Raw genomic sequence first — 283,889 nt, 5'->3', positions numbered from 1 at the left:
CTTTCTCTCTCACTCTCTCTCTCTCTCGCTCGCTCTCCCTCCCCTGAGTCTCTCTCACCCACCAGGGTTTCTCACCTGATTCTCCTCACGGTCCACCATCCCCAAACCCTGGGCCTCTGCTCTCCCCTTTCTAGGTGGCAAAGACCGGCTCTCAGTGCATGGCGGGAGTGTGATGGGCGGGGTACCCAGGAGAAGGCATAAACAAGGTCGAGTTGAAGGGGCGGGGGGGGGGGGGGGGGAGCACCTGTTGCTGAGCGACTGCACCCCGACTGTGTCATCCCCGAGACGTTACCAGGGAAACGGGTGGATGTGGTCACTGCAGTGACAAGGCATTTCCTGGGGTAACAGCGGGCAGGAAGGGGAAGTGGCTCTCCCGTCTCCCCACCATCATCCTTTCTCCTTTTATCGACAAAACCTTTGCTGCCAAGAGCCCTCTCCTCTTTCTCTCTTCCTGGGATGTCAGCGCTTTCTTCCTCCCAGATATTTTTGGTATTAAGTGCTTGCGATGGGCCAGGAACTGTACTGGGCGCCGAGGCAGACACAAGCTAACCAGGTTGGACGTGGTCCATAGCCCGCATGAGGCTGACAGTCTTAACCCCTATTTTGCAGATGAGATCCCCGAGGCACATAAAAGTCGAGAGACTTGCCCAAGGTCACACCAGCAGACACGTTGCAGAGCTGGGATCGAAGCCCAGGTTCTCTGTCTTCCCCATCCATGCTCTTTCCACTTAAGGCCACTCTGCTTCTTGTTCACTAGAGTGGGAGAGCTAGGGTCCTTAGGATAGGATATCCTAGGAGCTAGGATAATTTATTTCTCCTGAACAGAGAAGGAAAATGGAAGATGTTAAGTCAAGATTTCATGGCCCGGCACCGGTTATTGTACAGGAAGCCCAGCAATGGTTCCCTGAAGGACATATTGGTATCAGTTGTCAGGCCACGCTCCCCTAGGGCCTCACACTGTGAGCCCACTGTTGAGTAGGGACTGTCTCTATATGTTGCCAATTTGTACTTCCCAAGCACTTGGTACAGTGCTCTGCACATAGTAAGTGCTCAATAAATACGATTGATGATGATGATGACTATGAGGAGTGAAACGAACTGGGGAGAAGGGACAGAGAAGCTTTAAGAGTTAGAAAAGTTCCAGAAGTACAAACAGAGCCATGCAGAGAGCCAGGAGCGGGTAACAACAGTTCCCGCTGACCTGCCCGTCTTTTAGCACACATCAGCAAACTTTTCCTCAGCATCAGGTGCCTGGATAAAGTGGATTTTGCCCAGACAATCTTCTGCCACTCAGGGGGTGAACTAAGTCATCCGCTTCCTGTTGTTCCCAAGAGTCGGGCACTTACATCCCACCGCCTCATTAGCTTCTCTGGGAATGGAGTCAGGGCGGAAGATTTATTTTGGATTGGCTAAATAGGGTCAACATGGGCTTCCTTGAAGGCGTATTCAATTCCCAACCTTCCAATTCATTCAATCAGTGGTATTTATTGAGGCATCATTGTTGAGGCTCAGTCAGGTTTATTCCTACTTAGTACTAGTAATTGTGGTATTAAGCCCTTGTTCGGCGCCAAGCACTTTACTAAACACTGGGGGAGAATCCAGATCATCGGGTTGGACACAGACTATGAGTCCCACTTGGGGCTCTTAGTCTAAGTGGAAGGGAGAATAGGTATTGAATCCCCATTTTACAGATGAGGAAACGGTGGCACGGAGCAGTTTAGTGACTTACCCAAGGTCACACAGCAGGATAGGGGTGGAGTCAGAATTAAAACCCAGGCCCTCTGACTCGAGACTGTAAGGACCCATATTTCCGGGAGCTGCAGACCCCAAAGAAAAGCAAATGTTAATTCTCTCTCTTCTTTTTTTATGGTATTTGTTCAGAGTTTACTATGTTCATTCATTCGGTCAGTCGTATTTATTGAGCACTTACTGTGAGCAGAGCCCTGTACTAAGAGCTTGGGAAAATACAATACAACCATAAACAGACCCATGTGCTGGGCACTGTACTAAGCACTGGGGTAGATACAAGCTAATCAGGTTGGACAGAGTCCATGGCCCACAGAGGGCTCCCGGTTTTAATCCCCATTTTACAGATTACAGATGAGGTAGCTGAGGCATGAAAATTGAAGTGACTTGCCCATGGCCATACACCAGAGAAGTAGCGGAGCCAGGATTAGAACTCAGGTCCTTCTGACTCCCAAGTTCGTGTTCCATCCGCCAGGCCACGTTGCTTCTCTTCAACCTCATCAGGAATTGATCCCCATTCTCACTCTAGTCTTGCTCAGGGTCCATCATTCTCAATGGCAGGATCTCCAATAATAATAATAATTTTGGTATTTGTTAAGAGCTTACTATGTGCAAAGCACTGTTCTAAGCGCCAGGGAGGATACAAGGTGATCAGGTTGTCCCACGGGGGGCTCACAGTCTTCATCCCCCTTTTCCAGATGAGGTAACTGAGGCCCAGAGAAGTGAAGTGACTTGCCCAAAGTCACACAGCTGACAAGCGGTGGAGCCGGGATTTGAACCCATGACCTCAGACTCCCAAGTCCGTGCTCTTCTCCTGAGCCACGCCATCAGCGGAACTAGGGCACACCCTCCCCCAGGATAGTCCCACCCTGACTCTTCTTCTCCAGGTACAGGTGCTTCTGCTTTCTCTCGAGGCCCGGCGACTTGAGTGCCTCCTCACAGCAACTTGATCATCATCAATCGTATTTATTGAGCGCTTACTGTGTGCAGAGCACTGTACTAAGCGCTTGGGAAGTACAAATTGGCAACATATACCTCTTGATGAGGTGATTGAGTCACCAGCTTCAATAATAATAATAATTCCGGTATTTGCTAAGCGCTTACTGTGTGCCAGACACTGTACTGAGCACTGATGATCCCCAGCAGCTCCTCGCTCTCGCTTTCTCTTGACTCCTGGAACTAAATCCTGTAGGTTCAACAGAGAAGCAGCGTGGCTCAGTGGAAAGAGTGCGGGCTTGGGAGTCAGAGGTCATGGGTTCGAATCCCACCTCCCCCATATATCTGCTGTGTGACCTTGGGCAAGTCACTTCACTTCTCTGTGCCTCAGTTCCCTCATCTGTAAAATGGGGATTAAGACTGTGAGCCCCACATGGGACAACCTCATATCCTTGTGTTCCCCCCAGCGCTTAGAACAGTGCTTTGCACATAGTAAGCGCTTAACAAATACCAACATTATTATTATTATTTCACGTCGCTGATGTCCACCATTTTCTCTCCATCCAAACTGCTGCCCCGATAATAATAATGATGGTATTTGTTAAGCGCTTACTATGTGCAAAGCACTGTTCTAATCCAAGCACTTCTCCTTCCCTGCCTTGACTACTGCCGTCAGCATCCCTGCTGGCCATTCTACCTCCTGTCTCTTCCCACTTTGGTCCATAATTCACTCCGGAACCCGGATCATTTTTCTACAAAACCATTCAGTCCATATCTCCCCACTCCTCAGGAACCTCCAGTGGTTCCCCATCCACCTCCACATCAAACAGGAAATCCTTACCATAAGGAAGCAGCGTGGCTCAGTGGAAAGAGCCCGGGCTCTGGAGTCAGAGGTCATGGGTTCAAATCCCGGCTCTGCCAACTGTCAGCTGTGTAACTTTGGGCAAGTCACTTCACTTCTCTGGGCCTCAGTACCCTCATCTGTAAAATGCGGATTAAGACTGTGAGCCCCCCTGTGGGACAACCTGATCACTTTGTAACCTCTCCAGCGCTTAGGACAGTGCTTTGCACGTAGTAAGCTCTTAATAAATGCTATTATTATTATTATCATTATCAGCTTTCAAGCATTCAATCAACGTGCTCACTCCTAGAGAAGCAGCGTGGCTCAGTGGAAAGAGCACAGGCTGTGGAGGCAGAGATCATGGGTTCAAATCCCAGCTCCGCCAACTGTCAGCTGTGTAACTTTGGGCAAGTCACTTCACTTCTCTGTGCCTCAGTTACCTCATCTGTAAAACGGGGATTAAGACTGTGAGCCCCCCGGGGGACAACCTGATTACCTTGTAACCTCCCCAGCGCTTAGAACAGTGCTTGGCACAGAGTAAGTGCTTAATAAATGCATTAAATAAATAATAATAATAATATCTGTGACATGTGTTAAGCGCTTACTATGTGCCAAGCACTGTTCTAAGCACTAGAGTAGATACAAGGTATTCAGGTTGGACACAGTTCCTGTGCCACATGGGGCTCACGGGCTTAATCCCCTTTTACCGATGAGGGAACTGAGGCCCAGAGAAGTGAAGTGACACAGCAGATCCGTGGCCGAGCCAGGATCAGAACCCAGGTCAATCTGATTTCCAGGCCCGTGCTGTTATCCATTAGGCCACGCTGCGTGCCTGGCTGATTTCCTAAAACAACCCAGCATGCTCACTTTGCTCCTCTGCTGCTCACCTCCTCACTGGGCCTCGTTCTCGCCCGTCCCGCCGTCGACCCCCGGCCCACGTCCTCCCCCGGGCCTGGAATGCCCTCCCTCCGCACTTCCGCCAAGTTAGCTCTCTTCCTCCCTTCAAGGCCCTACTGAGAGCTCACCTCCTCCAGGAGGCCTTCCCAGACTGAGCCCCCTTTTTCCTCTCCTCCTCCCCATCCCCCCGCCCTACCTCCTTCCCCTCCCCACAGCACCTGTATATATGTTTGTACAGATTTATCACTCTATTTTACTTGAACATATTTACTATTCTATTTATTTTCTTAATGATGTGCATCTAGCTTTATTTCTATTTATTCCGATGACTTGACACCTGTCCACACGTTTTGTTTTGTTGCCTGTCTCCCCCTTCTAGACCGTGAGCCCGCTGTTGGGTAGGGACCTTCTCTATGTGTTGCCCACTTGGACTTCCCAAGCGCTTAGTCCAGTGCTCTGCACACAGTAAGCGCTCAATAAATACGATTGAATGAATGAATGAATAGGGACCGTCTCTCTAGGTTGCCGACTTGTTCTTCCCAAGCGCTTAGTCCAGTGCTCTGCACACAGTAAGTGCTCAGTAAACACGATTGAATGAATGAATGAATGAATGAATGAATGAATGAGCTGCAAATAGTGCCACCTGTTGGAGAGTTTCTGGTACTGCAGAAGCAAGGCCAGAGCACCAGCGCCACCTGCAGGAGCTCCGGGTGATCAATCAATCAATCAATCAATCAATCAATCAATCATATTTATTGAGCGCTGACTGTGCAGAGCACTGTACTAAGCGCTCGGGAAGTACAAGTTGGCAACATATAGAGACAGTCCCTACCCAACAGTGGGCTCACAGTCTAGAGGTGATGAATGGCCTAGAGCCAGTTGGGCCCTGCTCCTTGGATAGAGGCGGGAGAGTAATTGGATTATCTCTTTTGAGATATTTTTTGTTCGTTTGTTTGTTTACAGTACTTGTTAAGCGCTTACTATGCGCAAAGCACTGTTCTAAGCGCTGGGGAGGATACAAGGTAGTCAGGTTGTCCCACAAGGAGCTCACAGTCTTCATCAGAAGCAGCGTGGCTCAGTGGAAAGAGCCCGGGCTTTGAAGTCAATCAATCAATCAATCGTATTTATTGAGTGCTTACTGTCTGCAGAGCACTGTACTAAGCGCTTGGGAATACAAGTTGGCAACATATAGAGACGGTCCCTACCCAACAGTGGGCTCACAGTCTAGAAGGGGGAGACAGAGAACAAAACCAAACATATTAACAAAATAAAATAAATAGAATAGATATGTACAAGTAAAATAAATAAATAAATAGAGTAATAAATATGTACAAACATATATACATATATACAGGTGCTGTGGGGAAGGGAAGGAGGTAAGGCGGGGGGATGGAGAGGGGAGGAGGGGGAGTCAGAGGTTATGGGTTCAAATCCAGGCTCCGCCAATTGCCAGCTGGGTGACTTTGGGCCAGTCACTTCACTTCTCTGGACCTCAGTTCTCTCATCTGCAAAATGGGGGTGAAGACTGTGAGCCCCCCGTGGGACAACCTGATCACCTTGTAACCTCCTCAGTGCTTAGAACAGTGCTTTGCACACAGTAAACACTTAATAATAAACTTATTATTATTATTATCCCCATTTTACAGCTGGGTAACTGAGGGGCAAAGAAGTGAAGTGACTTGCCCAAGGTCACACAGCTGTCAAGTGGCAGAACTGGGGTTAGAAACCTCTGTCCTCTGACTCCCTGGGCCACGCCGCTTCTCCCCGCTGATTATCTGATGTCTAGTCAGATCAATCAATCAATCAATCATATTTATTGAGCGCTTACTGTGTGCAGAGCACTGTACTAAGCGCTTGGGAAGTACAAGGTGGCGACATATAGAGACGGTCCCTACCCAAGGCTAAACATTCATCTTGCAGTGAACTCAAAGTTGGCTCCCCCAGCATGGAACCTCTCAGAGTTAATGTGCTTATATTGAGCAATAATCTGTAGCCGTATTACTCATCTATAATTAATTGAGGATGTAATGCTGGGGTAAATTTGGTTCAGGAACCAATCTTCTATCGAGAACATTTCTCCTAAGAGAAGGTTTGTTCCAATTTACATCATTTTGACTTAAAATAGAATTTACAGTCCTGTCTCTGTCATAAATCTAATTCTCCCTGAATCTGTGGTCTCATACAACACGCCCTGACCGTTGCTTCTTAGGAAAGACACACAAAATGGGGTGCAAAAGGTAATAGAACACAGATGGTTGATTGGGGAGTGAAGACGCCGCTTTATTCATGGAGCGGCTAAAAGCACCGACTAATTCAGCATTGACAGTGAGAGTTGTTTTTGACTAGAATTTATTTATATTGAAGTTTGACTGGGGATTTATTCTAAAGAAAAAAAAGATCCTTAGAAGACTGAGATGTTCCTAATGTAGAAGGGGGGAAAAAGCCGCCGTTATCTAATATCTAAATATCTAAATGCCATTATTATTATTAATACCCTGAATCTGTCTAAACCTGAAAAGCGTAACTCTAATCTGGTAATCCAGAAATCAATCGATGTTATTTATTGAGCACTTGCTATGTGCAGGCCACTGTACTAAGTGAAGGGTTACTGAAATGGTTGGAAATGGCACGGTCTACGCACTTGAAACTGTGGCTTTTGGGCGTTTGTGATTCATCCTGCCTTCAACCCACAGCCCTTAAGGTACATATCTTTAAATTATATATTACACATTATTTATTTATATTTATATCGGTCTCTCCCTCTAAACTCTAAGCACGTTAAGGGCGGGGAACATATTTACCAACTCCGTCGTACTGTACTCTCCCAAGTGCTTAATATAGTGCTCGGCACACAGTAAGCACTCAAATACCAACGATGATTCATTTGCTCAATTCATTTGGTCGTATTTATTGAGCGCTTTCTGAGTGCAGGGCACTATACTAAACTCTTGGGAGAGAATGAAGCAACAATAAACAGACACATTCCCTGGCCACAAAAAGGCTTGTGATGATGATAATGATGATGACTTCAGAGAAGCAGTGTGGTTCATTGGAAAGAGCCCGGGCTTTGGAGTCAGAGGTCATGGGTTCGAGTCCCGACTCCGCCACATGTCCACTGTGTGACATTGGGCAAGTCACTTCACTTCTCAGAGCCTCAGTTCCCTCATCTGTAAAATGGGGATTAAGACTGTGAGCCCCACGTGGGACAACTTGATCACCTTGTATCCCCCCAGCGCTTAGAACAGTGCTCTGCATCATCATCATCATCAATCGTATTTATTGAGCGCTTATTATGTGCAGATCACTGTACTAAGCACTTAGGAAGTACAAATTGGCAACATATAGAGACAGTCCCTACCCAACAGTGGGCTCACAGTCTAAAAGGGGGAGACAGAGAACAAAACCAAACATACTAACAAAATAAAATAAATAGAATAGCTATGTACAAGTAAAATAAATAAATACATAAATAGAGTAATAAATATGTGCAAACATATATACATATATACAGGTGCTGTGGGGAAGGGACCGCTTAACAAATGCCATTATTATTATTATTATTATTATGACTGATGATGAAGAAATTCACATTTCAGGTAAATTGTGAGCAGAAAATCAAAGCCGCAGCTCAAGTTGCCAGCCTTTCAGCCTCCTTAGCTGCTCAGGCAGAGATGTTGAGAGAACAACAAAGTCACGGCAGCCACATCAATCAATCAATAAATGGTATTTATTGAGCGCTTACTATGTGCAGAGCTCTGTACTAAGCACTTGGGAGGGTACAATGCAATAGAATTAGCACACATGCTCCTCGCCCATAATGAGCTTACAGTCTAGAGGCGGAGACAGACATTAATGTGAATGAATAATCCATTTCTAATGTATGATATCAAGATATCATCAATCGTATTTATTGAGCGCTTACTATGTGCAGAGCACTGTACTAAGCGCTTGATCTACATAAGTGCCTTGGGGTTGGGAGTAGGGTGAACATCCTTCCTAACATTCACAAAGCCTACAAGTCTTTACCCTTCCAAGGCAGAGCGAGATCTGAGGGAAATCTCAGATGGCCTTGGGGACCCCGGATAATAATAATAATAATAATGATGATGGTATTTGTTAAGCGCTTACTATGTGCAAAGCACTGTTCTAAGCACTGGGGAGATTACAAGGTGATCAGTTTGTCCCACGGAGGGCTCACAGTCTTCATCCCCATTTTACAGATGAGGTAACTGAGGCACAGAGAAGTGAAGTGACTCGCCCAAAGTCACACAGCTGACAATTGGCGGAGCCGGGGTTTGAACCCGTGACCTCTGACTCCAAAGCCCAGGCTCTTTCCACTGAGCCACGCCGCTTCTCAATAATAATTAGGGCATTTATTAAGCGCTTACTATGTGCCGAGCACTGTTCTAAACACTGGAGAGGTTACAAGGCGAACAATTTGTTCCACAGGAGGCTCACAGTCTTCATCCCCATTTTCCAGATGAGGTAACTGAGGCACAGAGAACTTAAGTGACTTGCCCAAAGTCACCCAGCTGACAAGTGGCAGAGTCGGAATTTGAACCCATGGCCTCTGACTCCCAAGCCCGTGCTCTTTCCACTGAGCCACGCTGCTTCTCAATAATAATTATGGCACTTATTAAGTGCTTACTACGTGCCAAGCACTGTTCTAAGCGCTGGAGAGGTTACAAGGTGAACAGTTTGTCCCACAGGGGGCTCACAGTCTTCATCCCCATTTTACAGATGAGGTAACTGAGGCACAGAGAACTTAAGTTAGTTCTTTTAGACTGTGAGCCCATTGTTGGGTAGGGACTGTCTCTATATGTTGCCAACTTGTACTTCCCAAGTGCTTAGTACAGTGCTCTGCACACAGTAAGCACTCAATAAATATGATTGATTGATTGATTAAGTTCCCAGATGGTTTGGGAACCAAGTGTCTTCTTTCCCAGGGAGGTTCCAAAGAAATCTTCCTGCTTGAGCTCATTGTGGGCCGGGAATGTGTCTGTTGTATTGTTATATTGTACTCTCCCAAGTGCTTAGTACAGCGCTGGGCACACAGTAAGCACTCAATAGATCCGATAGACGGACTGAAGCGTTACGAAAAAAGCTGCTATTCATCCAAGATTGGACGAATTCTCATTTAATAAAGTGGAAAAGCCACTATCACAGTCAACAGAATGAATTTCTATTTCTTCAGCCTCCTGGAAATACTCATAATCGTTTTGACTCATTTAAAATGATAATGTCGCGCTTGGCGTTCCTCTTCAAATGCCAACGATTCGTTTCCGCTCTATAGAGGCTCCATGGACACACCCTCTCCAGGACATCCCATTTTCTGCCATAAAGTCATCATCATCAATCGTATTTATTGAGCGCTTACTGTGTGCAGAGCACTGTACTAAGCGCTTGGGAAGTACAAATTGGCAACATATAGAGACAGTCCCTACCCAACAGTGGGCTCACAGTCTAAAGTCTTTCTGGTGTGTGTAAGCATAGAGTTAGTTACTTGAATAAGAGATCAAACAAGGTTTTATGACGTTTTTCATGACATTTTACAGCTTATGAAGGGATACCAGAGGTCCTCTACAGTACTCTATTGCATTGCAAGTCACTTACCTTCTCTGAGCCTCAGTTACCTCATCTGTAAAATGAGCATTAAGACTGTGAGCCCCACATGGGACAACCTGATCACCTTGTACCCCCCCAGCGCTTAGAACAGTGCTTTGCACATAGTAAGCGCTTAACAAATGCCATCATCATCATCATCACCATTGTATTCATTCATTCATTCAATCAATCGTATTTATTAAGCGCTTACTGTGTGCAGAGCACGGGACTAAGCACTTGGGAAGTCCAAGTTGGCAACATATAAAGACGGTCCCTACCCAACAACGGGCTCACAGTCTAGAAGGGGGAGACAGACAACAAAACAAAACATATTAACAAAATAAAATAAATAGAATAGTACTCTCCCAATAGAATTGTACTCTCCCAAATGCTAAATACAGCATTCCACAAATCATAAGCTCTCAAATACCATTGATGATCATCAATCGTATTTATTGAGCGCTTACTATGTGCAGAGCACCGTACTAAGCACTTGGGAAGTACAAATTGGCAACATATACAGTCCCTACCCAACAGTGGGCTCACAGATGATGATGATGACGACGATGATGATGAAGAAGAAATTCAAATTTCAGGTACATTATGAGCAGAAAACGACTTAACTGTACTAAAGAGTGCAAATCAAAACAGCGGCTCAGCTTGCCAACATTTCAGCCTCCTCGCTGCTCGGGCAGAGCTGTTTAGAGAATAAAGTCACAGCGGCCACATCACTTAATCGGTGGTATTTATTGAGCGCTTACTATGTGCAGAACACTGTACTAAGCACTTGGGAGAATACAATGCAACAGAATTAGCAGACACGTTCCCTGCCCACAACGAACTTACAGTCTAGAGGGGGAGACAGACATTAATAGGAATGAATAAGAAATTTCTAATGTGTGATTTAAAGATATGTGCATAAATGCTGTGGGGTTGGGGCAAACATCCTCGTCAACATTCTCAAACCGGCAAGTTAAAGCAAGACTTTGGTTTTTTCTCTTGCCTAGGCAGAGCAGGGAATCTCAGATGGACTTGGGGACCCCAGATTCATTTATTCAATTGTATTTATTGAGCGCTTATTGTGTGCAGAGCACTGTACTAAGAGCTTGGAAAGTACAATACAGCGATAAAGAGAGACAATCCCTGCCCACAGTGGGTTTACAGAGGCTTGGGAACCCAATGTCTTCTTCTCCAGGGAGGTTCCAAAGAAATTTGCTTGCTTGAGCTCATTGGGGGCAGGGGATATGTCTGTTATTTTGTTATATTGTACTCTCCCAAGCGCTTAGTACAGCACTCTGCGCACAGTAAGCGCTCAATAAATACGACTGACTGACTGATAAGCATTCCGAAGGAACCCGCTGTTCCACCTAGATCGGACGAATTCTCACTAAAGTGGAAAAACCACTACCCCAATCAACAGACTAAATTTCTATTTCTGCCGCCTCCTGTAAATCCTTAAAATCATTTCGACTCATTTAAAATGGAAGATTAACAGATACTGTAATTATTGTCATTATCACGATCAAACAAGGGTTTTATGATGTTCTTCGTTGACTATCTCGAGCATGTGAAGGACTACCAGGAGTCCAATGGCATCCAGCTGCATTGTGGAATATGCAAGTACAATATAAAGATAAGGAAATTATGCACTTTATTGCTGTTCTATGAAACAGAGATGTAATTTTCGATTACGATATGATGGGAGTTCAGCTCATTATGGACAGGGAACGACGTATCTACCAACTGCGCCATATTGTACTCTCCCAAGCGCTTAATTCAGTGTTCTGCGTACGGTAAGCGCTCTATAAATACCATTGTTTGATTGAAAATAAGAGCATTCATGGGTGAGAATGTAGCACAGAGAGGCGATCTCTTCTGCCCTACCCATAAAAATGTAGGAAACATTGGGGTTCTGGTCTCTTTTGTACTTCCCAAGCGCTTAGTACAGTGTTCTGCACACAGTAAGCGCTCAATAAATACGACTGATTGATTGATTTTGTCGTACAAGGTGGTCATTGCTCCGGAGGTAATTCTGATGGTGAATAATTCGCTTCAGATGGTGAATAAAGTGAAGAAACTGCCTCAGGGGGCCTCAGCGGTAGGTGGCTTTGGTTAACACTGTAAAATTACCATAATAATGATAATAATAAAAATAGCGATAATCAGTCAATCAACCATGCCTCAGTTACTTCATCTGTAAAATGGGGATAAAGCCTGTGGGTCTCATGTGGGACAGGGGCGGGATCCAACCCGAGGAAACCCTTATTTCTTACTAGAGTAAACCAAAAAGTCTGATTTGTATCATTTAAAACACTTTGTAATAAAAGTGTTTCAGTTATTAATTCCCCTTTTAGACTGTGAGCCCACTGTTGGGTAGGGACTGTCTCTATATGTTGCCAACTTGTACTTCCCAAGCGCTTAGTACAGTGCTCTGCACACAGTAAGCGCTCAATAAATACGTTTGATGATGATGATGAATTCAATTAATTAATTGTGAATTCAGTTGAATTCAGTTGATTTCAGTATTCTCATTGGGGTGGAGAGGATTATGTTTGGGGTGAAACAGGGTCAATTAAAACCACCGAGTTGTGGAGGAGGAAGGATGAAGAGAGGGGATGGGAGATCAATTTGTACTTCCCAAGCGCTTAGTACAGTGCTCTGCACATAGTAAGCGCTCAATAAATACGATTGATGATGATGGTGATGGGAGGGAATGGTCTACAGTGTTATTTTAGACTGTGACTTCTAGACTGTGAGCCCGCTGTTGGGTAGGGACCGTCTCTATGTGTTGCCAACTTATACTTCCCAAGCGCTTAGTACAGTGCTCTGCACACAGTAAGCGCTCAATAAATACGATTAAATGAATGAATGGTCTTGTATCTACCCTAGTGCTTAGTACAGTGCCTGGCACATAGTAATAATGATGGCATTTGTTAAGCGCTTACTATGTGCAAAGCACTGTTCTAAGAGCTGGGGGGATACAAGGTGATCAGGTGGTCCCACGGGGGGCTCACAGTCTTCATCCCCACTTGACAGATGAGGTCACTGAGGCTCAGAGAAGTGAAGTGACTTGCCCAAGGTCACACAGATGACATGTGTGGCAGAGCTGGGATTAGAACCCATGACCTCTGATTCCGAAGCCCTGCTCTTTCCACTGAGCTATGCTGCTTCACTTAGCAAATACAAAAAAAATGGCACTTATTGTGTGCAGAGCATCATCATCATCATCAATCGTATTTATTGAGCGCTTACTGTGTGCAAAGCACTGTACTAAGCGCTTGGGAAGTACAAGTTGGGTACTGTACTAAACCCATGGGAGAGGACAATATAAGAGAGTTGGTAGATTCGTTCCCTGCCCACAGTGAGCTGCATGGCTCAGTGGAAAGAGCCCGAACTTTGGAGTCAGAGGTCATGGGTTCAAATCCCGGCTCTGCCAATTGTCAGCTGTGTGACTTTGGGCCAGTCACTTCACTTCTCTGGGCCTCAGTTACCTCATCTGTAAAATGGGGATGAAGACTGTGAGCCCCCCATGGGACAACCTGATCACCTTGTAACCTCCCCAGTGCTTAGAACAGTGCTTTGCACATAGTAAGTGCTTAATAAATACCATTATTATTATTGTTCTTATCCCTCTAGAAATACTAATAATAGTATGTGTTAAGTGCTCAAACTTCTCTGTGCCTCAGTTCCCTCATCTGTAAAATGGGGATGAAGACTGTGAGCCCCCCATGGGACAACCTGATCACCTTGTAACCTCCCCAGTGCTTAGAACAGTGCTTTGCACATAGTAAGTGCTTAATAAATACCATTATTATTATTGTTCTTATCCCTCTAGAAATACTAATAATAGTATGTGTTAAGTGCTCAAACTTCTCTGTGCCTCAGTTCCCTCATCTTTAAAATGGGGATTAAAACTGTGAGGCCCCATGGGACAACCTGATCACCTTGTAACCTCCCCAGTGCTTAGAACAGTGCTTTGCACATAGTAAGCACTTAATAAATGCCATTATAATTATTGTTATTATCCCTCTAGAAATACTAATAATAGTATGTGTTAAGTGCTCAAACTTCTCTGTGCCTCAGTTCCCTCATCTGTAAAATGGGGATGAAGACTGTGAGCCCCCCATGGGACAACCTGATCACCTTGTAACCTCCCCAGTGCTTAGAACAGTGCTTTGCACATAGTAAGAGCTTAATAAATGCCATCATAATTATTATTTATTATTTGTGCAAAGCACTGTGCTAAGCCCTGCGGTAGATTCGATACCATCAGATCAGGCACAGTCCCTGATGGAAAGAACACAGATTTCTAATCCTGACTCTGCTTCTTGCCTGCTGGGTGGCCTTGGGGTTTGGGGATTTTGAGGGAGCCTTGGCGACAGCGCAACGCACCGTGAGGAGCAGTGCGGCCTACTGGATAGAGCCTGGGCCTGAGAGTCAGAGGACCTGGGTTCTAATCCTGACCACCACTTTTCTGTTGCAAGTCACTTCCCTACTCTGGGCCTCTCCCCCTTCTAGGCTGTGAGCCCGTTGTTGGGTAGGGACCGTCTCTCTATGTTGCCAACTTGTACTTCCCAAGCGCTTAGTACAGTGCTCTGCACACAGTAAGTGCTCAATAAATACGATTGAATGAATGAATGAATGAACGCCTCAGTTTCCTCATCTGTAAAGATGGAGCTTAAATCTGGACTGTCTCCAAATTTTAGACTGTGAGCCCACTGTTGGGTAGGGACTGTCTCTATATGTCGCCAACTTGTCCTTCCCAAGCGCTTAGTACAGTGCTCTGCACACAGTAAGCGCTCAATAAACACGATTGATTGATTGACTAAATCCTACTCCCTCCAACTTAGACTGTGAGCCCCATGTGAGACATGGACGGTGTCCAACCTGATTATCTCATTCATTCATTCAATCATATTTATTGATCGCTTCCTGTGTGCAGAGCACTGTACTAAGCACTTGGGAAGTACAAGTTGGCAACATACAGAGACGGTCCCTACCCAACAACGGGTTCACAGTCTACCCCACGGCCTGGCCTATATTCACTCGTTCAATCGTATTTATTGAGCGCTTACTGTGTACAGAGCTCCTTACCAAGCACTTGAGAGAGTACAAAGCAATGAACAGACACGTTTCCTGCCCACAAGGAGTTTACAGTCTAGCAGGGGGGAGACTAGTAGGATGACGGGGAGCGAACCCAGTCTTCAGATGAGGAAATGGAGATACGCGACTCGGCCAAGCCGACAAGCGACGGAGCCCGGATTAGATCCCGGGTTTCCTGTCTTCCCAGGCCTTCGCTCTTTCCGTTAGGCCCCGCTGCTTCTCAGCTCTGCCCCCATCCCAACGTCATTGCTCTTCCACGACTCAACTCCCCCAATTCCCAGTGCTCCTCCCGCTTTGAAACCATCCTCATCTTTAGGAAGCTTTGCAAATCCTGTGCCTCCAAGCCCCAGCTCTACCCTCCCTTCCAAGATCTTCTTGCCCTTCCCATCCCCAGGGAACAGATAATCTGTCACCCCTCTCCCCTCCAGCTCCTCAGGGAGTGTCTCTCTCCTCCTCACTCCCTGGGATGGGCTCACAGACCTGCCCTAGTTCCAGATGGCAAATAGAGCGATTTTATCTCTAGATTGGGTGGGGTTGGGGTCCGGTAAATATGTCGTGTGAGCTCAACTACCCTAACTCTGGAATTGTTCCCATATGTACATTTCCTATATTAATATTTCCTGCCCTCTGACTTCTGCCGGAATGAATCCCCAGTATGACCTCCATCGCCTGGAATAAACTTCCCGAGTGAAGCAGCGTGGCTCAGTGGAAAGAGCCCGGGCTTTGGAGGCAGAGGTCATGGGTTCAAATCCCGGCTCCGCCACATGTCTGCTGTGTGACCTTAGGCAAGTCACTTCACTTCTCTAAGCCTCAGTTACCTCATCTGTAAAATGGGGATTAAGACTGTGAGCCCCATGTGGGACAACCTGATCGCCTTGTATCCCCCTCCAGTGCTTAGAACAGTGCTTTGCACATAGTAAGCGCTTAATAAATGCCATTATTATTATTATTATTACCTCAGTTTCTCCAGAGGGAATGTCCTTTGTTCCCCCCGGAATATCCCTTCCTCCTCCAATTAATCAAGCAGTCAATCAATCAATCAATCAGTACAGTGCTCTGCATTGTAGAGAATAGTAAGAATAATAATGATGACATTTGTTAAGTGCTTCCTATGTGCAAAGCACCATTCTAAGAGCTGGAGGGATACAAGGTGATCAGGGTGTCCCATGTGGGGCTCACAGTCTTAATCCTAATTTTACAGTTTAGGTAACTGAGGCACAGAGAAGTGAAGTGACTTATCCAAAGTCACACAGCTGACAAATGGCAGAGCTGGAATTCGAACCCAAGCCCGGACTCTTGCCATTGAGCCATGAGAGAAGCAGCATAGAGGAGTGGATAGAATGTGGGCCTGGGAGTTAAAAGGTTATGGGTTCTAATTCTGTCTAGACCACTTGACTGCTGTTTGACCTTGGGCAAGTCACTTCACTTCTCTGTGCCTCAGTTACCTCATCTGTAAAATGGGGATTGAGGCTGTGAGCCCCATTTGGGACAGGGACAGTGTCCAACTCAATTTGCTTGTATCCACCCCAGCGCTTAGTACTGTGCCTGACACATAGTAAGTGCTTAACAAATATCATTATTATTAGTAATTTTATTTATTGAGTGCTTACTATGAGCACTGTTCTAAGTACTTGGGGGAGCATAACAGAATCAGCGGACACGTTCCTTGCTCATAAGGAGCTTACATTCATTCAATCATATTTATTGAGCACTCACTGTGTGCAGAGCACTGTACTAAGCGCTTGGGAAGTATAAGTTGGCAACATACAGAGAAGGTCCCTGGTCCTGTTCTCTGGTTAGAGCAAAAAGTCCACATGAGGAGAACCATTCATTTATTCATTCATGCAATCGTATTTATCGAGCACTTACTGTGTCCAGAGCACTGTACTAAGCGCTTGGGAAGTACAAGTCGGCAACATATAGAGACGGTCCCTACCCAACAACAGGCTCTCAGCCTAGAAGGGGAAGACAGGCAACAGAACAAAACATGTAGACAGGTGTCAAAATCATCAGAACAAATAGATTTATAGCTATATGCACATCATTAACAAAATAAATAGAATAGTAAATATGTACAAGTATAATAAATAGAGTAATAAATCTGTACAAATATATACAGATTTATATATGTAGGGGAAGGAGGAGGGGAAGGAGGTAGGGCAGGGGGATGGGGAGGAGGAGAGGAAAAAGGGGGCTCAGTGTGGAAAGGCCTACTGGAGGAGGTGAGCTCTCAGTGGGGCTTTGAAGAGAGGAAGAGAGCGAGCTTGGCGGATGTGTGGAGGGAGGGCATTCCAGGCCAGGGGGAGGACGTGGGCAGGGGGTCGACGGCGGGACGGGTGAGAACAAGGCCCAGTGAGGAGGTGAGCAGCGGCAGAGGAGTGGAGGGTGCGGGCTGGGCTGGAGAAGGACAGAAGGGAGGTGAGGGAGGAGGGGGTGAGGGGATGGATGGACAGCCTTGAGGCCCAGAGTGAGGAGTTTTTGCTTGATTCATAGGTTGACAGGCAGCCACTGGAGATTTTTGAGGAGGGGAGTGACGTGTCCAGAGAGTTTCTGTACAAAGATAATCCAGGCAGCAGAGTGAATTATAGAATGAAGCGGGGAGAGACAGGAGGATGGGAGATCAGAGAGGAGGCTGATGCAGTAATCCAGTCAGGACAGGATGAGAGATTGAACCAGCAAGGTAGCGGTTTGGATGGAGAGGAAAGGGCGGTTGTTGGCGATGTTGTGGAGGTGAGACCGGCAGGATTTGATGACAGATTGGATGTGTGGGGTGAACGAGAGAGCAGAGTCGAGGATGACACTGAGGTTGCGGGCTTGTGAGATGGGAAGGATGGTAGTGTCGTCTACAGTGATGGGAAAGTCAGGGAGAGGACAGGGTTTGGGAGGGAAGATGAGGAGTTCAGTCTTGGACATATTGAGTTTTAGATGGCGGGCAGACATCCAGATGGAGATGTCCCGAAGGCAGGAGGAGATACGAGCCTGGAGGTTGGGAGAGAGAGCAGGGGCAGAGATGTAGATTTGGGTGTCATCAGCGTAGAGATGAGAGTTGAAGCCGTGGCAGCGAATGAGGTCACCGAGGGAGTGAGTGTAGATAGAGAACAGAAGGGGACCAAGAACTGACCCTCGAGGAACCCCTACAGTAAGGGGATGGGAGGGGGAGGAGGAGCCCGCAAAGGAGACTGAGAATGAACACCCAGAGAGATAAGAGGAGAACGGGGAGAGGACGGAGTCTGTGAAGCCAAGGTTGGATAGCGTGTTAAGGATAAGGGGGTGATTCAGTGTCGAAGGCAGCTGAGAGGTCGAGGAGGATTAGGATAGAGTATAAGCCGTTGGATTTAGCAAGAAGGAGGTCATTGGTGACCTTTGAGAGGGCAGTTTCGGTGGAGTGTAGGGGATGGAAGCCAGATTGGAGGGGGTCCAGGAGAGAGTTGACATTGAGGAATTCGAGGCAGCGGGTGTAGACGACTCGTTCTAGGAGTTTGGAACCAGAACCAGAGAGTTCTTCCAAGAATTTTGCCTCTCTCCCCTTTCTTGGAGGCCAGCTAGTTCTGGTCAAGTCCCAGGTCCACTGTGGGCCTGGCCTGGCCTGGTCCTGGATTATCCCTGGTTGGTCCATCAATCAACGGTATTTATTGACCTCCTACTGAGGACAAAGTGCTCTACTTAGCCCTGGGGAGAGTATAACAGAAGAAAGTCACCTGTTCCCTACCTTGATGGAGTTTACCGTCTCTGGGGCAGACAGACAGTAATAATTTACAAATAATGGGAGGAAGAGGAAGAGCAAGGTTAAAACAGATAGTAGTATGTTGAAAGTATATGTACCACTGATTGAATATAACAATAAAAATAGTACATTTTGTTTGGAGGTTTTTTTTTCCCTTTCTCAGTGGTACTTGTTAAGTGTTTGCCGTGTGACAGGCACTGTACAAAGCACTGGGGTAGATACAAAGATCATCAGGTTGGACACAGTCCCACATGGGGCTCTCAGTCTACATCAGAGGGATTTAATCCCCCATTTTACAGATGAGGAAACTGAGGCACAGAGAAGTTAAGTGGCTTGCCCAAGGTCACATGTCGGAGAAGTGGCGGAGCTGGGATTAGACTCCCAGACCTTTTTCTTTCCACTAATAATAATAGTGGTATTTATTAAGCACTTACTATGTGCAAAGCACTGTTCTAAGCTCTGAGGAGGTTACAAGGTGATGAGGTTGTCCCACGGGGGGCTCACAGTCTTCATCCCCATTTTACAGATGAGGGAACTGAGGCCCAGAGGTGTTAAGTGACTTGCCCAAAGTCACGCAGCTGACAATTGGCGGAGCCAGGATTCGAACCCATGACCTCTGACTCCAAAGCCCGAGCTCTTTCCACTGAGCCACGCTGCTATAGGCCACACTGCTTCCCTTCTATCGTTCCTAAGTGCCAGGTGCAACTGAGGTAATGAAATTAAGTTGTTGGGGACGGTGTCTGGAAGGAGGTAGAATTTTAGATCCATCCATCAATGGCACTTATTGAGCATTTACTTGTGCAGAGCACTGGATTAAGCACTTGGGAAAGGAGAAGCAGTGTGGCTCAGTGGAAGGAGCCCAGGCTTTGGAGTCAGAGGTCATGGGTTCGAATCCCAGCTCCGCCAATTGTCAGCTGTGTGATTTTGGACAAGTCACTTCACTTCTCTGTGCCTCAGTTCCCTTATCTGTAAAATGGGGATGAAGACTGTGAGTCCCCCGCGGAGCAACCTTATCACCTTGTAACCTCTCCAGCGTTTAGAGCAGTGCTTTGCACATAGTAAGCGCTTAATAAATGCCATTATATACAACACAACGGAGTTGACCGACATGATCCCTGCTTACAAGGAGCTTCCAATCTACAGGCCCTGCCAATCAGTCAGTGGTGTTTATTGTCTACAGATTGTTCAGCACTGCCCTTAAGGAGCTTACTGTCTAGTCAGGGAGATAGAATAATAATAATAATAATAATAATAATAATAATAGTGGTATTTGTTAAGCGCTTACTATGTGCCAAGCACTGTTCTAAGCACTGGTGGGAATACAAGGTGATCAAGGTTGTCCCACGTGGGGCTCACAGTCTTAGTCCCCATTTTACAGATGAGGGAACTGAGGCCCAGAGAAGTTAAGTGGCTTGCCCAAGCTGACAAGTGATGGAGCTGGGATTCGAACCCATGACCTCTGACTCCCAAGCCCGTGCTCTTTCCACTGAGCTACACTGCTTCTCTAAATTATAGAATATAATTATTCTATTATCAAGATATTATTATATAATATAGTATATAGATATTATTAATAATAGAAATTATTAATAAATAGAGGCACGCTCCAGGTTATAGCCACCAGGGTGGTACAAGAAGCACAGGGATTCGGCCAGTATTTTTCAGCACGTAGTCAATCTGATATATCCATCAATAAATCAAAGGTATTTATTGAGTGCTTGTGTACAGAGCACTGTACTAAGCACTTGGGAGAGTACAATATAACACAGTTAGCAGACATGTGCCCACAAAAGTTTTATGTGTATCACTGCGAAAGCCAAAACAATAAAGAAGTAGTAATAATGACAATAATAATGATGGCATTTATTAAGCGCTTACTATATGCAAGGCACTGTTCTAAGCACTGGGGTGGTTACAAGGTGATGTTCAGTTTGTCCCATGGGGGGGCTCACAGTCTTAATCCCCATTTTCCAGATGAGGTAACTGAGGCACAGAGAAGTTAAGCAACTTGCCCAAAGTCACCCAGCTGACAATTGGCGGAGCTGGGATTTGAACCCATGACCTCTGACTCCAAAGCCCGGGCTCTCTCCACTGAGCCACGCTACGTCTCTTTTCCATCTACTCAGATCTTTTCCATCAGATGAGTAATGATCTGAACCCCAGCAGCTGAATTTTCTATGGTGTTTATTAAATGCTTCCTATGCGCCAGACACTGTACTAAACGCTGGTGGAGATACAAGCTAATTAGTTTGATTACAGTCCATGTCCCACATGGGGCTCACGGTCTTAATCCCCGTTTTATAGATGAGGTAACTGAGGAACAGGGAAGTGAAGTGATTTGTCCAAGGTCACATAGCGGACAAGGGGCAGAGCCAGCACTCGAACCCAGGTCCTTCTGACTCCCAAACTCATGCTCTACCCACTAGGCCACAATGCTTCTCAATTTGGGGATTAAGAAGATATGACTCCATTTTAGAGAAAGCAGATGAACTGATAAATATACAGAACGCCCTACAGCGGCTAGGAGTTCAAAGGTGTGAGGAGCAGTGTGGCCTATTGGATAGAATACGGGTCCTGAGTTCAAATCCCAGCTCCAACCCTTATCGGCTGTGTGAGCTCGGGCAAGACACCTCACTTCTCTGGGCCTCAGTTACCTCATCTGTCAAATGGGGATGAAGGCTGTGAGCCCTCCGCAGGAGATGGACTGGATTCATTCATTCATTCATTCAATCGTATTTATTGAGTGCTTACTGTGTGCAGAGCACTGGAGTAAGCGCTTGGGAAGTACAAGTTGGCAACATATAGAGACGGTCCTGACCCAACAGTGGGCTCACAGTCTAGAAGGGGGAGACAGAGAACAAAACAAAACATATTAACAAAATCAAATAAATAGAATAAACATGTACAAATAAAATAAATAAATAAATAGAGCAATAAATCTGTACAAACATATATACATATATACAAGTTCTGTGGACAGGGGAAGGAGGTAAGGCAGGGGGGTGGGGAGGGGTAGATCTAAACTTGTATCTACCCCAGAACTTACTATTTTGCCCAGCAAATAGAAAGCACTTGGAAAGAGCCCGGGCTTGGGAGACAGAAGTCATGGGTTCAAATCCCGGCTCCGCCACTTGTCACTGTTGTGACTTTGGGCCAGTCACTTAACTTCTCTGTGCCTCAGTTCCCTCATCTATAAAATGGGGATGAAGACTGTGAGCCCCCCATGGGACAACCTGATTGCCTTGCATCCTCCCCAGCACTAAGAACAGTGCTTTGCACATAGTAAGTGCTTAACAAATGCCCCTACTGAGAGCTCACCCCCTCCAGGAGGCCTTCCCAGACTGTGCCCCCTCCTTCCTCTCCCCCTCCTCCCCCTCTCTATCCCTTCCGCCTTACCTCCTTCCCCTCCCCACAGCACCTGTATATATGTATATATGTTTGTATGTATTTATTACGCTATTTATTTATTTATTTTATTTGTACATATTTAGTCTATTTTATTTTGTTAATATGTTTTGTTTTGTTGTCTGTCTCCCCCTTCTAGACTGTGAGCCCACTGTTGGGGAGGGACCATCTCTATATGTTGCCAACTTGTACTTCCCAAGCGCTTAGTCCAGTGCTCTGCACACAGTAAGTGCTCAATAAATACGATTGAATGAATGAATGAATCATTATTCCAGCGCTTGGAACAGTGCTTTGCACATAGTAAGTGCTTAATAAATGCCATTAATAATAATAATAACTACCATAAGAAAAAACAAAGAAGAAGCAAGAGGCTGTAGGGAGCTGTTGGACATCTTCTACACTGTGAGCTCACTGTTGGGTAGGGACCGTCTCTATATGTTGCCAACTTGTACTTCCCAAGCGCTTCGTACAGTGCTCTGCACACAGTAAGTGCTCAATAAATACGATTGATTGATTTATTGATTGATTCCCAAGTGCTTAGTACAGTGCTCTGCACACAGTAAGCGCTCAATAAATACGATTGAATGAATGAATGAATGAATTTACCTCACTGCCTCAGCTTCTTGCTGGACGACTGCCCATCCACCCCGCAAGATTTCCTTGTTAATTCCCATTTGCCCGGGAATCCTCTTGTTACCTCTTGCGTCTCCCAACCGAATTCCCTCAGAACCCCACTATCATGTTTCTCCTCAGGTGTTTCATTCATTCATTCAATTGCATTTACTGAGCGCTTAATGTGTGGAGAGCACTGGACTAAGAGCTTAATACGACAATAAACAGACACATTCCCTGCCCACAATGACCTTACAGAGGAGACAGACATCAGTACAAATAATCGAATGACAGTTATGTACTTTGAGTGGTGTGGGGCTGGGAGGGGGGAAGAACAGAGGGAACAAGTCAGGCCGACGCAGAAGGGAGCTGGAGAAGAGGAAAGGGAAGGCCTTTCGGAGGAGATGTGCCTTCAATAAGGCTTTGAAGAGGGGGGAGAGGAATTGTCTGTCGGATTTGAGGAGGGAGAGCGTTCCAGGCCAGAGGCAGAATGTGCCATCGACCCCCAGCCCACGTCCTCCCCTGGGCCTGGAATGGCCTCCCTCTGCCCATCCGCCAAGCTAGCTCTCTTCCTCCCTTCAAGGCCCTACTGAGAGCTCACCTCCTCCAGGAGGCCTACCCAGACTGAGCCCCTTCCTTCCTCTCCCCCTCGTCCCCCTCTCCATCCCCCCCACCTTACCTCCTTCCCTTCCCCACAGCACCTGTATATATGTATATACGTTTGTACATATTTATTACTCTATTTATTTATTTATTTATTTTACTTGTACATATCTATTCCATTTTATTTTGTAGTATGTTTGGTTTCGTCTCCCCCTTTTAGACTGTGAGCCCACTGTTGGGTAGGGACTGTCTCTATATGTTCCCAATTTGTACTTCCCAAGGGCTTAGTCCAGTGCTCTGCACACAGTAAGCGCTCAATAAATATGATTGATGATGATGATAATGTGGGCGAGGGGTTGGTAGTGAGACAGATGAGATCGAGGCACAGTGAGAAGGTTAGAATTAGAGGCGTGAAGAGCGCTGGCTGGTTTGTAGTTGGTGAGGTAGGAGGGGGCAAGGTGTTTCTGTCCTGGCAAAGAGAGGCAGGTCCACCCTGCCATCTGGAAACCAAGGGCAGTGGGGGCAGGGAGAGCCGGGGGCGAAACGGGGTGAAGACACCAGGGCAGAAAGATGGGTGGAGGTTGGTGCTTCCTCGCCCTGCTCTTTACCTGACTCTAGTGGCTTCATTTTGTTTGCTCAGGAGCTGAAATTCCAACCATATAAGGAAGGTGTGGGTCAAGGTTGGGAATAAAAGGGCCTGGGATCCGCTGAAGTCACCTCAGGCTTGAAGGATTCCAGGGGAGCAGAAGGAGGGAAGACCAGAGGAAGGGTGAGGAATCTGGCTCTTATGTCGTAGGAGGCGGGAATCCGTTTCCGACCGAGCTGGAGATAGCTGAGTCTGATTCGATTTGGGGAGAATTCAAGCTAAGTCACCTCCTTTCCTTTCCTTTCCTTTTACGCTGCTATTCTTTCTCCTCCCAGAATGCTGACCGTCGGACTCCTTGCCCTGCTCTGGGCCCTGGCCTCGGCCGATGCTCGTAAGTGAGGTCCTGGGTTCGGGATGTCATTTGCTCGAGTTGGGCCCTTGGGAAAAAGAGCAAAGTTTGAGGGAGAGGGAGCTGGCTTTTTAGGGAGAAGGAGAGGAGAGGCTGGGAGAAAGTAAAACCTAATTCTCTGGGTGGGTCCTAGGGATGAAGCGAAGCGACGGGGAAGGTGGACAGAGGGAAGATCCCTCTCATCTCACTGATTTCTTCCGCTTCAGTTCAGAGCCGGGCTTCCTCGTTCAGTGGGAACTATGGAGGCACAGGTGGGAAGCCCTTCTCCCACTCGGGAAACCAACTGGAAGGACCTATAACTGCCATCCGTCTACGTGTCAACCAAAACTACATCGTGGGGTGAGGCTGTCGGAAATCGGGGAAGGGTCTCCCGCCATTCCAACCCCATCCAGCCGACCGTAACCAATCTCTCTCTTTTTCTTGTCATGATGTGTGATGTTTCCATCTTTCCGGTCCGGAGGTGACGTTCCTTTTTTGAGTTATTTTTGGGTTTGTGGCACCGAGCTGGAGATGGGCAGAGTCCTGCCCCAAAGGAGTATATAGGCTAAAAAGGGAGACAGGACAAACACGAATCAGTATAAATATGTACCAAAAGATATAAAATGTTCAAGAAGTAGGGGAAGGGGGTGAGTAGGGGTTTTCACGTTATGTGGATGGAGTTGATGCAGGCACGAGGATGGCTGGTTGGAAAGTCTCAGCCATCCCCATCTAGAAACTCTGGGCTTGCTGGTTGTTTTTCTTATTCTGATATTTGTTAAGCACTGATTAGGTGCCAGGCACTGTTCTAAGCACTAGAGTAGACACCAGTTAATTCATTCATTCATTCAATCGTATTTATTGAGCGCTTACTGTGTGCAGAGCACTGTACTAAGCGCTTGGGAAGTACAAGTTGGAAACATATAGAGACGGTCCCTATCCAACAAGGATCTCACGGTCTAGAGGGGGAGACAGACATTAATACAAATAGATAAAACAATAAATCAGATTGGACGTGGTCCCCCTCCCACATGGGGCTCACAGACTTAATCCCCATTTAACCGTTGAGGTAACGGTGGCACGGAGGAGCGAAATGACCGGCCCAAGGTCACACGGATGGTTGTCATTTCATTGACTGGCTCTCCTTCCCTGTCCATACAGGCTCCAGGTGCGCTATGGCAAGGAGTGGAGCGATTACATTGGGGGCAGTTCTGGCAACCTGGAGGAAATCTTCCTCCACCCGGGAGAGTCTGTGATCCAGGTGTCAGGAAAATACAGGTTCTACCTGAACCAGCTGCTCTTCGTGACGGACAAGGGGCGCTTCCTGTCTTTTGGCCGCAACTCGGGCACTGCCTTCACCGCTGCCCCTCTGCACCCCAACTCCGTGCTCCAATTCATAAGCGGACGGTCGGGGTCCTTAATCGATGCCATCGGTCTGCACTGGGGCACTGAAAACGCCGGGCGCTGAAGCCGCGGCTGGCTAGTCAGGACCCTCCCCTCTCCTGGCTTCTTCCTCTCCCCTTCTTCTCCTGAGGACCAGGAAGAAATCAGTGCAATAAAGGAAATCTGTGAAGATAAGAAGTGCGTATCTGCAGACTCTCTGTTGCCTTGACTGGGTCTCCGCTGTCTGTATTTTTTTATGGTACTTGATAGGCACTTATTATGCGCCAGGCACTGTCCTAAACACTGGGGTAGGTGCAAATTTAGCAGGTTGGACAACGGTGTGGTCCCACAGGGCGCACAGTCTCAATCCCCATTTTCCAGGTGAGGGAACTGAGGCCCAGGGAAGTGAAGTGACCTGCCGAGGTCACACAGCAGACACGTGGCAGAGCCATTCATTCATTCATTCATTCAATCGTATTTATTGAGCGCTTACTGTGTGCAGAGCACTGTACTAAGCGCTTGGGAAATTCAAGTTGGCAACATATAGAGATGGTCCCTACCCAACAGTGGGCTCACAGTCTAGAAGGGGATAATTAGGGCATTTATTAAGCGCTTGCTATGTGCAAAGCACTGTTCTAAGCATTGAGGAGTTTACAAGGTGATCAGGTTGTCCCACGGGGGGCTCACAGTCTTCATCCCCATTTTACAGATGAGGGAACTGAGGCCCAGAGAAGTGACTTGCCCAAAGTGGCAGAGCCGGGATTTGAACCCATGACCTCTGACTCCAAAGCCCGGGCTCTTTCCACTGAGCCACGCTACAGTGCATAATGATGGCATTTATTACGCGCTTACTATGTGCAAAGCACTGTTCTAAGCGCTGGGGAGGTTACAAGGTGATCAGGTTGTCCCACGGTGGGGCTCACAGTTTTACTCCCAATTTGACAGATGAGGGAACTGAGGCCAGAGAAGTGAAGTGAGTGGCCTAAAGTCACCCAGCTGACATGTGGCAGAGCAGGGATTTGAACCCATGACCTCTGACTCCAAAGCCCGGGCTCTTTCCACTGAGCCACGCTGCTTCTGGAGTAGAACCCAGGTCCTTCTGACTCCCTATGCCTGTGCTCTAGCCACCGTCCCCTCAGTCTCAGCCGATTCCAGCCCTTTCCTTCCACTACACCTCCCCTTCCCCCTCCAACCCTGTCATCCTGCCTTAGTGCCATCCCTAATCCCCCTCCTCCTGCGCCATCCCTCTTCAACTCATCCCCCCCCAACCCCTCATGCCATCCCCCTTCCCAGAACCTCCTCCCACAGCCAAGTCCAATTTGTTTAACCCCTCTCCATCAAGGAGAAGCTTTCCTTCATCCTTGACCTGTTCCTTTACCCAGTCACTGCTCCTCCTCTCCATCATTCATTCATTCAATCGTATTTATTGAGCGCTTACTGTGTGCAGAGCACTGGACTAAGCGCTTGGGAAGTCCAAGTTGGCAACATATAGAGACGGTCCCTACCCAGCAGTGGGCTCACAGTCTAGAAGGGGGAGACAGAGAACAAAACCAAACATATTAACAAAATAAAATAAATAGAAGAAGAGATGTGTCCATGCTGTCGCTATGGGTTGAAGACGACTCGACGGCATAAGACCCCAGAGCTCAGGTGAGCACTTATATACAAGAATAACAAAAGTGGGAATAAAAACTACTGAAATTAAACTGCCTCCTCCAGCTCCCTTTTGGTTTCAAACCCTCCCAGAGAGTCACTTCTCATTTCTCTGTGAAAACTGTACCGTGGATGTTGCCATCGCATAGTGTCATCATTTTCCAAGTACCTGGCTCACCCCGGATGACTTTGTCATCCACAGCACCTGTATATATGTATATATGTTTGTACATATTTATTACTCTATTTATTTATTTATTTATTTATTTTACTTGTACATATCTATTCTATTTATTTTATTTTGTTAGTATGTTTGGTTTTGTTCTCTGTCTCCCCCTTTTAGACTGTGAGCCCCCTGCTGTGTAGGGACTGTCTCTATATGTTACCAACTTGTACCTCCCAAGTGCTTAGTACAGTGCTGTGCACACAGTAAGCGCTCAATAAATACGATTGATGATGATGATGATGATGATGATGACTTTGTCTCCCCTGCTGCTCTCTCTGGAGGGGACCTCATCTTCATCCATTCTCCCAGACTCCCCGGGAAAGGAGGAAGCGTTGGCTTCCTTCTCAAGCCCCAGTGCCGCTTTGACACGATTCCACCTCCCCAGCTCTTTCTTTACCTTCCTTCAAAGCCCAGGTTCATTCATTCATTCATTCAGTCGTATTTATTTATTCATTCATTCATTCAGTTGTATTTATTGAGCGCTGACTGTGTGCAGAGCACTGGACTAGGCGCTTGGGAGGTACAAGTTGGCAGCAGATAGAGACGGTCCCTACCCAACGACGGGCTCACAGTCTAGAAGGGGGAGACAGACAACAAAACGAAACATGGAGACAGATGTCAAAATCATCAGAACAAATAGAATTAAAGCTATGTGCACATCATTAACAAGATAAATAGAATAGTAACTATGTACAAGTAAAATAAATAGAATGATAGATCTGTACAAATATAAACGAGTGCTGTGGGGAGGGGAAGGAGGTGGGGGGGGGGGATGGGGAGGAGGAGAGGAAAAAGGGCGCTCAGTCTGGGAAGGCCTCCTGGAGGAGGGGAGCTCTCAGTAGGGCTTTGAAGGGAGGAAGAGAGCGAGCTTGACAGATGTGTGGAGGGAGGGCATTTTGGGCCGGGGAAGGATATGGGCCGGGGGTTGATGGTGGGACAGGCAAGAACGAGGTACAGTGAGGAGGTTAGTGGTGGCAGAGGAGTGGAGGGTGTGGGCTGGGCTGGGGAAGGAGAGAAGGGAGGTGAGGGAGGAGGGGGCGAGGGGATGGACAGCCTTGAAGCTCAGAGTGAGGAGTTTTTGCTTGATTCGTAGGTTGACAGGCAGCCACTGGAGATTTTTGAGGAGGGGAGTGACGTACCCAGAGTATTTCTGTACAAAGATAATCCGGGCAGCAGAGCGAGGTGTAGACTGAAGTGGGGAGAGACAGGAGGAGATCAGAGAGGAGGCTGATGCAGTAATCCAGTTGGCATATAGGATGAGAGATTGAACCAGGAAGGTGGCGGTTTGGATGAAGAGGAAAGGGCGGATCTTGGCGATGTTGCGGAGGTGAGACCGGCAGGTTTTGGTGACGGATTGGATGTGGGGGTGAACGAGAGAGCGGAGTCGAGGATGATACCAAGGTTGCGGGCTTGTGAGACGGGAAGGATGGTAGTGCCGTCTACAGTGACGGAAAAGTCAGGGAGAGGACAGGGTTTGGGAGGGAAGATAAGGAGTTCAGTCTTGGACATATTGAGTTCATATAACCCACCTCTACCACCCATTCCAGATTCTAGTAACGTTCATCTACAGCTCCCCAGGTCCCGCCTCCAACTTTTTTAACCATTTTGATCCCTTTCTCACATTCCTTCTCTCTTTCTCCATTCCTACATTGATCCTCAGGGACTTCAGTATCCACAAAGATGTTCCAGATGACCCTTCCGCTATGAACTTTCAATCATTTCTCAACTCCACTGATCTCCTGCTCCACCCCACCTCACCCACTCACCAACTTGGACACGCACTCGATCTCATCATCTCTAGCCACTGAACAATCTCCAAAGCACTGTTCTAAGCGCTGGGGCGGGGGGATACAAGGTGATCAGGTTGCCCCATGTGGGGCTCACGGTCTTAATCCCCATTTTACAGATGAGGTCACTGAGGCACAGAGAAGTTAAGTGATTTGCCCAAAGTCACACAGCTAACAAGTGGCAGAGCTGGAATTAGAACCCATAACCTCTGACTCCAAGCCCATGATCTTTCCACTGAGCTATGCTGCTGCTTCTTTGTCCTCTCCTCTGCCAGGCAAAATTACTGCTCCATCCTTATGGACACCCATGCCAATTGCCCTCACCAGTCATTCCAGACATTTAACTCCCTTCTCAGGCCCCCAGTCCCTTCACCTCCCGTATCCTTCGCCCCCAGTGACCTGGCCACCTACTTGATTGAGAAAATCAATAATATCAGGCATGATCTCCCTAAAATCTCCCCTGCTCCTCCCCCTTCCTGCCTCTTCTTCAACTCTCCCATCTTTCCCAGCAGTATCTCTAGAGGAGATCTCCTGCCTTCTCTCAAAATTCAGCCCCTCCACCTGCACATCTGACCCCATTCCTTCACACCTTATTAAAACACTTGCCCCCTCCCTTCTTCTCTCCCTCCCTCCTTCCAACTATTCGCTCTCCAATGGCTTCTTCCCCAATGCTTTCAAACATGTTCATGTCTCCCCAACCTAAAAAAAAAGCCCTCTCTTGACCCCAGGGCTCCTTTCAGTTATCGTCCCATTTTCCTCCTACCATTCCTCTCCAAACTCCTTGTGCATGTTGTCTCAAGTTCCTCTCCTCCAATTTTATCTTGGACTCCCTCCCATCTCGTCCCCCTCTCCATCCCCCCCATCTTACCTCCTTCCCTTCCCCACAGCACCTGTATATATGTTTATATGTTTGTACATATTTATTACTCTATTTATTTATTTATTTATCTTACTTGTACATATCTATTCTATTTATTTTATTTTGTTAGTATGTTTGGTTTTGTTCTCTGTCTCCCCCTTCTAGACTGTGAGCCCGCTGTTGGGTAGGGACGGTCTCTATGTGTTGCCGACTTGTACTTCCCAAGCGCTTAGTACAGTGCTCTGCACACAGTAAGCGCTCAATAAATACGATCGATTGATTGATTGATTGATCTGGCTTCTGTCCCCTTCATGCCCCAGAAACCACCTTTTCAAAGGTCACCAATGATCTCCTTGCAAAATCCAAAGGCCTCTACTCCATCTAAATCCTCCTCAACCTCTCAGCTGCTTTCAACACTGTCAACCACCCCCTTCTCCTGAAAACATTATCCAACCTTGGCTTTATGGACACTGTCCTCTCCTGGTTCTCCTCCTATCTCTCTGACTGCTCATTAATAATAATAATAATAATCATGATGGCATTTATCAGGAGCTTCCTATGTGCAAAGCACTTTTCTAAGCGCTGGGGAGGTTAAAAGGTGATCAGGTGGTCCCATGGGGGGCTCACCGTCTTCATCCCCATTTTACAGATGAGGTCACTGAGACCCAGAGAAGTGAAGTGACTCACCCAAAGTCACACAGCTGACAAGTGGCGGAGCCGGGGTTTGAACCCATGACTTCTGAATCCAAAGCCTGTGCTCTTTCCACTGAGCCATGCTGCTCATTCTCAGTCTCCTTCTCAGCCTCCTCTTCTGCCTCCCACCCCTTACCTTTCATTCATTCATTCAATCGTATTTATTGAGCGCTTACTGTGTGCACAGCACTGTACTAAGCGCTTGGGAAGTACAAATTTGCAACATATAGAGACGGTCCCTACCCAACAGCGTGCTCACAGTCTAGAAGTGGGAGACAGACAAAAAAACCCCATATAAACCAAATAAAATAAATAGAATAAATATGCACAAGTAAAATAAATACAGTAATAAATATGTACAAACAGATGTACATATATACAGGTATATACTCATACTTTCTCCATACCCTTCTCTCCCTTTAATCAAGCTGCACTTTTGGTTCTCTTTCCTTTTTATCTCAGTAAATTACTCAGTGGTATTGTGAGCACTTACTGTGTTCGCTTGTCTCTTACCAAACAATTTGTGATTTATCCTACTAACCAGCCTTCAGGATTTTCCATGGAGATGTATTTAACATTTTCCTGAAGTTCCAAGGAAAGTGTTCCACACAAATGTAGACATACCTGAAAAATCAGCATGGCCTAGAGGAAACAGTACAATACTGGGAGTCAGGAGATGCAGATTCTAATCCTGCCCTACCACTTACCTACTGTGTTTTCTTGGACAAGTGCCATGAACACTTCTCTCTGTCTTAGTTTCCTCCTATGTAAAATGAGATTAAACACCTTTTTCTCCTTTCCCCCAAACTCCGAAACCCATATGGGAAAAGGACTGTGTTTGATTGGCTTATCTTTTATCTACTATAGTAGTTGGCACCTAGTGTGTGCTTAATAACTTCCACAATTATTATTACTATTTGCCAGCTGCTGGAAGAACATGGTGGGAAAAAATGGAGACATAACTCCTTTAATCATTTTGCTCCATCATTTTGTAGGATCAGCAGGGTTTGAATAAGAAGAAAAGTAGCCCTACCCCCCACTTAACTATAACAGGTTATGATAAACACCTGTTTCAAAGTGATTGAACCTGTAGCTTCTCCTCCACACCACTTCTATATAAAAAGAAACTCTAACCTAGATCTAACTGTTCTAGTCTATAAGCTCATTGTGGGCAGAGAAGTTTCTATTAATTCTGTTGTACCATACTCTCTCCAGCGCTCCCAAGTAAGAAAGTGCTCTACACCTAGTAAGTGCTCAGTAAGTACAACTGATTGATTCGCGGATTGAAGGCCTCTTGGAGGAGATGTGATTTGAGAATGGTTTTTGAGAGGGGAGAGTGGTGGTCTGCTAGATATGAAGGAGGATGGAATTTCAGGCCTGAAGAAGGATGTGGGCAATGGGTAGGTCAGTTGTGGACTAGTTGAGATTGAGGTAGAGTGGGTAGGTTTCTGTTTTGGTTTTTGTTGCTTTTTTTAAAATGATATTTGTTCAACACTATGTGCCAGGCACTGTACTAAGCACTCAAAATAATCACAGTCCATGATTATGGGGTCACAGTCTTAACCTACATTTTAACAAGTGAGGTTACTGAGGCTTAACTGTGGGTATCCCTCAAGGTTGCGTTCTGGGTCCCCTTCTATTCTCCATCTCCATCCACTCTCTTGGAGAATTCATGTGCTCACATGGCTTCAACTGCTACCTCTATGCAGATGATACACAAATCTCCATCTACAACCCTGATCGCTCTTAGCAGTCTCGCACTTCCTGTTGCCTTCAAGAAATCTCTACTTTGATGTTGTACCGTCACCTCAAACTTAAACTGTCTAAAACAGAACTCTTCGAGAGAAGCAGCGTGGCTCAGTGGAAAGAGCATGGACTTTGGAGTCCGAGGTCGTGGGTTCAAATCCCCGCTCTGCCAATTGCCAGCTGTGTGACTTTGGGCAAATCACTTCACTTATATGTTTGGTTTTGTTCTCTGTCTCTGTCTCCCCCTTCTAGACTGTGAGCCCACTGTTGGGTAGGGACCGTCTCTAGATGTTGCCAACTTGTACTTCCCAAGCGCTTAGTACAGTGCTCTGCACACAGTAAGCGCTCAATAAATACGATTGATTGATTGATTATCTGGGCCTCAGTTCCCTCATCTGTCAAATGGGGATGAAGACTGTGAGCCCCCCGTGGGACAACCTGATCACCTTGTAACCTCCCCAGCACTTAGAACAGTGCTTTGCACACAGTAAGCGCTTAATAAATGCTATCATTATTACTATTATTCTCAAGCAAACCCTGTCCTCCCCTTGACTTTCCCATCACCATAGATGGCCTTCCTGTCTCCCAAGCCCATAACCTTGGCAATATCCTTGACTCCTCTCTCTCATTCAACCCACCTATTCAATCCATCACTAAATCCTGCCCGTCCCACCTTCACAACATCACTGCAATCCATCTTTTCCTCTCCAACCAAATTGCTAACACGTTAATCCAGTCCCTTATTCTCTCCCGCCTTGATTACTGTCACAACTTCCTTGCTGACCTCCCCGCCTCCTATCTCTCCCCACTCCAATCCATACTTCACCTTGTTGCCTGGATTATTTTTCTACAAAAATGTTCAGGCCAAGCTTCCCCACTTCTCAAGGAACTCTAGTAATTGCCCATCTACTACCGCATCAAACATAAACACTTCACCACTGGCTTTAGAGCATTCAATCACCTCGCCCCCTCATACTTTGCTCCTCTATTGCCAACCTTCTCACTCTGCTTCAATCTCACCTATCTCACCCCCCATCCCTTGCCCGCGTCCTGCCCTCCCTCCTCAAATTCGACAATTACTCTCCCCACCTTCAAAGCAGTTTTGAAGGCAGGTCTCCACCAAGAGGCCTTCCCTGACTGAACTCTCCTTTCCTCTTCTCCCTCTGCCGTCACCCTGATAATAATAACGATGATGGCATTTGTTAAGCGCTTACTATGTGCAAAGCACTGTTCTAAGTGCTGGGGAGGTTACAAGGTGATCAGGTTGTCCCACGGGGGGCTCACAGTTTTAATCCCCATTTTACAGATGAGGGAACTGAGGCCAAGAGAAGTGAAGTGACTTGCCCAAAGTCACAGCTGACAGTTGGCAGAGCCGGGATTTGAACCCATGATCTCTGACTCCAAAGCCCGTGCTCTTTCCACTGAGCCACACTGATTTGCTCCCTTCATTCATTCCCCCTCCCAGCCCCATGATATGTTATATCCATAATTTATTTACTTATATTAATGTCTCTCTCCCCCTCTAGACTGTAAGCTCATTGTGGGCAGGGAATGTGTCTGTTCTATTGTTCAATTGTAGTAATAATAGTGATGGCATTTGTTATGCGCTTACTATTACAGAAGCAGCATGGCTCAGTGGAAAGAGCCTGGGCTTTGGAGTCAGAGGTCAGGGGTTCAAATCCTGGCTCTGCCAATTGTTAGCTGTGTGATTTTGGGCAAGTCACTTCACTTCTCTGTGCCTCAGTTATCTCATCTGTAAAATGGGGATGAAGACTATGAGCCCCCCGTGGGACAACCTGATCGCCTTGTAACCTCCCTAGCACTTAGAACAGTGCTTTGCAGATAGTAAGTGCTTAATAAATGCCATTATTATTATTATTATTATGTGCCAAGCACTGTTCTAATAACTGGAATAGATACAAGGTAATCAGGTAATCCCACGAGGGGCTCACAGTCTTAATACTCATTTTACGGATGAGGTAACTGAGGCACGGAGAAGTCAAGCGACTTGCCCAAAGTCACACAGCTGACAAGTGGCAGAGCCGGGATTAGAACCCATGATCTCTGACTCCCAAGCCCGTGTTCTTTCCACTAAGCCATGCTGTTCCTAATCTCCAAGCACTTAGTACAGTGTTCTGCACACAGTAAGCACTCAATAAATATGATTGATTGATTGACCAGACCATGCTGCTTCTCTATTTAGGCTGTATATGTCTCTCTCTCTCTCTTTCTTTCTCCTTCCACGTCTCCAGGGGAAAGGTGAAGAGAGGGTCAGGTAAAATGTAGTTTATTTCTGTTTCCTGATCAAGAAAGGCACAGCCCCCTGGAGATAGGGACAAGCTGTTCTCCAAAGGCCAGGGTGGGGAAATATTTACCAACTTGGAATGACCCTGGGTTGGGACCAGCTTGCCGTCTTTCCAGAAAGGAAGCGAAGGCGTGGGGCTCCCCTCCGAGAGCACAGATGCCCTAGTCCCCGGCCCTTTCTGTTCCCTGAAGCTAGGACGCGGCCTCTCTGAGGGAACTCGCCGTTCGTCCGCCAGCCCCGGCTCTCCTCGAAAAGCCGCGTCTGTCTATGGCTTCTCCCCAGCCTCCATTTTCCTCCTATTATCCAGGTTTCCCTAATCCCAGCTCCATCCCTGCCAATAACCCACCCCTGCCAGAATCCATGCTTCTCGTCTGCCCGGCCTCTGGATCCCTGCAAGCCCTCTTGACCCGGTCAGATCTCCTCTCTATCCCTGGCTCTTCTGAGAAGCCACTCTCCTCTTAGAACTCAAATCCCACCCCTCAGCGTCAGGCCTCAAGGGAGGAACTTCACGGCTGCCAAAGACATATGGAGCCGGAGCCCCGTAATTAACGAGGATCAAGGATGCAAAATAGAAAACCAGAATATACAAAGCTTTTGTTGTGGGAGAATTCTCAAGGCCCCAGCCCCAACTCCCAAAAGCAAATACCGCAAAATTGGTACACTAATTTCTTTGGCTCTACCTTGGAACGATTAAAAATAACAGAAGGCAATAAACGTCCACTTTGAGCTGGGTCGTACACGGATAGATAAGCTGTCCCAGCTATTCTATTTGATGCAGAGACTTTCGATACATTTATAAGTCAGGATGTCTGTAAATCATCATGCCACAATTGGCTTCCTCCAATGATTGGACTGCAATCTTCCCAAATGGACAAATAAACCCTGCCCAAACCTGACTCAGTTGAATTTAGCACAACCTAATCTAATCAGTCAATCAATCGATGGTATTTATTCAGTGCCTCCTCATCCAGAGCACTATACTAAATCCTGGAGGGAGTACCATATAAAAGAGTTGGTAGACACGATCCCAGCCTGCAAGGAACTCACAGTCGGTCAGTCAATCGTATTTATTGAACGTTTACTGTGTGCAGAGCACTAAGCTCTTGGAAGACTACAACATAACAATAAATGGCACATTTCCTGCCCACAATGAGCTTACAGTCTGGGGAGGGAGGGGGAAATGTAGCCAATCTAAACTGTAGTTTCAACACTCCTGAGCAGGTTGGAAATGTCAGGACTCTTTGTCAGTGCATCCCTAAGCAGCTCCCTGAGGTCCCAAGTGAATCCAATCACTCCACTCACTCAGGGAACACTTTGGTCATTATCGTTGTGATCAACAATAGCTTTTGAGGGTTTTCGGTGGGAGAGTACAATACAACAGACAAGTTCCCTGCCCACAGTGAATTTACAGTCTAGAGGAAGAGCTGTGTGAATCTTAGCCATGTTAGTTGTTGTTGCTGTTGCTTTCTTCCTCTAGTACCCTTGTTTCTGTCATTTTTTTTGCAGGTCTTTGTGTTTGCGCTACCATTTGATGGTAAGCTCCTTCAGGGCAGGGATGGGGTCTGCTTCTTCTTCTGGAGATCCCCGCAGTACCACTCATTCATTCAATTGTATTAATTGAGCGCTTAGTGTGTGCAGAGCACTGGACTAAGCCTTTGGAAAGTACAATTCAGCAGTAATAACAACACAAATGACTGGTGTGATTGAATCCCTCGGGATTATTAATAATAATAATTGTGGTATTTGTTAAGCACTTACTATTTGCCAGGCACTGTGCAAGCAAATCGGGTTGGACACAGTCCCTGTCCCACAGGGTGGCTCACAGTCTCAATCCCCATTTTACAGATGAGGAAACTGAGGTACCGAGAAGTGAAGTGACTCACCCGAGGTCACACAGCAGACAAGTGGCAGAGCCAGGATTAGGACCCATTATTGTTATTAAACAAGGGGGCTTCTTGGAAGAGGTGGTTCTCCAGGGAGGCTCTGAAGGGGTGGGCATGGCCTGGCAGAAAGGAGGGAGGAGAGCTTTCTAAGTGGAGAGAATGACATGGACAATATACTCAGAGGTTGGAGAATGGGTGAGGAGAGCAAGCAGTTCCGCTTAGCTGGGAGGGTGAACAGGAGTAAGTAATGGGAGAGAGGGGCAGTTGGGGGAGCAGGAGAAGGGTGTAGATGGAAAAGGGGTGGCTTGGGGAGCAAGGAGGGGCAGCAGGGGCGAGGGGAGAGCCCCGAAGCCCATGAAGGGGAGTTGTAATTGGACGGTCCTGTGAGTTCCTGAAAAGGTGGAGGGCTGGGACCAGGCGGAGATTTGAGGGAGGGGGCAGCCGCACCATTGAGTGGGATAAGTTGGGGCTGGGAGAGTCAGTCTTGGGGTCAGAGGGGGTCTCCCCCCTCCACCTCCCCAGTCTCTGCCATTCATTCATTCATTCATTCATTCACTCAATTGTATTTATTGAGCGTTTACTGAGCACCTCCTCCAGGAGGCCTTCCCAGACTGAGCCCCCTCTTTCCTCTCCCCCTCCTTCCCCTCTCCATCCCCCCTGCCTTACCTCCTTCCCTTCCCCACGGCACCTGAATATACGTGTATATGTTTGTACAGATTTATCACTCTATTTATTTTACTTGTACATATCTAGTCTATTTATTTTATTTTGTTAATATGTTTTGTTTTGTTCTCTGTCTCCCCCCTTCTAGACTGTGAGCCCACTGTTGGGTAGGGACTATCTCAATATGTTGCCAACTTGTACTTCCCAAATGTTTAGTACCGTGCTCTGCACACAGTAAGCGCTCAGTAAATACGGTTGAATGAATGAATGAATGACTATGTATGTATGTTTGTACGTATTTATTACTCTATTTATTTATTTATTTTACTTGTACATATCTAGTCTATTTATTTTATTTTGTTAATATGTTTTGTTTTGTTCTCTGTCTCCCCCTTCTAGACTGTGAGCCCACTGTTGGGTAGGGACCATCTCTATATGTTGCCAACTTGTACTTCCCAAGCGCTTAGTACAGTGCTCTGCACACAGTAAGCACTCAATAAATACGGTTGAATGAATGAATGAATATGTATGTGTGTTTGTACGTATTTATTACTCTATTTATTTATTTTACTTGTACATATCTAGTCCATTTATTTTATTTTGTTAATATGTTTTGTTTTGTTCTCTGTCTCCCCCTTCTAGACTGTGAGCCCGTTGTCGGGTAGAGACCGTCTCTATATGTTGCCAACTTGGACTTCCCAAGCGCTTAGTACAGTGCTCTGCACACAGTAATCGCTCAATAAATACAATTGATTGATTGATTACTGTGTGCAGAGCACTGGACTAAGCTCTTGGGAAGTACAAGCAACATAGAGAGATGGTCCCTACCCGACAACGGGCTCACAGTCTAGAAGGGGGAGACAGATAACAAAATAAAACATGTAGACAGGTGTCAAAAGCATCAGAGCATATAGAATTATAGCTATAGGCACATCATTAACAAAATAAATAGAATAGTAAATATGTACAAGTAAAATAGAGTAATAAATCTGTACAAACATATATACAGGTGCTGTGGGGAGGGGAAGGAGGTAGGGTGGGGGATGGGGGAGGAGAGGAAAAAGGGGGCTCAGTGTGGGAAGGCCTCCTGGAGGAGGTGAGCTCTCAGTAGGGCTTTGAAGGGAGGAAGAGAGCTAGCTTGGCGGATGTGCGGAGGGAGGGCATTCCAGGCCCGGGGGATGACGTGGGCCGGGGGTCGACGGCGGGACGGGCGAGAACAAGGCCCAGTGAGGAGGTGAGCAGCAGAGGACCAGGGCCCCTTCCGTCCTCCCTCAGGAGCTCCCCCCGCCACCCACAAAGCCTCTCCCAGAGACATTTATAATAATAATAATAATAATAGCATTTATTAAGCGCTTACTATGTGCCGAGCACTGTTCTAAGCACTGAAGAGGTTGCAGGGTGAACAGTTTGTCCCACAGGGGGCTCACAGTCTTCATCCCCATTTTACAGATGAGGTAACTGAGGCACAGAGAAGTTAAGTGACTTGCCCAAAGTCACCCAGCTGACAAGTCGTGGAGCCGGGATTTGAACCCATGGCCTCTGACTCCCAAGGCCGTGATCGGGAACCCATGTCCCCCTCTCCTCCCTCCCTCTGCCTCAGGCCCTACAAGTACTGGACACCCCCCAGGGATTGGCAGAAACCTCAAGTCGCACATGTTCACACATACACACAGACACACACACGCACACAAACTTGATCACTTCAATTGGTAGCCACACATACAGCATGAGACTATAAATGATGGGCAAGAATTGATTCTCCCAGAAGTCCAGGAGCAGCTGAAGCAGTAGGGTGGAAGGTTGCAGGGTGCCCTGCAGCGGAAGGAGAATGGCTACTGAGGCAGGGAGAGGAAAATAGGAAGTTGAAGGGTGGGAGGAATGGGGCAGGGGATTATGCAGGTGTTTTCCCTGGGAGAGGGAGAGGTGGTGTTTTCCCTTGGGGTAGAACTGGGTCCCCCAAGGAAGAGAAGCAGGTGAGTCATTGGTCTCTCAGGGAGGGGGGAATTGCCACTTTCTCCTCCCTTGGATTAATTTGGGGCCCAGGGGGGATGACATTGAGGCTAGAGAGGAGGGACACTGGGTTCTGGCTCAGGAGCACAACCATTCATTCATTCATTCATTCAATCGTATTTATTGAGCACTTACTGTGTGCAGAGCACTGTACTAAGCGCTTGGGAAGTACAAGTTGGCAACATATAGAGACGGTCCCTACCCAACAGCGAGGGTAGCCAGGAAGGGGGACAGAGAGGACCCTTGTGTCTCAGAGAGGGAAGCGTGGAGGGGGTTGAATTTGACCCCCTCCCCATCCCAGCACTTCCCACTCCTCGGGTCTCCAGTTTCTTCCCTTCCCAGCCACGTGGCCCAGGCCAGAGCAGCATGGATAAGACCGAAGTGGGCCCACTCTTCCTGCCCCCACCATCCTCAGCTCTCTCAATCAATCAATCAATCATATTTATTGAGTGCTTACTGTGTGCAGAGCACTGTACTAAGCGCTTGGGAAGTACAAGTTGGCAACATATAGAGACGGTCCCTACACAACAGTGGGCTCATGGTCTAGACCTCACCCATCCTGAATAATAATAATAATGATGATGATGTTATTTGTTAAGCGCTTACTATGTTCAAAGCACTGTCAATGGGGATGGTGGGGGGAGGCCGTTGGCATTTTGGGAGGTAGGGGAAGCAGAGAGGGAAACGTGGAGGGGGCTGAATCCAACCCCCTCCCTATCCCAGCACTTCCCACTCCTCTGGTCTCCGGTTTATTTCCTTCCCAGCATCACGGCCCAGGCCAGAGCAGCATGGATAAGACCGAAGAGGGCCAGCTCTTCCTGCCCCCATCATCCTTGGCTCCCTCTTCTCTGGCCTCCTCCCCCTCCTCACCCATCCTGAATAATAATAATAATAATAATAATAATAATAATAATAATAATAATAATAATAGTAATAATAATAATAGTATTTGCTAAGCGCTTACTATGTGCAAAGCACTGTCAATGGGGATGGTGGAGGGAGGCCGTTGGCATTCTGGGAGGTAGGGGAAGCAGAGAGGGAAATGTGGAGTGGGCTGAATCCAACCCCTTCCCTATCCCAGCACTTCCCACTCCTCTGGTCTCCGGTTTATTTCCTTCCCAACCGCATGGCCCAGGCCAGAGCAGCACGGATAAGACCGAAGAGGGCCTGCTCTTCCTGCCCCCATCATCCTTGGCTCCCTCTTCTCTGGCCTCCTCCCCCTCCTCACCCATCCCGAATAATAATAATAATAATAATAATAACAATAATAATAATGGTATTTGTTAAGCGCTTACTATGTGCAAAGCACTGTCAATGGGGATGGTGGGGGGAGGCCATTGGCATTCTGGGAGGCAGGGGAAGGGGATAATTTGGGATGGGGCGGAGGCTCTGGGATCCGGGGAGAGACGAGGTTGGGGAGGGAAGGAAGAGAGGTCGGAGGGACAGAAGGGGCTTCTGGATTCCGGGTTTCTGCAGGCACCGGGCTGGTGGGGAATGGGGAGAGACAGTGCCCATCTTTGCCCTGACATTTGTTGTCTGGGGACGCGGGGAAGCAAAGTCCAGTCACACGGATCCGAGTGAGTAAGTGGGGAAAGGAGCCTGGGAGAGGACGGGCCCTGATGCCTGATGCCTCCCCCTTTTAGACTGTGAGCCCACTATTGGGTAGGGACTGTCTCTATATGTTGCCAACTTGGACTTCCCAAGCGCTTAGTACAGTGCTCTGCACACAGTAAGTGCTCAATAAATACGATTGATTGATTGTGGGCCTAAAGCCTTGTGGTCAGGGAACATGTCCGCTAATTCATTCACTCATTCAGTCTTATTTGTTGAGCGCTTTTCTGTTGTATTGTGCTCTCCCAAGCTCTCAGTACAGTGGAAAGAGCCCGGGCTTTGGAGTCAGGGGTCATGGGTTCAAATCCTGGCACCACCAACTGTCAGCTGTGTGACTTTGGGCAAGTCACTTCACTTCTCTGTGCCTCAGTTACCTCATCTGTAAAATGGGGATTAAGACTCTGAGCCCCCCGTGGGACAATCTGATCACCTTGTAACCTCCCTAGCACTTAGAACAATGCATTGCACATAGTAAGCGCTTAATAAATGCCATCATTATTATTACTATTATTATTACAGTGCTCTGCACATAGTAAGCACTCAGTAAATACCACTGATTGATTGACACAGATAATCAGGTTGGACACGGTCGCTGTTTCACCTGGGGCTCACAGTTCAAGTAAGAGGAAGATCAGGGTTTGAATCCCCAGAGAAGCAGCATGGCCCAGTGGAAAGAACACGGGCTTTGGTGTCAGAGGTCATGGGTTCAAATCCCGGCTCCTCCAATTGTCAACAGTGTGACTTTGGGCAAGTCACTTAACTTCTCTGTGCCTCAGTTCCCTCATCTGTAAAATGGGGATTAAGACTGTGAGCCCCCCATGGGACAACCTGATCACCTTGTAACCTTCCCAGCGCTTAGAACAGTACTTTGCACATAGTAAGTGCTCAATAAATGCCATCATCATCAGGGACTGAATCCCCAGAGAAACAGCTTGGCTCAGTGGAAAGAGCCCGGGCTTTGGAGTCAGAGGTCATGAGTTCAAATCTCTGCTCCGCCGCTTATCAGTGGCATGACTTTGGGCAAGTCACCTAACTTCTCTGTGCCTCAGTTACCTCATCTGTAAAATGGGGATTAATAATAATGGCATTTGTTAAGCACTTACTATGTGCAAAGCACTGTTCTAAGTGCTGGGGGGATACAAGGTGATCAAGTTGTCCCACATCGGGCTCACAGTCTTAATCCCCATTTTACAGATGAGGAAACTGAAGGTCAGAGAAATTAAGTGACTTGCCCAAGGTCACATAGCAGATACGTGGAGGAGCAGGGATTAGAACCCATGACCTCTGACTCCCAAGCTCGGGCTCTTTCCACTGAGCCACGCTAAGATTGTGAGCCCCACATGGGACAACCTGATCACCTTGTATCCTCCCCAGCACTTAGAACAGTGCTTTGCACTTAGTAAGCGCTTAACAGATGCCATCATTATTATTATTATTTTACAGAGAAGGCAACTGAGGCCCAGAGAAGTGAAGTGACTCACCCAAGGTCACGCAGCAGACAAGTGGCAGAGCTGGGATTAGCACCCTGTCCTCTGACTCCTGGGCCCAGGCTCCTTTGGCTAGGCCTCACTGCACCGGCCTCCATGGCTCATTGGAAAGAGCCCGGGCTTTGGAGTCAGAGGTCAAGGGTTCAAATCCCGGCTCCGCCAATTGTCAGCTGTGTGACTTTGGGCAAGTCACTTCACTTTTCTGTGCCTCAGTTACCTCATCTGTAAAATGGGGATGAAGACTGTGAGCCCCCCGTGGGACCACCTGATCACCGTGTAACCTCCCCAGCGCTTAGAACAGTGCTTTGCACATAGTAAGCGCTTAATAAATGCCATTATTATTATTATTATTATTCTCCCTGCAAGGTGACAGCACCGGAGGGGCAGAGAAGGGCCGGGGACACCCACCAGGGTGGGGATGCCCACCAGCACAATGTACGTCCCCCTCTCCCTCCATCCCCAGCTCCAGGCCTCCACCCTCCCCTTCTGCCCCCCACCCCCAGCTTGCCCCTCCTGGCAGGAGAGGTGGCATCCGGGGAAACTGAGGCTGGGACGGCCTGCTTTTCTCCTGCTTGGGTCCCCCCCTAGGTCTCTGAGGGTGAGAGGACAACGCGGGGCACTGGGGGCCCAGACTCCAGCTTCCAGGATAATAGTAACAATAATAATAATGATGGCATTTGTTAAGCGCTTACTATGTGCAGAGCACTGGTCTAAGCGCTGGGAGGGGATACAAGGTGATCAAGTTGTCCCACGTGAGGCTCACAGTCTTAATCCCCATTTTACAGGTGAGGTAACTGAGGCTCAGAGAAATTAAGCGACTTGCCCAAGGTCACACAGCAGACAGGTGGCGGAGTCAGGATTCGAGTCCGTGACCTCTGCCTCATTCATTCATTCATTCAATCGTATTTATTGAGCGTTGACTGTGTGCAGAGCACTGTACTAAGCGCTTGGGAAGTCCAAGTTGGCAAGGATACTGAGCTCTGGGGGGTGAACTGGGTTTAGGAGGAGAGCAGGGGAGGAGGTGGCCCACCCTCCTGATCTTGGGGCGGGGGCGGGGGACTCAGGGGCTCCACGGGCTCAGGGATCATTCATTCAGTCATATTTATTGAGTGCTTACTGTGTGCGGAGCACTGTACTAAACGCTTGGGGAGTACAAGTTGGCAGCATATAGAGATGGTCCCTACCCAACAGTGGGCTCACCGATCGTCTTTATTGAGCAGTTACTGGTGCAAAACGCAGGGGCTCGGGGATGGGGGCAGGCGGTAATGTGCCCCAGAGGACACCAGGGAGCCTTGCCGCCAACACCAACCTGCCCTTCTCTGCCCTGCCCTGCCCTCCTCTGCTCTGCCCTTCTCTCTGCCCTGCCCTTCTCTGCTCTGCCCTGCTCTGCCCTTCTCTGCTCTGCCCTGCTGTTCTCTACCCTTCTCTGCCCTGCCCTGCCCTGCCCTGCCCTGTCCTTCTCTGCCCTGCCCTGCCCTCCTCTGCTCTGCCCTTCTCTGCCCTGCTCTGCCCTGCCCTGCCCTGCCCTTCTCTGTCCTGCCCTCCCCTTCTCTGCCCTGCCCTGCCCTGCCCTTCTCTGCCCTGTCCTGCCCTTCTCTGCCCTGTCCTGCCCTTCTCTGCCCTGCCCTGCCCTTCTCTGCTCTGCCCTGCCCTGGCCTGCCCTTCTCTGCCCTGCCCTTCTCTGCCCTTCTCTGCCTTGCCCTTCTCTGCCCTGCCCTGCCGTGCCCTGTCCTGCCCTGCTCTGCCCTGCCCTGCCTGCCCTGCCCTTCTCTGCCCTGCCCTCTCTACCCTGCCCTGCCCTGCCCTGCCCTGCCCTTCTCTGCCCTGCCCTGCCCTGCCCTGCCCTTCTCTGCCCTGCCCTGCCCTTCTCTGCCCTTCTCTGCCATGCCTTTCTCTGCCTTGCCCTGCCCAGCCCTTCTGTGCCTTGCTGTGCCCTGCCCACCCTTCCCTGCTCTTCCTTGCCCACCCTGCCCTGCTCGCCCTGCCCTACCCTGCCCTCTATGCTAGCCCTATTCTCCCCCGTTGCCCACCCTGCCCATCCTGTTCCCCCTGCCCACCCCGCCACCCTGGGCCGCTGCACTCCGGCCTAGACTTCGCCCTGCTGCTGCCCCTGCATTCATTCATTCATTCAATCAATCATATTTATTTTATAATGGCATTTATTAAGCACTTACTATGTGCAAAGCACCATTCTAAGCACTGGGGAGGTTACAAGGTGATCAGGTTGTCCCCCGGGGGGCTCACACTCTTCAGCCCCATTTTACAGATGAGGGAACTGAGACACAGAGAAGTGAACTGACTGTCCCAAAGTCACACAGCTGACAGTTGGCTGAGCCGGGATTTGAAACCCTGACCTCTGATGCCAAAGCCCAGGCTCTTTCCACTGAGTGCTTACTTAAGCGCTTGGGAAGTACAAGTTGGCGACATACAGAGACGGTCCCTACCCAACAACCCCGGCGGACGCAGGTCCCGTGGGGTGATAGCCGGGCAGTCATTCCTCTCGGGTGCTCGGTCTCCTGGGGCCTCCCCGAGGGCTCCCCGCTGGAGCCTGTGGTCCGGGTGGCCGAGGTCCGGGGGCCTGCCCACCTGCTGCTCCTCAGGGAGTGGGTGGTCCTCAACGCCTTGGCCCACTGCAGTGGGGTGGCCACCGCGACCTCCAAGGCCGTGGCCACTGCCCGGGTGTCCGGCTGGGCCGGGCAGGTGGCCGGCACCAGGAAGACGACATCAGGTTTCCGTATGGCCGAGAAGTACGGGCTACTGGTGGGCAGGGCCGTGGTCCACCGCTACCACCTCTGGGCCCCGGTCATGCCGAAGGACAACCACGTGCTGGCAGCCAGAGGCGTGGACCAGGTACGGGCCTCCCCATCCCAACCCACTCCGTCTATCCGTGGCATTTACTGAGCGCTTACAGTGTGCAGAGCACTGTTCTAAGCACTTGGGAGAGTATAAATCGACAAAGCCTGTAGCCACGTTGCCTGCCTACAAAGATCTTACAATCAATCAATTAATCAATCGTATTTATTGAGCGCTTACTGTGTTCAGAGCACTGTACTAAGCGCTTGGGAAGTACAAGTTGGCAACATATAGAGATGGTCCTTACCCAACAGTGGGCTCACAGGCTAGAAGGGGGAGACAGAGAACAAAACATATTAACAAAATAAAATAGAATAGATATGTACAAGTAAAATAAATAAATAACAGTCTAGAAGTGCTTCTTTCCCCCCAACAGCCAACCTGGTCCTCGCCTCCTCCCACATCCTATTCATTCATTCATTCAATCGTATTTATTTTGCGCATACTGTGTGCAGAGCACTGTACTAAGTGCTTGGGAAGTACAAGTCGGCAACATATAGAGACGGTCCCTACCCAACAGTGGGTACATGGTCTAGAAGGGGGAGACAGACAACAAAATAGCCGGTCAGCCTGTGCACCCCGGCTGGCCTCCTGCCCCATCTGAACCCCAGTCGGATTCCACCCCGATTCCAGTCCAACCCCAGCCTTCTTTCCATTCCCAACTGGAGGTGGGATCCCGGGCCCCCATCCGACACAGTCTCCGCGGCTGAGCCAGCCCCAACTCCGACTGACCCGTGGTCAGAGCTCAAGGGCCTGTCCTCCCTCCCGGGCCTCTCCTTGGCCCCTTCCTGGCCCCTCCCCGGCCAGTGGCCACCCCTCAGTCAGGCCCGGCCTCCTCCTTGCCCCCGGCCCCTGCCCCGCGTCTGGCAGGAGGTGCCCAGGGCGCAGCAGGCAGCGGGGTTCGAGCTGGAGGTGGAGCGCGGCAGCCTGCAGGACGGTCTGGCCGCCACCGCTGCGGGGGGCCCACCTGGTCACGCTGGACAACTTCGCCCCAAAGGTGAGCTGGGGGCTGCGGCCCGGGCCCGGCCGGCACCAGAGAAAGGGTGCCTGGGGATGGCGATGACCCTAGGCACAACTGAAGCACCCCTTCTCCTCCAAATTCACCCCAGCCGAAGGGAGGCTGAGGCGAGATGGGCACTGCCGACTGACTTGGGGCTCAGTGCCACCTGGTTGCAGCGCCCGGCTCGGGGGTCCTCGTCACACTCTCCCAGGGGCAGTCCCACCCGATGCCCAGGACTCAGGCAGGGGCTAGGCCTGGCCAACCATTTCCCCCGTGCTCCTCCCAGGAGTTACATCTCACGTCTGCGGCCCTGAAGGCCCAGTTCCCGGCAGTGAAGGTGGAGGCGAGCAGGGGCATCTCCCTGGCCAACCTCCCCCAGTTCTGTGGGCTTCACATCGACTTCATTTCGCTGGGGGCCCTGACCTGGGCCACCCCCGCCCTCGATTTCTCCCTCAAGCTACTCACGGCCGATGAGAACCCCAAGACCTGCCTTGCGGGAAACTGAACAGGAGAGAGGATTGGCGGGGGACGGAGAGTAGGGCAGCGGCTCCGGGGCTCAGGACCCCGGGGGCCCACACAACTGCTACTCTGGGGGCGAGAAAACCAGTTCTTTATCCTATATTTTACTGTGGACTTTTCTAAATTGTAGAATTCCCCCTCTTTCTTGCTCTTATGATTATATTCCCAGAGTTCCAGGTGCCTGACCTCCCCTCCTGAAGCTGCGAACCATTTGAATGACCAGGGATCCCATCTTCACTGATTTTTTTCCAGGTCATTTCCCCGGCCCTTAATTCAGTGCTGCGCACACTGTGAATGCTCAATGAAAGGTGGAATTGAAAATAATAATAATAACAGTATCGTGCCTTTCCTCCGACATGGCGTCTTTTCCTCCTTTCCTCAGGGCTCTTCTCACATTTCGTATCCTCGCCTGCTCCGAGCCGGTTTCATACCAAACCAGATGAGAGCAAAGCGCAGATTAGTAGGTTGGCTTGAGAGGAACAAGGAGTGTGTCCCGATGTGTCGCTAGAGAGGAGAGTGGATGTGTTGGAGGGAAAGAGCTGTTTGAGTACCTTAACGCCAATGGTAGGGGGTTCTACTTGATGGGGAGAGGAGTGAGCATCCACTGGAGGCTTTTGAACTCAGGCCCAGCCCTCCCATAATCTAGAACCCTCTAGCCCCTTCTCTCTGCCCCACTGGTGGATTTCCAAATCAACTGGTCTCTGAAAGGCCGAGATGGCTTGAGGAACAATTAGGGGCTTCAGAAATAACTATCAGGGGGAAAGGGCTTCAGAAGTAATTGTCAGGGGAAAGCCCTGGTAATACGACAGTAGCTGAGGGCTCTGGGCTCCTCCCATCCTTTGTTGGTTTAAATAATTTGAGTTTATTTGTTTCTTTGAATATCACCAGTTATAGTTGGCAAATACCTCAGTAATAATAATAAGAAAAACAATAATGGTATTTTTTAAGCACTTACTAGAGGCAAGCACTGTACTAAGCAGTGGGGTAGATACAAGATAATCAGGTCAAACACAGTCCCTGACTCACAGTCCACAACCTGAGCTTGGGCTCGGTTGTCCTTATTGCTAGAACAGGGCTCCACCTGCTTTCCCTGTCCCCCAACAGGACACCCCTGGGGGCCCATAACAGAGGGGAGGCAGCTCCCATGGGGAGGAACCCTGACTTGATTCTTGGCCCAGTCCCTGGGCTGCTGACTGGGGTCTTGCCCCCAGCCTGCTTCAAGTCCAGGGGCCGCGGTTTCTCAGGAATCTTTGCTCCAGCCCCACTTAAGTCGGTCATCCCGATGGGTTGTGAACCTTTTCCCCGGGTCAGGGGGTCTTCCTCCTATCCTCCTGGAGGGGTCTGTTTTGCTCGCCACCACCTTCAACAAGTTTGAGTCCCACTCCTCTGCGAATCCTCTCTCCATCTTTGGGCCGGGTCTGGTAGTTGAGGGTGCCGGGGTTGAGGGTGGCGGTCTGAGGGTCAGGTCCCAGGGGAGGGTGGAGGGAGGGAGTTGGGGCATCTCCCAGCCCCAGGGCTCAGGGTCTTCCCCCATGCCCCTCCCGTCTCCAGAAGGCCGAGATCTGCTCCAGGGTCACCCGGGGCTGCAGGCCCCACTCGGGCTCGGGACTCCTGGGCCTGGGCTGCCCACCCCAGTCTCCTCCAGATCCCGGGGCCGCCGGGTCTCCCCAGATCACCAGGCCACTCTCCTGGGGCCTCTCCTCCCAGGGGGGCTGCACCCAGAAGGTGCTGTCTGGAGGCCTGGGGGGTGGTGGGGAGGATGCCCCCCCAGGACTGGGGCCTGGCTCCACAGACAGGGCACAGCCGCTGAAAGAAGAGGCCGGGGGCGACGGGGTGGACGCCCGGGCCTTGGCAGGCCAAGGTGCCGGTGGTGCGGACGCCTGAGTGAGGGGGGACCCGGAGCCGGAGGGGCCGGGGTCTTGGCTTCTGAGCAGGGGCACAGCAGCCCCGTACCAGTCCTCTGAGCGTTGGCGGGGCGTCCCGGAGGGCTCGATCCACAGCTCGCTCCCCGGGGCCCAGACCCAGCCCGCCGAGCGAGTGATCCCGGGGGCGGCGGAGGAGGCCGAGGCGGTGGAGGAGGCGGAGGCCTTGCGGCCCAGGGAGCGGCGGAAGAGGTGTTCGGCCAGCACGGCCGTGCTCAGCAGGAAGAAGGCGGCCACCGAGCCCAGGGCCAGCATGATGGGGATGCAGGGGCCGCAAGGAAGGGGGGCCAGGGGCGGCAGCGGCGTGGGGCTCCCTGGACCTGGGGACAGTGGAAGTGGGGCCATTGGGACCTGTCGGGAAACAGATACAGATATATATATAGAGAGAGAGATGAGGATAGAAAGACAGAGGGAGAGAACTCTGCAGGAGAGTCCAAGGACTCGCCCCCTCCTCCCGCGCTCTCCCACTCTGACCCCACTGCCCTCCCCAGAACCAAAGGCCTGGGCCTGGAAGCCCATGCCTGGAGTCAGAGGACCTGGCCTCTAATCCCAGACCCATCATTAGTCTGCTGGGTGACCTCGAGCAAGTCCCTTACCTTCTCTGCACCTCAGTTACCTCATCTGTAAAATGGGGATTAAAGCCGTGAGCCCCATGTGGGACATAGATTGTGTCCCAGCTGATTAGAAGCAGTGTGGCTCAGTGGAAAGAGCACGGGCTTTGGAGTCAGAGGTCAGGGGTTCAAATCCCGGCTCTGCCAGTTGTCAGCTGTGTGACTTTGGGCAAGTCACTTAACTTCTCTGTGCCTCAGTTACCTCATCTGTAAAATGGGGATTAAGGCTGTGATCCCCCCGTGGGACAACCTGATCACCTTGTAACCTCCCCAGTGCTTTGCACATAGTAAGCACTTAATAAATGCCATCATTATTATTATTATTATCTACCCCAGGGCTTAGTACAGCACTCAGAACATAGTAAGTGCTTAACAAATACCATTTTAAAAATGGGCCATAGCCCTCAGTTCACAAAGTGTCAGGGCCAGGGCCAGGCCTCTTCCTGGACTATTCCTCTTCTCTGGATCATCCCTCCCTCTCACACAAGGAAAAAATGTTCAGGGGCAGAGAACTAAATTTACTTTCCCAACCACCCACCCCTCCCCATCAATTCCCCTCCCCATCCTTCTGCCCAACACCCACCTCTGAACACATTTCCGCTGCTTCTCTGCCTTCAGCTCTACCTTTCCATCTGTCTTCTTCCTGCTGCAAGTCTTTCTAAAACTAGGTCTCTACATCTGACTCTCTCTTGGTTTCACCAGTAGCATTTAGTGAGCACTTACTCTGTGCTGTATTAAGCCCCCGGGAGAGGGCAAAGAAGTTGAAAGACACGATCCCTGTATTCAAGGCGCTTGGTCTTTGCTTCTGAGTCATCTCCTCCCAGAGTCTCTCTTTTCTCCCTTAATAATAATAATGGCATTTATTAAGCACTTACTATGTGCAAAGCACTGTTCTAAGCGCTGGGGAGGTTACAAGGTGATCAGGTTGTCCCACGGGGGGCTCACAGTCTTAATCCCCATTTTACAGACGAGGGAACTGAGGCACAGAGAAGTTAAGTGACTTGCCCAAAGTCACACAGCAGACAATTGGCGGAGCCGGGATTTGAACTCCTGACCTCTGACTCCAAAGCCCAAAGCTTTGCCAACTTGTTGCCAACTTGTACTTCCCAAGTGCTTACTGTGTGCTTTGCACACAGTAAGCGCTCAATAGATACGATTGAATGAATGAATGAATGAATGAAAGCTCTTTCCACTGAGCCACGCTGCTTCCCCTTGGAGTCTGGGCCTCATCTCCTCGGTCTTCCTCGCCCACCAGGAACTCGCTAGGTTTATAAATGTCCTAAATAGATGAATAAAAAAGGGACACCATTCACTAGTAGCCTCCACTGAGGGTGCAGTTGGCAGTTTCTGTTTCCAGACATCATGGCTGTGTAAATGATTTATTTTTGTGTGCCCGTCTCTTCCATTAGGTTGGTAAGCTCCCTGAGAGCTGAGAACTTGCCCTACGCCTATTGTATTCTCCCATGCATTTAGTACAGTGCTCTTTTCACAGTAGGTATCCACGCTTAGAACAGTGCTTTGCACATAGTAAGTGTTTAACAAATGCCATCATTATTATTATTATTATAAATGTTACCGAATGATTCATGGTGAGGAAACAGGGTGAATGAGAAGAAATGCCACTCGTTTGGCCAACTAGGGCCCGAGGAGAACTCTGAGGTAAATCTAGGACAGAAGGTTTAACAATATTTTGTTAGTATGTTTGGTTTTGTTCTCTGTCTCCCCCTTTAAGACTGTGAGCCCACTGTTGGGCAGGGATTGTCTCTATATGTTGCCAATTTGTACTTCCCAAGTGCTTAGTACAGTGCTCTGCACACAGTAAGCGCTCAATAAATACGACTGATAATGATGATGATCTTTGTCTCTCTGTGTCTCTGTCTCTGACTCTCTCTTTCTCGCTCTCATTCTTCCTCCCCCGAGTCTCTCTAGCCCCCCAAGACTTAATAATAATAATAATAATAATAATAATGATGGCATTTGCTAAGCATTTACTATGTGCAAAGCACTGTTCTAAGCCTGGGGAGGATACAAGGTGATCAGGTTGTCCCCTGTGGGACAACCTCCCCCGAGTCTCTTCCTCCCCCGAGTCTCTCTAGCCCCCCAAGACTTCATAATAATAATAATGATGATGGCATTTGCTAAGCACTTACTATGTGCAAAGCACTGTTCTAAGCCTGGGGAGGATACAAGGTGATCAGGTTGTCCCCTGTGGGGCTCATATCCCCATTTTACAGATGAGGGAACTGAGACATAGAGAAGTTAAGTGACTTGCCCAAAGTCACACAGCTGACAAGTGGTGGAGCCGGGATTTGAACCCGTGACACCTTAATCTTACCTTAAGCTCTTCACGGCCAACGGATGGTCCCCGTCCCTTTCTACGTGGCAAAGAATCGCTCCAGCGGATGCTGGGAGTGTGTTGGGCGGGGTAACCAGGCGAAGGCATAAACAAGGCCGAAATGAAGGGGTGGGGGGAATACCTGTTTTTGGGTGGCTGAGCCCCAAATGTCTTGTCCCCCACGCCTTGCCAGGGAAACAAGGGTGGATGTGGTCACAGCAGCGACAAGTCATTTCCTGAGGTAAGAGAAGGCAGGAAGTGGAAGCAGCTCTCCCTCGTCCCCTTGTCTGTACCCAAGAGCCATCATCATCGTCATCATCACCAATTGTATTTATTGAGCGCTTACTATGTGCAGAGCACTGTACCAAGTGCTTGGGAAGTACAAACTGGCAACATATAGAGACAGTCCCTACCCAACAGTGGGCTCACAGTCTAAAAGGGGGAGACAGAGAACAAAACCAAACATACTAACAAAATAAAATAAATAGAATAGATATGTACAAATAAAATAAATACATAAATAAATAGAGTAATAAATATATACAAACATATACACATATATACAGGGTTATATATGTATAGCCCTGTATATATGGCATATATATACATATATGCCATCACCCTTTCTCCCTTTAGTCATCCAAACTTCTGCCCCAAACGGTCCCTCTCCCTTTTCTAATTTCCTGAGATGCAGGAGTTTCCTCCCCTGCCGACTGTTCACTAAAGAGGGAGAGTTAGTTTCCTGGTGATATTTCACTTCCCCTCGTTAGAGGAGGAAAACGGAAAATAAAAGTAAGTAGAGAGAACATTACCTGCACGGGGATGAGTCCCAGAGGAAAATAAAAACCTTCTGTCCTAGATTTACCTCAGAGTTCTCCTCGGGCCCTAGTTGGCCAAATGAGTGGCATTTCTTCTCATTCACCCTGTTTTCTCACCATGAATCATTCAGTAACATTTATAATAATAATAACAATGATGGCATTTGTTAAGCGCTTACTATGTGCAAAGCACTGTTCTAAGCGTGGATACCTACTGTGAAAAGAGCACTGTACTAAATGCATGGGAGAATACAATAGGCGTAGGGCAAGTTCTCAGCTCTCAGGGAGCTTACCAACCTAATGGAAGAGACGGGCACACAAAAATAAATCATTTACACAGCCTGAGAAAGGGAGGAGGAGGAGGAGAAGGAGGAGGAGGAAAAACGAAGCGTCTCTTGGTAATAGAGGAGTATGAATGGATGAATAAATAAGTAGAGCACTATATATAGATCTATATATACCTAAATGCTACAGGCAAGCCGGAGGTGGTTGGGTTGTTGGTATGACTTGAATCAGGGTGCTGTGAATTATTCTGTCAGGAAGTGGGGTTTCAGAAAGGATTGGAGTTGAGGTCCGCTGAGGTCTGGCACATTTGAAAAGGGAGGAAGTTAGCGGCCGAGGCAAGTGTGTGGAAGGAAAGGGTCTTGATCCTAGCCCCAACCCATGGGTAGCTTCCGTAGGTCTAGGAGACCTGAGGTGGCCGTGATGCCCGAATACAGAAACTGCCAACTGCACCCTCAGTGGAGGCTACTAGTAAATAATCTCCCTTTTTATTCATTCATTCATTCATTCATTCAATGGTATTTATTGAGCGCTTACTGTGTGCAGAGCACTGGACTAAGCGCTTGGGAAGTACAAGTTGGCATCATAGAGAGACGGTCCCTACCCAACAGCGGGCTCACAGTCTAGAAGGGGGAGTCCTCGGTAGGTGAGAGCCAGCCTCAGATTGCACCCCACCTTACTCATCTATTTATGACATTTAGTAAGTGCTGGCAAAGCACAGAGCACTATTCTAAGGGTTGGGTATGGTACTGTGTGACTTTGGGCAAGTCACTTCACTTCTCTGTGCCTCAGTGACCTCATCTGGAAAATGGGGATGAAGAATGTGAGCCCCCCGTGGGACAACCTGATCACCTTGCAACCACCCCGGCGTTTAGAACAGTGCTTTGCACACAGTAAGCACTTAATAAATGCCATCATTATTATTACTTTTAGACTGTGAGCCCACTGTTGGGTAGGGACTGTCTCTATATGTTGCCAATTTGTACTTCCCAAGTGCTTAGTACTGTGTAAGTAAGTACACTAGTACAGCACATAGTAAGCGCTCAATAAATACGATTGATGATGATGATGATTACTAAGATGTTAATACAGATGAAGTTCCTGACCCTGAAGGGGCTCAAAATCTACAAGTTTCATCAGCCAATCATATTGGTTGAGTGCTTTCTGTGTGCATAGCACTGTACTAAACACTTGGGAGAGTACAGTATAACAATAAACAGACAATATAACAATAAACAGACACATCCCCGACCCACAATGAGCTTACAGACTAGAGGGAGCTTACAAGTTTACGGGAGGACAGACCTAAAGAGAAAGAAATATTATGTAAATTTGGCTAAAATAACAATTCAATAGTTACAAAAGTAACAGTACACTGCTGCAGGGAGAGAGTGTTCCCAAGAAACACTGTCGTCTAGTGGAAAAATTGCGGGTCTGGGCATCAGGAAGATCTAGTTTCAGGTCTGCAGGTCATTTATTTATTTTACTTGTACATATCTATTCTATTTATTTTATTTTGTTAATATGTTTTGTTTTGTTCTCTGTCTCCCCCTTCTAGACTGTGAGCCCACTGTTGGGAAGGGACCATCTCTATATGTTGACAACTTGTACTTCCCAAGCACTTAGTACAGTGCTCTGTACACAGTAAGCGCTCAATAAATACAATTGATTGATTGATTGATTGATTTCCCAGACTGAGCCCCCCTTTTCCTCTCCTCCTCCCCATCCCCCCCACCCTACCTCCTTGCCTTCCCCACAGCACCTGTATATTTGTTTGTACAGATCTATTACTCTATTTATTTTATTTGTACATATTTACTATTCTATTTATTCTGCTAATGATGTGCATTTAGCTTTAATTCTATTTGTTCTGATGACTTGACACCTGTCCACATGTTTAGTTTTGTCATCTGTCTCCCCCTTCTAGACTGTGAGCCCATTGTTGGGTAGGGACCGTCTCTATGTGTTGCCGACTTGTACTTCCCAAGTGCTTAGTCCAGTGCTCTGCACACAGTAAGCGCTCAATAAATATGATTGAATGAATGAATAAATGTAACTTTTCTGTGCCTTAGTTTCCTTACCTGTAAAATGAGGATTCAATACCTATCCTCCTTCCTACTTGGACTGTGAGTCCCAGGTGGGACAGGGACTGTGTCCAACTGGATTTATTTGTATCCACCTCAGCACTCAGTCCAGTGCTTGGCACATAATAAGAGCTTAACAAATACTACAATTATTCATTATTATTATTATTATTATTATTATTATTATTATTATCATTACCCATCTTCTCTAGGACCATCAGGACCAGGGCAGCCTTCTGGTTAACTGGTCAAACCCAAGGGACCAAGCAAGAGGCTGTAGGAAGCTAAGGAACATTTACCTCACTACCTCCAGCTTTTTGCTGGATAACCGCCCATCAACCACCCCAGGTTTCCTAATCGATTCCCTTGTCTGCTGGGGAATACTCCACCTGTTCCTAGGTTTTGGGTTCCCATCTGATCCTAAGGCCTTGACGACGGTATTTATTCAGTTGGTTAGAGTCACACGATAATGCAGGTGGGTGGGCCTTGGGAGGAAATAAAGAGAGTCAGCGATCCCCTGACTTAACCTTACTTTTGGTTACCAGGTGAGCAGAAGAAGGGGATGAAACTTGAGGCTGTGAGTTTGGGGGAGGATGAGGAGGGTGGGAATACCTGGATCTGTTCTGGGTAGAGTCGGAGATACCTGGGTCTGATCTATGGAAAGACCAGGTGGTCTGCTCCAATTTGGAGAGGGTGATGACAAGTTGTCCTTTTACCCTCTTCTTTCCTTTCCTTTTATACTATTCTTTCTCCTCCCAGAATGCTGACCATCGGACTCCTTGCCCTGCTCTGTGCCTCGGCCTCGGCCAATGCTAGTAAGTGAGGGCCCGGAGTCGGGATGTCCGTGTCGCGAGGGTGAGGGGACCAGGGAACTGGAGAGCCAATTCCCAGGTTCCGTGGGTGGGGAAAGAGCTGGAGATGGAAGGGAGGAAAATCTGACTCTCCGGGGAGGGAACGGCGGGGCGAATTTTTCCCATCTCACCGACTCCTTCCTCTGCAGTTCAGGCCAGGACCTCCTCCTACAGCGGGGAGTACGGGGGCGGTGGAGGCCAGCGCTTCTCCCACTCAGGAAACCAGCTGGATGGCCCCATCACGGCCCTCCGCCTCCGTGTCAACAAATACTACATTGTAGGGTGAGGAGGCGGGGAGGGGAGGCATCTGAGGGGTGGGGGGCAGTATCAGGGAAGAAACTCCTCCAACTACCACCTCGTCCTACAGGTAATCTCTTTCGCTCCTTATGAGCAGGGATCAAGTCCACAAGCACTTAGTACAGTGCTCTGTACACAGAAAGTGCTCAGTAAATACCATCGATTGACTTGTTAATGAACTGCGAGGGCTTGACTAACGGGAAGGGATTTCTGCCTGATTTTTGAAGGCTTCATCCCTCTAGTCAGCCGTCCACACGATAATGTGATTTGGGGCATTTGATACCTGCCCCATCCTCAGCCCCACAGCGCTTACGTACGTACCTGTAAATTATATATTTAGTTATTTATACTAATGTATGTCTTCTCTCCTTCTTGACTGTAAGCTTACTGTGGGCAGGGGACGTATCTAGCAACTCTGTTGTACTAAACTCTCCCAAGCGCTTTGTACAGTACTCTACACACAGGAAGTACTCAGTAAATACCAACGATGATGATAGTAATAGACGTTGCCTAGGGGAAAGAACATAGGCCTGGGACTCTGAGGGAGTCCGAGTTCAAATCCCAGCTCCCCATTTGTCTCTGTGTGACCTTGGGCAAGTCATCTAACTGCTCAGCATCTCCGTCACCTCATCTGTAAAAATGGGGATAAAGATTGAGCCCTATATGGGAAAGGGACTGTGTCCAACCTGATTATCTCGTATCCACCCCAGAGGTTAGTACAGTACCTGTCACATAGTAAGCACTTAACGAATATCATAAAAAAGTGATATTTGTATTAAATATTTACTATTCACCAAGGACTGGTGTAAATATATATAACATCGGAACATATACAGCCCCTTTCCCACATGACACTCACAGTCTAAGGGGTTAGGAGAAGGGGGATTTAGTCCCCATTTTACAGAAACTGAGGCACAAATAAATGACCTGCCCAAGTTCATATTGCAGGAAGCTGGCAGAGTGGGGATTAATCCTGTTATTATTATTAAATGTATATATTTACTGGGTTGTCAGGAGTTACAGGTACTATACTAGAAAATAGCACATCAATTTTTTTAATGGTATTTTGTGTTAAGCACTGTTAAGCATTGGAGCAGATTCAAGTTAACCAGATTAGGCACAGTTCCCGTCCCCCAAGGGGCTCACAGTCTGGGATATTGAATCCCCATTTCACAGTTGGGGAAACTGAGGTGCTCAAAAATTAAGTGACTCGCCCAAGGTCACAAACAAGACAAGTGGCAGAGCCGGGACTGGAACCCAGGTCCTCCTACTCCCGTGCTGCTCGTCTTGTAACAGATGAGATGAGACAAAGGTGAGTCGGCATCCGCTCAGTAGGTGCAATATTTTCAAGAAGGGTGAGAAGGGGCCAAGCTATTGGGTAGAGCTTATGCAGGCGTGGGAGTGACTAGCTGGAAAGTCTCAGCTGGTCCCATCCATAAACTCTCAGCCTGCTGGTTGCTGTTTTTGTGGTGTTTGTTAAGCGCTTACTATGTGCCAGGAACTCTATAATAAAGTCCTGGGATCGATCTAAGTTAATCAGATTGGACATAGTCCGTATCCCACATGGACCTCAGACTTGTTCCCCCTTTTCAGATGAAGTAACCGAGGTACGGAGAAGTGAGGTGACTCGCCCAAGGTCACTCTCGTTGAATGGCTCTCCCTCCCTGCCCTCACAGGCTCCAGGTGCGCTATGGCAGGGAATGGAGCGATTATGTGGGGGGCAGTTCTGGCAACCTGGAGGAAATCTTCCTCCACCCGGGCGAGTCCGTGATCCAGGCGTCGGGAAAATACAAGAACTATCTGCGCAAGCTGGACTTGGTGACAGACAAGGGACGCGCTTTTCCTTTCGGCACTGACACGGGCACTAGCTTCAATGCGATCCCGCTCTTCCCCAACACAGTCCTCCGCTTCTTCAGTGGCCGCGCTGCGTTGACCATAAACGCGATTGGTCTGCACTGGGATGTCTACCCCAGTGATTGCAGCACCTGCTAGTCAATCACCAGCTCCATCCCGGTTATTTCCTCCTCTCTCCTTCCCCAGAGGATCAGAGGAAATTGGCTCAATAAAGGAAATCTCTGATGTGTGTAGCTACAGCCAGTCTCCATGAGTGTGTCTCTGCCCTTCTCTCTAAATATACATTTTTGCATCTCTCTTTTTCTCTCTCTCTCACACACACACACACACATTTCGACCTGTGGAGAGACGTGAAAGACAGGCTCGGAAAACAGAGTTAATTTCAGTTTCCTCAGCAAGAAAGACACAGCCTCCTGGGTCTAGAAACAAGATGCTTTTGTGAGGAAGGATTTACCCATCTTGGAATGACCCTGGGTTGGGACCAGGTTGCCGTGTTTCCGGAAAGGAAGCGGTGGCGTGGGGCTCCCCTCTGAGAGCACAGATGTCCTCGTCCCCGGCCCTTTCTGTTCCCTGAAGCTGGGACGTGGCTTCTCTGAGAGAACTCGTTGTTCGTCCGCCAACCCTGGCTCTTCTCCGATAAACATGTCTCTGGCTACTTTCAGCGCTTAGAACAGTGCTTCAGCGCTTAGAACAGTGCTTTGCACATAGTAAGCACTTAACAAATGCCATCATTATTATTATTATTATTATTCCTAGCCTCCGTTGGCCTCCCATTGCCCAGGTGTCCCTAATCCCAGCTCCATTCCTGCCAACGACCTGCCAAAATCTACGCATTTCGTCCACCCAGCCTCTGGTTTTTCCCAAATCCTCTCGCTCCAGTCAGATTCCTTCATTGAATCGTATTTATTGAGCGCTTACTGTGTGCAGAGCACTGTACTAAGCGCTTGGGAAGTACAAGTTGGACTCTTCTTGGAAGTAAGTACCTTACCCCTGGCTCCTCTGCGAAGCCACTTTTCCCTCAAGGCCTCTGAGTCTTGGACTGTGAGGACTGTGAGTTTTTAGACTACGAGCCCACTGTTGGGTAGGGACTGTCTCTATATGTTGCCAATTTGTACTTCCCAAGCGCTTAGTACAGTGCTCTGCACATAGTAAGGGCTCAATAAATACGATTGATGATGAAGTGGAACCTTATGGCTGCCAAAGACAAATGGAACTGCAATCCTGTGATTAATGAGGATCAAATAGGTAAAATGGGATTTGTGAATGTACAAAGCTTTTGTTTTGGTAGACTCAAGGTCCCAGACCAGAATCCCTATAAGAAAAGAAAATTCCTCAAAATTAGGACACCAGTTTCTTTGGCTTTACTAGGCGGCAATTTGAAAATGAAATCAAAGAATGTCCACCAGTGAATCGAGAAGCACATGGATATATAAGCTGTCCTGGCCACCTGTGGATATTTGATGCAGGGACTTTGGCATATTTTTAAGTCACGGTGCCAAGAGAAGCAGTGTGGTCTAATGGTAAGAGCACATAGCAAGGTCACACATCACACAACAGGCAAGTGGAAAGGATTAGAACCCTTGCCATGGCCTGTGTCACTTGATTTTTCCAAACCTCGATTTCCTTATCTGTGAAATGCCGATGGGATACGTGTCCTCCCAGCCTTTAGACTGTGAGCCCATGTGGGACAGGGACCGTGTCCAATTCGCTTTTATCTTTCCCCTAGACTGTAAACTCACTGTGGACAGGGAATGTGGCTGCTAACTGTTGCAGTCTCCTAAGCATTTAGTACAGTGTTCTGCACATAGTAAACACTCAATACATGCCATTGGTTAATCACTCCAGCGCTTAGTACTGTGCTTGGAACATAGTAAACGCTGGCTAAGAGAAGCAGCGTGGCTCAGTGGAAAGAGCCCGGGCTTTGGAGTCAGAGGTCATGGGTTCAAATCCAGGCTCTGCCAGTTGTCAGCTGTGTGACTTTGGGCAAGTCACTTCACTTCTCTGCGCCTCAGTGACCTCATCTGTAAAATGGAGATTAAGACTGTGAGCCCCGTGTGGGACAACCTGATCACCTTGTAACCTTCCCAGCACTTAGAACAGTGTTTTCCACATAGTAAACGCTTACTAAATGCCATTACTATTATTATTATTAAACACTTGAATACTATTACTTATTATTATTATTATTATAGTTATTTATTTATTTATTTTACTTGTACATATCTATTCTATTTATTTCATTTTGTTAGTATGTTTGGTTTTGTTCTCTGTCTCCCCCTTTTAGACTGTGAGCCCACTGTTGGGTAGGGACTGTCTCTATATGTTGCCAACTTGTACTTCCCAAGCGCTTAGTACAGTGCTCTGCACACAGTAAGCGCTCAATAAATACGATTGATGATGATGATGATATTATGCCATGACTGGCTTCCTCAGAGTGCCCTACTCTTCCACTTTGGTCATGCCATCTTCCAAACACTGAGAACAGGTATTTTAGTAATGTGAAACATAGTACTCGTCAATTTTGCTCGGTGGAAGTGGAGGAATCTCTAATCCTGGGAGTGGTGAAAATACTGGGTGCAAACTATCAGCTGGGTGTTTGTATTGGTTTTTTTTTCATTTCTTTCCAAAAAAGGATAAAGAAAAAGGAATCCTCCCCAGTTTGGGATCATTCCTTCCCCTATTGCTCCCCATTGAACTGGACTACAACTCCCGGAGACCTTTGCTTCCCCCATCAAACTGAGAAGCAGCGTGGCTCAGTGGAAAGAGCCTGGGCTTTGGAGTCAGAGGTCGTGGGTTCAAATCCCGGCTCCACCGCCTGTCAGCTGTGTGACTTTGGGCAAGTCACTTCACTTCTCTGGGCCTCAGTTCCCTCATCTGTAAAATGGGGATTGACTGTGAGCCCCTCGTGGGACAACCTGATCACCTTGTAACCTTCCCAGCGCTTAGAACAGTGCTTTGCCCATAGTAAGCACTTAATAAACGCTATTATTATTATTATTATCAAATTGGCAGGGAAGCTGATCCCAAACGGTGATGTCACGGTCCAGATGTCGTGTAGTTCCTGTCCATCTTTGGACAAAAATGCTATCGCTCTTCTAAAAACTCCAGTGGTTGCCCATCCACCTCCGCATCAGACAAAAACTCCTCACCCTTGGCTTTGAAGCACTCCACCATCTTGCCCCCTCCTGCCTCACTTCACTTTTCTCCTTCTCCAACCCAGCTTGCATGCTTCACTCATCATCATCAATCGTATTTATTGAGCGCTTACTATGTGCAGAGCACTGTACTGAGCGCTTGGGAAGTACAAATTGGCAACATATAGAGACAGTCCCTACCCAACAGTGGGCTCACAGTCTAAAAGACTCCTCCAGTGTTAACCTCCTCACTGTGCCTCGGTCTCACCTGTCCCACCGTCAGCTCCTAGTCCACATCCTGCCTCTGGCCTGGAATGTCTTCCCTCCTCAAATCCCGCAATTACTCTCCCTGCCTTCAAAGCCTTGGCCTTTCCAGATTAAGCCCCACTTTTCCTCATCTCCCACTCCCTTCTGTGTCACCTTGACTTGCTCTCTTTGCTCTTCCCTGCTCCCAGCCCCACAGCACTAATGTACATATCTGTAATTTTATTTATTTGTATTGATATCTGTCTCCCCCACTCTAATAATAATAATAATAATAATGGCATTTGTTAAGCGCTTACTATGTGCAAAGCACTGTTCTAAGCACTGGGAGGGATACAATGTGATCAAGTTGTCCCATGTGGGGCTCACAGTCTTAATCCCCATTTTTACAGATGATGTAACTGAGGCTCAGAGAAGTTAAGTGACTTGCCCAAGGTCACACAGCAGACTTGTGGCAGAGCCGGGATTCGAACCCATGACCTCTGACTCCAAAGCCCAGGCTCTTTCCACTGAGCCATGCTGCTTCTCTACACTCTAGACTGTAAACCCGTTGTGGGCAGGGAATGTGATTACTTACTGCTCTATTGTACTCTCCCAAGAGCTTAGTACAGTGCTCTACACAAGTCAAAGGTCAAGGGTTCGAATCCCGGCTCTGCCACTTCTCTGCTTTGTGACCTTGGGCAAGCCACTTAACTTCTCTGGGCCTCAGTTACCTCATCTGTAAAATGGGGATGAAGACCGGGAGCCCCCCGTGGGACAACCTGATCACCCTGTATCCTTCCCAGTGCTTAGAATGGTGCTCTGCACATAGTAAATGCTTAACAAATGCCATCATTATTATTATTATTATTCTCTGTGCCCCAGTTCCCTCATCTGTCAAATGGGGATGAAGCCTGTGAGCCCCCCGTGGGACAACCTGGTCACCCTGTATCCTCCCCAGCGTTTAGAACAGTGCTTTGAACGTAGTAAGCGCTTAACAAACGCCACTATTATTATTATTATTATTCTCTGTGCCTCAGTTCCCTCATCTGTCAAATGGGGAAGAAGCCTGTGTGTCACCCTATATCCTCCCCAGCGCTCAGAACGGTGCTTTGAACTTAGTAAGCCCTTAACAAATGCCATTATTATTATTATTATTCTCTGTGCCTCAGTTCCCTCATCTGTCAAATGGGACAACCTGATCACCCTGTATCCCCCTCAGCGTTTAGAACGGTGCTTTGAACGCAGTAAGCGCTTGACAAACGCCACTATTATTATTATTCCCTGTGCCTCAGTTCCCTCATCTGTCAAATGGGGATGAAAACTGTGAGCTCCCCGTGGGACAACTTGATCACCCTGTATCCTCCCCAGCGTTTAGAACGGTGCTTTGAACGTAGTAAGGGCTTAACAAATGCCATCATTATTATTATTATTTTTAATATTATTATCATTATTATTATTATTATTAAGATGGTGGCGCCCAGAGCCCGACCCCCCTTGACTGGAGGCCTGTCAGGCTCCTCGACGCCATTCCGGGCCACGCCCACTTCCTCTTGCCGCCCTCTTCGTGACGTCATGGGGGCCGCGAGGCCGGGCGCATGCGCGGGGCGCGCGCGCGCGCGAGGGGGGGTGCGCGTGCGCAGATCGCGCGAGCGACGGGGTGCGCATGCGGGGAGCTCGCGCGGGGGGGGGGTGCGCATGCGCGCCAGGTGGGCGGGGCGACTTCGTCCGTTCCCGATGGTGGCGGATTACGTAAGGATGGGGGCGTGGCTAAGCCTTTCTCGATGCTGATTGGTCGAGGGGCCGGGAACGGCGCGGAATTTGAACGCAGCTCCCGAGGGTGAGGTGGGAGGAGAAGGAAGACGGAGCCAACATGGCGGCGGCGACTTCTACGGCCTCGGGTGAGAGATTTTTAAAATTTTTTTTGGTCCGAGAAAGGGCCAGGAGAGGAGAGACACCCCCCCCAGGGGGCGTTTAGTACAGTGCTCTCCACAGAGCGCTCAATAAGTGCGATTGAATGAACGTGACTGTGAGCCCATCGTTGGGTAGGGACCGTCTCTAATTGGACTTCCCAAGCGCTTAGTACAGTGCTCTGCACACTGTAAGCGCTCAATAAGTACGATGGAATGAATGAATGAATGCGGGAGCATCGGGGGTGCAGGGCTCAAGCAATACAGGCAGCCCATGGTACTTGTTGAGCGCTTACTGCAGGCAGAGCACTGTACTAAGCGCTTGGGAGAGCACAGTTTAACAGTATATAGACACATCAGTCGGTCAGTCCTATTTATTGAGCGCTTAATGCGTGCAGAACTCTGTACTAAGCGCTTGGGAGAGCACAGTAGAACCCTGCACAGACACATCAGTCAGGCAGTCGTATTTATTGAGCGCTTACTGCGTGCAGAACTCTGTACTAAGCGCTTGGGAGAGCACAGTAGAACAATATACAGACATCAGTCAGTCAGTCGTATTTATTGAGCGCTTACTGCGTGCAGAACTCTGTACTAAGCGCTTGGGAGAGCATAGTAGAACAATATACAGACACATCAGTCAGTCGTATTTATTGAGCGCGTACTGTGTGCAGAACTCTGTACTAAACGCTTGGGGAGAGTACCGTAGAACAATATACAGACACATCAGTCAGTCAATCATATTTATTGAGCGCTTAATGCGTGCAGAACTCTGTACTAAGCGCTTGGGAGAGCACAGTAGAACCATGCACAGACACATCAGTCAGTCGTATTTATTGAGCGCTTACTGCGTGCAGAACTCTGTACTAAACGCTTGAGGAGAGTACCGTAGAACAAAATACAGACCCATTAGTCAGTCAGTCATATTTACTGAGCGCTTACTGTGTGCAGAACTCTGTACTAAGCGCTTAGGAAAGCACAGTAGAACAATATACAGACACATCAGTCAGTCAATCGTATTTATTGAGCGCTTACTGCGTGCAGAACTCTGTACTAAGCGCTTGGGAGAGCACAGTAGAACAATATACAGACACATCAGTCAGTCAGTCGTATTTATTGAGCGCGTACTGCGTGCAGAACTCTGTACTAAACGCTTGGGAGAGCACAGTAGAACAATGTACAGACACATCAGTCAGTCAATCGTATTTATTGAGCACTTAAGCGCTTTGGAGAGCACAGTGGAACAATATACAGACACATCAGTCGGTCAATCGTATTTATTGAGCGCTTACTGCGTGCAGAACTCTGTACTAAGCGCTTGGGAGAGCACAGTAGAACAATATACAGACATCAGTCAGTCAGTCGTATTTATTGAGCACGTACTGTGTGCAGTACTCTGTACTAAACGCTTGCGAGAGTACCGTAGAACAATATACAGACCCGTCAGTCAGTCGTATTGAGCACTTACTGTGTGCAGAACTCTGTACTAAACGCTTGAGAGAGTACCGTAGAACAATATACAGACACATCAGTCAGTCGTATTTATTGAGCGCTTACTGCTTTCAGAACTCTGTACTAAGCGCTTGGGAGAGTCCCGCAGAACAATATACAGACACATCAGTCAGTCAATCGTATTTATTGAGCACTTACTGCATGCAGAACTCTGTACTAAACGCTTGGGGAGAGTACCGTAGAACAATATACAGACCCATTAGTCAGTCAGTCGTATTTGTTGAGCGCTTTCTGCGTGCAGAACTCTGTACTAAGCGTTTGGGAGAGTATCGTAGAACAATGTACGGACCCATTAGTCAGTCAGTCGTATTTGTTGAGCGCTTTCTGCGTGCAGAACTCTGTACTAAGCGTTTGGGAGAGTATCGTAGAACAATATACAGACCCATTAGTCGGTCAGTCTGTCGTATTGAGTGCTTACTGCGTGCAGAACTCTGTATTAAACGCTTGGGAGAGTACCATAGAACAATATACAGACCCATCAGTCAGTCAGTCATATTGAGCGCTTACTGTATGCAGAACTCTGTACTAAGCACTTGGGAGAGCACAGTAGAACAATGTACAGACACATCAGTCAGTCAATTGTATTTATTGAGCACTTAAGCGCTTGGGAGAGCACAGTAGAACAATATACAGACACATCAGTCAGTCAATCGTATTTATTGAGCACATACTGTGTGCAGAACTCTGTACTAAACACTTGGGAGAGTACCGTAGAACAATATACAGACACATCAGTCAATCGTATTTATTGAACGCTTACTGCGTGCAGAACTCTGTACTAAACGCTTGGGAGAGTACCGTAGAACAATATACAGACACATCAGTCAGTCAGTCGTATTTATTGAGCGCTTACTGTGTGCAGAACTCTGTACTAAGCGCTTGGGAGAGCAGAGTAGAACAATATACAGACCCATCAGTCAGTCGGTCATATTTATTGAGCGCTTAATGCGTGCAGAACTCTGTACTAAGCGCTTGGGAGAGTACCGTAGAAAAATATACAGACCCATTAGTCAGTCAGTCGTATTTATTGAGCGCTTACTGCGTGCAGAACTCTGTACTAAGCGCTTGGGAGAGTACCATAGAACAATGTACAGACCCATTAGTCAGTCAGTCGTATTTATTGAGTGCTTACTTTGTGTAGGACTCTGTCCTAAACGCTTGGGAGAGTACCGTAGAGCAATATACAGACCCATTAGTCAGTCAGTCTGTCGTATAGAGCGCTTACTGTGTGCAGAACTCTGTACTAAACGCTTGGGAGAGTACCATAAAACAATATACAGACCCATCAGTTAGTCAGTCGTATTGAGCGCTTACTGTATGCAGAACTCTGTACTAAGCACTTGGGAGAGCACCGTAGAACAATGTACAGACACATCAGTCTGTCAATCGTATTTATTGAGCACTTAAGCGCTTGGGAGAGCACAGTAGAACAATATACAGACACATCAGTCAGTCAATCGTATTTATTGAGCACTTACTGCGTGCAGAACTGTACTAAGCACTTGGGAGAGCACAGTAGAACAATATGCAGACACATCAGTCAGTCAGTTGTATTTATTGAGCACGTACTGTGTCCAGAACTCTGTACTAAACGCTTGCGAGAGTACCATAGAACAATATACAGACCCATCAGTCAGTCAGTCGTATTGAGCACTTACTGTGTGCAGAACTCTGTACTAAACAGTTGGGAGAGTACCGTAGATCAATATGCAGACAAATCAGTCACTCATATTTATTGAGCGCATACTGTGTGCAGAACTCTGTACTAAACGCTTGCAAGAGTACTGTAGAACAATATACAGACACATCAGTCAGTCAACGGTATTTATTGAGCACTTACTGCGTGCAGAACTCTGTACTAAGCGCTTGGGAGAGTACCGTAGAACGATATACAGACCCATTAGTCAGTCAGTCGTGTTTGAGCGCTTACTGCATGCAGAGCTCTGTACTAAGCGCTTGGGAGAGTACCGTAGAACAATGTACAGACCCATCAGTCAGTCGTGTTTATTGAGCACGTACTGTGTGCAGAACTCTGTACTAAACGCTTGTGAGAGTACCGTAGAACAATATACAGACCCGTCAGTCAGTCGTATTGAGCGCTTACTGTGTGCAGAACTCTGTACTAAACGCTTGCGAGAGTACCGTAGAACAATATGCAGTGAATACGATTGACCCCACGGAGGTATCCGTCTTTGGCCTGGGAAGACAATAATAATGATAATAATGATGATGGCATTTGTTAATCAATCAATCAATCGTATTTATTGAGCGCTTACTGTGTGCAGAGCACTGTACTAAGCGCTTGGGAAGTACAAATTGGCAACATATAGAGACAGTCCCTACCCAACAGTGGGCTCATAGTCTAAAATGGTTTATAATCTCGACTCCGCCGCTTGTCAGCTGTGTGACTCTGGGCAAGTCGCTTCACTTCTCTGGGCCTCGGTTCCCTCATCTGTAAATTGGGGATTAGGATTGTGAGCCCCACGTTGGGACAACCTGATCACCTGGTAACCTCCCCAGCGCTTAGAACAGTGCTTTGCACATAGTAAAGACTGTGAGCCCACTGTTGGGTAGGGACCGTCTCTATATGTTGCCAACTTGGACTTCCCAAGCGCTTAGTACAGTGCTCTGCACACAGTAAGCGCTCAATAAATACGACTGATTGATTGATAGTAAGCACTGAATAAATGCAAAAAAAAAGTCAGAGGATTTGGGTTCTAATTCTGGCTCTGCCAATTGCCTGCTATCTGCGACCTTGGGCAAGTCACTTCACTTGTGCTCCGGTCTTCTCAGCTGTAAAATGGGGATTAAATATCTGTTCACTGCTATTTAGGTTGTGAGCTGAGCCCCACATGGGACAGGGACTGTTTCCAACCTGATTCGTCATCAATCGTATTTATTGAGCGCTTACTGTGTGCAGAGCACTGTACTAAGCGCTTGGGAAGTACAAACTGGCAACCTGATTGACTTGTATCCACCCCAGTGCTTAGATCAGAGCTTGATACACAGTAAAAGCTTAACACATACCATAATAGAACTAAGAGGGCTTAGAATAACAATAATAATGGCATTTATTAAGCGCTTACTATGTGCTAAGCAGTATTCTAAGCACTTGTACTTAGAACCCAACTTGTCCTTGTACCCAACTTGTCCTTCCCAAGCGCTTAGTCCAGTGCTCTGCACACAGTAAGCACTCAATAAATACAATTGATTGATTGATCAGGTTGTCCCACGGGGGGCTCCCAGTCTTAATCCCCATTTTACAGAGGAGGGAACCGAGGCCCAGAGAAATTAAGTGACGTGCCCAGAGTCACCCAGCTGACAAGTGGCGGAGCCGGAATTTGAACCCGCGACCTCTGACTCCAAAGCCCGGGCTCTTTTCCGCTGAGCCGCACCGCTTCTCAAATACTGCATAGGTTTGCTGGAGCCGGGTAGAAAGATAGGTAACCTTCCCTTCAAACCAATTTTTCTTTTGATTTTTCCAGCCTGATGGCCTCAGCCCCCTAGGGTTTTCTTATTCCCAGCAAGGCCCTAAAACAATTGGTTGGTTAGCTTTTTCTGCCCCATGCCTTAGTTTCAGATCCCTGCCGTTAACTAGGCGCTTTCACAAATTTCCGGGAGGGAAGAAAGCTTCAAAACCCCAAACCAATAGGGTGACTCTCAACCTTTGGAGTTACCCAAATCCAGTTGGGAATTTCTCCTTGCAAGGCACAATACACATTTTCACAACACTGGCCAGCTCATTTTAACTCATTCCGCTCTCACACAGACCCTCACAGGGGGATAGCCCTTTTTTGTTAGTACGTTTGGTTTTGTTCTCTGTCTCCCCCTTTTAGACTGTGAGCCCACCGTTGGGTAGGGACTGTCTCTATATGCTGCCAACTGGGACTTCCCAAGCGCTTAGTACAGTGCTCTGCACACAGTAAGTGCTCAATAAATACGATTGATGATGATGATGATGATAGCCAGTCCTTCCCATCAATTGAGGTGGCAATTTCCATCCCCCATAACAAATTCCTCAGTCTTTTTTCAACATTTTCATTCCTTTCCGTGCCATACCGATTCCTTCTCTATATTCACTCCCTCATCTCTTTAGGCCTTTCACTCTTCCCCGTCTTTTCAACCTTTCCTCGTTCCTTCTCCACCCACAAATACATACACGTAATCTTTCTTTATAATAATAATAATGTTGGTATTTGAGCGCTTACTATGTACAAAGCACTGTTCTAAGCGCTGGGGTAGATACAAGGTAATCAGGTTATCCCACATGGGGCTCACAGTCTTCATCCCCATTTTACAAATGAGGGAACTGAGGCCCAGGGAAGTTAAGCGACTTGCCCAAAGTCACACGGCTGACAAGTGGCGGAGCCGGGATTTGAACCCGTGACCTCTGACTCCAAAGCCCGGGCTCTTTCCACTGAGCCACGCTTCTCTACTCCTTGGCGTTCCCAAAACATCCTTCCTTAATCATTCTGCACACGGAAACAGGAGGGGTCCATAATCCCCACACATCCACGCGATCCAGTGCTCTGCACACAGTAAGCGCTCAATAAATACGATTGATTGATTGATTAAAGCAGAACACTACACACTCCCACTCTTACGCAAACACAGAGAAAGGGCAAATTCATTCATTCATTCATTCATTCAATCATATTTACTGAGCGCTTCCCGTGTGCAGAGCACTGTACTAAGCGCTTGGGAAGTACAAGTTGGCAACATATAGAGACGATCCCTACCCAACAGCGGGCTCACAGTCTCCATATTCACCATGGGCTGGAACTTTCTGTATGCAACTCGGTTGGGTGGAGGAAATTAGGGAATTTCTCCCTGCCTCCCCTTACCTTGGGCCTGGGCAATTAATAATAATAATAATAATAATAGTATTAAGCACGTGCTATGTGCCAGGCACTGTTCTAAGCGCTAAGGTAGATACAAGTAAATTGGATTGGATGCAATCCCTGTCCCACATAGGGCTCTCAGTCTCAATCCCTATTTTCCAGATGAGATAACTGAGGCCCAGAGAAGTGAAATGACTTGCCCAGGGTCACACAGCAGACAAGGGGTGGAACCGGGAATAGAAGCCATGCCCCCTGACTTTCAGGACCATTAAGCTCCACTACTCCCGGGCTTTGGAGACAGAGGTCACGGATTCAAATCCCGGCTCCGCCACTTGTCAGCTGTGTGACTTTGGGCAAGTCACTTCACTTCTCTGGGCCTCAGTTCCCTCTATCTGGAAAATGGGGATGAAGACTGTGAGCCCCCGGGGGACAACCTGCTCGCCTTGTAACCTCCCCAGCGCTTAGAACAGTGCTTTGCACATAGTAAGCGCTTAATAAATGCTATCATTAGTATTATTATTATTACACCATGCTGCTTCCCTAAGGGCGCAACTCAGTGTCGGCTTGGAAAAAATGGTTGTGCACTTTTTGTGGTCATACTGAGTGTGCTGTACTAAATGCTTAGCGCTTACAGCGCTTAGAACAGTGCTTTGCACATAGTAAGCACTTAATAAATGCCATTATTATTATTATAAATGCTGAGGAAAAAAATAATGGGGATAGTAGTAAGTATGCAGAGTAGACTAGACTGAAAGCTTGTCGTAGGCTGGATGCATATTCATTCATTCATTCAACCGTATTTATTGAGCGCTTACTGTGTGCAGAGCACTGTACTAAGCGCTTGGGAAGTACAAGTTGGCCACACATAGAGAAGGTCCCTACCCAACAACGGGCTCACAGTCTAGAAGGGGGAGATGGACGACAAAACAAAGCATGTGGACAGGTGTCAAGTCATATCTACCACCTCTACTATACTGTACGCACTTTCTTTCAATCATTCATTCATTCAATTGTATTTCTTGAGCGCTTGTTGTGTGCAGAGCACTGTACTAAGCGCTTGGAAAGTACAATTTGGCAACAGATACAGACGATCCCTACCCAACAACGGGCTCACAGTCTAGAAAGGGGAGACAGACAACGAAACAAGTAGGCAGGCGTCAATGCCATCAAAATAGATAAATAGAATTATAGATATATATACATCATTAATAAAGGAAATAGAGTACTAAATATGTACAAATAGTACAAGTGCTGTGGAGAGGGGAAGGGGGTGGAGCAAAGGGAGGGAGTAGGGGCGTATAATAATAATAATGGCATTTATTAAGCGCTTACTATGTGCAGAGCACTGTTCTAAGCGCTGCGGGGGGGGGATACAAGGTGATCAAGTTGTCCCACGTGGGGCTCACAGTCTTCATCCCCATTTTACAGAAGAGGTAACTGAGGTTCAGAGAAGTTAAGTGACTTGCCCAAGGTCACGCAGCAGACATGTGGTGGTGGGGCGGGATTCGAACCCATGACCTCTGACTCCAAAGCCCGGGCTCTTTCCACTGAGCCACACTGCTTCTCTAAGTAGGAGGGAGAACAGGAGAAACTGAGGCCCAGTGAAGCGATTTGCCTCGGGTCACACAGCAGAGCCGGGATGAGAACCCAGGCCCGTGGTCTGCCCGCTAGCTCCCACCGCCTTCCCAGATTCCCACATTGCGGAGGCGTCCCGCGCCTCCCTTGTGCGTTGGGATTGAGGCCCCGGGATGAGGCGGGGGGCCCCGGCTCCCAGCGGAGCCCCCCGGGGCAAGGGAAGGGGTCCCCCGGCTCCTTCCATACTTCATGCTGCTGCCTGGATTGTCTTTGTCCAGAAACGCTCTGGGCATGTCACTCCCCTCCTCAAAAATCTCCAGTGGCTCCCAATCAATCTGCGCATCAGGCAGAAACTCCTCAGCCTGGGCTTCCAGGCTGTCCATCCATCCATCCCCTGGCCCCCTCCTCCCTCACCTCCCTTCTGTCCTTCTCCAGCCCAGCCCGCACCCTCCGCTCCTCCGCCGCTAATCTCCTCACCGTTAGGCCTCGTTCTCGCCCGTCCCGCCATCGACCCCCGGCCCACGTCCTCCCCCGGGCCCGGAATGCCCTCCCTCTGCCCCTCCGCCAAGCTAGCTCTCTTCCTCCCTTCAAGGCCCTGCTGAGAGCTCACCTCCTCCAGGAGGCCTTCCCAGACTGAGCCCCTTCCTTCCTCTCCCCCTCGTCCCCCTCTCCATCCCCCCATCTTACCTCCTTCCCTTCCCCACAGCACCTGTATAGATGTATATATGGTTGTACATATTTATTACTCTATTTATTTATTTATTTATTTTACTTGTACATATCTATTCTATTTATTTTATTTTGTTAGTACGTTTGGTTTTGTTCTCTGTCTCCCCCTTTTAGACTGTGAGCCCACTGTTGGGGAGGGACTGTCTCTATATGTTGCCAATTTGTACTTCCCAAGCGCTTAGTACAGTGCTCTGCACATAGTAAGCGCTCAATAAATACGATTGATGATGATTTATTTATTTATTTTACTTGTACATATCTATTCTATTTATTTTATTTTGTTAGTACATTTGGTTTTGTTCTCTGTCTCCCCCTTTTAGACTGTGAGCCCACTGTTGGGGAGGGACTGTCTCTATATGTTGCCAATTTGTACTTCCCAAGCGCTTAGTACAGTGCTCTGCACATAGTAAGCGCTCAATAAATACGATTGATGATGATGATGACTTCCTCCCCATCCCCCCCATCTTACCTCCTTCCCTTCCCCACAGCACCTGTATATATGTATATATGTTTGTACAGATTTATTACTCTATTTATTTATTTATTTTACTTGTACATATCTATTCTATTTATTTTATTTTGTTAGTATGTTTGGTTTTGTCTCCCCCTTTCAGACTGTGAGCCCACTGTTGGGTAGGGACTGTCTCTATATGTTGCCAATTTGGACTTCCCAAGCGCTTAGTACGGTGCTCTGCACACAGTAAGCGCTCAATAAATACGATTGATTATGATGATGATGGTGATGTTTCGTTCCTCCGAAACTCACCTACTCACGGGGCTCCGTCTCGGTCTTGTCTCTTGCTCCCACCCTCATCCGGCCCCTCCTGCCAGGAACTCCCTCCCGCTTCAAGTCCGACGGCTCTCCTCATTTTCCGCGATATCTTCGCCAAGAGATTTTGCCCAATTAGTGTCTCATCGCCCCAGGGTTGAACGCCACAACCGCGACATAGCATTGCCCTGCCACCCGTAGCACGTCCGTACATATTGTGCATGCTCTACTATTTAAGAACTAACTCGTGCACATATCCTTCTTCCTCTTTCATCCCTTTTTTCGGTAAAAAAAAATCGTATTTAAGCGTATACTGTGTGGCAGCACTGTATTAAGCACTGAACAGCGTTTGGCACATAGTAAGCGCTTAGCAAATACCACCATCATCATCATCACTGGGGCAGATACAAGATAATCGGGGTGGACACAGTCCCTGGGGATCCCAGTCTTAATCCCCATTTTACAGGTGAGGTCACTGAGGCCCAGAGAAGTGAATTGACTTGCCCAAGGGCACGCAGCAGACAGAAGCAGCGTGGCTCAGTGGAAAGAGCACGGGCTTTGGAGTCAGAGGTCGTGGGTCCGAATCCCGCTGCGCCACGTGTCTGCTGTGTGACCTTGGGCAAGTCACTTCACTTCTCTGAGCCTCAGTTCCCTCATCTGTAAAATGGGGTTTGACTGTGAGCCCCACGTGGGACAACCTGATCACATTGTATCCCCCCCAGCGCTTAGAACAGTGCTTTACACATAGTAAGCGCTTAACAAATGCCATTATTATTATTATTAAGTGGCGGAGTCGGGATTAGAACCCAGGTCCCCCGTCTCCCCAGGCCCGGGCTCTTTCCGTACTGCTTTACTATCCGGAAATTATTTTTGGGTCCGTTTCCCCTGCTAGATCGTGACGACCCCGATGGCCGGGATCCTGGGCATTTACAATATTGTACTGTTCCAGGTACTTAGTACAGCGCTTCACATGCAGGCGTTCAGTAAATACTATTGTTTGGTTTTCCCGTAGACTTAGATTTTGTACACTAGAACCTCCTGAAAAGTAATCTGAAATGCCTTGACATATATCGTAATGACAAATGTCACTAAACTACTGTTTAATCCTTTTAAAGTAATTCAGAGCATAGCAGCACGAAAACCGCTACGGGAAGATTGGTAATTAGGAGCTTCTGCAGAAGCAGAAACTCATTTCGCTTCTAGGCATTTCAGCTCCAGTGAAGGATTTGTCCAATTTATGTTGAACTGCGGCCATCTAATTCCTTCCTAAAACCACCTGCAGCAGGCTAACTTTCTGAACACCTCTTTGAATTCTTCTCCCCATCAATCGTTTCTATGAATTCATCTGCTCTTTTGGATACGGGTTCGAGATGTTTTCACCCTAAAATTTTAGCCAGTGTTCCTCTGTTTCAGCAGCTTGCAGTGACCATGGTGGGCAGGAAATGTCTGTTTATTGTTCATTCATTCCTTCAGTCGTATTTATTGAGCGCTTACTGTGTGCAGAGCACTGGACTAAGCGCTTGGGAAGTACAAGTTGGCAACATAGTTTACGTTTTGGATGGAAAGGGAGGAGTGGATTATGGAAATGTGGAGGAAGAGCCGACAGGACTTTGCAAGAGGCTGAATTTTAGACTGTCAGCCCACTGTTGGGTAGGGACTGCCTCTGTATGTTGCCAACTTGTACTTCCCAAGTGCTTAGCACAGTGCCCTGCACACAGTAAGCGCTCAGTAAATACGATTGATGATGATGATGATGATGATAATTTGAGAGTTGAAAGGGGTGGAGTTGGATAATGCCAAGGTGGTGGGCTTCAGATACAGGGAAGATGGTGGCGGTGGTGTCAACTGGGAGGTAAAAGTTGGGTCGGGTAGAGGTTCACTGTTGTATTGTACTCTCCCAAGCGCTTAGGACAGTGCTCTGCACACAGTAAGCGCTCAGTAAATACGACTCCTCTCCTGTTTCTCCTGGTTCCGTCCTCTCCTGGTTCTCCTCTTATCTCTCCGGTCATTCTTTCTCAGTCTCTTTTGCAGGCTCCTCCTCCCCCTCCCATCCTCTTACTGTGGGGGTTCCCCAAGGTTCAGTGCTTGGTCCCCTTTTGTTCTCAATCTACATGCACTCTCTTGGTGACCTCATTCGCTCTCACGGCTTCAACTATCATCTCTACGCTGATGACACCCAGATCTCCATCTCTGCCCCTGCTCTCTCCCCCTCTCTCCAGGCTAGCATCTCCTCCTACCTTCAGGACATCTCCATCTGGATGTCTGCCCGCCACCTAAAGCTCAACATGTCGAAGACTGAACTCCTTGTCTTCCCTCCCAAACCTTGTCCTCTCCCTGACTTTCCCATCTCTGTTGACGGCACTACCATCCTTCCCGTCTCACAAGCCTGCAAACTTGGTGTCATCCTCGACTCCGCTCTCTCGTTCACCCCTCACATCCAAGCCGTCACCAAAACCTGCCGGTCTCAGCTCTGCAACATTGCCAAGATCCACCCTTTCCTCTCCGTCCCAACTGCTACCCTGCTCATTCAAGCTCTCATCCTATCCCGTCTGGACTACTGCATCAGTCTTCTCTCTGATCTCCCATCCTCGTGTCGCTCCCCACTTCAATCCAGACTTCATGCTGCTGCCCGGATTGTCTTTGTCCAGAAACGCTCTGGGCATGTTACTCCCCTCCTCAAAAATCTCCAGTGGCTACCCATCAATCTGCGCATCAGGCAGAAACTCCTCACCCTGGGCTTCCAGGCTGTCCATCCCCTGGCCCCCTCCTCCCTCACCTCCCTTCTGTCCTTCTCCAGCCCAGCCCGCACCCTCCGCTCCTCCGCCGCTAATCTCCTCACCGTTAGGCCTCGTTCTCGCCCGTCCCGCCATCGACCCCCGGCCCACGTCATCCCCCGGGGCTGGAATGGCCTCCCTCTGCCCATCCCCAAGCTAGCTCTCTTCCTCCCTTCAAGGCCCTACTGAGAGCTCCCCTCCTCCAGGAGGCCTTCCCACACTCAGCCCCTTCCCTCCTCTCCCCCTCGTCCCCCTCTCCATCCCCCCCATCTTACCTCCTTCCCTTCCCCACAGCACCTGTATATATGTATATATGTTTGTACATATTTATTACTCTTTATTTATTTATTTTACTTGTACATATCTATTCTATTTATTTTATTTTGTTAGTATGTTTGGTTTTGTTCTCTGTTCCCCCTTTTAGACTGTGAGCCCACTGTCGGGTAGGGACCGTCTCTATACGTTGCCAACTTGGACTTCCCAAGCGCTTAGTCCAGTGCTCTGCACACAGTAAGCGCTCAATAAATACGATTGATCAATAAATACGATTGGCGGGGTTAGGATTTGAACCCGTGGCCTCTGACTCCAAAGCCCGGGCTCTTTCCACTGAGCCACGCTGCTTCTCTAAGGGTTCTGGAGTGGGTCCCATACGCCCATAAGGGTTCTGGAATCTTACCTCCTTCCCTTCCCCACAGCACCTGTATATATGTATATATGCTTGCACATATTTATTACTCTTTTTATTTATTTATTTATTTTACTTGTACATATCTATTCTATTTATTTTATTTTGTTAGTATGTTTGGTTTGTTCTCTGTCCCCCCTTTTAGATTGTGAGCCCACTGTTGGGTAGGGACTGTCTCTATATGTTGCCAATTTGTACTTCCCAAGCGCTTAGTCCAGTGCTCTGCACATAGTAAGCACTCAATAAATACGATGGATGATTACTCTTTTTATTTATTTATTTATTTTACTTGTCCATATCTATCCTATTTCTTTTATTTTGTTAGTATGTTTGGTTTTGTTCTCTGTCTCCCCCTTTTAGACTGTGAGCCCACTGTCGGGTAGGGACTGTCTCTATATGTTGCCAATTTATACTTCCCAAGCGCTTAGTCCAGTGCTCTGCACATAGTAAGCGCTCAATAAATGATTGATGATTACTCTTTTTATTTATTTATTTATTTTACTTGTCCATATCTATCCTATTTCTTTTATTTTGTTAGTATGTTTGGTTTTGTTCTCTGTGACCCCCTTTTAGACTGTGAGCCCACTGTCGGGTAGGGACTGTCTCCATATGTTGCCAATTTGTACTTCCCAAGCGCTTAGTCCAGTGCTCTGCACATAGTAAGCGCTCAATAAATACGATGGATGATTACTCTTTTTATTTATTTATTTATTTTACTTGTACATATCTATCCTATTTATTTTATTTTGTTAGCATGTTTGGTTTTGTTCTCTGTCCCCCCTTTTAGACTGTGAGCCCACTGTTGGGTAGGGACTGTCTCCATATGTTGCCAATTTGTACTTCCCAAGCTCTTAGTCCAGTGCTCTGCACATAGTAAGCGCTCAATAAATACGATTGATGATGATGATGATGACGGAATCGGCGGGAGAGAGAGCCAGGCAGACGGAGCCATGTTTTTCCCCAGGAGGATTTTGGGGAGGGTGGGTGCCAACCACCCCTCTGACTCGGTTGTTCTCCTTAGGCGGTGCCCACGGCAGGGTGAGCAAGGTGGCGAAGAGCAGGCGCTGCCCACCGGCCCGGGTGCAGGTGAGCGTCCGGCTCCGGCCCCTCCTGGGAGAAGAGGACGGGGTTGAAGGCAAGGAGGAGTCGTGCGTGAGAGGACTGGACAGTCACTCCCTCGAAGTGGCCAACTGGAGAAATCACCAGGAGACGCTCAAGTACCAGTAAGTAGTCTTTTAGACCGTGAGCCCACGACTGTCTCTATATGTTGCCAATTTGGACTTCCCAAGCGCTTAGTACAGTGCTCTGCACATAGTAAGCGCTCAATAAATACAATTGATGATGATCATCATCATCACCATCACTGGGGATGGGAAGTGGAGACTTAATTTCTCAGTTCTTCCTCGGAGGGGATTCTGGAATTTTCCATCATTCCCTAATTGCTTCAGTGGATGCACATCAGGCAGAAACTCCTCACCCTGGGCTTCCAGGCTGTCCATCCATCACCTCGCCCCCTCCTACCTCACCTCCCTTCTCTCCTTCTCCAGCCCAGCCCACACCCTCCACTCCTCCACCGCTGATCTCCTCACCGCACCTCGCTCTCGCCTGTCCCGCCATTGACCCCCAGCCCATGTCATCCCCCGGGCCTGGAATGCCCCCAATCCCTCTGCCCATCCGCCAAGCTAGCTCTCTTCCTCCCTTCAAGGCCCTGCTGAGAGCTCACCTCCTCCAGGAGGCCTTCCCACACTCAGCCCCTTCCTTCCTCTCCCCCTCGTCCCCCTCTCCATCCCCCCATCTTACCTCCTTCCCTTCCCCACAGCACCTGTATATATGTATATATGTTTGTACATATTTTTTACTCTATTTATTTATTTATTTTATTTGTACATATCTATTCTATTTATTTTATTTTGTTAGTATGTTTGGTTTTGTTCTCTGTCTCCCCCTTTTAGACTGTGAGCCCACTGTTGGGTAGGGACTTTCTCTATATGTTGCCAATTTGTACTTCCCAAGCGCTTAATACAGTGCTCTGCACACAGTAAGCGCTCAATAAATACGATTGATGATGATGATGATGATGATAAGTTCCCCTTCCCCAGGCGGCGGGATTGTTCTCGCTTCCCTCCCTTCCTCCTCGAAACCGGCCCCGCCGCCCCTTTGGCTTTGGTCCGGTTGCCTGGGGTGGTCCTCGGGCCTCTCCCTCCGTCACGCCGACTCTATCCTTTTCAATCAATCGTATTTATTGAGCGCTTACTGTGTGCAGATCACCTTGTATCCCCCCCAGCGCTTGAACAGTGCTTTGCAATCAATCAATCGTATTTATTGAGCGCTGACTGTGTGCAGAGCACTGGACTAAGCGCTTGGGAAGTACAAGTCGGCAACAGTGGGCTCACAGTCTAGAAGGGGGAGACAGACAACAAAACCAAACATACTAACAAAATAAAATAAATAGACTAGATACGCACATGTGAGATTAGAGAAGCAGCGCGGCTCAGTGGAAAGAGCCCGGGCTTTGGAGTCAGAGGTCAGGGGTTCGAATCCCGGCTCCGCCACGTGTCTGCTGTGTGACCTTGGCTTCACTTCTCCTGGCCTCAGTTCCCTCATCTGTCAAATGGGGATGAAGACTGGGAGCCCCCCGTGGGCCAACTTGATCCCCTTGTATCATCCTCCTCATCATCAATCGTATTTATCGAGTGCTTACTCATTCATTCATTCATTCAATCGTATTTATTGAGCGCTTACTATGTGCAGAGCACTGTACTAAGCGCTTGGGAAGTACAAGTCAGCACCATATAGAGACGGTCCCTACCCAACAGCGGGCTCACAGTCTAGAAGGGGGAGACAGACAACAAAACATGTGGACAGGTGTCAAAATCCCCACCCACCCGGACAAGAGAACACAAAAGGAGAACAATCCTAAACCCAGAAAGTCTGTTTCAGGCCAACAGCTGCAGTGGGAAAGAAACGCTAGGGCCTTTTCTGCTCCAAGAACTTCACAAAGGATTCAGGCTGCCCGGTATTTATTTCTTTATAATAATAACAATACTAAGGATGGCATTTATTAAGCGCTTACTACGTGCAGAGCACTGTACGAAGCGCTTGGGAAGTACAAACTGACAACATAACCTCCCCAGCGCTCTTAGAACAGTGCTTTGCACCTAGTGAGCGCTTAATAAATGCCATCCTTAGTATTGTTATTATTATAAAGAAAGAAATTTCCTTCTCCCGCAGGTTCGACGCGTTTTATGGAGAAGCCAGCTCGCAGCAGGAGGTCTACGCGGGTGCCGTGCAGCCCATTCTGCGCCACCTCCTCGAGGGGCAGAATGCCAGCGTGCTCGCCTACGGACCCACCGGGGCAGGTGGGAAGAGCGGGAGGGGTGGGGGCGGGAGCCAGCGGGAAGAGGGGGACCCCCGGGGTACCCCGACCCGCGGGGGGGACCGACCGTGAGGCCGGCCAAAGTCGGAGCTCTCCCAGCTTGGCTCTGGCCCCCCGGCAGGGAAGACGCACACGATGCTGGGCAGCACGGAGCAGCCCGGGGTGATCCCCCGGGCCTTGTGGGATCTACTACAGCTCACGCGGGACCAAGGAGCCGAGGGACGGCCCTGGGCCATGGCCGTCTCCATGTCCTACCTGGAAATCTACCAGGAGAAGGTGAGCCTCGTCGTTCGGGGGACGTCAAGGGTGGGCACGGATCTGCGCGGCCCGGCGGAAGGAGCCCGGGCTTGGGACCGTCTCTATACGTTGCCAACTTATAATAATAATAATGACGGCATTGATTAAGCGCTTACTATGTGCAAAGCACCCTTCTAAGCGCCGGGGGGATACAAGGTTGTCCCACGGGGGGCTCACAGTCTTCATCCCCGTTTTCCAGATGAGGGAACTGAGGCCCGGGGAAGTGAAGTGACTCGCCCAAAGTCACACCGCTGACAAGTGGCGGAGCGGGGATTTGAACCCACAACCTCTGACGACTCTTTTCCACTGAGCCACGGACTTGTCCTTCCCAAGCGCTTAGTCCAGTGCTCTGCACACAGTAGGCGCTCAATAATAATAATAATGATGATGGCATTTATTAAGCGCTTACTATGTGCAAAGCACTGTTCTGAGCGCAGGGGAGGTTACAAGGTCATCAGGTTGTCCCTCGGGGGGGCTCACAGTCTTCATCCCCATTTTACGGATGAGGGAACTGAGGCCCAGAGAAGTGAAGTGACTTGCCCAGAGTCACCCAGCTGACAATTGGCAGAGCCGGGATTTGAACCCGTGACCTCTGACTCCAAAGCCCGGGCTGTTTTCCACTGAGCCACGCTGCTTCTCTAAAAATATATACGATTGAGTGAGTGAGTGAGTGAGTCAGAGGACCTGGGTTCTAATCCCGGCTCCGCCGCTTGTCTGCTGGGCGACCCTTCACTTCTCTGGGCCTCAGTGACCTCGTGTGAAATGGAGATTGAGACTGTGAGCCCCACGGGGGACAGGGACTGTGTCCAATCTATCCCGGTGCTTAATAATAATAATAATGGTAATAATAATGTTGGCATTTGTTAAGCGCTTACTATGTGCAAAGCACTGTTCTAAGCGCAGGGGGGGATACAAGGTGATCAGGTTGTCCCACGGGGGGCTCACAGTCTTGATCCCCATTTTACAGATGAGGGAACTGAGGCTCAGAGAAGAAGAAGAATAATAATGGCATTTATTAAGCGCTTACTATGTGGAAAGCACTGTTCTAAGCACTGGGGGGGATACAAGGTGATCAGGTTGTCCCACGTGGGGCTCACAGTCTTGATCCCCATTTTACAGATGAGGGAACTGAGGCTCAGAGAAGAATAATGATGGCATTTATTAAGCGCTTACTATGTGCAAAGCACTGTTCTAAGCGCTGGGGGGGAATACAAGGTGATCAGGTTGTCCCACGTGGGGCTCACAGTCTTCATCCCCATTTTACAATGAGGGAACTGAGGCTCAGAGAAGAAGAAGAAGAAGAATGGCATTTGTTAAGCGCTTACTATGTGCAAAGCACTGTTCTAGGCGCTGGGGGGGGATACAGGGTGATCAGGTTGTCCCACGTGGAGCTCACAGTCTTGATCCCCATTTTACAGATGAGGGAACTGAGGCTCAGAGAAGAAGAAGAAGAATAATGGCATTTATTAAGCACTTACTATGTGCAAAGCACTGTTCTAAGCGCGAGTACAGTGCCTGGCCATAGGATGTGCTTAACGAATACAATTATTATTATTTTTTTCACCACCACTCTCCCCCACCGGACCGTAAGCCCCCCATGGGCGGGGATGCCGTCAACTTACCGTACCGTACTCTCCCAAGCGCTTAGCCTGCAGTCAGCGCTCAATAGAGCACACAGCCAGCACTCAATAAATACGATTGAACGAATGAAGAAATACGACTGTGAGCCCACCGTTGGGTCGGGACCGTCTCTCTATGTTGCCAACCTGTACTTCCCAAGCACTTCGTCCAGTGCTCTGCACTCAGTAAGCGCTCAATAAATACGATTGATAGATTGACACTCCCCACAGCACCTGTACATAGGTCTATATATTTGTACATATTTATTACTCTATTTTGTTTGTACATTTTCTATTTATTTTATTTTGTTAATACGTTTTGTTTTGTTCTCTGTCTCCCCCTTCTAGACTGTGAGCCCACTGTTGGGTAGGGACCGTCTCTCTATGTTGCCAACCTGTACTTCCCAAGCGCTTCGTCCAGTGCTCTGCACTCAGTAAGCGCTCAATAAATACGATTGATTGATTGACACTCCCCACAGCACCTGTACATAGGTATATATATTTGTACGTATTTATTACTCTATTTTGTTTGTACATATTCTATTTATTTTATTTTGTTAATACGTTTTGTTTGTTCTCTGCCTCCCCCTTCTAGACTGTGAGTCCGCTGCTGGGTAGGGACCGTCTCTAGATGTTGCCAAGTTGTCCTTCCCAAGCGCTTAGTCCGGTGCTCTGCACCCAGTAAGCGCTCAATAAATACGATTGAATGAATGAATTGATTGATTGGTGGTGGGGGGGGGTGGTCTGGATGTTGGACCGCGATGCCCTCTTTCCTCCCAGGTGCTGGACCTCCTGTCCCCGGCTTCTGGGGACTTGGTGATCCGCGAGGACCGCGCGGGCAACATTCTGGTGCCCGGCCTCACCCAAAAAACCATCGCCTCCTTCGCTGATTTCGAGCGGCATTTCCTGCCGGCCAGCCGCAACCGGACGGTGGGCGCCACCCGGCTCAATCGGCGTTCCTCCCGCAGCCACGCCGTGCTGCTGGTCAAGGTAACTTATTTTACTTGTACATATCTATCCTATTTATTTTGTTGGTACGTTTGGTTTTGTCTCCCCCTTCTAGCCTGTGAGCCCACTGTTGGGTAGGGACTGCCTCTAGATGTTGCCAATTTGTACTTCCCAAGCGCTTAGTCCAGTGCTCTGCACACAGGAAGCGCTCAATAAATATGATCGATGATGATGATGATGATGAAGGGAAGGGATGCCCAGGGCGGAGCCGGGGCCTCGGAGGGATGATCGGAAGCTGGGGAGGGAAGGCCACACACGGGAGCTGGAGCTCGGCCCATCTCTGAGCCCCGCGCTTCTAATTATGGTATTTCACTCATTCATTCATTCAGTCGTATGTATTGAGCGCTCACTGGGTACAGAGCACTGGACTAATTGGCAACATCTAGCCCACAGTGGGCTCACAGGGTAGAAGGGGGAGACAGAAAACAAAACGTATTAACCAAATAAAAGAGCTCACCTCCTCCAAGGACTGTGAGCCCACTGTTGGGTAGGGACCGTCTCTATATGTTGCCAATTTATACTTCCTAAGCACTTAGTACAGTGCTCTGCACACAGTAAGCGCTCAATAAATACGATCGATGATGATGACGATGAAGGGAAGGGATGCCCGGGGCGGAGCTGGGGCCTCGGAGGGGTGATCAGAAGCCGGGGAGGGAAGGCCACACGCGGGAGCCAGAGCTCGGCCCATCCCTGAGCCCCGCGCTCCTAATTATGGTATTTCATTCATTCATTCATTGTCGTATGTATTGAGCGCTCACTGGGTGCAGAGCACTGGACTAAGCGCCTGGGAAGTCCAAGTTGGCAACATCTAGCCCACAGCGGGCTCACAGGCTAGAAGGCTTAGTACAGTGCTCAAGCGCTTAGTACAGTGCTCTGCACATAGTAAGCGCTCAATAAATACGATTGATGAAGGGGGAGACAGAAAACAAAACGTATTAACCAAATAAAAGAGCTCACCTCCTCCAAGGACTGTGAGCCCACTGTTGGGTAGGGACCGTCTCTAGATGTTGCCAATTTGTACTTCCCAAGCGCTTAGTCCAGGGCTCTGCACACAGTAAGCGCTCAATAAATGCGATTGATGATGATGATGAAGGGAAGGGATGCCCGGGGCGGAGCCGGGGCCTCGGAGGGGTGATCGGAAGCCGGGGAGGGAAGGCCACACGAGCTCGGCCCATCCCTGAGCCCCGCGCTCCTAATTATGGTATTTCATTCATTCATTCATTCAGTCGTATGTATTGAGTGCTTACGGGGTGCAGAGCACTGGGCTAAGCGCCTGGGAAGTCCAAGTTGGCAACATCTAGCCCACAGCGGGCTCACAGGCTAGAAGGGGGAGACAGACAAAACAAAACATATTAACCAAATAAAAGAGCTCACCTCCTCCAAGGACTGTGAGCCCACTGTTGGGTAGGGACCGTCTCTATATGTTGCCAATTTATACTTCCTAAGCACTTAGTACAGTGCTCTGCACACAGTAAGCGCTCAATAAATACGATCGATGATATGATGAAGGGAAGGGATGCCCGGGGCGGAGCCGGGACCTCGGAGGGGTGATGGGAAGCCGGGGAGGGAAGGCCACATGAGCTCGGCCCATCCCTGAGCCCCGCGCTCCTAATTATGGCATTTCACTCATTCATTCATTCAGTCGTATGTATTGAGCGCTTACTGGGTGCAGAGCACTGGACTAAGCGCCCGGGAAGTCCAAGTTGGCAACATCTAGCCCAACAGCGGGCTCACAGGCTAGAAGGGGGAGACAAACAAAACATATTAACCAAATAAAAGAGCTCACCTCCTCCAAGGACTGTGAGCCCACTGTTGGGTAGGGACTGTCTCTATATGTTGCCAACTTGTACTTCCCAAGCACTTAGTACAGTGCTCTGCACGCAGTAAGTGCTCAATAAGTATGAATGAATGAATGAATGTATGCTGCTAACTTGGACTTCCCAAGCGCTTAGTACAGTGCTCTGCACACAGTAAGCTCTCAATAAATACGATTGAATGAATGAATCAATCGTATTTATTGAGCGCTTACTGTGTGCAGAGCACTGTACTAAGCGCTTGAATGAATGAACTTGTACTTCCCAAGCGCTTAGTACAGTGCTCTGCACACAGTAAGCGCTCAATAAATACGATTGATTGATTGATTCCCAGACTGAGCCCCCTTTTTCCTCTCCTCCTCCCCATCCTCCCCGCCTTACCTCCTTCCCCTCCCCACAGCACCTGTATATATGTTTGTACAGATTTATTACTCTATATATTTTACTTGTACATATTTACTATTCTATTTGATGATGATGATGATGACGACGGTATTAAGCACTTACTATGTGCAAACCACTGTTCTAAGCGCTGGGGAGGTAACAAGGTAATCAGGTTGTCCCACGGGGGGCTCACAGTTTTAATCCCCATCTTACAGATGAGGTAACTGAGGCCCAGAGAAGTGAAGTGACTTGCCCAAAGTCACACAGCTGACCGTTGGCGGAGCTGGGATTCGAACCCATGACCTATGACTCCAAAGCCCGGGCTCTTTCATCTGAGCCACGCTGCTATTTATTTTGTTAATGATGTGCATCTAGCTTTACTTCTATTTGTTCTGACGACTTTCATTCATTCATTCAATCGTATTTATTGAGCACTTACTGTGTGCAGAGCACTGTACTAAGCGCTTGGGGAGTACAAGTTGGGAACATATAGAAACGGTCCCTACCCAACAGTGGGCTCACAGATTTGACACCTGTCCACATATTTTGTTTTGTTTGTCTCCCCCTTCTAGACTGTGAGCCCGTCGTTGGGTAGGGGCCGTCTCTATATGTTGCCGACTTGTACTTCCCAAGCGCTTAGTCCAGTGTTCTACACATAGTAAGCGCTCGATAAATACGATTGAATGAATGAATGAATTTGTCAAGCGCTCACTATGTGCCAGGCACTGTAATAAGCACTGAGGTGAATATATACCCCTGTATATATGTATATATGTTTGTACATATTTATTACTCTATTTTACTTGTACATATCTATTCTATTTATTTTATTTTGTTAGTATGTTTGGTTTTGTTCTCTGTCTCCCCCGTCTAGACTGCGAGCCCACTGTTGGGTAGGGACTGTCTCTAGATGTTGCCAACTTGTACTTCCCAAGCGCTTAGTACAGTGCTCTGCACACAGTAAGTGCTCAATAAATATGATTGATTACTCTATTTTACTTGTACATATCTATTCTATTTATTTTATTTTGTTAGTATGTTTGGTTTTGTTCTCCGTCTCCCCCTTCTAGCCTGTGAGCCCACTGTCGGGTAGGGACTGTCTCTAGATGTTGCCAACTTGTCCTTCCCAAGCGCTTAGTCCAGTGCTCTGCACCCAGTAAGCGCTCAATAAATACGACCGATTGATTGATACAGGCCAGTCGGGACACCACGCGCCAGGCACCGAGCCAGTCGGGATGGACGCAGACATGGGGCTCCCGGTCTCGATCCCCACTTTCCAGCTGAGGGGACTGAGGCCCGGAGAAGTGAATCAATCAGTCGTATTTATTGAGCGCCCACTGTGTACAGAGCACTGGACTGAGCGCTTGGGAAGGACAAAGTTGGCAAGTGAAGTGACTTGGGCAAGGTCACGCAGCAGACGAGGGGCGGGGGCGGAAAGCCTGACCTTGCGACGCCTAGGCCACGCGGGTCCTCGATCAATCGTATTTATTGAGTGCCTACTGTGTGCAGAGCACTGGGCTGAGCGCTTGGGAAGGATAAGTTGGCAAGTGAAGTGACTTGGCCAAGGTCACGCAGCAGACGAGGGGCAGAGTCGGGGTCGGAAAGCCTGACCTTGCGACGCCTAGGCCACGCGGGTCCTCGATCAATCGTATTTATTGAGTGCCTACTGTGTGCAGAGCACTGGGCTGAGCGCTTGGGAAGGATAAGTTGGCAAGTGAAGTGACTTGGCCAAGGTCACGCAGCAGACGAGGGGCAGAGTCGGGGTCGGAAAGCCTGACCTTGCGACGCCTAGGCCACGCGGGTCCTCGATCAATCGTATTTATTGAGTGCCTACTGTGTGCAGAGCACTGGGCTAAGCGCTTGGGAAGGACAAAGTTGGCAAGTGAAGTGACTTGGGCAAGGTCACGCAGCAGACGAGGGGCGGGGGCGGAAAGCCTGACCTTGCGACGCCTAGGCCACGCGGGTCCTCGATCAATCGTATTTATTGAGTGCCTACTGTGTGCAGAACACTGGGCTAAGCGCTTGGGAAGGATAAGTTGGCAAGTGAAGTGACTTGGCCAAGGTCACGCAGCAGACGAGGGGCAGAGTCGGGGTCGGAAAGCCTGACCTTGCGACGCCTAGGCCACGCGGGTCCTCGATCAATCGTATTTATTGAGTGCCTACTGTGTGCAGAGCACTGGGCTAAGTGCTTGGGAAGGACAAAGTTGGCAAGTGAAGTGACTTGGGCAAGGTCACGCAGCAGACGAGGGGCGGGGGTGGAAAACCTGACCTTGCGACGCCTAGGCCACGCGGGTCCTCGATCAATCGTATTTATTGAGTGCCTACTGTGTGCAGAGCACTGGGCTAAGTGCTTGGGAAGGACAAAGTTGGCAAGTGAAGTGACTTGGCCAAGGTCACGCAGCAGACGAGGGGCAGAGTCGGGGTCGGAAAGCCTGACCTTGCGACGCCTAGGCCACGCGGGTCCTCGATCAGTCGTATTTATTGAGTGCCTACTGTGTGCAGAACACTGGGCTAAGCGCTTGGGAAGGATAAGTTGGCAAGTGAAGTGACTTGGGCAAGGTCACGCAGCAGACGAGGGGCGGGGTCGGAAACGCTGACCTCGCGACGCCAAGGCCACGCGGCCCCTTCCCCCAGGTCGAGCAGCAGGAGCGCCTGGCGCCGTTCCGGAAGCGCGAGGGCAAGCTCTACCTGATCGACCTGGCCGGCTCGGAAGACAACCGGCGCACGGGGAACCGAGGCCTGCGGCTGAAGGAGAGCGGGGCCATCAACACCTCCCTCTTCGTGCTGGGCAAAGTGGTGGACGCGCTCCACCAGGGCCGGCCCCGCGTCCCCTACCGGGACAGTAAGCTGACCCGGATGCTGCAGGTCAGGCCGCTCGGGGGGGAGGGACCGCTCGCTTGCGATGCTAAAAACCGTAGGCGCTTACTACGGGCCGCCCGCCGGGGTAGCCACGGGGTCTCCGTCGCCCGGACGACGGGCATCCGGGGCCGGTCCGGGAGAGCCCGGCAACTGAGAGAAGCCTGGCGGTTGTCACGACTCCTAACTCGGTCGCCCCGGCGCTCACCAAGTAGCGCCGGCCGTCAGTCGGGCCCGACCGCCCCCGTCTCCCGTAGGACTCCCTGGGGGGCTCGGCCCACAGCGTTTTGATCACCAACATCGCCCCGGAGCGGCGCTTCTACCTGGACACCCTCACCTCGCTCAACTTCGCCGCGCGGTCCAAGGAGGTGATCAACCGACCCTTCACCCACGAGAGCCTGCAGCCGCCCGGTGAGGGGACGGGGAAGAGACGCGGGGGATCCGGGAAAGACCGCGCGCCCGCTTCGGATTCCCACAGCGGCGGGAGGACCTGAGTGGGGAAGGCGGTCCGAGCTGGGCCCCCAGTCGGACCCCCCGATGAGTACCGGTTTGGGGCAGAGCGGGGCATGGAGGCGGGGGACTGGGATGGGTTCCCCCGGGACAACAAGAAGGGAGCGGGATTTTGTCCCTGTGGAAAAAACTGAGGCAGAAAGGGAGATTCATTCATTCATTCATTCATTCAATCGTATTTATTGAGCGCTTACTGTGTGCAGATCGATCAATCAATCGTATTTATTGAGCGCTTACTGTGGGCAGAGCACTGTACTAAGCACTTGGGAAGACGCCCGGGCTTGCAGGGAAAGGGCCAGGGCGGAGAGACAAACCCCGAGATTCATTCATTCAATCGTATTTATTGAGCGCTTACTGTGTGCAGAGCACTGTACTGTTGTGCCGAGAATCAGCGAGTGAGACCCAGGTAGAAATTTAGAAGTGGATTTTATTAGCGCGCGGCTGCAAGGGGCCAGGGACCCAGATCAAGCAGCCCCGATCCCATTCTCACTGTGTCTTTTATTGAGTTACAGCAACATGGGAGGGAGCATTTAGGAATTTCAGGAATCCAATTAGGACCCCCAGGATGCTGTAAATTCTCTGTTTTTACTGCCTTGTAAAGGTTGTTGTTATCTGCCATATGGCCTTGTATAAATAGGTGTGTAAATTCTGTTATCTTCTGTTGTCACTGTCTTGTCAGGATGTCATCTGACCTACGACCTTACATAGACAAGTGTTACTTGTTTAATGGCCTTGAAGGCATCTGTTGCAGACAATACGTAAAGGAGTTGTTCTCTCAGCCTGCACAAAATGGAGTCAGTCATGTCAAGTCCGCTAGTGGACAACAGGGATGGCTTTTGTCAGACAGGTCAGGGTGGGGGAGGCCTTTGTTAGGCAGGTTTTGTGGCGGGAAGTTTTGGCGGGCATTCTTCTTCCATGAAGAAGGGTGTACAAAGGGATGGGAGGAAGGGATGGGAAAACAAAATGGATATCAGACAAACCCGATCACAACAGTACTAAGCGCTTGGGAAGTATGCTCTGCATACAGTAAGCATTCAATAAATACCACTGATTGATTGCACACAGTAAGCGCTCAGTGAATACGATTGACCCCACGGAGTTATCCGTCTTTGGCCTGGGAAGACGCCCAGGCTTGCAGGGAAAGGGTCAGGGCGGAGAGACAAACCCCGAGATTCATTCATTCAATCGTATTTATTGAGCGCTTACTTTGTGCAGAGCACTGTACTAAGCGCTTGGGAAGTATGCTTTGCATACAGTAAGCATTCAATAAATACCACTGATTGATTGCACACAATAAGCTCTCAGTGAATACAATTGACCCCACGGAGGTTGGCCTGGGAAGACCCCCTGGCTTGGAGGGAAAGGGCCAGGGCGGAGAGACAAACCCCGAGATTCATTCATTCAATCGTATTTATTGAGCGCTTACTTTGTGCAGAGCACTGTACTAAGCGCTTGGGAAGTATGCTTTGCATACAGTAAGCATTCAATAAATACCACTGATTGATTGCACACAATAAGCTCTCAGTGAATACAATTGACCCCACGGAGGTTGGCCTGGGAAGACCCCGGCTTGGAGGGAAAGGGCCAGGGCAGAGAGACAAACCTCAAGATTCATTCATTCAATCGTATTTATTGAGCGCTTACTGTGTGCAGAGCACTGTACTAAGCGCTTGGGAAGTATGCTCTGCGTACAGTAAACGTTCAATAAATACCACTGATTGCACACGGTAAGCACTCAGTGAATACGATTGACCCCACAGAGGCATCCGTCTTTGGCCTGGGAAGACGCCCGGGCTTGCAGGAAAAGGGCCAGGGCGGAGAGACAAACCCCGAGATTCATTCATTCAATCGTATTTATTGAGCGCTTACTGTGTGCAGAGCACTGTACTAAGCGCTTGGGAAGTATGTTCTGCATACAGTAAGCTTTAAATAAATACCACTGATTGATTGTACACAGTAAGCGCTCAGGGAATACGATTGACCCCATGGAGGTATCCATCTTCGGCCTGGGAAGACGCCCGGGCTTGCAGGGAAAGGGCCAGGGCGGAGAGACAAACCCCGAGATTCATTCATTCAATCGTATTTATTGAGTGCTTACTGTGCGCAGAGCACTGTACTAAGCACTTGGGAAGTACAAGTTGGCAACATATAGAGACGGTCCCTACCCAGCAGCGGGCTCACAGTTTAGAAGGCGGAGACAGAGAACAAAAAAAAACATATTAACAAAATAAAATAAATAGAATAAATATGTACAAGTAAAATAAATAGAGTAATAAATACATACAAACATATATACAGGTGCTGTGGGGAGGAGAAGGAGGTAGGGCAGGGGGATGGGGAGGAGGGGGAGAGGAAGAAGGGGGTTCAGTGTGGGAAGGCCTCCTGGAGGAGGTGAGCTCTCAGTAGGGCTTTGAAGGGAGGAAGAGAGCTAGTTTGGCGGATGGGTGGAGGGATTGGGGGCATTCCAGGCCCGGGGGAGGACGTGGGCCGGGGGTCGACGGCGGGACGGGCGAGAACGAGGCCCAGTGAGGAGGTTAGCGGCGGTAGAGGAGCGGAGGGTGCGGGCTGGGCTGGAGAAGGACACAAAGGAGGCGAGGGAGGAGGGGGCGAAGGGATGGACAGCCTTGAAGCCAAGGGTGAGGAGTTTTTGCCTGATGCATAGGTTGATTGGTAGCCCCTGGAGATTTTTGAGGAGGGGACTAACATGCCCAGAGCGTTTCTGCACAAAGACGATCCGGGCAGCGGCGTGAAGTATGGATTGAAGTGAGGAGAGACACGAGGATGGGAGATCAGAGAGGAGGATGGGAGATCAGAGAGGAGGCTGATGAGATGTGACACTTCCATCTGCCTCTCATATTTCCTCTCTCCCCCCCCTCCGCCCACCTTTCCCTTCCCAGCTTTAGCCCCCGGAAAAGCATCCTGCAAGGACAGCCCTCCGGAGGCGAAGCGGCCACGGGGACAGCCGGAGCAGGAGGAGGGCAAGGCAAGCCCCGAGTGCACCTCTGATCTCCCTAACTTCAGGTGAGAGTTCGGGAGTCTTTTCACGCACCTCTCCCTCCCCCAGACAAAAACCGGGAAGATCTCTGATCGCTTAGTACAGTGCTCTGCACACAGTAAGCGCTCAATAAATACGATTGATGATGATGATCGGGGACCCAGAACAGCCTGTGGCAGAACACCGTAGATTCGGAACAGGACTGGTTCCAAATTAATAAAAAGCGGTTGGAGGTGGTCGGGTCGGACGCCTTGATGTGCAGCAGGCGGTATTTCGAGAGTTCGATGATGTTATGTCTGAACCTTTAGCTCGTCTCGAACTCGGGAAGCAGCGAGGCCTCGTGGAAAGGGCGCCAGGCCTGGGAATCAGAGGACCCGGGGTCTGATCCCGGCTCCGCCGCTTTTAGACTGTGAGCCCACTGTTGGGTAGGGACCGTCTCTCTATGTTGCCAACTTGTACTTCCCAAGCGCTTAGTACAGTGCTCTGCACACAGTAAGCGCTCAATAAATACGATTGATTGATTGATTTTTCTGCGGTGTGACCTCGGGCCAGTCGCTTCACTTCTCTGTGCCTCGGTGACGTCGTCTGTAAAATGGGGATTAAGACTTGGGTGCCCCATGTGGGACAGCGTAATTATGTTGTTGTATCTACCCCTTGGCGCCTTGAGAGCCAGCGTGGCTCAGTGGAAAGGGCCCGGGCTTTGGAGTCAGAGGTCATGGGTTCAAATCCCGGCTCTGCCAAGTGTCAGCCGGCTTTGGCAAGTCACTTCACTGTGCCTCAGTTCCCTCATCTGTAAAATGGGGATGAAGACTGTGAGCCCCCCCGTGGGACAACCTGATCACCTTGTAACCTCCCCAGCGCTTAAGACAGTGCTTTGCACATAGTAAGTGCTTAATAAATGCTATCAATGAATTAATTACTCCAGCACTTAATGCAGTGCCTGGTACATAAAAAAACCAAACACGAACCTCACGGAGAGGGGAAAATGCCTAAAAACTGGGACAAGGATATAAAAGTGGATAAAAGATCACCAGAATTTCTAAAGCTGGTTCTGAGTCATATCCAGCGTGGCTTTGGGACTAGGAAATCTAATGTTTTCTTTAGGCAGCGGGAGAGCTCTTAACGGAAGCCGGGGGGAATCAATCAATCAATCGTATTTATTGAGCGCTTACTGTGTGCAGAGCACTGTACTAAGCGCTTGGGAAGTACAAGTTGGCAACATATAGAGACAGGCCCTACCCAACAGTGGGCTTACAGTCTAGAAGAGACTGGGGGAAGAGAAGGCTAAAGTAGCATGGAACCCAAGCCCTGAGCTGGCCCTAAACCACCTAGTTTCGCCTCTTTCCCCAAGCCTTCTGCCTCATTATACAAAACAAATCAATCAATCAATCAATCGTATTTATTGAGCGCTTACCCAACAGTGGTCTCACAGACTAGAAGGGGGAGACAGAGAACAAAACCAAACATATTAACAAAATAAAATGAATAGATATGTACAAGTAAAATAAATAAATAGAGTAATCAATCAATTGTATTTATTGAGTGCGTACTGTGTGCAGAGCACTGTACTAAGCGCTTGGGAAGTACAAGTTGGCAACGTCTAGAGACAGTCCCTACCCAACAGTGGGCTCACAGTCTAGAAGGGGGAAACAGAGAACAAAACCAAACATACTAACAAAATAAAATAAATAGAATAGATATGTACAAGTAAAATAGAGTAATCAATCAGTTGTATTTATTGAGCGCTTACTGTGTGCAGAGCACTGTACTAAGCGCTTGGGAAGTACAAGTTGGCAACGTCTAGAGACAGTCCCTACCCAACAGTGGGCTCACAGTCTAGAAGGGGGAAACAGAGAACAAAACCAAACATACTAACAAAATAAAATAAATAGAATAGATATGTACAAGTGAAATAGAGTAATCAATCAGTTGTATTTATTGAGTGCTTACGGTGCAGAGCAGTGTACTAAGCGCTTGGGAAGTACAAGTCAGCAACACATAGAGACGGTCCCTACCCGACAGCGGGCTCACAGTCTAGAAGGGGGAGACAGAGAACAAAACCAAACATACTAACAAAATAAAATAAATAGAATAGATATGTACAAGTAAAATAAATAAATAGAGTAATAAATATGTACAAACATATATACAGGTGCTGTGGGGAAGGGAAGGAGGTAAGATGAGGGGGATGGAGAGGGGGACGAAGGGGAGAGGAAGGAAGGGGCTCAGTCTGGAAAGGCCTCCTGGAGTAGGTGAGCTCTCCTACTCTCCTAAAATACCTTCAGGTATAGAGAGCTCAAGACTTTCCCTCAGTAATTTGCCTCGACTCTTAGGAGCTTCTCCTAAATCATGCTGCTTTTAAAACCTAAAGTCCTCGGGCAGCTTATTGCCCACCTCCGCCTGTGTCCCCCAGAGAAACCGAGAAGAGCCCGCCGGCGCCTTTCACCTTATCTTGGTTCTTCTTTTCCACCTCTAATCACTTTTGTTGCTGCTCTTTGGACCCTCGCCCCGATTCTCCTTGGTCAAATTGAAGGGGCCCGAAAAGGGGCTCGACTGTGTTTTCAGGGGGCAAGTGATCCTCGGTCACTCCCACTCAGGGATGAGGGGTCATCATCATCATCAATCGTATTTATTGAGCGCTTACTATGTGCAGAGTACTGTACTAAGCGCTTGGGAAGTACAAATTGGCAACATATAGAGACAGTCCCTTCCCAACAGTGGGCTCATCTTTGAGTGTAAAGAGACTCTCCCCCGCCTCTTCCCCCCTAAACCTCCCTCCCTACACACATACGCACATCCATATATGCACCTACTACTGAGCAGTGTGGCTTTAGTGGAAAGAGCATTGGCCTGGGACTCAGAGGACCTGGGTTCTAATCGTTGTTCCACCTTAAGAATAATAATAATAATAATGGCATTTATTAAGCGGCTTACTATGTGCAGAGCACTGTTCTAAGCGCTGGGGAATTTACAAAGTGATCAGGTTGTCCCATGTGGGGCTCACAGTCTTAATCCTGTATATATGTTTGTACATATTTATTACTCTATTTTACTTGTACATGTCTATTCTATTTATTTTATTTTGTTAGTATGTTTGGTTTTGTTCTCTGTCTCCCCCTTCTAGACTGTGAGCCCACTGTTGGGTAGGGACCGTCTCTAGATGTTGCCAACTGGGACTTCCCAAGCGCTTAGTACAGTGCTCTGCACACAGTAAGCGCTCAATAAATACGATTGATTGATTGATTAATAATAATAATAATAATGGCATTTATTAAGCGGCTTACTATGTGCAGAGCACTGTTCTAAGCGCTGGGGAATTTGCAAAGTAATTAGGTTGTCCCATGTGGGGCTCACAGTCTTAATCCTGTATATATGTATATATGTTTGTACATATTTATTACTCTATTTATTTTACTTGTACATATCTATTCTATTTATTTTATTTTGTTAGTATGTTTGGTTTTGTTCTCCGTCTCCCCCTTCTAGACTGTGAGCCCACTGTTGGGTAGGGACTGTCTCTAGATGTTGCCAACTTGTACTTCCCAAGCGCTTAGTCCAGTGCTCTGCACACAGTAAGTGCTCAATAAATATGATTGATTGATTAATCCCCATTTTACAGATGAGGGAACTGAGGCCCAGAGAAGTGAAGTGACTTGCCCAAAGTCACATAGCTGACAGTTGGCAGAGCCGGGATTTGAACCCCTGACCTCTGACTCCAAAGCCCGGGCTCTTTCCACTGAGCCACGCTGCCACCTTGTCTTCTTTGAGACCTAAGGCAAGTCACTTCACTTCTGTGTGCCTCCGTAAAAGGAGGTTAAGACTGTGGGACAGGGACTGTGTCCAACCTGATTACCTTGTGATGATGATAATAATAATAATAATAATAATGGCATTTATTAAGCACTTACTATGTGCAGAGCACTGTTCTAAGCGCTGGGGAATTTACAAAGTGATCAGGTTGTCCCATGTGGGGCTCACAGTCTTCATCCCCATTTTACAGATGAGGGAACTGAGGCCCAGAGAAGTGAAGTGACTTGCCCAAGGTCACACAGCAGACTCATGGGGGAGCCGGGGTTCGAACCCATGACCTCTGACTCCAAAGCCCGGGCTCTTTCCGCTGAGCCACGCTGCCACCTTGTCTTCTTTGGGACCACTTCACTTCTGTGTGCCTCCGTAAAAGGAGGTTAAGACTGTGGGACAGGGACGTGTCCAACCTGATTACCTTGTAATAATAATAATAGTAATGATGATGTTGGCATTTATTAAGTGCTTACTATGTGCAAAGCACTGTTCTAAGCACTGGGGAGGATACAAGGTGATCAGGTTGTCCCACGGGGGGCTCACAGTCTTCATCCCCATTTTACAGATGAGGTAACTGAGGCAGAGAGAATAATAACAATAATGATGGCATTTATTAAGTGCTTACTATGTGCAAAGCACTATTCTAAGCACTGGGGAGATTACAAGGTGATCAGGTTGTCCCACTTGGGGGCTCACAGTCTTAATCCCTGTTTTACAGATGAGGTAACTGAGACACAGAGAATAATAATAATAATAATGATGGCATTTAATAAGCGCTTACTATGTGCAAAGCACAGTTCTAAACGCTGGGGAGGTTACAAGGTGATCAGGTTGTCCCACGGGGGGCTCACAGTCTTAATCCCCGTTTTACAGAGGAGGTAACTGAGGCACAGAGAATAATAATAATGATGATGGCATTGATTAGGAAACCAGCATCAAACCCATTCCTCCAAAGACCCGACAGTAGGTAATAATAATAATAATGATGATGATGGCATTTATTAAGCGCTTACTATGTGCAAAGCACTGTTCTAAGCGCTGGGGAGGTTACAAGGTGATCAGGTTGTCCCACGGGGGGCTCACAGTCTTAATCCCCATTTTACAGATGAGGTAACTGAGGCACAGAGAATAATAATAATAATGATGGCATTTATTAGGAAACCAGCATCAAACCCATTCCTCCAAAGACCCGACAGTAGGTAATAATAATAATAATGACGATGATGGCATTTATTAAGCGCTTACTATGTGCAAAGCACTGTTCTAAGCGCTGGGGAGGTTACAAGGTGATCAGGTTGTCCCAAGGGGAACTCACAGTCTTAATCCCCGTTTTACAGAGGAGGTAACTGAGGCACAGAGAATAATAATAATGATGATGGCATTGATTAGGAAACCAGCCTCAAACCCATTCCTCCAAAGACCTGACAGTAGGTAATAATAATAATAATGACGATGATGGCATTTATTAAGTGCTTACTATGTGCAAAGCACTGTTCTAAGCGCTGGGGAGGTTACAAGGTGATCAGGTTGTCCCACGGGGGGCTCACAGTCTTAATCCCCGTTTTACAGATGAGGTAACTGAGGCACAGAGAATAATAATAATGATGATGGCATTTATTAGGAAACCAGCCTCAAACCCATTCCTCCAAAGACCCGACAGTAGGTAATAATAATAATAATGACGATGATGGCATTTATTAAGCGCTTACTATGTGCAAAGCACTGTTCTAAGCGCTGGGGAGGTTACAAGGTGATCAGGTTGTCCCACGGGGGGCTCACAGTCTTAATCCCCATTTTACAGATGAGGTAACTGAGGCACAGAGAATAATAATAACGATGATGGCATTTATTAGGAAACCAGCCTCAAACCCATTCCTCCGAAGACCCGACAGTGGGTAAATGAGAGCCACGGGATTCACACGCCCCGGCGTCTTTCGAATTCAGGAGCAACGAAGGACTCTAAGATGGGGAGTGGTGCGGGAGAGACTGTGGGAAGGGTGACCCTCTCGCGTTTGTCCCCCCGCAGCCTTCTGCAGCAGTTGAAGTCCCTGGATCAGGGTGTGCTGGAGCGGCTCCTAAGCTTCGATCAACTCCTGAGATCCCAGGGCCCCCAAAGCCCTCCCGTCCTCAAGACCCCCGGCAAGGAGCGGCTGGCGCTGCTCCGCAAAGTGGAGGAGCGCGACCGGGAGATCAAGGTACGGGGCGCGAGGGCATGGAACGTTATTTTATTTGTATTGGATTCATTGAGCGAAGGAGGCGGACAGTGGCAGTGATCCAGGGCTGTGGGTTAGTGGTGCGAGAGCGGCGAAGGGAAAGGGGAGCGAGTGAGTCTAGCTGAGTAGAAGGGGTAGAGTTGAGAGCAGTAATCTAATCATCAAGACTGGGTAGAGAGGAGAGGGCGGCGAGGTGGGGTGTGAGGCGCTCAGAAAGATGGATGGGGTCCAGAGAGCGGAGATCTCTGTGAGGGAGTAGTACGGATTTACAGGGGAAAGGAGTGTGAGTGAGGAGGCAGGTGAGAAGATTATGATCAGAGAGAGGGATCACAGAGTTGGTGAGGGTGGACACAGTACAGCGGTAGGAGATGATGAGGTCGAGGGTATGACCAAGTTGGTGAGTGGGTGAGGTGGGGTGGAGGAAGAGGTTGGCAGCGTCAAGGAGAGATAGAAGGCGGGCGGCAGAGGCGTCGTTAGGGATATCCATGTGGATATTGAAGTCTCCGAGGATCAGAGTGGGCATGGAGAAGGAGAGAAGGAAGGTGAGGAAGGGGTCAAAGTCGTTAAAGAAGTTGGAGGTGGGGCCGGTATGTATATTTGGTTTTGGTTAGTATGTTAGTATGTTTGGTTTTGTTCTCGGTCTCCCCCTTTTAATAATAATAATAATGTTGGTATTTGTTAAGCGCTTACTATGTGCCAAGCACTGTTCTAAGCCCTGGGGAAGGTACAAGGTAATCAGGTTGTCCCACGAGGGGCTCACAGTCTTCATCCCCATTTTACTGATGAGGGAACTGAGGCCCAGAGAAGTGAAGTGGCTTGCCCAACGTCACGCAGCTGACAAGTGGCGGAGCCGGGATTTGAACCCACGACCTCTGACTCCAAAGCCCGGGCTCTTTCCACTGAGTCACGCTGCTTCCCACTGTTGGGTAGGGACCGTCTCTAGATGTTGCCAACTTGTTCTTCCCAAGCCCTTAGTCCAGTGCTCTGCACACAGTAAGCGCTCAATAAATACAATTGATTGATTGATACTACTACTAATAATAATGATGGAATGCGCTTAGAACAGTGCTTCGCACACAGTAAGCACTTAATGAATGCCATCATTATTATTATTATCATTATTAAACCCAGCCCGCACAGTTTGTTCTTCTTAATGCTAACCTTCTCACTCTGTCTTATCTCGCCACCGACCTCTCGCTCGCATCCTACCTCTGGCCTAGAATCAATCAATCAATCGTATTTATTGAGCGCCTACTGTGTGCAGAGCACTGTACTAAGCACTTGGGAAGTATAAGTTGGCAACATATAGAGACAGTCCCTACCCAACAGTGAGCTCACAGTCTCCCTCCCTCCCCTCATATCAGACTTCAAAACCTTATTGAAGACTGTGAGCCCGCTGTTGGGTAGGGACCATCTCTATATGTTGCCAACTTGGACTTCCCAAGCGCTTAGTACAGTGCTCTGCACACAGCAAGCGCTCAATAAATACAATTGAATGAATGAATGAATTTTTTAAGCACTTACTATGTGCAAAGCAGTGTTCTAAGCACTGGGGAGGTTACAAGGAAATCAGGTTGTCCCATGGGGGCTCACAGTCTTAATCCCCATTTTACAGATGAGGTACCTCCCCCTCGTCCCCCTCTCCATCCCCCCCATCTTACCTCCTTCCCTTCCCCACAGCACCTGTATATATGTTGTACATATTTATTACTCCATTTATTTATTTATTTATTTTACTTGTACATATCTATTCTATTTATTTCATTTTGTTAGTATGTTTGGTTTTGTTCTCTGTCTCCCCCTTTTAGACTGTGAGCCCACTGCTGGGTAGGGACCGCCTCTAGATGTTGCCAACTTGTACTTCCCAAGCGCTTAGTCCAGTGCTCTGCACACAGTAAGCGCTCAATAAATACGATTGATTTATTGTGTTGTTAACAAGAAGTTAAGCTTACTGTGTGCAGAGCACTGTACTAAGCACTTGGGAAGTCCAAGTCGGCAACCCATAGAGACGGTCCCTCCCCAACAGCGGGCTCACAGTCTAGAAGAGGGAGACTGACCAAAAAAAACAACGTATTAACAAAATAAAATAAATAGAATAGTAAATATGTACAGCATTTTGTTTTTTTAATGCATCAGGTGCTTAATATACGACAAGCACTGTTCTCGTGGGCCTGGGTCGAGGGCCCTTGGTTCGGGGGTTTTCTCCTGGCCAGACCTTTTAGGTCACAGTCTTTTAGACTGTGAGCCCACTGTTGGGTAGGGACTGTCTCTATCTGTTGCCAACTTGTACTTCCCAAGCGCTTAGTACAGTGCTCTGCACACAGTAAGCGCTCAATAAATACGATTGATTGATTAGGGAAGCAGCGTGACCTTAGTAGACAGAGCCCGGGCCTAGGAATCAGAAGGACCCTGGGCACTCGTCTGTTGTAAAATGGATATTAAGACTGCGAGCCCCCCGTGGGACAACCTGATCACCTCGTAACCTCCCAAGCGCTTAGAACAGTGCTCGGCACATAGTAACCGCTTAATACGTGCCATTCTTATTCTTATTATAAACACCATTGATTGATTTTGCTCAACTACTGCTCTGAAAAAAGGAAAGTCCCCATGCTTAGATACCTAGCATGTGCATATCCTAGACTTCTAGCTGTTGGGTAGGGACCGCCTCTATATGTTGCCAACTTGGACTTCCCCAAGCGCTTAGTACAGTGCTCTGCACACAGCAAGCACTCAATAAATACGATTGAATGAATGAATGAATATCCAGAAAACTGGGTTACCCAATTTTTGGTTGTGATAAACATTTAGAGGGGTGTGCTATTTATATTCAAGTCACTATGTATAGATGTTTGTACGTATGTATTACTCTTACTTGTACATATTTATTCTATTTATTTTATTTTGTTAATATGTTTTGTTTTGTTGGCCGTCTCCCCCTTCTAGACTGTGAGCCCGCTGTTGGGGGAGGGACCGTCTCTATATGTTGCCAGCTTGGACTTCCCAAGCGCTTAGGACAGTGCTCTGCACCCCGTAAGCGCTCAATAAATACGATTGAATGAATGAATGAATGAATGAATCTAGCTTTACTTCTGTGTATTCTGATGACTTGACACCTGACCGCATGTTTTGTTTTGTTGTCTTTTAGACTGTGAGCCCACTGTTGGGTAGGGACCGTCTCTATATGTTGCCAACTTGGACTTCCCAAGCGCTTAGTACAGTGCTCTGCACACAGTAAATGCTCAGTAAATACAATTGATTGATTGTCTGTCTCCCCCTTCTAGACTGTGAGCCCGCTGTTGGGTAGGGACCGTCTCTAGATGTTGCCAACTTGGACTCCCCAAGCGCTTAGGACAGTGCTCTGCACACAGTAAGCGCTCAATAAATACGATTGAATGAATGAATGCTGTGTGACCTTGGGCAAGTCGCTTCTCTGGGCCTCAGCGACCTCACCTGTAAAATGGGGATTAAGACGGAGAGCCCCAGGTGGGACAGCGACTGTGTCCAACCTGATTAGTTTGAATCTACCCCAGCGCTTAGGACAGTGCTTGGAAAACAGTAAGCGCTTAAACAAATTCCATTTTTTCTCGCCGACGCCTGCTCTGCTCTCTGGCCCCGACGCGCTCCCCTCCCCAACCCGCGGCTCTCTTTCCTCGTCTCTTCTCGGGTGGCTTGTAATCATCCGCAGCGTGGCTCAGTGGAAAGAGCCCGGGCTTTGGAGTCAGAGGTCATGGGTTCGAATCCCAGCTCCGCCACACCCATCATCCATCATCGATCGTATTTATTGAGCGCTCACTGTGTGCGGAGCACTGGACTAAGCGCTTGAGAAGTACAAGTTGGCAACATAGAGAGACGGTCCCTACCCAACAGTGGGCTCACAGTCTAAAAGGGGGAGACAGAGAACAAAACCAAGCATACTAACAAAATAAAATAAATAGAATAGATATGGACAAGTAAAATAAATAGAGTAATAAATATGTACAAACATACATACAGGTGCTGTGGGGAAGGGAAGGAGGTAAGATGGGGGGATGGAGAGGGCGACGAGGGGGAGAGGAAGGATGTCTCATGCCACATGTCTCCTGTGTGACCTTGGGCGAGTCACTTCACTTCTCTGAGCCTCAGTTCCCTCATCTGTAAAATGGGGATTAAGACTGTGAGCCCCACGTGGGACAACTTGATCACCTTGTATCCCCCCCCCCCACCCAGCGCTTAGAACAGTGCTTTGCACATAGTAAGTGCTAGAGAAGCAGCGTGGCTCAGTGAAAAAGAGCCCGGGCTTTGGAGTCAGAGGTCATGGGTTCGAATCCCAGCTCCGCCACATGTCTCCTGTGTGACCTTGGGCAAATCACTTCACTTCTCTGAGCCTCAGTTCCCTCATCTGTAAAATGGGGATGAAGACTGTGAGCCCCATGTGGGACAACTTGATCATCTCGTATCCCCCCCCCCCCCCCAGTGCTTAGAACAGTGCTTTGCACTTAGTAAGCGCTAGAGAAGCAGCTGGGCTCAGTGGAAAGAGCCCGGGCTTTGGAGTCAGAGGTCATGGGTTCAAACCCCGGCTCCGCCACTTGTCATCTGGGTGACTTTGGGCAACTTCTCTGTGCCCGTTACCTCGTCTGTAAAATGGGGGTTAAGACTGTGAGCCCCCCGAGGGACAACCTGGTCACCTTGTAACCTCCCCAGCGCTTAGACCAGTGCACGTAGTAAGTGCTTAATAAATGCCGTCATCATCATCATCATCCACACACAGCCTGATGCCTTCTCCTTGCCCTGCAACTGTTGGCATTTAATAAACGATGGCATTTATTAATGATTAATAATTAAATGATGCCTCTCATCCTCCCTTCAAGGCCCTACTGAGAGCTCACCTCCTCCAGGAAGCCTTCCCAGACTGAGCCCCTTCCTTCCTCTCCCCCTCGCCCCCCTCTCCATCCCCCCCATCTTACCTCCTTCCCTTCCCCACAGCACCTGTATATATGTATAGATGTTTGTACATATTTATTACTCTATTTATTTATTTTTTTTGCTTGTACATATCTATTCTATTTATTTTATTTTGTTAGTATGTTTGGTTTCGTTCTCTGTCTCCCCCTCTTAGACTGCGAGCCCACTGTTGGGTAGGGACTGTCTCTCTATGTTGCCAATTTGGACTTCCCAAGCGCTTAGTCCAGTGCTCTGCGCATAGTAAGCGCTCAATAAACACGATTGATGATGATTTATTAAGCACGTTGGGCCAGGAGGGGGATCAAGTGCTGAGGAGGGGAAACCCGTCGTTCGATGGCTGCTCCCGTTCCCGGCGTCTTATCGGAACTGGGGTTCCGACGGGACGTCTTTCTCTTGTCACCCCCTTGCCCCCCACCCCGCACCTTGCAGAGGCTGAAAGAGAAGCAGAAGGAGCTGGAAGCCAGGGTGTTGGATCCCAAGAAGGAGCACTTCCCTTCAAGCCAACCTCAGTCCCGGCCCAGCTCCAAAACCGCCGTGGTGCTCCCCTTGCAGCAGCTGGGTAAGGGAGACCCCGGCACGGGGGGCGGAGGACGTGCCGGGAACTCCAGCACCATGGCATGGGTTGGATTGGGATTGTCGGGGGGTGGTAACATGGGGCCGACCTTAGCCGTCGCGCCCCTCATCCCCTTTTCAGCCCAGGTGCAGACCTCGTCCCCAAACGCCACCCTCGCCCTCCTTAAGAAGAAAGGCCAGAAGAGAAAGGTGAGGTGGGCCGGATGTCCTCGAAAAGGCGGAGGGAGAGACGGGAAAGAGATCATCATCATCAATCATATTGAGCGCTTACTATGTGCAGAGCACTGGACTAAGCGCTTGGGAAGTACAAGTTGGCAACAACTAGAGACAGTCCCTACCCAACAGTGGGCTCACAGTCTAGAAGGGGGAGACAGAGAACAAAACCAAACATACTAACAAAATAAAATAAATAGAATAGATATGTACAAATAAAATAAAGAGTAATAAATATGTACATACATATATACAGGTGCTGTGGGGAAGGGAAGGAGGTAAGATGGGGGGGATGGAGAGGGGGACGAGGGGGAGAGGAAGGAAGGGGCTGAGTGTGGGAAGGCCTCCTGGAGGAGGTGAGCTCTCAGCAGGGCCTTGAAGGGAGGAAGAGAGCGAGCTTGGCGGATGGGCAGAGGGAGGGCATTCCGGGCCCGGGGGAGGACGTGGGCCGGGGGTCGATGGCGGGACGGGCGAGAGCGAGGTACGGGGAGGAGATTAGCGGCAGAGGAGCGGAGGGTGCGGGCCGGGCTGGAGAAGGAGAGAAGGGAGGTGAGGTAGGAGGGGGCGAGGGGATGGATGGACAGCCTGGAAGCCCAGGGTGAGGAGAGTGAGACGGACCGTCCGGCTCGCTAACCCTCTCTTCTCCCAGGTGGAGTCCCCGCAGTCGGAACGGGAAAACAAGGCCGAAGCCTGGGAGCTGCAGATCTGCCCCAACCTCCTGGCCCTGGGCCGGGAGAAAATCCTGGACCTGCTGAACCACGGCTCGGTCCGGGACCTGCGGAGGCTGCAGCGCATCGGGGAGAAGAAGGCTCGGCTCATCATGGGGTGGAGGGAGCTGCACGGGCCCTTCACGCAGGTGGGAGTCGCTCACACCGCCCAGGAACCTCACCGCCTCCTAACCTGAGGCACCATGCCTCGCCCCACCGTTCCCCACCACATCTCTCTGGCGTCGGCCCTCTCTCCGTATTCATTGTCGTATTTATTGAGCGCTTACTGTGTGCAGAGCACTGGACTGAGCGCTTGGGAAGTCCAAGTCGACAATCAATCAATCAATCGTATTTATTGAGCGCTTACTGTGTGCAGAGCTCTGGACTAAGCGCTTGGGAAGGCCAAGTCGGCAACATCTAGAGACGGTCCCTACCCAACAGCGGGCTCACAATCTAGAAGGGGGAGACAGGCAACAAAACAAAACATAAACAGAATAAAATAGAATAAATATGTACAAATAGAGTAATGAATACATACAGACCTATATACACATTGGCCTTTGTTCCTTTCCCTGTAGCCAACCCCACAGCGCTTAGAGAAGCAGCGTGGCTCAGTGGAAAGAGCCCGGGCTTTGGAGTCAGAGGTCATGGGTTCAAGTCCTGGCTCTGCCAACTGTCAGCTGTGTGACTTTGGGGAAGTCACTTCCCTTCTCTGTGCCTCAGTGACCTCATCTGGAAAATGGGGCTGAAGACTGTGAGCCCCTCCCGTGGGACAACCTGATCACCTTGTAACCTCCTCAGCGCTTAGAACAGTGCTTTGCACATAGTAAGCGCTTAACAAATACCATCAGTATTATTGTTATTATTATGGGTTCAAATCCTGGCTCCGCCACTTGTCAGCTGTGTGACTTTGGGCAAGTCACTTCACTTCTCTGGGCCTCAGTGACCACATCCGTAAACTGGGGATGAAGACTGTGAGCCCCCCCGTGGGACAACCTGATCACCTTGTAACCTCCTCAGTGCTTAGAACAGTGCTTTGCACATAGTAAGCGCTTATTAAATGCTATCATCATTATTATTATGATTGTTAGGTACACCTCCCTAGGCTCTTCCCTGATCTCTAATTTAAGTGCTGTCTCCCCCCCCCCCCCCCCCCCCCCCCACACACACACACTAGATTGTAAGCTCTCTTCCTCCCTTCAAAGCCCTGAGAGCTCGCCTCCTCCAGGAAGCCTTCCCAGATTGAGCCCCCTCCTTCCTATCCTCCTCCTCCCCCTCCCCCTTGCCTTACCTCCTTCCCCTCCCCACAGCACCTGTATATATGTATATATGTTTGTACAGATTTATTACTCCATTTATTTTACTTGTACATATTTATTCTATTTTATTTTGTTAATATGTTTTGTTTTGTTGTCCGTCTCCCCCTTCTAGACTGTGAGCCCACTGTTGGGTAGGGACCGTCTCTCTATGTTGCCAACTTGGACTTCCCAAGCGCTTAGTACAGTGCCCTGCACACGTTGGGTAGGGACCGTCTCTCTATGTTGCCAACTTGGACTTCCCAAGCGCTTAGTACAGTGCCCTGCACACAGTAAGCACTCAATAAATACGATTGACTGAATGAATGTAAGCTCCTTGCGGGCAGTGATCGGGTCTAGCGGCTATTGTACTCGCCCAAGCGCTTTCAGACGGTGTTCTGGACAGAGACTACCCACGAATACCCTTGTTGGATTGACTTTTATACCCAGATGGCTCGCCTTTTCCTCTTCCCTCCTCCCCACCCCCTTGTAGGTGGAAGACCTGGAGAAAGTGGAGGGGATTTCCCGCAAGCAAGTGGAGTCTTTCCTGAGGGTGAGAATCGTGGCGGAGAGGAAAGAGGCGGCGGGGGGGGAGAAATGGTTGAGGGGGGATGAGGTGGCCAGCGGACTTTTCGGAGAGGAGGGAAGTCCTTCTCCAGCCCGGCCCGCACCCTCTGCTCCTCTGCCGCCGCTCACCTCCTCACCGGGCCTCGTTGTCGCCCGTCCCGCCGTCGACCCCCGGCCCACGTCCTCTCCCTGGCCCCGGAATGGCTTCCCTCCGCACATCCGCCAAGCTCGCTCTCTTCCCCCCTTCAAGGCCCTGCTGAGAGCTCACCTCCTCCAGGAGGCCTTCCCACACTCAGCCCCCTCCTTCCTCTCCCCCTCCCCATCCCCCCCGCCCTTCCTCCTTCCCTTCCCCACAGCACCTGTATATATGTATATATGTTTGTACGTATTTATTACTCTATTTTACTTGTACATATTTATTCTAATAATAATAATAATGGCATTTGTTAAGCGCTTACTATGTGCCAAGCACTGTTCTAAGCACTGGGGGGGGGATACAGGGTGATCAGGTTGTCCTGCGTGGGGCTCACAATGAGCCCCCTCCTTCCTCTCCCCCTTCTCCCCCTCTCCATCCCCCCCACCTTACCTCCTTCCCTTCCCCACAGCACCGGTGTATATATATGTTTGTACGCATTTATTACTCTATTTATTTTACTTGTACATATTTATTCTACTTATTTTATTTTGTTAATATGTTTTGTTTTGTTCTCTGTCTCCCCCTTCTAGACTGTGAGCCCACTGTTGGGTAGGGACTGTCTCTATATGTTGCCAACTTGGACTTCCCAAGCGCTTAGTCCAGTGCTCTGCACACAGGAAGCGCTCAATAAATACGATTGAATGAATGAATGCCAACTTGTACTTCCTAAGCGCTTAGTCCAGTGCTCTGCACACAGTAAGCGTTCAATAAATACAATTGAATGAATGAATGAATCCCCATTTTACAGATGAGGTAACTGAGGCCCAGAGAAGTGAAGTGACTTGCCCAAGGTCACACAGCAGACATGTGGTGGAGCCGGGATTCGAACACATGACCTCGGACTCTAAAAGCCCATGCTCTTTCTACTGAGCCATGCTATTCTATTTCTTTTATCTTGTTAATATGTTTCGTTGTCCGTCTCCCCCTTCTAGCCTGTGAGCCCGCTGTTAGGGGTAGGGACCGTCTCTAGATGTTGCCGACTTGTCAGTCAATCAATCAATCAATCGTATTTATTGAGCACTTACTGTGTGCAGAGCACTGTACTAAGCGCTTGGGAAGTACAAGTTGGCATTCATTCATTCATTCAATCGTATTTATTGAGCGCTTACTGTGTGCAGAGCACTGTACTAAGCGCTTGGGAAGTCCACGTTGGCAACATATAGAGACGGTCCCTACCCAACAGCGGGCTCACAGTCTAGAAGAGGGAGACAGAGAACAAAACCAAACATACTAACAAAATAAAATAAATAGAATAGATATGTACAAGTAAAATAGAGTAATAAATATGTACAAACATATATACAGGTGCTGTGGGGAAGGGAAGGAGGTAATGATGGAGAGGGGAAGGAGGGGGCTCAGTCTGGGAAGGCCTCCTGGAGGAGGTGAGCTCTCAGTAGGGCCTTGAAGGGAGGAAGAGAGCTTGTCTCTTGTCCTTCCCAAGTGCTGAGTCCAGTGCTCTGCACACAGGAAGCGCTCAATAAATGACTGAATGAATGAATAAGTGGCTCAGTGAATAAGTCTGGGAGGCCTTCCCAGACTGAGCCCCTTCCTTCCTCTCCCCCTCGTCCCCCTCTCCATCCCCCCCATCTTACCTCCTTCCCTTCCCCACAGCCCCTGTATATATGTATATACGTTTGTACATATTTATTACTCTATTTATTCTACTTGTACATATCTATTCTATTTATTTTATTTTGTTAGTATGTTTGGTTTTGTTCTCTGTCTCCCCCTTCTAGACTGTGAGCCCACTGTTGGGTAGGGACCGTCTCTAGATGTTGCCAATTTGTACTTCCCAAGCGCTTAGTCCAGTGCTCTGCACATAGTAAGCGCTCAATAAATACGATTGATGATGATGGTGATGGCTCCAATATGACTCAAACCAGCTCTCTTCTTTGCCAGGTCAACATTATGAGTCACGTGGCAGTCGACAGCAGCTCTCCCTGACCGAGCCGGCAGCTCCCCTCCTCCTGATGGTTTTGTACAGTGTACCCCTCCCGCCTCGTCCGCTCAGCCTGCCTCATGTGTTACTTTTCCATCCTTCACACACATTTTAAGAAACGGGTCAGTCCTACCTAAAGACAGACGTGTCGTGTCTCGTTAGGTCGTTGTGGAACTCCGTGTGACCTGTAAATAGATATCTTTCCCACAGCTCGTCTCCGTCTCTTCACTGGCGTCAATCAATCAATCAATCGTATTTCTTGAGCGCTTACTGTGTGCAGAGCACTGGACTAAAATAGAGTAAGCAATCGTATTTATTGAGCACTTACTGTGTGCAGAGCACTGGACTAAGCGCTTGGGAAGTCCAAGTTGGCAACATCTAGAGACGGTCCCTACCCAACAGTGGGCTCACAGTCTAGAAGGGGGAGACAAAGAACAAAACCAAACATATTAACAAAAGAAAATAAATAGATATGTACAAGTAAAATAGAGTAATCAATCGTATTTATTGAGCACTTACTGTGTGCAGAGCACTGGACTAAGCGCTTGGGAAGTCCAAGTTGGCAACATCTAGAGACAGTCCCTACCCAACAGCGGGCTCACAGTCTAGAAGGGGGAGACAGAGAACAAAACCAAACGTATTAACAAAATAAAATAAATAGAATAGATATGTACAAGTAAAATAGAGTAATCAATCAATCAATTGTATTTATTGAGCGCTTACTGTGTGCAGAGCACTGGACTAAGCACTTGGGAAGTCCAAGTTGGCAACATCTAGAGACAGTCCCTACCCAACTGTGGGCTCACAGTCTAAAAGGGGGAGACAGAGAACAAAAGCAAACATATTAACAAAATAAAATAAATAGAATAGATATGTACAAGTAAAATAAATAGAGTAATCAATCAATCGTATTTATTGAGCGCTTACTGTGTACAGAGCACTGTACTAAGCACTTGGGAAGTACAAGTTGGCGACGTATAGAAGTCCCTACCCAGCAGTGGGCTCACAGTCTGGAAGGGGGAGACAGAGAACAAAACCAAACATATTAACAAAATAAAATAAATAGAATAGATATGTACAAGTAAAATAGAGTAATCAATCAATCAATTGTATTTATTGAGTGCTTACTGTGTGCAGAGCACTGTACTAAGTGCTTGGGAAGTCCAAGTTGGCAACATCTAGAGACAGTCCCTACCCAACAGTGGGCTCACAGTCTAGAAGGGGGAAACAGAGAACAAAACCAAACATATTAACAAAATAAAATAGAGTAATAAATATGTACATGCATATATACAGGTGCTGTGGGGAAGGGAAGGAGGTAAGGCGGTGGGAATGGAGAGGGGGGCGAGGGGGAGGGAATTCATTCATTCATTCAATCGTATTTATTGAGCGCTTACCGTGTGCAGAGCACTGGACTAAGCGCTTGGGAAGTCCAAGTCGGCAACATATAGAGACGGTCCCTACCCAACAACGGGCTCCCAGTCTAGAAGGGGGAGACGGACGACAAAACAAAACATGTGGACAGGTGTCAAAGTCATCAGAACAAATAGAAGTAAAGCTAGATGCACATCATGCATTCATTCATTCATTCATTCATTCAATCGTATTTATTGAGCGCTTGCCGTGTGCAGAGCACTGTACTAAGCGCTTGGGAAGTCCAAGTTGGCAACATCTAGAGACAGTCCCTACCCAACAGCAGGCTCACAGTCTAGAAGGGGGAGACAGACAACAAAACATATAAACACGATAAAATAAATAGAATAATGTGCTGGGTTCAAATCCCGACTCTGCCAATTGTCAGCTGTGTGACTTTGGGCAAGTCACTTCACTTCTCTGGGCCTCAGTTCCCTATCTGTAAAACTGTGAGCCCCCCGTGAGACAACCTGATCACCTTGTAACCTCCCCAGCGCTTAGGACAGTGCTTTGCACATAGTAAGCGCTTAATAAATGCCATTATTATTATTATCATTAATGAAATAGAGTAGTAAATATGGACAAGTAAAATAAATAGAGTGATTAATCTGTTCAAACATATATACAGGTGCTGTGGGGAGCCACGCTGCTTCTCATTCCTTCATTCTGTCGTATTTATTGAGCACTTACTGTGTTCAGAGCGCTGTACTAAGCGCTTCGGAAGTCCAAGTCGGCAACATCTAGAGACGGTCCCTACCCAACGGCGGGCAAGCGGCCTCTGTCCAATGGTTCCCAAGCGCTTAGTCCAGTGCTCTGCACACAGTTAGTGCTCAATAAATGCACTTCATTGGGGGAAGCAGTGTGGCTCAGTGGAAAGAGCCCGGGCTTTGGAGTCAGAGTTCATGGGTTCATCATCATCATCATCATCATCAATCGTATTTATTGAGCGCTTACTATCTGCAGAGCACTGTACTAAGCGCTTGGGAAGTACAAATTGGCAACATATAGAGACAGTCCCTACCCAACAGCGGGCTCACAGTCTGAAAGGGGGAAACAGAGAACAAGACCAAACATACTAACAAAATAAAATAAATAGGATAGCTATGTACAAGTAAGTAAGAGTTCAAATCCCGGCTCTGCCAATTGTCAGCTGTGTGACTTTGGGCAAGTCACTTAACTTCTCTGTGCCTCAGTTACCTCATCTGTAAAATGGGGAATAAAATTGTGTGGCCCCCATGGGACAACCTTGTCACCTTGTAACCTCCCCAGCGCTTAGAACAGTGCTTTGCACATAGTCCAGTGCTCTGCACACAGTAAGCGCTCAATAAATGCGATTGAATGAATAAATATGACAACGAATAATAATAATAATGGCATTTATTAAGTGCTTACTATGTGCAAAGCACTGTTCTAAGTACTGGGGAGGTTACAAGGTGATCAGGTTTGTCCCACGTGGGGCTCACCGTCTTCATCCCCGTTTTACAGATGAGGGAACTGAGGCCCAGAGAAGCAAAGTGACTTGCCCAAAATCACCCAGCTGACAAGTGCCGGGGTTGGGATTTGAACCCATGACCTCGTCTTTTCCACTGAGCCGCGCTGCTCTTCATTCATTCATTCCATCGTATTTATTGAGCGCTGATGTGCGCAGAGCGCTGTACTAAGCGCTTGGGAAGTCCAAGTCGACAACACCTAGAGACGGTCCCGACCCAACAACGGTTCCCAAGTGCTTAGTCCAGTGCTCTGCACACAGTAAGCACTCAATAAATACGATGGCATTCTATTTATTTTATTTTGTTAATATGTTTTGTTTTGTTGCCTCTCTCCCCCTTCTAGACTGTGAGCCCGCTGGTGGGTAGGGACCGTCTCTAGATGTCGCCAACTTGGACTTCCCAAGCGCTTAGTACAGTGCTCTGCACACAGTAAGCGCTCAGTAAATACGATGGAGAGAATGAATGCTCTGCACATAGTCGGCGCTCAAATACAATTGAGTGAATGAATGAATTGCTCTATTTTACTTGTACATATTTATTCTATTTATTTTATTTTGCTAATATGTTTTGTCGTCTGTCTCCCCCTTCTAGCCTGTGAGCCCGCTGTTGGGTAGGGACCGTCTCTCTATGTTGCCAACTTGTGCTTTCCAAGCGCTTAGGACAGTGCTCTGCACACAGTCAGCGCTCAATAAATACGATTGAGTGAATGAATGAATTTATTTATTTTACTTGTACATATTCTATTTATTTTATTTTGCTAATATGTTTTGTCGCCTGTCTCCCCCTTCTAGACTGTGGGCCCGCTGGTGGGTAGGGACCCTCTCTCTCTGTTGCCGACTTGGACTTCCCAAGCGCTTAGTACAGTGCTCTGCGCACAGTCAGCGCTCAATTCATTCATTCAATCGTATTTATTGAGCGCTGACTGTGTGCAGAGCACTGTCAATAAATACGATTGAATGAATGATGGAACGAATGAATGCAGGAACGGTTTGGCGAAGGAAAAACGGATGGGGCGTCTACACCGCTCCTGAAAAGGGGGGGGAGGGAAATGGAAGAGCTGAGGGGGGGTCGTCACGTGCTCAAGGGCCACCAACAGCCATCTTCTGGCGAGGGGGAGCCAGCTGTCAGTCATTCATTCAATCGTATTTATTGAGCGCTGACTGTGTGCAGAGCACTGTACTAAGCGCTTGGGAAGTCCAAGTTGAGTCGGGTAGGGACCGTCTCTATATGTTCGCCAAGCTCGCTCTCTTCCTCCCTTCAAGGCCCTGCTGAGAGCTCACCTCCTCCAGGAGGCCTTCCCAGACTGAGCCCCTTCCTTCCTCTCCCCCTCGTCCCCCTCTCCATCCCCCCATCTTACCTCCTTCCCTTCCCCACAGCACCTGTATATATGTTTGGACATATTTTTTTACTCTATTTATTTGTACATATGTATTCTATTTATTTTATTTTGTTAGTATGTTTGGTTTTGTTCTCTGTCTCCCCCTTTTAGACTGTGAGCCCACTGTTGGGGAGGGACTGTCTCTAGATGTTGCCAATTTGTATTTCCCAAGCGCTTAGTACAGTGCTCTGCACATAGTAAGCGCTCAATAAATATGATTGATGATGATGATGATGTTCTAGACTGTGAGCCTACTGTTGGGTAGGGACCGTCTCGAGATGTTGCCAACTTGGACTTCCCAAGCGCTTAGTACAGTGCTCCTCACAAAGTCAGCGCTCAATAGATACGATTGAGTGAATGAATGAATTACTCTATTTGTTTTACTTGTACATATCTATTCTATTTATTTTATTTTGTTAATATGTTTTGTTTTGTCGTCCGTCTCCCCCTTCTAGACTGTGAGCCCGCTGGTGGGTAGGGACCCTCTCTCTCTGTTGCCGACTTGGACTTCCCAAGCGCTTAGTACAGTGCTCTGCACATAGTCAGCGCTCAATAAATCAATCAATCAATCAATCATATTTATTGAGTGCTTACTGTGTGCAGAGCACTGTACTAAGCGCTTGGGAAGTACAAATTGGCAACATATAGAGACAGTCCCTACCCAACATTGGGCTCACAGTCTAAATACGACTGAATGAATAAATATGAATGAATGAATGAATGAGCCCGCTGTTGGGTAGGGACCGTCTCTAGATGTTGCCGACTTGGACTTCCCAAGCGCTCAGTCCAGTGCTCTGCACACAGTCAGCGCCCAATCAATACGACTGAATGAATAAATACGATTGAATGAATGAATGAATGAGCCCGCTGTTGGGTAGGGACCGGCTCCAGATGTTGCCAACTTGGACTTCCCAAGCGCTTAGTACAGTGCTCCGCACACAGTCAGCGCCCAATCAATACGACTGAATGAATAAATACGATTGAATGAATGAATGAATGAGCCCGCTGTTGGGTAGGGACCGGCTCCAGATGTTGCCAACTTGGACTTCCCAAGCGCTTAGTACAGTGCTCCGCGCACAGTCAGCGCCCAATCAATACGACTGAATGAATAAATACGATTGAATGAATGAGCCCGTTGTTGGATAGGGACCGTCTCTAGATGTTGCCAACTTGGACTCCCCAAGTGCTTAGTACAGTGCTCTGCACACAGGCAGCGCCCAATCATCATCATCATCATCATCATCAATCATATTTATTGAGCGCTTACTGTGTGCAGAGCACTGTACTAAGCGCTTGGGAAGTACAAGTTGGCAACGTATAAGAGACAGTCCCTACCCAACAGTGGGCCCAATCAATACGACTGACTCATCATCATCATCATCATCAATCGTATTTATTGAGCACTTACTGTATGCAGAGCACTGGACTAAGCGCTTGGGAAGTACGAGTTGGCAACATACAGAGACGGTCCCTACCCAATAGTGGGCCCAATCAATAGGACTGAATGAATAAATACAAATGAATGAATGAATAAATACGAATGAATGAATGAGCCCGCTGTTGGGTAGGGACCGCCTCTAAATGTTGACAACTTGGACTTCCCAAGCGCTTAGTACAGTGCTCTGCACACAGTAAGCGCTCAATCAATATGACTGAATGAATAAATACGAGTGAATGAATTAATGAATGAATGAATGAGCCCGCTGTTGGGTAGGGACCGTCTCTGGATATTGCCAACTTGCACTTCCCAACCGCTTAGTCCAGTGCTCTGCACACAGTGAGCGCTCAATCAATACGACTGAATGAATAAATACGAATGAATGAATGAGCCCGCTGTTGGGTAGGGACCGTCTCTAAATGTTGCCAACTTGGACTTCCCAAGCGCTTAGTACAGTCAGTGCGCACAGTGAGCGCTCAATCAATACGACTGAATGAATAAATACGATTGAATGAATGAATGAATGAATGAGCCCGCTGTTGGGTAGGGACCGTCACTATGTGTTGCTAACTTGGACTTCCCAAGCGCTTAGTACAGTGCTCTGCACACAGTGAGCACTCAATACGACTGAATGAATAAATACAATTGAATGAATGAGTGAATGAATTATCCTGCTGTTGGGTAGGGACCGTCTCTAGATGTTGCCAACTTGGACTTCCCAAGCGCTTAGTACAGTGCTCCACGCACAGTCAGCACCCAATCAATACGACTGAATGAATAAATACGATTGAATGAATGAATGAATGAGCCCGCTGTTGGGTAGGGACCGGCTCTCTATGTTGCCAACTTGGACTTCCCAAGTGCTCAGTACAGTGCTCTGCACACAGTGAGCACTCAATCAATATGACTGAATGAATAAATACGATTGAATGAATGAATGAATGAATGAATGAGCCCGCTGTTGGGTAGGGCTCCTATCTATTCTATTTATACATATCTGTTCTATTTATTTTATTTTGTTAGTATGTTTTTTGGTTATTTTGTTAGTTATTTTGTTAGTATGTTTGGTTTTGTTCTCCGTCTCCCCCTTTTAGACTGTGAGCCCACCGTTGGGTAGGGACCGTCTCTATGTGTTGCCAACTTGGACTTCCCAAGCGCTCAGTCCAGTGCTCTGCACACAGTAAGCGCTCAATCAATACGACTGAATGAATAAATACGAATGAATGAATGAGCCCGCTGTTGGGTAGGGACCGTCTCTAGATGTTGCCAACTTGTGCTTCCCAAGCGCTTAGTACAGTGCTCTGCGCACGGTGAGCGCTCAATACGACTGAATGAATACAATTGAATGAATGAATGAATGAATGAATGAATGAGCCCGCTGTTGGGTAGGGACCGTCTCTATATGTTGCCAACTTGTGCTTCCCAAGCGCTTAGTCCAGCGCTCTGCACACAGTGAGCGCTCAATAAATACGATTGAATGAATACGATTGAATGAATGAATGAATGAATCAGCCCGCTGTTGGGTAGGGACCGTCTCTAGATGTTGCCCACTTGGACTTCCCAAGCGCTTAGTCCAGTGCTCTGCACACAGTGAGCGCTCAATAAATACGATTGAATGAATGAATGAAGCTAGCTTTACTTCTGTTTATTCTGATGACTTGACACCTGACCGCATGTTTTGTTTTGTTGTCTTTTAGACTGTGAGCCCACCGTTGGGTAGGGACCGTCTCTAGATGTTGCCAACTTGGACTTCCCAAGCGCTTAGTCCAGTGCTCTGCACACAGTCAGCGCTCAATAAATACAACTGAATGAATAAATACGATTGAATAAGTGAATGAATGAGCCCGCTGTTGGGAAGGGACTGTCTCTATATGTTGCCAACTTGGACTTCCCAAGCGCTTAGTACAGTGCTCCGCACACAGTCAGCGCCCAATCAATACAACTGAATGAATACAATGGAGTGAATGAATGAATGAATGAGCCCGCTTGTTAGGTAGGGCCCGTCTCTATATGTTGCCAACTTGTACTTCCCAAGCGCTTAGTACAGTGCTCAGCACACAGTCAGCGCTCAATAAATATGACTGAATGAATAAATACGATTGAATGAATGAATGAATGAATAAATGAATGAGCCCGCTGTTGGGTAGGGACCGTCTCTAGATGTTGCCCACTTGGACTTCCCAAGCGCTTAGTACAGTGCTCGGCACACAGTAAGCGCTCAATAAATACAACTGAATGAATACGATTGAATGAATGAATGAATGAATGAGCCCGCTGTTGGGTAGGGACCGTCTCTCTGTGTTGCCAACTTGGACTCCCCAAGCTCTTAGTCCAGTGCTCTGCACACAGTCAGCGCCCAATCAATACGACTGAATGAATAAATACAATTGAATGAATGAATGAATGAGCCCGCTGTTGGGTAGGGACCGTCTCCAGATGTTGCCAACTTGTGCTTCCCAAGCGCTTAGTCCAGTGCTCTGCACACAGTAAGTGCTCAATAAATACGACTGAATGACTGAATAAATACGATTGAATGAATGAATGTATTACTCTTTATTTTACCTGTACATATTTATTCTATTTATTTTATTTTGTTACTATGTTTGGTTTTGTTCTCTGTCTCCCCCTTTTAGACTGTGAGCCCACTGTTGGGTAGGGACCGTCTCTAGATGTTGCCAACTTGGACTTCCCAAGCGCTCAGTCCAGTGCCCTGCACTCAGTAAGCGCTCAATCAATACGACTGAATGAATAAATACGATTGATTGAATGAATGAATGAATGAATGACCCCGCTGTTGGGTAGGGACCGTCTCTAGATGTTGCCGACTTGGACTTCCCAAGCGCTTAGTCCAGTGCTCGGCACACAGTCAGCGCTCAATAAATACGACTGAATGAATAAATACGATTGAATGAGTGAATGAATGAATGAGCCTGCTGTCGGGTAGGGACCGTCTCTCTATGTTGCCAACTTGGACTTCCTAAGCGCTTAGTCCAGTGCTCTGCTCACAGTAAGCGCTCAATCAATACGACTGAATGAATAAATACGATTGAATGAATGAATGAGCCCGCTGTTGGGTAGGGACCGTCTCTAGATGTTGCCAACTTGGGCTTCCCAAGCGCTTAGTCCAGTGCTCTGCACACAGTCAGCGCTCAATCAATACGATTGAATGAATAAATACAATTGAATGAATGAATGAATGAGCCCGCTGTTGGGTAGGGACCGTCTCTAGATGTTGCCAACTTGGGCTTCCCAAGCGCTTAGTCCAGTGCTCTGCACACAGTAAGTGCTCAATAAATACGACTGAATGACTGAATAAATACGATTGAATGAATGAATGTATTACTCTTTATTTTACCTGTACATATTTATTCTATTTATTTTATTTTGTTAATATGTTTTGTTTTGTCATCTGTCTCCCCCTTCTAGACTGTGAGCCCGCTGTTGGGTAGGGACCGTCTCTCTATGTTGCCAACATGTACTTCCCAAGCGCTTAGTACAGTGCTCTGCACACAGTAAGCTCCCAATCAATACGACTGAATGAATAAATACGATTGAATGAATGAATGAATGAATGAATGAATGAATGAATGAACCCGCTGTTGGGTAGGGACCCTCTCTAGATGTTGCCAACTTGGACTTCCCAAGCGCTTAGTCCAGTGCTCGGCACACAGTCAGTGCTCAATAAATACGACTGAATGAATAAATACGATTGAATGAGTGAATGAATGAATGAGCCCGCTGTTGGGTAGGGACCGTCTCTAGATGTTGCCAACTTGGACTTCCTAAGCGCTTAGTCCAGTGCTCTGCTCACAGTAAGTGCTCAATCAATACGACTGAATGAATAAATACGATTGAATGAATGAATGAATGAGCCCGCTGTTGGGTAGGGACCGTCTCTAGATGTTGCCAACTTGGGCTTCCCAAGCGCTTAGTGCAGTGCTCTGCACACAGTAAGCGCTCAATAAATACGACTGAATGAATAAATACGATTGATTGAATGAATGAATGAATGAGCCCGCTGTTGGGTAGGGACCGGCTCTAGATGTTGCCAACTTGGACTCCCCAAGCGCTTAGTCCAGTGCTCTGCACACAGTGAGCGCCCAATCAATATGACTGAATGAATAAATACAATTGAATGAATGAATGAGCCCGCTGTTGGGTAGGGACCGGCTCTAGATGTTGCCAACTTGGACTCCCCAAGCGCTTAGTCCAGTGCTCTGCACACAGTGAGCGCTCAATCAATACGACTGAATGAATAAATACGATTGAATGAATGAATGAATGAGCCCGCTGTTGGGTAGGGACCGTCTCCAGATGTTGCCAACTTGGGCTTCCCAAGCGCTTAGTGCAGTGCTCTGCACACAGTAAGCGCTCAATAAATACGACTGAATGAATAAATACGATTGATTGAATGAATGAATGAATGAGCCCGCTGTCGGGTAGGGACCGGCTCTAGATGTTGCCAACTTGGGCTTCCCAAGCGCTTAGTCCAGTGCTCTGCACACAGTGAGCGCCCAATCAATATGACTGAATGAATAAATACGATTGAATGAATGAATGAATGAATGAATGAATGAGCCCGCTGGTGGGTAGGGCCCGTCTCTAGATGTTGCCCACTTGGACTTCCCAAGCGCTTAGTACAGTGCTCTGCGCACAGTAAGCGCTCAATCAATACGACTGAATGAATAAATACAATTGAATGAATGAATGAATGAATGAATGAGCCCGCTGGTGGGTAGGGACCGTCTCTAGATGTTGCCCACTTGGACTTCCCAAGCGCTTAGTCCAGTGCTCTGCACACAGTAAGCGCTCAATCAGTACGATTGAATGAATAAATACGATTGAATGAATGAATGAATGAGCCCGCTATTGGGTAGGGACCGTCTCCAGATGTTGCCAACTTGGGCTTCCCAAGCGCTTAGTCCAGTGCTCTGCACACAGTCAGCGCTCAATAAATACGATACACAGTGAGCACTCAATCAATACGACTGAATGAATAAATACAATTGAATGAGCGCTCAGTACGTCTGAATGAATAAATCCAATTGAATGAATGAATGAATGAGCCCGCTGTTGGATAGGGACCGTCTCTAGATGTTGCCAACTTGGGCTTCCCAAGCGCTTAGTCCAGTGCTCTGCACACAGTCAGCGCTCAATCAATACGATTGACTGATCGAATGAACGAATGAATGAGCCCGCTGTTGGATAGGGCCCGTCTTTATAGGTTGCCGACTTGTCCTTCCCAAGCGCTTAGCCCAGTGCTCTTCGCACAGTAAGCGCTCAATAAATACGATTGAATGAATAAATACGATTGACTGAATGAATGAGGGGGGAAACGAGGCGAGGGGGACCCTCCTAAGGAGTCGCCTCAGGCGGCGGGTGGGGGGGGACGGGGACGGCGGCCGCCAGGGGCCAAACAACGCGGCGGCGACCGTTAGGCCGGCGCTCGCGCGCGCGCGCGCCGCCCCCGCCCCTCCCCCCCGGCGCGCGCGCGCGCGCACACACACGCTCGCGCGCGCCCCCCCCCCACCCGCCCGACCACGCCTGGCGCGCGTGCGCGCGGAATAACGGCCGCCGGCGCGCGGGGAGTGGGGGAGGGGGCGGGTGGGGGGGGGGGTTGCCCACCACCTGCGCCCGCGCCGGCCAATCAGCGGCCGCCTCGGGGGTCTCGCGCTAACGGCGCCTTCGACAGCTGGGCGCGCGCGCGCGCGCGCGCCCCCTCCCCCCCGCGCTCCCCCCCCCCCGCCCGAGACGCCGTGTGTGTGTGTGTGTGTGTGTGTGTGTGTCCCCGTGCTCGCGCCCCCCTCCCGCCCCGCGCGCAGTGTGCGCTCCCTCCCTCCCCTCCCCTCCCCCCCTCGGCCCATCCTCCTCCTCCTCCTCCTCCTCCCCTCCCGCCCCGGGGTGAGCGCGCGAGCCGCCTCCCTCCCTCCCCTCCCTCCCTCCCTCCCTCCGCCATGGATCCCGGCAACTGGAGCAGCTTCATCTTCCAGGTAACAATCCCCTCCCCCACCCCTTTTCCTCCCCCCCCTCCCTTCCGTTCCCTATCTCCCCCCCCCCCGCCTTCCCGCGCGCCCGGTGCGCGCGCAGCTTCCCCCCCCTCCCGCGCGCCCGGTGCGCGCGCAGCTTCCCCCCCCCCGCCCGCGCGCCAGGCGCAGGGAAGGCGCGCGCGCGCCCCCCTCCCCCCACCTGAGGGGATCCCCCCTCCCCCCCCCCAGGGGGCGTTGCCTTCCCTTCATCCACTTAACCCCTTTGGAGGGGCCGGGCCTCAGTTTCCCCCAGGGTGCCCCCAGTGAAGGGGAAGCCCTCCCTCGCACAAAGAGGCGGTATGATGACCCCCCCCCTTCCCCAAATCCCACTTCCTTCCTGGACATCTCTGCCTGGCCGGCTTTCCCTTCCTTTGTACACAGGAGCACGTTGCCCCCCCCCCCTCCAGTCAGTTTGGAATTCGTTTTTCCCATCCACCGCCTCACCAAGGGATGTGCTTTTCCACCCTAAGGGGGGACTGAAGCAGTTTCCCCCCCCCCCCTCCAGTCAGTTTGGAATTCGTTTTTCCCATCCACCGCCTCACCAAGGGATGTGCTTTTCCACCCTTTGGGGGGACTGAAGCAGGTCCTCCCCCCCCACCCTCCAGGCAGTTTGGAATTCGTTTTTCCCATCCACCGCCTCACCAAGGGATGTGCTTTTCCACCCTAAGGGGGGACTGAAGCAGTTTCCCCCCCACCCTCCAGTCAGTTTGGAATTCGTTTTTCCCATCCACCGCCTCACCAAGGGATGTGCTTTTCCACCCTTTGGGGGGACTGAAGCAGGTCCTCCCCCCCCACCCTCCAGGCAGTTTGGAATTCGTTTTTTCCCATCCACCGCCTCACCAAGGGATGTGCTTTTCCACCCTAAGGGGGGACTGAAGCAGTTTCCCCCCCACCCTCCAGTCAGTTTGGAATTCGTTTTTCCCATCCACCGCCTCACCAAGGGATGTGCTTTTCCACCCTAAGGGGGGACGGAAGCAGTATCCCCCCCACCCTCCAGTCCGTTTGAAGTTCGTTTTTCCCATCCATCACCTCACCAAGGGATGTGCTTTTCCCCCTGCCCCCCACCTCCAGTCAGGTTGGAATTCGTTTTTCCCATCCACCGCCTCACCAAGGGATGTGCTTTTCCACCCTAAGGGGGGACTGAAGCAGTTTCCCCCCCACCCTCCAGGCAGTTTGGAATTCGTTTTTCCCATCCACCGCCTCACCAAGGGATGTGCTTTTCCCCCCTAAGGGGGGACTGAAGCAGTTTCCCCCCAGTCCGTTTGAAGTTCGTTTTTCCCATCCATCGCCTCACCAAGGGATGTGCTCCCCCCCCCCCCAGTCAGTTTGGAATTCGTTTTTCCCATCCACCACCTCACCAAGGGATGTGCTTTTCCACCCTTTGGGGGGACTGAAGCAGTTCCACCCCCCCCCCCCCCTCCAGTCAGTTTGGAATTCGTTTTTCCCATCCACCGCCTCACCAAGGGATGTGCTTTTCCGCCCTTTGGGGGGACTGAAGCAGTTCCACCCCCCACCCCCCCACCTCCAGTCAGTTTGGAATTCGTTTTTCCCATCCACCGCCTCACCAAGGGATGTGCTTTTCCACCCTAAGGGGGGACTGAAGCAGTTTCCCCCCCACCCTCCAGTCAGTTTGGAATTCGTTTTTCCCATCCACTGCCTCACCAAGGGATGTGCTTTTCCACCCTTTGGGGGGACTGAAGCAGGTCCTCCCCCCCCCCCCCCACCCTCCAGTCAGTTTGGAATTCGTTTTTCCCATCCACCGCCTCACCAAGGGATGTGCTTTTCCACCCTTTGCGGGGACTGAAGCAGTTCCACCCCCCCCCCCCCCACCTCCAGTCAGTTTGGAATTCGTTTTTCCCATCCACCGCCTCACCAAGGGATGTGCTTTTCCGCCCTTTGGGGGGACTGAAGCAGGTCCTCCCCTGCCCCCCCCCCACCCTCCAGTGAGTTTGGAATTCGTTTTTCCCATCCACCGCCTCACCAAGGGATGTGCTTTTCCACCCTTCGGGGGGACTGAAGCAGTTTCCCCCCCAGAGAAAGAAGTCCCACCTGCCCCCCACTGGATCCGCCCTTGGCTCCCCCTCACCCCCAGGGAAAGGAGTCCCCACCGGATCCACTCTTGGTTTACTTGTCCTCCCCTCCTTTCCCCCCCCAACCCAGTCAGTTTGGAATTCATTTTTCCCAACCACCACCTCACCAAGGGATGTGCTTTTCCACCCTTCGGGGGGACTGAAGCCGTTTTCCCCACCCAGAGAAGGGAATCCCCGTCCCCCCACCACCAGAATAAGGAGTCCCCGCCGGATCCGCTCTTGGTTTCCTTGTCACTTTAAAAATTCCTTTTTTTTAAACACCAGCTCTCTCTCCCCCAAGGAGCGATGCTGCGCTTGGTCCCCGCCGTAGGGGTCTTCACCCCGCCGCTCCCCTCCACTCGCGGCCGGGGGCTAGGTCCCCTCTTCCGTCCCGTCTTCTTGGAACGGGTCACCCGCGGCTACGGGCCTAACGGGCTCTTCTCCCCCCCCTCAGGGACACGCCCAGAACCCCCTGCAGGTTGGGGCCGAGCTCCAGTCGCGGTTCTTCGCCTCCCAAGGCTGCAACCAGAGTCCGTTCCAGGTGAGTGGCCGGGCCGGTAGCCCCAGCTCGGGGGACGCCGTAGGGAGAGTCGTCCCCGGACTCGGGCGCGGGCGACGGAGACCCCCGTCCCGCCCCGTCACGCCGCCCCTGTCCCGTCTTTCCTCGCCAGGCCACGCCGGCCCCCCCTCCGGCCCCCCAGCCGCCGTCGGCCGAGGCCCTCCAGGTCGACCTGCTCCCCGTGCTCGCGGCGGCCCAGGAGTCGGCCGCCGCCGCCGCCGCTGCCGCCGCCGCCGCCGCCACCGCGGCCCCCCCCCTCGGCCTCCGCAGCCTCCACGGTAGACACAGCGGCCTTGAAGCAGCCCCCCGCGCCCCCTCCTCCGCCGCCCACAGCTTCGGCCCCGGCTTCCGAGGCGGCCCCTCCGGCCTCCGCGGCCACGGTCTCCGCCGCCACCGCGGCCTCCGCCCCGCCCTCCGCCGCTGCCGTCGCCCCCGTGGCCTCCACCTTAGAAAAGAAGTCGAAGAGCAAGGGGCCGTACATCTGCGCCCTGTGCGCCAAGGAGTTCAAGAACGGCTATAACCTGCGGCGGCACGAGGCCATCCACACGGGGGCCAAGGCGGGGCGGGCCACCCCGGGCACCATGAAAATGCCCACCATGGTGCCCCTGAGCCTACTGAGTGTGTCGGCGGCGCTAGGCGGGGCGGGCGGGGGCGGAGGGGATGGGGGAGCAGGAGGCGGCGGGGCGGGGGTGGGCGGCGGCGGCGGCGGCGTGGTGACCACCACGGCCTCGGGGAAGCGGATCCGGAAGAACCACGCGTGCGAGATGTGCGGCAAGGCCTTCCGCGACGTCTACCACCTGAACCGGCACAAGCTGTCGCACTCGGACGAGAAGCCGTACCAGTGCCCTGTCTGCCAGCAGCGCTTCAAGCGCAAGGACCGCATGAGCTACCACGTGCGCTCGCATGACGGGGCCGTTCACAAGCCTTACAACTGCTCCCATTGTGGCAAGAGCTTCTCTCGGTGTGCACGGGGGCCGTACACACGAGGGAAGGGAGGGAGGGACGGTCGGAAGGAGGGACGGACGGACGGACGGACGGACGGAGGGATTCGCCAAAGGGGCCGGGCTGGCGGGGTTGGCTAGGATCCGGGGAGCGGGACCTCATCCCGAGGATGGCACAGGCCTGGAATAGAGGGGTCGCTTCAAGCGCGGCGGGGAGGGGACGGGCCTTGCATGACGGGAGGGGCTCCAGGGGAGAGCGCGACTGTTTATGAGAAGAAATCCCGGGGTCGCTTAGGGGCTGTAGGAGGCTGGCAGGGGGAGAGGAGGGATGGAATCTCCCTCAGTGAAAGGGTCGAGACCCTCACTAACCTCACTGCCACATTCCCCCAGGCCGGACCACCTCAACAGCCACGTCAGACAGGTGCACTCCACAGAGCGGCCTTTCAAGTGTGAGGTATGAGGCTCCCGCCCTCTACCCAGAATGAACTTTCCTCATTGCTCCTCCTCCGAATCCCAGTTTCCTCCTACTCCCGTCTATCCCGCCCCCACCCCCCGGCCCTTTCCAAACGACCGCTTATTCCCTTGGCTCTGCTTCCCTCTCCTAGGCCGATTTGAAACCAGGCAGACACTTCCCCGTCCCCCGGGGGCCCTGATCCCTGTAAACTCCTGAGGACTCATTGCCTCCCGTGACTCCTTCTGTGCCCCTTTTCCCCTCAGACGTGCGAGGCGGCGTTTGCTACAAAGGACCGGCTGCGGGCGCACACGGTGCGGCATGAGGAAAAAGTGCCCTGCCACGTGTGCGGCAAGATGCTGAGCGCGGCCTACATCTCCGACCACATGAAGGTGCATAGCCAAGGACCCCACCACGTCTGCGAGCTCTGCAACAAAGGTACGGGCTGGGAGGGGGCCCGGGGGGAGCCCGGCTCCAGGAGCCTCAGCACGGGCACAGATTCGGCAGGACAGAGAGACACCGGAGCAAAGCCAGCCGGGAGCCGGGAGGGAGGAGGGCCGGCCCGGGAGGGGGGCCCTGCTGTTGTGGAGCTGCAGGGAGGGGGAAAAAGGATGCGGCCGCTTCTGGAGAAAGACAAACAGAGCGGCCCACCGGAATTCCGGAGGTCACCGGGACCTGGAAAGCCGGGGTCCGGGTGGGAAAGGAGTCGGTGTCTGGGACACGGCCGCTTTGGGAAGAAACTTACAAGCTTCCCATGCAAAGCCGGGTCTGGGGGAAGATCCACTCAGGAGAGCCAACGGTTTGCCTAACTGGTTATTATCAGTAATAATAGTAACAGTAATGATAATGTTTAAGCGCTTACTCTGTGCCACACACCGTTCTAAGCACTGAGGTAGATACGTGCTTAATCAGGTGGGACACGGTCCCTGTCCTACATGGGGCTCACGCTCTTAGCCCCATTTTACCGATGAGGTCACCGAGGCACAGAGAATAATAATAATAATGATGATGGTATTTGTTAAGCGCTTTCTATGTGCAAAGCACTGTTCTAAGCGCTGGGGAGGTTACAAGGTGATCCGGTTGCCCCACGGGGGGCTCACGGTTTTAATCATCATCATCATCAATCGTATTTATTGAGCGCTTACTGTGTGCGGAGCACTGTACTAAGCACTTGGGAAGTACAAGTTGGCAACATTAAAGAGACAGTCCTAATCCCCATTTTACAGCTGAGGGAACTGAGGCCCGGAGAGGTGAAGTGACTTGCCCAAGGTCACGCAGCAGACGTGGCAGAGCCGGGATTAGAACCCAGGTCCTTCTGACTCCTGAGCCCGGGCTCTCTCCATTAAGCCACGCTGCTTCTAGTCCTGGTGTTATGAAGGGAGGTGTCTTTCAGTTTGGGGGGGAGGCAGGTGGAGGGGGACACTGACCTCAGAGAACTAGCTCTCAAGGGGATGGCACCAACCAGACTTGCGGGGTCGGAGAGGTGGGGGGCGGGGGGACACTGACGCCTGTAAAATCAACTCTTGCGCGTTGGCTGGAGGATAGAGCCATTATCTGGTAAAGAACACAGCTAGTGAGTAGATTCAGATCCCCGAGTGTCAACCGATGGATGAATGGGATTTATTGCGCGCTCACCGGGTGCACAGCACTGGGCCGAGCGCTTGGGAGAGGACGATCCGACAGAGTGCGTGGGAACCAGCCCCCCGCGGAGCGTCTGGGGGAGGGTGGGGGACACAGCCGTCTCCGGGGAGGGATCCGTCCGGGTAACGGGGAATCCAGCTGCCCCCCCGGGATAGAGACTTGCCCGTTGAGTAGAAGATGGCCCGCGGGGTCTTGGGGTGAGAGAGGAACAGTTGCCCTTGGGGGGACCCGAAGGCCACGGCCGCCTCTGGGAAGGGAGTCACCGCCAGTAGAGCAGCTGCCCCCGGACCCACACCCCGCCCCTCCCCGGGTGGCTGAGAATCAGGCCCTTAGGGCCCCAGGGCGTGGGAAGGGAGCCCCTAGCCAAGGAGAACGCCCCCGTCTCCGGGGTCTCCGCCTGGCTGACCCCCGTCCCTGTCCCCGTCCCGGTCCGCCCCCCCCGTAGGCTTCACCACGGCGGCGTACCTGCGCGTCCACGCGGTGAAGGACCACGGGTGCCCGGCCCCCCGGCCCGACCGGCTTCTCTGCAAGCTCTGCAGTGTGCACTGCAAGACCCCTACCCAGCTGGCTGGCCACATGCAGACCCACCTCGGGGGGACCGCAGCCCCTGCCCCCGGAGACGCCCCCCAGCCACAGCCGCCTCCGCCACAGCCCACCTGCTGAGGGGACCCCCCCCGCACCCACCAGGCAAGGCACGGTGCACGGCTGGTGGGGCATGGGGCCGGCGGCGGGGAGTGGAAGGGGATCCGAGGAGACCCTGGGGGCAGCGCTTAGGAGGCCCAGGAACGTAGGCCGGTAGGGACGATCCCGGGATCAGGGAGGGCGCCGGGGAAAGGAACGACCAAAGAGGGAGGAAAAAGAACCCCCCCTGAAAAATCCAAGGCCGCCGAGCCTCTGGGAAGGGAGCAGGCAACGGCTGTGTCCCGGGGGAGGGAGTGGCAGAGGAGAAGGTGGCTTTTGCATCCCAGGGGGATGGAGATGGAAGGGAAAGGGAGGTCGCTACCATTGGGCCCTGACCGGTCTCCTCCTCCTCCCCGCAGGTACTGGTGAGGTCTGTCCTATGGCGGCGGCGGCGGCGGCGGCAGCGGCGGCGGCATCGGCTCCGGCCACGGCTGTGGGCTCCCTTTCTGGGGCTGAGGGTGTCCCCGTGAGCTCACAGCCACTGCCCTCCCAACCCTGGTGAGCCCCGGGGGAGGGGCGCTGAGGGAAGACCCCCCCCCCCAGTTCCCCCTCTCCTCTCCCCTGTCCCCTATATTCCTCGCACTCCCTCCCCCACCATGAATTGAGGAGCCGCCTGAAGGAAGGAGTGAAGACGACATGATTTCTTAGGGGAATTCATTAGATTTTAAATAATTGTTTCTCTACTCCCCCCCCCCCCCCCCCCATCCCAGCACCCCCCTCCCCTCCCCCCCAAGTATTCCCCTGATTGTTTCAGGGTCTCCTGGACTTTTGGCGGGGGTGGCAAGGAACATACCCAGCTTCCCCAATTCCCTCCCTTTCCCGCCCTCCCCTCCTTTTTCCTCTTACTGTCTGCTGCTCATCCCTGGGGAGTCGGTGCTGATTCGGGAAGGGCTGGGAGACAGGAGGCGAGGGAAAGGAAGGGATGCCGTGAGGGCTCTGCTTTGGGAGAGGGGGATATTTAAAGGGGGGTGGGGGCTGAGCCGGGGCCGGGCGGGGGGGGGAGAGAAAGGGGGGCCGGCAGAGGAGTGGGGTTTTCGCAAGCAGAGTCGGGCCGGGGGCCGCAGCCTTGAATCTGTCACCCTAGATCTTGCCGGACAGGGATCTGGAGAACAAGGGGCTGAGCCCTAAGTGGGGCAGGAAAGGAAGAGCGGAGGGAGAGGGGCTGGAACGGTCGGGCCGCAGAGCCCTGTGGAAAGGTGGAGTGGAAAAGAGAGAGAGAGAGAAAAAAAGAAAAAGAGAAAGTGCGGGAGAAGCAGAACCCGGGGGGGGAGTCACCAGGGAGCTGAGAGATGCTCCCCAGGGGGGAATAAGGCAGCAGTGTTACCCCTTCCCCTCTCTCCCCTCCAATCTCTAGCGCTGTTCTTTTTCTTTTCACCTCATTTTCCGCCAGAGGAAAACGTGGCTCTGGCCACAACATTGTGTCCCTGTGTCCCCTGCATGTTCCCCCACCCCCCCCACCCCCACCCCCTTTGTGGGCCCCATTACAATAAATTTTAAAGAAAAGCAAGAACTGGTGCTCGGTTTGTATCTTCCGCTCCCGTTACCTTCCCCTTACTGTGCGCGGACTGACTTACACACATGCACACGAATGCACCCACTCACCGTGTCGTCCCCGTCCCCCCCCAACCGTCCACTAACTTCAGGTGAGTCCTCCCCCTCATTGCCTCTCCTTGGGGTTGGGTCCCGATCCCGTTCTCCTGATAGGGAGGTTAGGGGTTAGCGGGGTCAGGGCGATGCAGTGCCCGTAGTCAAGTGAGTCCCACTCAGTGGCACTTGAGGATACTAGACGTCCCTCCGGGATTGGAAGAGGGACAGATCAGCTGAAAACCACCCCGCACAAACGGGCCGCCCCCTGACTCCCAGTCTTCGAAGCAGCTGGGAGATTGCTGCCCTAGAGAAGGCGATACTAGCTGGCCACCTGGAGAGAGAGAGAGAGACCGTCTGCCTCTCTCCCTGGGCAGAGCCAGAGTTCCCCTGCCCAACACCCCAGAGACCACAACCGAGTGCCGGCAAACTCATCAAGCTGGAAGAGAGACAGGGCCGAAGGGAAAGCCCAGTTTGGGTTTGGGTGGGAGGAAGAAAAAGCCGCAGTTTTCCGGGCCCCGTTTGTGCCGCTGCCGCAAACTGCCAAACCCCCTCCACCGACACCGTCCCAGATCCCTCCGAATTTGGCCCTCAGCCTTTTCCGGCGCGCTATATCAAGCCGACCTTTACATGAGGGACCCTCCTGTTTGTTTTTTTGGACTCACCCCGGTCCCCCCAAGTCCCTCATTCCCTTCCCATTTCTGTTTCACTCCTTTCCCCGTATTTCTTTCTCCCTTTTACGGATCTCCTCGCTTCTTGGGGGGACTTCTGGTTCCCGCATCTTCAACACCACCGGTGCCGTCCCTCTCCCGGCCCCTCAATTCCTCGCCTGTGCTGGGGTTATTTCTCTCTGTCTTTACCCCTCCTTCCCTCGCCTCTCTCCCCGGCCTGGTCCTTCCCCTCAGACCCCTGGGCTCGGTGGGCGGCGGCTGGAGGAATATTGATGGGGTTGGTATCCTTCGGTGGAAGGTGGGGGGGGGGCGGTTCGGGCCTGTTGCCACGGTAACAGAGCACCCCGGTGCGTGCGGCTCACCGGGTCCAGGAGGGAGGGCTGGGAGAGGGGCGGGGGCGGCGTGAGCAGGGCGAGGGGAGGGGAGAGGAGTGGAGGGGAGGGGGGGGACCCGCTGCCTCACTAGCTCCCGGCTGCTGCAGTGGTGGTGGCGGTGGCAGGAGTGGTCCCCGAGGGCGCCGGGAAGAGGAGGAAAGGGAGGTGAGGAGGGCTGGGAGGATGGGGGGTGATGGGCAGGGATGGGAGAGGAGAGTGGGATGGGGTGCGCGGCCTAAGGGGTGCAGAGGGGCAGGCCGGCCCTTGGGGGTAGGACAGGAAGGGAACGGAAAATGGGGTGCGAGCGAAAGGCGTGCGGGGAATGAGGATGCGGGGAAGCCATGCACGGGAATGCAGAGGACCTGGGGCGGACCGGGATGGGGAAACAGGAGGCCGAGGCCTGGCGGGGCGGGGGGCACTGACCTGCATGGATGCCCGCTTTATCGGAGCTGGAGAATGAGAAAGCCATGGGAGAATGAGAAAGCCATGGGAAAATGGGCTGAGGGGGCAAAGGAGAAGCCGGGTGAACGGCGCCCAGTGAGGCAACGGGCTGGGTTGGGGAGGAGGGAAGAAAACAGGAGGCTGCAGAAGCGGGGCAGAGATCCCCAGCACAGTCATTTGGAGGGGAAGGGAGCTGGGAATTCCCCGAGTCCCAGGGGGGTGGGGGGAAGGAGGTCCCCCACCCGCTCCACACGCAGCAAGAAATCCACAGATGGAGCCCGGGCCCCGGAGGGAAGGGGCCGGCAGGTGGAGGGTGGTGAGGTGGGGGGAGGCGGGAGGGAGGACATGTTGAGGGAGGGAAAGTGGGGAGAGGAAAGGGGAGAGAAGTGTTTTGGGGTGCCTATTTCCGGGCAGGTCGGTCGGTGGGGGTTTTACTGGGTCTTCAGCAATGTGTACTGGGTGTGAATCCCTGCATGTCATCTCCTCTGTATGTGTGCGTTCGGATTTCGGTAGGCATCCTGTACAGCCCGAGTTCGAATAGGTGCCTCTGGAGCCACTCATCCCCGTTAGGGGCCGGAGGGGCCTAAGGGAAAAGGTGAAAGTTGGAAGTGAACTGGAGGCCAGCCTGCTTTCCCTTCCCTGGTCCCCAAGGAGTTATGCCTCCCTGTCACCCCGGAGCCCAGTCTAGCTCCTTCTTCTTTAGAGATTCCTACACTGGGAAATGCCAGCCGGGCAGCGGAAAGGCAGCTGGGGAGAGAGGGGACCCCCAGCCTGGGAACTCCACCATCATCCTCCCCACTCTCACCTGGCTCCTCTCCCCGGGGGGAACGGGGAGGCGATGGTCCCCGTTGGAGCGGTCCAAGCAGACGGCAGGGCAGCCCAGTCTTTCTCGCCCATCCCCAGGCAGGAAGGTGGAAGTAGGCTTCTTCGAGAGCCTTGTAACCCTGGGATTCAGCTGCTGTTCCGTTGTCCTCCCGTCCCGGGAGCCGTCTGCACCTCACCTCACATCCGAAGGCCGTTTCTCCCCTCCCACGGGCCGGCCGCGTTTCAGGCCGCGATTTCGCCTCTCCCGGCAGGTCGTCGAGTCTCGTCGTTTTACTCGGTCGCTGGCTCTTCCCTCCCCCTCGGACCCAATTTTGTCATCTCTTCCCCAGGACTTCCGGCCGCTGCCCCCAACCCACCGTCTCAAGATGGCAGCCAGTGGCACGGAGGGAAAGGAGATGAAGGGGCACGAGGAGGCCGCCACGCCCCAGAAACCAGCGGCTGAACCGGTCACTCCCGCCCCGGGGACTGAGCCTGCAGAGAGCCCAGCTCAGGACGCAGCCGTCCCAGAGGCCACGGGAGCGGGCCCGGACCCCACCGAGCCTTTGGGAACGGGTCCGGAAACCGGGCCGCCCCCGGGAGGAGACACGCAAACCCCGAAGACCCCGCCGAGGGCCACGGACCCGGCCGAGGCCTCGGGCACCACAAGTACGGACTCCAAACCCAAGCCAGATTTGGGTCCGGAGCCGGAGAAAGCAGCGGGAGAGGGCCCAGATTCTGCCCCGGAAAAAGGCGCAGACCTTAAACCGACGCCAGAAGAAGGCCCGGTCCCTAATCCCAGGCCAGGAGCAGGGTCGGCTCCCAGCCCAACGCCGGGAGCTGAAACGGGCGCGGGAGCAGGCCCGAGTGCCACGGCGGCCCCAGGGGCAGGCTCGAGTGCCACAGCATCACCGGGAGCAGCCGCGGGCGCGACAACGACCCCAGGGGCCGACCCAGGAGCCGAGGCCAAGACGGAGCCGCAGCCCGATCCCACGTCAGCCCCCCAGCTAGAATCCCACGTCCCAGCGGGAAGGCCTGCCTCGCCGGCCCCGGAGTCCCTAACAGAGGACCCGGAGGAGAAACAAGAGAATGGGGCGGTTGTCCCGCTGCGGGCCGGCGGGGGGGATGAGGGGCCGGGCCCCCAGCCCCATTCCCCTCCTCCATCCAAGGGAGGCCCTGCCAATGGGGCTCCGCCTCGGGTGCAACAGCTGGTGGAGGAGGAGCGGGGTGGCAAGGGGCACGGCGGGGCCGGTGGGAGGCCAGGCTCTCCCCGGGGCAGCCTGAGTCGCCAACCAAGCTCCCTCCTTGGGGGGCCGGAGGTGGAAGGGGGTGAAGGCATCCCCAAGCCACGTGACTATATCATCATCGCTTTCCTGTCCTGCTTCTGCCCCACCTGGCCCATCAATATTGTTGCCTTCGTGTATGCAATAATGGTGAGAGAGCTTTGGGTCACCGTGTGCCCCCCGCCCTCCCCCCCCGCCACATCCCAGATGGTCCTTTCTACACCTTCACACCTGCCAGGATTTCCCCGGGCCCTGATTATAGCTTCCTGGGATTTGCGTCCGTAACCTCAGCCAACCGCTATCTTTAAGACAGATCCCGTCCCGCAGCATCCCGACGCTCTGTCGCTATTCCGTCAGACCCCAAGGGGCCAGGGTTCAGATTCCTCATCTCCACTAAGCTCCGGTTTTCACCTGCGTTTCTCTCTCTCTCAATTTTTCCCTTTCATTCATTCATTCAATCATATTTATTGAGTGCTTACTGTGTGCAGAGCACTTTCTTTCTCGCCCTCGATCTCCCATCCTCTCTCCCTTTCTTTCTCTCTTTTCATCATCGTCTCTGCTCCAGCTCTCCCAGTTTCTCCCCCTTCAGAGACCCGAGTTGCCCTATTCCTCTCGGGATGAGATTGGCGGGAGATGAGGGGGAAGGGGAGGAAGTTGTGTGGGCTCCATCAGTCCCTCCCTTCCCTGCTGTCACTAACTGGTCCTCTCACCTTCCGTCCTTCCTTCTCTTTTCTCCCTTCGTTGGCCTCGATGACCCCTTGAACTCAATGGCAACTCCCTCACCTCGGGGATGGCGGCCACCTTGGCCTTGGCAACCACGACCCGGGACGCCGACGGTCCACTGGGCCTCGCTGACCGCAACGGGAACCGTCTCGACCCCGGCGACCTGGGCCTCGGGGTACGGTCGCTGACGGTGGCTCTCCGGCCCCTCAGTCCCGAAACAGCCTGCAGCAGGGCGACGTGGACGGCGCCCGACGACTGGGCCGGGTGGCCAAGCTCCTGAGCATCGTGGCGCTGGTCGGCGGGGTCCTCATCATCATCGCCTCCTGCGCCATCAACTTCGGCCGTGAGTCTGGGGGTCCCCGCAGCGGGAAGGGGGGAGAAACCGCGATGGGGGTGAGGTTGGGGGGGGTCCACTGGGGTTAGGTTGAAGGGGTGGCACTAGAGGTCGATTCTGAGCAGGGGAGGAGAGGTGGGGTGGCTGTTAATCGAGGTTGGATATCACTAACTTCCTCTGCCCTCTCTCTGTCTCTGCTCTCTCTAACAGTGTTTAAGTGAGGGGGCTTTACCCGAGCCCCAATACTTTTTTTCCTGTCGGAGCTGCCAAGGAATCAGCCCTCCCCCAGGGGAAGCCCGGTCGGTGGGGCCTCTCACCCCCTGCTCCCACTGGGACCAAAGGAGCCAGAGCAGGGGCCATGTTTACAGCTTCTCCTGTCTTTCCCATCCTGCCCCTCCCCTCTTGCTCCTTTCCCCACCCCCCTCCACTTTCCTTACCGCCCCCCTCCCCCTTTTTCCTTTTCTTTGCATTTCTCCCTTTCCTTCTCCCACCCTCTCTCCCTGCCTTATCCTTCCCCTCAGGGTCACTTTTTTCTCCACTCCCATCTCTCCCCTCCTCGATCCATCTTCCTTCTTGTCTTCCCTCTCCATTCTTTCTTCCCCTGACCTCACACCCTCCATTTTTCCTCTCCCTTCCCTGCTCCTTCAACCTCTCTCCTTTCTCCCGCCCATCTCCTTCTCTTCCCAAGCCCTGCATCCCCTCTCCACCACCTTGTCCAACTTCCATCCCTCCTTTGTTTTTCCTCTCCCGCTCCCTCCCTCTTCCTCCTCATCTTTTCCCTTTCTCCAACAAAGAATACAGTGGTTAATTCAGCAAATAAAAAAAAAAGCACACCGGACTAGGGTCGCGGAGCAGGAAACACAACTTCAGAAGGATCCCCCCTTCCCTTTCTCCCTGGATGGGAGGGGAGGAGGGACTGATGAGGCCTCCCTCAGCTGGACAGCTCCCTAAGACAAGAACCTTTCTGCCTTTCCTTCTCCTACCCAAGGGGTTTTCCTTATTCCGACTGCTCTGAGGTTTCCAGGCAGAGAGAAGGGTTTGGTGATCTATCCAGCCCGGGAGAGGTTGGGGCCAAGGCAGGGTGGGTGGGTGCACGGGGAATATGCAAAAAAAAAAAAATCCCCAATCAATCTTCGACTGTTCCTTCTCTCGACAATTCCCTGGAAGGGGACCAGGGTCTTGTCTCTCCAATCCTCCTCTTTCCCTTTCGCCCCCAAGGCTTTCTTCACCCCCTAGAAAGCCGGGGCCTAGAGACATTTGCATCTGGGGGCATGTTGGGGAGGGAGGGTGGGCCTTAATGTGCTGATGCCAGGGGAGGGATGGGGTGGGGGTGATGCCGACCCTCGGGATTATGCATGGTGGGTCGGGAGGAAGGTTTGATTTCTACACCGGGGGTGGATGGAGGGACTCGGGGCATTAAGAAGGGTGGAAAGCCCTGGCTGCCTGCCCTGACTCTGCTCCCGACGCCCACCCCTTTAGGGAACTTTTAAAAAGTCACGTATTTCTTTTGACGTTTATAGGGAGCGGGATGGTGGGTTGCGATATCTATTTGATTTGTAAGAAAAAAACAAAAAAAAAAAAACCCAAAAAAACAACCGGACCAAATCCTCGGCGGCGGAGTGGCGGGATCAGGACTGCGGCGTCAGGGGGATGGAGTTGAATCATTTATTTTATAAAGACGAGAGAATGGGGTGTTTTTGCTGCACGAGGCGGGAAATGGGGATTTGGGGAGGGAAATATCTAATAGAGGCAGCAGAGTTGTTGTTTTTTGCTAAAAAAATGTAAATAAACCCCTACAAATCTTAAAAACACTAAACTATATAACCTGTCACCCTTTTTGTATGGCGGATATGCTGCATGGAAGCGAACACCAATAAACACACTCTGCATGAGACTCCCACCTCCATCCTCTGTCTTTCTTCCTGGCGGGTTTTTTCCTAGCTCAGCTTGAGGAGAGGGCTTCGTGGCTCAGTGGAAAGAGCCCGGGCTTTGGAGTCAGAAGTCATGGGTTCAAATCCTGGCTGCGCCACTTGCCAGCTGTGTGACTTTGGGCAAGTCACTGAACTTCTCTGTGCCTCAGTTCCCTCACCTGTAAAATGGGGATTAAGACTGTGAGCCCCATGTGGGACAGCCTCATCACCTTGTATTCTCTCCAGCGCTTAGAACAGTGCTTTGCACATAGTAAGTGCTTAATAAATGCTATCATTATTACTATTATCAATGGTTCAAATCCCGGCTCCGCCAATGGTCAGCTGGGTGACTTTGGGCGAGTCACTTCACTTCTCTAGGTCTCAGTTCCCTCATCTGTAAAATGGAGATGAAGACTGTGAGCCCCCCCATGGGACAACCTGATCACCTTGTAACCACCCCAGCGCTTAGAACAGTGCTTGGCACATAATAAGCGCTTAATAAATGCCGTCATTATTATTATTTCCCTCATCTATAAAATGTAGATGAAGACTGTTAGCCCCACATGGGACAACCTGATCACCTTGTAACCCCCCCAGTGCTTAGAACAGTGCTTGGCACATAGTAAGCGCTTAATAAATGCCATCATTACTATTATTATTCTCTGGGCCTCAGTTCCCTCAGCTGTAAAATGGAGATGAAGACTGCGAGCCCCCCCATGGGACAACTTGATTACCCTGTAGCCCCCGCAGCACTTAGAACAGTGCTTTGCACATAGTAAGCGCTTAATAAATGCCATCATTACTATTATTATTCTCTGGGCCTCAGTTCCCTCATCTGCAAAATGGAGATGAAGATTGTGAGCCCCCCCATGGGACAACCTGATCACCTTGTAACCCCCCCCACCAGCGCTTACAACAGAGCTTGGCACATAGTAAGCGCTTAATAAGTGCCATCATTATTATTATTATTCTCTGGGCCTCAGTTCCCTCATCTGCAAAATGGAGATGAAGACTGTGAGCCCCCCCATGGGACAACCTGATCACCTTGTAACCCCCCCCACCAGCGCTTAGAACAGAGCTTGGCACATAGTAAGCGCTTAATAAATGCCATCATTACTATTATTATTCTCTGGGCCTCAGTTCCCTCATCTGTAAAATGGAGATGAAGACTGCGAGCCTCCCCGTGGGACAACCTGATCACCCTGTAACCCCTGCAGCGCTTAGAACAGTGCTTGGCACATAGTAAGCGCTTAATAAATGCCATCATTATTATTATTATTCCCTGGGCCTCAGTTCCCTCATCTGCAAAATGGAGATGAAGACTGCGAGCCCCCCCATGGGGCAACCTGATCCCCCTGTAACCCCTGCAGCGCTTAGAACAGTGCTTGGCACATAGTAAGCGCTTAATAAATGCCATTATTATTATTATTACTATCTTTCCCTGCGATCCTCCCTCTCCTCACCCCGCCGCCTCAGGAAGGGAAGAGGGAGGGAGAGGCGGGAAACAGGCCGCCTTTATGACGCGCTGCAGCCTGACGGCGCATGCGCGGCATCGGTCGCCATCTTAACTCCTGGCCAAAAAAAAACTACCCCACGCTTTGTTCCTTCGAGGACGTCCATCTTTGTCCCGGATCCGCTTCCCTTCGCCACTCGGTGTGCGCATGCGTCAAGGCTCGGCGCGCTCGCGGAGGCCGCGGCCCCGGGGTGTTGCGCGTGCGCGCGGGGGGCCTAGGGCCCGCCTGAGGGGAGGATGAGGCGCGGGAGGATGGGCAGGCCATGAAGGCGGTGTGAAGGGGCAGGGGGTCCAGCCTCACTTTCCCCGACCTTGTCCTGAGGAGACTGCTGACCCGCCATCCCTTCCTCGGTCACCCTCCAGGCCACCTGACCCCCCCTGACCCGTGGCCTCCAAAATGGGGGTCGCCCCCCTCACCAGCTAGGCCGCCTGCCATGTAGGTCAATCAATCAATGGTATTTATTGAGCTCTTACCGTGTGCAGAGCACTGGACTAAGCGCTTGGGAGGTGCAAGTCGCCCAACCCAACGGCATGGAGACCCCAGCCCCGGGGGCCGAGGATGGGGAGGTGACCTCGGGCCTGAAGGCCTTGGCCGTGGAGGATCCCATAGGCCTTTGCGCCCCGGTCTTGCCAACCCTCAAGGATGGCGGGGGCAAGCAGGACCAAGGGGAAGGGGCTGTGGGGGAGAGTCACGAAGAGGAGGAGGAGATTCAGGGGCAACCAGCAAGTGGAGAAGAGGAGGAGGAAGAGGAGGAAGAGGTGGAGGATTGGTGCGTGGCCTGCAGCGATGAGGAGCTGGAGCCGCCCCAGGCTGGGGAGGCCTGGATGCCACCCCCGGCCGACATCCGCCGGCTCTATGAGCTCCTGGCCAGCCATGGCACCCTGGCACTGCAGGCCGAGATCCTCCCCCGACGCGTCCCCACCCCCGAACCCCCCAGTGAGGAGGACAAGTCCGATGAGGAGCCCGAAGCTGAGGAAGAGGAAGAGGAGAAGTGAGTGCCTCACCGGGCCTCGCCCTCCCCCCGCACATCATCATCATCATCATCAATCGTATTTATTGAGCGCTTACTATGTGCAGAGCACTGTACTAAGCGCTTGGGAAGTACAAATTGGCAACATATAGAGACAGTCCCTACCCAACAGTGGGCTCACAGTCTAAAAGACATCATCATCATAAGAATGGCATTTGTTAATAATAATAATGACGATGGCATCTGTTAAGCGCTTACTATGTGCAAAGCACTGTTCTGAGCGCTGGAGCGTGGCTCGGTGGACAAGAGCACGGGCTTTAGAGTCAGAGGTCGTGGGTTCAAATCCCGGCTCCGCCAATTGTCAGCTGTGTGACTTTGGGCGAGTCACTTCACTTCTCTGGGCCTCAGTTCCCTCATCTGGAAAATGGGGATTAAGACTGTGAGCCCCCCACCATGGGGCAACCTGATCACCTTGTATCCCCCCCAACGCTTAGAACAGTGCTTTGCAAATCAATCAATCAATCAATCAGTCGTATTTATTGAGCGCTTACTATGTGCAGAGCACTGTACTAAGCGCTTGGGAAGTACAAATTGGCAACACATAGAGACAGTCCCTACCCAACAGTGGGCTCACAGTCTAAAAATAGTAGTAAGCGCTTAACAAATGCCATTATTATTATTATTATACAAGGTGATCAGGTTGTCCCACTGGGGGCTCACAGTCTTAATCCCCATTTTACAGATGAGGGAACTGAGGCCCAGAGAATAATAATAATAATAATGATGATAGCATTATTAAGCGCTTATGATGTGCAAAGCACTGTTCTAAGCGCTGGGGAGATACAAGGTGATCAGGTTGCCCCACGGGGCGCTCACAGTCTTAATCCCCATTTTATAGATGAGGGAACTGAGGCCTAGAGAATAATAATAATAATGATAGCATTTATTAAGTGCTTACTATGTGCAAAGCACTGTTCTAAGCACTGGGAAGATACAAGGTGATCAGGTTGTCCCAGGGGGGCTCACAGTCTTAATCCCCATTTTACAGATGAGGGAACTGAGGCCCAGAGAATAATAATAATAATGATAGCATTTATTAAGTGCTTACTATGTGCAAAGCACTGTTCTAAGTGCTGGGGAGATACAAGGTGATCAGGTTGTCCCAGGGGAGCTCACAGTCTTAATCCCCATTTTACAGATGAGGGAACTGAGGCCCAGAGAATAATAATAATAGTGATAGCATTTATTAAGCGCTTACTATGTGCAAAGCACTGTTCTAAGCGCTGGGGGGTTACAAGGTGATCAGGTTGTCCCACGGGGGGCTCACAGTCTGGATCCCCATTTTACAGATGAGGGAACTGAGGCCCAGAGAAGTTAAGTGACTTGCCCAAAGTCACACAGCTGACAGTTGGCAGAGCCGGGATTTGAACCCACGACCTCTGACTCCAAAGCCCGGGCTCTTTCCACTGAGCCACGCTGCTTCTCAGTGACTTGCCCAAAGTCACACAGCTGACAAATGGCGGAGCTGGGATTTGAACCCATGACCTCTGACTCCAAAGCCCGGGCTCTTTCTTTTAGATTGTGAGCCCACTGTTGGGTAGGGACTGTCTCTATATGTTGCCAACTTGTACTTCCCAAGCGCTTAGTACAGTGCTCTGCACACAGTAAGCACTCAATAAAAATGATTGATTGATTTCCACTGAGCCACGCTGCTTCCTATGTGCAAAGCACTGTTCTAAGCACTGGAGAGGTTGCAGAGTGATCAGGTGGGCCCACGGGGGGCTCACTGTTTTAATCAGCCTGGCTCGGTGGAAAGTGCATGGGCTTTGGAGTCAGAGGTCATGGGTTCAAATCAATCATTCAATCGTATTTATTGAGCGCTTACTGTGTGCAGAGCACTGTACTAAGCGCTTGGGAAGTACAAGTTGGCAACATATAGAGACGGTCCCTACCCAAACAGTGGGCTCACAGGCTAGAAAGTGGGCTTACAGTCTAGAATCCCGGCTCTGCCAATTGTCAGCTGTGTGACTTTGGGCATGTCACTTCACTTCTTCGTGCCTCAGTTCCCTCATCTGTAAAATGGGGATTAAGACTGTGAGCCCCACGTGGGACAACCTGATCACCTTCTACCCTCCCCAGCGCTTAGAACGGTGCTTTGCACTTAGTAAGCGCTTAACAAATGCCATTATTATTATTAATCCCCATTTTACAGATGAGGGAACTGAGGCCCAGAGAAGTGAAGTGACTCGCCCAAAGTCACACAGCTCACAATTGGCAGAGCCGGCATTTGAACCCATGACCTCTGACTCTTTCCACCGAGCCATGCGCATCCGCCAAGCTAGCTCTCTTCCTCCCTTTCAAAGCCCTACTGAGAGCTCACCTCCTCCAGGAGGCCTTCCTACACTGAGCCCTCTCCTTCCTCTCCCCCTCTCCATCCCCCCAGCCTTACCTCCTTCCCCTCCCCACAGCACCTGTATATATGTATATATGCTTGTACAGATTTATTACTCTATTTAACTTGTACATATTTATTCTATTTATTTTATTTGGTTTATATGTTTTGTTTTGTTGTCTGTCTCCCCCTTCTAGACTGTGAGCCCGCTGTTGGGTAGGGACCGTCTTTATATGTTCATTCATTTATTCATTCCATCGTATTTATTGAGCGCTTACTGTGTGCAGAGCACTGGACTAAGCACTTGGGAAGTGCAAGTTGGCAACATTGTTGCATATTTACACATGTACATATTTACTATTCTGTTTATTTTGTTAATTGTATTGTTTTGTTGTCTGTCTCCCCCTTCTAGACTGTGAGCCCGCTGTTGGGTAGGGACCGGCTCTATATGTTGCCAACTTGTCCTTCCCAAGCGCTTAGTCCAGTGCTCTGCACACAGTAAGCACTCAATAAATACGATTGAATGAGTGGGGGGGCCGAGAGGGAAGGGAAGGCAGAGGACGTGGTGGGGTTCACCCCCGGCCCAGACTTGAGGCCCCATTCATTCATTCAGTCAGAGTTAATTCATCCATTCATTCATTCAGAGAAGCAGCATGGCTCAGTGGAAAGAGCCCGGGCTTTGGAGTCAGAGGTCATGGGTTCAAATCCCGGCTCTGCCAACTGTCAGCCGTGTGACTGGGCAAGTCACTTAACTTCTCCGGGCCTCTGTTCCCTCATCTGTAAAATGGGGATTAAGACTGTGAGCCCCCCGTGGGACAACCTGATCACCTTGTAACCTCCCCTGCGCTTAGAACAGGGCTTTGCACATAGTAAGCGCTTAATAAATGCCATTATTATTATTTAATTAAGTGACTTGGTCACGCAGCAGATATGTGGCGAAGCTGAGACTAGAACCCAGGTCCTTCCGACTGCTAGGCCCCGTGCCCTCTCCGCTAACCCTCGCTTGGTGTTTGTCTCTCCCCCTTTTAGACTGTGAGCCCACTGTTGGGTAGGGACTGTATCTATATGTTGCCAACTTGTACTTCCCAAGCGCTTAGTACAGTGCTCTGCACAAAGTAAGCGCTCAGTAAATACGATTGATTGATTGATTGATTGATTGTCTTCCATCTCTTCCCCAGGCCCCACATCCCCACGGAGTTTGACTTCGACGATGAGCCGATGACGCCCAAGACGGCCCTGATCGACAGAAGGCGCAACCCAGGTATGGAGAGGAGGGAAGGGGAGAGTGGTTGGGCATCATCATCATCATCAATCGTATTTATTGAGCGCTTACTGTGTGCAGAGCACTGTACTAAGCGCTTGGGAAGTACAAATTGGCAACATATAGAGACAGTCCCTACCCAACAGTGGGCTCACAGTCTAAAAGGGGGAGACAAAACCAAACATACTACAAAATAAAATAGAATAGATATGTACAAGTAATGGTTAGCACCAGTTCCATTCCCCTTCTTTACGGACTCATACTTCTTCTCGTCACTAAGGTAATGGGTGGATGTCGTGGCTCAGTGGAAAGAGCCCGGGCTTTGGAGTCAGAGGTCATGGGTTCAAATCCCGGCCCCGCCAATTGTCAGCTGGGTGACTCTGGGCAAGTCACTTCACTTCTCTGTGCCTCAGTGACATCATCTGTTAAATGGGGATGAAGACTGTGAGCCCCACGTGGGACAACCTGATCACCTGCACCTGTATATATGTATATATGTTTGTACATATTTATTACTCTATTTTACTTGTACATATCCTATTTATTTTATTTTGTTAGTATGTTTGGTTTTGTTCTCTGTCTCCCCTGTTTAGACTGTGAGCCCACTGTTGGGTAGGGACTGTCTCTATATGTTGCCAACTTGGACTTCCCAAGCGCTTAGTACAGTGCTCTGCACACAGTAAGCGCTCAATAAATGCGATTGATGATGATGATGATCACCTTGTATCCCCCCAGTGCTTAGAACAGTGCTCTGCACATAGTAAGCGCTTAACAAATACCATCATCATCATGATGTCTCACTTCCACCTCAAACGGTGCTCATCTCCCCACCCAAACCGTCACCTCCTCCTTCTTGTGGATCTGTTCATTCATTCATTCATTCATTCAATCGTATTTATTGAGCGCTTACTGCGTGCAGAGCACTGTACTAAGCGCTTGGGATAATAATAATAATAATGGCATTTGTTAAGCGCTTACTGTTCTAAGCGCTGGGATGTACAAGTTAGCAACATCTAGAGACGGTCCCTACCCAACAGCGGGCTCACAGTCTAGAAGGGGGAGACAGAGAACAAAAGAAAACATATTAACAAAATAAAATAATTAGAATAAATATGTACAAATAAAATAGAGTAATAAATCCGTACAAACATATATACAGGTGCTGTGGGGAGGGGAAGGAGGTAAGGTTGGGGGGGATGGGGAGGGGGGAGGAGAGGAAAGAGGGGGCTCAGTCTGGGTGTTCCAGTTGGTGCAGTCCATGTTTTGAGGGTTTTCCCAGACAGTTTTATAAAAAGAAACAAATGCCCCGGAATTTTAAGGCGCTTAGGGTCTAATGGGGGAGACAGGCAGAAAACCATCTGCCTGGGTAGAGCGAGCGAGCGTTTTGCGTTTCCCGCCGCAGATGTCATCATCATCATCAATCGTATTTATTGAGCGCTTACTATGTGCAGAGCACTGGACTAAGCGCTTGGGAAGTACAAATTGGCAACATCTAGAGACAGTCCCTACCCAACAGTGGGCTCACAGTCTAAAAGGGGGAGACAGAGAACAAAACCAAAGATACTAACAAAATAAAATAAATAGAATAGACATGTACAAATAAATTAAATAAATAAATAAATAGAGTAAAAAAATACGTACAAACATATATACATATATACAGGTGCTGTGGGGAAGGGAGGGAGGTAAGATGGGGGGATGGAGAGGGGGACGAGGGGGAGACCGTCGGGACCGTCCTGGCTCACTTGGCTGGGTTACCTTGCCCCGACTAAATAAACTGACCGCTAGCCCAAGTGGGCACGAGCTTGCTTAGTTTAGGTGCCTCAGCACCGCGGGGTTGGCAGTGTGGACGTCCCAGCCTGCCGGGGAGCTTGAATCCCACCCGCCCCTGCCCTTCCCTCCCACTGTCACCAAGAAAGAAGGAAAATGTCCCGAGCTTGTGTCCCCGCCGCACTAAGATCTGGTCAGCCGCCCCGTCACCATTCTCTGCCCTCCTGTCCTCCTCTTCAGCTCTTTTCTCATTTGCTGCCAACTTATACTTCCCAAGCGCTTAGTACAGTGCTCTGTACACAGTAAGCGCTCAATAAATACGATTGATTGATTGATTTGCTGACAAACATCCAAACTGTCACCAAGCATTGCCGACTTTTCCTCAATAATAATAATTGTGGTCTAATAATAATAATGACATTTAGTAAGCACTTACTATGTGCAAAGCACTGTTCTAAGCACGGGGGAGGTTATAAGGCGATCGGGTTGTCCCACGGGGGGCTCACAGTCTTAATCCTCATTTTATAGATGAGATCACAGAGGCACAGAGAAGTTAAGTGACTTGCCCAAAGTCACACAGCTGACAACTGGTGGAGCTGGGATTTGAACCCAAAGCCCTAGCTCTTTCCACTGAGCCATGCTGCTTCAGTGCTTACTGTGTGCCAGGCACTGTAATAATAATAATAATAATAATGATGATGGCATTTGTTCAGCGCTTACTATGTGCAAAGCACTGTTCTAAGCTCTGGGGGAGATACAAGGTGATCAGGTTGTCCCATGAGGGGCTCACAGCCTTCATCCCCATTTTACAGATGAGGTAACTGAGGCCCAGAGAAGTGAAGTGACTTGCCCAAAGTCACCCAGCTGACAAGTGGCGGAGGCGGGATTAGAACCCATGACCTCTGGCTCCCAAGCCCGGGCTCTTTCCACTGAGCCACGCTGCTTCTCTGTACTAGGTGCTGGGGTGGATATAAGCAAAAGATGATGATGATGGTATTTGTTAAGCACTTACTATGTGCCGTGCAATCAATCAATCAGTCAATCAATCGTATTTATTGAGCGCTTACTGTGTGCAGAGCACTGGACTAAGCGCTTGGGAAGTACAAGTTGGCAACATCTAGAGACGGTCCCTACCCAACAGTGGGCTCACAGTGGGGAGAGACAAGGTAATCAGTTTGTCCCACGTGGGGTTTACAGTCTTAATCCCCATTTTCCAGATGAGGGAACTGAGGCACAGGGAAGTGAAGTGACTTGCCCAAAATCACACAGCTAACTCGTGGCGGAGCCGGAATTAGAACCCAAGCCCTCTGACTCCCAAGCCCGTGCTCTTTCCACTGAGCCAAGCTACTGTGTCCAAATCGGCTGGACACAGCTCCTCTCCCACACGAGGCTCCCGATATCAATCTCCATTTTACAGATGAGGTAACTGAGGCCCAGAGAAGTGAAGCAACTTCCCCAAAGCCACACAGTAGACAAGTGGCGGAGCCGGGATTAGAACCCGTGATCTTCTGACTCACTCCCAGGCCTGGAGTCACCCACTACACCCAATATAAGAATAATAATAATAATAATGGCGGCATTTGTTAAGTGCTTACTATGTGCGAAGCACTGTTCTAAACACTGGGGTGGATACAAGTCGATCAGGTTGTCCCACTTGGGGCTCACAGTCTTAATCCCCATTTTACCGATGAGGTAACTGAGGCACAGAGAAGTGAAGTGATTTGCCCAAAGTCACACAGCTGACAAGCGGCGGAGCCGGGATTAGAACCCGTGATCTTCTGACTCACTCCCGGGCCTGGAGTCACCCACTACACCCAATATAATAATAATAATAATAATAATAATAATAATGGCATTTGTTAAGTGCTTACTATGTGCGAAGCACCGTTCTAAACACTGGGGTGGATACAAGTCGATCAGGTTGTCCCACTTGGGGCTCACAGTCTTAATCCCCATTTTACCGATGAGGTAACAGGCACAGAGAAGTGAAGTGATTTGCCCAAAGTCACACAGCTGACAAGCGGCGGAGCCGGGATTAGAACCCGTGATCTTCTGACTCACTCCCAGGCCTGGAGTCACCCACTACACCCAATATGATAATAATAATAATAATAATAGTAATAATGATGGCATTTGTTAAGCGCTTACTATGTGCGAAGCACCGTTCTAAACACTGGGGTGGATACAAGTCGATCAGGTTGTCCCACTTGGGGCTCACAGTCTTAATCCCCATTTTACCAATGAGGTAACTGAGGCACGGAGAAGTGAAGCGATTTGCCCAAAGTCACACAGCCGACAGGCGGCGGAGTCGGGATTAGAACCCATGACCCCCGACTCCCAAGCCCGGGCTCTTTCCACTGGACCACACTGCTTCCATCTCATCCTCCTCTCCAAAGCACAGAGCATCATCAATCGTATTTATTGAGCGCTTACTGTGTGCAGAGCACTGTACTAAGCGCTTGGGAAGTACAAATTGGCAACATATAGAGTCCCTACCCAACAGTGGGCTCACAGTCTAAAAGGGGGAGACAAAACCAAACATACTAATAAATAAAATAAATAAGCCCTTGGGAGAGTATAATATACCAGTAAACAGACACACCCACAATGAGTTTACAATTTAGAGGCAATTGCCTTTTTGCTGCCTCCAGTCCAGGCAAGAATCGTCAGCTTTAAATGGGCAGGGACTGTGTCTACCAACCTTATCGTGCTCTCCCAAGCGTGTAGTAGTCCAGTTCTCTGCGCGCAGGAAGCGCTCAGTAAATACCTTTAAGTAGATGTTCACCTGACTATGTCACTTCACAAAGAAGCCTGCTTTAGACGCCCAGAAAATTCAGACTTCCGACTAAGCCAAAAAGGCCTCCAACAACTGATTCCGTCCCTTTATTTCCCACTGCATCCTTTTTTTTTAAAAGGCATTTATTAAGCACGTACTATGTGATGATGATGGCACTTATTAAGCGCTTACTATGTGCCAAGCACCATTCTAAGCGCTGGGGAGGTTACAAGGTGATCAGGCTGTCCCACGCGGGGCTCACAGTCTTAATCCCCATTTTACGGATGAGGGAACTGAGGCCCAGAGACGTTAAGTGACTCGCCCAAAGTCACCCAGCTGACGCGTGGCGGAGCCGGGATTTGAACCCACGACCTCTGACTCGAAAGCCCGGGCTCTTTTCTTACTTGCACATATCTATTCTATTTTGTAGTATGTTTGGTTTTGTCTCCCCCTTCTAGACTGTGAGCCCACTGTTGGGTAGGGACTGTCTCTATATGTTGCCACTTTGTACTTCCCAAGCGCTTAGTACAGTGCTCTGCACATAGTAAGCGCTCTATAAATGCGATTGATGATGATGATGATGATGAGAGTATAATATACCAGTAAACAGACACACCCACAATGAGTTTACAATTTAGAGGCAAGTGCCTTTTTGCTGCCTCCAGTCCAGGCAAGAATCGACAGCTTTAAATGGGCAGGGACTGTGTCTACCAACCTTATCGTGCTCTCCCAAGCGTGTAGTAGTCCAGTTCTCCGCGTGCAGGAAGCGCTCAGTAAATACCTTTAAGTAGATGTTCATCTGACTATGTCACTTCACAAAGAAGCCTGCTTTAGACGCCCAGAAAATTCCGACTTCCGACCGAGCTGAAAAGGCCTCCGACAACTGATTCCGTCCCTTTATTTCCTACTGCATCCTTTTTTTTTTTTAAAGGCATTTATTAAGCGCGTACTATGTGATGATGATGGCACTTATTAAGCGCTTACTATGTGCCAAGCACCGTTCTAAGCGCTGGGGAGGTTACAAGGTGATCAGGCTGTCCCACGCGGGGCTCACAGTCTTAATCCCCATTTTACGGATGAGGGAACTGAGGCCCAGAGACGTTAAGTGACTCGCCCAAAGTCACCCAGCTGACGCGTGGCGGAGCCGGGATTTGAACCCATGACCTCTGACTCCAAAGCCCGGGCTCTTTTCTTACTTGTACATATCTATTCTATTCTATTTTGTAGTATGTTTGGTTTTGTCTCCCCCTTCTAGACTGTGAGCCCACTGTTGGGTAGGGACTGTCTCTATATGTTGCCACTTTGTACTTCCCAAGCGCTTAGTACAGTGCTCTGCACATAGTAAGCGCTCTATAAATACGATTAATGATGACGATGATGAGAGTATAATATACCAGTAAACAGACACACCCACAATGAGTTTACAATCTAGAGGCAAGTGCCTTTTTGCTGCCTCCAGTCCAGGCAAGAATCAACAGCTTTAAATGGGCAGGGACTGTATCTACCAACCTTATCGTGCTCTCCCAAGCGTGTAGTAGTCCAGTTCTCTGCGCGCAGGAAGCGCTCAGTAAATACCTTTAAGTAGATGTTCATCTGACTATGTCACTTCATGAAGAAGCCTGCTTTAGACACCCAGAAAATTCCGACTTCCGACTAAGCCAAAAAGGCCTCCGACAACTGATTCCGTCCCTTTATTTCCCACTGCATCCTTTTTTTTTAAAAGGCATTTATTAAGCACGTACTATGTGATGATGATGGCACTTATTAAGCGCTTACTATATGCCAAGCACCGTTCTAAGCACTGGGGAGGTTACAAGGTGATCAGGCTGTCCCACGCGGGGCTCACAGTCTTAATCCCCATTTTACGGATGAGGGAACTGAGGCCCAGAGACGTTAAGTGACTTGCCCAAAGTCACCCAGCTGACGCGTGGCGGAGCCGGGATTTGAACCCACGACCTCTGACTCCAAAGCCCGGGCTCTTTTCTTACTTGTACATATCTATTCTATTCTATTTTGTAGTATGTTTGGTTTTGTCTCCCCCTTCTAGACTGTGAGCCCACTGTTGGGTAGGGACTGTCTCTATATGTTGCCACTTTGTACTTCCCAAGCGCTTAGTACAGTGCTCTGCACATAGTAAGCGCTCTATAAATACGATTGATGATGATGATGATGAGAGTATAATATACCAGTAAACAGACACACCCACAAAGAGTTTACAATTTAGAGGCAAGTGCCTTTTTGCTGCCTCCAGTCCAGGCAAGAATCGTCAGCTTTAAATGGGCAGGGACTGTGTCTACCAACCTTATCGTGCTCTCCCAAGCGTGTAGTAGTCCAGTTCTCTGCGCGCAGGAAGCGCTCAGTAAATACCTTTAAGTAGATGTTCATCTGACTATGTCACTTCACAAAGAAGCCTGCTTTAGACGCCCAGAAAATTCAGACTTCCGACTAAGCCAAAAAGGCCTCCAACAACTGATTCCGTCCCTTTATTTCCCACTGCATCCTTTTTTTTTAAAAGGCATTTATTAAGCACGTACTATGTGATGATGATGGCACTTATTAAGCGCTTACTATGTGCCAAGCACCATTCTAAGCGCTGGGGAGGTTACAAGGTGATCAGGCTGTCCCTCGCGGGGCTCACAGTCTTAATCCCCATTTTACGGATGAGGGAACTGAGGCCCAGAGACGTTAAGTGACTTGCCCAAAGTCACCCAGCTGACGCGTGGCGGAGCCGGGATTTGAACCCATGACCTCTGACTCCAAAGCCCGGGCTCTTTTCTTACTTGTACATATCTATTCTATTCTATTTTGTAGTATGTTTGGTTTTGTCTCCCCCTTCTAGACTGTGAGCCCACTGTTGGGTAGGGACTGTCTCTATATGTTGCCACTTTGTACTTCCCAAGCGCTTAGTACAGTGCTCTGCACATAGTAAGCGCTCTATAAATACGATTAATGATGACGATGATGAGAGTATAATATACCAGTAAACAGACACACCCACAATGAGTTTACAATCTAGAGGCAAGTGCCTTTTTGCTGCCTCCAGTCCAGGCAAGAATCAACAGCTTTAAATGGGCAGGGACTGTATCTACCAACCTTATCGTGCTCTCCCAAGCGTGTAGTAGTCCAGTTCTCTGCGCGCAGGAAGCGCTCAGTAAATACCTTTAAGTAGATGTTCATCTGACTATGTCACTTCATGAAGAAGCCTGCTTTAGACGCCCAGAAAATTCCGACTTCCGACCGAGCTGAAAAGGCCTCCGACAACTGATTCCGTCCCTTTATTTCCTACTGCATCCTTTTTTTTTTAAAAGGCATTTATTAAGCACGTACTATGTGATGATGATGGCACTTATCAAGCACTTACTATGTGCCAAGCACCGTTCTAAGCGCTGGGGAGGTTACAAGGTGATCAGGCTGTCCCACGCGGGGCTCACAGTCTTAATCCCCATTTTACGGATGAGGGAACTGAGGCCCAGAAACGTTAAGTGACTTGCCCAAAGTCACCCAGCTGATGCGTGGCGGAGCCGGGATTTGAACCCATGACCTCTGACTCCGAAGCCCGGGCTCTTTTCACTGAGCCACGCTGCTTCTCATCCTTGTGCTCGCCTCCCTTGTCATCATCATCATCATCATCATCAATCGTGTTTATTGAGCGCTTACTATGTGCAGAGCACTGTACTAAGCGCTTGGGAAGTACAAATTGGCAACATACAGAGACAGTCCCTACCCAACAGTGGGCTCACAGTCTAAACAGTCGAACGGTCTCTCAAACCCCGGACTCCTTCTTCGGAGCCGTGTACTTCCCAAGCGCTTAGTACAGTGCGCTGCACACCGTAGGCGCTCAATAAATACGATTGATTGATTGGAGATTGCAGATCATCTCACTGATTGAGTCACTCTCGCCCTCCTTAAGCACAGGGATGTTTCTATCAATCACTTAAGTGTAATTAACCCTGCCGTCGGTCCAGAGGGAACAGCAGGGGCCTGGAAATAGTAATAATAATAATTATGATAGTTGTTAAGCGCTTACTGTGTGCCAAGCACTGGGGTGGCTACAAGCTAATAATAATAATAATAATAATGGCATTTATTAAGCGCTTACTATGTGCAAAGCACTGTTCTAATCAGCTTGGACGCCGTCCCTGTCCCACGTGAGGCTCACAGTCTCGATCCCCATTTTACAGATGAGGTAACCGAGGCACAGAGAAGTGACGGGGCTCGCCCGAGGTCACACAGCAGACAAGTGGCAGAGGTGGGATTAGAACCCAAGCCCGTGGTCTATCCTGCTTCCAGTCAGGAGCCCTGGGGCCCTGCCTTCGGTGGGGAAGGCGTCTGACCCCAGACCCACCTGTGGCAGTCGGCGAGATGCCCGGGCCCCGCGGGCATCGTGAAAATAGCCGGCTGACACGGGCAGCGCCGACTGGAGACAAGCCTGGGCCTACCCCGTGCTGCGGCACACTCTGTCCTGCATGGGAAACATCATAATAATAATAATCAAAATAGCATTTATTAAGCGCTTACTATGTGCAAAGCACTGTTCTAAGCGCTGGGGAGGTTACACGGTGAGCAGGTTGTCCCACGGGGGGGCTCGCAGTCTTCATCCCCATTTTACAGACGAGATAACTGAGGCGCAGAGAAGTCAAGTGACTTGCCCAAAGACACACAGCTGACAAGTGGGGGAGCCGGGATTGGAACCCACGACCTCTGACTCCAAAGCCCGGGCTCTTTCCGCCGGGCCACGCTGCTTCTCCAGACATGTCTGCTCACCCCGCCGCTGTCTTCAACCGCGTTTATTTGAGTGTTTACTAGATGTCGACCACTGTACTAAGCACTTGGGAGAGTAGAATACAGCATCATCATCATCAATCGTATTTATTGAGCGCTTACTATGTGCAGAGCACCGGACTAAGCGCTTGGGAAGTACAAATTGGCAACATCTAGAGACGGTCCCTGCCCAACAGTGGGCTCACAGTCTAAAAGGGGGAGACAGAGAACAAAACCAAACATACTAACAAAATAAAATAAATAGAATAGATAATACAGCAGAGTTGATGGACACATTCCCTACCCATAAAGACCTTTCTTGTTCTTTAAATTGTGTTTGCTAAGCACTTACTGTGGGCCACGCACTGCTCTGAGCACTGGGGTAGCTACAAGATGATCAGGCTGGACGTTATCCATGCCCCACATGGGGCTCACAGTCTTACTCGCCGTTCTCCAGGTCCAACGAAGTAACTAGTCCAATTTTCCAGTTTGGTAAATGTAATTATGGAAGTGCTGGAGGTAGCTGATGTGACTTGGGTTGCTGGGAATTCATTAGGGAGGGTTGGGGGGGCTTTCAAGAGAGCTGTGATTCCGGGGAGGGCGGCGGGGACCTGCGGGGTTTGGGGACGGAGGGAGTCGCCAGCAGTCTCCTCCCCGTACCTCATTCTCGCCCGTCCCGCCATCGACCCCCGGCCCACGTCCTCCCCCGGGCCCGGAATGGCCTCCCTCTGCCCATCCGCCAAGCTAAGCTCTCTTCCTCCCTTCAAGGCCCTACTGAGAGCTCACCTCCTCCAGGAGGCCTTCCCAGACTGAGCCCCTTCCTTCCTCTCCCCCTCGTCCCCCTCTCCATCCCCCCCATCTTACCTCCTTCCCTTCCCCACAGCACCTGTATATATGTATATATGTTTGTACATATTTATTACTCTATTTATTTTACCCGTACATATCTGTTCTATTTATTTTATTTTGTCGGTATGTTTGGTTTTGTTCTCTGTCTCCCCTTCCTAGACTGTGAGCCCACTGTTGGGTAGGGACTGTCTCTAGATGTTGCCAATTTGTCCTTCCCAAGCGCTTAGTACAGTGCTCTGCACATAGTAAGCGCTCTATAAATACGATTGATGATGATGATGATGATGTTGGTACATATTTATTACTCTATTTATTTATTTTACTTGTACATGTCTATTCTGTTTTATTTTGTAGTATGTTTGGTTTTGTCTCCCCCTCCTAGACTGTGAGCCCACTGTTGGGTAGGGACTGTCTCTAGATGTTGCCAATTTGTCCTTCCCAAGCGCTTAGTACAGTGCTCTGCACATAGTAAGCGCTCTATAAATACGATTGATGATGATGATGATGTTGGTACATATTTATTACACTATTTATTTATCTTGTACATATCTATTCTATTCTATTTTGTAGTATGTTTGGTTTTGTCTCCCCCTTCTAGACTGTGAGCCCACTGTTGGGTAGGGACTGTCTCTATATGTTGCCACTTTGTACTTCCCAAGTGCTTAGTACAGTGCTCTGCACATAGTAAGTGCTCTATAAATACGATTGATGATGATGATGATGTTGGTACATATTTATTACTCTATTTATTTTACTTGTACATATCTATTCTAGTCTATTTTGTAGTATGTTTGGTTTTGTCTCCCCCTTCTAGGCTGTGAGCCCACTGTTGGGTAGGGACTGTCTCTATATGTTGCCAACTGGTACTTCCCAAGCGCTTGGTACAGTGCTGTGCACACAGTAAGCGCTCAATAAATGCGATCGATGATGATGATGAGTTGAAAGCGATGCACAAAAGTCAGGGCGGGGGCCTTAGTCTTCCCCGCGCTCCCCAGAGGCCTCCTCTTCAGAGCCAGGAGAGGCTCAGTCTTAAATTTAGCTACTGCCTCTTCCTTTCTCAGAGCCAAACCATCTCATTCTGGGTGGCTGGGAGTGCTTTCTCTCTCTCTCTGTCTCTCTCTGTCCCTCTCTGTCTCTGTCTCTCTCTCTCTCTGTCTCTCTCTCTGTCTCTCTGTCTCTGTCTCTCTGTCTGTCTCTCTCTCCATTGATAAGCTCCTTGTGGGAAGGGGACAACTCTGCCCACTCTGTTGTACCGTTCTCTCCCAAGGACTCAAGAAACACCACTGAGTAATTGGGGACCCCAGGGTGAGGTTGAGGACCGCTCCAACCTTCTCCTTTCCCCCGTGCCCAACTTCAAGTGAAACTGGGGCGGGGGGTAAGACCCGAGTGGACGCCCTCCCGTTCACCCGCCCGCTCTCTCCTCTTTCGCCCCTCCGGTTCTTCCAGGCAGCTCGGCCCGGAGTCAGAAGCGAGAGGCCCGGCTCGACAAGGTCCTGTCGGACATGAAGCGCCACAAGAAGCTGGAGGAGCAGATTCTGCGGACGGGCCGCGATCTCTTCAGCCTGGAGGCCGAGGAGGAGCCCGCCCGCTCCACCGCCCCGGGCCGAACCCCGGGCGGCGGCCTCTTCCTGCGGCAGCGCAGATACTGACGCGGACTCGGGGGGCCTGGGGTTCGGGGGGGGGGCGGCGGGCCCACCCGAGGGACCCCGCCAGGCGCCCCGCTCTCCCGGTCCCGGCCTCGGGGAGCCGGGGTGGGGGCGGAGAAGGGATGGGAAAGTCGGTGGCTCTCACCGGGAGGCTGCAATGCCACGCTCCCGTTGTTCCCAATCTGCTGTTTGTGTCTGAAATAAAGCTCGGAAGAATCGTCCCTCCACCGAGAGGAGAGGAGAGCGCAAGTCTGAGGTTGAAAAGAGCAGAGCCCCCGTCCTGGGCTTGTTGTCCCTCTGCCACCAGCCCCCCGGGAGGTGATGGTAATAATAATAATCATAATCATGATGGCATTTATTAAGCGCTTACTAGGTGCAAAGCACCGTTCTAAGCGCTGGGGAGGTGACAAGGTGATCAGGTTGTCCCACCGGGGGGCTCACAGTCTTCATCCCCATTTCACAGGTGAGGTAACTGAGGCACAGAGAAGAATAATAATGATGGTGATGGCATTTATTAAGTGCTTACTATGTGCAAAGCACCGTTCTAAGTGCTGGGGAGGTGACAGGGTGATCAGGTTGTCCCACCGGGGGGCTCACAGTCTTCATCCCCATTTCGCAGGTGAGGTAACTGAGGCACAGAGAATGAATAATAATGATGATGATGGCATGTATTAAGCACTTACTATGTGCAAAGCAGCGTTCTAAGCGCTGGGGAGGTGACAAGGTGATCAGGTTGGCCCACGGGGGGCTCACAGTCTTCATCCCCATTTCGCAGGTGAGGTAACGGGCACAGAGAATAATTATAATGACGATGATGGCATTCGTTAAGCGCTTACTATGTGCAAAGCACCGTTCTAAGCGCTGGGGAGGTGACCGGGTGATCAGGTTGGCCCACGGGGGGCTCACAGTCTTCATCCCCGTTTCGCAGGTGAGGTAACAGGCACAGAGAATAATTATAATGATGATGATGGCATTTGTTAAGCGCTTACTATGTGCAAAGCACCGTTCTAAGCGCTGGGGAGGTGACAGGGTGATCAGGTTGGCCCACGGGGGGCTCACAGTCTTCATCCCCGTTTCGCAGGTGAGGTAACAGGCACAGAGAAGAATAATAATGATGATGATGGCATTTATTAAGCGCTTACTATGTGCAAAGCACCGTTCTAAGCGCTGGGGAGGTGACAAGGTGATCAGGTTGGCCCACGGTGGGGGCTCACAGTCTTCATCCCCGTTTCGCAGGTGAGGTAACTGAGGCACAGAGAAGAATAATAATAATGATGATGGCATTTATTAAGCGCTTACTATGTGCAAAGCACCGTTCTAAGCACTGGGGAGGTTAGAAGGTGATCAGGTTGGCCCACGGGGGGCTCACAGTCTTCATCCCCATTTTCCTGATGAGGGGACTGAAGCACAGAGAAGAAGAAGAATAATGATGATGGCATTTATTAAGCGCTTACTATGTGCAAAGCATCATTCTAAGCGCTGGGGAGGTGACAGGGTGATCAGGTTGGCCCACGGGGGGGCTCACAGTCTTCATCCCCATTTTCCAGATGAGGGGACTGAAGCACAGAGAAGTGAAGTGACTTGCCCAAAGTCACACAGCTGACAGTTGGCGGAGCTGGGATTTGAACCCATGACCTCTGACTCCACTGAGCCACGCTGCTTCTCTACCCTGCTTTACTTAATAATTATGGTACTTGTTAAATGCTTACTGTGGCAAACGCTGTTCTAAGCTCCAGCCCCACAGCGCTTATGTACATATCTGTAATTTAATTTTTTGTATCGATGTCTGTCTCCCTCCCTCTAGACTGTAAGCTCATTGTGGGCGGGGAATGGGTCTGTTATTGTTGCACTCTCCCAAGTGCTTAGTACAGTGCTCTGCACATAGTGTTCAATAAATGCGATCGAATGAATGACTACAACAGAGTTGTCATTTCCCCTGCCCATAAGGAGCTTACAGTCTAGTGGGGAAGACAGCCGTTAGTGTAAATTAGAGGTATTAGAAGTATGTACATAAGCGCTGTGGGACTGAGGGCGGGTTGAATATCAAGTGTTTGTGGAGCATTTGAATGTGGTCTGCTTATACTAAGTACTTGGGAGAAACAACAGGAAAAAAAAGGTACATTCCCTGCCCATGATGATGACATTTTTTTATTAAGCGCTTACTATGTGCACAAAGCACTGTTCTAAGCGCCGGGGAGGTTACAAGGTGATCAGGTTGTCCCACCGGGGGCTCGCGGTCTTCATCCCCACTTTGCAGATGAGGGAACTGAGGCCCAGAGAAGTGACTTGCCCAAAGGCACACAGCTGACTGTTGGCGGAGCTGGGATTTGAACCCATGACCTCTGACTCCAAAGCCCGGGCTCTTTCCACTGAGCCACACTGCTTCTCTAAAGAGCTTAACGTGGCTCAGTGGAAAGAGCCCGGGCTTTGGAGTCAGAGGTCATGGGTTCGAATCCCGACTTGGCCACATGTCTGCTGTGTGATCTTGGGCAAGTCACTTAACTTCTTTGGGCCTCAGTTCCCTCATCTGTAAAATGGGGATTAAGACTGTGAGCCCCCCGTGGGACAACCTGATCACCCTGTATCCTCTCTAGCGCTTAGAACAATGCTTTGCACATAGTAAGCGCTTAACAAATGCCAATTATTATTATTATTATTATTATTATTATTATTAAAGGGGTATCCACAAATATCAACAAATGCCACGATTAACAAATACATTTAAATATCACAATTATAACATTTATAATTATACTGCTATATTACTACATAATAAGTGTGGTATTTGTTAAGTGCTTACTAGGTGCCAAGCCCTGCACTAAGTGCTGGAGCAGATTCATTCATTCGATCGTATTTATTGAGCGCTTATGGTGTGCAGAGCACTGTACTAAGCAGATGCATGCTAATCAGTTTGGACAAAATCCCTGGCCCAGCCAGAGCTCACAAGCAGCATAGCTCAGTGGAAAGAGCCCGGGCTTTGGAGTCAGAAGTCATGGGTTCTAATCCCGTCTCCGCCAGTTATCAGCTGTATGACTTTGGGGAAGTCACTTCACTTCTCTGTGCCTCTGTGACCTCATCTGGAAAATGGGGATGAAGACTGTGAGCCCCCTGTGGGACAACCTGATCACCTTGTAACCTCCCCAGCTCTTAGAATGGTGCTTTGCACATAGTAAGCGCTTAATAAATGCCATAAAAAAAAAATAGGAGGAAGGACAGATATTGAATCCCTACTTTACAGATAATAATAATAATAATAATGGCATTTGTTAAGCGCTTACTATGTGCAAAGCACTGTTCTAAGCGCTGGGGAAGTCACAAGGAGATCAGGTTGTCCCACATGGGGCTCACAGTCTTAATGCCCATTTTACAGATGAGGTAACTGAGGCACAGAGAAGTAAAGTGACTTGCCCAAAGTCACACAGCTGACGGTGGAGCTGGGATTCGAACCTATGAACTCTGACTCCAAAGCCCGGGCTCTTTCCACTGAGCCACGCTGCTTCTAATAATGATGGCATTTATTAAACGCTTACTAAGAGAAAAGCACTGTTCTAAGCGCTGGGGAGGTTACAAGGAGATCAAGTTGTCCCTCGGGGGGCTCACAGTCTTAATCCTCATTTTCCAGATGAGGGAACTGAGGCACAGAGAAGCGAAGTGACTTGCCCAACGTCACCCAGCTGACAAGTGGGGGAGGCGGGATTAGAACCCACGACCTCCAACTCCCAACCCCGGGCTCTTTCCACTGAGCCACGCTGCTTCTCTCCTGAAGAAGTTGTGATAATAATAATAATTGTGGTATTTTTTAAGCACTGGGCCAAGCATTGTACTAAACACTGGGGTAGATACAAGATAATAATCAATCAATCAATCGTATTTATTGAGCGCTTACTGTGTGCAGAGCACTGTACTAAGCGCTTGGGAAGCAAAAGTTGGCAACACATTATTATTATTAATAATAATAATGGTATTTGTTAAGTGCTTACTATGTGCCAAGCACTGTTCTATCAGATCCCACCCGGAGTTCTTTTTCTAAGTAGAAAGGGAGCACAGGTAGATGACGAAGCACAAGTTGGCAACACATAGCACATATTATTATTATTAATAATAATAATGGTATTTGAGTGCTTACTATGTGCCAAGCCTGTTCTATCAGATCCCACCTGGAGTTCTTTTTCTAAGTAGAAAGGGAGCACAGGTAGATGATGAAGCACAAGTTGGCAACACATAACACATATTATTATTATTAATAATAATGGTATTTAAGTGCTTACTATGTGCCAAGCACTGTTCTATCAGATCCCACCTGGAGTTCTTTTTCTCAGTAGAAAGGGAGCACAGGTAGATGACGAAGCACAAGTTGTCAACACACAACACATATTATTATTATTAATAATAATAATAATGGTATTTAAGTGCTTACTATGTTCCAAGCACTGTTCTATCAGATCCCACCTGGAGTTCTTTGTCTCAGTAGAAAGGGAGCACAGGTAGATGACGAAGCACAAGTTGGCAACACACAACACATATTATTATTATTAATAATAATAATAATGGTATTTAAGTGCTTACTATGTGCCAAGCACTGTTCTATCAGATCCCACCTGGAGTTCTTTTCTTAAGTTGAAAGGGAGCACAGGTAGATGACGAAGCACAAGTTGGCAACACATAGCACATATTATTATTATTAATGATAATAATAATGGTATTTGTTAAGTGCTTACTATGTGCCAAGCACTGTTCTATCAGATCCCACCTGGAGTTCTTTTTCTAAGTAGAAAGGGAGCACAGGTAGATGATGAAGCACAAGTTGGCAACACATAACACATGTTATTATTAATAATAATGGTATTTGTTAAGTGCTTACTATGTGCCAAGCACTGTTCTGTCAAATCCCACCTGGAGTTCTTTTTCAGAGTTGAAAGTGAGCACAGGTAGATGACGAAGCACAAGTTGGCAACACATAACACATATTATTATTATTATTATTATTAATAATAATGGTATTTGTTAAGTGCTTACTATGTGCCAAGCACTGTTCTATCAGATCCCACCTGGAGTTCTTTTTCAGAGTTGAAAGTGAGCACAGGTAGATGATGAAGCACAAGTTGGCAACACATAACACATGTTATTATTATTATTAATAATAATAATGGTATTTGTTAAGTGCTTACTATGTGCCAAGCACTGTTCTATCAGATCCCACCTGGAGTTCTTTTTCTAAGTTGAAAGGGAGCACAGGTAGATGACGAAGCACAAGTTGGCAACACATAGCACATGTTATTATTAATAATAATAATGGTATTTGTTAAGTGCTTACTATGTGCCAAGCACTGTTCCATCAGATCCCACCTGGAGTTCTTTTTCTAAGTTGAAAGGGAGCACAGGTAGATGATGATGCACAAGTTGGCAACACATAACACATATTATTATTAATAATAATGGTATTTGTTAAGTGCTTACTATGTGCCAAGCACTGTTCCATCAGATCCCACCTGGAGTTCTTTTTCTAAGTAGAAAGGGAGCACAGGTAGATGACGAAGCACAAGTTGGCAACACATAGCACATGTTATTATTAATAATAATAATGGTATTTGTTAAGTGCTTACTATGTGCCAAGCACTGTTCTATCAGATCCCACCTGGAGTTCTTTTTCAGAGTTGAAAGTGAGCACAGGTAGATGACGAAGCACAAGTTGGCAACACATAACACATATTATTATTATTATTAATAATAATAATGGTATTTGTTAAGTGCTTACTATGTGCCAAGCACTGTTCTATCAGATCCCACCTGGAGTTCTTTTTCAGAGTTGAAAGTGAGCACAGGTAGATGATGAAGCACAAGTTGGCAACACATAACAAATGTTATTATTATTATTAATAATAATAATGGTATTTGTTAAGTGCTTACTATGTGCCAAGCACTGTTCTATCAGATCCCACCTGGAGTTCTTTTTCTAAGTTGAAAGGGAGCACAGGTAGATGACGAAGCACAAGTTGGCAACACATAGCACATGTTATTATTAATAATAATAATGGTATTTGTTAAGTGCTTACTATGTGCCAAGCACTGTTCCATCAGATCCCACCTGGAGTTCTTTTTCTAAGTTGAAAGGGAGCACAGGTAGATGATGATGCACAAGTTGGCAACACATAACACGTATTATTATTAATAATAATGGTATTTGTTAAGTGCTTACTATGTGCCAAGCACTGTTCCATCAGATCCCACCTGGAGTTCTTTTTCTAAGTAGAAAGGGAGCACAGGTAGATGACGAAGCACAAGTTGGCAACACATAGCACATGTTATTATTAATAATAATAATGGTATTTGTTAAGTGCTTACTATGTGCCAAGCACTGTTCTATCAGATCCCACCTGGAGTTCTTTTTCAGAGTTGAAAGTGAGCACAGGTAGATGACGAAGCACAAGTTGGCAACACATAACACATATTATTAATAATAATAATAATGGTATTTGTTAAGTGCTTACTATGTGCCAAGCACTGTTCTATCAGATCCCACCTGGAGTTCTTTTCCTAAGTAGAAAGGGAGCACAGGTAGATGATGAAGCACAAGTTGGCAACACATAACACACATTATTATTATTACTACTAATAATAATGGTATTTAAGTGTTTACTATGTGCCAAGCACTGTTCTATCAGATCCCACCTGGAGTTCTTTTTCTAAGTAGAAAGGGAGCACAGGTAGATGATGAAGCACAAGTTGGCAACACACATTATTATTAATAATAATAGTAATAATGGTATTTGTTAAGTGCTTACTATGTGCCAAGCACTGTTCTATCAGATCCCACCTGGAGTTCTTTTTCTAAGTTGAAAGGGAGCACAGGTAGATGATGAAGCACAAGTTGGCAACACATAACACATATTATTATTAATAATAATGGTATTTGTTAAGTGCTTACTATGTGCCAAGCACTGTTCCATCAGATCCCACCTGGAGTTCTTTTTCTAAGTAGAAAGGGAGCACAGGTAGATGACGAAGCACAAGCTGGCAACACATATTATTAATAATAATAATAATAATAATAATAATAATGATGGTATTTGTTAAGTGCCTACTATGTGCCAAGCACTGTTCTATCAGATCCCACCTGGAGTTCTTTTCCTAAGTAGAAAGGGAGCACAGGTAGATGATGAAGCACAAGTTGGCAACACATAACACATATTATTAATATTATAATTACAATCATAATTAAGTATAATAATTAATTATTTAATTATCATTTGTTGATCATTTAATTATTAATTATTTAATTATTAGTAATTAATTATTTAATTATTGATAGTGGTATTAAGTTCTTACTATGTGCCAAGCACTGTTCTATCAGATCCCACCCGGAGTTCTTTTCCTAAGTAGAAAGAGAGCACAGGTAGATGACGGAACGGAGACGCCAAGAAGCCAAGTGACTTGCCCAAGGTAACACAGCAGGCAAGTGATGGAGGGGGGATTAGAACTCAGGTCCTCTGACTTTCAGGGCCGGGCGCTTTCCAGTAGGCCATAATGCTGCCTTGCCCAGGGTCACAGAGTAGTCAAGGGGTGGGGGCAGGTTTAGAACCAAAGTCCTCTGTCTCTTTGGGCCCTTCCCACCAGGATTTTTCCAAGCACCGATTAATTTGAAGAAGGGGGGGCAGGGATAATAATAATAATAATAATAATAATAATAATAATAATGATGATGGCATTTATTAAGCACTTACTATGTGCAGAGCACTGTTCTAAGCGCTGGAGAGGTTACAAGGTGATCGGGTTGTCCCCCGGGGGGCTCGCAGTCTTCACCCCCATTTTACAGAGGAGGGAACTGAGGCCCAGAGAAGTGAAGTGACTCGCCCAAAGTCACACAGCTGACAAGTGGCGGAGCTGGGATTTGGGACCGTCTCCATATGTTGCCAACTTGGACTTCCCAAGCGCTTAGTCCAGTGCTCTGCATGCAGTGAGTGCTCAATAAATTCATTCATTCAATCAGTCGTATTTATTGAGCGCTGACTGTGTGCAGAGCACTGGACTAAGCGTTTGGGAAGGACAAGTTGGCGACATCTAGAGACGGTCCCTACCCAACAGTGGGCTCACAGTCTAGAAGGGAGAGACAGACAACAAAACCAAACATATTAACAAAATAAAATAAATGGAATAGATATGTACAAGTAAAATAAATAAATAAAGTAATAAATACGAACAAACATATATACATATATACAGGTGCTGTGGGGAAGGGAAGGAGGTAAGGCTGGGGGGATGGAGACGGGGAGGAGGGGGAGAGGAAGGAGGGAGGTTAGTCTGGGAAAGCCTCTGAGGTAACTGAGGCCCAGAGAATCAATCAATCAATCGTATTTATTGAGCGCTTACTGTGCAGAGCACTGTACTAAGCGCTTGGCAAGGTCAGAGGTCAGCCAGAGAAGTGAAGTGACTTGCCCAAAGTCACACAGCTGACAAGTGGCGGAGCTGGGATTTGGGACCGTCTCTATATGTTGCCAACTTGGACCTCCCAAGCGCTTAGTCCAGGGCTCTGCACGCAGTGAGTACTCAATAAATTCATTCATTCAATCAATCGTATTTATTGAGCGCTGACTGTGTGCAGAGCACTGGACTAAGCGATTGGGAAGTCCAAGTTGGCGACATCTAGAGACGGTCCCTACCCAACAGCGGGCTCACAGTCTAGAAGGGGGAGACGGACAACAAAACAAAACATGTTAACAAAATAAAATAAATAGAATAGATATGTACAAGTAAAATCAATCAATAAATAGAGTAATAAATCTGTACAAACATATATACATATATACAGGTGCTGTGGGGAGGGGAAGGAGGTAAGGTGGGGGATGGAGAGGGGGAGAGGAAGGAGGGGGCTTAGTCTGGGAAGGCCTCCTGGAGGAGGTGAGAGCGCGAACGCAGTCCCCCACTACCACAAATTATGCAGTCGAGATTCCCGCATTTGGGGAAATCGCAGGGGTCAGCACAGCCTCAGTGCAGTGGCTGAGCCTCACCCTGGGAAAACCACCTACGTGATCATGGTGTCTCCCCTGACTTGCCCAAAGTCACCCAGCTGACAAGTGGCGGAGCCGGGATTCGAACCCCTGACCTCTGACTCCAAAGCCCGGGCTCTTTCCACTGAGCCACGCTGCTTCTCTAATCAGAGGCAGGTTGATTGATGGATTCATTCGTTCATTCAATCGTATTTATTGAGCGCTTACTGTGTGCAGAGCACTGGACTAAGCGCTTGGGAAGTATCTATAGAGACAGTCCCTACCCCACAACGGGCTCGCAGTCTATAAGGGGGAGACAGGCGACAAAACAAAACGTGGACAGGTGTCAAAATCATCAGAACAAATAGAATTAAAGCTACATCATTAACATCATTAACAAAATTAATAGTAAATATGTACAAGTAAAATAAATAGAGTCACAAATCTGTACAAATACATATACAGGTGCTGTGGGGAGGGGAAGGAGGTAGGGCTGGAGGGGACAATAATAATAATAATAATGATGGCATTTATTAAGCGCTTACTATGTGCAAAGCACTGTTCTAAGCGCTGGGGAGGGTACAAGGTGATCAGGTTGTCCCACGGGAGGGGCTCACAATCTTAGTCCCCATTTTACAGTTGAGGGAACTGAGGCACAGAGAAGTGAAGTGACTTCCCCAAAGTCACACAGCTGATAATTGGCGGAGTGCGGATTCAAACCCATGACCTCTGACTCCAAAGCCCGGGAGAGGAAAAAGGGGGCTCGGTCTGGGAAGGCCTCCTGGAGGAGGGGAGCTCAGACTGATGAGAGATGAGAGGGAGAAACAGGGAGCAGGGTAGTTTAAGAGGAAACAAGAGCCCGAGCTGGGCCGTAGTGGGAAAAGAGGGAATAATTAGTCCCCTCTAGATTAATTTAATTTAATAATAGCATTTATTAAGAGCTTACTATGTGCAAAGCACTGTTCTAAGCGCTGGGGAGGATACAAGGTGATTAAGTTGTCCCACATGGGGCTCACGGTCTTCATCCCATTTCCCAGATGAGGGAACTGAGGCCCAGAGAATCAGTCAATCGTATTTATTGAGTGCTTACTGTGTGCAGAGCACTGTACTAAGCGCTTTAGAAGTGCAGAGAAGTGAAGTGACCTGCCCAAAGTCACACAGCTGACAAGTGGCAGAGCTGGGGTTCAAACCCATGACCTCTGACTCCCAAGCTCGTTATGCGTAGGGAATGTGTCCGCTAATTCTGCTGTATTGTACTCTCCCAAGTGCTTAGTACGGTGCTCCCTTCCTCCCTTCAATCAATCAATCGTATTTATTGAGCGCTTACTGTGGGCAGAGCACTGGACTAAGCGCTTGGGAAGTCCAAGTTGGCAACATAGAGAGACGGTCCCTACCCAACAGCGGGCTCACAGTCGAGAAGGGGGAGACAGAGAACAAAACCAAACATATTAACAAAAGAAAATAAATAGAATAGATATGTATAAGTAAAATAAATAGAGTAATAAATCTGTACAAACATATATACAGGTGCTGTGGGGAAGGGAAGGAGGTAAGGAGACTGTAAGCTTGTTATGGGTAGGGAATGTGTCCGCTAATTCTGCTGTATTGTACTCTCCCAAGTGCTTAGTACGGTGCTCCCTTCCTCCCTTCAATCAATCAATCAATCAATCGTATTTATTGAGCGCTTACTGTGTGCAGAGCACTGGACTAAGCGCTTGGGAAGTACAAGTTGGCAACATCTAGAGACGGTCCCTACCCACCAGCGGGCTCACAGTCTAGAAGGGGGAGACAGACAACAAAACAAAACATATTAACAAAAGAAAATAAATAGAATAGATATGTATAAGTAAAATAAATAGAGTAATAAATCTGTACAAACATATAGACATATATACAGGTGCTGTGGGGAAGGGAAGGAGGTAAGGAGACTGTAAGCTTGTTATGGGTAGGGAATGTGTCCGCTAATTCTGCTGTATTGTACTCTCCCAAGTCCTTAGTACGGTGCTCCCTTCCTCCCTTCAATCAATCAATCAATTAATCAATCGTATTTATTGAGCGCTTACTGTGTGCAGAGCACTGGACTAAGCGCTTGGAAAGTCCAAGTTGGCAACATAGAGAGACGGTCCCTACCCAACAGCGGGCTCACAGTCTAGAAGGGGGAGACAGAGAACAAAACCAAACATATTAACAGAATAAAATAAATAGGCTAGATATGTACAAGTCAAATAAATAGAGTAATAAATCTGTACAAACATATATACAGGTGCTGTGGGGAAGGGAAGGAGGTAAAGAGACTGTAAGCTCGTTATGCGTAGGGAATGTGTCCGCTAATTCTGCTGTATTGTACTCTCCCAAGTGCTTAGTACAGTGCTCCCTTCCTCCCTTCAAAGCCCTACTGAGAGCTCACCTCCTCCAGGAGGCCTTCCCACACTCAGCCCCCTTTTTCCTCTCCTCCTCCCCATCCCCCACCCTACCTCCTTCCCCTCCCCACAGCACCTGTATATATGTTTGTCCAGATTTATTACTCTATTTCACTTGTACATATTTACAATTCTATTTTGTTAATGACGCGCATCTAGCTATAATTCTATTTCTGACGATTTGGACACCCATCTCCGTGTTTTGTTTTGTTGTCTGCCTCCCCCTTCTAGCCCTCGAGCCCGTTGTTGGGTAGGGACCGTCTCCAGATGTTGCCGACTTGGACTTCCTAAGTGCTTAGTACAGTGCTCGGCACACAGTAAGCGCTCAATAAATACGATTGAATGAATGAATGAATGCCTTAAAGCTAATGACAAGCGGTTTCTGCTTGTTGTGGACGGGAATGGGCAGCTATTGAAGAAGGTTTGGGATGGTGAGCCCACTGTTGGGTAGGGACTGTCTCTATATGTTGCCAACTTGTACTTCCCAAGCACTTAGTACAGTGCTCTGCACCCAGTAAGCGCTCAATAAATACGATTGATTGATTGATTGATTGATTGACAAGGGAGAAGTGATGTTTTAGGAAGATGATCCAGGTGGCAGAGTGAAGTAAGGACTGGAAAAGGGAGAGATGGAAGGGTAGAGAGAAGCAGCATGGCCTAGGGGGTAGAGCTTGGCCCTGGGAGTCAGAAGGACCTGGGATCTAATCCCAGCTCTGCCACTTAATAATGGCATTTATTAAGCACTTACTATGTGCCAAGCACTGTTCTAAGCGCTGGAGAGGTTCCAAGGTGATCAGGTTGTCCCACGGGGGGCTCACAGTCTTCATCCCCATTTTCCAGATGAAGGAACTGAGGCCCAGAGAAGTGAAGTGACTTGCCCAAAGTCACCCAGCTGACAATTGGCGGAGCAGGGATTTGAACCCATGACCTCTGACTCCAAAGCCCGGGCTCTATCCACTGAGCTGCTTCTCTCTACCCTTCCATCTCTCCCTTTTCCAGTCCTTACTTCACTCTTGTCTGCCCCTTGTCTGCTGTGTGACTTTGGGCAAATGGTTGAACTTCTCTGTGCCTCATCTGTAAAATGGGGACTAAGACCGTGAGCCCCGTGGGGGACCCGGACTGTGTCCAACCTGATTAGCTCGTATCCACCCTAGCGTTTCAGACAGTGTCTGTGAGCCCGCTGTTGGGTAGGGACCGCCTCTATATGTTGCCAACTTGTCCTTCCCAAGCGCTTAGTACAGTGCTCTGCACGCAGTAAGCGCTCCATAAATACGATTGAATGAATGAATGAATGGCACATAGTAAGTGCTTAACAAATACCATCCCTCCAAAAAAATGGAGGCATGGAGACCGGTGAAGAGGCTAGAGAAGCAGCGTGGCTCAGTGGAAAGAGCCCGGGCTTTGGAGTCGGAGGTCATGGGTTCAAATCCCGGCCCTGCCAGTCATCAGCTGTGTGACTTTGAGCAAGTCACTTAACTTCTCTGTGCCTCAGTGACCTCATCTGTAAAATGAGGATAAAGACTGTGAGCCCCGACAACCTGATCACCTTGTAACCTCCCCAGCGCTTAGAACAGTGCTTGGCAAATAATCAGCGCTTAATAAATGCCATTATTTATTATTATTATTATTAATGCAGAAATCGTCAGGATATGGCAAAGGAGTGGACAAGCACCGTGGTCATTTGGTTGGAGAGGAAGGGGTGGATCATGGGAAGGAGAAAAAGCCAAAATAAATAACTCGCGACTACTTTTCTCCAATTCGTCTAACCTCCCCAGTGCTTAGAACAGTGCTTTGCACATGGTAAGCGCTTAATAAATGCCATCATCATTATTATTATTATTATCACGCCTCGATTCTTAAAGAAATCTGCATTTCTATCAAATAATTGCACTTTAATTCCCTTAGGGCTTCCCACACCTGTGCGAAGAGATTGTAAGCTTGTTGTGGGCAGGAAATGTGTCTGTTTATGGTCGTATTGTCCTCTCCCAAGCGTTTAGGACAGTACTCTAAGTACTCTGAGAAGCAGCGTGGCTCAGTGGAAAGAGCCCGGGCTTTGGAGTCGGAGGTCCTGGGTTCAAATCCTGACTCCGCCACTTGTCAGCTGTGTGACTTTGGGCAAGTCACTTCACTTCTCTGGCCCTCAGTTCCCTCATCTGTAGAATGGGGATGAAGACTGTGAGCCCCCCGTGGGACAACCTGATCACCTTGTAAGCTCCCCAGCGCTTAGAACAGTGCTTTGCACATAGTAAGCACTTAATAAATGCCATCATTATTATTATCTCAGCTCTATTCCCTGCAGCCCCCACCCCATCCCAGCTCTGCTTCCAACTCTCAGTGTGGCTCAGTGGAAAGAGCCCGGGCTTTGGAGTCAGAGGTCCTGGGTTCAAATCCTGGCTCCGCCACTTGTCAACTGTGTGACTTTGGGCGAGTCACTTCACTTCTCTGGGCCTCAGTTCCCTCATCTGTAAAATGGGGATGAAGACCGTGAGCCTCACGTGGGACAACTTGATTACCTTGCATCCACCCCAGTGCTTAGAACAGTGCTTGGCACATAGTAAGCGCTTAACAAATACCAACATTATTATCATTATTATTACTCTGCACACAGTAAGCACTCAATAAATACGACTGAATGACTGGTAAAGAGGGTAGAGGATTTTTAATTGTTTTTCTACAATATTTGTTTTGCGTTTACTATGTGTCAAATACTGTTCTAAGTACAGGTTAATTAAGTTGGCCGCTCACTCATGCAACTAACGGTACTTATTTGAGGGTTTGCTGTATTAAGCGCTCAGAGGAGTGCCATACAATAGAGTTAATTAGGTTGGACACTCAATCCTGCAATTAACGGTACTTAGTAAAAATAATAATAGCATTTATTAAGTGCTTACTATGTGCAAAGCACTGTTCTAAGCGCTGGGGAGGTTACAAGGTGATCCAGTTGTCCCACGTGGGGCTCACAGTCTTCATCCCTATTTTACAGATGAGGTAACTGAGGCACAGAGAATAATAATAATAATAATAATAATGGCATTTATTAAGTGCTTACTATGTGCAAAGCACTGTTCTAAGCGCTGGGGAGATTACAGGGTGATCAGGTTGTCCCACGTGGGGCTCACAGTCTAAATCCCCATTTTACAGATGAGGCAACTGAGGCACAGAGAATAATAATAATAATGATGGCACTTACCAAGTGCTTACTATGTGCAAAGCACTGCTCCAAGCGCTGGGGAGATCACAGGGTGATCAGGCTGTCCCATGTGGGGCTCACAGTCTAAATCCCCACTTAGAGAAGCAGCGTGGCTCAGTGGAAAGAGCCCGGGCTTTGGAGTCAGAGGTCATGGGTTCAAATCCCGGCTCCGCCACTTGTCAGCTGTGTGACTTTGGGCAAGTCACTTCACTTCTCTGGGCCTCAGTTCCCCCATCTGTAAAATGAGGGTGAAGACTGCGAGCCCCAAGTGGGACAGCCTGATCACCTTGTAACCTCCCCAGTGCTTAGAACAGGGCCCTGCACGTAGTAAGCGCTTAATAAATGCCATCATCATCATTATTATTATTACATAGTAAGTGCTTAATAAATGTCATCATTATTATTATTATCATCAATCATATTTATTGAGCGCTTACTGTGTGCAGAGCACTGTACTAAGCGCTTGTACTATTATTGGGGAAGCAGCGTGGCTCAGTGGAAAGAGCCCGGGCTTTGGAGTCAGAGATCAGGGGTTCAAATCCCGGCTCTGCCAATTGTCAGCTGGGTGACTTTGGGCAAGTCACTTCACTTCTCTGAGCCTCAGTTCCCTCCTCTGTAAAATGGGGATTAAGACTGCGAGCCCCCCGTGGGACAACCCGATCCCCTTGTAACCTCCCCGGCGCTTAGAACGGTGCTCTGCACATAGCAAGCGCTTAATAAATGCCATCTTTATTATTATTATTATCATTATTTGAGGGTTTGCCGTATTAAGCGCTCAGAGGAGTGCCGGGCAACAGAGCTGTTGGGAATTCCTGCCCCGTAGGAGTTTTCCAAGTCGGAGCTTGCAGGGCCCTTTAAATCGTAATCCCAGAGGCTGCACAACTCTCAGTTGTTGTAATCAGGAAGTGAGCAAGAGGGTGTGTCGTGTGTCCTAAAGGTTGGAGCGGTTTCGGGAAGCAGTGGCCCTTCGTCTCCCCCACGGTAAGTGTGTCCGGCTCACTTTTCCATCCCCTTCCCTTCTTTTCCTTATCCCCCTCTGCCCCCGCTAAGGCCCTGTCTTACTTTGGGTACCAAACCCGAGCTTTCTCCATCTTCCTGGGGGGTTCTGGGAAAATCTGGGCTTGAGCCAGACCTCCCGGCCTGCTGGCTGCGGTCCATCTCATCCCCCATCCCGGTTTGGCGGTGGGGCTTCGCGGCCCCGAGTGGGAGAGGAGGAAGCGGCCCAGGCCTCGGCTGGCAGCCAGATTGAGTTGGGGTTGGCGGAGGCCTGCAGGAAGGGACACGTCTGCGACGCTCAAACCTTGCCCGCGACTGGGGAGACGCCCCGGGCCTTAAGGGTGGCCTCGATTTGGGGCCCGGGGGATGAGGAAGGGTGGTGATGATGCCAATTTGTACTTCCCAAGCGCTTAGTACAGTGCTCTGCACATAGTAAGCGCTCAATAAATACGATTGATGATGATGATGGCATTTGTGAAGCGCTTACTATGTGCAAAGCACTGTTCTAAGTGCTGTGAGTTGTCCCATGTGGGGCTCACGGTCAATCCCCATTTTGCAGATGAGGGAACTGAGGCTCAGAGAAGTTAAGTGACTTGCCCAAGGTCACACGGCAGACACGTGGCGGAGCCGGGATTCGAACCCAGGACCTCAGACTCCCGAGCCCGCTCTCTTACCACTACACTGTGCTGCTTCCTCAAGGGTCCGCCGGCTGGAAGGCCCCATCCCAACTCAGATCCCGGAGGGCAGCGTTTATTCATTCGGTCGTGTTTAGTGAGCGCTTACTGTGTGCAGAGCACTGGACTAAGTGCTTGGGAAGTACTTAGTACAGTGCTCTGGACACAGTAAGCGCTCAATAAATACGATTGAATGAATGAAGTACAAGTCAGTAACACCTTCCTCTCCCCCTCCCCCCCGCCTTACCTCCTTCCCCTCCCCACAGCACCTGTATATAATGACAATCATAATAATGATGACATTTGTTAAGCGCTTACTATGTGCAAAGCACTGTTCTAAGCGCTGGGGAGGTTACAAGGTGATCAGGTGGTCCCACGGGGGGCTCACGGTCTTCATCCCCATTTTACAGGTGAGGGAACTGAGGCACAGAGAAGTGAAGTGACTTGCCCAAAGTCACAACTCTTCTAGACTGTGAGCCTACTGTTGGGTAGGGACCGTCCCTATATGTTGCCAACTTGGACTTCCCAAGCGCTTAGTCCAGTGCTCTGCACACAGTAAGCGCTCAATATATACGATTGAATGAATGAATGAATGAATATGTATAGATGTCTGTATGTATTTATTACTCTATTTTATTTGTACATATTTATTCTATTCATTTTATTTTGTTAATATGTTTTGTTTTGTTCTCTGTGTCCCCCTTCTAGACTGTGAGCCCACTTTTGGGTAGGGACCGTGTCTAGATGTTGCCAACTTGGACTTCCCAAGCGCTTAGTCCAGTGCTTTGCACCCAGTAAGCGCTCAATAAATACGATTGAATGAATGAATGCATATGTATAGATGGTTGTGTGTATCTATTACTCTATTTGTACTTATTTATTCTATTCATTTTATTTTGTTAATATGTTTTGTTCTCTGTGTCCCCCTTCTAGACTGTGAGCCCACTTTTGGGTAGGGACCATGTCTAGATGTAGCCAACTTGGACTTCCCAAGCGCTTAGTCCAGTGCTCTGCACCCAGTAAGCGCTCAGTAAATACGATCGAATGAATGACAATAATAATAATGATGGCATTTATTAAGCGCTTACTATGTGCAAAGCGCTGTTCTAAGCGCTGGGGAGGTTCCAAGGGGATCAGGTGGTCCCACGGGGGGGCTCACGGTCTTCATCCCCATTTTACAGATGAGGGAACTGAGGCCCAGAGAAGAGGAAGGGCAGGGTTTAGGGCTGGGCTTCCCTTTCCCCATCCCTGCAGGCCGGTTCTCCGCGGGGGCAGAGAGCATAGTCCGTGGGGTGGGGTGGAAAGCAAATAATTTCAGCTGGCAGTAAATGGGGCTAAGAAACAACAACCAACGGGACTTCATCATCATCATCAATCGTATTTATTGAGCGCTTACTATGTGCAGAGCACTGGACTAAGCGCTTGGGAAGTACAAATTGGCAACACATAGAGACGGTCCCTACCCAACAGTGGGCTCACAGTCTAAAAGGGGGAGACAGAGAACAAAACCAAACATACTAACAAAATAAAATAAATAGAATAGATATGTACAAATAAATTAAATAAATAAATAATATTGGACTTGGTTTCTCTTCTCTTTCCTCTCCCTTCTCCACCACCTGGGCGGTGGCAACCCACCCTTAAAATGCACCTGGGATGCTGTGGTCTTAAGCACTTAGTCCAGTGCTCTGCACACAGTAAGCGCTCAATAAATACGATTGAATGAACGGTCAGGTTTTTTTAAATAGTATTGCGTTTGCGCCAGTGCTTAGTGTAGTGCTTGGCACATAGTATTAACAAATATCACAATTATCATTATTTATTATTATTATTATTATTATTATTATTATTATTATGTGTCCCCGCCTTACCTCCTTCCCTTCCCCACAGCACCTGTATATATGTATATATGGTTGTACATATTTATTACTCTATTTATTTATTTATTTATTTTACTTGTACATATCTATCCTGTTTATTTTATTTTGTTGGTATGTTTGGTTTTGTTCTCTGTCTCCCCCTTTTAGACTGTGAGCCCACTGTTGGGTAGGGACTGTCTCTATGTGTTGCCAATTTGTACTTCCCAAGCGCTTAGTACAGTGCTCTGCACATAGTAAGCGCTCAATAAATACGATTGATGATGATGATGATGATTTATTTATTTTACTATTTATTTTACTTGTACATATCTATTCTATTTATTTTATTTTGTTAGCATGTTTGGTTTTGTTCTCTGTCTCCCCCTTCTAGACTGTGAGCCCACTGTTGGGTAGGGACCGTCTCTATATGTTACCAACTTGGACTTCCCAAGCGCTTAGTACAGTGCTCTGCACACAGTAAGCGCTCAATAAATACGATTGATTGATTAAGCACTTACTATGTGCTAGGAACGGTACTAAGTGCTGGGGAAGATATGAACTGATCAAGTTGGACCCAATCCCAGTCCCCCATGGGGCTCGCACTCTTAATAATAATAATAATAATGATAATAATAATAATAATAATAATGGCATTTGTTAAGTGCTTACTATGTGCAAAGCACTGTTCTAAGTGCTGGGGGGAATACAATGGGATCAAGTTGTCCCATGGGGGGCTCACAGTCTTAATCCTCATTTTACAGATGAGGGAACTGAGGCTCAGAGAAGTTAAGGGACTTGCCCAAGGTCACACAGCAGACATGTGGCAGAGCCGGAATTCGAACCCATGACCTCTGACTTCAAAGCCCGGGCTCTTTCCACTGAGCCACGCTGCTTCTCAAGGTCTTAATGCCTTTTTACAGATGAGGTGACTGAGGCACAGTGAAGTGAGTTGCCCAAGGCCCTACAGAAGACAAGTGGCAGAGCCAGGATTAGAACCCAGATCCTTCCGACTCCGAGACCCCAGTCCCTGTCCACTGGGTGAAGCCGCTTCTCGCTTAAAGCGGCCCGAATCTGGGGTTTGCTGGGTCCAGAGGCTCACCAAGGGTTTGGTTTGGGGCTGGTGACAGTTTAAGGGTTCAGAAAGGGCCCCTTAATAATAACAATAATAATAATGATGGCATTTGTTAAGCGCTTACTATGTGCCAAGCACTGTTCTAAGCGCTGGGGGGGATACGAGGTGATCAGGTTGTCCCACACAACAGTCGTCATCCCCATTTGACAGATGAGGGAACTGAGGCACAGAGCAGTGGAGTGACTTGCCCAAGGTCACCCAGCAGACAGGTGGTGGAGCCGGGATTAGAACTCGTGACCTCTGACTCCCGATCCCGGGCTCTTTCCACTGAGCCACGCTGCTTCGATAGGCTTGGTTCTAGTTAATAATAATAATAATAATGGCATTATCATCTAGACCTTCTAGACTGTGAGCCCACTGTTGGGGAGGGACTGTCTCTAAATGTTGCCAACTCGGACTTCCCAAGCGCTTAGTACAGTGCTCTGCACACAGTAAGTGCTCAATAAATACGATTGAATGAATGGCATTTGTTAAGCACTTACTATGTGCAAAGCACTGTTCTAAACACTGAGATTAAGCGCTAAATTCTGGGATTAGCCACCAGTGGCAGGCCTGGGAGTTTTACATCGGCCCTGAGTAACCCTTGGTGACCCTTCCTAGACTGTGAGTCCACTGTTGGGTAGGGACTGTCTCTATATGTTGCCAACTTGGACTTCCCAAGCGCTTAGTACAGTGCTGTGCACACAGTAAGCGCTCAATAAATACGATTGAATGAATGAGTGAATGAATGGAAGGAGACTCTCTCCCTGGGCTGAGTTTGCCCGTCCACCATTTTGCAGGCAGGCCAATATGTATATATGTTTGTACAGATTTATTACTCTATTTTACTTGTACATATCTATTCTATTTATTTTATTTTGTTAATATGCTTTGTTTTGTTCTCTGTCTCCCCCTTCTAGACTGTGAGCCCACTGTTGGGTAGGGACCGTCTCTATATGTTGCCAACTTGGACTTCCCAAGCGCTTAGTCCAGTGCTCTGCACACAGTAAGCGCTCAATAAATACAATTGAATGAATGAATGAATGAATGGAAGGAGACTCTCGCCCTGGGCTGAGTTTGCCCATCCACCATTTTGCAGGCAGGCCAATATGTATATATGTTTGTACAGATTTATTACTCTATTTTACTTGTACATATCTATTCTATTTTATTTTGTTAATTTGTTTTGTTGTCGGTCTCCCCCTTCTAGACTGTGAGCCCGCTGTTGGGTAGGGACCGTCTCTAGATGTTGCCAACTTGGACTTCCCAAGCGCTTAGTCCAGTGCTCTGCACACAGTAAGCGCTCAATCAATTCGATTGATTGATTGATTCACCAACGTTATGAAATGCAGTTTGGGATCAGCGTTGCTGCAGTGACCATTGCAGGTCTCCGTTCCCATCCCTCACCTTGCCCCCCTCACTCCCACCCTGGATGCCACAGTTTTTCTCCTGTTTTCCCGTTTGCCCCAACCCTTTTCCAGTTCAGGGCTTGCGGTGACCTAGCCTCATTTGTCCGTGATAATAATTGCGACATTTGTTCAGCCCTGGAGAAGCAGCGTGGCTCAGTGGAAAGAGCCCGGGCTTGGGAGTCAGAAGTAGTCGGTTCTAATCCCGCCTCTGCCACTTGATAATAAAAATAATAATGGCATTTATTAAGCGCTTAATATGTGCAAAGCACCATTCGAAGCGCTGGGGAGGCTCCACCACTTGTCAGCTGTGTGACTTCGGGCAAGTCACTTAACTTCTCTGGGCCTCAGTTCCCTCATCTGCAAAATGGGGATTAGGACTGTGAGCCTCATGTGGGACAACCTGATCACCTTGTATCCCCCCAGCGCTTAGAACAGTGCTTGGCATATAGTAAGTGCTTAACAAAAGGCATCATTATTATTATTACAAGGTGATCAGGTTGCCCCACGGGGAGTTCACAGTCTTAATCCCCATTTTACAGTCGAGGTAACTGAGGCCCAGAGAAATGAAGTGATTTGCCCAGAGTCACACAGCTGACAATTGGCAGAGCTGGGATTTGAACCCATGACCTCTGACTCCAAAGCCCGGGCTCTTTCCACTGAGCCACGCTGCAGCTGTGTGACTTTGGGCAAGTCACTTCACTTCTCTTGGCCTCAGTTCCTTCATCTGTAAAATGGGGATTAAGACTGTGAGCCCCACGTGGGACAACCTGATCACCTTGTAACCTCCCCAGTGCTTAGAACGGTGCTTGACACACAGTAAGCACTTAACAAAAACCATCATGATTTATAGAGAAGCAGCGTGGCTTAGTGGAAGGAGCACGGGCTTGGAAGTCAGAGGCCGTGGGTTCTAATCCTGACTCTGCCACTTAATAATAATAATAATAATGGTGGCATTTATTAAGCGCTTACTATGTGCAAAGCACTGTTCTAAGCACTAGGGAGGTTACAAGGTGATCAGGTTGTTCCATGGGCGGGCTCCCAGTCTTCATCCCCATTTTACAGATGAGGTAACTGAGGCCCAGTGAAGTGAAGTGACTTGCCCAAAGTCACACAGCTGACAAGTGGAGGAGCGGGCATTTGAACCCGTGACCTCTGACTCCAAAGCCCGGGCTCTTTCCACTGAGCCACGTTGCTTCTCGGCTGTGTGACTTTGGACAGGTTACGTTGCCAACTTGTACTTCCCAAGCGCTTAGTACAGTGCTCTGCACACAGTAAGCGCTCAATTAATACGATTGAATGAAGAAGTCGCTTAATTTCTCTGTGCCTCAGTTATCTCATCTATAAAATGGGGATTAAGACTGCGAGCCCCGGGTGGGACAACCTGATCATCTTGTATCTCCCCCAGTGCTTAGAACAGTGGTCGGCACATAGTAAGCGCGTAACAAATACCATCATTATTATTATTATTACTCCATACCAAGCGCCACGGTAGGGAAACAACGTGACCTAATGATAGACCACAGGCAGAAGGACCCGGGTTCTGATTCTGGCTCCTCAACCTGACTGCTTTGTGACTTGGGGCAAGTCACTTCACTTTTCTGGGCCTGAGTCGCCTCATCTGTAAAATGGGGATGAAGACTGTGAGCCCCCCGTGGGACAGGGACTGTGTAATCCAAGGCCCTAGACCTCCTCCCTTCCTTCTCTTCTCTAGCCTTACCCATCTCAGCTCCTTTCGCCCTTCAGCCATCAAATATGTATTGCGGATCACAAATTAGAGCTCTTTGGAGACCCAAGTCAGCCAGGCCGGAGAAAAACGTGGCTGGATTTGGGATCGGAGACTCAGTCTCCCTTCTTTCACACCCTCGCCTCGCCTCCTAGGGTTTTGGCAAAGCCGCTGGAGCCCTGCAACCTGGGGTGGGCTTTCTATCTCCATCTCTGTGTCCTCTAAGATTTTTCCAGAAGCCCACGGGAATAACGGTGGCTGTTGACGGCAGCCTCAGGAAGTGAGGCCTGGGCATGGAGCCCAGGGGAGTTTTAAGCCCACAGAGGGCTGTACATTTGGGAGCTAAAACCTTTTCAGCAAGAGGGTCCGTGCTAGTCGGAGAAGGAACGAGCCCGGCTCTGAGGCCGTGGGATTCCTCCCTGTCTTCTCCAGGGCTGGTCCAACCTTAATTTTTCACTGGATCAATCCGAAGGCCAGTGATCTCTTGCCCTGTTAATAATAATAATGGCATTTGTTAAGCGCTTACTATGTGCAAAGCACTGTTTGAAGCACTGGGCTCCTGAAGTTGGTAGACATGGTCCTTGCTAGTCGGAGAAGGAACAAGCCTGGCTCTGAGGCTGTGGGATTCCTCCCCGTCTTCTCCAGGGCTGGTCCAACCTTGCTTTTTCACTGGATCAATCCGAAGGCCAGTGATCTCTTGCCCTGTTAATAATAATAATGGCATTTGTTAAGCGCTTACTATGTGCAAAGCACTGTTCGAAGCGCTGGGCTCCTGGAGTTGGTAGACACGGTCCTTGCCTACAAGAAGCTTGCAGTCTAGAGGGTGAGGTAGACATTAATATCAATAAATCGTTACAGACACGGACGTAAATGCCGTGGGGCTGAGGGTGGGGTGAATAAAGGGTACAAATCCAAGTACAAGGGTGATGCGGAACGGAGAGGGAGTAGGAGAAATGAGGGGTTAGTCAGGGAAGGCCCCTTGGAGGAGATGGGATTTTAATAAATCTTTGAAGGTGGGGAAAGTGATTGTCAGATATGCAGAGGGAGTTCATTCATTCAATCATATTTATTGAGCACTTACTGTGTGCAGAGCACCGTACTAAGCGCTTGGGAAGTACAAGTCGGCAATATATAGAGACGGTCCCTACCCAACAGTGGGCACAAAGTCTAGAAATAGACCAGAGGCGGGACGTGGGCGGTGGGTTGGTGGAGAGATAGATGAGATTGGGGTCTAGTGAGTAGGTTGGCATGAGAGAGGCGAAATGAGCGTGCTGAGTTGTAGGTGAAAATCAGCGAGGTAAGATAGGAAGGGGCAAGGCGATTGAATGCTTTAAAGCCAATGGTGTGGAGTTTCTGTTTGACGCAGAGGTGGATGGGCAACCGTTAGAGGTACTTGAGGAGTGGGGAAACATGGGCTGAACGTTTCTGTAGAAAAATGATCCAGGCAGCAGAGTGAAGTATGGACTGGAGTGGGGAGAGATAGGAAGCAGGGAAGTCAGCAAAGTGAGGGAGGCTGATTCAATAGTCAATGTGGGATAGGATAAGTGAATCCCGTTCTCTGTGTCCGCCTTTATTTCCTTGCGTTCGCTCTCACACCAGCTGAGTTTTTCGTCTTTCTCCACAGCTGGACCCCGCTGGCTGCCATTTTGGCGCCCAGCACCATCACCATGGCATCGGCGGAGTCCATCATCCGCATCCCCCCGTACCATTTCATCCACGTCCTCGATCAGAACAGCAACGTGTCCCGCGTCGAGGTTGGGCCCCGGACCTACATCCGCCAGGACAATGAGAGGTCAGTGCGGAGGCTCTGGATAAAGGGACCGGGGACCGATGGGCTCCCGGCGGTCCGGGATGCGGGAGAGGCTTTGGGCCAGGAGAAGAGGGAAGGGATGGAAGGGATACGCCGGGTGGGATGTCAGACTGGCCAACTCCTCCAGAAGTCACCTGTCTCCTCCCTGAGACTTCGGTGCACAATAAACTCTCTCTCAGTCCGGGCAGATGGAGATTCATTCATTCAATCGTATTTATTGAGCGCTTACTGTGTGCAGAGCACTGGACTAAGTGCTTGGGAAGTACAAGTTGGCAACATATAGAGACAGTCCCTACCCAACAGCGGGCTCACGGTCTAGAAGGGGGAGACAGACAACAAAACCGAACGTATTAACAAAATAAAATAAATAGAATAAATATGTACAAATAAAATAAATAGAGTAATAAATCCGTACAAACACATATCCATATATACAGGGGCTGTGGGGAGGGGAAGGAGGTAAGGCGGGGCCTCTCAGTTGGTGGTATTTAGTGAGTGCTTACCATAAGAACTAATAATACTCATGGCAGTATTTGTTAAACGCTTACTATGTGCCAAGCACTGTTCTGAGCGCTGGGATAGATGCAAGTTAATGAGGTTGGACACAGTCCCTGTTCCACATGGGGCTCACAGTGAGCGCCGTACTAAGCCCTTGGGAGCATACAGTAGACACAATCCCTGCCCTCAAAAAGCTTACGATTTTCTCCGTGGAAAAATAACTTGCCTCTGCCCCGAACAGGCCATTCCAATCTGTTAGTCAGAATTCTATTTATTCTGATGATGTTAATAATAATGATGGCATTTGTTAAGCGCTTACTATGTGCGACGCACTGTTCTAAGCGCCGGGGGGGATACAAGGTGATCAGGTTGTCCCACGGGGGGCTCACAGTCTTCATCCCCATTTTACAGATGAGGGAACTGAGGTGCCGAGAAGTTAAGTGGCTTGCCCACAGTCACACAGCTGACGAGTGGCGGAGCCGGGATTAGAACCCATGACCTCTGACTCCCAAGCCGGGCTGTTGCCACTGAGCCACGCTGCTTGGCACCCCTGTATTTGTTTTGTTTTGTTTTCTGTCTCCCCGCTTCTAGACTGTGAGCCCGCTGTTGGGTAGGGACCGTCTCTATATGTTGCCGACTTGTACCTCCCAAGCGCTTAGTACAGTGGTCTGCACACAGTAAGCGCTCAATAAATACGATTGAATGAATGAATGAACTTTCCTCAAGTCTAACATCCATCCCTCCCACTGCAGGGCCAGCCCGTTTCCTTAAGGGAAGCATGGAGCATGTTATGAGAAGCAGCATGGAAAGAGCAGTGGAAAGAGCAGGGGTTTTGGAGTCAGAGGTCACAGGTTCAAATCCCGGCTCCGTCAATTGCCAGCTGTGTGACTTTGGGCAAGTCACTTCACTTCTCTGGGCCTCAGTTACCTCATCTGTAACACGGGGATGAAGGCTGTGAGCCCCACGGGGGACAACCTGATCACCTTGTAACCTCCAATTGCTAGCTGTGTGACTTTGGGCAAGTCACTTCACTTCTCTGGGCCTCAGTTACCTCATCTGTAACACGGGGATGAAGGCTGTGAGCCCCACGGGGGACAACCTGATCACCTTGTAACCTCCAGTTGCTAGCTGTGTGACTTTGGGCAAGTCACTTCACTTCTCTGGGCCTCAGTTACCTCATCTGTAACACGGGGATGAAGGCTGTGAGCCCCACGGGGGACAACCTGATCACCTTGTAACCTCCAATTGCTAGCTGTGTGACTTTGGGCAAGTCACTTCACTTCTCTGGGCCTCAGTTACCTCATCTGTAACATGGGGATGAAGGCTGTGAGCCCCACGGGGGACAACCTGATCACCTTGTAACCTCCAATTGCTAGCTGTGTGACTTTGGGCAAGTCACTTCACTTCTCTGGGCCTCAGTTACCTCATCTGTAACATGGGGATGAAGGCTGTGAGCCCCACGGGGGACAACCTGATCACCTTGTAACCTCCAATTGCTAGCTGTGTGACTTTGGGCAAGTCACTTCACTTCTCTGGGCCTCAGTTACCTCATCTGTAACACGGGGATGAAGGCTGTGAGCCCCACAGGGGACAACCTGATCACCTTGTAACCTCCAATTGCTAGCTGTGTGACTTTGGGCAAGTCACTTCACTTCTCTGGGCCTCAGTTACCTCATCTGTAACACGGGGATGAAGGCTGTGAGCTCCACGGGGGACAACCTGATCACCTTGTAACCTCCAATTGCTAGCTGTGTGACTTTGGGCAAGTCACTTCACTTCTCTGGGCCTCAGTTACCTCGTCTGTAACACGGGGATGAAGGCTGTGAGCTCCACGGGGGACAACCTGATCACCTTGTAACCTCCAATTGCTAGCTGTGTGACTTTGGGCAAGTCACTTCACTTCTCTGGGCCTCAGTTACCTCATCTGTAACGTGGGGATGAAGGCTGTGAGCCCCACGGGGGACAACCTGATCACCTTGTAACCTCCCCAGCTCTTAGAACGGTGCTTTGCACATAGTAAGCGCTTAAGAAATGCTATCGTGATTATTATTATGGGGGTGCCCTAACTCCCCCTCACCCCCGCACAGTCCATATCCCTCTCTCGCTCTCTCTCTCTGTCCTTTCCAGGGTACTGTTCGCCCCAGTCCGTATGGTGACGGTCCCACCCCGCCATTACTGCACGGTGGCCAACCCCGTGGCCCGAGACGCCGAAGGCTCCGTGCTCTTCAGTGAGGCCACGGGACAGGTGCGTCTGCGGCACGCCGACCTGGAGATCCGGCTCGCCCAGGACCCTTTCCCACTTTACCCCGGAGAGGAGCTGAAGCAGGTATTCATTTATTCATTCAACCGTATTTACTGAGCGCTTACTGCGTGCAGAGCACTGTACTGCTACCGATAATAATAATGATGGTAATAATAATAATGATTTTAGACTGTGAGCCCACTGTTGGGTCGGGACTGTCTCTAGATGTTGCCAATTTGTACTTCCCAAGCGCTTAGTACAGTGCTCTGCACACAGTAAGCGCTCAATAAATACGATTGATGATGATGATTTGTTAAGCACTTACTATGTGCAAGCACTCTTCAAAGCTCTGGTATTGGTTAAGCGCTGTTCTAGACGCTGGGGGGATACAAGGTGATGAAGTTGTCCCACGGCGGGCTCTCAGTCTTCATCCCCATTTGACAGATGAGGTCACTGAGGCCCAGAGAAGCTAAGTGACTTGCCCGAAGTCACACAGCTGACAAGTGGCTGAGGTGGGATTTGAACCCATGACCTCTGACTCCAAAGCCCGGGCTTTTTCCACTGAGCCACGCTGCTTCTCTAGGTGCTTTAAGTCTCTAAGTACTAAGCGCTTGGGAAGTCCAAGTCGGCAACATATAGAGATGGTACCTACCCGACAACGGGCTCACAGTCTAGGTATCGGGGGGCACTCTCCTGATGACCCCATTGACCCCAACTCCCACCTTTCCAACTCTACAATGGGTGAGGTTAAATAATAGTAATAATAATAATGACGGCATTTGTTAAGCGCTTACTATGTGCAAAGCACTGTTCTAAGCACTGGGGGAGATACAAGGTGATCAGATTGTCCCACGTGGGGCTCACAGTCTTCATCCCCATTTTACAAATGAGGGAACTGAGGCCCGGAGAAGTGAAGTGACTTGCCCAAAGTCACACAGCAAAGTGGCGGAGCGGGATTATTCATTCATTCATTCATTCAATGGTATTTATTGAGCGCTTACTGTGTGCAGAGCACTGGACTAAGCGCTTGGGAAGTACAGGTTGGCAACATATAGGGATGGTCCCTACCCAACAAGGGGCTCACAGTCTAGAAGGGGGAGACACACAACAAAACAAAACAAGTGAACAGATGTTAAGACATCAGAACACGTAGAATTAAAGCTAAATCAATCGTATTTATTGAGCGCTTGATTCTGTGTGGTCTGAAGCTAAATGCCCATCATTAACAGAAATAAATAGAATAGTAAATATGTCCAAGTCCAATAAATCGAGTAATAAATCTGTACAAACATATATACAGGTGCTGTGGGGAGGGGAAGGAGGGAGGGCGAGGGGGATGGGGAAGAGGAGAGGATTGATTGATTGATTGATTGATTGATTGAAAAGAACCCATGACCTCTGGCTCCCAAGCCTGGGCTCTTTCCACCGAGCCACGCTGCTTCCCTGAACCCTCCTGGCTGTTCTCCCCATTTTCCCAGCCTTGGGATGAGTCTTCCCTCCCTCCCCTTCCCCATCTCCTAAATGCCGTCCGAGCTCCCGGATAGAGAGCCGGCTGTCGGAGAACCTGCAAGAGGGAATAGAAAGGAGAAGGGCAGATGTTGCCAACTTGCACTTCCCAAGCGCTTAGTCCAGTGCTCTGCACACAGTAAGCGCTCAATAAATACGATTGATTGATTGATTGATTGATTGATTTGGGCGCTTTTAGACTCGGGCTCCTAAGCTGCCGTAGGCCTCTATTCATTCAATCGTATTTATTGAGCGCTTACTGTGTGCAGAGCACTGGACTAAGCGCTTGGGAAGTACAATGCGCCTGTCGCCATGCTAGTAATAATAATTGCATTATCTGTTAAGCGCTTACTATGTGCCCGACAGGGTACTAGACGCTGGGGTGGGTACAAGCAAATTGGGCTGGGCACAGTTCCCTGTCCCACAGGAGCCTCACAGTTTCAATCCCCATTTTTCAGGTGAAGTAACTGAGGCCCAAAGAAGTGAAGTGAGTTGCCCAAGGTCACACAGTGAAGCCAGGATTAGAACCCATGGCTCCCAGGCCTGTGCTGTGTCCACTATTCATTCACTCATTCAATCGTATTTATTAATAATAATAATAATAATAATAATAGTAATGATAGCATTTATTAAGCACTTACTATGTGCAAATCAATCAATCAGTCATATTTATTGAGCGCTTACTGTGTGCAGAGCACTGGACTAAGCGCTTGGGAGGTACAGTGTGCCTGTCGCCGTGCTAGTAATAATAATTGTGTTATCTGTTAAGCGCTTACTATGTGCCCGACAGGGTACTAGACGCTGGGGTGGGTACAAGCAAATTGGGCTGGGCACAGTTCCCTGTCCCACAGGAGCCTCACAGTTTCAATCCCCATTTTTCAGGTGAAGTCACTGAGGCCCAAAGAAGTGAAGTGAGTTGCCCAAGGTCACACAGTGAAGCCAGGATTAGAACCCATGGCTCCCAGGCCTGTGCTGTATCCACTATTCATTCACTCATTCAATCGTATTTATTAATAATAATAATAATAATAGTAATGATAGCATTTATTAAGCACTTACTATGTGCAAATCAATCAATCAGTCATATTTATTGAGCGCTTACTGTGTGCAGAGCACTGGACTAAGCGCTTGGGAGGTACAGTGTGCCTGTCGCCGTGCTAGTAATAATAATTGTGTTATCTGTTAAGCGCTTACTATGTGCCCGACAGGGTACTAGACGCTGGGGTGGGTACAAGCAAATTGGGCTGGGCACAGTTCCCTGTCCCACAGGAGCCTCACAGTTTCAATCCCCATTTTTCAGGTGAAGTCACTGAGGCCCAAAGAAGTGAAGTGAGTTGCCCAAGGTCACACAGTGAAGCCAGGATTAGAACCCATGGCTCCCAGGCCTGTGCTCTATCCACTACTCATTCAGTCATTCAATCGTATTTATTAATAATAATAATAATAGTAATGATAGCATTTATTAAGCACTTACTATGTGCAAATCAATCAATCAGTCATATTTATTGAGCACTTGCTGTGTGCAGAGCACTGGACTAAGTGCTTGGGAAGTACAATGCGCCTGTTGCCGTGCTACTAATAATAATTGTGTTATCTGTTAAGCGCTTACTATGTGCCCGACAGGGTACTAAACGCTGGGGTGGGTGCAAGCAAATTGGGCTGGACACAGTTCCCTGTCCCACAGGAGCCTCACAGTTTCAATCCCCATTTTTCAGGTGAAGTAACTGAGGCCCAAAGAAGTAAAGTGAGTTGCCCAAGGTCACACAATGAAGCCAGGATTAGAACCCATGGCTCCCAGGCCCGTGCTCTATCCACTATTCATTCATTCATTCAATCGTATTTATTATTAATAATAATAATAATAGTAATGAAGCGCTTACTATGTGCAAATCGATCAATCAATCGTATTTATTGAGCGCTTACTGTGTGCAGAGCACTGTACTAAGCGCTTGGGAAGTACAAGTTGGCAACATATAGAGCCAGTCCCTACCCAACAGTGGGCTCAAAGCACTGTTCTAAGCGCCGGAGAGGTTACAAGGTGATCAGGTTGTCCCACGGGGGGGCTCGCAGTCTTAATCCCCATTTTACAGATGAGGGAACTGAGGCCCAGAGAAGTTAAGCGATTTGTCCGAAGTCATACAGCTGACAGTCGGCGGAGCCGGGATTTGAACCCATGACCTCTGACTCCAAAGCCCGGGCTCTTCCCACTGAGCCACGCTGCTTCTCTAAATGTATTTATTGAGCGCTTACTGTGCGCAGAGCGCCGTAGTAAGCGCTCTGCCGCTTCTCCTAATCCCCCCCTGCAGCCTCCGTCCCCAAGGCCTGCATCCTCCAGCCTCCCTGCGGGAAGCAGAGGCCAAATCTGCCCTTCCGAGCCTGGGGGTCCGGCCCGGGAGAATCCAGGCCGGGATGGGGAGCCGTCCCGGACCCCAACTAAGCCCCCTCTCTCTTCCCGAGGATATCACCCCCCTGCAAGTAGTGCTTCCCAACGCCGCCCTGCATCTGAAGGCCCTGCTCGACTTTGAAACTGAGAGCGGGGACAAGTTTGTGGCTGGTGACGAGTGGTTATTCGAAGGGCCTGGTAAGTCCCGGGGGCCCCGGTCCTCTTTTCCTCGGCTTCCTCCGGACCCCCATCCTCCTCTCCGGCCCTCCCTCAGTTCTCTTCTTTTCCTCATCCCGCCGGCCAGGCACTTATATCCCGCAGAAGGAGGTGGAGGTGGTGGAGAGGATCCAGGCGACGGTGATCCGGCAGAACCAGGCCCTGAGGCTGCGGGCCAGGAAGGAATGTCGGGACCGGGAAGGGGAGAAGAGAGTGACAGGTTAGCCGCGGCGGGGAAACGGAGGACAACTGGAGCTGAGGTGGCCACGCTGAGCACCCGGGGGAGGTGGCGAGGGAGGCCGTGGCGGGGAGGAGAAGCGGAAAAGCTGCTCAGTTGGTAATAATAATAATAATAATGGCATTTATTAAGCGCTTACTATGTGCCAAGCACCATTCTAAGCGCTGGGGAGGTTATAAGGTGATCAGGTTGTCCCACCGGGGGCTCACAGTCTTTAATTTTTAAGCGCTGGGGAGGTTACAAGGTGATCAGGTTGTCCCACCGGGGGCTCACAGTCTTTAATCCCCATTTTCCAGCTGAGGGAACTGAGGCCCGGAGAAGTGACTTGCCCAAAGTCGCCCAGCTGACCAGTGGTGGAGCCGGGATTCGAACCCGTGACCTCGGCCTCCAAAGCCCGGGCTCTTTCCACTGAGCCACGCTGCTTCTCATGGTAGGAGAGGTGCCCTGGTCTCCGTCCGCGAGGAGCGGATCTTAGCGCTTAGTACGGTGCTCTGCACACAGTAAGCGCTCAATAAATACGATTGATGATGATCTTGGAGAAGAGCCTCAGCAGAACGGCATAGGGGATTCAGCCCGGGCCTCGGAGCCAGAGGGCCTGGGTTCTAATCCTGGCACTGCCATTAGAGAAGCAGCGTGGCTCAGTGGAAAGAGCACGGACTTTGGAGTCAGGGGTCATGGGTTCGAGTCCTGGCTCTGCCACTTGTCAGCTGTGTGACTTTGGGCAAGTCACTTCACTTCTCTGGGCCTCAGTTACCTCATCTGTAAAATGGGGATGAAGACTGGGAGCCCCCTGTGGGACAACCTGATCACCTTGTATACCCCTAGCGCTTAGAACAGTGCCTTACTCATAGTAAGCGCTTAATAAATGCCATTATTATTATTATTATTAGAGAAGCAGCATGTAATGATGACTCATGTGGGACAACCTGATCATCTTGTAATAATAATAATAATGGCATTTATTAAGTGCTTACTGTGTGCAAAGCACTCATTTAGAACAGTGCTTCGCACATAGAAAGCACTTAACAAATGCCCTCATTATTATTATTATCATTATCACTCCAGCGCTTAGCGCATAGTAAACACTTAAATGCCATTCAAAAAATTGGATCAGCAGAAGAAAAGGCTGGAGGAGTCTCAAAGCAACAGAAAGGGTTGATGTCCTGCTGGGGCAACCTTCCGTTTCCATTTTTCTTTTCCAAACCGCTTGGTTTCCACTGAGGAAATGTACTTAAATTACAGCACGAGGGCTGTAGGTTAGACCGAAAGAGCGTCTTGTCGGATGCGCAAAGCGCGGGAACGGGTGGAGATCTCGAAATAGGAGAGCGCCGGAGAGGGTGGCCAAGGGGGCTCAGGCCTACTGGCATGGGGGGACTGGGATTTGGGGGAGAGGAAGGCTGAGTTCCCTCTTGGCACCATGACGCTGGGCATCTTTGTCGCTCTGCCAGGAGAAGAGTGGCTGGTACGCTCAGTGGGCGCTTACCTGCCATCTGTGTACGAAGAGGTGCTGGATCTGGTGGACGCCGTCATCCTTACGGAGAAGGTCAGCAGGGGCTGGGCACTGATCATCATCATCATCATCAATCAATCGTATTTATTGAGCGCTTACTGTGTGCAGAGCACTGGACTAAGCCCTTGGGAAGTCCAAGTTGGCAACATCTAGAGACGGTCCCTACCCAACAGTGGGCTCACAGTCTAAAAGGGGGGAGACAGAGAACAAAACCGAACATACTAACAAAATAAAGTAGAATAGATATGTACAAGTAAAATAAATAGAGTAACAAATATGTACAAACATATATACATATATACAGGTGCAGTGGGGAAGGGAAGGAAGTAAGATGAGGGGGCTGGAGAGGGGGACGAGGGGTCATTCATTCAACTCATTCAATCGTATTCATTCATCATCATCATCATCATCATCATCAATCGTATTTCTTGAGCGCTTACTGTGTGCAGAGCACTGGACTAAGCTCTTGGGAAGTACAAGTTGGCAACATACAGAGACGGTCCCTACCCAACAGTGGGCTCACAGTCTAAAAGGGGGGAGACAGAGAACAAAACCAAACATACTAACAAAATAAAATGAATAGAATAGATATGTACAAGTAAAATAAATAAATAAATAGAGTAACAAATATGTACAAACATATATACATACATACAGGTGCAGTGGGGAAGGGAAGGAGGTAAGATGGGGGGATGGAGAGGGGGGCGAGGGGGAGAGGAAGGAAGGGGCTCAGTCTGGGAAGGCCTCCTGGAGGGATATGACAAACTTCTTCGCCAGGGTGGTGACCATTTGGATGAAGAGGAAGGGAAAGACCCGGAAATGTTGTGCAGCAAAAAGGGCAGGATTTGGCAATTGACTGGGGTTTTTTTAATGGCATTTATTAAACGCTTACTATGTGCAAAGCACTGTTCTAAGCGATGGTTGAAACAGAGGGAAGAATCATCATCATCATCATCATCAATCGTATTTATTGAGCGCTTACTGTGTGCAGAGCACTGTACTAAGCGCTTGGGAAGTCCAAGTTGGCAACATCTAGAGACTGTCCCTACCCAACAGTGGGCTCACAGTCTAAAAGCATTCATTCATCATTCATTCATCATTCATTCAACCGTATTTATTGAGTGCTGACTTCATTCATTCATTCAATCATATTTATTGAGCGCTTCCTGTGTGCAGAGCACTGTACTAAGGGCTTGGGAAGTACAAATTGGCAACATACAGAGACAGTCCCTACCCAACAGTGGGCTCACAGTCTAAAAGGGGGGGAGACAGAGAACAAAACCAAACATACTAACAAAATAAAATAAATAGAATAGATATGTACAAGTAAAATAAATAAATAAATAGAGTAACAAATATGTACAAACATATATACATATATAGAGGTGCAGTGGGGAAGGGAAGGAGGTAAGATGGAGGGGGATGGAGAGGGGGACGAGGGGTCATTCATTCAATTAATTCAATCGTATTCATTCAATCGTATTTCTTGAGCGCTCACTGTGTGCAGAGCACTGGACTAAGCGCTTGGGAAGTACAAGAGCCCGGACTTTGGAGTCAGAGGTCATGGGTTCGAGTCCTGGCTCGGCCACTTGTCAGCTGGGTGACTTTGGGCAAGTCACTTCACTTCTCTGGGCCTCAGTTACCTCATCTGTAAAATGGGGATGAAGACTGTGAGCCCCCCATGGGGCCACCTGATCACCTTGTATCGCCCCAGCGCTTAGACCAGTGCTTTGCACATAGTAAGTGCTTAACAAATACCATCATCATCATCATCACCTTGAGTCCCTTCAGCACTTAGAACGGTGCTTCGCACATAGTAAGCGCTTAACAAATACCATTAGGAAAACAAAAAACAGCAGGCGCTTGCGTGATTTATTTACTGGTGGATTGACCCACAGGCCCATTAGGAGTGGGACAGCATGGCCTAGTGGATAGTGCACGGACCTTGGGGTTAAGCGCTTAGTCCAGTGCTCTGCACACAGTAAGCTCTCAATAAATACGATTGAATGAATGAATGGAGTCAGAAGGTCCTGGCTTCTAATCCCGGTTCCGCCACGTCTGATGTGTGACCTTGGGCAACTCACTTCACTTTTCTGTGCCTCAGTTCCCTCATCTGTAAAATGGCGATGGATAACGTGAGCCTCATGTAGGCCATGGACTGTGTCCAACCTGGTTAACCTGTACCTCCCCCAGCACTTAGTACAGTGCCTGGCACGTAGTAAGGGCTTAACAAATACCATTTTTTAAAAAATTATTCATTCAATCGTATTTATTGAGCGCTTACTGTGCGCAAAGCGCTGGACTAAGCGCTTGGGAAGGATAAGTTGGCAACATCTAGAGACGGTCCCTACCCAACGACAGGCTCACAGTCTAGAAGGGGGAAACAGACGACAAAACGTGGACAGGTGTTAAGTCGTCAGAATAAATAGAAATAAAACTAGATGCACATCATTAACAAAATAAATGGAATAGTAAATATGTACAAGTAAAGTAAACAGAGTAATAAATCTGTACAAACATATATACAGGTGCTGTGGGGAGGGGAAGGAGGTAGGGCGGGGGGGATGGGGAGGAGGAGAGGAAAAAGGGGGCTCAGTCTGGGAAGGCCTCTTGGAGGAGGTGAGCTCTCAGTATTCATTCATTCATTCATTCAATTGTATTTATTGTGTACCTGTATATATAATAATAATAATAATTGGCATTTGGTAAGCTCTTACTATGTGCAAAGCACTGTTCTAAGTGCTGGGGAGGATACAGGCTGATCAGGTTGTCCCACGTGGGGCTCACAGTCTTAATCCCCATTTTACAGATGAGGTAACTGAGGCCCAGAGAAGTTAAGTGACTTGCCCAAGATCACACAGCAGACATGTGGCAGAGTCGGGATTCGAACCCATGACCTCTGACTCCAAAGCCAGTGCTCTTTCCACTGAGCCATGCTGCTTCTCTAACATATATGTATATGTTTTTACGTATTTATTACTCTATTTATTTTACTTGTACATATTCTATTTATTTTATTTTGTTACTATGTTTTGTTTTGTTCTCCGTCTCCCCCTTCTAGACTGTGAGCCCACTGTTGGGTAGGGACCGTCTCTATATGTTGCCAACTTGGACTTCCCAAGCGCTTAGTCCAGTGCTCTGCACACAGTAAGCGCTCAATAAATACGATTGAATGAACGAATGAATGCAGAGCACTGTACTAAACTCTTGGAAAGTACAATTTGGCAACAGAGACAATCCCTACCCCACAACGGGTTCACAGTCGAGAACGGGGGAGACAGACAACAAAACAAAGCAAAACAAATAGACAGGTATCAATGGCATCTATCTATATAAATAAATGGAAGTAGGGCTTTGAAGCCCTACTGAGAGCTCACCTCTTCCAGGAGGCCTTCCCAGACTGAGCCCACTCCTTCCTCTCCCCCTCCTCCCCCTCTCCATCCCCCCCCGCCTTACCTCCTTCCCTTCCCCACAGCTCCTGTATATATGTATATATGTTTGTACATATTTATTACTCTATTTATTTTACTTCTACATATCTATTCTATTTATTTTATTTTGTTACTATGTTTTGTTTTGTTCTCCGTCTCCCCCTTCTAGACTGTGAGCCCACTGTTGGGTAGGGACCGTCTCTATGTGTTGCCAACTTGGACTTCCCAAGGGCTTAGTCCAGTGCTCTGCACACAGTAAGCGCTCAATAAACACGATTGATTGATTGATTGGAAAGTACAATTTGGCAACAGAGACAATCCCTACCCCACAACGGGTTCACAGCCTAGAAGGGGGGGGGAGACAGACAACGAAACAAAGCAAAACAAGTAGACAGGTATCAGTGGCATCGATATAAATAAATCATCAATCGTATTTATTGAGCGTTTACTATGTGCAGAGCACTGTACTAAGCACTTAAATGGAAGTAGGGCTTTGAAGGGAGGAAGAGAGCTAGCTTGGCAATTACGAAAGAAAATCCTGAGGTCACTGAAAGGCGGAGGTCAGCCGTGGCGTGGGCGGCCAAATCCCACTGTCTGGCATCCCGTGTAGATGGCCCTTCACCTGCGGGCCCGGCAGAATTTCCAGGACATCCGGGGGGTGGCCCGCCGCACCGGAGAAGAGTGGCTGGTGACCCTGGAAGAGACGGAAGCCCACGTCCCCGACGTCTGCGAAGAAGTGCTGGGCCTGGTGACGGTCACTACCCTGGGCCCACGCAGCTACTGCGTCATCCTAGACCCCATGGGCCCCGATGGCAAGAACCAGCTTGGACACAAGCGCGTCGTCAAGGTAACCGGCCGCGGATGGGCAGGTGGGTAGGAGGAGGGCTTGGCGGTCCTCTGACCTCCCTCCCGGTATCTCCGCTGTCCCCTGGCAGGGGGAGAAATCATTCTTCTTGCAGCCCGGGGAGTCCCTGGAACGGGGCATCCAGGAGGTGTTTGTGCTGGCAGAGGAGGAGGGGCTGCTTCTGAGAGCCCTGCAGGCCCTGGAGAAAGGGGAAGGGGGCGAAGGAGTGGGAGACGAGAGGGAGAGACGGGCTGGAGACCGCTGGCTGATCCGGGGGCCCCTGGAATACGTGCCCTCGGCCAAGGTGGAGGTGCTGGAGAGACGCCGGGCCATCCCGCTGGACGAGAACGAGGGCATCTACGTGCGAGACGTCAAGACTGGAAAGGTCGGCTGGGAACGCTGGGGCCCCATTCATTCACTCGTTCATTCAGTCGTATTTACTGAGCGCTTACTGTGTGCAGAGCACCGGACTAAGCGCTTGGGAAGTCCAAGTTGGCAACATATAGAGACGGTCCCTACCCAACAGTCTAGGCTCACAGTCTAGGCGGGGGCAAGTTGGCAACATATAGAGACGGTCCCTACCCAACAGTGGGCTCACAGTCTAGAGGGGGGAGACAGAGAACAAAACATATTAACAAAATAAAATAAATAGAATAAATATGTACAAATAAAATAAATAGAGTAATAAATCCGTACAAACATATACAGGTGCTGTGGGGAGGGGAAGGAGGTAAGGCAGGGGGGATGGAGAGGGGGATGAGGGGGAGAGGAAGGAGGGGGCTCAGTCTGGGAAGGCCTCCTGGAGGAGGTGAGCTCTCAGAAGGGCCTTGAAGGGAGGAAGAGAGCTAGCTTGGTGGATGTACAGAGGGAGGGCATTCCAGGCCAGGGGGAGGACGTGGGCCAGGGGTCGACGGCGGGACGGGCGAGAACGAGGCCCAGTGAGGAGATTAGTGGCAGAGGAGCGGAGGGTGCGGGCTGGGCTGGAGAAGGACAGAAGGCAGGTGAGGGAGGAGGGGGCCAGGGGATGGACAGCCTTAAAGCCGAGGGTGAGGAGTTTCTGCCTGATGCGTAGGTTGATTGGTAGCCACCGGAGATTTTTGAGGAGCCCGCTGCGCCCAAACCCTGCTGCCCCCCATTCCAAGCTCCACGCTGAATAACCTGCGAATCCCACCCATCCCGGCCCCCGTCCACAACCCCAAACCTGAGACAGATTCACCCGTCCCCAGCGGAGCTCCAGTAACCTCGCCATCTCTCCTGGCCAAACCACCTCCATTTTCCCTCTCTCCTCTAGGCCAGGGGCCGCCGCCTCAGGCCAAGGCCAAGGCTGCAGGAGAAGCAGCGTGGCTCAGCGGAAAGAGCCCGGGCTTTGGAGGCAGAAGTCATGGGTTCAAATCCTGGCTCTGCCACTTAGCTGGGTGACTTTGGGCGAATCACTTAACTTCTCTGGGCCTCAGTTCCCTCAACTGTAAAATGGGGATTAAGACTGTGAGCCCCCCGTGGGACAACCTGATCACCTTGTGACCTCCCCGGCGCTTAGAACATAGTAAGCACTTAATAAATGCCATCATCATCATTATTATTATTAAGTCTCCCCTTTCCGCTCCCCTTTCAATCGACCAGTCAATCCATACTATCGATTGATTGAGCGCTTACTGTGTACAGAGCATCATCATCATCATCAATCGTATTTATTGAGCGCTTACTGTGTGCAGAGCACGGTACTAAGCGCTTGGGAAGTACAAGTTGGCAACATATAGAGACAGCCCCTACCCAACAGTGGGCTCACAGTCTAAAAGGGCACTATCCTAAGTGCTCGGGAGAGTTCAATACAATAGAGTTGGTGGGCATGATCCCTGCTCACAACCAGCCACCCTTTCTCAGTTAAAATCCTAGGCTTGGCCTGGGAGAAAAGTTTCATATTTAGGTGAAACCGGCTCCGCTCCGCGAGGCAGCCCGGGCCCCTGACACCATGCCCGTGGCGGTATGCCCGCCCTGATTCATTCAGTCGTATTTATTGAGCGCTTACTGTGTGCAGAGCACTGGACTAAGTGCTTGGGAAGTCCAAGCTGGCAACATATAGAGACGGTCATCATCATCATCATCATCAATCGTATTTATTGAGCGCTTACTGTGTGCAGAGCACTGTACTAAGCGCTTGGGAAGTACAAATTGGCAACATATAGAGACTGTCCCTACCCAACAGTGGGCTCACAGTCTAAAAGGGGGAGACAGAGAACAAAACCAAACATACTAACAAAATAAAATAAATAGAATAGATATGTACAAGTAAAATAAATAAATAGAGTAATAAATATGTACAAACATATATACATATATACAGGTGCTGTGGGGAAGGGAAGGAGGTAAGATGGGGGGGATGGAGAGGGGGATGAGGAGGAGAGGAAGGAAGGGGCTCAGTCTGGGAAGGCCTCCTGGAGGAGGTGAGCTCTCAGCAGGGCCTTGAAGGGAGGAAGAGAGCTAGCTTGGCGGAGGGGCAGAGGGAGGGCATTCCGGGCCCGGGGGAGGACGTGGGCCGGGGGTCGATGGCGGGACGGGCGAGAACGAGGCCCGGTGAGGAGGTGAGTGATGGCAGAGGAGTGGAGGGTGCGGGCTGGGCTGGAGAAGGAGAGAAGGGAGGTGAGGTAGGAGGGGGCGAGGGGATGGATGGACAGCCTTGAAGCCCAGGGTGAGGAGTTTCTGCCTGATGCGCAGATTGATTGGTAGCCACTGGAGATTATTGAGGAGGGAAGTAATATGCCCCGAGCGTTTCTGGACAAAGATAATCCGGGCAGCAGCATGAAGTATGAAGTCCCTACCCAACAGTGGGCTCACAGTCTAGATTCCTCTGATTCCTCTGAGCTCTGTCACCAGGTCCGGGCGGTGGTCGGCAGCACCTACATGCTGACCCAGGACGAAGAGCTGTGGGAAAAGGAGCTGCCGGCCGGCGTGGAGGAGCTGTTGGGCTCCGGACTGGACCCCCTGGCCGACCGAGGCGGGGCAGGGATGAAGACAAGTTCCCACCCTCCCCGGGACAAGACCCGGGTGGTCAGCTATCGGGTCCCCCACAACGCAGCCGTCCAAGTCTACGACTACAGGGATAAGAAGGCCCGGTAAGGAGGAGGGAGAGCTGCTGCCGGGGGAGCAGCCCCTCGCATTTTGGGGAGAGAACTGGGGACGGGGTAGCGGCAACCCCAGGCGAGAAGAGCCTGGCAAGGAGACGGCCTCTGTGCCCCCCGCCAACTCTCTCTAGGGTGGTCTTCGGGCCAGAGCTGGTGTCCCTGGGTCCCGAGGAGCAGTTCACGGTGATGTCCCTGTCAGCCGGGCGGCCCAAGAGGCCCCACGCCCGCCGAGCCCTCTGTCTGCTGCTCGGCCCCGATTTCTGCACGGACGTCATCACCATCGAGACCGCCGACCATGCCCGTCTGCAGCTGCAGCTCGCCTACAACTGGTAACCAACGATGGCTGGGGGCTCCCGGCAAGGCCTCCCCTCCCCGGGACCGCGGGACTACCTAATAATAATAATAATAATGGCATTTATTAAGCGCTTACTATGTGCAAAGCACTGTTCTAAGGGCTGGGGAGATCACAAGGTGATCAGGTTGTCCCATGGGCGGCTCACAGTCTTCATCCCCACTTTACAGGGCCATTCCTCACATATCGCCTAGTGTGGGACAGAGATTGTGCTTCGTCTGATTGTTTTTTTTATGATATTAGTTAAGCGCTATTATGTGCCAGGCACTGTACTAAGCGCTGGGGTAGATGCAAGATAATCAGGTAGGGCACAGTCCTTACCCCACACGGGGATCACAGCCCCAATCCCCGTTTTCCAAATGGAGGAACTGAGGCCCAGAGAAATGAAGTGACGTAGAGAAGCAGTGTGGCTCAGTGGAAAGGAGCGCGGGCTTTGGAGTCAGAGGTCATGGGTTCAAACCCCGGTTCTGCCAATTGTCAGTTGTGTGACTTTGGGCACGTCACTTAACTTCTTCTGGGCCTCAGTTACCTCATCTGTAAAATGGGGATGAAGACTGTGAGCGCCCCATGGGACCACCTGATCACCTTGTAACCTTCCCAGCGCTTAGAACAGTGCTTTGCACATAGTAAGCGCTTAAGAAATGCTTTATTATTATTATTATTATTATTATTATTATTATTACTACTAGTCCAAGGTCACCCAGCGGACGAGTGGAGGAGCTGGGATTTGAACCAAGGCCCCTTCTGGCTCCAAGGCCTGTGTTCTATCCATTAGGCCACATGGCTTCTCATTACACTGTATTTATCCCAGCTCTTAGCATTGTGTTCAGCACTCAGAAAGTGCATAACAAATGCCACAGTTATTATCATAATAATAATAATAATAATTGTGGTAAGAACTTACTGTGTACCAGGCACTGTATTAAGCGCTGGGGTGGATGCAACTTAACTTCTCTTAACTACACTTAACTTCTGTGGGCCTCAGTTACCTCATCTGTAAAATGGGGATTAAGACTGTGAGCCCCACGTGGGACAACCTGATCACCTTGTAATAATAACAATAATGATGACATTTATTAAGCGCTTACTATGTGCAAAGCACTGTTCTAAGCACTGGGGAGGATACAAGGTGATCAGGTTGTCCCACGGGGGGCTCACAGTCTTCATCCCCATTTGACAGATGAGGTAACTGAGGCCCAGAGAAGTGAAGTGACTTGCCCAAAGTCACACAGCTGACAGTTGGCGGAGCCGGGATTTGAACCCATGACCTCTGACTCCAAAGCCCGGGCTCTTTTCCATTGAGCCACACTGCTTCTCCAGCGCTTAGAACACTGCTTTGCACATAGTAAGCACTTAATAAATGCCATTATTATTATTATTATTATTATTATTATTATTATTATTATTATTATTATTACAAGCAAATCAGGTTGGACACAGTCTCTGTCCCACATGAGGTTCAGTCTCAATATCATTTTTTATTTTTACAGAGGGTAGGAAGAACCCAGGAGTCATGAGACTAAGCCATGCTTACCTCTAGCTCCAGCTCACCGGTTACTGCTGCCCTAGGGAGTGGTCCAGATAGATCAATCAATCAATCAATCAATCAATCAATTGTATTTATTGAGCGCTTACTGTGTGCAGAGTACTGTACTAAGCGCTTGGGAAGTCCAAGTTGGCAGCATACAGAGACAGTCCCTACCCAACAGTGGGCTCACAGTCTAGAAGGGGGAGACAGAGAACAAAACAAAGCATATTAACAAAATAAAATAAATAGAATAGATAGGTACAAGTAAAATAAATAAATCAATAAATAGAGTAATAAATATGTGCAAACATATATATATAGGTGCTGTGGGGAAGGGAAGGAGGTCCCCTGGGGTTTCTGGGTCCTCTTGGAAGTGGGGACTAGAGGTGTGGGCTGTGGAATGAGCCCTCCTCTCCAGGCTCAGGTGGCCAGGGAGAAACAAGGATGCTTGGGAAAGAGGGAAGCTGCCACCACAACCGGACGTGGAAAAGCCGACTTCTTCGTGTGATCGTAACGGTGGGAAGCGGGCAGGGATCTGAGGGGAAAGGAGCCTGGGAGGGTCGGGCCTCAGAGTGGAGCAGGCAGGCCGGGAAGCTGCCGTGTGGCGTGTTTCCAGCATTGAAGCAGCATGGCTCAATGGAAAGAGCCCGGGCTTGAGAGGCAGAGGTCATGAGTTTGAATCCCGGCTCTGCCAATTGTCAGCTGTGTGACCTTGAGCAAGTCACTTCACTTCTCTGGGCCTCAGTTCCCTCATCTGGAAAATGGGGATGAGGACTGTGAGCCCCATGTGGGACAATCTGGTCAACTCGTATCCTCCCCAGCGCTTAGAACAGTGATTGACACATAGTAAATGCTTAACAAATGCCATCATCATCATCATTGATCAGAAATGCCCAGATCCTGTCAGAGAGTGGGAACTTAGAGAAGCAGTATGGCTCAGTGGAAAGAGCCCAGGCTTTGGAGTCAGAGGTCATGGGTTCGAATCCCACTCTGCCACATTTTTGCTGTGTGACCGTGGGCAAGTCACTTAACTTCTCTGAGCCTCAGTTACCGCATCTGTAAAATGGGGGTTAAGACTGTGAGCCCCATGTGGGACAATCTGATCACCTTGTATCCCCCCAGCACTTAGAACAGTGCTTTGCACATAGTAAGTGCTTAACAAATGCCATTATTATTATTATTATTAATTATTATTAATAAGTACTACTGAGAGCTCCCTACTGAGAGCTCACCTCCTCCAGGAGGCTTTCCCAGACTGAGCCCCCTTTTTCCTCTCACCCTCACCATCCCCCCTTCCCACAGCACCTGTATATATGTTTGCACAGATTTTTTACTCTATTTATTCTACTTGTACATATTTACTATTCTATTTATTTTGTCAGTGATGTGCATCTAGTTTTACTTCTGTTTATTCTGATGACTTGTCACCTGACCACGGTTTGTTTTGTTGTCTGTCTCCCCCTTCCAGACTGTGAGCCCGTTGTTGGGTAGGGACCGTCTCTAGATGTTGCCAACTTGGACTTCCCAAGCGCTTAGTACAGTGCTCTGCACACAGTAAGTGCTCAATAAATACGATTGAATGAATGAAAGTAGATGAAAGTAGCGAGCCAGGAGCCGAGCTAGGGCAGCCATGGGGAGCAGGCACATACTGAAGTTGCCTGGCCTATTCATTCATTCGTTCAATCATATTTATTGAGCTCTTACTGCGTGCAGAGCACTGTACTAAGCGCTTGGGAAGTCCAAGTTGGCAACAAATTGGCCTAGTGGGTACAGCACGGTCTTGGGAGTCAAAAGGTCATGGGTTTTAATCCCGGCTCTGCCACTCGTCTGCCTTGCGACCTTGGGCAAGTCACTTTACTTCTCTGGGCCTCAGGTACCTCACCTATAAAATAATAATAATAATGATGGTATTTGTTAGGCATTTATTATGTGCTAAGCACTGGGGTAGATACGATCAATAAATCCATCAATCGTATTTATTGAGCGCTTACTGTGTGCAGAGCACTGGACTAAGGTTATCAGGTTATAAGGTTATACAAGGTTACCAGGTTGTCCCACATGGGGCTCACAGTCTTAATCCCCATTTTACAGATGAGGGAACTGAGGCACCGGGAAGTGAAGTGTCATGCCCAGAGTCCCACGGCTGACAAGCGGCAGAGCCGGGATTAGAACCCACGACCTCTGACTCCCAAGCTCGGGCTCTAAAACGGGGGTGGAGACTGTGAGCCCCAGGTGGGACAGGGACTGTCCAAACCAATTTGCTCGAATCCACTCCAGCGCTTAGGGCAGTGCCTGGAACACAGTAAGCGCTTAACAAAATACCATAATTAGCATTTATTATTATTATTGTTACCTGGGGCTGGCTCTGAAATAGCCGGTTCTACCCTGGGGACCAAAACGGGCTGGGGGAAGGGAGGAGATGAAGAGGCATTTGGAAGGCCGGGTCTCTGCCCGCAGCCCTCTCTCCTCAGGCACTTTGAAGTGAAGGATCAGACCAGCGCCCACGAGGCCGCCCGGCTTTTCTCGGTCCCGGACTTCGTGGGCGACGCTTGCAAGGCCATCGCTTCGCGGGTGCGGGGCACCGTGGCCTCCGTCACCTTCGACGACTTCCACAAGAACTCGGCCCGCATCATCCGGGCCGCCGTCTTCGGCTACGGGGTCCCGGAGGGGCTGGGGGGCGAGGCCGGAGCCTCGCCCCCGCCTCGGGATCGGGCTGTCTTCCCCCAGAACGGGCTGGTGGTCAGCAGCGTCGACGTCCAGTCCGTGGAGCCTGTGGACCAGCGGACCCGGGACGCCCTGCAACGCAGCGTGCAGCTGGCCATTGAAATCACCACCAATTCACAGGAAGCCGCTGCCAGGTGAGCCGGGCCAGAGGGGTCGGGGAAGTCTTCCCTCCTCCGCAGACGAGCCCTCTCCCCATCGCTCGGGAAAGCCGACGGGGTTCCCTCTTCTCTGCCTTTCCCCGATGGGGGAAGCTGAGGCTTCTCTCTCCTTCTCCTCCTCCTTCGCCCAGTCCCCAACCATGACCTCCCTTCCTCGCTCAGGGAGGCCGGGGGCTTGGCCTCCCACAGTTCCTTCTTCTTCTACTTTCAATCAATCAATCAATCAATCGTATTTATTGAGCGCTTACTGTGTGCAGAGCACTGGACTAAGCGCTTGGGAAGTACAAGTTGGCAACATATAGAGACGGTCCCTACCCAACAGTGGGCTCACAGTCGAGACTTTCCCCAAGAGGAAAACTGGTACTTTTCATCATCATCATCATCAATCGTATTTATTGAGCGCTTACTGTGTGCAGAGCACTGTACTAAGCGCTTGGGAAGTACAAATTGGCAACAGAGACAGTCCTTACCCAACAGTGGGCTCACAGTCTAAAAGGGGGAGGCAGAGAACAAAACCGAACATACAAAATAAAATAAATAGAATAGATATGTACAAGTAAAATAAATAAATAAATAGAGTAACAAATATGTACAAACATATACACAGATATACAGGTGCTGTGGGGAAGGGAAGGAGGTAAGATGTGGGGATGGAGAGGGGGACGAGGGGGAGAGGAAGGAAGGGGCTCAGTGTGGGAAGGCCTCCTGGAGGAGGTGAGCTCTCAGCAGGGCCTTGAAGGGAGGAAGAGAGCTAGCTTGGCGGATGGGCAGAGGGAGGGCATTCCAGGCCCGGGGGTCGATGGCGGGATAGACTTTCCCCAAGAGGAAAACTGGTACTTTTCCCTCTCCTTCTCCACAACCACAACCTCTTCCTCACTCGGGGAGGCCGGAAATTGGTCTCTCACAGTGTCCTCTTTACCTTTCCCCGAGGGGGACAACCGGGGCTTCTCTCCTCTCTCTCCTCCTCCTTCCAGTCCCCAACCACGACCTCCCTGCCTCCCATGGTCCCGTCTTCTTCATCTTTCCCTGAGAGAGAAAACTGGGGCTTCTCTCCTCCCTCTCCTCCCGGTCCCCGACCACAACCTTCCTTCTCCTCTCTCTCCTCCTCCCGGTCCCCGACGACAACCTTCCTTCTCCTCTCTCTCCTCCTCCCGGTCCCCGACCACAACCTTCCTTCTCCTCCCTCTCCAGGCACGAGGCTCAGAGGCTGGAACAAGAGGCGAGGGGAAGGCTGGAGCGTCAGAAGATCTTGGACCGGGCAGAGGCTGAGAGAGCACGGAAGGAACTTCTGCAGCTGGAAGCCCTGAGGTAAGGAAAGGCCGGCGGGGAAACCGAGCGAGGCCCTAGTGGGCTTCGATCCGCAGCTGGGTGGAGGGGAGAGGGAGTGGAGGGGTCGGGGGCCCCACCGGAGAAGGGGGCCGCGCCGGGCACCTCACTCGCTCGCTCCTGTGAAGCACGGCCGTGGAGAGCACCGGGGTGGCGAAAGCCGAAGCTCAGTCCCGGGCAGAGGCCGCTCGGATCGAGGGCGAAGGAGCCGTGCTGCAAGCCAAGCTGAAGGCTGAGGCCTTGGCCATCGAAACCGTAAGTCACGGGGGAGATTCATTCAGTCATTCGATCGTATTTATTGAGCGCTTACTGTGTGCAGGGCACTGGACTTGGGAAGTCCAAGGCGGCAACAGATAGAGACAGTCCCTACGCAACAACGGGCTCACAGGCTAGAAGGGGGAGACAGACAACAAAATAAAATATGTAGACGGGTGTCAAAATCGTCAGAACGAATAGAATTATAGCTATAGGCACATCATTAACAAAATTAATAGAATAATGAATATGTACAAGTAAAATAGAGTAATAAATCTGTAACACATATATGCAAGTGCTGTGGGGAGGGGAAGGAGGTAGGGCGGGGGGGTTGGGGGGAGGAGAGGAAAAAGGGGGCTGAGTGTGGGAAGGCCTCCTGGAGAAGGTGAGCTCTCAGTAGGGCTTTGAAGGAAGAGAGCTAGCTTGGCAGATGGGCAGAGGGAGGCCATTCCGGGCTAGGGAAAGGATGTGGGCTGGGGGTCGACGGCGGGACGGGCGAGAACGAGGCCCAGTGAGGAGGTGAGCAGCGGCAGAGGAGTGGAGGGTGCGGGCTGGGCTGGAGAAGGACGGAAGGGAGGTGAGGGAGGAGGGGGCGAGGGGATGGAGAACCTTGAAGCCAAGAGTGAGGAGTTTTTGCTTCATTCGTAGGTTGACAGGCAGCCACTGGAGGTTTTTGAGGAGGGGAGTGACGTGCCCAGAGTGTTTCTGCACAGAGATAATCTGGGCAGCAGAGTGAAGTATAGGTTGAAGTGGGGAGAGACAGGAGGATGGGAGATCAGAGAGGAGGCTGATGAAGTAATCCAGTCGGGATAGGATAAGAGACTAAACCAGTGAGGTAGTGGTTTGGATGGAGAGGAAAGGGAGGATCTTAGCGATGTTGTGGAGGTGAGACCGGCAGGTTTTGGTGGTGGATTGGATGTGTGGGGCGAATGAGAGAGCGGAGTTGAGGATGACACCAAGGTTGCGGGCTTGTGAGACATGAAGGATGGTAATAATAATGATGGCATTTGTTAAGTGCTTACTATGTGCAAAGCACTGTTCTAAGCGCTGGGGGGGATACAAGGTGATCAGGTAGTCCCACGTGGGGCTCACAGTCTTAATCCCCATTTTACAGATGCGGTAACTGAGGCTCAGAGAAGTTAAGTGACTTGCCCAGGGTCACACAGCAGACCCTGTGGTGGAGCCGGGATTAGAACCCATGACTTCTGATTCCCAAGCCCGGGCTCTTTCCACTGAGCCACGCTGCTGACGGCACACAGGTAGTGCCATCTACAGTGACGGGAAAGTCAGGGAGAGAGCAGGGTTTGGGAGGGAAGATGAGGAGTTCAGTCTTGGACATATTGAGTTTTAGATGGTGGGTTGATATCCAGATGGAGATGTCCTGAAGGCAGAAGGAGATAAGAGCCTGGAGGGAGGGAGAGAGAGCAGGGGCAGAGATATAGATTTGGGTGTCATCAGCGTAGAGATGATAGTTGAAGCCGTGGGAACGAATGAGTTCACCGAGGGAGGGAGTGTAGAGAACAGAAGGGGACCAAGAACTGACCTTCGAGGAACCCCTACAGTAAGGGGATGGGACGGGGAGGAGGAGCCCGCAAAGGAGACTGAGAATGAACGGCTGGAGAGATAAGAGGAGAACCGGGAGAGGACGGAATCTGTGAAGCCAAGGTTGGATAGCATGTTGAGGAGAAGGGGGTGGTCCACAGTGTCGAAGGCAGCTGAGAAGTCGAGGAGGATTAAGACGGAGTAGGAGCCATTGGATTTGGCAAGAAGTAGGTCATTGGTGACCTTTGAGAGGGCAGTTTTGGTGGAGTGGAGGGGACAGAAGCCAGATTGGAGGGGGTCGAGGAGAGAGTTGGCGTTGAGGAATTCGAGGCAGTGCATATAGACGACTCGTTCTAGGAGTTTGGAAAGGAAGGGTAGGTGGGAGATAGGGCGATAACTAGAAGGGGTGGTGGGGTCAAGAGAGGGTTTTTTTAGGATAGGGGAGATATGGGCATGTTTGAAGGCAGAGGGGAAGGAACCAGTGGAGAGTGAGCGGTTGAAGATGGAAGTTAGGGAGGGGAGGAGGGAAGGGGTGAGAGATTTCATAAGATGAGAGGGAATGGGGTCTGACGCACAGGTGGATGGAGTAGCACATGAGAGGAGGGAGGAAAGCTCCTCTGAAGATACTGCCGGGAAGGAAGGGAGAGCGGCGGAGAGGGTTGAGAGCGGGGGGGATGAAGAAGAGGGTGGGGTGACTTTGGGGAGCTCAGACCTGATGGAGTTAATTTTACTAATGAAGTAGGAGGCCGGATCGTTGTGGGTGAGGCATGGAGGAGGGGAGGAACAGGGGGCCTGAGAAGGGAGTTAAATGTACGGAACAGCTGACGGGGATGATGGGTATGGGTGTCAATAAGGAAGGAGAAATAGTTTTGCCTGGCAGAGGAGAGGGCAGAGTTAATGCAGGAAAGGATAAACTTGAAGTGAACGAGGTTGGCATGGTGTTTAGACTTTCGCCAGCAGCGTTCAGCAGCTCGAGCAGAAGAGCGAAGGAGGCGGACAGTGGGTGTGACAGGGCTGTGGAGGAGGGAGCTCTCCATTCATTCATTCATTCATTCATTCATTCATTCAGTAGTATTTATTGAGCGCTTACTGTGTGCAGAGCACTGTACTAAGCGCCTGGGAAGTACAAGTTGGCAACATATAGAGACGATCCCTAAATTACAGATATGTACATAAATGCCGTGGGCCTGGTGGGGGAGAGGGGTGAATATGTGATCCTATGTGAACCACCTTCTTGCCTGGCCCTCTCCTATCCAACTCTAGCGAGAATCAATCAATCAGTCGTATTTCTTGAGCGCTTACTGTGTGCAGAGCACTGTCCTAAGCACTTGGCACTGTACTAAGCGCTTTCAATAGTAAGACTGAAGAGAGAGACCCCACAAACTCACTATAGCCAGGATCAATTAGAGAAGCAGCGTGGCTCAGTGGAAAGAGCACAGGCTTTGGAGTCAGAGGTCATGGGTTCAAATCCCGACTCTGCCACATGTCTGCTGTGTGACCTTGGTCAAGTCACTTAACTTCTCTGAGCCTCAGTACCTCATCTGTAAAATGGGGATTAAGACTGTGAGCCCCATGTGGGACAACTTAATCACCTTGTATCCCCCCCAGTGCTTAGAACAGTGCTCTGCACATAGTAAGCGCTTAACATATGCCATTATTATTATTATTATTATTATTTTTATTATCAAATGAAAAATATTCTGACTGGACAGAGGAGTTCAGTGGTCCCCGAGAGAAGTGGGGAATAAGAGGCTGAGGGGAGAGAGCTCTTGGGTTCCAAGAATAATTATGGTATAGAGAAGCAGCGTGGCGCAGTGGAAAGAGCCACTTGGGAGTGAGGTCATGGGTTCTAATCCTGGCTCCGCCACTTGTCAGCTGTGTGACTTTGGGCAAGTCACTTCGCTTCTCTGGGCCTCAGTTCCCTCATCTGGAAAATAATAATGTGGGGCAAGCTGAAAACCTTGTATCCCCCCAGCGCTTAGTCCAGTGCTTAGAACAGTGCTTTTCACATAGTAAGCGCTTAATAAACGCCATTATTATTATTATTATTATTACAGTGCTTTGCACATAGTAAGCGCTTAATAAACGCCATTATTATTATTATTATTATTACGGTGCTTTGCACGTAGTAAGTGCTTAACAAATGCCATTATTATTATTATTATTATTACGGTGCTTTGCATGTAGTAAGCGCTTAACAAATGCCATCATTATTATTATTATTATTATTTGTTAAATTAGTACAGTGCTCTGCACACAGTAAGCGCTCAGTCAATATGATTGAATGAAATGCCTACTAGGTGCCAGGCATTGTGCTAAACACTGGGGTAGTTATAAGACAGTCGGGTCAAATATAGTCCCTGTCCCACCTGGAGCTTGCGATCTCAGAGGAAGGGATTCGAGTATTTGTCCTGCCCCCAAGCCGTTGAAGAAAGTGAGACCCAGAGAAGTGAAGTGACTTGCCCGAGTTCACACAGCAGGCAAGAGGCGGAGTCAGGATTAGAACCCAGGTCCTCTGACCCCCCAGGCCAGGGCTCTTTCCACTGGCCCACGCTGCTTCTCTAGTCTTGGGACAGAGTTGAGGGGAAGAGGTGTGAGATACCGCATCTAAAAGTCACACTGAGGTAGCTGCCACCCGCCGCTCCTGAAGGAGAGGCTGCAACGTCCCAAACTGGCCATAATAATAATAATGATGGCATTTATTAAGTGCTTACTATGTGCAAAGCCCTGTTCTAAGCGCTGGGGAGGTTACAAGGTGATGAGGTTGTCCCATGTGGGGCTCACAGTCTTCATCCCCATTTTACAGATGAGGGAACTGAGGCCCAGAGAAGTGAAGTGACATGCCCAAAGTCACACAGCTGACAAGTGGCGGAGCCGGGATGATGATGATGGTATTTGTTAAGCGCTTACTATGTGCAAAGCACTGTTCTAAGCGCTGGGGAGGTAACAGGGTAATCAGGTGGTCCCACGGGGGGCTCCAAGTTTTAATCCCCATTTTACAGATGAGGGAACTGAGGCACAGAGAAGCGAAGTGATGGACCCCATGACCTCTGACTCTAAAGCCCGGGCTCTTTCCACTGAGCCACGCTGCTTCTCGACCCCACTTCCAGTGGCCTGCTGGGATTTGCAGTCCTGCCACCTCCCACCCCACCCCACCGCCGGCGTCTCTACTGCCTCAGTTTCCACTGGACCCAAGTGGGACTGACTGACTTCCCAGGCTACCCGAGCCTAACCTTTGGGATGGGAGGGCCTGGCCGGAGCTCGAGCAAGTCCCGGCCCCCCTGAGGCTCGAAGTTCCTTCTCACCCCCTCCCCAAAATTCCCTACAGGAGGCAGAACTGCAGAGGCTGCAGAAAGCCCGGGAGCAGGAGCTGACGTACTCCCAGGCCCAGGCCGAGCTGGAGCTGAGCAAGGCCGAGAGGCTGGCGCAAGTCGAGGTGAAAAAGTTCAAGGAGATGACCGAGGCCCTCGGGACCAGTACCATCCGGGACATCGCCCTGGCCGGACCTGAGCTGCAGGTGGGCTGCGGGGAGGCTCCGTGCGGGGCAATCAATCAATCGTATTTATTGAGCGCTTACTGTGTGCAGAGCACTGGACTGAGCGCTTGGGAAGTACAAGTTGGCAACATAGAGAGACAGTCCCTTCCCAACAGTGGGCTCACAGTCTAAAAGGGGGAGACGGAGAACAAAACCAAACATACTAACAAAATAAAATAAATAGAATAGATATGTACAAGTAAAATAAATCTGTACAACCATATATACAGGTGCTATGGGGAAGGGAAGGAGGTAAGATGGGGGGATGGAGAGAGGGACGAGGGGGAGAGGAAGGAAGGGGCTCAGTCTGGGAAGGCCTCCTGGAGGAGGTGAGCTCTCAGTAGGGCCTTGAAGGGAGGAAGAGAGCGAGCTTGGCGGATGGGCAGAGGGAGGCCATTCCGGGCCCGGGGGATGACGTGGGCCGGGGGTCGATGGCGGGACAGGCAAGAGTGAGGGACGGTGAGGAGATTGCGGGCTGGGCTGTAGAAGGAGAGAAGGGAGGTGAGGGAGGAGGGGGCCAGGGGATGGACAGCCTTGAAGCCCAGGGTGAGGAGTTTCTGCCTGAAAAGTTTCTGCAGGTGGGAAAGGAGAAGGGAGAGAACCCAGGGCCACTGGCAGACTGGGGAATGATAATAATAATAATAATAATGGTGGTATTTGTTAAACGCTTACTATGTGCGAAGCACTGTTCTGAGCACTGGGGGGATGCAAGGTGATCACATGGGGCTCACAGTCTTAATCCCCATTTTACAGAGGAGGGAACTGAGGCACAGAGAATCAATCAATCAATCGTATTTATTGAGCGCTTACTGTGTGCAGAGCACTGTACTCAGCGCTTGGGAAGTACAAGTCGGCAACACATAGAGACAGTCCCTACCCAACAGCAGGCTCAGAGAAGTGAAGTGACTTGCCCAAGGTCGCACAGCTGACAAGTGGCTGAGCTGGGATTCAAACCCACGGGAAGCAGCCACCTGTACGGCACGGTCCCCGGGCAACGCCTGGCACGGGGCAGACGGGCAGGGCTTTCTGGGGCTCTCGTGTCAAATTCAAGTTGCTTCCTGGGGATTTTCCAAATGGAGAATCTCTAACAAGCAACTTTGAGTTTTACTCCCCCTCCCCTCCCAGAATCCTCCAGAGACTCACGCCCTTCTTCACCCCCTTCTCAGGAGCCCTGGGTTTGCCACTGCCCGGGGCAACCGAGTTCAGGTGTCTATCTGCCCCACCCAGCAGCACCCCAACCCTCCCAGAGGGTTTCAGGAGAAGCAGTGTGGCTCAGTGATAAGAGCCCGGGCTTTGGAGTCAGAGGTCATGAGTTCAAATTCCAGCTCCTCCAATTGTCAGCTGTGTGACTTTGGGCAAGTCACTTCTGTTCTCCGGGCCTCAGTTCCTTCATCTGTAAAATGGGGTTGAAGCCTGTGAGACCCCCGGGGGACGACCTGGTTACCTTGTCCCCCGCCAAGAGCTTAGAATTGTGCTTTGCACATAGTAAGTGCTTAATAAATGCCATTATTATTATTATTAGTAGTAGTAGTATTAGTATTATTATTACTTCCTCGCCAAGGAACCCAGAGTGACAGTTGTCTCTTCTGCCCTGCATCTGAGACCCTGGGCAGGAAAGGGCATTTTCAAAGAATGCTAACAATAATCGTGTGGGGTGTGTGTGTGTGTGTGTGTGTTAAGTGCTGACTGCACCAAGCACTATACTCAGTGCTGGGGTAGTTACGAGATAATGATAATAATAATAATAATAATAATAATAATAACAACAATAATAATAATAATCGCATTTATTAAGCGCTTACTATGTGCAAAGCACAGTTCTAAGTGCTGGGGAGGTTACAAGGTGATCAGGGTGTCCCACGGGGAGCTCACAGTCTTCATCCCCGTTTTACAGATGAGGTAACTGGGGCCCAGCAAAGTGACTCGCCCGAAGTCACACAAGCTCACAGTTGGCAGAGCCAGGATTTGAACCCATGACCTCTGACTCCAAAGCCCGGGCTCTTTCCACTGAGCCACGCTGCAGTCCCCTTCCCTCTGTGGGACTCCAAGGCTGCCCAATCGTCGTCAACCAGTTGGATTTATTAAATGCCTACGGCGTGCAGAGCACTGTATTAAGAGCTTGGGAGGGGACAGTAGAGCAGAGTTGGTAGGTTCCTGGCCCGCAAGGAGCTAACAGTCTAGAGGGGGAGATAGCCGTGAAGATAAATAAATCATCATCATCAATCGTATTTATTGAGCGCTTACTGTGTCAGAAATAAATGATGGATCGGTCTTGGTTCCATCCCCTGCTTCATCCGGGAGGCTGGATGAGGCCCAAAGAGTCCGCTGACCTGGTTTCCGCTCTGCCTGTTTTCCGTCCCCAGGTTAAACTGCTCCAGGGCCTGGGACTGAAGTCAACTCTCATCACCGATGGCTCTTCCCCCATTAACCTCTTCAGCACAGCCAGGGGTATGTTGGGGCTCGTGGCCCCAGAAGCCGGGGAGCGCAAGGAGGTAGAGTGACAACCCTCGGGATCTCCCCTCCGGAGAGCCAGACTCCGCTCTGGGCTCGGCTTTCCGTCCTCAGCGTCCTAGGAGTCACTGAGTCCGTGTGCCTTATCCCCACGTTGAACAATAAAACTGTCGACCCATCCTCCTATATGCATCTTCCTGGGACTTGGGGAGCTTAGAGTTCAGAAGCCTCGGTTTGGGGGAGGAAATCAGGCGGCAGGGTTAACCAGTCAATCAATCAATCGTATTTATTGAGCGCTTACTGTGTGCAGAGCACTGGACTAAGCACTTGGGAAGTCCAAGTTGGCAACACATAGAGACGGTCCCTACCCAACAGTGGGCTCACAATCAATCAATCAATCAGTCGTATTTATTGAGCGCTTACTGTGTGCAGAGCGCTGGACTAAGCGCTTGGGAAGTCCAAGTTGGCAACACTTAGAGACAGTCCCTACCCAACAGTGGGCTCACAATCAATCAATCAATCAATCGTATTTATTGAGCGCTTACCGTGTGCAGAGCGCTGGACTAAGCGCTTGGGAAGTCCAAGTTGGCAACACATAGAGACAGTCCCTACCCATCAGTGGGCTCACAATCAATCAACCAATCAAGCATATTTATTGAGCGCTTACTGTGTGCAGAGCACTGGACTAAGCGCTTGGGAAGTCCAAGTTGGCAACACATAGAGACAGTCCCTACCCAACAGTGGGCTCACAATCAATCAATCAATCAATCAATCGTATTTATTGAGCGCTTACTGTGTGCAGAGCACTGGACTAAGCGCTTGGGAAGTACAAGTTGGCAACACATAGAGACAGTCCCTACCCAACAGTGGGCTCACAATCAATCAATCAATCGTATTTATTGAGCGCTTCCTGTGTGCAGAGCACTGGACTAAGCGCTTGGGAAGTCCAAGTTGGCAATGCATAGAGACAGTCCCTACCCAACAGTGGGCTCACAGTCTAGAAGGGGGAGAGTTAAAGGAAGGGAGAGTTCGTGTGGGGCCGGGGTTTGGGGTTGACAGGACTGCCAGGTTCTGGGTCGAAAGACCCCCCGGGGTCCCTTTGATCCGGGTGGGTTTCACCTTGACCCCTCTCGTAACGGGGGGACGTCGGCTTCCCTCCCCTTGCCCGTCCCCCGCGGCTGACGGCTCCCTACCCTTGTCCAGGGATGTGGAGTCCGGGGACGAGAGAGGTGGATGGGTGAGGACAGAGGGAATCGCGGCTGAGAAGGGAGGCGTGGGGTGCGGGAAGCAGCTGGATCCGAAACTCAAGACTCTAGTGGGCATTTGACCAACATCTGCCCCACCTAATAATACTGAGGGCATTAGTGAAGCTCTTACTATGTGCGATGCACTGCTGTAAGCGCTGGGGGGAATACAAGGTGATCAGGTTGTCCCCTTTTGGCTGCCTTAATCCCCCTTTTCCAGATGAGGTAACTGAGGCCCAGAGAAGTGACTTGCCCAAAGTCACACAGCTGACAAGCGGCGGAGGCGGCTGGACACAGGCCCTGTCCCACGGAGGGTTCACAGTCTTAATCCCCATTTTATGGATGAGGAAACTGAAGCACAGAGAAGTGGCTTGCCCAAGGTCACACAGCAGCCTAGTGGCAGGGGCGGGATTAGAACCCTGTTCCTTCAGACTCCCAGGCCGTGCTGTATCCACTAAGCCCCACTGAATGTCCTAGAATAATAATAATGATGGCATTTGTTCAGCACTTACTATGTGCAAAGCACTGTTTGCTGGGCAGGGGGGATGCAAGGTGAGCACGTTGTCCCACGTGGGGCTCACAGTCTTAATCCCCATTTTACAGATGAGGGAACTGAGGCTCAGAGAAGTGACAACAGCAGACGTGTGGGGGAGTCAGGATTAGAACCCAGGACCTCCGGCTCCCTGCCACCGAACCACGCTGCTTCACGCGGCAACACTCTCCCAGGCCAAAGGTATCAGTTTACCTTCCTGCAGTTTACATGCCCATCCCTCCCGGCTGGCATCTAGCCGCTCTTGGGTGCCAGCCGTCACCCCCAGGATCCACTGACCGCCTCGGTGGCTTGGGACCAAGTCCACCCTCACCCCATTCCTCCGGGAATGATGCCTTCCCCGCCTGCTTCGCCCTCTGGACCCTGGGTAATATTTAATGAGTAAGGAGGCTTAGTTTTGATTCTATTTTATGCTTGTTTGTAATGACTTGGAGCAAGCAGTGCCCAGGAGGTGCTCGCCCGCGGTTCAGGATGGCTAACTGGGGAGAGGTCCCATGGTAGCTGAGCCACGGGGGAGTGGAACAGAATAAAATAAATAATAAAATAATAAAATTTATTTATTATTTATTTTACTTGCACATATCTATTCTATTTATTTTTAAATTAAAAAAATTATTTACTTATTTATTTTACTTGTACATAACTATTCTATTTATTTTTAAATTGAAAAATTATTTATTTTACTTGTACATATCTAGTCTATTTATTTTAAAATTAAAAAAATTATTTATTATTTATTTTACTTGTACATATCTAGTCTATTTATTTTAAAATTAAAAAAATTATTTATTATTTATTTTACTTGTATATATCTATTCTATTTATTTTTAAATTAAAAAATTATTTATTCATTTTACTTGTACATATCTATTCTATTTATTTTTAAATTAAAAAAAATATTTATTATTTATTTTACTTGTACATATCTATTTATTTTTAAATTAAAAAATTATTTATTTATTATTTATTTATTTTGCTTGTACATATCTATTCTATTTATTTTTAAATTAAAAATTACTTATTTATTATTTATTTATTTTACTTGTACATATCTATTCTATTTATTTTATTTTGTTAGTATGCTTGGTTTTGTTCTGTCTCCCCCTTCTAGACTGTGAGCCCACTGTTGGGGAGGGACTGTCTCTATATGTTGCCAGCTTGTACTTCCCAAGCGCTTAGTCCAGTGCTCTGCACACAGTAAGCGCTCAATAAATACGATTGATTGATTGAGAGGAAGATGAGATTCTTTGGCCTGGAGGTGGTTGAGGTTGGGGACCGTGTCTCATTCCCTAGCAGAGTGCAGAGTGGGGTAGGGACCGTCTCTACATGTTGCCAACTTGTGCTTCCCAAGCGCTTAGTACAGTGCTCTGCACACAGTAAGCGCTCAATAAATACGATTGATTCTCTGTGCCTCAGTTCCCTCCTCTGTAAAATGGGGATTAAGACTGTGAGCCCCACGTGATCACCTTGCATCCTCCCAGCGCTTAGAACAGTGCTTCGCACATAGTAAGCATTTAACAAATACCACCATTATCATTATTATGTAACTGGGCAGGGAGTTTTTATTCCATGCTCCCTCGCAGGCCCTGCTCAGGACTCCCCCCGGCCCAAAAATCTGCTTTGAGCCCTTTTTCCTCCACCTTTTCATTAATGCCTCACCTCAGTTCATGGGAAAAGGAACAAACAGTTCATTTACTTCTCCACCTCCCCCAACCCCCAATCTCCAGCCCTTTCCCAGCCCCTGGGCCCAAGAAAGGAGGCCGGTGGGGAATGTTGAAGCTTTTTCCGCCTTTATTTTCCAGGCCTTGGGCCCAGGCTAGACACGAGACACAGAGACAGTAAGACAGAGGATGGGAATTATCCCTTTCCCTTCCAGACCGAGCAGCTGAGGCGTCCTCGTTCCCCTATCGGCAGCGGCGATCCGGGCCGGGATTAAAAGGAGGAATGTGGCTTGTGCCTTCTACCCCATGTGGAGGCCCGGCCTCCACTCCGTTCCTGCCAGGCTGTGCTGGTTCTTTTCAGCTCAGTGCCCTGAGAGCCCCCTAACCCATCGCCCTCCTACTGGGTGCCCACCCTTTTCTCAGAAGCAGGGCAGAGGACGCGATCTCACTGCCTTTAGTGACACATCAGTATTCGGAACATGGCTGCACCCAGAGAGGGGACCTCCTCTTCCCCCTCCTCCAGATAATAATAATAATAATGATGGCATTTACTAAGCGCTTACTATGTGCAAAGCACTGTCCTAAGCGCTGGGGAGATTACATGGTGATCAGGGTGTCCCACGGGGGGGGCTCACAGTCTTCATCCCCATTTGACAGATGAGGGAACTGAGGCCCGGAGAAGTGAAGTGACCGGCCCCAAGTCACACAGCTGACAAGTGGTGGGGCCGGGATTTGAACCCATGACCTCTGGCTCCAAAGCCCGGGCTCTTTCCACTAAGCCACACTGCTTCCCTAATCCAACGGGTCCAAAGAGACTGTGAGCCCGCTGTTGGGTAGGGATTGTCTCTCTGCGTTGCCGACTTGTACTTCCCAAGCGCTTAGTCCAGTGCTCCGCACACAGTAAGCGCTCAATAAATACGACTGATTGATTGATCCAATGGAACTAGGATGGCAGGGACGGGACCCCTTCCCTCCGGCAAACGTGACGACCGAGGGCGTGACACCCCTGGGCAGCTGTGACCTGTCGGGCGAGAGGGTGGCCGCCGTCGCGGTGGGAACACGGCGGATGAGGTGGGACGTGAGCGCGCTGGGGTGGGGTGCGATGGTGTCCTGGCCGCCGCCGCCTGGGACTGGGGGCTGTGCTGTCCGCTCCGGGGAACAGCCCGGGTGGGAGCGAGGGGGTCTCGGAGGCAGGGGAGGGGCTCCGGCCGGGACCGCGGGACTACTTCCTCTTGGCCCGGTCGGCGGCATCCAGCGCGGCCATGTTGCGGGAAGCCGTCACCAGGTGGACGACGCTGATGAGGGACTTGAGGAAGGCGACGGGTGCGCAAAGCCACACTCCCACCCGGAACAGGCCGGCTGATCCCAGGCCCACTGAGGGAAAGGGGGTTTGGGGAGGAGAGACGGAAAATGCACCATCAATTCCTTTCTCCCTGCTACTATCTTCCGTGCCAATAGCTCTGCTCCCATGAACCCTCACTTGTCCGGTTTCTACTGGGTACCTTCTATAATAATAATAATGGCATTTGTTAAGCGCTTACTATGTGCAGAGCACTGCTCTAAGCGCTAGGGAGGAATACAAGGTGATCAAGTTGCCCCATGTCGGGCTCACAGTCTTCATCCCCATTTTCCAGGTGAGGGAACTGAGGCTCAGAGAAGTGAAGTGACTTCCCCAAGGTCACACAGCAGACAGGCGGCAGAATCGGGATTTGAACCCATGACCTCTGACTCCAAAGCCCGGGCTCTTTCCACTGAGCCACGCTGCTTCTCTAATCCAACGGATCCAACAGAGACTGTGAGCCCGCTGTCTTCTAGACTGGGAGCCCGCTGTTGGGTAGGGACCGTCTCTAGATGTTGCCAACTTGGACTTCCCAAGCGCTTAGTACAGTGCTCTGCACACGGTAAGCGCTCAATAAATACGACTGAATTGAATCTACCCCGGTGCTGTGTCCACCGAGGCCTAGGGGAAGGAGGCCGGAACTGGGAAGCAGGAGACCTGGGTTATAGTCCTGGCTCTGCCACTTGCCTGCTCTGTGACCTTGGACAAGTCACCTAACCGTTCTCTGCCTTCCTCCTCATGTGCCCAATGGAGATAAAATACCCATTCTCCTCGCTCTTAGATTATAAAGCCTGTGTCTTATCAATCAATCAATCAATCGTATTTATTGAGCGCTTACTGTGTGCAGAGCACTGAACTAAGCACTTGGGAAGTACAAGTCGGCAACACACAGAGCCGGTCCCTACCCAACAGTGGGCTCATAATAATAATGATGGCATTTATTAAGCGCTTACTACGTACAAAGCACTGTTCTAAGTGCTGGGGAAGTTACAAGGTGATCAGGCTGTCCCACGGGGGTCTCACAGTCTTAATCCCCATTTTACAGATGAGGTAATTGAGGCACAGAGAAATGAAGTGACTTGCCCAGAGTCACACAGCTGACGAGTGGTGGAGCCGGGATTTGAACCCATGACCTCTGACTCCAAAGCCCATGCTCTTTCCACTGAGCCATGCTGCTTCTCTTAGTAAGTTAGTAAGCCCCTAACAAGTACCCTCATCCTCATAAAAATAACAGACTGTGAGGCTTTTAGACTGTGAGCCCACTGTTGGGTAGGGACTGTCTCTATATGTTGCCAACTTGTACTTCCCAAGCGCTTAGTACAGTGCTCTGCACAAAGTAAGCGCTCAATAAATACGATTGATTGATTGAACAGTAACAGTCTATCAATCCCAGATATATTACTCTCTACTTTACTTGTACATATTTACTATTCTATTTATTTTGTTAATGATGTGCATCTAGCTTTATTTCTATTTGTTCTGACGACTTGACACCTGTCCACATGTTTTGTTTTGTCGTCTGTCTCCCCCTTCTAGACTGGGAGCCCGTTGTTGGGTCGGGATCGTCTCTATATGTTGCCAATTTGTACTTCTCAAGCGCTTAGTACAGTGCTCTGCACACAGTAAGCGCTCAATAAATACGACAATGAATGAATGAATCATAAAAATAACAGTACTAGTCTATCAATCCCAGATTTATTACTCTATTTTACTTGTCCATATTTACTATTCTATTTATTTTGTTAATGATGTGCATCTAGCTTTATTTCTATTTGTTCTGATGACTTGACACCTGTCCACATGTTTTGTTTTGTTGTCCGTCTCCCCCTTCTAGACTGGGAGCCCGTTGTTGGGTAGGGACCGTCTCTAGATGTTGCCAACTTGGACTTTCCAAGCGCTTAGTACAGTTCTCTGCACACAGTAAGTGCTCAATAAATTGAATGAATCATAAAAGTAACAGTAATAGTCTATCAATCCCAGATTTATTACTCTATTTATTTTACTTGTCCATATTACTGTTCTATTTATTTTGTTAATGATGTGCATCTAGCTTTATTTCTATTTGTTCTGACGACTTGACACCTGTCCATATGTTTTGTTCTGTCGTCTGTCTCCCCCTTCTAGACTGTGAGCCCGTTGTTGGGTAGGGACCGCCTCTATATGCTGCCGACTTGTATTTCCCAAGCGCTTAGTACAGTGCTCCGCACACAGTAAGCGCTCAGTAAATACGACTGAATGAATGAAAACAGTGCCTCACACCGTTATTTTTATTACAAGAAAATCAGCGCCGCCCCCTTCCACCTTCTCCCTAGCAGCCCTAAACTCCGAGCAGCGTGGCTCAGTGGAAAGAGCCAGGGCTTGGGAGTCAGAGGTCATGGGTTTGAATCCCAACTCCACCACATCTGCTGTGTGACCTTGGGCAAGTCACTTAACTTCTCTGAGCCTCGGTTACCTCATCGGTAAAATGGGGATTGAGACTATGAGCCCCACGTGGGACAACCTGATCATCTTGTAACCACCCCCAGCGCTTAGAACAGTGCTTGGCGCATAGTAAGTGCTTAACAAATGCCATCATTATTATTATTATCATTAACCCCCACGGTCCATCTTCCGACCTCCCCGGGACCCATAGAACAGCCCTTCCCCACCCGTACCTGTTGGTCCCTCGGAGAAGTTGAGAAGGTAGAGCACAGTGCTTTGCACATAGTAAGCGCTTAACAAATGCCATCATTATTATTATTCTTATTATTATTAACCCCCAAGGTCCATCTTCCGAACTCCCCGGGACCCTAAAAACAGCCTTCCCTGCCCGTACCTGTTGGTCCCTTGGAGAAGTTCAGAAGGTACAGCACAGTGCTTTGCACATAGTAAGCGCTTAACAAATGCCATTATTATTATTATTATTATTATTAACCCCCACGGTCCATCTTCCAAACTCCCCGGGACCCTAAAAACAGCCCTTCCCCGCCCATACCTGTTGGTCTCTTGGAGAAGTTAAGAAGGTAGAGCACAATGCTTTGCACATAGTAAGCGCTTAACAAATACCATCATTATTATTATTATTATTATTATTATTAACCCCCACGGTCCATCTTCCAAACTCCCCGGGACCCTAAAAACAGCCCTTCCCCGCCTGTACCTGTCGGTCCCTCGGAGAAGTTGAGAAGGTAGAGCAGACAGTAGAAGAGTTCGTTCCCAGCACACATGAGGAACAACACAGGCTGCCAAAACAATGGGAGAAAAGGATCAGCGGAAAGAGCCCGGGCTTTGGAGTCAGAGGTCATGGGTTCGAATCCCGGCTCCGCCAACTGTCAGCTGTGTGACTTTGGGCAATAATAATAATAATGATGGCATTTGTTAAGCGCTTACTATGTGCAAAGCACTGTTCTAAGCACTGGGGGCTACAAGTTGACCAGGTTGTCCCGCGTGGGGCTCACAGTCATCCTCCCCATTTTACAGATGAGGTCACTGAGGCCCAGAGAAGTTAAGTGACTTGCCCAATGTCACACAGCAGACATGTGGCGGAGCCGGGATTCGAACCCATGCCCTCCGACTCCAAAGCCCGGGCTCTTCCCACTGAGCCACGCGGCTTCTCTTGCGAGTCACTTCACTTCTCTGTGCCTCAGTTCCCTCAGCTGCAAAATGGGGATGAAGACTGTGAGCCCCCCGTGGGGCAACCTGATCACCTTGTAACCTCCCCAGCACTTTGCACATAGTAAGCACTTAGAACAGTGCTTTGCACATAGTAAGCACTTAGAACAGTGCTTTGCACATAGTAAGCGCTTAACAAATGCCATTATTATTATTATTAATAAATGCCATCATTATTATTATTATTAAAGAAGGAAGGAGGGGGGCAGGGGACAATTGGGGGAGCAGAAATGGTGGGGGCGAAGCCATGGGCACCCAGCATGAGACGTGGAGGAACAGGAAACCTGAATTCTGGAAGGGGGTAGGCGGGGTGGAGGGGGAGAGTCGGTGGGCAGGAAGGACAAGCGGGGCCTCACCCGGGACGTGTAGTAGAGCCGCAGCACCGGATTTCCCGTCAGATCAATGGTCTTGTGGCTGCCACTGCCCCGGACCACCGAGCTGTTGTGGGAGGAGGAAACGTAAGACAGACATCACCCTCCACACGCCTCCCCATCCCACCCCTCTCTTTTTTTCCTCCTCTCACCCCCAAATGTGCAGGGTCTCCCGGCCTCAGCATCAGCGACGCTGCTAACGAAGCCAGGGCCTGTCCGGCCGCCCCCGTGATACCCCAGTCCCCGCTTTCATTCGTCCATTCCATCGTATTTATTCATTCATTCGTATTTATTGAGCGCTTACTGTGCACAGAGCACTGGACTAAGCACTCGGGAAGTCCAAGTCGGCAACATATAGAGCCGGTCCCTACCCAACAGCGGGCTCACAGTCTAGAAGGGGGAGACGGACGACAAAACAAAACATGTGGACGGGTGTCAAGTCGTCGGAATAAATAGAAATTCATTCATTCATTCAGTCGTATTTATTGAGCGCTTACTGTGTGCAGAGCACTGTACTAAGTGCTTGGGAAGTCCAAGTTGGCAACATCTAGAGACGGTCCCTACCCAACAGCGGGCTCACAGTCTAGAAGGGGGAGACGGACGACAAAACAAAACATGTGGACAAATGTCAAGTCATCGGAATAAATAGAAATTCATTCATTCAATTGTATTTATTGAGCGCTTACTGTGTGCAGAGCACTGTACTAAGCGCTTGGGAAGTCAAAGTCGGCAACATATAGAGATGGTCCCTACCCAACAACGGGCTCACAGTCTAGAAGGGGGAGACGGACGACAAAACAAAACATGTGGACGGGTGTCAAGTTGTCAGAATAAATAGAAATTCATTCATTCATTCATTCAATCGTATTTATTGAGCGCTTACTGTGTGCAGAGCACTGGACTAAGCACCTAATTAGGAAGTCCAAGTCGGCAACATCTAGAGACGGTCCCTACCCAACAGTGGGCTCACAGTCTAGAAGGGGGAGACGGACGACAAAACAAACCATGTGGACGGGTGTCAAGTTGTCGGAATAAATAGAAATTCATTCATTCAATCGTATTTATTGAGCGCTGACTGTGTGCAGAGCACTGTACTAAGTGCTTGGGAAGTCCAAGTCGGCAACATATAGAGACGGTCCCTACCCAACAACAGGCTCACAGTCTAGAAGGGGGAGACGGACGACAAATCAAAACATGTGGATGGATGTCAAGTCGTCAGAATAAATAGAAATTTATTCATTCAATTGTATTTATTGAGTGCTTACTGTGTGCAGAGCACTGTACTAAGCGCTTAGGAAGTACAAGTTGGCAACATATAGAGCTGGTCCCTACCCAACAACAGGCTCACAGTCTAGAAGGGGGAGACGGACGACAAAACAAACCATGTGGACGGGTGTCAAGTCGTCGGAATAAACAGAAATTCATTCATTCATTCATTCAATCGTATTTATTGTGCACAGCGCATGGGACTAAGCGCTTGGGAAGTCCAAGTTGGCAACACCTAGAGACGGTCCCTACCCGACAGCGGGCTCCCAGTCTAGAAGGGGGAGAAATAAAGCAGGAAGCACATCCCAGGCGTCACTCTGGGTTGAGGCCCCGTCCTCGGCGGGCCTCCCAGCCGTACGTCCCCCCCAGGCGCCCGGTGGTCAGCCCCCCCCCCAAGGATCCCCCCGACCAGTCCCCCCCAAATCGAAGGGTAACCTGTGCAGGTGCAGCCAGTGGCTGGCGACGTCCAGGCTCATGCTGAGCTGGAAAAGCAGGGTTGCCCGGGGGTAGAGCAGCGCCAGGTTGACCAGCAGACACATGGTGGCACAGCGGTCGGTCAGCATGTCCAGCATCGCCCCAAATCGGGTCCCTGGGAGGGAGGGAGGAGCAGGGGTCAGAGGTGAAGGGGGGGGGGGGGGGCGGCTGTTGGAATCGCCACGGCCAACACCCCTAAACTGGAGACGCGGTGGGGCTCAGTGGAAAGAGCCCGGCCTTGGGAGTCAGGGGTCCTGGGTTCGAATCCCGGCCCCGCCAACTGTCAGCTGGGTGGCTTTGGGCCAGTCATCATCATCATCATCATCATCAATCGTATTTATTGAGCGCTTACTGTGTGCACAGCACTGTACTAAGCGCTTGGGAAGTCCAAATTGGCAACATAGAGAGACAGTCCCTACCCAACAGTGGGCTCACAGTCTAAAAGGGGGAGACAAAACCAAACATACTAACAAAATAAAATAAATAGAATAGATATGTACAAGTAAAATAAATAAATAGAGTGATAAATATGTACAAACATATATACATATATACAGGTGCTGTGGGGAAGGGAAGGAAGTAAGATGAGGGGGATGGAGAGGGGGACGAGGGGGAGAGGACGGGAGGGGCTGAGTGTGGGAAGGCCTCCTGGAGGAGGTGAGCTCTCAGCGGGGCCTTGAAGGGAGGAAGAGAGCGAGCTTGGTGGATGGGCAGAGGGAGGCCATTCCGGGCCAGGGGGAGGACGTGGGCCGGGGGTCGATGGCGGGACGGGCGAGAACGAGGCCTTATGGTGAGGAGATTAGCGGCGGAGGAGCGGAGGGTGCGGGCTGGGCTGGAGAAGGACACAAGGGAGGTGAGGGAGGAGGGGGCCAGGGGATGGATGGATGGACAGCCTGGAAGCCCAGGGGGAGGAGTTTCTGCCTGATGCGCGGATTGATTGGGAGCCACTGGAGATTTTTGAGGAGGGGAGTGACATGCCCAGAGCGTTTCTGGACAAAGACAACCCGGGAAGCAGCGTGAAGTATGGATTGAAGTGGGGAGAGACACGAGGATGGGAGATCAGAGAGAAGGCTGATGCAGTAGTCCGGGAGTGGGCCGGGCCCCCGCGACCTACCCCCTCCGCGCACCCGACGCAACCCCCCTTCCCCCCACAACCGGCAAAACCCAACCCCGGACACCCCACACCGCACACCGGGCACACAACCAGCGCCCCGAAGGGCGAAGGAAGGTGGGGGTGCGGTGGGGCCGGGGAGGGGGAAGGCCATTGGGGGGGGGGGGGGGGGCGGGAGGAGGAGGGGAGAAGGTAGAGAAGGCGGGGGAGAGAGATCGGGGGGGAAACACTTTTCTTGAGAAGCAGCGTGGCTCAGTGGAAAGAGCCCGGGCTTGGGAGGCAGAGGTCGTGGGTTCAGAGCCCGGCTCCGCCGCTTGTCAGCTGGGTGACTTTGGGCGAGTCACTTCACTTCTCTGGACCTCAGTGACCTCAACTGTAAAATGGGGATGAAGACCGTGAGCCCCCCCCGTGGGACAACCCGATCACTTTTTAACCTCTCCAGCGCTTAGAATGGTGCGTTGCACATAGTAAGCGCTTAATAAATACTATCATCAGGCCGTGGGAAGCAGCGTGGCTTAGTGGAAAGAGCCCGGGCTTGGAAGTCAGAAGTCGTGGGTTCTAATCCCACCACCACCACTTGTCAGCTGTGTGACCTTGGGCAAGCCACTTCACTTCTCTGTGCCACAGTGACCTCATCTGGAAAATGGGGATGAAGACTGGGAGCCCCACGGGGGACAAACCGATGACCTTGTATCTACCCCAGTGCTTAGAACAGTGCTTGGCGCATAGTAAGCGCTTAACAAATACCTTCATTATTATTAGATGAGAAGCAGCGTGGCTCAGTGGAAAGAGCCCGGGCTTTGGAGTCGGAGGTCATGGGTTCGAATCCCGGCTCCGCCACTTGTCAGCTGTGTGACTTTGGGCAAGTCACTTCACTTCTCTGGGATGAAGACTGTGAGGCCCCATGTGGGACAACCTCATCACCTTGTATCCCCCCCCAGCGCTTAGAACAGTGCTTTGCACATAGTAAGCGCTTAATAAATGCCATTATTGTTATCATTATTATTATTATTATCTACACCAGTGCTTAGGACAGTGTGTGGCACACAGTAAGCACTTAATAAAACTCTATGAAAGGGCAAGGGCTTAAAGAATCATTGGGCAGTTAGCCACCTCCAAGATCATCCTATTCCTCTTGCCTCCAAACAAGACCGGCCCTCCCTCCCTCGCTCCTCTCCGGGACAAACGTCAAAGTTAGGGAGCACGTCCTGAAGTTTAATTTAAATCCCTCCCGCTGCAGCGGCGGTCTATCTTTCCTGAGTGGGAATGTGACGAGTCACTGGCCTCAGAACCATAACCTTTGGCGTGCCAAAGGAGAGAACTGGAGCATCAAGGAGTTAAGGGGCGGAGTGGGTTAATAATAATAATAATAATGGTGGCATTTATTAAGTGCTTACTATGTGCCAAGCACTGTTCTAAGTGCTGGGGAGGTTACAAGGTGATCAGGTTGTCCCACACGGGGCTCACAGTCTTAATCCCCATTTGACAGATGAGGGAACTGAGGCCCAGAGAATAATAATAATAATAATGGTGGCATTTATTAAGAAGTTACTCTGTGCCAAGCACTGGTCTAAGCGCTGGGGAGGTTACAAGGTGATCAGGTTGTCCCCCGGGGGGGCTCACAGTCTTCATCCCCATTTGACAGATGAGGGAACTGAGGCCCAGAGAATAATAATAATAATGGTGGCATTTATTAAGCGCTTACTATGTGCAAAGCACTGTTCTAAGTGCTGGGGAGGTTACAAGGTGATCAGGTTGTCCCACGTGGGGCTCACAGTCTTTATCCCCATTTGACAGATGAGGGAACTGAGGCCCAGAGAATAATAATAATAATAATGATAGCATTTATTAAGCGCTTACTATGTACAAACCACTGCTCTAAGCGCTGGGGAGGTTACAAGGTGATCAGGTTGTCCCACACAGGGCTCACAGTCTTTATCCCCATTTGACAGATGAGGGAACTGAGGCCCAGAGAATAATAATAATAATAATAATGGTGGCATTTATTAAGCGCTTACTATGTGCAAAGCACTGCTCTAAGCGCTGGAGAGGTTACAAGGTAATCAGGTTGTCCCCCGGGGGGCTCACAGTCTTCATTCCCATTTGACAGATGAGGGAACTGAGGCCCAGAGAATAATAATACTAATAATGGTGGCATTTATTAAGCACTTACTATGTGCAAAGCACTGTTCTAAGCGCTGGGGAGGTTACAAGGTGATCAGGTTGTCCCACCCGGGGCTCACAGTCTTCATCCCCACTTTCCAGATGAGGTCACTGAGGCCCAGAGAAGTGAAGTGACTGGCCCAAAGTCACCCAACTGACAACTGGCGGAGCCGGGATTCGAACCCATGACCTCTGACTCCAAAGCCCGGGCTCTTTCCACTGAGCCCCGCTGCTTCTCTGAGGTCAAGGGAAGTGATGGCCAAGGAGCCGGGGAGTCACCTTGGTCAAGCGCCCGGGCAGCGTGGCCATCGAAGGCGTCCAGGAGGCCGCTCAGCAGGTAGAAAGAGGAGGCCGTGAGCGGGCAGCAGGGCATGAAGTAGAAGGCGATTAGGGCGAAGACGATCCGTGCGTAGCCTTGCGGGGAGAGAGGGAGATGAAAAATATTAATATGGTGTAGTGGACAGACCGCAGGCCCGGGCGTCAGGAGGTCTTGGGTTCTAATCCCTGCCCGGCCACTTGCCATCATCATTATTATTATTATTATTGCCTGCTGTGTGACCTTGGGCAAGTCGCTTCACTTCTCTGGGCCTCAGTTCCCTCACATCCGGAAAATAGGGATTGAGACTGTGAGCCCTACGTGGGAGAGGGACGGTGTCCAACCCGATTCGCTTCTCTCCACCCCAGCGCTTAGTACAGCGCCTGGCTCCCCCCATCCTACCTCCTTCCCTTCCCCACAGCAGCTGTATATATGTATATATTTTTGTACATATTTATTACTCTATTTATTTATTTATTTTACTTGTACATATCTATTCTATTTATTTTATTTTGTTAGTACCTTTGGTTTTGTTCTCTGTCTCCCCCTTTTAGACTGTGAGCCCACTGTTGGGTACGGACTGTCTCTAGATGTTGCCAATTTGTACTTCCCAAGTGCTTAGTCCAGTGCTCTGCACAGAGTAAGCGCTCAATAAATACGATTGATGATGATGGCGGCTCATAGTAAGCGATTAACAAATACCATCATTCCAGCGCTTAGAACACAGTAAGCGCTTAACAAACCGTGGCTCGGTGGAAAAGAGCCCGGGCTTTGGAGTCAGAGGTCGTGGGTTCAGATCCCGGCTCGGCCACTTGTCAGCTGGGTGGCTTTGGGCAAGTCAATTCACTTCTCTGGGCCTCAGTTCCCTCATCAGCGTGGCTCAGTGGAAAGAGCCCGGGCTTTGGAGTCAGAGGTCGTGGGTTCAAATCCCAGCTCTGCCAACTGTCAGCTGGGTGACTTTGGGCAAGTCACTTCACTTCTCTATGCCTCAGTTCCCTCATCTGTAAAATGGGGATTAAGACTGTGAGCCCCCTGTGGGACAACCTGATCACCCTGTAACCTCCCCAGCGCTTAGAACAGTGCTTTGCACATAGTAAGCGCTTAATAAATGCCATCATCATCATTATTATTATTATATGTAAAATGGGGATGAAGACTGTGAGCCCCATGTGGGACAACCTCATCACCTTGTATCCCCCCCAGAGCTTAGAACAGTGCTTTGCACATAGTAAGCGCTTAATAAATGCCATTACTATTATTATTATCATTATTATAGTAAAAATAATGACGGTATGTAAGCGCTTACTATGGGCCAGGCACTGTACTAAGCGCTGGGGTGGAGACAAGCAAATGGGGTTGGACAGTCCCTGCCCAATTTGGGGCTGGCCATGTTAATTGCCACAGGGGCCCGATCTGGCAAGGGCAAGGCCATTCGTTCATTCATTCATCCCATCGTATTTATTGAGCGCTCACTGTGTGCATTCATTCATTCCATCATATTTATTGAGCGCTGACTGCGTGTAGAGCACTGTACTAAGCGCTTGGGAAGTCCAAGTCGGCAACAGATAGAGACGGTCCCTACCCGACAACGGGCTCACAGTCTAGAAGGGGGAGGCAGGCACCAAAACAAAACATGGAGACAGGTGTCAAAAGCGTCAGAATAAATAGAATTAGAGCTCTATGCACATCATTAACAAAATAAATAGAGTAGTAAATATGCACAAGTAAACTAGATTTATTTTACTTGTACATATCTACTCTATTTTATTTTGTTAATATGTTTGGTTTTGTTCTCCGTCTCCCCCTTTTAGACTGTGAGCCCACTGTTGGGTAGGGACCGTCTCTATGTGTTGACAACTTGTACTTCTCAAGCGCTTAGTACAGTGCTCTGCACACAGTAAGCGCTCAATAAATATGATTGATGATGATGATGACGAGTAATAAATCTGTACAAACATATATACAGGTGCTGTGGGGAGGGGAAGGGGGGAGGGCAGAGGGGAGGATGGGGAGGAGGAGAGGAAAAAGGGGGCTGAGTGTGGGAAGGCCTCCCGGAGGAGGTGAGCTCTCAGCAGGGCTTTGAAGGGAGGAAGAGAGCGAGCTTGGGGATGAAGACTGTGAGCCCCCCGTGGGACAACCTGATCACCTTGTATCCCCCCCCACCAGCGCTTAGAACAGTGCTTCGCACATAGTAAGCGCTTAACAAATGCCATCATTATTATAACATGTACATTATTATGTATATTATTAACATGTATATATGTTTGTACATATTTCTCTATTTATTTTACTTGTCCATATTTATTCCGTTTATTTTATTTTGTTAATATGTTTTGTTTTGTCGTCTGTCTGCCCCTTCTAGACTGTGAGCCCGCTGTTGGGTAGGGACCGTCTCTAGATGTTGCCAATTTGGACTTCCCAAGCGCTTAGTACAGTGCTCTGCACACAGTAAGCGCTCAACAAATACGATTGAATGAATGAATATTATGTATATTATTATTAACATGTATATATGTTTGTACATATTTGTTACTCTATTTCACTCGTACATATTTATTCTATTTATTTTATTTTGTTAATATGTTTGGTTTTGTTGGCCGTCTCCCCCTTCTAGACTGTGAGCCCGCTGTTGGGTAGGGACCGTCTCTAGATGTTGCCGACTTGGACTTCCCAAGCGCTTAGTCCAGTGCTTAGCACAGAACTTAGTCCAGTGCTTAGCTTAGAACAGTGCTTAGCACATGGCAAGCGCTTAACAAATACCATTATTATTATTAGAACAGTGCTTTGCACATAGTGCTTAACAAATGCCATCATTATTATTAATACCATCAGAATACATAGAATTATAGCTATATACACATCATTAATAAAATAGAGTAGTAAATCTGTATATAATCCCCCAGTGCTCAGAACATAGTTAGCGCTTAACAAATACCAGCATCATTATTATTATGTATAAATACAATATAGTAAATATGAACAAATAAAATAAACTGAGCGCTTACAGTGTGCAGAGCACTGTACTATGTACAAATAAAATGAATAGAGTAGTAAATATGAACAAATAAAATAAAAGCGCTTACAGTGTGCAGAGCACTGTACTATGTACAAATAAAATGAATAGAATAGTAAATATGAACAAATAAACAGCGCTTAGAGTGTGCAGGGCACTGTACTTTGTACAAATAAAATGAATAGAGTAGTAAATATGAACAAATAAACTGAGCGCTTACAGTGTGCAGGGCACTGTATTAGGTACCAATAAAATGAATAGAGTAGTAAATACGAACAAATAAAATAAACTGAGCGCTTACAGTGTGCAGGGCACTGTACTATGGACAAATAAAATGAATATAGTAAATATGAACAAATAAACTGAGCGCTTACAGTGTGCAGGGCACTGTACTAGGTACCAATAAAATGAATAGAGTAGTAAATATGAACAAATAAAATAGACTGAGCGCTTACAGTGTGCAGAGCACTGTACTAGGTACAAATAAAATGAATACAGTGGTAAATATGAACAAGTAAAATAAACTGAGCGCTTACAGTGTGCAGGGCACTGTACTAGGTACCAATAAAAGGAATAGAATAGTAAATATGAACAAATAAAATAAACTGAGCGCTTACAGTGTGCAGAGCACTGTACTAAGTACCAATAAAATGAATAGAGTAGTAAATATGAACAAATAAACTGAGCACTTACAGTGTGCAGGGCCCTGTACTATGGGCAAATAAAATGAATAGAGTAGTAAATACGAACAAATAAAATAGACTGAGCGCTTACAGTGTGCTGGGCACTGTACTACGGACAAATAAAATGAATAGAGTAGTACATATGAACAAATAAACTGAGCGCTTGCAGTGTGCAAAGCACTGTAATATGTACCAATAAAATGAATAGAGTAGTAAATATGAACAAATAAAATAAAGTTAGCGCTTGCAGTGTGCACAGCACTGTACTATGGACAAATAAAATGAACAGAGTAGTAAATATGAACAGATAAAATAAACTGAGCGCTTACAGTGTGCAGGGCACTGTACTAGGTACCAATAAAATGGAGTGGTAAATATGAACAAATAAAATAGACTGAGCGCTTACAGTGTGCAGAGCACTGTACTAGGTACCAATAAAATGAATAGAGTAGTAACTATGAACAAATAAAATAATATGAGCGCTTACAGTGTGCAGAGCACTGTACTATGTACAAATAAAATGAATAGAGTAGTAAATATCAACAGATAAAATAAACTGAGCGCTTACAGTGTGCAGGGCACTGTACTATGGACAAATAAAATGAACAGAGTAGTAAATATGAACAAATAAAATAAACTGAGCGCTTACAGAGTGTGCACAGCACTATACTAGGTACCAATAAAATGAATACAGTAGTAAATGTGAACAAATAAAATAAACTGATAAAATAAACTGAGCGCTTACAGTGTGAAGGGCACTGTACTATGGACAAATAAAATGAATAGAGTAGTAAATATGAACAAATAAACTGAGCGCTTGCAGTGTCTAGAGCACTGTATTATGTACAAATAAAATGAACAGAGTAGTAAATTTGAACAAATAAAATAAAATGAGCGCTTGCAGGGTGCAGAGCACTGTACTATGGACAAATAAAATGAATAGAGTAGTAAATATGACCAGATAAAATAAACTGAGCGCTTACAGTGGGCAGGGCACTGTACTAGGTACCAATAAAAGGAATAGAGTAGTAAATATGAACAAATAAAATAGACTGAGCGGTTGCAGTGTGCATAACACTGTACTAGGCACCAACAAAATGAACAGAGTAGTAAATATGAACAAATAAAATAGACTGAGCGCTTACAGTGTGCAGAGCACTGTACTAGGTACCAATAAAATGAATAGAGTAAATATGAACAAATAAACTGAGCGCTTACAGTGTGCAGGGCACTGTACTAGGTACCAATAAAATGAATAGAGTAGTAAATATGAACAAATAAAATAAACTGAGCGCTTACAGTGTGCAGGCCACTGTACTAGGTACCAATAAAATGAATACAGTAGTAAATACGAACAAATAAAATAAACTGAGCGCTTACAGTGTGCAGGGCACTGTACTATGGACAAATAAAATGAATAGAGTAGTAAATATGAACAAATAAACTGAGCGCTTACAGTGTGCAGGGCACTGTACTAGGTACCAATAAAATGAATAGAGTAGTAAATATGAACAAACAAAATAGACTGAGCGCTTACAGTGTGTAGAGCACTGTACTAAGTACCAATAAAATGAATAGAGTGGTAAATATGAACAAATAAAATAGACTGAGCGCTTACAGTGTGCAGGGCACTGTACTAGGTACAAATAAAATAAATAGAGTAGTAAATACGAACAAATAAAATAAACTGAGCGCTTACAGTGTGCAGGGCACTGTACTATGGACAAATAAAATGAATAGAGTAGTAAATATGAACAAATAAACTGAGCGCTTACAGTGTGCAGGGCACTGTACTAGGTACCAATAAAATGAATAGAGTAGTAAATATGAACAAACAAAATAGACTGAGCGCTTACAGTGTGTAGGGCACTGTACTAAGTACCAATAAAATGAATAGAGTGGTAAATATGAACAAATAAAATAGACTGAGCGCTTACAATGTGCAGGGCACTGTACTATGGACAAATAAAATTAATAGAGCAGTAAATATGAACAAATAAAATAATAAACTGAGCGCTTACAGTGTGCAGGGCACTGTACTAGGTACCAATAAAATGAATAGAGTAGTAAATATGAACAGATATAAAATAGACTGAGCGCTTACAGTGTGCAGAGCACTGTACTAGGTACCAATAAAATGAACAGAGTAGTAAATATGAACAAATAAAACAGACTGAGCGCTTACAGTGTGCAGAGCACTGTACTAAGCGCTGTGGAGAGGCCAAATGAGCAACTCACCGATGAGGTTGGGCACGAACAGAAAGATGTTTTCCTGCAGCATCTTGCCTGGGCCGCCCGCGTGGGCAGGCGCACTCCCGGCCCGGCAGACAGGGGGCGCCACCTCCCGCCCCCTTGACGCGCACGCGCAGCACCGCCGGGCGGGTCGCAGGGCCGCGCTGGAGAGCCGAGAAAAGTGGCCGCGGCCCCTTTAAGACCCGCCCGCGCGCTTCCTCTCCCCCCCCCTCCCTCGCCCATGGACCGTACCAACCGCGTCGTGGGGGGAGCCATAGAGACGGGCGAGCCCTAGCTGCATCCCGGGGGGAAAGCCCGGATACTGGGGGTCCATAAGGATGTGATTAATAATAATAAAAGTGTGGACGTAAGGTATACTGTATTAAAGAAGAGATAGGGATATTTGCCGTCCGGGAGGTTTGGAGGACACCCCTCCTGAAGGAAGTGCGTTTAAACCAGCTCCAGATTTGGGGTCGGCCGAAAGGGCAGCCAACAACCATAGAGCGAAGCGGCTAGAGCGCCCCTAGGGGGTGGGAGGACTCCGCCATTTTGAATTCCTTCTCCCGCGTTCATTCAATCAATCAATCAGTCCATCAATCAATCAATCAATCAATCGTATTTATTGAGCGCTCACTGTGTGCAGAGCACTGGACTAAGCGCTTGGGAAGTACAAGTTGGCAACATAGAGGGACAGTTCCTACCCAACAGTGGGCTCACAGTCTAAAAGGGGGAGACAGGGAACAAAACCAAACATACTAACCAAATAAAATAAATAGAATAGATATGGACAAGTAAAATAAATCAATAAATAGAGTAATAAATATGTACAAACATATATACATATATACAGGTGCTGTGGGGAAGGGAAGGGGGTAAGATGGGGGGATGGAGAGGGGGACAAGGGGGAGAGGATTTATTATTCATGTATTATTTATTATGTAATGGCATTTATTAAGCGCCTACTGTGTGCAGAGCACTGTTCTAAGCGCCGAGCACTGTTCTGATTTATTGAGCGCAGACTGTGGACTAAGCGCTTGGGAAGGACAAGGTGGCAACATCTAGAGACGGTCCCTCCCCAACAGCGGGCTCACAGGCTAGAAGGGGGAGACAGACAGAAAAACAAAGCATATTAACAAAATAAAATAAATAGAATAGTTCATTCATTCACTCAATCGTATTTATTGAGCGCTTACTGTGTGCACAGCACTGTACTAAGCACTTGGGAAGGACAAGTTGGCAACATATAGACATGGTCCCTACCCAACAGTGGGCTCACCGTCTAGAAGGGGGAGACAGACAACAAAACAAAACATATTAACAAAATAAAATAAATAGAATAGTTCATTCAGTCATTCAATCGTATTTATTGAGCGCTTCCTGTGTGCAGAGCACTGGACTAAGTGCTTGGGAAGCCCAAGTTGGCAACATCTAGACATGGTCCCTACCCAACAGCAGGCTCCCAGTCTAGAAGGGGGAGACAGACAACAAAACAAAACATATTAACAAAATAAAATGAATAGAATAGTTCATTCACTCATTCAATCGTATTTATTGAGCACTTACTGTGTGCAGAGCACTGTACTAAGCGCTTGGGAAGGACAAGTTGGCAACATATAGACATGGTCCCTACCCAACAGTGGGCTCACAGTCTAGAAGGGGGAGACAGACAACAAAACAAAACATATTAACAAAAGAAAATAAATAGAATAAATATATGTAATGGCATTTATTAAGCACCTACTATGCAGAGCACTGTTCTAAGCGATGAGCACTGCTCTGATTTATTGAGCACTGACTGTGTGCACATCACTGTACTAAGCGCTTGGGAAGGACAAGTTGGCAACATCTAGAGACGGTCCCTACCCAACAGCGGGCTCACAGTCTAGAAGGGGGAGACAGACAACAAAACAAAACATATTAACAAAATAAAATAAATAGAATAGTTCATTCAGTCATTCAATCGTATTTATTGAGTGCTTCCTGTGTGCAAAGCACTGTACTAAGCGCTTGGGAAGGACAAGTTGGCAACATATAGACATGGTCCCTACCCAACAGCGGGCTCACAGTCTAGAAGGGGGAGACGGACAACAAAACAAAACATGTTAACAAAATAAAATAAATAGATTAAATAAGTACAAATAAATAAATAAATAAATAATATGTAATGGCATTTATTAAGTGCCTACTATGCAGAGCACTGTTCTAAGCGCTGAGCACTGCTTTGATTTATTGAGCACAGACTGTGTGCAGAGCACTGGACTAAGCGCTTGGGAAGTCCAAGTTGGCAACATTCATTCACTTAATCATATTTATTGAGTGCTGACTGTGTGCAGAGCACTGGACTAAGCACTTGGGAAGTACAAGTTGGCAACATTCATTCATTCAATCGTATTTATTGAGCACTTCCTGTGTGCAGAGCACTGTACTAAGCGCTTGGGAAGTCCAAGTTGGCAACATATAGAGACGGTCCCTACCCAACAGCGGGCTCACAGTCTAGAAGGGGGAGACAGACAACAAAACAAAACATATTAACAAAATAAATATGTACAAATAAAATCAATAAATAATAAATATGTAATGGCATTTATTAAGCGCCTACTATGCAGAGCACTGTTCTAAGCGCTGAGCACTGCTCTGACTCATTGAGCGCAGACTGTGTGCAGAGCACTGGACTAAGTGCTTGGGAAGTCCAAGTTGGCAACATAATAATAATAATAATAATGGTATTTGTTTAGTACTATGTGCAGAGCACTGTTCTAAGCACTGAGCACTGTTCTAATTTATTGAGTGCAGATTGTGTGCAGAGCACTGGACTAAGTGCTCGGGAAGTCCAAGTTGGCAACATCATAATAATAATAATGATGACATTTATTAAGCGCTTACTATGTGCAAAGCACTGTTCTAAGCACTGGGGAGGTTACAAGCTGATCAGGTTGTCCCCCAAGGGCCTCACAGTTTTAATCCCCATTTTACAGATGAGGTAACTGAGGCCCAGAGAAGTGAAGTGACTTGCCCAAAGTCACACAGCTGACAGTTGGCGGAGCCGGGATTAGAACCCATGATGATGGGTGGAGTTCTAAAAAGGAGCCGGGTGGCCAGCTGCTGATTCATTCATTCATTCAATCGTATTTATTGAGCGCTTACTGTGTGCAGAGCACTGGACTAAGCGCTTGGGAAGTACAAGTCGGCAACATGTAGGGACAGTCCCTATCCGACAACGGGCTCAAGGTCTAGAAGAGGGAGACGGACGACGAAACAAAACATGTGGACAGGTGTCAAGTCGTCAGAATAAATAGATGCTCGTCATTAACAAAATAAATAGAATAGTCAATATGGACAGGTAAAATAGTGTAATAAATCTGTACATTAATAAAACATACATACAGGTGCTGTGGGGAGGGGAAGGAGGGAGGGCGGGGGGATGGGGCGCACTGTTGGGTAGGGACCGTCTCTATATGTTGCCAACTCGTGCTTCCCAAGCGCTTAGTCCAGTGCTGTGCACACAGTAAGCGCTCAATAAATACGACTGAATGAAAAAGGGGGCTCAGTCTGGGAAGGCCTGCTGGAGGAGGTGAGCCCTCAGTGCTGACGTTTCTGGGCCCCAGGGGCGGCCATAAGTGCTGCAATTGCAGTGGAGGGAGGGAGATGATGGGAAGCAGGGGGAGGATGGGCAGCGGTGGTGGGGGGTGGGTGGGGGGAGAATGTCCTGCCCAACCTTTATTCTAGAATTTGGACCCCCCCCCCCCTCAACAATGGGCTACGGAGCAGGCTTGGCCCTCCCTGGTTCCTGTGGCAACCTGGACAGGGAACCCCACCCCTCCATGGTTCCTTCAGCTCAGTCCCCATAGCAACAGCAACACGGGGTAGGGGGCTTAATACCACCCCGTCTCTCCTCCCCCTTCCAGGCCGGGCCAACTTCACTTGTCCATCAGGTTGGAGAAAAAGGGCCCTCTGCGGGTGTGAGAGGGCCGGGCCGGGTTGGGGTACCCTGGGAGAAGGAGGGAAGCACCGTGACCCTTTTTCCTTCTTCCTCCTCCTTTTCCGCCCCTCCACAGCGCCCAGAAAGGGGATGGATCCCAGCCCCGTGGGGCCTGCGAAAGACCCCGGGGCCCAACCCCACCGTCCCGTGGCCGCGGCCCAGAGATCGGCTTCGGTGAGAGATGAGGAGGGAAGGGAGGGAGGCCTGCGGAGAGAAGTCAGGTTGCGATGGGATCAGCGGCCTGCCTTGGCCGACCTCTCTTCCCCTTCCCCTTCTAGACTGTGAGCCCACTGTTGGCCAGGGACCGTCTCTATATGTTGCCAACTTGGACTTCCCAAGCGCTTAGTCCAGTGCTCTGCACACAGTAAGCGCTCAATAAATGTGATCGATCGATTGATTGGTTGATTCCCCTGTCTTCCCTAAGGCCTGCTACTCCCACTCGGAGGAGTTCCTGTCTCGGGTCAGCTGCGATCTCACCAACGAGGCCCTGAGCGGAGCCCGCTGCCCGCCGACTCCGATGCCTCCCAAGGAGCCTCAGAGACGGGACCAGGGCACTCAGATGTCTCGCCACGGTGACCCCCGGCCCCAACAATGTTCTGACTCCACAGACCCCAATTCCAACCCGCAGCTCGACGGGACCCAAAGCCTCGCCTCCCCCTTCCCCGCTCCCGATCCCTTCCCCAGAGCCCGATCTTCTTGCCTTGCAACAGCTAGTCTCAGATACCACCCAGTTCCATCCCGTTCCGTTTCCCCCCCCCCCCCCACCACCCCCAACTCACTCCTTCCTCCCCCTTTGCCTCTTATCTAGTCCGTTTGCCTCCCTCTGTGCCTCTGTTTCTCTAACCGGGGCTTCTGCTCCCATTTTAGTGCTTCCAGTCACCCAGACCCGTGGCACAGACACTCGGTGAGTGAAAAGGTGATTTAAAAAAGGCCCTCACGAGCGGAGGAGGAGGAGGAGGGAAAGGGAAGAGGCTTTTGAATCCCAAGACTAGGGGGAAAAGAGGACTGAGAGACGGTGGGCTGAAAGATAAACCAAGGGGGAGAAAAAGCTGTGGGAATTGTTGCCCTCCCACCTCCAGGAGAGGAAGAAGAAGAGGAGGAGGAGGAGGATCAGGACAACTTCCCTCTCCCCCTCCCCGTCTTCCATGTTGGAAGAATGTGCCTTAAACTCATTCCCTCCTCCCGCTCCCCTCCTTTTCTCAGATCAGACAAAAACCGGACCCGAAACAAGTCTCATCTGCTGCCGCCTCGAGATATGGTGCGGACCCGGGCCCCAAAAGTCCTGGCCGGGCCGGGCCAAGCTCTGGCTGGAGGAGAAGGCAGTTGGGTCTGGCCCCAAGAGGGAATGGGAGAGAGGAGAGGGAACTTTAGGGGAGAAGGCTCTTGCCCTCTCGGAAAGGGTTCTGGGCCGCGGGAGAAGTCTCTCCGAGGGAATTCCGCACCCCAGGGGAGGGCCCCTAGTCTTCTGTGCCACCCCCAGGGTGAAGATTTCATGAATGAAGAGGGGAAGACCCTGATTCCTAGGGGGAAAGACTTCTCCCAGCACAAGCAGGTGAGGCAGAGGCCACCAGAAACGGGAGGAGACCACGGCCCCGTCCCGTGACCGCCCGCTCTCCAGACTGGCTTGTTTTACCGAAACTTCTCGTGCCCTGCCTAGGTGGAGGCTGTGCGACAGGAGGAGACCATGAGGGGGGTGTTCTTGACGGACCATCGCCCTCCCCGCAGGGCCCCTGGGGCCCCGGGTGGCCTCTCCCCACTTGTCTCCAAGAGGGAGCTTGGAAACGTTAAGGTATCCACCCCTGAAGTGTGGCGGAGAAGTCTCTCCAAGGAAAGGGCAGAGCCGTAGGGGAAAATGCCCTCACATCTCCGGGAGACCAAGTGGAAGCAGAGTAGAGGGAGACTGTTATCATCAATCGTATTTATTGAGCGCTTACTGTGTGCGGAGCACTGTACTAAGCGCTTGGGAAGTCCAAATTGGCAACATATAGAGACAGTCCCTGCCCAACAGATCGCAGGCCAAGTAGGGATGGAGGGGGGAGGAGGAAAGAACCCACATTCTCCCGGATCCTTGCCAGAAATAGTTAGTTCCAGGCAGTTGGGCAACTAGATGAGAAGCATGGAGATTCCTAGGGCGTTCCTGCTTCTCCCCGCCCGGTATTTCCAGAATCCACCAATCAGTCATTCAATCAATGGTATTTGAGCACTGACTATGGGCCGGGCGCAGTAATAATAATAATAATGATGGCATTTATTAAGCGCTTACTATGTACAAAGCACTGGTCTAAGCGCTGGGGAGGTTACAAGGTGATCAGGTTGTCCCACGGGGGGCTCACAGTCTTAATCCCCATTTTCCAGATGAGGGAACTGAGGCACAGAGAAGTGAAGTGACTTGCCCAAAGTTACACAGCTGACAATTGGCAGAGCCCGGATTTGAACCCATGACCTCTGACTCCAAAGCCTGGGCTCTTTCCACTGAGCCACAAGCACTTGGGAAAGTTAGATAGAATCGAGATAGTAATAATAATAATGATAATGATAACATTTATTAAGCGCTTACTATGTGCAAAGCACTGTTCTAAGCACTGGGGAGGTTACAAGGTGATCAGGTTGTCCCACGGGGGACTCACAGTCTTAATCCCCATTTTCCAGATGAGGGAACTGAGGCCCAGAGAAGTGAAGTGACTTGCCCAAAGTCACACAGCTAATTGGCAGAGTCGGGATTTGAACCCATGACCTCTGACTCCAAAGCCCGGGCTCTTTCCACTGTGCCACGAGTGCTTGGGAAAGTTAGATAGAATCGAGATAGTAATAATAATAATGATGATAGCATTTATTAAGTGCTTACTATGTGCAAAGCACTGTTCTAAGCACTGGGGAGGTTGCAAGGTGATCAGGTTGTCCCATGGGGGGCTCACAGTCTTAATCCCCATTTTCCAGATGAGGGAACTGAGGCCCAGAGAAGTGAAGTGACTTGCCCAAAGTCACACATTCATTCAATCATATTTATTAAGCACTTACTATGTGCAAAGCACTGTTCTAAGCACTGGGGAGGTTACAAGGTGATCAGGTTGTCCCACGGGGGCTCACAGTCTTAATCCCCATTTTCCAGATGAGGGAACTGAGGCCCAGAGAAGTGAAGTGACTTGCCCAAAGTCACACAGCTAATTGGCAGAGTCAGGATTTGAACCCACGACCTCTGACTCCAAAGCCCGGGCTCTTTCCACTGAGCCGCGAGTGCTTGGGAAAGTTAGATAGAATCAATCCATCGTATTTATTCATTCATTCATTCAATCGTATTTATTGAGCGCTTACTGTGTGCAGAGCACTTTACTAAGCGCTTGGGAAGTCCAAGTTGGCAACATACAGAGACGGTCCCTACCCAACAGTGGGCTCACAGTCTAGAAGATAGAAGCGAGATAGTAGACACCATCTTCCCCCCACAAGGAGTTTACAGTTTCCCACAGGGTCTTGGGGCTGACTATTGGGAGGACACGACTGGGACCTCTACCTCTAGACTGTGAGCCCACTGTCGGGTAGGGACCGTCTCTATACGTTGCCAACTTGGACTTCCCAAGCGCTTAGTCCAGTGCTCTGCACACAGTAAGCGCTCACTAAATATGATTGATTGATTGATTGATTGAGAGTTTACAGTTTCCCACAGGGTCCTGGGGCTGACTATTGGAAGGACACGACTGGTGCCTCTACCTCTAGACTGTGAGCCCACTGTCGGGTAGGGACCGTCTCTGTATGTTGCCAACTTGTCCTTCCCAAGCGCTTAGTCCAGTGCTCAGCACACAGTAAGCGCTCAATAAATACGATCGATCGATCGATTGATTGATCGATCCCCCTCCTCTCCCAGTAGCCAGCGTAGAACAGAGGAAGCGAGAGTCTTGGGGACGGGGCTGCCGAGGTGGGGACGGGGCTCTGGAACTGCTCCAGGAGAAATTCCTGATTTCGGTATCTCTCGTTTCCCGGCAGCCCTTGGGTCGGAGCCATTCCCTGCCGCGTGCTCCTGATACCCCGATCCTGAGCTCAGGAATGACCTCCGGCTGTCAGCGGCCTCCTAAGGCCCCTTGCTAAAAGCCTCCTCTCCTCGCTTGGCCTCCACAGCCCTAGGAATCAGGGTCTAATAAAGAGATGGGGATACCCCTCCACTCCAACTTAACGGCATTTATTAAGTATTATCGACAAGGAGGGTGCAAAATTGGTTCTTTGGTTAAATCGGCCTCAGGGTTCGTGACGCGGAGAGGAGAAATGACTCGGAGACACGTGCTCTGCACACAGTAAGCACTCAATCAATCAATCAATCATATATGTTGCCAACTTGTACTTCCCAACCGCTTAGTACAGTTCTCTGCACACAGTAAGCGCTCAATAAATACGATTGATTGATTGATTGAGCGCTTACTGCATGCAGAGCACTGTACTAATAAATACGATTGATTGATCGATTGATCGATAGAGCAGTAAAGAAGGAAAGTGGCTACCTGCCCATTCACCTCCCCAGAGAGGTACGAGTGATAAGCAGCCCCGATCCCAGCCGCTTCTCCCTCTTTTATTGGGTTTCAAATCCGAGCTACACAAAGGATTCCCGGGAGCGGTGCCGTACGTGAGGCCTCGGCATTCCCAGATCCCAAGTTAGAGCACAACCGTTCGTTTGTCATGGTTTGGTTAGTGTTAAAATCCCTGTTTATGAGATAAGCGCTAAGTACAGGGCTCTGCACACAGTAAGCGCTCAATAAATACGACTGATTGATTGATGTCAGGAGATAACGGTCAACACAGGATGGGGACATTCCAGATGGAGAGAAGCCACTTGGGTTAATCAATCAATCAATCAATCGTATTTATTGAGCACTTACTGTGTGCAGAGCACTGTACTAAGCGCTTGGGAAGTACAAGTTGGCAACATATAGAGACGGTCCCTACCCAACAGTGGGCTCACAGTCTAGAAGTGGTTAATGTTACTTTACACACACTGGAGTGCTTTTGGTCTGCACAAAATAAAGGGTTACTGTTGGCATGCACAAGATGGAGTCAGTCATGCCAAGTCTGCTGGTGCACAACATTAAGCACTTACTATGTGCAACGCACTGTTCTAAGTGCTGGGGAGGTTACAAGGTGATCAGGTTGTCCCACAGTCACAGTCTTCATCCCCATTTTCCAGATGAGGTAACTGCGGCCCACAGAATAATAATAATAATGATGGTATTAAGCGCTTACTATGTGCAATGCACTGTTCTAAGTGCTGGGGAGGTTACAAGGTGATGAGGTTGTCCCACGGGGGGCTCACAGTCTTCATCCCCATTTTACAGATGAGGTCACTGCGGCCCACAGAATAATAATAATAATAATGATGGTATTTGTTAAGCACTTACTATGTGCAACACACTGTTCTAAGCACTGGGGAGGCTACAAGGTGATCAGGTTGTCCCACGTGGGGCTCACAGTCTTAATCCCCATTTTACAGATGAGGTCACTGAGGCCCAGAGAATAATAATAATAATAATGATGGTATTTGTTAAGCGCTTACTATGTGCAACGCACTGTTCTAAGCGTTGGGGAGGTTACAAGGTGATCAGGTTGTCCCACGGGGGGCTCACAGTCTTAATCCCCATTTTACAGATGAGGTAACTGCGGCCCAGAGAATAATAATAATAATAATGATGATGATGGTATTTGTTAAGCGCTTACTATGTGCAACGCGCTGTTCTAAGTGCTGGGGAGGTTACAAGGTGATCAGGTTGTCCCACGGGGGGCTCACAGTCTTCATCCCCATTTTACAGATGAGGTAACTGTGGTCCACAGAATAATAATAATAATGGCGTTTGTTAAGCACTTACTATGTGCAAAGCACTGCTCTAAGCGCTGGGGAGGTTACAAGGTGATCAGGTTGTCCCACGGGGGGCTCACAGTCTTCATCCCCATTTGACAGATGGGGTAACTGTGGCCCACAGAATAATAATAATAATAATGATGGTATTTATTAAGCGCTTACTATGTGCAAAGCACTGCTCTAAGCGCTGGGGAGATTACAAGGTGATCAGGTTGTCCCACGGTGGGGCTCACAGTCTTAATCCTTAATGAGGGAACTGAGGCCGAGAGAAGTGAAGTAACTTGCCCGAAGTCACCCAGCTGACAACTGGTGGAGTGGGATTCGAACCCATGACCTCTGAATCCAAAGCCCGGGCTCTTTCCACTGAGCCCCACTGCTTCTCAACTTCTACCATGAATGGCCGTTGGCAAATAAGCCCCCCTCTGATCCGAGGTCCACAAGGACGCCCAGTTTCTTCCATCCCCAGAACAGTGCTTTGCACATAGTAAGCGCTTAATAAATGCCATTATTATTATTATTATTATTATTATTATTATTATTATTATTATTATCATTATTATTATCGCCACCCTCCCTGGACCACTTTTCATTTTTCTTCCCACTGCTGAGAGGATGTGGATTCTAATCGGCTCCTGGGGGTGATTGGCCTCCTTTGTGAGGGGGTGGGTGGAGCGGTATGTCTGTGTGTGTGCGTGTATGTGTGTGTTTGTGTGTGTGTTTGTGTAGTCCAGTGCTCTGCACGCAGTAAGCGCTCAATAAATACGATTGAATGAATGAATGAATGTGTGCGTGCATGTGTGTGTTTTTGTGTGTGTGTTTTGTGTGTGTGTGTGTGTGCGTGTGTGTGTGTGCGAGTCTGCCACCCTCTCCTGAGGGGAGAAGTGTGTGTGTGTTTGTGTTTGAGTTTGTCCCCCATCAACCTGATTACCTTGTAACCTCCCCAGTGCTGAGAACATAGCAAGCGCTTAACAAATACCATCACCATCCTCATCATCTTCTGTGAGGAGGAAGTGTGTGTGGGTGTGTAGGTGTGTTTGTCGGCCATCCTCTCTTCTGTAGTGGGGAAGAGGGGGTGTTTGAGTCTGACCCCCCTCTTCTCTTCTTTGGCAGGAGTTGTGCGTATGTGTGTGTTTTTGTGTGTGTTTGAGTCTGCCACCCTCCCCTGAGAGAATTGTGTGTGTGTGTGTGTGTGTGTTTGTGTTTGAGTCTGTCCCCATCTTCTAATCTGTGAGGAGGAAGTGTGTGTGGGTGTGTAGGTGTGTTTGTCTGCCATCCTCTGTTCTGTAATGTGGGAGGGGTGTGTGTGTGTTTGAGTCTGACCCCCCTCTTCTCTTCTTTGGCAGGAGTTGTGTGTATGTGTGTGTTTTTGTGTGTATTTGTCTGACCCCATCTTCTCTTCTTTGGAAGGAGTTGTGTGTGTGTGTGTGTGTGTTTGTGTTTGAGTCTGTCCCCATCTTCTCTTCTGTGGAGAGGAAGTGTGTGTGGGTGTGTAGGTGTGTTTGTCTGCCATCCTCTGTTCTGTAGTGTGGGAAGGGTGTGTGTGTGTTTGAGTTTGACCCCCTCTTCTCTTCTTTGGCAGGAGTTGTGTTTATGTGTGTGTTTTTGTGTGTGAGGCTGACCCCATCTTCTCTTCTTTGGAAGGAGTTGTGTGTGTGTGTTTGTGTGTGAGTCTGTCCCCATCTTCTCTTCTGTGAGGAGGAAGTGGGTGTGTAGGTGTGTTTGTCAGCCAACCTCTCTTCTGTAGTGGGGGAGGAGGGTGTGTGTTTGAGTCTGACCCCATCTTCTCTTCTTTGGAAGGAGGTATGTGTGTGTGTGTGTGTGTGTGTGTGTGTGTGTGTGTGTGTGTGTTTGAGTCTGTCCCCATCTTCTCATCTGTGAGGAGGAAGTGTGTGTGGGTGTGTAGGTGTGTTTGTCTGCCATCCTCTCTTCTGTAGTGGGGGAGGGGTGTGTGTGTGTTTGAGTCTGATCCCCCTCTTCTCTTCCTTGGCAGGAGTTGTGTGTATGTGTGTTTTTTTGTGTGTGTTTGAGTCTGACCCCATCTTCTCTTCTTTGGAAGGAGGTGTGTGTGTGTGTGTGTGTGTGTGTGTGTGTCTGTTTGAGTCTGTCCCCATCTTCTCATCTGTGAGGAGGAAGTGTGGGTGGGTGTGTAGGTGTGTTTGTCGGCCATCCTCTCTTCTGTAGTGGGGGAGGGGTGTGTGTGTGTTTAAGTTTGACCCCCCCTCTTCTCTTCTTTGGCAGGAGTTGTGTGTATGTGTGTGTTTTTGTGTGTGTTTGAGTCTGACCCCATCTTCTCTTCTTTGGAAGGTGGTGTGTATGTGTGTGTGTGGTGTGTGTGTGTGTGTGTGTGTGTGTTTGAGTCTGTCCCCATCTTCTCTTCTGTGAGGAGGAAGTGTGTGTGGGTGTGTAGGTGTGTTTGTCGGCCATCCTCTCTTCTGTAGTGGGGGAGAGAGGGTGTTTGAGTCTGACCCCCCTCTTCTCTTCTTTGGCAGGAATTGTGTGTATGTGTGTGTTTTTGTGTGTTTTTGAGTCTGCCACCCTCTCCTGAGGGGAGAATTGTGTGTGTGTGTGTGTGTTTGTGTTTGAGTCTGTCCCCATCTCTTCTGTGAGGAGGAAGTGTGGGTGGGTGTGTAGGTGTGTTTGTCGGCCATCCTCTCTTCTGTAGTGGAGGAGGGGTGTGTGTGTGTTTGAGTCTGACCTCCCTCTTCTCTTCTTTGGCAGGAGTTGTGTGTATGTGTGTGTTTTTGTGTGTGTTTGAGTCTGCCACCCTCCCCTGAGGGGAGAATTGTGTGTGTGTGTGTTTGTGTTTGAGTCCGTCCCCATCTTCTCATCTGTGAGGAGGAAGTGTGTGTGGGTGTGTAGGTGTGTTTGTCTGCCATCTTCCCTTCTGTAGTGGGGGAGGGGTGTGTGTGTGTTTGAGTCTGACCCCCCTCTTCTCTTCTTTGGCAGGAGTTGTGTGTATGTGTGTGTTTTTGTGTGTGTTTGAGTCTGACCCCATCTTCTCTTCTTTGGAAGGAGGTGTGTGTGTGTGTGTGTGTGTGTTTTTGAGTCTGTCCCCATCTTCTCTTCTGTGAGGAGGAAGTGTGTGTGGGTGTCTAGGTGTGTTTGTCTGCCATCTTCTCTTCTGTAGTGGGGGAGGTGTGTGTGTGTTTGAGTCTGACCCCCTCTTCTCTTCTTTGGCAGGAGTTGTGTGTATATGTGTGTTTTTGTGTGTGTTTGAGTCTGCCACCCTCTCCTGAGGGGAGAATTGTGTGTGTGTGTGTGTGTGTTTGTGTTTGAGTCTGTCCCCATCTTCTCATCTGTGAGGAGGAAGTGTGTGTGGGTGTGTAGGTGTGTTTGTCTGCCATCTTCTCTTCTGTAGTGGGGGAGGGGTGTGTGTGTGTTTGAGTCTGACCTCCCTCTTCTCTTCTTTGGCAGGAGTTGTATGTATGTGTGTGTTTTTGTGTGTGTTTGAGTCTGACCCCATCTTCTTTTCTTTGGAAGGAGTTGTGTGTGTGTGTGTGTGTGTGTGTTTGTGTGTGAGTCTATCCCCATCTTCTCTTCTGTGAGGAGGAAGTGTGTGTGGGTGTGTAGGTGTGTTTGTCGGCCATCCTCTCTTCTGTAGTGCGGGGGGGGTGTGTGTGTGTGTGTGTTTGATTCTGACCCCATCTTTTCTTCTTTGGAAGGAGTTGTGTGTGTGTGTGCGTGTGTGCTTGAACAGTGCTCTGTACACAGTAAGCGCTCAATAAATACGATTGAATGAATGAATGAATGAATGAATCTGTCCCCAACTCTTCTATGTAGGAAAGAGGTGTGTGTGTGTGTGTGTGTGTGTGCGCGCGCGCACGCGCGCGTACGCGTGTGCTTGAACAGTGCTCTGCACACAGTAAGCGCTCAATAAATACGATTGAATGAATGAATGAATTAATTAATCTGTCCCCAACTCTTCTATGTAGGGAAGAGGTGTGTGTGTGTGTGTGTGTTTGCGTCTGCCCCACCTTCTCTTCTGTTGCAAGGAGGGGAATGTGTGGATGTGTTGAGTCTGCCAACATCTTCTCTTCTGTGGGGGCAGGGGGAGGAGTGTGTGTCTGCGTGTGTGTGTGTTCATTCATTCATTCAATCGCATTTATTGCGTGCTTACTGTGTGCAGAGCACTGTACTAAGCGCTTGGGAGGTGCAAGTCGGCAACACGTAGAGACGGTCCCTCCCCACCAACGGGCTCACAGTCTCGAAGGGGGAGACGGACGGACAGCGTTGTCGCCCCCCTCCCCTCCCCTCCCTCACTCACTTGCCATATTTCCTTCCCCGACCCAGTAGCACGTGGGGCCCGGTTACAAATGGTGATTTTTTCGTTTATTGCTTGAAAACAAAAATCCAGAAGCAAAACGTGAGGATACTGGGAGGCTTGGGGGACCCGGAGCTGGTCAGAAGCGGGTGACTTGGGGGGGGGGGGGTCCTCCCCCATCACCCCACTTCGACCCCTGCCCGAAGAAATCAGCTTGCGGGGGGCGGAGGGGGTGGCGGCGGAAAGGGGAGGCTGGCTCTGACCCCTCAACCACGTCGAGGGAATGGGCTAGAAACTCGGAGAAGGGGCAAAAATGACGAAGCAGGGATTTGGGTGGGCAAAAAACTGGCATCCGATGAGAGCGGCCGGGAGACGGAGGCCCGGACGGCCCCGGGAGACTGACCCCGGGGCTGGGAAGCCGGGGGACGGGTATGGGGGCGCGGGGTCGGCCTACCGAAGATCGGCCGCGGAGACAGGGAGCCGGGAAGCAGGCGAGGATGGGGGAAAAGGGGGAAAAGAGGAGGGACGGGTGGGAACCGCGTGGGGAGAAGAGCTGGACTCCCCCATATTTGGCAACAGAGAAGAGGACGACTTGGGGACGGGGCGGACGGGGCCCGGATGCTGGTTTATCTACCTTAGGGTCTTCAAGGTGATTCCCTCCCTCCCGTGGGGCCGGGAGAGGTGTTTCCAAAGTGGGGAGGGGAGAGGCGGAAGTGGAGGAGCCAGTCTCTGTGCTTCCCCCTCCTCCTTCCCAGCCTGGGGTGAGGGATGGCAGTGGCGGGGGTGGTGAGGAGGAGGTCAGCGGCCTCCATCTGGCCGCTCAGATGGAGACTTCGTACTCCCGTGTGTCCTGGAGGGGTGGGGGAGAGGAGAGACGGAGAGATGGGGTCGTGGGGGAGTCTCTCGGCTTCCGGGGGGTTCTCCCGTTTTCACGAGGGGTGGGATTCCCGGATGTTTGGGAATGGTGGAGGGAATGGGGTGGAGGGGGCGGAAAGGGCCCGGGCTTGGGAGTCAGGGGTCATGGGTTAATCCCGGCCCCGCCACTTTCACTCATTCAATCGTATTTATTGAGCGCTTACTGCGTGCAGAGCACTGTACTAAGCGCTTGGGAAGTCCAAGTTGGTAACATATAGAGACGGTCCCTACCCAACAGCGGGCTCACAGTCTAGAAGAGTGGGCTCACTCTTGTCTGCTGTGTGACTTTGGGCAAGTCACTTCACTTCTCTGGGCCTCAGTTACCTCACCTGGAAAATGGGGATTAAGATTGTGAGCCCCACGTGGGACAACCTGATCACCTTGTATCCCCCCAGCGCTTAGAATAATAATAATAATAATAATAATGGCATTTATTAAGCACTTACTATGTGCAAAGCACTGTTCTAAGCGCTGGGGAGATTACAAGGCTATCAGGTTGTCCCGTGGGGGGCTCACAGGCTTCATCCCCATTTTACGGATGAGGTAACTGAGGCACAGAGAAGTGACTTGCCCAAAGTCACACAGCTGACAACTGGCAGAGCCGGGATTTGAACCCACGAACTCTGACTCCAAAGCCCGGGCTCTTTCCAGTGAGTCACGCTGCTTCTCTAGAACAGTGCTTGGCACATAGTAAGCACTTAACAAATACCAAAAAAAACCCAACGAGTTACAGGTGGCTCCGAAAAGGGATCAGCTAAGTAAAATTGATACACAGGGCAGCTCTTTCCAGACCGATTCGGGGGGAAAGGGAGCAGGTGAGTTTAACATCATCTGCTTCAGGCTGGAGGTGAAAGAGCCCCCAAATCCCAGACCTTTTCCTCACTCCAAACAAGAGCCGGACGAGTGGGCGAGCATGCCTGTGAGTGTGTGGTGGAGGTCAGGAGGTTGTGGGGAGGAAGGGAGGAGTGGAAGTGGCCAACATGGGGGCTATTTGGGTCCCCGGAGCAACCAGGAGGGGAGAGGGGGATGAGCGGACGAGAGAGGGGCTTAGTGGGCCAAGGATCTCAAGCTTCAGGGCGTAGGAAGGCTCTCCTCACCCCGGCCTCATAGAGCGGGTTGCTGAAGTCGGACTCCACGGTGATGGGGCTGTACGAGTGAGAGCCTGAAAAGCCAAACAAGGATTTTCCCTGGAGCCTAGGAAAATAAAACGGGCGAAAGGCAGAATCAGGGCCTCTTTCCTTCTGCCATCTCCCTCCCCCAGGGTTTCCCTGACACACCTGACCCCTGAGTTGCTCTACTTTCCCAGAATATTTCTTGCGTTTCATTTCCCTGCACCGGCCTCCCTTCTCTCTCTTTCCCCATCCTTGCAGGCCTAGGGCATCCTATCCTTTCTTCCGTCCACTGCCCCATCCCGGTGCTCCCTCTTCCCCCTCTCCGCTTTTCATGGTTCTGTGCTCAGCACCGCTCTGGGCCGAGAGCCCAGGTGAGAGGCCTTGCCTCCTGCTCAGTCTGAGGGAGAAGCATTTTCCTTGTGAGGACCCGGCGCTCCGGGGCGAAAGTCCAGCCGGCCAAGCCAACAGGCAAACGAGCCACGTTCCCCCATGGCTCGCTCTCCCCAGCACCTGGAAGCCTTCCTCCCGTCCCCCAGCTCGTCTCCGACTCGTTGTCCCCGAGCCCGGTTCGTTCCTTCCCCGATCCCGGACCAGCCCTGCCACCTCCCACCTGGAAGCGGCCCCCGCCACTCGCCCCTCACTTGGTGTAGTAGAGGTAAACGCCGCCGATGAGCAGGACCACGAGGCCGAGGGGCAGCAGGATGGCCAGGGCCAGGTTCCCACCCTCCATCTGCTGGGACGGGTCTGTCGTCTGGGTCACTGGAGGGCGAGAGGAAGGGACGGTGAACCCCAGGGGTCTTGCTCCCCAGGACCCAGGCATCCTGGCTCTCCCCCTCAGCCTTCACTGACCTTCCAGTTTCCTGTCGTCCAGTAGCTCCTCATAGGCCACTGCGGGGAGAGGAGGGGGAAGGGAGGTCTGAGCTGGTGGGGGAGAGGGGGTGGAGGCCAGGGGGCCAGGGCCAGTGGGAGAGCCTGCTCCCTATCAGCTCTCTACTTCAACCCTGCCAAAGCCTGAGCAGTCTTCCTCGTGTTCCTCCTCCTCCTGGACTTCCCCTGACTTCCCCTTGGCTCCCCCCTCCATCTGCTTCATTCATTCGTTCAGTCGTATTTATTGAATGCTTACTGTGTGCGGAGCACCGGACTAAGCGCTTGGAAAGCACATTTCCTAGTGTCTAGGCCTGGAGCCGTCCCGATTCAACCGCTAAGCCCTTCTCTGAAATCCAAAAGGAGCCTCGTCCCTCCCTGCTTCGTCCTCTTCCTGTTCCCTTCAGATCATCTCTACCCGCTTCCCTCAAGACCCAGTGTCCCACCCCCAGCCTCAGGAAGCTCCCGTCCCCTCCCGGCCCCCACAAAGCAGACCCCCCGCTCCCGCCCCGAGCCGCGGGTCCCCGGCCTTCTTCCGGATCCGGCTCCCTCTCCTGAGCCTCCAGGTGGGAGGCGAGGCTTCTCCGGCCTCCCGTCCTTCGCCTTCCGGAGACGGGGAGGGTGAGCCTCCTCCCCGTCACTCCTCGGGAGCCCCGGCTTCCTCCCGTGGGTACCTTTGCAGAGTGGGGGCTGGCTGGTCCACTGGGAGGGGTGTCCGGGGACGCAGGTGATGGTCACTTCGCCGATCAGCTCAAAGCCCTCGTAGCAGAAGAAGCGCAAGGACTCCCCAGCCTGGTAGTGGTGCTTGTAGAGGGTCTGATACCCATTCTCCGGGACCCCCGGATTCAGGCAGGGCTCGTACTTCACTGGGGGAAAGGGAGAGGAGGAGGAAGGATGGAAGTCAGCTCCTTGTCCTCCCTTCCCCTCCACCCGCCCAGACCCGGGGCCCTGAGGCTTCTTCGGGGCAACTAGGCCTCCTGGCCTCGGCCTCCGTCCTCCGGGCATCCGATTCTCCCGGGCCCTTCCTCTCCTCCAGCTCCCGCTCCCCGCGGCCCGCGCCGGGGACTCACGGACACACTTGGGGACCCGGTCGCTCCATTTGGGGGTGCCGGTGTCCCGGTTGTAACAGGTCAAGACGGCAGCTCCCTCCAGACTGTAGCCCGGCAGGCAGCGGTACTGAACGTGAGAGCCGACGGGGAAACCGGCGTCGGATGCCGTCCGGTGGCCATTGGTGATCTCTCCGGGGTCCGCGCATGTCATGACTGGGGAGCGGGACGGAGGAGAGGGGCCGGGGTCAAGGGTGACCTGACACCAACGTTGGCAGAGAGGGGGGACTAATGGCTAAAAGAGTAATAATAATGATGATGATGGCACTTATCAAGCGCTTACTATGTGCAAAGCACTATTCTAAGCGCTAGGGTGCTTACAAGGTGATCGGGTTGTCCCCCGGGGGCCTCACAGTCTTCATCCCCATTTTACAGATGAGGGAACTGAGGCCCAGATATTACTCTATTTATTTATTTATTTTACTTGTACATATCTATTCTATTTATTTTATTTTGTTAGTATGTTTGGTTTTGTTCTCTGTCTTCCCCTTTTAGACTGTGAGCCCACCGTTGGGTAGGGACTGTCTCTAGATGTTGCCAACTTGTACTTCCCGAGCGCTTAGTCCAGTGCTCTGCACATAGTCAGCGCTCAATAAATACGATTGATGATGATGAAGTGACTTGCCCAAAGTCACCCAGCTGACAGTTGGCGGAGCTGGAATTGAACCCACGACTCCTGACTCCATAACCCGGGCTCTTTCCACTGAGCCACGCTGCTTCTAAAAGAATGTAGGGGGCATGGAAGAGGGAATTGGGGGCTCCCCCTCATTTTCTGGGAGGATTAGGGGGTCCCAAAGAGACCCGGCAAAGGAGGAATTGGGGTTTGGAGAGAGAGAGACAGACAGACAGACAGACAGAAAGCACTCAGGGCACTGGGCCTTTTCTGACTAGCCTGGCAACCTTGAGAAGCAGCGTGGCTCAGTGGAAAGAGCCCGGGCTTTGGAGTCAGGGGTCATGGGTTCAAATCCCAGCTCTGCCAATTATCAGCTAGGTGATGATGATGGTATTTGTTAAGCGCTTACTATGTGCAAAGCACTGTTCTAAGCGCTGGGGAGGTTACCAGGCCATCGGGTTGTCCCGTGTGGGGCTCACAGTTTTAGTCCCCATTTTACAGATGAGGGAACTGAGGCCCAGAGAAGTGAAGTGACTTGCCCAAAGTCACCCAGCTGACAGTTGGCAGAGCTGGGATTTGAACCCGTGACTTCTGACTCCAAAGCCCGGGGTCTTTCCACTGAGCCAGGCTGCTTCTAAAAGAATGTAGGGGGCATGGAAGAGGGAATTGGGGGCTCCCCCTCGTTTCCTGGGAGGATGAGGGGGTCCCAAAGAGACCCGGCACAGGAGGAGATGGGGTTTGGAGAGAGAGAGAGACAGAGAGAGAGACAGAGAGACAGACAGACCGACAGAAAGCACTCAGGGCACTGGGCCTTTTCTGACTAGCCTGGCAACTTAGAGAAGCAGTGTGGCTCAGTGGAAAGAGCCCGGGCTTTGGAGTCAGGGGTCATGGGTTCAAATCCCAGCTCTGCCAATTATCAGCTAGGTGACTTTGGGCAAGTCACTTCACTTCTCTGGGCCTCAGTTCCCTCATCTGTCAAATGGGGATGAAGACTGTGAGCCCCCCGTGGGACAACCTGATCACCTTGTAACCTCCCCAGCGCTTAGAACGGTGCTTTGCACATAGTAAGCGCTTAATAAATGCCATCATTATCATTATTATTATTATTAATCTCGAGAGGGAGGAGTTGGGGGAGAACTCACATTCCCGATGAGCTACGTTACAGGCCTACTGAGAGCTCACCTCCTCCAGGAGGCCTTCCCAGACTGAGCCCCCTCCTTCCTCTCCCCCTCCTCCCCCTTCCCATCCCCCCCGCCTTACCTCCTTCCCCTCCCCACAGCACCTGTATATATGTATATATGTTTGTACGGATTTATTACTCTATTTTATTTGTACATGTTTATTCTATTTATTTTATTTTGTTAATATGTTTTGTTTTGTTCTCTGTCTCCCCCCTCCAGACTGTGAGCCCGCTGTTGGGTAGGGACCATTTCTATATGTTGCCAACTTGGACTTCCCAAGCGCTTAGTCCAGTGCTCTGCACACAGTAAGCGCTCAATAAATACGATTGAATGAATGAATGAATTTGGGATCTTGAAGTAGGAGAGGGAAGGGCTGGTGGAAAGAGCACGGGCCTGGGCGTCAGAAGACCTGGGTTCTAATGCTGCCTCGGCCACATGTCTGCTTTGTGACACTGGGCAAGTCACTTCGGTCTCTGAGCCTTATCTGCACGATGGGAATTCAATACCTGTTCTCCCTTCTATTTATACTGTGAGCCCCATGCGGGTCCTGATTATCTTGTATTTACCCTAGCACTTAGCATAGTGTTTGGCACATCATAATAACAATGATGGCATTTATTAAGCGCTTACTACATGCAAAGCACTGTTCTAAGCGCTGGGGAGGTTACCAAGTGATCAGGTTGTCCCACGTGGGGCTCACAGTCTTAATCCCCATTTTACAGATGAGGGAACTGAGAGCCGGAGAAGTGAAGTGACTTGCCCGCAGTCACACAGCTGACAAGTGGCAGAGCCGGGATTTGAACCCATGACCTCTGACTCCAAAGCCCGGGCTCTTTCCACTGAGCCACGCTGCTTAGTAGGCACTTAACAAATACCATAACCATTATCCCTCTAGACAGTAAGCTTCTTGTGGACGGGGACCAGGTCTACCAATTCGGTTGTATTGTAAGTGCTCAATAAATACTATTGATTGATTGTCTGGGGTAGAAGCAGCGTGGCTTAGTGCATAGAGCCCGGGCCTGGGAATCAGAAGGACCTAGGTTCTACTCCTGGCTCTGCCACATGTCTGCTGTGTGACCCTGGGCAAGTCACTTCACTTCTGTGGGCCTCGGTTACCTCATCTGTGAAACGGGAATTGAGCATGAGCCCCATGTGGGACAAAGATGCGTCCGACCTGCTTAACTTGTATCTACCCCAGCACTTAGAACGGTGCTTGGCACATAGTAAGCGCTTAACAAGTACCATCATCATCATTATTATTATTATTATTATCCCATTGCCCTGCCTTTTGTGCGTTTCTGTCTCTGTGTGTCTGTGTCTCTTTCTCCCCTTTAGCCTGAGGATTTAGGGAACTGGTGGGGCGGTGGGGGGATTTTTAGGGTCTCACTCTTCTGGCAAGCGGGGGGCGCGGCGCTCCAGGACAGGTCCCATTGGCAGGTGAGAATGTCGGAGCCCAGCAGCTCGTATCCGGGCTCACACTGGTAGGTGAGCACCGTGCCGCGGATCAGGTCCCCGTGGGATGCCGTCCTCCAGCCCCACTCCGGAGGCGGCAGCTCTGGACAGGTGTCGTTCCGGGGAACCTCTTCAGCGGGTTGGGGGGAGAGATGCAGCAAAGACACGGGAGGGTGACAAAGCGACAAAGACAGACAGGAGAGAAGCAACCGGTTAAGCTCCAAAAAGCAGGCCCGGGGGTGGCGGGGGCCGATCCGTAATTTATTTTCCTGTCTGTCTCCCCCTCCGGACGGTCAACTCCTCGAGGGCAGGGAACGTGTCTACCAAACTGTATTTTATTGTACTCTCCCAAGCGCTTAGTCCGGTGCTCCGCGTACAGTGAGTGCTCAGTAAATACCATTGATGGATCGATCGATCCCTCCCTCCGGGGCTTTCTACGGATCCCGGCAGCCCGCAGGCATAGGTAGGAGGACGCTGTGCAGGCGCGGCGGCTGACTCCCCGGGGTGAGGCCCAGGCTCCCTTTGGGCCCTTGAGCAGACGCGGTCATCGCACATTCTACAGCCTTCACTGTGGCTCAGGGGCTAATTGAAAAAGTTTAAAAACCTAGGTTCTGTGGATTCGAATCCTACCTCTGGGTTTTCAGTTTGTCAGTTCTTAGCAACAGAGCCCTAAGGGCATTCCTTCACTCCAGCCCATCCGACTTAGGGACCCCACGTGCCCTGCGCGCTGGTGGGGAGACGGATAGGGCGGCCCTATGGTGAAAGGTTGGAACTGGCCACTTTCCTCTGCCCCTCCGAGTCATATATGTTGCCAACTTGTACTTCCCAAGCGCTTACTACAGTGCTCTGCACACAGTAAGCGCTCAATAAATACGATTGATGATGATGAGGATGATCCGTGGCCAAGCCCCGGGGAATCTGGCTGGGCCGGGACCCCCGGCTGGGTCTCGGAGTGGCAGGAGCTGGTCCCTCTGGAGCGGGGTAGGGGGGTCGGTTACCTTTGAAGTGCAGCACGAAGCCCTGGCCGAGCCCCGGGTTGGGGGGACCGGGAGGGGCCTGGAACTGCAGGGTGAGGTCGGGACCCGAAGAAAGGAGCCGGCGCCGAGGCTGGGGCCCCCGCAGCTGGGCCAGGACCCGGGCACTGGGACCGTCCCCGTCGAATAACGTCAGCATGTCCCCTCCACGCACGTTGAGGCTGCCGAGGAGACAGAGAGAGGCCGAGGGCTAGACCCCAAGGCCTGGGCCCTCCTAGCTCTTCAACACGTTTCCCTCATAAAGCCCATTCCAGCTTTCCGCGTTCTCCCTCCAGACTTCTTTTTGGCCCTGTATGGCCTCCCAGTTTCTCCCTGGATCTTGACTTTTCCCCCTCTCGGGCCCTGAAAACTCTTGCAGTCTGCCGTCCTTCCTCCTCCTCAACGTCCCTCTTTGTTTTGGTTCCCTTGGGTTTCTGGTCCCGCCTCTCTCCTCTCAGGCCCTCTGGGTCTTGGACCTTTGAATTTCCTCCATCCTGTCTTCATCCCCGCTCCCAGCCCTATCCTCCATCCTGTCTTCATCCCCGCTCCCAGCCCTATCCTCCATCCTGTCTTCATCCCCTCTCCCAGCCCTAGACTTCCTGGTTCTTGGACTCTTGGGTCTCTTCCATCCCATCCTCATCCCCTTGGGGACACAGCTGGAAGCAGCGTGGCTCAGTGGAAAGAGCCCGGGCTTTGGAGTCAGAGGTCATGGGTTCAAATCCCGGCTCCGCCACTTGTCAGCTGTGTGACTTTGGCAAGTCACTTCATTTCTCTGGGCCTCAGTTCCCTCATCTGTAAAATGGGGATTAAGACTGTGTGCTCCCCGTGGGACAACCTGATCACCTTGTAAACTCCTCAGCGCTTAGAACAGTGCTTGGCACATAGAAAGCGCTTAATAAATGCCATCATTATTATTATTATTATTATTATCCCCTCTGGGACCCTCTGGTTCTTGGGTCTCTTCCATCCCATCCTCATCCCCCCCCGGGACCCTCTGGTTCTTGAACCCTTGGTTCTCCTCCATCATTCATTCGGTCGTATTTACTGAGCGCTCACTGTGTACAGAGCACTGTTCTAAACGCTTGGTAGAGTACAGCGTGGCTCAGTGGAAGGAGCCCGGCCTTTGGAGTCAGAGGTCATGAGTTCAAACGCCGGCTCTGCCAATTGTCAGCTGTGTGACTTCGGGCAAGTCACTTAACTTCTCTGTGCCGCAGTTCCCTCATCTGTAAAATGGGGTTGAAGAGTGTGATCCCCCCGTGGGACAATCTGATCACCTTGTAACCTCCCCAGCGCTTAGAACAGTGCTTTGCACATAGTAAGCGCTTAATAAATGCCATTATTAATATTATTATTACAATATATACTTATTTTATTTTGTTAATATGTTTTGTTTTGTTCTCTGTCTCCCCCTTCTAGACTGTGAGCCCACTGTTGGGTAGGGACCATCTCTATATGTTGCCAACTTGGACTTCCCAAGCGCTTAGTACAGTGCTCTGCACACAGTAAGCGCTCAATAAATACGATTGAATGAATGAATGAACAATAAACGGGCACATTCGCTGCGCACAACAAGCTAACAGTCTCCATCCTGTCCTCACCCCCCGCCCGGGACCCTGAGGTTCTAGGACCCTTGGTCTCTTCCATCCCATCCTCATCCCACTGGACACTCTCTGGTTCCTGACCCCTCCGTCCCATCCTCTTCGCCTCCCCCTCGGCCCTCACACGGGTACCCTCTGGCTCCGGCCCTAGACCTGGTTCGTTCTAGGACCCTAGGTCTCTTCCATCCCATCCTCATCCCACCGGACACTCTCTGGTTGTTGACCCCTCCATCCCGTCCTCTCCGCCTCCCCCTCAGCCCTCACACGGGTACTGTCTGGCTCCGGACCTAGACCTGATTCGTTCTAGGACCCTTGGTCTCTTCCATCCCATCCTCATCCCACCGGACACCCTCTGGTTGTTGACCCCTCCATCCCATCCTCTCCGCCTTCCCGTCGGCCCTCACACGGGTACCGTCTGGCTCCGGACCTAGACCTGATTCGTTCTAGGACCCTTGGTCTCTTCCATCCCATCCTCATCCCACTGGACACTCTGGTTCTTAACCCCTCCATCCCGTCCTCTTCACCTTCCCCTCGGCCCTCACACGGATACCCTCTGGCTCCGGACCTAGACCTGATTCGCTCTAGGACCCTTGGTCTCTTCCATCCCATCCTCATCCCACCGGACACCCTCTGGTTGTTGACCCCTCCATCCCATCCTCTCCGCCTTCCCGTCGGCCCTCACACGGGTACCCTCTGGCTCCGGCCCTAGACCTGATTCGTTCTAGGACCCTTGGTCTCTTCCATCCCATCCTCATCCCACTGGACACTCTGGTTCTTAACCCCTCCATCCCGTCCTCTTCACCTCCCCCTTGGCCTTCACACGGGTACCCTCTGGCTCTGAACCTAGACCTGATTCGTTCTAGGACCCTTGGTCTCTTCCATCCCATCCTCATCCCACCGGACACTCTCTGGTTGTTGACCCCTCCATCCCGTCCTCTTTGCCTCCCCCTCGGCCCTCACACGGGTACCCTCTGGCTCCGGCCCTAGACCTGATTCGCTCTAGGACCCTAGGTCTCTTCCATCCCATCCTCATCCCACCGGACACTCTCTGGTCGTTGACCCCTCCATCCCATCCTCTCCGCCTTCCCCTCGGCCCTCACACGGGTACCCTCTGGCTCCGGCCCTAGACCTGATTCGCTCTAGGACCCTTGGTCTCTTCCATCCCATCCTCATCCCACCGGACACTCTCTGGTTCCTGACTCCCCCATCCCATCCTCTCCGCCTCCCCCTCGGCCCTCACACGGGTACCCTCTGGCTCCGGCCCTAGACCTGATTCGTTCTAGGGCCCTCGGTCTCTTCCATCCCATCCTCATCCCACCGGACACTCTCTGGTTCTTGACCCCTCCGTCCCATCCTCTTCGCCTTCCTTTCGGCCCTCACACAGGTACCCTCTGGCTCCGGCCCTAGACCTGATTTGTTCTAGGACCCTTTTCCATCCCATCCTCATCCCACCGGACACTCTCTGGTTGTTGACCCCTCCATTCCATCCTCTTCGCCTCCCCTTCAGCCCTCACACGGGTACCCTCTGGCTCTGGCCCTAGACCTGATTCGTTCTAGGACCCTTGGTCTCTTCCATCCCATCCTCATCCCACCGGACACTCTCTGGTCGTTGACCCCTCCATCCCGTCCTCTTCGCCTTCCCTTGGGCCCTCACGTGGATACCCTCTGGCTCCGGACCCAGACCTGATTGAGGGCCCCAGTCCGGAGCCAAACTGGGCCGCCCGGTTGCCCCGTCCGGCCCTGGCCCGGCCCGCTCCCCGAGCCCGCTAGCGTACATTTCGACCTGCAGCAGGATGCGCTTCTCCTCCTGGACGTGCAGCCCCCACACGCAATCCTGGCCGGGACCGTAGCTCTGCGGCCAGTCGGGGGACAGGACCACGCCGGCTGGTTCCGTCAGCTCCCCGCCACAGAGAGCTGGAAGGGGGCAGGGAACAGACGGAGCTGAAGGCGGGAATCACGGCCGCGCCGGGAAGTGTCAGGGGGCGGCCCCTCCCGCGGGCCCCCCGAAATCCTATTTCGGCTTCCACTTCAGGCAGAATGTAGAGGCAGGTTTGGCAGTGTAGTAGGGGTGATCAATCAACCGATTACTTGTCCTTCCCAAGCGCTTAGTACAGTGCTCTGCACACAGTAAGTGCTCAATAAATACGATTGATTGATTGATCGTACTTATTGAGCAGTCACTGTGTGCACAGCATTGTACAAAGCGCTCGGGAGAGGCCATGGGTCCAAATGCCGGCTCCGCCAATTGTCAGCTGTGTGACCTTGTTGGGTAGGGACCGTCTCTATATGTTGCCAACTTGTACCTCCCAAGCGCTTAGTACAGTGCTCTGCACACAGTAAGCGCTCAATAAATACGATTGATTGATTGATTGCCAACTTGTCCTTCCCAAGCGCTTAGTACAGTGCTCTGCACACAGTAAGCGCGCAATAAATACGATTGAATGAATGGATGAATGAAAAGTCACTTCACTTCTCTGGGCCTCAGTGACCTCATCTGAAAAATGGGGATTAAGACTGTGAGCCCCCCGTGGGACAACCTGATCACCTTGTAACCTCCCCAGCGCTTAGAACAGTGCTTTGCTCCGCCAATTGTCAGCTGTGAGACTTTGGGCAAGACACTAAACTTCTCTGTGCCTCAGTTCCCTCATCTGTAAAATGGGGATTAAGACTGTGAGCCCCCCGTGGGACAACCTGATCGCCTTGTAAAATCCCCAGTGCTTAGAACGGTGCTTTGCACATAGTAAGCGCTTAATAAATGCCATCATTATTATTATTATTCTCTGCACCTCAGTTCCCTCATCTGTAAAATGGGGATTAAGACTGTGAGCCCCCCGTGGGACAACCTGATCACCTTGTATCCTGCCCAGCGCTTAGAACGGTGCTTTGCACATAGTAAGCGCTTAATAAATGCCATCATTATTATTTGCACATAGTAAGTGCTTAATAAATACCATCATCATTATTATTATTATTCTCTGTGCCTCAATTACCTCATCTGTAAAATGGGGATTAAGACTGTGAGCCTCCCGTGGGACAACCTGATCACCTTGTAACCTCTCCAGCGCTTAGAACAGTGCTTTGCACATAGCAAGCACTTAATAAATGCCATCATTATTATTATTATTATTATTCTCTGGGCCTCAGTTCCCTTATCTGTAAAATGGGGATTAAGACTGTGAGCCCCTCGGGGGACAACCTGATCACCTTGTAACCTGCCCAGCACTTAGAACGGTGCTTTGCACATAGTAAGTGCTTAATAAATGCCATTATTATTATTATTATTATTATTATTACATAATAACAGAGTAGGTAGCTATGTTCCCTACCAACAAGGATCTTGATTCCGGGAAGGGTTGTCCCCTTAAAGAATTGGGGTCTCCCCTATCTCCGGCAGGGGCGGAGACCCCATCAGGGATGCTGAGACTACCCCGGTTTAGGGACACAACCTCAGATTTGGGGTTCACTCCCCATTTGGGGAAGCAGCGTGGCTCAGTGGAAAGAGCCCGGGCTTTAGAGTCAGAGGTCATGGGTTCAAATCCCGGCTCTGTCAACTGTCAACTGGGTGACTTTGAGCAAGCCACTTAGCTTCTCTGTGCCTCAGCTACCTCATCTGGAAAATGGGGATTAAGACGGTGAGTCCCATGTGGGACAACCCGATCACTTTGTAACCTCCCCAGTGCTTAGAACAGTGCTTTGCACATAGTAAGCGCTTAAGAAATGTTATCTGGGATGTGGCCAGGTAGACTTTTCCCAAAGCCTGGGAATTCTCCTGCGACACAATCATCTCCCCGATTCAGGAGACATCAGCGACAAGTTCACTGAAGCCCTTTTGTAAGATGTGATGGTGAGTCATTCATTCATTCAATCGTATTTATTGAGCGCTTACTGTGTGCAGAGCACTGGACTAAGCGCTTGGGAAGTACAAGTTGGCAACATCTAGAGACGGTCCCTACCCAACAGTGGATCTTTTAGGGGTGTTAGGGTACCAGCGAGATATTCTACTGCCCCTCTCCTCCTCCCCATCCCTCCCACCCTACCTCCTTCCCCTCCCCACAGCACCTGTATATATGTTTGTACAGATTTATTACTCTATTTATTTGCCTTGTACATATTTACTATTCTATTTATTTTGCTATTTATTTTACTTGTACATATTTACTATTCTATTAATTTTGTTAATCAATCAACCGTATTTATTGAGCACTTACTGTGTGCAGAGCACTGTACTAAGCGCTTGGGAAGTCCAAGTTGGCAACATCGAGAGACAGTCCCTACCCAACAGCGGGCTCACAGTCTAAAAGGGGGAGACAGCCGACAAAAACCAAACATATTAACATATTAGAGAAGCAGTGTGGCTCAGTGGAAAGAGCCCGGGCTTTGGAGTCCGAGGTCATGGTTTCAAATCCCGGCTCCGCCACTTGTCAGCTGTGTGACTTTGGGCCAGTCACTTCGCTTCTCTGGGCCTCAGTTCCCTTATCTGTAAAATGGGGGCTGTGAGCCCCCCGTGGGACAACCTGATCACCTTGTAACCTCCCCAGCGTTTAGAACAGTGCTTTGCACATAGTAAGCGCTTAATAAATGCCATTATTATTATTATAATTTATTAACAGAATAAAATAAATAGAATAGATATGTACAAGTAAAATAGAGTAATCAATCAATCAATCAATCAATCCTATTTATTGAGCACTTACTGTGTGCAGAGCACTGTACTAAGTGCTTGGGAAGTACAAGTTGGCAACATATAGAGACAGTCCCTACCCATATACATCTGGGCCTCAGTTCCCTCATCTGTAAAATGGGGATGAAGACTGTGAGCCCCCCATGGGGCAACCTGATCACCTTGTATCTCCCCAGCGCTTAGAACCATGCTCGGCACATAGTAAGCGCTTAATAAATGCCATTATTATCATTATAATTTATTAACAGAATAAAATAAATAGAATAGATATGTACAAGTAAAATAGAGTAATCAATCAATCAATCAATCGTATTTATTGCATGCTTACTGTGTGCAGAGCACTGTACTAAGTGCTTGGGAAGTACAGGCTGGCAACATATACAGACAGTCCCTACCCATATACATCTGGGCCTCAGTTCCCTCATCTGTAAAATAGGGATGAAGACTGTGAGCCCCCCATGGGGCAACCTGATCACCTTGTGTCTCCCCAGCGCTTAGAACCGTGCTCGGCACATAGTAAGCGCTTAATAAATGCCATTATTATTATTATAATTTATTAACAGAATAAAATAAATAGAATAGATATGTACAAGTAAAATAGAGTAATCAATCAATCAATCAATCGTATTTATTGCACGCTTACTGTGTGCAGAGCACTGTACTAAGCGCTTGGGAAGTACAAGCTGGCAACATATAGAGACAGTCCCTACCCATATACATCTGGGCCTCAGTTCCCTCATCTGTAAAATGGGGATGAAGACTGTGAGCCCCCCATGGGGCAACCTGATCACCTTGTATCTCCCCAGCGCTTAGAACCATGCTCGGCACATAGTAAGCGCTTAATAAATGCCATTATTATCATTATAATTTATTAACAGAATAAAATAAATAGAATAGATATGTACAAGTAAAATAGAGTAATCAATCAATCAAACAGTCGTATTTATTGCATGCTTACTGTGTGCAGAGCACTGTACTAAGTGCTTGGGAAGTACAGGCTGGCAACATATACAGACAGTCCCTACCCATATACATCTGGGCCTCAGTTCCCTCATCTGTAAAATAGGGATGAAGACTGTGAGCCCCCCATGGGGCAACCTGATCACCTTGTGTCTCCCCAGCGCTTAGAACCGTGCTCGGCACATAGTAAGCGCTTAATAAATGCCATTATTATTATTATAATTTATTAACAGAATAAAATAAATAGAATAGATATGTACAAGTAAAATAGAGTAATCAATCAATCAATCAATCGTATTTATTGCACGCTTACTGTGTGCAGAGCACTGTACTAAGCACTTGGGAAGTACAAGCTGGCAACATATAGAGACAGTCCCTACCCATATACATCTGGGCCTCAGTTACCTCATCTGTAAAATGGGGATGAAGACTGTGAGCCCCCCGTGGGGCAACCTGATCACCTTGTATCTCCCCAGCGCTTAGAACCGTGCTCGGCACATAGTAAGCGCTTAATAAATGCCATTATTATTATTATAATTTATTAACAGAATAAAATAAATAGAATAGATATGTACAAGTAAAATAGAGTAATCAATCAATCAATCAATCGTATTTATTGCACGCTTACTGTGTGCAGAGCACTGTACTAAGCACTTGGGAAGTACAAGCTGGCAACATATAGAGACAGTCCCTACCCATATACATCTGGGCCTCAGTTACCTCATCTGTAAAATGGGGATGAAGACTGTGAGCCCCCCGTGGGGCAACCTGATCACCTTGTATCTCCCCAGCGCTTAGAACCGTGCTCGGCACATAGTAAGTGCTTAACAAATACCCTCATCATTTTAGACTGTGAGCCCACTTTCAGACTGTGAGCCCACTGTTGGGTAGGGACCGTCTCTAGATGTTGCCAACTTGGACTTCCCAAGCGCTTAGTCCAGCGCTCTGCACGCAGTAAGCGCTCAATAAATACTATTGATGATGATGATGATGATCATCATCATATATACAGGTGCTGTGGGGAAGGAGGTAAGGCGGTAGTCTGGCTCTGCACCCAGGAAGCGCTCAATAAATACGATTGACAGGATGTGTGACAGGTTGGGGACCTTCTCCCCCGTCCGCCCCCCAACCCGCCGTCTCACCCTTGCAGGCGGGTTCGCTCTCATTCCAGTGGGGGTCGGTGGGGTCGACGCACTCGATGGCGCTGGGGGGTCCCGGGGGCTCCAGCGCGTACCCCGGTTGGCAGGAGAAGGTGGCCACGGCCCCGGGCCGGTACTGGGGGTCCGTAGAGCTGATGTTGCCGTGCGCCAAAAACGGGGCGAAGCAGCGATCCTCCTCGAAAGCTGGGGAACCAATCAATCAATCATCAATCAATCCATCAATTGTATTTATTGGGCGCTGACTGGGTGCAGAGCACTGGACTAAGCGCTTGGGAAGTCCAAGTCGGCAACATCGAGAGACGGTCCCTACCCAACAGCGGGCCCACAGTCTAGAAGGGGGAGACGGACAACGAAACAAAACATATCAACATATCAAAACATATCATATTATCACCTTGTAACGTTCCCAGCGGTTAGAACAGTGCTTTGCACATAGTAAGCGCTTAATAAATGCCATTATTATTATTATTATTATTATTATCAACCAAATAAAATAAATATGGACAAGGAAAATAGAGTAAGAAATATGTACAGACATATGTACGTATGTACAGGTGATGTGGGGAGGGCGAGGAGGTAAGGCGGGGGGGATGGGGAGGGGGAGGAGGGGGAGAGGGAGAGTACAGTGCCTGCCACCTAGTAGGTGCCTAAGAAAGAACGTAAAATAAAATAATAAAATAAAATAAAATAAAATAAAATAAAATAAAATACTAAAATAAAATAAAATATAAAATAAAATAAAATAAAATAAAAAAATAAAATAAAATAAAAAATAAAATAAAATAAAATAAAATAAAATGAAAACCGAAGCAGCATGGTAGCAGAGGTGCAGGGACCGCCCCCCCCCCCCCCAACCCCACACCTCAAGATTGACCTCCCCCAAACCGTTATTATTATGGTATTTGTTAAACACTTACTCCGTGTCAAACACTGTTCATTCATTCAACCGTCTTTACTGAGCACTTAATAATAATAATTAGGACTGACTGAAAACCATTATTATTATGGTATTTGTGAAACACTTACTCTGTGTCAAACACTGTTCATTCATTCAACCGTCTTTACTGAGCACTTAATAATAATAATTATGACTGACTGATTGACTGAATGAAGTTAGATTGAATTCTATTTGTTCTGATGACTTGTCCACATGTTTTGTTTTCAATCAGTCAATCAATCAATCAATCATTGGAATTAATGAGCGCTTACTGTGTGCAGAGCACTGGACTAAGCGCTTGGGAAGTACAAGTTGGCAACATATAGAGACAGTCCCTACCCACCAGTGGGCTCACAGTCTAAAAGGGGGAGACAGAGAACAAAACCAAACATACTAACAAAATAAAATCAATAGAATAGATATGTACAAGTAAAATAAATAAATAAATAGAGTAATAAATAGGTACAAACATATATACATATATACAGGTGCTGTGGGGAAGGGAAGGAGGTAAGACGGAGGGGAGTCTCCCCCTTTTAGACTGTGAACCTGTTGCTGGGTAGGGACTGTCTCTATTCGTTGCCGACTTGTACTTCCCAAGCGCTTAGTACAGTGCTCTGCACACAGTAAGTGCTCAATACATACGACTGACTGAATGAATGAATAATAATAATAATGGCATTTATTAAGTGCTTACTATGTGCAAAGCACAGTTCTAAGCGCTGGGGAGGTTACAAGGTGATCAGGTGGTCCCACGGGGGGCTCACAGTCTTCATCCCCATTTTCCAGATGAGGGAACTGAGGCCCAGAGAAGTTAAATAATAATAATGATGATAATGATGGCATTTGTTAAGCGCTTACTATGTGCAACGCACTGTTCTAAGCGCTGGGGGGGATACAACGTGATCAGGTTGTTCCTCATGGGGCTCACAGTCAATCCCCATTTTACAGATGAGGGAACTGAGGCTCAGAGAAGTTAAGTGACTTGCCCAAGGTCACACAGCAGACATGTGGTGGAGCTGGGCTTCGAACCCATGACCTCTGACTCCAAAGCCCGGGCTCTTTCCACTGAGCCACGCTGCATGACTTGCCCAAAGTCACACAGCAGACAATTGGCGGCGGCGGGATTTGAACCCATGACCTCTGACTCCAAAGCCCGGGCTCTTTCCATCGAGCCATGCTGCTTCTTTATGAGCCATGCTGCTTCTCTGTGTGCAGAGGACTGGACTAGCGCTTAGAACAGTGCTTTGCACATAGTAAGCGCTTAATAAATGCCATCATTATCATCATCATCAATCGTATTTATTGAGCGCTTACTGTGTGCAGAGCACTGGACTAAGCGTTTGGGAAGTACAAGTTGGCAACATATAGGGACGGTCCCTACCCAATAGTGGGCTCACAGTCTAAAAATTATTAAGCGCTTGAGTACGGTTCTAAGCCCTGGGGTAGATTCACGTTAATCAGGTTGGACACAATCCCCATCCCCCACGATGGGCTCACAGTCCAAGTAGGAGGGAGTAGGGTTTTACAGTTGAGGAAACTGAGGCCCAGAGATGTTAAGTGACTTGCCCAGGGTCACACAGCGAGCAATCTTGCGGAGCCAGGATTAGAACCCAGATCCGCTGACTCCCGGGACAATGATCTCCCCACAAGGTCCTGCCGCACTTGAATCCTCCCTGCTACACTTGACACCTCGCTGTATCCCGCCCCGTCCGCCTCCCCCTACGACGGAAGCAGAATGGCCTAGTGGTTAAGGCCTGGGGATCAGAAGACCCCGGCTTCTAATCCCAGCTTCACCACTTGTTAGCTGTGTGACCTGGGGCAGGTCAATTCACTTCTCTGAGCATTGGTGGTTCAGTGGTAGAATTTTAGAGAAGCAAGCATGGCTCAGTGGAAATCAATCAATCAATCAATCCTATTTATTAAGCGCTTACTGTGTGCAGAGCACTGGACCAAGCGCTTGGGAAGTACAAGTTGGCAACAGATAGAGACAGTCCCTACCCAACGGTGGGCTCACAGTCTAGGAAGAGCCCGGGCTTTGGAGTCAGAGGTCATGGGTTCGAATCCCGGCTCTGCCAACGCGTCTGCTGTGTGACCCTGTGCAAGTCGCTTGACTTCTCTGGGCCTCAGTTCCCTCATCTGTAAAATGGGGATGGGGACTGTGAGCCCCAGGCGGGACAACCTGATCATCTTGTATCCCCCCAGCACTTAGAACAGTGCTTTGCGTATAGTAAGCGCTTAACAAATGCCATTATTATTATTATTATTATTATTCTCTGAGCCTCAGTTCCCTCCTCTCTAAAATGGGGATTTAGACCGTGAACCCCTTTCCAGCGCTTAGGACAGTGCTTTGCATATAGTAAGCACTTAATAAATGCCATTATTATTATTATTATGTGGGACATGTGCTCTGCACACAGTAAGCGCTCAATAAATATGATTGAAAGAAAGAAAGACATGGACTGTGTCCAACCTCATTAACTTACATTAGAACAGTGCTCTGCACATAGTAAGCGCTTAATAAATGCCATTATTATTATTATTATTATTCTCTGAGCCTCAGTTCCCTCCTCTCTAAAATGGGGATTTAGACCGTGAACCCCATTCCAGCGCTTAGGACAGTGCTTTGCACATAGTAAGCGCTTAATAAATGCCATTATTATTATTATTCTGTGGGACATGTGCTCTGCACACAGTAAGTGCTCAATAAATATGATTGAAAGAAAGAAAGACATGGACTGTGTCCAACCTCATTAACTTACATTAGAACAGTGCTTTGAACATAGTAAGCGCTTAACAAATGCCATTATTATTATTATTATTATTATTATTCTCTGGGCCTCAGTTCCCTCCTCTCTAAAATGGGGATTTAGACCGTGAACCCCATTCAAGTGCTTAGGACAGTGCTTTGCACATAGTAAGCGCTTAATAAATGCCATTATTATTATTATTATGTGGGACATGTGCTCTGCACACAGTAAGTGCTCAATAAATACGATTGAGAGAAAGAAAGACATGGACTGTGTCCAACCTGATTAACTTACATTAGGACAGTGCTTTGCACATAGTAAGCGCTTAACAAATGCCATCATTATTATTATTATTCTCTGGGCCTCAGTTCCCTCCTCTCTAAAATGGGGATTAAGACCGTGAACCCCTTTCCAGCGCTTAGGACAGTGCTTTGCACATAGTAAGCACTTAATAAATGCCATTATTATTATTATTATTATGTGGGACATGTGCTCTGCACACAGTAAGCACTCAATAAATACAATTGAAAGAAAGAAAGACATGGACTGTGTCCAACCTCAATAACTTACATTAGAACAGTGCTTTGCACATAGTAAGCGCTTAACAAATGCCATTATTATTATTATTATCATTCTCTGGGCCTCAGTTCCCTCCTCTCTAAAATGGGGATTAAGACCGTGAACCCCATTCCAGCGCTTAGGACAGTGCTTTGCACATAGTAAGCGCTTAATAAATGCCATTATTATTATTATTCTGTGGGACATGTGCTCTGCACACAGTAAGCGCTCAATAAATATGATTGAAAGAAAGAAAGACATGGACTGTGTCCAACCTCATTAACTTACATTAGAACAGTGCTTTGCACATAGTAAGCGCTTAACAAATGCCATTATTATTATTATTATCATTCTCTGGGCCTCAGTTCCCTCCTCTCTAAAATGGGGATTTAGACCGTGAACCCCTTTCCAGCGCTTAGGACAGTGCTTTGCACATAGTAAGCACTTAATAAATGCCATTATTATTATTATTATGTGGGACATGTGCTCTGCACACAGTAAGCACTCAATAAATACAATTGAAAGAAAGAAAGACATGGACTGTGTCCAACCTCAATAACTTACATTAGAACAGTGCTTTGCACATAGTAAGCGCTTAACAAATGCCATTATTATTATTATTATCATTCTCTGGGCCTCAGTTCCCTCCTCTCTAAAATGCGGATTTAGACCGTGAACCCCATTCCAGCGCTTAGGACAGTGCTTTGCACATAGTAAGCGCTTAATAAATGCCATTATTATTATTATTATTCTGTGGGACATGTGCTCTGCACACAGTAAGCACTCAATAAATATGATTGAAAGAAAGAAAGACATGGAGTGTGTCCAACCTCACTAACTTACAGTAGAACAGTGCTTTGCACATAGTAAGTGCTTAACAAATGCCATTATTATTATTATTATTATTCTCTGGGCCTCAGTTCCCTCCTCTCTAAAATGGGGATTAAGACCGTGAACCCCTGTCCAGCGCTTAGGACAGTGCTTTGCACATAGTAAGTGCTTAATAAATGCCATTATTATTATCATTATTATTATTATTATTATGTGGGACATGTGCTCTGCACACAGTAAGCGCGCAATAAATACGATTGAAAGAAAGAAAGACATGGACTGTGTCCAACCTGATTAACTTACATTAGAACAGTGCTTTGCACTTAGTAAACGCTTATCCAATGCCATTATTATTATTATTATTATTATTATTATTATTTATTATTACTATTATTATTATTATTATTCTCTGGGCCTCAGTTCCCTCCTCTCTAAAATGGGGATTTAGACCGTGAACCTCTTTCCAGCGCTTAGGACAGTGCTTTGCACATAGTAAGTGCTTAATAAATGCCATTATTATTATTATTATCATGTGGGACGTGCTCTGCACACAGTAAGCGCTCAATAAATACGATTGAGAGAAAGAAAGACATGGACTGTGTCCAACCTGATTAACTTACATCTACACCAGCTCTTAGTGCAGTGTCTGGGACATAGTAAGTGCTCAACAAATACCTCTAAAGACAAAAAACAGAAGACTGGAAAGTGGAGAGCACCATGGGACTGAGAAGTCTAGTTCAGCCTTGCCAGCAAGTTTACAATTTTACCCTCAGAAAAAAAGATTTTCCACCCTGGGCTTCACCCTAAAGTTCATACTACATGTTTTGTTTTGTCGTCCGTCTCCCCCTTCTAGACTGTGAGCCCGTTGTGGGGTAGGGACTGTCTCTCTATGTTGCCGACTTGGACTTCCCAAGCACTTAGTACAGTGCTCTGCACACAGTAAGCGCTCAATAAAGACGACTGAGTGAATGAAATAGTGAGTGAAACCGGATTTCTGTCTGCTTCAGGTAGCCGGTTTTTGGTTATCAATAGTAATAGGGAACTAGTGAAGGTGCAGGCCAATAAAACATATCATTGTAAAATATTCTAATCATTATAAATGATACTGCTATTATAGTTATGCTATTTATGTCAGTTATATATATTATAAATTTTAATTGAATAAGATCATTTAAAACCTGAAATATATCCCAAGCTAACATTTTAGCTTTGGGTTTCAACCTCCTTCCCAGGCGAACTTCTGGCCAGAGTTCGGGCTAAGTCACAAAATGGATCGGTCTGTGTTTCACACCCTTCTACTTTGGCTCACCTTTCATTCATTCAATCGTATTTATTGAGCGCTTACAGTGTGCAGAGCACTGGACTAAGCGCTTGGGAAGTACAAGTTGGCGAATCCCAGCTCTGCCACTTGTCAGCTGTGTGACTTTGGGCAAGTCACTCAATTTCTCTGTGCCTCAGTTACCTCATCTGTAAAATGGGGATTAAGGCTGTGAGCCCCACGTGGGACAACCTAATCACCTTGTCATCTCCTCAGCGCTTAGAATGGTGCTTTGCACATAGTAAGCGCTTAATAAATGCTATTATATAAAAACCCAGGTCCTCTGACTTGGGTTTTCCCACTAGGCCGTGTTGCTTCTCAAACGCTCCGCACACAGTAAGCACTCAATAATTACCACTGATTGATTGATGGATTGATCGAAGAGCCTTCTCCTGTGCAGCTTTCCTTTCCCTTCCCCTCTCTGACCCCGGGACACGGACACTTCTCTCCCCCGGCCCCCAGCCCCGGCCTCTCATCAATCAATCAATCAATCAATCAGTCGTATTTATTGAGCGCTTACTGCGTGCAGAGCACTGTACTAAGCGCTTGGGAAGCACAAGCTGGCAACACATAGAGACGGTAGGGGAGTGAGTAAAATGGTCAAAGGGACAAAGGAATTAGGAGAAGAAGCAGCCAAGGGCTTCATCGGTCTTCCAACAGGAAAAAATCTGATCTTTGAATCATTGAAGGAACAAATTTTCTCCACTCGACTTGGGCGGGCTTTTTGCAAGGCTGATTTAAGGACCGGGGAAGGGTCTGAATGGGAATATTGAGCCGGGGAGGGCGAGTCTATGTGAATTCTGTAGGGTTTGGGAGGGCTGGAGTCGGGGGGTCTTGAGACTGGGGAGACTGCTAGCCTCATATGGGAGATCAAAATAATTCCGGGTGGGAATGTTTGAGGGTTTGGAGTGACTGATGAGGGTCTCACATTCATAGGGTTTGTAGAGGGGCCATGACGGGTTTGGTGCAAGGGGGGTCCATTTGATCTCTAGAGTTTTCAGGGGTCCGCAAAGTGGGAGAGAACGGGGGAGGCTAGTGGGGTCTGTAGACTTTGAAGAAGGGCTGTGGTGGAGGAGTGAAGCAGCACGGGTTTGGGAGTTGGAGGATGTGGATTCTAATCCCGGTTCTGCCACGTGTCAGCTGTGTACCTTGGGCAAGTATTATTTTATTTTATTTTATTTTATTTTATTTTATTTATTTTATTTTATTTTATTTTATTATTTTATTTTATTTTTTATTTTTTATTTTATTTATTTTATTTTTTATTTTATTTTATTTTATTTTATTTTATTTTTATTTTATTTTATTTTATTTTATTTTATTTTTTTTTTTTATTTTATTTTATTTTATTTTATTTTATTTTATTTTATTTGTATGTTTGGTTTTGTTCTCTGTCTCCCCCTTGTAGCCTGTGAGCCCACTGTTGGGTAGGGACTGTCTCTATATGTTGCCAACTTGGACTTCCCAAGCGCTTAGTCCAGTGCTCTGCACACAGTAAGCGCTCAATAAATACGCTTGATTGATTGATTGATTAGCTTCTCTAAGCCTCAATTACCTCATCTGTAAAACGGGGATGAAGACCGTGAGCTCCAGGTGGGACAGGGACAGCGTCTGACCTGATTACCTTATGTCTGCCCCACCGCGTAAAACAGTGCCTGGCGCTTAACAAATACCATAGTCGTCATCATCGTGAGACTTTTTGCATCTGGGGTAAAATAATAATAATAATGATGAGGGCCTTTATTAAGCGCTTACTATGTGCAAAGCACTGTTCTAAGTGCTGGGGAGGTTACAAGGTTGCCCTACAGGGGGCTCACAGTCTTAATCCCCATTTAACAGATGAGGTCACTGAGGCCCAGAGAAGTGATTTGCCCAAAGTCACCCAGCTGACAGAGCAGGGATTTGAACCCGTGACCTCCGACTCCAAAGCCCGGGCTCTTTCCACTGAGCCACGCGGCTTCTCCGCCGGGTTAAAGCTGGGTAAGGTGTCAAACTCGCTGGTCTGGGAAGCTGTAGGGGAAGATCCTCTCTCCGGGCAGGGGAAAGTCTCGCGCGGGGGGACACCAGTTACCCTCGTAGCGGAGGCTGAGCAGCAGCGGGTTGGCCGGAGTCTCTGACAGAAGCTCCACGTAGAGGGACTGGGCATCGCTGAGCAGGCCCCGCTCCGGGATGTCGTCCATGTCTGAGTCGTAGATCAGCGGCGACAGCGGCCCTCCACCGGAGCGGACCACCAGCCTCGAGGCCGCCATGAGGAAAGAATAAGAGAGAAACAGAGAAAACTTTCTCTTCTAGGCCGCACCTCCTGGGCCCTAGGGTCTTCCCTGTGGTTTTCCCGTCTTTGGAAAGGTCTTGTCCACCACAATTCCCTCCCCTCTGGGCAGAAAAGCCTTCCCTCCCACTTCCGGACAGGTGAGCTTATCCTCCCCGCTAGGCCGGCTCTCCCCCCGGCCCCCCGTCTCCTGTCCCCCTCTGCCCCACCCCGGGCACGAGAGCCTTTTCCCCCAAAGCCCCCTCACCGATCGTTGTCCTCATCCAGAGAGACCCTCTCAAAGTGCAGGTGCAGCCTCCGGCCTTCGGCCGCCTCGATGATCCAGCGGCAGGTGAGGTTGGGCCCCGCGGCCCCCCCCGGGCTCGGGGGACACAATCCTACCCAGTGTGGCGTTGTGGATGGAGCCCCCACAAGCCGCTGAAGGAAAGAGAGCGTCACAGAAAGCCTTGGGATGGCTTCTCCCGCGGGGTCCCGGCTTTGCTCCCAGGGTTTCGGCCGTGCCCCCCGATCCCGCGTCCCCAGGTGAGAGAACCCTCACCCACATACCCTCTCTTACCTTCACCCTCGCCCTTGCGGCACTTCCCAGACCGAGCCCCCTTTTTCCTCTCCTCCTCCCCATTCATTCGTTCATTCAATCGTATTTATTGAGCGCTTACTGTGTGCAGAGCACTGGACGAAGCACTTGGGAAGCACAAGTTGGCAACACATCATCATCATCAATCGTATTTATTGAGCGCTTACTATGTGCAGAGCACCGCACATAAACACCGTCTCTAAACACATAGAGACGGTCCCTACCCAACAGTGGGCTCACAGTCTAGAAGAATCAATCAATCAATCAATCGTATTTATTGACCGCTTACTGTGTGCAGAGCACTGGACTAAGCGCTTGGGAAGTACAAGCTGGCAACATATAGAGACAGTCCCTACCCAACAGTGGGCTCACAGTCTAGAAGGGGGAGACGGAGAACAAAACCAAACATACTAACAAAATAAAATAAATAGAATAGATAGGTACAGGTAAAATAAATAAATAAATAAATAGAGTAATAAATATGTACAAACATATATACATGTGCTGTGGGGAAGGGAACCCTACTGCCTTCCCCTCCCCACAGCACCTGTATATATATTTGTACAGATTTATTACTCTATTTGACTTGTACATATTTATCAATCTATTTATTTTGTTAATGATGTGCATTTAGCTTTAATTCTATTTGTTCTGATGACTTTGATACCTGTCCACATGTTTTGTTTTGTCGTCTCCCCCTTCTAGACTGCGAGCCCGTTGTTGGGTAGGGACCGTCTCTCTATGTTGCCGACTTGGACTTCCCAAGTGCTTAGTACAGTGCTCTGCACACGGTAAGCGCTCAATAAATACGATTGAATGAATGAATGAATGAATGAATGGATATTCTTATACTCTACTAATTCCCCTATCCCTTATCTACTTTAAAGTCTGTCTCCCCTGGTGGACTGTAAACTCCTTGTGGGCAGGGCTCAGGTCTACCACCTCTGGCTTTATTTATGGTATTTGTTAATACCGTACGTCATGTTGACGACTTGTACTTCCCAGGCGCTTAGTACAGTGCTCTGCACACAGTAAACGTTCAATAAATACTATTGAATGAATGAATGAATGTTAAGTATTTACTATGCGTCAAACACTGTTCTCAGTGCTGGGGTAGGTATAATTTTTTTGATATTTGTTAAGCGCTTACTATGTGCAAAGCATTGTTCTAAGCACTGGGGGGGATACCCTTCTAGACTGTGAGCCCGCTGTTGGGTAGGGACCATCTCTATATGTTGCCAACTTGTACTTCCCAAGCGCTTAGTACAGTGCTCTGCACACAGTAAGCGCTCAATAAATATGACTGACTGACTGACTGAATAAATACCATTGAATGAATGTTAAGTATTTACTATGTGTCAAACACCGTTCTCAGTGCTGGGGTAGGTATAATTTTTTTTTTTTGGTATTTGTTAAGCACTTACTATGTGCAAAGCATTGTTCTAAGCACTGGGGGGGATATTCTTCTAGACTGTGAGCCCGCTGTTGGGTAGGGACCGTCTCTATATGTTGCCAACTCGTACTCCCCAAGCGCTTAGTCCAGTGCCCTGCACACAGTAAGCGCTCAATAAATACGATTGAATTAATGAATGAAATACAAGGTGATCAGGTTGTCCCATGTGGGGCTCACAATCTTAATCCCCATTTTCCAGATGAGGGAACTGAGGCCCAGAGAAGTGAAGTGACTTGCCCAAAGTCACACAGCTGACAAGTGGTGGAGCTGGGATTAGAACCCACAACCTCTGACTGCCAAATCCGTGCTCTTTCCATTGAACCACGCTGCTTCCCTGAATTAATAAATTAATTACTTTGGACACAGTCCCTGTCCCGTATTGGGCTCACAGTCTAACTAGGAGGAAGAACAGGAGAATGAGGCCCAGAGAAGTGAAGTGACTTGTCCAAGGTCACACAGCAAGCAATTCATTCATTCAATCGGATTTATTGAGTGCTTACTGTGTGCAAAGCACTGGACTAAGCGCTTGGGAAGTACAAGTCGGCAACATAGAGAGACGGTCCCTACCCAACAACGGGCTCACAGTCTAGAAGGGGGAGACAGACGACAAAAGAAAACATGTGGACAGGTGTCAAGTCGTCAGAACAAATAGAATTAAAGCTAGATGCCCATCATTAACAAAATAAATAGAATAGTAAATATGTACAAGTAAACTAAATAGAGTAATAAATCTGTACAAACATATATACAGGTGCCGTCGGGAGGGGAACTGACAGAGACGGGATTAGAACCCGGCTCTGCTGCGGCTTAGAGAAGCAGTGTGGCTCAGTGGAAAGAGCCCGGGCTTTGGAGTCAGAGGTCATGGGTTCAAATTCATTCATTCAATCGTATTTGTTGAGCGCTTACTGTGTGCAGAGCACTGGACTAAGAGCTTGGGAAGTACAAGCTGGCGAATCCCAGCTCCGCCACTTGTCAGCTGTGTGACTTTGGGCAAGTCACTCAATTTCTCTGTGCCTCAGTTCCCTCATCTGTAAAATGGGGATTAAGGCTGTGAGCCCCACGTGGGACAACCTGATCACCTTGTCATCTCCTCAGAGCTTAGAACGGTGCTCTGCACATCGTAAGCGCTTAATAAATGCTATCATATAGAAACCCAGGTCCTCCGACTTGGGTTTTCCCACTAGGCCGTGTTGCTTCTCAAACGCTCCGCACACAGTAAGCGCTCAATAATTACCACTGATGGATTGACGGATTGATCGAAGAGCCTTGTCCCGTGCAGCTTTCCTTTCCCTTCCCCTCTCTGACCCCGGGACACGGACCCTTCTCTCCCCCCGGCCCCGGCCTCTCACCGACGCAGACAGGCGGCTCCCCGCTCCAGACCGGGCGCGTGGCGTTGAGGCAGACGAGGCCTTCTTCCCCGTGGAGTTGGTAGCCCGAGTCACAGTGGAAAGTAGCGGCACCCCCGGGGTGGACGTCTGTCACACTCACATCCCCGTGGGCCGGCCGGGGAGGAAAGCCGCAGCTCAGGAGGTACGCTGCGGAAAGACGGGGGGGCGGCGGTCGGAAGGTATTCCCGCTCCGGTCCTCGGATCCCAGTGGGAGCCGGATCTGGGAGCGGCCCACTCGTCTCTTAGTCTCTCTTCTCAGGGCAGGGCAACCAACTCTCTCCCAACCCCTCTGCTCTCTTCCTTCCCTCCATCACCCTCCGCGCCCCACCTTCTTCACTCACCCTGGTAGCGAATCCGGAAGCCATTTCCCCGGGAGGCCCGAGGGCTCCGAAAATGGAGCAGCAGCTGGTTGGTTGGACTGCGCAGGACCTGCCCCTCTCCTAGCAGCGAAGCGTTGGCCAGAACCTGGGGGACCGGAGCTGGAGACCCCCCGACTGCCAGCACCAACAGCCCCTCTTCCCGGGACAGGTTCAGGGACTGCACCTGAATCAATCAATCAATCAATCAATCAATCAATCAATCGTATTTATTGAGCGCTTACTATGTGCAGAACACTGTACTAAGCGCTTGGGAAGTACAAATTGGCAACACATAGAGACAGTCCCTACCCAACAGTGGGCTCACAGTCTAAAAGGGGGAGACAGAGAACAGAACCAAACATACCAACAAAATAAAATAAATAGGATAGAAATGTACAAGTAAGATAAATAAATAAATAAATAGAGTAATAAATCTGTACAACCATATATACATATATACAGGTGCTGTGGGGAAGGGAAGGAGGTAAGATGGGGGGATGGAGAGGGGGATGAGGGGGAGAGGAAGGAAGGGGCTCAGTCTGGGAAGGCCTCCTGGAGGAGGTGAGCTCTCAGCAGGGCCTTGAAGGGAGGAAGAGAGCTAGCTTGGCGGAGGGGCAGAGGGAGGCCATTCCAGGCCCGGGGGATGACGTGGGCCGGGGGTCGACGGCGGGAGAGGCGAGAACGAGGTACAGTGAGGAGATTAGCGGTGGAGGAGCGGAGGGGGATACATTGACTGAGTCGGAAGACCACCCCACTGCCACCTGACACTCAGCTTCTCTGCACGGTGTAGTGAATACACCCAGGGCCCGGGAATCAGAAGGTCGTGGATTCTAATCCCGGGAATCAGAAGATTGTGGATTCTAATCCCGGCCCGGCCCCTTTTCTGCTGTGTGACCTTGGGCAAGTCACTTTCCGCCTCTACGCCTCAGTTACCTCACCTGTAAAAGGGCGACCGAGTCTTTTCATTCAATCGTGTTTATTGAGCGCTTACTGTGTGCAGAGCACTGGACTAAGCGCTTGGGAAGTACAAGTTGAGAAGCAGCGTGGCTCAGGGGAAAGAGCCTCGGCTTTGGAGTCATGGGTCATGGGTTCGAATCCCATCTCTGCCAATTGTCAGCTGCGTGACTTTGGGCAAGTCACTTCACTTCTCTGGGCCTCAGTTCCCTCATCTGTAAAATGGGGATTAAGACTGTGAGCCCCCCGTGGGACAACCTGATCTCCTTGTAATCTCCCCGGTGCTTAGTACAGTGCTTTGCACATAGTAAGGGCTTAATAAATGCCATCATTATTGTTATTATTACAAGTCGGGAACATATAGAGACGGTCCCTATCCAACAGTGGGCTCACAGTCTAGAAGAGTCTTCAGCCCCACACGGGACAGGGACTGCGTCCGACCCGATTTGCTTGTGATGATAATAACGATGGTATTCGTTAAGCGCTTACTATGTGCAAAGCACCGTTCTAAGCGCTGGGGAGGATACAAGGTGATCGGGTTGTCCCACGGGGGGCTCACAGTCTTAATCCCCATTTTACAGATGAGGTCACTGAGGCGCAGAGAAGTGGCTTGCCCAAAGACACACAGCTGACAAGTGGCGGAGTTGGGATTTGAACCCATGACCTCTGGCTCCAGAGCCCGGGCTCTTTCCACTGAGCCACGCTGCTTCTCTAAGCTCCACGCTGCCTGTATCCACCCCAGCGCTTAGTACAGTGCCTGGCACATAGTAAGTGCTTCACAGCTATTCTTATTATTATCCCCTGCCCTCTCAGGTCATCTCAAACCCCAATCCACCCTTGTCCCGCTGCGTGTGGCTTCAGATAATGTTAAGGCCATGGGGACTGGATATTTGGTGAGGGGGCATTATGAGGGAAATGGAAGGGAGACCCAGAGACGGGTCTAGGTTGGGGTCTCAATCAATCAATCAATCAATCGTATTTATTGAGCGCTTACTGTGTGCAGAGCGCTGTACTATGCGCTTGGGAAGTACAAGTTGGCAACATATAGAGACGGTCCCTACCCAACGGTGGGCTCAGTTACCTGGATTTCAATGCCATAGCCGGGGTAGACTGAGATGCTGTAAGTGCAATCGAGAGGCCCCAGGGAGGGGCCGGCTGAACTTCCAAACTCCGGCGACTCCACAAAGCCCTCGCCTTCCGAGACGTTGTTGCTGCACAGAACTAGGGAGGCACAAGCCGACGAGAGAGGCCCCGATGAAGCTCCAGAGCAGCCCCAGGGAGGCACATTTCACCCCAGGTGACCTCCAGGACGCTTTCTCTCTCTCTCCAGTTCTCCTTGGATCCTGTCGTTGGACCCGTCCCTTTCTCTCGCCGAACCACGTTATCCCCACTCAGTGGTATTTCTTGAGCGCTCACTACGTGCAGACCCCATACCCAGCGCTTGGGAAAGTACAATAGAATAGTGTACGTAGATCCCTGCTCCCGAACCACGTTATCCCCACTCAGTGGTATTTCTTGAGCGCTCACTACATGCCGACACCGTACCCAGCACTTGGGAAAGTACAATGGAATAGTGTACGTAGATCCCTGTCCCTGAACCATGTTATCCCCACTCAGTGGTATTTCTTGAGCACTCACTACATGCAGACACCATATCCAGTGCTTGGGAAAGTGCAATAGAATAGTGTACGTAGATCCCTGCCCCCGAACCACGTTATCCCCACTCAGTGGTATTTCTTGAGCACTCACTACGTGCAGACATGGTACCCAGCGCTTGGGAAAGTACAACAGAATAGTGTACGTAGATCCCTGCTCCCAAGTTGTTTACCGAGGAATTATTTCCATTTCCCTTCCCTCCCTTCCCCGGCAGGTTAAGCCCCGGGAGTCCTACCTCCCCTAGCTCGTCATCCAGTCCCCCCAGCTCATCCCCAGGCTCACCGGGGCTGGTCACGGTGGTGACGGTGGTCGTGGTGATGAGGGTGGTCGTGGTCTCTTCCTCTCCGGCCTCGGGGCTGAGGGGTGGGCCCGGGGAAGCGGGATCCGGGGGCGGGGAGGCCGTAGTCCCGGGGGGTGGTGTCAGAAGCTCTGGACCAGTGGGCCTCGCTCCCCTGGTCTCCTTGGGGGTCACGGCCGTGGTGAGGGGTCCTACGCCTGGCTCCGTACCCCGCGGGGGCGAGGGTGGGGCTAGGGTCTGGTCCTCTGATGGAGCGGCTACTGTGGGGACGGGGGCCAGGCCTGGAGGGGAAGTCGGGGAAAGGGCACAGAGGCAAAGAGCGGGGGGATTAGGACGGGGAATCTCCCCCGAGATCGCGGGAAAGGGTGGGCTCTCGGTGGGGAGGGCGGAAGGGAAGATTGATCCACCTCTGTCTCCCACCAAATCCAATCCCACCCAAACGGGGGGCGACAGCGGTGGGGGAGACCCTTTGGCTTTTGTTCCGGTCAGAAGTCATTGGGAACCTAGTCCTGCCCTGCCTTGAAAGCCAGTGCCAGGCCTACCTCGGGTGGGACCCAAAGAAGACAGAGTCAGGGCTTCTGGCAAAAAATTCCCCGTTGGAACCAATTGCCAAGTCTCTCTACCTCAGCCTTCTTGGCAGTCCAACCCCAAGATTCTCTTTCCCCCTCTTCCCTTCCCCCTTCCTTATTCCACGCTCTAAATCCCTGCATTATCCCTTCTTTGGCCTTTGTCACTGCCCCCCGTCAGTCCCTCGTTTTTTTCCAGATTCCCTAGGTTGTTTTCTTTTTTCCCTCGCTCCCTGAAACCTCCTCTATGTCTCCCTGTCTTTCTTCCGTCCTGGCTTTTTCTCCGGCAACTTCTCTCGGCCTCCGCCTATTTGTCGGTGGGTCCGAGGTCCCCCACTCTGCCCGTTCCTCTGTCTGGGCCCGCCTCACCCGGGAAGGTGCCCATCTCCGGTCCTCTTCTCAGTAGGGCTCCATGAAGCAGCTCAGCCAGGACCACAGGCGGGGCCGTAGACAGCTCTCGGTTTCCCCCAGACATCGTCCCTTCCTCCTTCAGAGGGACTCCTAGGAGGGGAGGCCGTGTGAGCCCAGGGGGAAGATCGACTGGACGCCCTTCGCCACTGTTCCACCCCTAGGCCCTCCCTTCGGCGCTCCCCCGGTGACCTCTACATCTCCCAGGCCTCTGCCTAATTCCCAGCATGTCTCCCTCCCCCAACCCCATCCCACGTTCCTGCCCCGAGATCCGGGGTCCCTCACTCGATTAGATCCCCGAATTACGTCCAGCACCCTGCTCCCATTTTCTCTGCAGGGCCTCTTGTCCTCTGGGTCGGGATATTCTGGGAGCGAATCACCGCAGGGGCTTGGCGGCGCCAAGGCATGTCAGGGGTTAGGAGTTCAAGTTGAAAGCAATCTATTCAATCAATCGGTCGTGTTCACTGAGCGCTTACTGGGTGCAGAGCACTGTACTAAGCGCTTGGGAGGGTACACAGACACATTCCTTTGGATAGCACGTTCTCTGCCTATTGAGTGGGATTCTTCCAGCGATTTCCTTATTCCTCTGTCTGAGCTGATTTATAAGTCGGGGGTCTGTGGGCCACCCTCTACATGCCTTCCGTGTATGCTGAGGTCCACGGGTTGTGTGTGGGTAGCTCCGTTTCTCTATTAATGTGTGTCCATCTGCCTCGGCCCATCTGTCCGAGTATTTCTGGGTCTATTTCTGCGTCTTCCTCCCATCGCTCTCTAACTATGTCTTCACATGTCTGCCTCGGCCTGATTTTTCTGGTGTCTGTGTCCTGTGCGCATGGGGGTATGGTCTCTTTTTTCCGTCCTCTCTGGGTCGCCGGCCTCTCCCCTCTGGGAGTCTATCCTCTCATCCAGGATCCCCTTTTTTGATGGGGTCGGGGTCCTGTTACTGATGGTGCAGGAGGGAAGCGGCGGCTTTCCCCCACCCCCATCTTTTTCCTTTCCCCACTGCAGCGTCCCATCTCCCCCCCTCCCTCCTCCCCATCACCCCACCGGCTGCAAGAAGCTGGACGTGCCGGGAATTGGCGGGCGGGGGGAAGGGAGGTTGGGAGGGAAAAGGGACCCCCCTCTTCCTCGTGGTGCGTGATGATGGGTTCTATGTGGTAGCCCCCTCCCCATCCCCAGTCTCCTTTCGGGGTTGCAATCCTCATCTCCATCAATCCACTCCTTCTTACCTCGAGTCCAGGGGCAGCTCAGCAGCAGTAGCAGCAGGGAAGAGAGCCGGGGGGCCCCCATGGCTCTTCAGATCCCCGGCCTGCACCCCAATACTGCCAAGCCTCGATGGCCTTTTCCGCCTCTCTCCTTGGTGGCCACTGTTCCTTCCCTTTCTGTCGTCCTCTGGCTTTTTTTTTTTTTTTGGAGGAGGGGGGAAGAAGGGAAAGCAATAATAGGGAAAAAAGAGGAAATTGGCAGGGATGGGGGCCTGGGAATGCCAGACGCGTGGGTCCCTTCTTGCCCCGGATTCCTGCTTTCCTCTGTCCCGGGGTTACAAGGCTGCGGCTGGGAGATGGGAAAGGAGTTGGAAGGGAGAAGGGGGGGTCCGTCGGAGGGCCGGGATGCGTTTCTTTCCCTTCCCAGCCCGGACGCCTGGATCTGCCGGCCTTCCTCTGAAATCGGGTTGGGAAGGCTGCGGGAAGGCCGGGGAGGGGACAGGAGAGCTCGGGAGCAGGGGATGCGGGAGGGAGAAGCCGCTGAAGGTGCCGGAGCCCACGTCAGATCCTGGGGCTGGGCGAGGGGAGGGATCTAGTTTTTGTGGTGGGGGGGGGAAAAAGGAGGAGGAGGAGGAGGAGGGAAACAGAAGAAGAGAAAGAGAACAGGGAGGAGGAGGGACCTTTGAGGGGAAAAGGCCCAGCTGGACCCCCCCACAATAAAAACCATTCCCATCCTCCAAGAGAGAAGGGAAAACAAATCTGGCCATAGCAGAAATTCCCTGGAATCCTCTACTTCCCCCTCCCCATTTCCTCACACCATGACACAGCTGGATTCTCACCTCACCCCATCCACTAGTCCTCCATCACCCCTCACAAAACGCGCACCCTCCATCTGAATTCCCCTTCCATTTCAGAGAAGCAGCGTGGCTCAGCGGAAAGAGCCCGGGCTTTGGAGTCAGGGGTCATGGGTTCATTGGTTCAATCGTATTTATTGAGCGCCTACTGTGTGCAGAGCACTGTGCTAAGCGCTTGGGAAGTCCAAGCTGGCAACACATAGAGACGGTCCCTACCCAACAGCGGGCTCACAGTCTAGAAGGGGGAGACAGAGAACAAAACAAAACATAGTAACAAAATAAAATAAATATGTACAAATAAAATTTCACAGAGGGGGAAACTGAGGCATGGAGAAGTCGAGACTTGTCCAAGGTCCCCCAGCAGACCAGGGGCGGAGTCAGGATTAGAACTCAGGTCGCCCGATGCCCAGGCCCGGGCTCTAGTCACTAGGCCACGCTGCTGCTACTTTGCTGGTGACGTTTCACCGTGGCTCAGTGGAAAGAGCCCGGGCTTTGGAGTCAGAGGTCATGGGTTCAAATCCCGGCTCCACCAACTGTCAGCTGGGTGACTTTGGGTAAGTCACGTCACTTCTCTGGCCCTCAGTTACCTCATCTGGAAAATGGGGATTAAAAATGTGAGCCCCCGTGGGACAACCTGATCACCTTGTAACCTCCCCAGCGCTTAGAACAGTGCTTTGCACATAGTAAGAGCTTAACAAATACCATCATCATCATCATCATCATCATTTCTCCCCGCGCCCTCCAAGGCATTACCCTGGCCCCTCAGTTTCCCCCCCCAACCCAAACATCAAGTCCCCCCCGCATTCCCCAGTAAGCTTTTCTCTTCCCTCCCTCAACAGCTCCGTCCCACCCAAATTCCCTTCCAAGAATCGAAGGGCCCCATGGCTAAATTCATTCATTCCATCGTATTTATTGAGCGCTTACCGTGCGCAGAGCACTGTACTAAGCGCTTGGGAAGTCCAAGTCGGCAACGTAGACGGTCTCTACCCAACAACGGGCTCACGGTCTCCAAGTCTGCAACTCCCCACTGCTTCACACCTCCCTGTGGGCCCTCACTTAATACTGCGCTCATCGATTGATTAATTCCCCGCCTGACGCGCCTGGGTTCCTTCGAGGTGTCCCCTTTCTAATAATAATAATAATAAAGATGGCATTTATTAAGCACTTACTATGTGCAGAGCACTGTGCTAAGCGCTGGGGAGGTTACAAGGTGATCAGGTTGTCCCACGGCGGGGGGCTCACAAGCTTCATCCCCATTTTGCAGATGAGGGAACTGAGGCCCAAAGAAGTGAAGTGACTTGCCCAAAGTCACACAGCTGACCATTGGCGGAGCCTGGATTTGAACCCATGACCTCTGACTCCAAAGCCCGGGCTCTTTCCACTGAGCCAGTTCTAGAAACGTTCCCCCATCTGGATTCCCCCCGTAAGAGGACCCTCGCCGCCCCCGGTCCGCCGCGGCCCCATATTCATTCAATCGTATTTATTGAGCGCTTACTGTGTGCAGAGCACTGTACTAAGCGCTTGGGAAGTCCAAGTTGGCAACATAAAGAGATGGTCCCTAACCAACAATGGGCTCATACTAGAGAAGCAGCGTGTTTCAGTGGAAAGAGCCCGGGCTGCGGAGTCAGAAGTCATGGGTTCTAATCCCGGCTCCGCCGCTTGTCTGCTGTGTGACCTTGGGCAAGTCACTTCGCTTCTCTGGGCCTCAGTGACCTCATCTGGAAAATGGGGATGAAGACTGACGGCCCCATGTGGGACAACCTGATCGCCTTGTAACCTCCCCAGCGCTTAGAACAGTGTTTAGCGCATAGTAAGCGCTTAACAAATGCCAAGATTAGCAGCGCGGCTCAGTGGAAAGAGCAGGGGCTTTGGAGTCAGGGGTCATGGGTTCAAATCCCGGCTCCGCCACTTGTCAGCTGTGTGACTTTGGGCAAGTCACTTAAAGACTGTGAGCCTCCCCGTGGGACACCTGATCACCTTGTAACCTCCCCAGTGCTTAGAACAGTGCTTTGCAAAGAGTAAGCGCTTAATAAATGCTATTGTTATTATTATTATTCTCTGGGCCTCACTGACCCCATCTGTCAAATGGGGATGAAGACTGTGAGCCCCCCGTGGGACAACCTGATCACCTTGTAACCTCCCCAGTGCTCAGAACAGTGCTTGGCACATACTAAGCACTTAATAAATGGCATCATTATTATTATTCTTCTCTGGGCCTCACTGACCCAATCTGTCAAATGGGGGTGAAGACTGTGAGCCTCCCCGTGGGACAACCTGATCACCTTGTAACTTCCCCAGCGCATAGAACAGTGCTTGGCACATAGTAAGCGCTTAATAAATGCCATCATCATTATTATTATTCTCTGGGCCTCGGTGACCTATACGATTGATTGATTGATTGATTGATTGACCTCATCTGTCAAATGGGGATGAAGACTGTGAGCCCCAAGGGGGCCAACCTGATCGCCTTATATCTCCCTCAGCGCTTAGCAAATACCAACATTATTATTATTATTATAGGCCCGTTGTTGGGTAGGGACCGTCTTTGTTGCTGACTTGTCCTTCCCAAGCGCTTAGTGCAGTGCTCTGCACACAGTAAGCGCTCAATAAATACGATCGAATGAATATGTTGCCGCCTTGTCCTTCCCAAGTGCTTAGTGCAGTGCTCTGCACACAGTCAGCGCTCAATAAACACGATCGAATGAATGAATATGTTGCCGCCTTGTCCTTCCCCAGCGCTTAGTGCAGTGCTCTGCACACAGTCGGGGCTCAATCGAATGAATGAATGGCATCTGAGTGTGCGCGCACCCGGGCCCCATCCTGACGCTCCCCTGTACATATTTACTATTCTATTTGTCAGCTGTGTGACTTTGGGCAAGTCACTTAACTTCTCTGGGCCTCAGTTCCCTCCTCTGTAAAACGGGGATGAAGACTGTGAGCTCCCCGAGGGACAACCTGATCACCTTGTAAACTCCCCAGCGCTTAGAACAGTGCTTTGCACATAGTAAGCGCTTAATAAATGCCATTATTATTATTTATTTTATTATGTTAATATGTTTTGCTTTGTCTTCTGTCTCCCCCTTCTAGACTGGGAGCCCGTTGTGGGGGAGGGACCGTCTCTATCTGTTGCTCAGTTGGACTTCCCAAGCGCTTAGTCCAGTGCTCTGCACACAGTCGGCACTCAGTAAAGACGATGGAATGAATCCTCACTGTGCACCCTCACTGGACCTCGTTCTCGCCCGTCCCGCCATCGACCCCCGGCCCACGTCCTCCCCCTGGCCCGGAATGGCCTCCCTCCGCACATCCGCCAAACTATCTCTCTTCCTCCCTTCAAAGCCCTACTGAGAGCTCACCTCCTCCAGGAGGCCTTCCCAGACTGTGCCCCCTCCTTCCTCTCCCCCTCCTCCCCCTCCCCATCCCCCCGCCTTACCTCCTTCCCCTCCCCACAGCACCTGTATATATGTACATATGTTTGTACAGATTTATTACTCTTTATTTATTTTACTTGTACATATTTACTATTCTATTTATTTTATTTGGTTAATACGTTTTGTTTTGTTGTCCGTCTCCCCCTTCTAGCCTGTGAGCCCACTGTTGGGTAGGGACCGTCTCTAGATGTTGCCAACTTGGACTTCCCAAGAGCTTAGTCCAGTGCTCTGCACAGAGTCAGCGCTCAATAATAATAATAATAATGGTATTTGTTAAGCGCTTACTCTGTGCAAAGCACTGTTCTAGGCGCTGGGGGGATACAAGGTGATCAGGTTGTCCCACATGGGGCTCACAGTCTTAATCCCCATTTTACAGATGAGGGAACTGAGGCCCAGAGAAGTGACTTGCCCAAAGTCACACAGCTGACAATTGGTGGAGCCGGGATTTGAACCCATGACCTCTGACTCCAAAGCCCGGGCTCTTTCCACTGAGCCATGCTGCTTCTCTATAAATACGATCGAATGAATGAATGTACTATTCTATTTATTTTATTTTGTTACCATGCTTTGTTTTGTTGTCCGTCTCCCCCTTCTAGCCTGTGAGCCCGCTGTTGGGTAGGGACCGTCTCTAGATGTTGCCAACTTGGACTTCCCAAGCGCTTAGGCCAGTGCTCTGTACACAGGCAGAGCTCAATAAATACGATTGTATGACTGAATGAACTATTCTATTTATTTTATTTTGTTAATATGTTTCGCTTTGTTGTCTGTCTCCCCCTTCTAGCCTGTGAGCCCGCTGTTGCGTAGGGACCGTCTCTGTATGTTGCCAACTTGGACTTCCCAAGAGTTTAGTCCGGTGCTCTGCACACAGTCAGAGCTCAATAAATACGATGGAATGAATGAATGAATGAATGTATTTCATTTATTTGAATATTTATTTTATTTTGTTAATATGTTTTGCTTTGTTGTCTGTCTCCCCTTTCTAGCCTGTGAGCCCGCTGTTGGGGAGGGACCGTCTCTATCTGTTGCCCAGTTGGACTTCCCAAGCGTTTAGTACAGTGCTGTGCATACAGGCAGCGCTCAATAAATGCGATGGAATGAACTAATGAACTATTCTATTTATTTTATTTTGTTAATACGTTTTGCTTTGTCGTCTGTCTCCCCCTTCTCGCCTGTGAGCCCGCTGTTGTGTAGGGACCGTCTCTCTAGGTTGCCAACTTGGACTTCCCAAGCGTTTAGTCCGGTGCTGTGCACACAGTAAGCGCTCAATAAATACGACTGAATGAATGAACTATTCTATTTATTTTATTTTGTTAATATGTTTTGCTTTGTCGTCTGTCTCCCCCTTCTAGCCTGTGAGCCCGCTGTTGCGTAGGGGCCGTCTACGGTTGCCAACTTGTACTTCCCAAGCGTTTAGTCCAGTGCTCTGCACAGTAAGCGCTCAATAAATATGATTTAATGCATGAATGAACTATTCTATTTATTTTCTTTTGTTAATATGTTTTGCTTTGTCGTCTAGCAGCATGGTCACTGGAAAGGGCCCGGGCTTTGGAGTCAGAGGTCATGGGTTCGAATCCCGACTCCGCCACATGCCTGCTGTGTGACCTTGGGCAAGTCGCTTCACTTCTCTGAGCCTCAGTTCCCTCGTCTGTAAAATGGGGATGAAGACTGTGAGCCCCACGTGGGGCAACCTGATCACCTTGTATCCCCCCCCAGCGCGTAGAACAGTGCTTTGCACAGAGTAAGCGCTTACTAAATGCCATCATCATTATTATTATTATTAGGTTGCCAACTTGGGCTTCCCAAGCGCTCAGTCAATACAGCAAGCGCTCAAGAAACACGAGCCCCTTCCTTCCTCTCCCCCTCGTCCTCCTCGCCATCCCCCCATCTTAGCTCCTTCCCTTCCCCACAGCACCTGTATATATGTATATATGTTTGTACATATTTATTACTCTATTCATTTATTTATTTATTTATTTATTTTGCTTGTACATATCTATTTTATTTTGCTAGTATGTTTGGTTTTGCTCTCTGTCTCCCCCTTTCAGACTGTGAGCCCACTGTTGGGTAGGGACTGTCTCTAGATGTTGCCAATTTGCACTTCCCAAGCGCTTAGTACAGTGCACATAGTAAGCGCTCAATAAATACGATTGATGATGATGCTGCTGAATGTCTCCGCGTGGGCTTTCAGCACCGCCGCGGCGCGGACAGCTCCAGGCCCCGCCCCCGGCTCTGCGAGCGCGCTGATTGGCTGTCGCCGGCTGTCAATCACAGCGCCGCTGCCGCCCCCCTCCTCCCCGCTTCCCGCGCGCTGATTGGCTAGCGCCGGCTGTCAATCACGGCGCCGCTGCCACCCCGGCCCGGCTTCCCGCGCGCTGATTGGCTAGCGCCGGCTGTCAATCACGGCGCCGCTGCCGGGGGCGGCCGGCAGGGGGCGAGGCCGGCCGATGCCTCCGCCTCCCAGAACCCTTCGCGCCTGTGGCCAAGGTTGTCCATCCCCCTTCCCCATCCCCATCAGCAGGTCCTTGCTGCTCGTCTGGTGGGGGCCTCCCTCCTCCTCCTCCTCCTCCCGCCCCGACCCCACCCCCTTTTCGCATTGCGGGGTGGCCGACCTCCCACTTAACCACCACCCATCCCCGACCCGCCCGAATCCTTCCCCCCCGCATCCCCAGGCCCTTGGGACTGGAGGCCCCCCTGCTTGGGCCCAGCTCCTCCCCCGTCCCCCCGGGGTGGGCCCGACGGGATGGGTGCGGGGGACAGGGTGACGTCAGGCCGAGGGGGAGGCAGGAGAGGAAGAGCGGGAGAGAGGGGGTGGACCGGCCCCGGCTGCTGACACCCGGCTGAGGGATCCCCCGGCTCCAGTGGTGGGGTTGGAAACCCCTCAGGTAGGGAGGAGAGCCACGAGGACCGGAGGGCCAGAGCCAGGGAGGGCCGGGAGAGGGATGAGAGGAAAGGGGCGAGGCCCAGGCAGGGCCCCGAAAAGCTGGAGCTGAGAGGGGAAGGCAGGGATCGGTGGAAAGGAGCGGTTGGAGGGTAGGCCCAAGCCCTCTCCCGCCTTTCCTCCCTCGCCATGCCCTCTTGGCCCCTGCCCCTGGGCTGCCCGGCCCTCACGCTGCTCCTCGGGGCCCTCACTTCCCTTTTCCTTTGGTACTGCTACCGCCTGGGCTCCCAGGACGGCCCGGGCCCAGGAGCCGGTGGCCCGGGAGCGGGCACCGAGGCCGGGGACCCCGGCGAGGGAGCCGGGGCCGAAGGCCCGATGAGCCGGAGACTGAGGGCCTACGCCCGCCGCTACTCCTGGGCCGGCATGGGGCGGGTGAGGAGGGCCGCTCGGGTCGGGCCCGGGCCCGCCGGGGGCCCGGGCATCCAGCGTCCAGCCCTGCTCTTCCTGCCGGACCTGCCCTCTTCTCCCTTCGTGCCCCGGGACGCCCAACGGCACGACGTCGAGCTCCTGGAGGGCAGCTTCGCCGCCATCCTGCGGGACTTTGGCACCGTGAGCTGGGACTTCTCGGGGTCGCCCTCCCCGCCCCGGGGCTGGTCGCCCGCCCCGGCCCCCGGCTGCCACCAGTTTCTGCTGTACCGGGCGGGGAGGTGCCAGCCGGGCAACTGCCGCCGCTGCCCGGGGGCCTACAGGGCTCTGCGCGGGCTGCGGAGCTTCGTGAGCGCCAACTCCTTCGGCAACGCCGGCTTCTCCGTCCTCCTCCCCGGGGCCCGGCTGGAGGGGCGGTGTGGGCCCACCAACGCTCGCGTCCGCTGCCACCTAGGTAAGGACACAGAGGGGGCGGGAAGGGCCTGGGGAGGAGGAGGAGGAGGGCACGCCGTGGGGCCTCGTCCCGCCTGGTACTTGGAAGGCCAGGCGCGGCGGCGGCGGCGGGGCCTCCACCCGTGCAGGCGAAGGAGGCCTCGGCCTCTGAGGTGCCAGCCGGGACCCCCGCCCTCTCCTCCTCCCCCCCCCCGCCGTCACCGCCAGGCCTGAAGATTCCCCCAGGCTGCGAGTTGGTGGTCGGGGGGGAGCCCCAGTGCTGGTCGGAAGGTCACTGCCTGCTGGTGGACGACTCCTTTCTGCACACAGCCGCCCACAACGGTAACGAGGACGGCGGCGGGGCTCCGCGGAAGCGCCGAGGGCTGGGTCTCCGGGGAGGCCGGCCGGGAGAGGAGTGGGGGGGGCCTCACTCGTCTCTCCCGTCCCGAACAGGCGCCCCCGAGGACGGGCCCCGTGTGGTCTTCATCGTGGACCTCTGGCACCCCAACGTAGCCGGAGCGGAGCGCCAGGCCCTGGATTTTGTCTTCGCGCCTGACCCCTGAAAGGAAAGCCTGGCATCCGGGTCCCCTCCGCTTAAAGGAATCCTTCAACCTCCCCGGCGGGGACTCTCTCCGCGGACGCCGGCGGGGAAGATGAGGCCTGGGATGCGAGGATGGCTTGGGCCGGCCATCCTCATCCGGGCTGGAGGGGCTTTGGGACGGGCGTGGGGGAAGAAGGGCACCCACAGGAGCTGGTGAGACCTTGGAGCAATAATATAAACCGTGACGCTCTCGCCAGTCTTCTAGATTGTTCCTTCTGCACACCTGGGGCCCAGGGACAGTCGGACCTGAAGTGCCGGGGCCGGGCGGCGGTGGTCCTTCAGGCCGGGATCGCATTCGTGCCTCTGTTAAACTAAACCCCTCGCTAAACTAATTCACCCCCGTCTCGGGACCCAGGCAGGAGCCAGGACTGGGCCTGACAGCTAGTAACCAGATTCCTATCCGCCGCCCACCCTCGCCCTCCCGCTTTTTCCTCACCCCGGCCCCTTCCCTGCCCACCCTGGCTGAGGGGCAGCAGCCTCTCTTCCCTCTCCACGGCCACACCCATCTTTCCAACTCACTTTATACCAATAATTTAATATAAAATAATAAATTATGCAAAGACAGGGAGGGAGGTGGGGGAAGAACACGGGCTCTGACCCTCTCGGAGTGGAGCGAATCACTCCCCCGGCGTGCCGGCTGGGGAAAAGCCGCTTATCCGCTCACGACTAGGTTAGTGGGTTAGGGAGACGGAGGCGGAAGACGAGGACTTGGCCCCCGCCCCGTAAAAGGCGGGGAGGGGAGGGAGGGATGAAGGACGTAGCAGGTGGCTAGGGTGGGGCGGAGGGGATCTTGGCACACACCACCTCCTAAAGAAGGTGTGGGGCGGGGGCTGTGAAACCAACTACAGGGGAGGACTCGTACCATGCACAGGAGAGGAGGGGAAGGCGGGTGGGGAGGGAATGTCGGAACAGGCCACAGACTTGAGGAGGAGAGGGGGTCGAGTGGAACGGGCCGCCCCCGCCCCGGCGAGCTGCTGGGAAACGGGGAGGGAGAGCGGAGGCCCGCGACCTGACCAGCAGCGCCGGGGGCCGAGGGGGAGGCCGGGGCGGGCGTTGTGCCCGAAGAGGGAAGGGGCCGCGGCTCAGTCCTTGAAGACGGCCTGCTGGCCGTGGGGT

At 49.8% G+C, this 283,889-nt stretch overlaps 13 protein-coding genes, 1 non-coding gene and 1 pseudogene across 17 annotated transcripts in view; 10 read left to right on the top strand and 5 right to left on the bottom strand.

Annotated features, from left to right (window-relative positions):
* LOC119942757 (transmembrane protein C16orf54-like) overlaps nucleotides 1–155 on the bottom strand; it is a 3,894-nt gene extending 3,739 nt beyond the window's left edge. The window contains exon 1 of the mRNA XM_038763684.1: nucleotides 76–155. Within this exon, the coding sequence (XP_038619612.1) occupies nucleotides 76–99 (24 nt within the window). The 5' untranslated portion in view covers nucleotides 100–155. The remainder of the gene's footprint in view (nucleotides 1–75) is intronic.
* Nucleotides 156–24,393: 24,238 nt separating this feature from the next.
* LOC119942899 (zymogen granule membrane protein 16-like) lies at nucleotides 24,394–31,298 on the top strand (the record flags this gene model as incomplete). The annotated part of the gene is made up of 4 exons (XM_038763940.1): nucleotides 24,394–24,448; nucleotides 24,673–24,805; nucleotides 25,604–25,887; nucleotides 31,276–31,298. Coding segments are annotated over exons 1-4 (495 nt in total), but the record flags the coding sequence as incomplete, so codon positions are not given.
* Nucleotides 31,299–35,454: 4,156 nt separating this feature from the next.
* LOC119942059 lies at nucleotides 35,455–47,106 on the top strand (annotated as a pseudogene).
* Nucleotides 47,107–48,637: 1,531 nt separating this feature from the next.
* C21H16orf54 (chromosome 21 C16orf54 homolog) lies at nucleotides 48,638–49,561 on the bottom strand. The gene is made up of 2 exons (XM_038762714.1): nucleotides 49,511–49,561; nucleotides 48,638–49,393 (listed from the first exon to the last, which is right to left on the bottom strand). Exons 1-2 carry the CDS (start codon nucleotides 49,559–49,561, stop codon nucleotides 48,638–48,640), a joined length of 807 nt encoding a protein of 268 aa, XP_038618642.1.
* A 6,371-nt stretch (nucleotides 49,562–55,932) lies between these two features.
* Nucleotides 55,933–58,346, top strand: ZG16 (zymogen granule protein 16). The gene is made up of 3 exons (XM_038763888.1): nucleotides 55,933–55,987; nucleotides 56,173–56,305; nucleotides 57,997–58,346. Exons 1-3 carry the CDS (start codon nucleotides 55,933–55,935, stop codon nucleotides 58,310–58,312), a joined length of 504 nt encoding a protein of 167 aa, XP_038619816.1. The 3' UTR covers nucleotides 58,313–58,346.
* Nucleotides 58,347–63,369: 5,023 nt separating this feature from the next.
* On the top strand, nucleotides 63,370–107,874 carry KIF22 (kinesin family member 22). The gene is made up of 14 exons (XM_038763232.1): nucleotides 63,370–63,452; nucleotides 77,365–77,566; nucleotides 79,575–79,702; nucleotides 79,841–79,995; nucleotides 82,416–82,625; nucleotides 87,476–87,706; nucleotides 87,955–88,108; nucleotides 91,105–91,228; nucleotides 97,030–97,198; nucleotides 102,587–102,716; nucleotides 102,852–102,919; nucleotides 103,593–103,799; nucleotides 105,439–105,498; nucleotides 107,608–107,874. The coding sequence occupies exons 1-14, from the start codon at nucleotides 63,425–63,427 to the stop codon at nucleotides 107,650–107,652; spliced, it is 1,911 nt and encodes a 636-aa protein (XP_038619160.1). The 5' UTR covers nucleotides 63,370–63,424; the 3' UTR covers nucleotides 107,653–107,874.
* Nucleotides 107,875–119,318: 11,444 nt separating this feature from the next.
* On the top strand, nucleotides 119,319–125,770 carry MAZ (MYC associated zinc finger protein). Its single transcript, XM_038763026.1, is given in 7 exon segments — nucleotides 119,319–119,356; nucleotides 121,916–122,002; nucleotides 122,133–122,269; nucleotides 122,271–122,981; nucleotides 123,352–123,415; nucleotides 123,679–123,850; nucleotides 125,499–125,770. Coding segments are annotated over 7 exon segments (1,425 nt in total). The 5' UTR covers nucleotides 119,319–119,320; the 3' UTR covers nucleotides 125,717–125,770.
* Nucleotides 125,771–126,211: 441 nt separating this feature from the next.
* Nucleotides 126,212–133,232, top strand: PRRT2 (proline rich transmembrane protein 2). Of its 2 annotated transcripts, none has more exons than XM_038763028.1 (4): nucleotides 126,212–126,232; nucleotides 129,959–131,038; nucleotides 131,822–131,954; nucleotides 132,156–133,232. In XM_038763028.1, the coding sequence occupies exons 2-4, from the start codon at nucleotides 129,995–129,997 to the stop codon at nucleotides 132,164–132,166; spliced, it is 1,188 nt and encodes a 395-aa protein (XP_038618956.1). In that variant the 5' UTR covers nucleotides 126,212–126,232; nucleotides 129,959–129,994; the 3' UTR covers nucleotides 132,167–133,232. The 2 variants fall into 2 exon arrangements, with proteins under 2 accessions (XP_038618956.1, XP_038618955.1); XM_038763027.1 differs by lacking the exon at nucleotides 126,212–126,232 and adding an exon at nucleotides 128,457–128,528.
* Nucleotides 133,233–135,598: 2,366 nt separating this feature from the next.
* PAGR1 (PAXIP1 associated glutamate rich protein 1) lies at nucleotides 135,599–152,040 on the top strand. The gene is made up of 3 exons (XM_038763297.1): nucleotides 135,599–136,360; nucleotides 139,910–139,992; nucleotides 151,595–152,040. Exons 1-3 carry the CDS (start codon nucleotides 135,900–135,902, stop codon nucleotides 151,795–151,797), a joined length of 747 nt encoding a protein of 248 aa, XP_038619225.1. The 5' UTR covers nucleotides 135,599–135,899; the 3' UTR covers nucleotides 151,798–152,040.
* An 8,646-nt stretch (nucleotides 152,041–160,686) lies between these two features.
* LOC119942986 lies at nucleotides 160,687–160,853 on the bottom strand. The gene has a single exon (XR_005455476.1). It is a non-coding gene; the product is annotated as a U1 spliceosomal RNA (small nuclear RNA).
* A 6,493-nt stretch (nucleotides 160,854–167,346) lies between these two features.
* LOC119942628 (major vault protein) lies at nucleotides 167,347–206,014 on the top strand. The gene is made up of 15 exons (XM_038763505.1): nucleotides 167,347–167,369; nucleotides 175,785–175,952; nucleotides 178,596–178,794; nucleotides 182,674–182,797; nucleotides 182,904–183,035; nucleotides 184,502–184,596; nucleotides 188,605–188,841; nucleotides 188,930–189,223; nucleotides 191,710–191,948; nucleotides 192,089–192,286; nucleotides 196,309–196,695; nucleotides 197,911–198,027; nucleotides 198,174–198,300; nucleotides 203,171–203,359; nucleotides 205,741–206,014. The coding sequence occupies exons 2-15, from the start codon at nucleotides 175,828–175,830 to the stop codon at nucleotides 205,876–205,878; spliced, it is 2,601 nt and encodes an 866-aa protein (XP_038619433.1). The 5' UTR covers nucleotides 167,347–167,369; nucleotides 175,785–175,827; the 3' UTR covers nucleotides 205,879–206,014.
* A 4,131-nt stretch (nucleotides 206,015–210,145) lies between these two features.
* On the bottom strand, nucleotides 210,146–226,052 carry CDIPT (CDP-diacylglycerol--inositol 3-phosphatidyltransferase). The gene is made up of 6 exons (XM_038763235.1): nucleotides 225,909–226,052; nucleotides 219,938–220,072; nucleotides 216,346–216,499; nucleotides 214,630–214,711; nucleotides 213,762–213,843; nucleotides 210,146–210,657 (listed from the first exon to the last, which is right to left on the bottom strand). Exons 1-6 carry the CDS (start codon nucleotides 225,949–225,951, stop codon nucleotides 210,506–210,508), a joined length of 648 nt encoding a protein of 215 aa, XP_038619163.1. The 5' UTR covers nucleotides 225,952–226,052; the 3' UTR covers nucleotides 210,146–210,505.
* Nucleotides 226,053–229,666: 3,614 nt separating this feature from the next.
* On the top strand, nucleotides 229,667–234,041 carry LOC119942764. 3 transcript variants are annotated; one of them, XM_038763695.1, is made up of 8 exons: nucleotides 229,667–229,765; nucleotides 229,958–230,055; nucleotides 230,306–230,453; nucleotides 230,749–230,785; nucleotides 231,085–231,139; nucleotides 231,362–231,433; nucleotides 231,539–231,670; nucleotides 233,860–234,041. In XM_038763695.1, the coding sequence occupies exons 2-8, from the start codon at nucleotides 229,972–229,974 to the stop codon at nucleotides 233,959–233,961; spliced, it is 630 nt and encodes a 209-aa protein (XP_038619623.1). In that variant the 5' UTR covers nucleotides 229,667–229,765; nucleotides 229,958–229,971; the 3' UTR covers nucleotides 233,962–234,041. The 3 variants fall into 3 exon arrangements, with proteins under 3 accessions (XP_038619623.1, XP_038619622.1, XP_038619624.1); XM_038763694.1 differs by having other exon boundaries at nucleotides 229,765–229,834; XM_038763696.1 differs by lacking the exon at nucleotides 231,362–231,433 and having other exon boundaries at nucleotides 229,765–229,834.
* Nucleotides 234,042–240,039: 5,998 nt separating this feature from the next.
* Nucleotides 240,040–274,714, bottom strand: SEZ6L2 (seizure related 6 homolog like 2). Its single transcript, XM_038763737.1, is given in 19 exon segments — nucleotides 240,040–240,828; nucleotides 241,991–242,087; nucleotides 242,647–242,764; nucleotides 242,855–242,893; nucleotides 243,544–243,735; nucleotides 243,940–244,131; nucleotides 247,157–247,351; nucleotides 248,220–248,416; nucleotides 251,608–251,746; nucleotides 256,616–256,816; nucleotides 265,099–265,262; nucleotides 265,544–265,656; nucleotides 265,658–265,713; nucleotides 268,673–268,858; nucleotides 269,053–269,254; nucleotides 271,106–271,245; nucleotides 271,963–272,259; nucleotides 272,914–273,045; nucleotides 274,179–274,714. Coding segments are annotated over 19 exon segments (2,751 nt in total). The 5' UTR covers nucleotides 274,240–274,714; the 3' UTR covers nucleotides 240,040–240,798.
* A 6,293-nt stretch (nucleotides 274,715–281,007) lies between these two features.
* On the top strand, nucleotides 281,008–283,336 carry ASPHD1 (aspartate beta-hydroxylase domain containing 1). The gene is made up of 3 exons (XM_038763301.1): nucleotides 281,008–282,194; nucleotides 282,401–282,514; nucleotides 282,626–283,336. The coding sequence occupies exons 1-3, from the start codon at nucleotides 281,504–281,506 to the stop codon at nucleotides 282,733–282,735; spliced, it is 915 nt and encodes a 304-aa protein (XP_038619229.1). The 5' UTR covers nucleotides 281,008–281,503; the 3' UTR covers nucleotides 282,736–283,336.
* The last annotated feature ends 553 nt before the right edge of the window (nucleotides 283,337–283,889 follow it).

This window comes from Tachyglossus aculeatus, chromosome 21 (genome assembly GCF_015852505.1).
Source record: "Tachyglossus aculeatus isolate mTacAcu1 chromosome 21, mTacAcu1.pri, whole genome shotgun sequence".
NCBI classification, from domain to species: domain Eukaryota; kingdom Metazoa; phylum Chordata; class Mammalia; order Monotremata; family Tachyglossidae; genus Tachyglossus; species Tachyglossus aculeatus.
This window is presented reverse-complemented; position numbering and strand designations above follow the sequence as displayed.

Excerpts from the sequence above, each read along its gene's own strand:
- CDIPT (XM_038763235.1), bottom strand. The coding sequence starts at position 225,951 with ATGCTGCAGGAAAACATCTTTCTGTTCGTGCCCAACCTCATCG. Across the intron at positions 220,073-225,908 it reads GTTCGTGCCCAACCTCATCG|GCTACGCACGGATCGTCTTC; the intron begins GTGAGTTGCTCA and ends TCTCCCCGCAAG. Across the intron at positions 214,712-216,345 it reads CACTGGCTGCACCTGCACAG|CTCGGTGGTCCGGGGCAGTG; the intron begins GTTACCCTTCGA and ends CTCCCACAACAG.
- LOC119942764 (XM_038763695.1), top strand. The coding sequence starts at position 229,972 with ATGGATCCCAGCCCCGTGGGGCCTGCGAAAGACCCCGGGGCCCAACCC. Across the intron at positions 230,056-230,305 it reads CGGCCCAGAGATCGGCTTCG|GCCTGCTACTCCCACTCGGA; the intron begins GTGAGAGATGAG and ends GTCTTCCCTAAG. Across the intron at positions 231,671-233,859 it reads GGGAGCTTGGAAACGTTAAG|CCCTTGGGTCGGAGCCATTC; the intron begins GTATCCACCCCT and ends GTTTCCCGGCAG.
- ASPHD1 (XM_038763301.1), top strand. The coding sequence starts at position 281,504 with ATGCCCTCTTGGCCCCTGCCCCTGGGCTGCCCGGCCCTCACGCTGCTC. Across the intron at positions 282,195-282,400 it reads TCGCGTCCGCTGCCACCTAG|GCCTGAAGATTCCCCCAGGC; the intron begins GTAAGGACACAG and ends CGTCACCGCCAG. Across the intron at positions 282,515-282,625 it reads GCACACAGCCGCCCACAACG|GCGCCCCCGAGGACGGGCCC; the intron begins GTAACGAGGACG and ends CGTCCCGAACAG.
- LOC119942628 (XM_038763505.1), top strand. The coding sequence starts at position 175,828 with ATGGCATCGGCGGAGTCCATCATCCGCATCCCCCCGTACCATTTCATC. Across the intron at positions 182,798-182,903 it reads GTGGTTATTCGAAGGGCCTG|GCACTTATATCCCGCAGAAG; the intron begins GTAAGTCCCGGG and ends CCCGCCGGCCAG. Across the intron at positions 188,842-188,929 it reads GACACAAGCGCGTCGTCAAG|GGGGAGAAATCATTCTTCTT; the intron begins GTAACCGGCCGC and ends GTCCCCTGGCAG.
- PAGR1 (XM_038763297.1), top strand. The coding sequence starts at position 135,900 with ATGGAGACCCCAGCCCCGGGGGCCGAGGATGGGGAGGTGACCTCGGGC. Across the intron at positions 136,361-139,909 it reads GAGGAAGAGGAAGAGGAGAA|GCCCCACATCCCCACGGAGT; the intron begins GTGAGTGCCTCA and ends TCTCTTCCCCAG. Across the intron at positions 139,993-151,594 it reads CGACAGAAGGCGCAACCCAG|GCAGCTCGGCCCGGAGTCAG; the intron begins GTATGGAGAGGA and ends CGGTTCTTCCAG.
- C21H16orf54 (XM_038762714.1), bottom strand. The coding sequence starts at position 49,561 with ATGGGCTTCCAGGCCCAGGCCTTTGGTTCTGGGGAGGGCAGTGGGGTC. Across the intron at positions 49,394-49,510 it reads GGGAGGGCAGTGGGGTCAGA|GTCCCAATGGCCCCACTTCC; the intron begins GTGGGAGAGCGC and ends GTTTCCCGACAG.
- KIF22 (XM_038763232.1), top strand. The coding sequence starts at position 63,425 with ATGGCGGCGGCGACTTCTACGGCCTCGG. Across the intron at positions 63,453-77,364 it reads GGCGACTTCTACGGCCTCGG|GCGGTGCCCACGGCAGGGTG; the intron begins GTGAGAGATTTT and ends TGTTCTCCTTAG. Across the intron at positions 77,567-79,574 it reads CAGGAGACGCTCAAGTACCA|GTTCGACGCGTTTTATGGAG; the intron begins GTAAGTAGTCTT and ends CTTCTCCCGCAG.
- ZG16 (XM_038763888.1), top strand. The coding sequence starts at position 55,933 with ATGCTGACCATCGGACTCCTTGCCCTGCTCTGTGCCTCGGCCTCGGCC. Across the intron at positions 55,988-56,172 it reads CTCGGCCTCGGCCAATGCTA|TTCAGGCCAGGACCTCCTCC; the intron begins GTAAGTGAGGGC and ends CTTCCTCTGCAG. Across the intron at positions 56,306-57,996 it reads AACAAATACTACATTGTAGG|GCTCCAGGTGCGCTATGGCA; the intron begins GTGAGGAGGCGG and ends CTGCCCTCACAG.
- PRRT2 (XM_038763028.1), top strand. The coding sequence starts at position 129,995 with ATGGCAGCCAGTGGCACGGAGGGAAAGGAGATGAAGGGGCACGAGGAG. Across the intron at positions 131,039-131,821 it reads CCTTCGTGTATGCAATAATG|TCCCGAAACAGCCTGCAGCA; the intron begins GTGAGAGAGCTT and ends CCGGCCCCTCAG.